General features: G+C 45.6%; 1 protein-coding gene across 1 annotated transcript; it reads left to right on the top strand.

Annotated features, from left to right (window-relative positions):
* The first annotated feature begins 61,493 nt into the window (after positions 1-61,493).
* On the top strand, positions 61,494-280,289 carry TNRC6C (trinucleotide repeat containing adaptor 6C). The gene is given in 24 exon segments (XM_055722083.1): positions 61,494-61,543; positions 188,811-188,910; positions 189,762-189,783; positions 219,246-219,572; positions 237,516-240,107; positions 247,610-247,816; positions 249,077-249,243; positions 250,449-250,529; positions 251,175-251,232; positions 251,442-251,587; positions 258,161-258,310; positions 259,572-259,718; positions 260,169-260,291; positions 261,686-261,769; positions 262,092-262,323; positions 264,061-264,228; positions 265,362-265,553; positions 265,701-265,844; positions 268,662-268,778; positions 271,112-271,306; positions 272,676-272,746; positions 273,474-273,613; positions 277,163-277,394; positions 277,396-280,289. Coding segments are annotated over 23 exon segments (5,787 nt in total). The 5' UTR covers positions 61,494-61,543; positions 188,811-188,847; the 3' UTR covers positions 277,525-280,289.
* Positions 280,290-288,358: the final 8,069 nt, after the last annotated feature.

The following is a 288,358-nucleotide window of genomic DNA, read 5'->3' as shown; positions in this document are numbered from 1 at the left end:
TTCTGAGCAGCTGCTTTGTGCATTAACTTTATCCCCTAGGAAGGTATATGTAACACGGGGCTGCAGGGTCTGGAGAGCAAGGGGCTGCTCCTCTCCCCCTTCTGCTTCACGCTCAGTATGAGCAATGATGGAGGCTGCAGTGCTGCCGCTGCTGCAGAGCTCCCAGCCCTGCCAGCCTCTCCCGTATCTTGCGGTGTGGAACCACACAGGTGTTTCAGAGCTGGAGATGAAAGTTGCCCAGCATCTAGGGCAAAAGAAATGAAGGAGAGAACTTAGGGTGGTTGGGAGGAATCTGTTTTCCCTCACTCCCCGGATTTCTGGAGTTTCTCCTGAAGCAAGATTGAAAGCATGTGTATTTCTTTTTTCCCCTTCTTCTGGTTTTAATTGTGTATTCTAACATGAAACTGCAATATAGGCACTTATTAAAGTAGCCTTCTACTGCCAGAGTTGCTGATAGAAACCCCAGAAAATCCCCTGAACCACAATGTGGGAATCCAATTCTTTTCAGTCAATGAGACTGTAAACACATTTCCTTGGATTTGCAAGAACCATAGCAAGAGTTTCAGTCATATGAATAAAGCAAAAGAATATTTGATGGGGAATATTCCTGCTTTGCATATTCAGAACTTGCAGCCTTATCCTTAGGCAGTGTCTTTTGAAAGGAATGGACCATAAAGAGGCAAAGCATTGCCCAGGGGATTTAGGCAGAGATTCTCCAAAATTAGCACAGTGGGGGGGTATTCTCTTCGTCAAATTTACATCATCTGAGTCAGACACCTAAATTCGGCACCCAGGTGCCTGCTGTGCCCAGTAGTGCCTCTGTAGACAGCTCTTGCTCCCAGTTCAGTGCCCAGTGACTGTAGGGGTCAGGTGTAGGGTAAAAATTTACCCTAAAGGAGCTTTGAGCCGGGGTGAATATCCTGCCACACGAGTGTCTGTGCAATGCTAGGCTGTTGTGGGTGACCGCCAAGGTAACCGTGCCATTTGTCTTGACTTGCGCTGGACCCCCAAAATCTAGTACTTCCCTTTTCACTGAAACTGGGTGCATTTCCTTCCCGTGCAAATTTGGTCTGGTCAGTAGGAAGAGTGAGCTATAAATATAGAGATAATCTGACCCGTGATGTTTGCTGTGTTAAATGAGAAGTCCCGTAATACCAGATGTCTGATACTATTTTTTTTTTCTGTTTGTACCTTAAAAACAACTGGCAGCAGCTGATTCTGAAAATGAATCCTGCTTTGGTGAAAAGGTTCTTACATTTCCAAGCTAATTTTCCTTCTCTTGCGTTTGAGTTTCTTTACCAGCTAGCCTACAGAGTCCCTGTGTGGCTGGCTGAAAAATGTGGCTTGTTATACTTCCCTTCTTCAGGCCCTTTGGGAATGCTTTTTAAAAACAAAACAAGTGTTTTCCAGATTTTGAACAATTTTCTTGGTCAAATTGTATTCCAAAAATGAAGCTATTGTCTCAACATTTAAAACTTTATGAAAACAATAGTAATTCAGCTTTTAATTTATCTGCTTATTGAAATCTATATGCAATTTTCCAAAAAGGCAAAGTATTTCCCTTTTCGGTACTGTTGGTAAGTTTTGATAAGTATTTTATTTATTCCATGAAGACAATGAGATTGAGGAGCAGAGAATGGCATGACAAAGTCTTGCTGGTGGTGTGATAACTCCTTTCCCGATGAAGTCGGTCTTCTATCTCAGCTTGGCACTAAAATGATGACTTTAAGGATTGTTGGTATCTCTTACCCAGCCCTTTGGTGTACAAACTCATTAATGTGCAAGAGATTGTACATATGCAAATATGCGGATGATAAGCAGCCGGCTGGCCCTGCGTTGATCCCCTGGCATTTTGGCTTCTTCCCACTTCCACCAGCTCTGCCCATGCCACTTTTCTGGAATCCGCTTGATCGGAGCATCTCACAAAGCCTTAAATGGAAGATAGTAGCATTTCTGATCTCATTTTCCAGTATTTCAGCTGTGCCATAATCTATTTACCACACAATTTGTGTCACTTTGATAAGCGGCTGCTTCAAGACTGCATTTATTAAAATCAAGAGCAGGGAGAGCTTTCAAGTCTCTCAAGTGTTGTAATAAATGTTTGAAATTAGTCATTACGGTGTTTGCCATAGTTCATATCATAGACTCTATCTAAATGACAAATGATCACAGCGTGGACATGCACTTTTTTTTTTGGTAGTGCGTTCACAGCAGGATGGAGGTGACGCTGGGCAAGCCCAACCTGAAACAGCAGAAGTCGGAACAGGGATGGGAAGGGAGGAGTGGAGAAGAGGGAAGGTTTCAGTGGGAAACCTTATCAGAGTCTCAGGGCAATGGCTTTGAGCAGAGAAGTGCTGGCTCAGCTCTTACTTTCCTGGCTAAAAATGAAATAAATCTGAAAAACAGCGAAAAGCCCAAAGAAGAAGCTGCATGCTTTTTTGCAACGTGGAGCAATTGGTTGTTTACCGTGTCTGGATTATGCAAAGTTTGGCTCTTCCTCCATCAAACAGCTTCAGTACAGGAAATTCACCTTGTTGCTCTGTTACAGATGGCTTCTTAATGTGCAATTGCCTGGCCATGGGTTTGTGCTGATGTGGTCATTTAAGAATTTAAACAAAAAACAAACAAACAAAAAGACTAAAAAACCCAAAAATCAAATTAAAATAGTCCTTTGCTAAATATAGTTATGTGTGTGTATGTATATATTCACGCATATATACACATAGACATATTAAACACATACAGCATAGAAAAGAGACAATTATTAAGACAAATATTCTGTCTCAATTCATTTTCTTCTTCATTTTCCCATCAGGAACGTAATAGCTAAATTTATAGTGTTGAGTCTGGGCTATAAATTCCATTATTTTCAGTGACTATATCAATTACATCCCTTGAAAGGGACCCCTAGGCAAGGGGAGAAAATTGGAGACAAAATCTTCAGAAGGGAGATGCAGGAGGTGGAGGGGAAAGCATCCTCTCCCCTTTTTTCTTCTTATTCTCACCTTGTCCCTGAATAAAAGTCTGCTCAGTTGCTTGGTGATCCAGCTGGCATCCAACCCAGCACACAGTGCAACAAAGATCACAAGTGTGTCACTGCCGAAATAATTGCGGTACTACGCACCAAGGTGCTGACTCAAACGTGGAGCAGGAAATGGTCTTGTTTGAATATAAATGGTATTTATTTTGAAAATAATCAGTTACTGGAAAAGAAAATAATGCATCTTTTTTAAAAAAGAAACCGAAGTGACTAAACTACTCATCTCCTGTCCTTGAGCTGAAATATATATATATTTTTAAAGGCTTTTTGCATTGGGACAAGCTTGGAGAAAGGAAAGCGTAGTGTCAAAGATCAGTGTGCTGAGATGAGAAGTTGTTTCTCTGGCAATTTATTTGACTTTTTAAAGGGTTTTACTATTTCTCCTTCCCTCTTAGTGCAAATGATTGAATAACTTTACCTGCAGGAGGCCAAGTACTCTTAGTTTGTATGGACATGGCTGCTGCGAATGCATTGCTTACCATGGACCATGCTGCAGAGCGGGTCTGTGACAGGCAGATCAGCTGTTAGGGGAACGCTAAAGCAGGAGCCTCTCCTCGCTCATGCAAGGGAAAAGGAGCCCGTACCAGGTGTCGAAGAGCTGGATGGTGCTGCACATACAAAATGGTTTAAAACTTTGTCCCGGGTGCATGCCAAGCTTTAACTTCTTAATGTCTCAGAAAAAAAACGTTGTTGTTATATTCCAAATGGCACAGGCTGCTGGGCTTCCCTGTAATTGCACAGGAGAGATATGCAGAGTCCATCTGTCTAATTATTTCAGGTCCCTTCTGCACTGGAGCTTTATCTTGCCCATACAATGACATGCAGCATCGTGCCTTAGCTTGAACAGCTCTTCTTCCTCACCCAATTAGCAGTTTCTTCTGTCCTCAGTCCTCAGTTTAACTGGCTGCATAGCTTCAAAATGTTTGGATGGCCCCTCTGCTCTGCCCAGGCACCTTTGTAGCCCATGCCCCTTCTACTTGAAGGTTGATACGACTTTCTTGGACACAAGAGAAGAGAGCTGCCAGATGTCCCTTCCTCCACTGGAAATGCTGTGCCCAGTGCCTCCAGGCATCGTGCTGGTCTTCCAAGTGGTCAAATTCCCAGACAGCAGCAGAAATTGTTGTTTATCTCCCGGTGCATCATCTCTGTGTCTGGTCTTGACTCTGGGAGAGGGGAGGACGAGTGGCAGGAGGAGAGGGAGGTTGTCGTGTCCCTTGGAGACAGGAGGCTCGGGTAAGGGCAGCATAGTTTTGAGCTGGAAAGAGTGTGAGGAGTGAGGGGAAGGGACCTTCACTAAGGTGTGAGATGCGACCAAGGAGAGCTTTGCTTGCAACCACAGTACATTAAATCCTGCCCGTCATCCTCTGGGCAGCAGGAATGGAGCTTGTCTCTCGTGCTGAGAAGCCTTAGAAGCGTAGAATCATTTAGGTTGGAAAGGACCTTTAGGATTGTCAAGGTCAATCATTAACCCAGCACTGCCAAGGCCACCACTAAACCACATCCCTCAGCACCACATCTACACGGCTTTTAAACGCCTCCAGGGATGGGGACCCCACCACCTCCCTGGGCAGCCTGTCCCAGTGCCTGGCCACCCTTCCAGTGAAGTTTTTCCTACTATCCAGTCTAAACCTGCCCTGGCACAACCTGAGGCCATTCCCTCTCGCCCTGTCGCTTGTTACCTGGGAGAAGAGGCCACCCCCCCCCCCTGCACCCCCCTGTCAGGCACCTGCAGAGAGCGATCAGGGCCCCCCTGAGCCCCCTCCTCTCCAGGCTGAGCCCGCCCCAGCCCCTTCCCCAGCCCCCTGCCCGTCCCTGGACACACTCCAGCCCCTCTGCGTCCCCCTGGCAGTGGGGGGCCAGAGCTGAGCCCAGGGCTCGGGGGGCGGCTGCACCGGTGCCCAGCGCAGGGGGATGGGCACTGCCCCGGCTCTGCTGGCCACGCTGTTTCAGACACAAGCCAGGGGGCTCTTGGCCACCTTGGCCACAGCTCTGACCCCAGCCCTGAGCTCTCCTTGCTTGACCTGTGCCACTTCCCGCTCTTTGCTGCCCTGGCACCTGCCCTGGTGCCCACCTGCACCTTTCCTTGGTGTATGTTTGTTTTTCTTATGCTGTGGTCAATACCCTGAAAAACATTTAAAAAGATGAGTTATTGGCTATCTCCTTCAAGAGTTTCTTTCTTCCCAGGGCTGTGCCCTTCAGCTTCTGTTGAGACTTTTACCCATGTCACAGCTTCTGCTAAATCCTGTCTCCTCAAGCTTAGCTAATGACAAATGCGGTATGGAAATCTGGATGAAACCTGCTGCATCTCATTTGCCTAGAGAATCTTTCAAGGAAAGACAGCAGGTTGTGCTCCTTGAAAGGAGATGGGGGGGTGCAGTATGTTGTCCTTGTGATAAATATTGAACTTAATGAAGATTGCTGATAGACAGTATTGTGTACTGGAGTCCTTTGTTTCCCTCAGTATAAGATGGATAGTGATCCCCGGTATTTCTTCCATGTTTCTGTCTTGCAGAATTGTCCACCCTGCCATTCAGCCCTCCTCTTCTGAGCAGAAGCTGCCAATTTGTGCCAATTGTAATTTCACACCTCCCCGATTCCTACTTTAAGAGAGTTGGTCTTGTGATTTTTTTTTTTAATATATTACTTTATAATTAAAGAATATTGTATTGAGAGCATTTAGATATGACCTGCCTTACCTCCATAAATACATATTTTTTTTTCCCCTACTTGCTGGGTAGGCTTTAAAAACATCCTCTTGGAAATTCATGCAGATGATATTTAGACATGCAGATATGCACTCCTGTTTTGCATGAATGTTTGACCTTGGGCAGAGCTGTTCAATGCAGGATGGATGTGTTGTGGCTGCATTTAATCATCTGAAGCAGAGATGAAGCCTTGAAAAACCACATAGACCCAATTCCCAATTCCCAGCCTCTGGATGGTAATGAACTTCTGAGAAATAGCTAATCAATAAATTGAACAAAAGACTCAGGCAGCTAAACCACTTTGTCAGGGCCTTAATTACAATTGCAGAAATAAATCGGGAGGGGGGGGGTGGTTGGAAGCCTTTGCCAGACAAAACTAACCCTTTACAAACTGAGCAGCCTGCATGAGTGCCGTGTCTTTGTTCACGGGGATCTCTGGGTGGGCAAATGACCCAAAATTGGCTGCTGCCTCATGCCACGGCATGACAGTTTGGGATGTCCCTGCCCTCTGAAGCTACTGGAAGAGCTGGAGTGAGATAGTACTTAGCAGGAGGTGGATTTGGGATCTTTCCACAGGGAAGACATGAGGATGATCCAAAGCAGCAGGCCATGCCAGGGCAAGCTGGGCTACTTCACTTGGGGAGAAAGCTGAAGATTTAGGATCAGATGTAGCCAGCAGGATAAGGAAGGACGTCAGAGGACAGAAAGGAGAGAGGGGAGCCAGGCCAGTAGTCCGTCTTATCCTCATACCCCTCAGGCAGGTTTCCCAGTAGTCCCAGCCCTTGCCAGCAGCAGGAGTGATGGAGCTGGGGAAGCTGGCGTGGAAGCCGTCAGCTAAACCCTCAGAGGCTTGCTTGTTCTTGGCGCAATTATAGCAGCAGGCATTTCACGTGCATGTCTCCTGGCAGCGCGTGCTGGAAAACAAAGGGATATATCCTTGGGGATTGTCTTGTAGATGTGGTTTTGCCTTAAGAAATATTACAGAATAACAACACGTCCAGGTTGATGTGAGCGTGCTGAGTCTGCATTGTGTGCCAGGGGGTGGATGTGTGTGGCAGAGGCGAGGAGGGCACCTGGTGACAAGGAAAAACAAAGATCTTGAGGAGCTTCGGGCTTTTGCAGAGGGGGGGAGTGTGGTCCAGGCACTGTGCTGCCGAATTGCTCACCCTTTGGAGATCCAGAGAAGTGTTAATGCCTTAAAGGAATGTGTCCTTGGGTGTGTAAAGTATTTAAAATTGGACAGGACAAACCATTTCATGGGACAGATTTAAACCCCGAGTGATGTGCAAGAGCTGGGTTGCATCACATGTGAGCCGCTCCTCACCCTTGCAGGGGCAGGCGGTTGATAACGGGCTCACTGCCCTCCTCCTCCTCGCTTTGCACAGCCCTTGCACTTAGCAGAAAAGACTTTTCTTTGTTTCCTTAATAGAAATCTCTGGTAAGACAAGAAGGTCTCTTTGGAATAGCCATTCGTTGCAGGCGGGTGGCTCTAGCTGCTGCGATCCTCGGGGTAGATGAACCTTGGCCACCTTCTCCCGGGGGGCAACCACCAGCAGCAAGAGCTCAGGGGGTGCACCAGGATGATGAACCCCATTCCCAGACTCCCAGAGCCCAGGCGCAGCGGCTGGGGGGTGGCTGGGGGGACACAGTACTGAGACAGTGACCGTGCTGTGCAGCAGCACCGTGACCCACACCTGTAGAAGCCTGGGAGCCACTGGCTGGCGTGATGGGTGGCAGCAGCGTGGGCTGTGAGCATTGCACATCCAGGACACAGTTACTCTCCTAAGCAGAGTAAGGACAGTTTTTTTTCCTGTTGGTAAGGGGTCAGCGTGGGCTTGCTTACAACAGTGAGAAATCTGGTTGGTTATGAATACTCTTGAATTTCTAAGAGATCTATATGGTGGGGGGTAATGTAAATTAACGATCATTTCAGAAGCTTCCCCCCAAACCTTAACCCTGGCGTCCGCAAAGGAACAAACCCCAGGTGCCATAAACTCTGCAGCAGCCACAGGACGTCTCATGTTGACAAACTCCAACACATTTTAGTGCTTTGCTGGCTCAGGGCCTCGCTGAAGGAGCAGTTAGCACCTCTGCTTCCCTGCCAGCCTGGCTCCTGTTCCCTGCCTTTTTCACAGAGCTGGGGAATCGCTCTGTAATGAGGCAGCAGTCGCTGCCGGTGACATGAAACTGCTGGGAATAAGACAGCTTTCTGTGAGCCACTCTGCCTTTGTGCCCAGGTTCTTCTTGAAGGAGCAGATAAATCTCCATCTCGGCGCAGCGGCAATGCTCACAGAACAGTCCCTGGGACATGAGTGAGTTGCTGCTGTCGGCACTGTGTTTACTGCACAGATAAAATATTTACAGCTCCATCTTTGGTGTGAGATGTGACTCTTCCAGTCCTCATGAAGGTCACTGGAAAGTCAGTAAAATTTATTGATGGTTTATAGCACTTTTGTGCTAGAAAGCAAGGTTACAGTATTATATACCTACACACGGCAGGCAGGGAGAACTAGAGAGACCGGAGAGGGAAAGGAGAGCAGCTCGGTGTGCATTGTTGCCTTGGTCCCCCAAACCTGTGTGTTATTTTTAATTAAATTATAAGCTCCAAACAGCAGAGCACGTGCAGGGCTCCTAACAGGCTGCAGCCCCACATCTCAGTAGCTGAGGGGATGAAACGTTTGCTGTGCTAATGCTTGTTCCTTCAGAGGGAGCTGGGGGTTTGTTTTGTATTTACGGCTGCGTGTGCACTGATGTTTGTGTAGCAAACTCATATGCTGCTCTGGAAAGTGCAGTTGTGCCGTGCCTGCCTCTTGTTTCTCATTAATTGTGATTTCTGTCAATAGCCTAGAATTAAAATTGCATTGTACCAGGCATGGCAGGAATATTTAGCGTGAAGGTGGCTTCTGCCCTGAAGAACAGGGAGCCCTCTGGACATGTCAGAACCTTTTCCAGAGGGGCTGAGAGCAGCTGGGAGAGTCTTGAGGTCTCCAGTGTTGGTGTTTCTGCAGCCTGCTGTGGGCAGGGTGGGCTTGCTCAGCCCTCTCTGAAACATCCTCTATTCAGGCATCTTGCTTCCTTCTGGGCTGGTCCTGCAGACCAGAAACTCTGCTGCTTTATTCTCCCCATGCTCTGAAGACAGGAGCATATGGATGGGCATTTGTGACTTCTACTGGGTGGACCTGCACATGTAAAGGGCAATGAGATACCAAAGCGGTTTTTGGAAACATGCTGTCAGGAGTTTTTTCCAGGAGGCCATGAAAATGTCTTGGCAGCACACACAAGATCTAACAGCAGTTTCAGGTGTCACACGCCAGCCCGCAGGACATGGGGTTGGTGTCTGGCTACCGCAACAGAAAGGTGGGATGAGCTCTGCACTCACTGCATTTCCATTTGGTGCCTCCTGCCCACCCCTAGACGGGTAGGGGAAAGTACTCTGTGTGCTTTCACTTTCAAATAAATGGAGATGGATCAGCAAAAAGCTACGTCTTGGGGCGGGGGTGGGGGGTGGGGGTGGTATTATCTACATGTAGAGAGGGCACATGGTTCCAAAACTCTCCTGAAACAGAGCAGCTCCACGTTTTGGTTTTTTTGCAAAATTATTTGTATTTCAGTGAATCATGATAAAACCACAATATTTGAGGTCCTTGGTACCTCTTCTCATCAGGCTGCTTGAGATGTCAGCAGCAAGCAGAGGAGAATTGGGTGAATTGCAGGAACAAACTGGGAGGTGCCTGGCATAGGGTGGCTGCTGGCCAGGAGAGCTTGTAGGTCAGGGCAGAGCAGCTAACGAGAGCACCCGGCATGGAAACTTGCCTTTTTCTAAGCAAAACGCGCTGGGTTGCATGGTGGTGGCTGTGTCCAGTCTTTCTCCTCTGAAGACTGTGAAGTGTTTATTTTTTTAACCACGGCTTTTCATTTAACGAGGAAGGATGGAAGTCAGATAAATGAGAAATACAGGAAGAAGCTGGGAATTAAGAGCTGCCTGTTTCTATCAGCCCCTGGTCCTGTTTAAAGCCTGATAATAGAAAGGCTTCTGTGATCTTATTACTAAGGAGGTTTGCGTCTGAGCATGTCATAAAACCCAACCAGCTTGGCAGTTAATAACACCCATATGTACAGTAATGTGCTGCAGGAAAGTTACTCAAGGCCAGCCATGAGTTCCCACTGGGATGCAAGCATCTTACTGCAAATTCCCTCTGTTTTTTCTGACCTCACCCTAAAGAATGATCTGTTTGAAACCGAAGGCGTCTGTCTGATCTGCTACCAGGGAAAGGAAATCTTGAGAACACTTGACAAAGAACGCAGAGTTGAAATTAAATATCGTAATGATATAAAACAGTAAGCAGATCTGCTTGACAGCCTTGACAGCTATTTGTTATAGAAAACAGCGTTTATGATGTCAGTCCTATAAGGGAATGTGTTTGAATTAAAATAATTACAGCAGATAGTACAACAAAGACTCCCTGTAGTCAATCATCCTTCACAAATACACAGTACAAAATCTTCCCAATGACTGAAGGAAACGTAGGGGCTAGAGCCTGGCAAATAAATACCAATAGGAAGCTGCACCACAAAGTCAGGTGGCTGCTTTCAGTCATGAAATTTCCTTCTCTTTTCAACCCTATGTGAGAAAAATGAGGATTGTAAAAAAAAAATATACATATATATATATGTATATATAGATTTTTTTTCCCTTTCAGCTTTCACCTACTTCCAGATAGGGAACTGAAAATCTTTCTGTAAAGGCTGAAGAGACTCTTTCAGATTTTGAGTTATTTCTCACATTGCTCCTCTCCATGTGTCCGCTGCCATTGCCTGAATTCATGTTTTCAAGGAGATGACATTGGCGAGCTTTCTGCTAAAAAAAAAATACCTGCAAAATACCCTGTCCTTAGTATCTGCACTCTGAGTGCACCGGTGTGCTCTGGGCAGGTCGGTAAGAACAAGCTGTCATTAAGGCTGTCTAACACCTTGCTGGTTCGAGTATAAAATCTTGGTCTGCAGTTGTACAGGCTCTTCTTCAGCTCTCACCAGATGTACGATTTGGTTTAGTCTTGGGCAAAATGGTTCAGCTACCTCTCAGGAGACTTGGAGGGGGTGGAAACCTTTGCTCTACCCACTTCAAAAAGCAGAACACTGTAGTGCCCAAGGTCTCTGTCTCTGAAAAACTCCTGTGTGTCCACATCACAGCAGAGCCCCGAACCTTGCCAAGGGAGGGGTGACCCTTCTGCCAGGGATGTGCTCCTATTCTCCCTTAAGAAGCCCACTTGTAGTTGAAGCCTTTTATAGCTTAAAAATAATGTATTTTTTCAAACCTAGCAGGGAAATACTAGCGCTGAACAGTTGAAATCAGTGGAGATTTTGTCCTTGTCAAGCATGTTGGAGCTTTGTGTCATGTTTTTAACACATTTTTGGGGTGCTTTGAGTATTCATGAGTAGGTACATGCTCCTGAAGGTAATGCATCAGTGGCTCTTTTAGTGGTAAGTTGAGTATAGTTTCATTCAAAACTCTGTATTTTTACCCTTCCAATTTTTGGTTTACGTGGCATGTGAATTGCTTAGAAAGTTGTATAAAATGAGGCAGGACAGGAACTTTTTCCCTGGGAATTTCAAGTGTTTCACGGGTCTGCAACACCGGCACATTTGTCAGCACTTTGGAGCTCTTGCATAAAAGCAATTACCAGCATTTCTTTCTCTCCTTTCCTTTGTTCGTTCTTGGTCAGCCCTTCCCACCAGCATATTCATTGCAAATATGTGCTCTTGGCTGCCCAGCTGGTGTTTTCACAGGTGTGTGACAGATCTGAAGAGGAAAAAAACAGCAGAGTCCCAATGAAAGGAGCAGAGATAACATTGCATTGTTTTCATTCTGCATTCCATGCTGTTCCCATTCTTCCCAAGAAATGCTGTCCCTACCTCTCTTGCCTCTGCCTGTCTCCTGACAAATAGTCTCTTTATAGCTTAATCCTGCTATGGAGGTTTGACAAATGAAAAGAGACACCACCATCACACACTCCCCCACAAAAAAAAAAAAAAAGGAAAAAAAATTGTTAGCCCTATTTTCTCTGACTGCTTTAAACTGAGAAGGCTTCAAATAGTGGCCTGGTGATCTTCTCTGGCTTCTGAATCCCATCAGAGTCCCAGTGAAAATATGTCAGAGACTTCCTTTTTCATCCCAGCAGCAGCTAATGTGTCAAGATCAAAAGTGAGCCCTCTCCGCTCCCCATGGCTGTGATTCCTGACCTGGCACCATGCACGACAGCAGACCCGCTGTCACACAGATTAGCTGTCTCCATGTGCTACACCCCCGAGGCACCGGACCAGCCGGTGGAGAGCTCTATTGTAGTTCTTCAATTTGCTGAGATCTGAACCAGCTTTGACTAGCTACTGCCAGGTTTCCCTGGTCCTGAGCAGTTTGGCATCACTTTATCTCAGTATTGCCCTGTGCTGCGCGGGAGCCTGAGACACAGGCGCAGCCCTCGCGTGTGCTTGGCGCAAAGCTGAGGGTGCCTTTGCCTGCTGCAGGGCTGCTTTTGCCTTGGTGCCATGGTGCATTCAACTCCTGAGCCTCAGCATCTCTGGACAGAGGCAATGAGTATTATTCCTGGCCTTGGGCTAAAAGCAAACCTGGAAAAGGTGATTCTGGGAATCATTGCAACCATCTGTACATGCCCTGTGTCTGGAGGTGCTGGTCCCGGCAAAGCGGAGTGCTCCTGTCCTTGTCTGCTCTGCCAGCAGCTTAAGAGATTCCTACAGCAGGGGTTGCATCAGCATCATCCAAGATGCTGGTAAATTCCTACGGTGTGAATTTGCCCATTTACATTATTCTTCTGGCCTCCGCAGCCTCCTGTGGCAGCATTTTCCTAAACTTATTATATGTTGAGGGCTGAGGTGTTTCGTTAATCAAAAGGAGGGAGCCTGTCCTTCTTTCAGCCCAGAATTTGCATGTGTGACACCTGCAATGAGGGAGTTTTATTCAATCTCCTGGAAGCTGTGAAGGCTGGAAATCTGCATGTCATCTCAGCCATGCAATAGCCAGCAAACGGCTCAGCAGCCGAGAGAGCTGTTCTGTCTGGCTTTATGTTTCTTGGCTCTGAAGAGTTTCAGTGAAACCCTTGATGCTATTTGAGCACTGGGTGGGTTGAGATTTTTTTCCTTCTTCTTGGTGCGTAGTTTAATTACAGTGAGGCTGTGCACTGACTCTCCATTAATAATACAGTGAATTTCAGCAGCAGATTAAATTTCTCTAAAGTAGTAAATTGCAGGGGAAAGTGGAGGAAAGTCATGGTCGAGGAAAATAAGTACATTATAGGTCCTTTATTAGATAGAAGCCCATGGCATCAGGCAGACGGGTTCTTACAAACACACACATATGAGAAAAACAGGGACTGCATCAATCAGCTTATCAAAATCACTTAAAAGAAATGGGCTTCTGCTGAATGTGTGGAGTGCAATAAAACATCAGTGTAACGCCGGACGTATAGTAACTGGCACAGAAAGATTATGACATGTCCATTACTGAGCTTCCTTTTCCTGCTGGCTGCAGAGGTCCAGATTCCTGCATAATGTGTTCCTCAACCTTCTTCCCCCCGCCCCCCCCCCCCCCCCAAATTTATTTTATTACCCTGGTTATAAACAGGCACACTATAAAACGACATTAGAGGCAGAACAGCCACATGAGAGATGCTGAGTCTGCCCTGAACATCAAATGTACTTCATAAAGGCTATGTAAATAGTCTGCTAATCTACTGCGATCTGAGAACACAAAAGAAATGAAAAGTGGGTGAAAGTCCTGTGCAAGCACTTCTTACCTCCTGCAGGTGCCCTTCCCCCCCACCCCCCCACCCCCCACCCCCGCCAGCATCACTGTGCCTTCTGCGGGCCTGTCCTGCCATGCTGCCAGCGCTGGGGTTGGGTTAGCCTGGGTTCGGCCAACGGCAAGTATTAACGGATGTGATGGCAACCTCTAGTGTGGGCACTGAAGGTTTTCGTCATGAGCCGTGGGGTCTCTGTGCATTAAAACTTAGGCTAACGTTAAAACAGTGCGGTACGATGTGTGTGGCAGCGCCAGGAGGTGATGGAGGAGCTGAGATGCCCAGGGATGGAAGAGCTGCTCAAGCTGTTAGCTCTGTCGCATCACCCCAGTTTTACCTGAAGGTACTAGTGCTTTGCGTATGAATAATACAGGCTTTAAAAGGCCACTTAGCAGCTTTAACCACTTATGCAGATTCAAATGGAGAAGCTTGCCCTACTGTAGCTGTGCCAGTAGGGATACAGGGACACCGCTCCAGAGGGCTTTGGACAGGCAGGCACACACTTGATGGGCAGATGAGACACCCAGGGGCAGGGGATGTGTATGTGTGTGCGTTTGTGTGTGTGTATATATATATACACACATTTATTTGTATGTATGGCACACAAAACCCATTTTTAAAGCCACTTTTTGGCCCCAGCAACTGCTCTTAAAATCAAATGAGAGATGAAGGAATTTTTCAACCCAAACCATAAGAGACCCTGGGGGGGGACACGGGATTATGGACACTTATAACTAATGCAAAATAAACAAGGCAAAATTATATGTAATTACTCCTAAAGTCATTTGCTTGTTTCAGTAATTGACCTGTGCATTCTTTAATCTTTAATGCTCCTTTAAAATTCAGCCTCAGGGACTCATAACATTTATTGACGTTTGTCATGGTTAAGGCTCTGGAGGAACCGGGCTTTATTAGAAGTCTTCAAAGAAATATCAATTTAGGGATAAGCAGCATTAATATTTTGTACACAACGTCATCTGCTTAGAAAGCTTTACTAGATTTCTTTACATCTTACAAAAAGCAAGTGATGGCAAAAAAGGACAGTGCTGGGAGTGGCTCAGTAAAGAACCTGCTGCTGCTCGTTTAGTGAATTCCATTAATAAAAGTATGAGGTTATGTTTAAAAAATAATAAAAAAAGGTTGATCGAGAGACACTGATGTGTCTGTTCACAGTAGCAAGAGAGGTTTGTCCTAGGCTGGTGGAGAGGGCATCAGCAGTGCAACTGCAGGAAGTGTTCTCTCTGCCACAGACTTGCTGCGTGACCTTGGCACGTGTCACCAGCCCCCGCCTGCATTTTCCTTCTGCAGAAACGCTGTCCTCCTTCCCTGACAGGGGAACTGTTAGGGAACTCAAACAGTGACTTGACAGTAGCACTGGAAACAGGGCTTGACAAAGGGTGTTTCTCTGGAATTTGTCCTGCTTTTCATTCAAGGGAAAGGAAACACCAAGTGTTTTTGCAAAATAAATGAGTCCTTCAGCAACTGGTATATCTGTGGAGCTGTTAGAGTAACAGGCTTGTGTTTAAATAGGGGCCAGATGGGGAGCCCTTGTGACCCAGTAGTCATTCTCAGAAACGTTCGAGTTGCTGCCAGCGAGGGTCCTCGTGGGTGTAAGGCTGGGGACATCAGCCACGTTCTTAAGGAGCTGAAATGTGGCTTTTCTAGAGCTACCCATGCCTCCCCACCTGGTGTGACAGCAGCTAAGCTACTATCAGCTGGTGGTTTTGAAGTGAGGTGTTCTTTTTGTCTTTAATGGAGGTAGCTCTCTCCTGCCTGTGGCTCGGTGATGCCAGTGCAAGGTTTCCAGCAGTGGCAGAGTTGAGCTGCCTCTTGCATTAAGCACCAGAGATTTCATTAAATGGCAGAGGAGGGAGCTTGTGTAGAGGGGAGGTTCACCCCAGAGACATTACAGATTGTCTCATGCTATTTAAGTGGGCTAAAATTAGAGGGAAAGAATCTGCGGCTAATTGGGCTTGTGCATTAATCATAGTCTGCTGCTGGAGTACTTCACCCATTAGAATGTGTTAATTTGGTAATTACAAGGTGAGGGGGAGGTCTCTCTTTGTAATCCAAAGCCCTTCTTCATGCTTATTGCACATATCAGAAACAGGTACAGTGAGAGGTTGGAGGCAGGATTACAGTGGGGGAGTGAGCTGCCTATTACCACCTCCTACCACACATGTGAACACACAGTCTCCCCGGCTCCAGACACCTATAATTAAACTAGGTTAGATATTGCGAGCAGAGGGTCTTTCATTTTCTGTTAACAGGTAATTAATTGTATCTCAGTTTCCATTGTAACTTCCCCCTTCCCTCTTATTATGAGAAATAATGCAAATGTTCAATGGCCCCCTGTGTTTGGGAAGGGAGAAGTTTCTCCTTACTCCTCTTTTTCTACAGTACCTCTGAAGTACATGTTGGGGAGCTTGTGGTGGACCCTGGAGAACTGCTCCTGTTCCCATTGCAGAAGATCTCAATTTGCAGGCATCGATCCTGCAGCTGAGATGAAATAAGTCATTTCCTTCCCTACGCTGTTCGCTGTTCGAGTTGCCTTGCTGTTAACGGCTGTCTTCCTTCTGCCAGCCCCCCTCCTGGCAGGTTTTGCTAGATTCAGAGGTGCTTCATAAAGCAGGGCAGATGGGAAAATAGAGAAGTGAATTAACAAGATGGGAAACAGGCAGAAAACTCAGGCTGGAAAATGTAAGAGACTAAATACTGAGACAGCCAGTGCAAAATATGGATTTTCAGAGGGGTGTAAAACACTAATGAGTAAAAACACCGAGATGTATGTGCTCTAATGAGCGGCAAATCAGACTGGAGCTTGCAAAGCAACATTGCTTCCAGTGCCTTTTATTTTAACAGGAGGCTCCGTTCCCAGCTCTCCCCTTAGAGATGTTCTTTGAGAAAAAGCCTCTTCTCATAAGATCTCGTTTTTTCCTTCTCCCTGTATATGTGCTGGTTTACCTGCAGGGGTAATAACCTTTCAGGGTGGACGATGTCTGCTCCACCTTGAAGCTGGGCGAGTTAATATTTGCTGGAAGGACCTTGCCGTGCCGACAGAGCCTGGCACAACCTTCACTGCCATTCCCAGCCTGTTTCCTTGCAATTGCAGCTGCTCCGTAATCTTTGCAAAGGTCGCAGGCGCTCGCTATGAGTGACTTCAGCTGTGATATATTTGTGGGCAGTGCCGGCAGTTGCAGGCAGCCCTCACAAACATTGACCTGAAATAGTGACCTCCACAAACCACATCATTTTCCACTTGGGCACCTCCAGATTGGTTCTCCAGATCTGCAGAACCAGAAGGCTAGTTTTGACTCCATCACAATAATTTGCTGGTTCATTAGCACTAACTCCTTAAAGGGGCACCTTTAATGTTAGTAAGCCTAAAAATGTGACCTATATCCCCCTCCTCTGTTACATCTCCTTGCAAATTCCTTGTCGTTAATCTGTGTATAGTCTCATCCCTCTGTACGCCCTGAAAGATCAATATTCTTGTGAACAAAATAAAAAAACCTGCCCTAAAGTGGGTCCAAATGCTGTGCCACAGCCAAATAAAAACCTTTCAGAATATAATTGATTTACTAATGAAGAAATGGGTGGTAGAGACACATGAAGGTGTGATCAGCTGCCTTCTGAGGTCTGCCTGCTCTTTGGTGTCACACTTTGGGACCATTGAAGAGCATCCTCTCTGGTCATGTGAACTACTTCACAATAAACCACCGGCACATACCAAGCACGGGAAGTGTGGCTGTGCAACTGATTTTAATTTTAAACTTGTAGAGAGTTGCACTAAACAATAAGAAAAACAAAGCTGGTTAAACCAGCCCACTCTTTCTATAAAGTGATATGCCTTTTCTGGAGCTTGTTAAACCAACGCTGGAAGTCAGAGCTGTGAGAAGGATCCTTTTAGTACTACAAAGCCCGTATGTGGGCTACAGACTGTACCCGTTGGAATAAAATGACTACACCCTCGTTAAGTGGATAAAGACCGTTCACAGACTTCTACTTTGGGGATGACTAATGTGAAACCTTGTTCAACAAAATAGATGATTAAGGGATAATTTTGTTGAAACAAATTTATAATGCACAGTGACTAGGTGTGAAAGACACTTCCTCTACGCAAGCCACTTTGCACATCCAGGCTGTGCTTCTGGACTTAATTAGCAATGCCACGTCCATCCTGGGCCTTGCCAGGCCTTGAATTCACTTGTTGGCAGGTGATAATCAAGTACCTTGAACTGTGTGATCATAGAATCATTTAGGCTGGAAAGGACCTTGAAGACCACCAAGCCCAACTGTTAACCCAGCACTGCCAAGTCCATCACCAAACCACATCCCTCAGCACCGCATCTACACGTCTTTTAAATGTCTCCAGGGATGGTGACTCCACCACCTCCCTGGGCAGCCTGTTCCAGTGCCTGACCACCCTTTTGGTGAAGACGTTTTTCCTGCTGTCCAATCTAAACCTCACCTGGCACAACCTGAGGCCGTTTCCTCTTGTCCCATCACTTGTTACTTGGGAGAAGAGGCCAACGCTCGCTTTGCTACACCCTTGTGCTTCCCAAGGACTTCTTTTAATAGGTGTGGGGGCTTGGCCACCATTGCTCCTGGCCCTGCCCGGGTCCCATCAGCTGTGGGCTCCTAGGAGGTCTTTCTGCTCCCCCTGAGGCTGCCCCGCTTTGGGACACCCCCTGCACTGCACCTAATGCTCTGCCACCAATGCTGCCGGCACTGGAGCCGCTTGCCTCAGCAACCAAGTGCTAACCTTGGCCTTTGCCAGGAGAAGTGACAGTCGGCTGTTTCCAAACTACTGTGATAAAAAGTTTGTCTTTCATCCTAAGAAAGTAAAACTTGGCCAACGTAGCTCACTTCGAAGACTTCACCTTACCCTTGCTGAAGCTATGACTTTCTAACTCACTAGAAATGGAACTATTTCCAAATCTAACTATTTTCACTAAAAACATTTTTTTTTCCCAAAAATTCTTCATAAGCCTTCAATTCTGAGAAATTTGTTATGAATTTGGAAATTAAATCTTGGAATTCTGAGTATTAATTTTGACTGCTTATATGCTTTTCTTATATATCTCCCATGTCTATTTTTTTTTCATGACATGTCAAACTTGCAGATGTCTGTTACAGAAGGCGTTATTCTTTGTGGAAGACAATAAGTTGTTTTGATCAGTACTTAGCAGGTGTCATTACTTTAAAAAAAGTAAATTAAAAAGTAGCATTTCACCTAATATTTTGGTATGTTAACCCTAGTCACAGTAGACAAATTAATGTACAATTATCATGAATAAGAGAATGAAATACATGTTTCGTTGACGTTTTAGACTGTTCTTGAACAGACGGCTTTACAAAATGCCACCTTTTCATGGGAAATTAATCAGTAGTATTTTTCATTGATTGCTTTCCTTATAAAAACTCCCTGTTTTTCCTTCTCCTGTAAGCCTGGAGGCAGCCTGGGATGCAAGTGAGCTTGTGGGGTACGGCAGAGCTGATCTCCAGCACCTGTGTCCCAGAGGTTGGTGGCTGCTGCAGAGCTGTTTGTTTGTGTTGTAGAGTTGGGTGGATGTACCAGAACTGTTTATTTTTAGCAAAAAGGATGTTGCAGTCCCACAGATGAGGTTACGCTGTGGGTCGCACTCTGAACCCAAGGGTGCTACAAACCCATCTGTGTGGACTTTAGCTCTGGCATTTCCCCAGACCAGTTCCTGCCCTCGGCTCAGCCGGTTGGGGCACAGGCAGCCGTGCCAGCCGTGCTCACTGCCCCTGCCTCCAGCAGAGAAATCCGTAACGCACCATGCACGGGCTCTGCATGTCTGACAACACCCCGTCTAGCCTTCTTATCAAATGGAGGTGATGTGGTTTTATGGGTTGTTTGCCGTGATTTTATGGACAGCCAGTGTTCCCTGAACCACAGGTTAGCTAACTTCTGTAATGTCTTGGACTTGGCTGTACAGTACCAGCTCCGTGTGACAGTGGCAGTCTTGCCTTTGGCAACAAGTGGACATCTCCGCTGGGTGGGTGTTGGAGAAGCTGCATCCTTGTACGAGATCTGTCAGCACTCTCATCCTCATCAGCATTTGCTCTTGCTCTTTGCCTTGTGGCCCAGTAGCCCAAGTCCTGCTGCCCAGGGATGGGGATAGTCCACAAGGATGAAATCGGATGGCAGCAGCAGGGCTGAGGGAATCGCTCTCGTTGCACAGACATCCACTGCTCATCTGCTCCTGAGACTGCACAATCCGTTCCTCTGTATTCCCCTTACTGCAAGACGTTGGGGCTGGGTTTGGGACTTTTCTCCTTCACCAGCACGCCCTGGCATGGGCAAGGGGAACGCAGCTCTGCCTGCCCCTGCAGAACAGCTCCAGGATTAAGCCTGCCCTGCCTAAGGAGAAGACCATGATACCAGGGAGGCTGGGGAAGGGAGTGAACAACCTAACAAAGCCATGTAACATATTTCTGAAAAACATTTGGTGTTTTCATTTGCTGAAAGGTCAAAGATTTGAACAAATGCAAACAAAAAGCCTTTTTTCACATTGGTATCAGCAAGTTCTCAGCACAGAGTCTTAATGTAAGTGTGTTGGGCTGAGCTTACAGCAATACCGGGATTTTGGCTGCATCAAAAAAAAAACACCTCACCATGATACTAAGGCATAGTAATAACTGTTCAAGAAGTGTTTTGTGTGTTTGGCTTTTATCTCTCCACCTAAACATTGTTTAGATTTCATATTAAAAATGCATTTCAGCCTGTTTTTAATACAGTCACACAGCTGAGCTGACACACATGTATGCGTGTGCACTTAGGTCTGTGTGGATGTGCTTTGGAGTGAGCTATAGCTGTCTTTAGAGAAATGGCATTGGAAACCTGTTGTGTTTTCAGCATTTTATGCAAACACATTGTCTTGTGCAGAATAGCATGTCATAGAGCATAAATCTTCAGGAAGCCAGTGTGCTTGTGGCTTCTTACTTCTAATGCATCCTGATGCCAGGCAATTAGTCTGGGCCATTTGCATCTCTGAAGGCTCTCTCTGGGAAGACATTGGTGTTTAGCTGGTGATACGGCATTTTTAGCTGCTCGGCACTGGTGAATATACTCAGTGGGAACAGAAGGAAGTGGAATTGGAGTTGAAGCCTATGGTGGAGGCTTTGGTCTGCATTTGCATGGCAGTTTCCTGCAAGCGGGTCAGGTGGTTCCCATACAGGCATCCTTAGGCCCTTAAGGATGCAGGTGGGTGTTGGACCAGATCTTCTGTAAGTGTGGAGCACAGGCTGTGCTGGTTTGCCCCTCTTGATCTGTTATCTCCATTTTTTTTGATAGCTGAAATGAAGCAGAAGGACATTATTTGCTGCGAATGCCGCGGAAGGGAGTGCTGGTGCTGGAAATGCACCACCGAGTCCTGATTCTTCCTTCTTTCCTTTAATTGTATCCTTCGAAAGCAGAGTCCTCTAGTGCTAAAAGAAGATGATGGCAAACTGCCTTGTTAACCTATTTTAAGTAAATCTGTATTGAGTTTCCTGCTGTGCCTAAGAGCTGGAAGTCCCAGTAGAGTTTTATATTTTATCCCTGCACTAGCTTTCTCTGGACTTTAATCCCCACTTCCCTTTTCTTCTACCCCAAAAGAGATGCAAATTTAATTTCACAGGAAATAAGGATATACTTGAATCAGATGAATTTCTACCCCCCCGCCCCCCCCCTCCCCATCTCAGTGTCTCCCACTGGTTAGTAACTAATTTTGAGGGATCTAACATTTTGCCTTTCTTAAAACAAATTCTTTGCATACAGCAGCCTCCCACAGGCTCCTTTAGCACAGAAAGGCAAAGCATTTTAGCAGGGAGAAGAATTCTCTATAGAAGAAAAGAGCAGCACCAGCCACCTGTATGATATTAGTAGGAGATGAGGGAAAAGATATTGCTGGCTTTTATTAATAATTAATTTAATTTTCTATAGACTTCTTATAAAAGTTCCTCAACAAATTTTCAGAGTGTATAGTGTATGTATCACTGAATTGTAGCTATTTCTGGAGTACTTCATCTGTTCCACTGTAGACGGGAAGGGGGGGGGTGTGTGTTTAATAGTTTAGGTCAGTCATTATGAAAGCCTCCACTGAAACAATATTCTTGAAATAATAATATTGGATATGAACTATATTGTTAAAAGTTTTTTGCTTTTCTTCTTCATCATAATTTCCTACCTTTGTTCTGTTGTGATATGACATATGGGTTGTAGCGATAGCCATTGGACCTCAGGAGAAACTGAGTGCATATCTAGCTTTCTCTAGAGGGGTTCTAGCATGAGAATATAAAGAATGAGATATAGCCATGGTCTGCTAAAGCACGTTCCAGTCCATGTGTCCTTACCAAATAAAAATATTCAGATAGATCGTTTGTTACTCATCACAGAATTTGGCCTAAACACATAAGCACTGGCAGTGTCCTTCAAATAAACATCGGGAAAAATGTTTGCACTGTTTGTTGGCCTCAGTTGTGTGTTTTATCTGAAATATCTGACTTGGAAGAATACAAGCCTCCTTATGACCACTCTGGCTTGCGTTTGAGCTTGCTGATGCCCAGCCTGGGAAGCCCCTGCCTGAGCCCAGGCTGCCTCTCAGGCCACCCCCCTTTGGCTGGCGCATAACAGCTTTGCTAATTCAGGACCTGCATCATCGCCACTGTCCTGTAGCGGGTGCTTGTTTATGTTTTTTTACCTTTTTCTCACCGGACCTCTGACCTGGCTCGTCTCAGGGGATCCGGCCAAACTCTCCACCAGTGGTGTGGCTGGCAGGAAGGTCCGGGTAGCCGGGCACGGTTGGGAAATAAAGTCTAATAGGCGAGAGCAGCAGCCCAGGGTGATGGGAGTGTGGCTAGGCAACAGCATGGGGAGTGGAGGAATGATCTCTCTTTGTCAGACAGCAAGGCTGTTAGAGGTTATGAGATTCTTTTATTGCACTAATTTGCAGTGCAATGTGCTGACATCCTCTCCCTGTTGCACAGAGAATATATAAATTATGCCTGCAGGACGATTAACTGTTTGTCCAGGCTAATTGTCAGTATTAAATCTTGCTCAGTCACAGTTTTAAAGCTTAATTTAAACTCTCTATCTTTAAGGAATCTGCACTCCCACTCCCCCTCCCACCACGAGGGAAAAAATAATAAAGATTTAATGGTTTAAGTCAGTTCCCTTTGTAAGAGCTAAAGTTATAATTGGGTGTGTGGATAGTGGAAGCATCTGCACATGATGAGCCTGTGGAGTTTTCCTTTTTCTTTGGCCGATAATGTTCATTTTAAATCCCATTGTCTTTGCTACCCTGTATTAATTTCTGAATTATGTATTATTGTTCTGAGACCCCGGAGCCACAGCTATTCCCCACATCTATTACTGCATAAATCTTTGCTGTGTGCTTAAAACAGAAATGATTCATCCTGAAAGATGGAGAGGAACACAAGTGCTAATGAAAAATGCCCCTCCCCATGAAATGGGCAAAACTCAGATGCGCAGCACTTGTAGGGCAGCTGGGAGCGGAGGGCAGGCACGCGCGGCTGCAGAGCTCTGCAGCAACAGGCAGGAAAGGAATGGAGCCCACACGGGTTTGCACACTGCATCTTCGTACGCCGCAGGTCCTGAGCTGCTGCTGTGGTGGAGATGGTCCTAGCTGTGCAGATGATGCTCTGGGCAGGCAAAGCTGCTGCTCTTGTGGCCAAGCCTGTGGCAAGGGACAGCACGCTGCATGGAGACCGCCCTCATGGTGTCACAGGAAATGGAGATCACTGGTCGCACTGGCATCACACTTTCAGTTTTCAATTACCTGTTTTCTGCTATTATTATTGTTAATCTATTCCCCTGTAAAGAGAGACAGATGTGTGAGATTGGCCCATCGCCACCTAAGATTTGTGTGAGCAGTGCTGTGAAGTGTCTGTTTCTCATGTCTGCCTGTCCTTAGACTTGGTTTTCTGAAGCTCTTTGCCAGGGATGTGGGTTTAGCTGATGGTTGCCCTGTCCCTGATGGGGCCAAAGTTAGCTGTCAGTACGCTGTCACTGCACTCCAGCGTGCCTCAGTACCCTACTAGCTGCTTGTGGTGTGGTTCCAGCAAACAAAGGGGTGGCATCGCACCTTGGCTTGAAAATGTACCTAACTGCATTTTCCCTTGCCTTGGTTCAGCTTGTCATCACCATCATCTGCCAAGGGCGTGGTAATGACCCCACAGCTTGGGGACACCATCTCCTACTGGGGAGAGGTGGCTCAGTGAGCTGTTGGGACACGTGTCACCCTGGTACCCTGTGTGCTCCCAGCTTGGTGAGCAGCACCGAGGATGCACTGGCTTGCTCTGCCTTGTGCTGGTATTGAAGAACAACGTGCCAGGAGCATGTCAGAGAGATTTTACTTCTTGTTGTGGCTTCTGCAGGGCACATGGTGCCATTGGAGAACTGGGGGGCTTCAGGCTTGAGCCCTTCTGGGCTTTACTTGACTTCTCGCAAGGCTTCAACAGGACTTCACTTTCTGGAGAAGAAGTAGGGGAGTGAAAGCATTGCCAGTGCTGTTCATCTGTGCTGAAGGATTTGTTAGTCTGCCACAGGCCAAAACCGAGCATGCTCTTGCTGGGTGAAAGGGGTCAAGCTCTTTTTGACCTGAGGCAGGTGGCAATTGAAAAGGTGGCAGCTGTGGGTAGAAATGAGCTCGGCAACATAACCAGCCTGGTCCCTCTCTTCCTGGAAAATTACAGCGGTAACAGCCAGGACGGAGAGGTTCTTGTACCAAACTGCCCATATGTCACAGCCTGCTTTTTATTTAGGCAGAATATTAGTAAGAGAAGATGAGGTTTGATCCAGCAGCTGGTTTGGAGGCTGATGCCTGGCACAGCTCATCACCCTGGTGTTGTGCTGCGTGATGGGGATGAGAGGTGGGAGCACCGAACGTGACGCCTGCGTGCCTCTCCGCCCCTCTCCTCCCAGTGCTGGGGTGACGGAGCAGGGTCAGGGTCCCTGCAGGTGTGTCGAGGGGCCCTCGGGGGCTGTCGCTGGAGAGCAGGGAAGGGCGAGCAGGTCGGTACCTGCAGGAGGAAGCAGCCACCTGGAAGCCGAGGAGAAAATGCTGCTCACTAATCCTGCTCCTTTTGACGTCTCACGGAAAAACAAAAGGGCTTGTGCTGTTCTCTTGCTCTGTTACAGCTCCCTTTAATGGTGACAGCTTTTCTCACTTTTCTGAAATCTGCAAAATTAGGGTGAGTGAAAGGTGGGGGGGAGAGGAGCGGGCAAGTTAGTCTGGAAGAGAAATGCCTGAGAAAAACAGAAGCCTACTGGTAGGAGAGGAGAATTAGCAGATGAGAAAGCACAAGGGATGATAATTAGCCAGCTCAGTTGCGTGATGGCAAAGCATTGCCGATGTGACAAGAGAACATGAAACCTTGGCCTAGTTTGCCGAGGAGGGAGCGGAGGAGGCTCTGCAGGCGCGGTGCAGCCAGGCTCCCCTCTGCCGCTGCTCCTCTGCTGCAGCCTTGGTGCGCGCAGACAGGACAGCTGGCTGGCCAGGGACCGGCAGGACACAGATGGGAGGCTTCGTGGGTTTGGGTGGCTGCAATGTTATTGTTATTAATAATAATAATTTGCATTACTAGGTCTGTAACATTAGAGCAGCTGTCTCAGGCCCCATTTGCTTCCGTAGTGTGCGCACGCTGCCAGATCTGACACCTCCAGGTATGAGTACTTAGATGCCCAACGGATTCTTTTGGCCAAACCACCTCTGTTCCTCCAAACAGGAGGTGAGAGCATGCTTTGCATGTGAATTTGAGCGGCGCCATTGTACATTTTCAGCATTTCTGTTAAACAGCAGAACGGAAAGCCCCACAGTGGGAGAAGCCCCGGGGTCTCTATGCAGCACAAATCCAAGCAGGACCAAGGCTCCCTCTAAGGAGCAGATCTTGGCACTAAGAGGTTTCTGCCCCACAACAGATTATTCTTATTTCTGGCTTTTAGCCCAGTGATCACCAAAGCGAATATTCCTGCTCTCCATCAGAAATATCTCATTCCCTTTTTTTGTGACTCAAATCTTATGTCAGCTGGGTTTGACTGTTCAGGTGTAAAAATACAAGATGTGGCAGCAGCAATGGCAGGGCTTCAGGTTCGTCTGAAATCCTCGATTGCCTCCGCGGGTTTGTGTAATGAGAGAGGCTAAATAGGGGGAGGGCATTCCCGTGCTCCCGCTGGCGTGTTATTTCAGGCACCTTTCCAGTAGTCTCCTATTTGTCTTCCCTCTGATGGGGGAGAGAAGTTAGGGTACAGCTCTAGCTGCAATACATTTCATTTGTAAGCAGGCAGTAGCATGAAGCCCTTAAAACCATGAAAACAACATGGGGGGAGGGAAAAATAAAGAAATACCTCTCCTAGGAGAAGAACAAAGGAGAGGGGCTGAAATACCTGGGATCGGCAGCCCATGCTGGGGGAGAGTGTGTGGGGGAGGGGGGGGGGGTGTGCTGCTCTGGTTAGGCAGGGAAGATGCTGTCTTCAGCATATGCTCTGCATATTTTACTGCCAGAGAAGATGTGGCAATGATTTAATATGCAAAGGTAGATATGGCATTGATATGCATCCACACTGCATAACATGTGCATACATATTTCAAAGGTGGTAGAAGAAAGTGCATTGCTGAAGGCAAGCATTTATCAGGCTTGCGGTCAGACGTTTGAGACCTTCACAGCCTTAGGAGATCCTGCAGGAGGAGAAACAATAGAATGTCTTGATTATTATTATTAGTGTTTTAAATACAAAATTGTCAAGATGCTGGGGAGCAGGGAGAACAGCAAGCACTTAAGACACATTGAGTGATGTGATGGAGGAGCAGCCGCACGGGTAAACAAAGGCTGCAGAAGGCGACATGGCAAGATCGAGTGAGGAACCCGAAAGAGGAAATTATTCACCTGCGGCCTGTGCTTTCCCCTCCTTAGCACATCTGAGCTCAAGCCACAGCAAACGAGACGAGCCTGTCTGAGAGCTCTGCAGTTGGGGTGGTGAGGTTTTCTTCTGGGAATAAAGCTCAGCTGCACAGGAAGGGGGAGGTTTGACACACACAGAGGTGACATGTGAAGGGGGACACAGCCCCGTGACCCACACCACTCACCTGGGGCTGCTTGCCTTGCTTCCTGAGTGAGTTGCTTCTATTTGCTCACTCTCTGGGGACAAGCAGGCACTGGGGACTGCACCCACTCAGGGCAGGGAGCACCAAAGGCTGCACCAAGCTCAAACTAGGCCAGCATCTTCCTGCTAAACAATCAAACTGAGAAACACCTGGTTGTCGGGACTGCATTCAGTGTCACCCTGCAGCGTGCCTTGGGTGCTGCTGTTGCCCCTCCCCCGCCTGGCACAGGTCCCAGGGCAGCAGCGGGCACAGGCAGGGAAGCCTCAGGGGCAGCGGGTTCGTTTGGTGGGGCCCGTTGCAGGATGCTGTGCAGATGAAAGCACAGACAGTTTGTGTTTGTTTTGCTTAGTGACAGCTCTAGATTTTAATGTTTGATCACAGCAGGCAGGGAGGTCCTGCAGGGATTTCAAAAGATACTCTGTGCCCATGCACCGACATGCATTTTCTTTACACTAAATGAGCACATCTTGCCTACCTCACTGGAAAAAACTAGTTTGGGCTTAATGCAAATCTGGCTCAGTGCAAGTATGAGACAGATATTGCTGCTGATAGGAATCCGTCTTGTTCTGCTGCATCTCTGAAGCCTCTGTCCACGTGCCGCTACAGAAGCGCTTGCACTCCCATGCTAGCCCGGCCGCGCAGGGCCCTGCGGTCCCCACCGTGGGATGCAGGTGACAGCCACCCTCTGCCAGGCCAGGGCCCCTGCAAGCTGCTCTGCCAGTGCAGTGTGGTCCTGCCTTACAGCCCTGCCTGCTATTCCTTTTTCGGGACCTTGCATGCCATTTCACCACGATACCCATCCTTCCTGCTCTGCCAGACTCCTGTAGCCAGCACAGGTTTGCATTTGTCATTCCTGATGCCCTTAGGTCCTTCTGGAGTAGAAGTGGTATGGGATGAAGATGTTGCTGTTTGCTGGGCACAGCTGATGTTTTGAAGCAATGATGAGGTGGCTTGGCATGCCTGCCACAGCCGGCTGCCCTTGGTCAGAGACACGTGTGCCCGGCTGTGCGGAGCAGCCCAGACCCCACGGGGATGGGCTCAACTACCGGAGCGAAAAGGGCTCGGTTGTTTCTGGGAGTGTGTTTTGCAGTTTGGTTTTTGCGAGTTCGGAGTCCTGCCTCCTCTCAGCAGCTTCCAATTGCAGGAGGGGTCTGGGCAGGATTCGGTGGCGGTGGCCGGGGACAGCGTGTGCCGTGGCTGCTGCACTGGCTGGGCCCCTGGGAGGAGAGCACAGCCGGCAGTGAGGTGTGAAAAATAGAGAGGGCTTCTCCAGCACTAATGACAGTGGGCAGCACTCCCACCGCAGTGGAAGCCACTGTAACTCTATCACTCTTTAATTATCTGGAATTATAGCGCTGCTCTCACCCTTTTTATGTTACGGTGGAAGAAATCAGGACATATATTAATTATCTAATCCGTATGTAAAGTGTCACATATAATTTTCCCAGAGCAAAAGGTTCTAGCTTTAAGACCTGCATCGTCTCTTAATAACCATGTGTGAGGGAAGAAAATAATACCCAGATATATGATTATTACAGCGGTCGTTGTCCACTGTTGCTCCTTTCCCTGTTTTTGGGGGCAGCATCTCTGATAGAGAGCCTTACATGGGGACACTTCCACGGCGACCTTTAAATATCCCCAGCCCACAGCCTGTGACCTGGCCGGGTTGCAGGGAGCTGAGAGTGCAAAGCCTGAGCTTGTTGTTCTTGTTCCAGAAGTAGAGCCTGAATCAGAAATACCTTTGAGTCTCTTCAGTGGTTTGTTGGTTGGTTTGTTTTTGGTTTTTTTCCTCGGCTACATTTGGAAAAGAGGGGAAGACCCCACAGCTTCTCTTTGACTAAGACACATGGCAGCTGAAGAAGTCGATTAAGAAAATCAGTATTGCATTTATTAGCCTCCATCTATGATGCATGGTGTTATGCTAATATGCATGAATTAATTACTGTTATTAATTCAATTGAATTAATTTGATATTACTGATGTGTGCAGCGAAGATTTGTTGAGCGAGAGAGCTGCTTTTAAAAGGTGGCGCAGACGTGGGCTGGATTGATGCGAGTGGGAAGGGGAGGACAGGCTTTGCAGCAGCCCCAGCACATCTGTTTGCACCACCTGATGCAGCGCAGGAGCTGAGAGACCTGTTTATCTCCCATCTCCTTCCCCTCCCTCTGTGGTCTGATCATGACTTCATCCTGTTCTGCAATTAGCGATTCAAAACAGGAAACAATTCCCTTTGCCTGCCTTTGGGCCCCTCTGGGGGTTTGCTGATAATTCTCCCCACAACTTTGTGCAGGAGGCAGCAAATGTCCTCAGCTCCTCCAGCAGGTCTGCGGGGAGCGAGGGATAAAGTCTGATTGCAAATATCAGCACAAGAAACCAGCTCCCAAGTGTCACACAGGGAAACATTGCGGGGCCCCTGCGTGTGCTCAGAACGGTGCAGCAAATAGTTTGTAAACCGGTGCCAGGCTGTGCAACATTTGCATAAATTATTAGGGGGAAAATTTAGCTCAGCTTGAGAAAACTGCAGCTTGCAGGCTGCTCAGAGCAGAAGTGAAACTCGTTGTGTGAATTATTTGTCAGGGATGTGCTCTCAGGTTGCGCACAGAAGCTGCCTGCATTGTTGATGAACAGGGCTCTCAACGTATGATCAGAAAATAGAGCCCCAGGTGCTGTGCGGGGTGCAAAGCCCAGGCGGTGCCGCAGCGGTGGAACCCGAGCGACGGGGGGGGGGGGGGGGGGGGGGGGGGGGGATGCCCCCAGAGGTGGGGGATGTGCAGGGGCAGGAGGACCTATGGCCAGCACAGGTGATGGGTTAGAGCTGTGCACAAAACCTCCCACGATGCCTGCTCTCTAAAGTGATGCTGTAAGCCAGAAGATTAATTATTGAAAAGTAATCTTTAAAAAACCTAACGCCAGTCTTGCACATCCCTCAGTGCCCAGCACAGACCCCTTGGGGAGAGGCAAGCGGGCAGAGCCCGTGCATCCTTGAGCTGGCGGGGCTGTGTCATGTTTCTAAAATGACTGTAATTGGTAGTCCACAAGACAAACTACAGGACCCACAAAGGCCATCACTCCACCGGATCATTCAATCATTTTGAAGACCAAACTTGCAATTGCTCTTAATGGAAATGCAGAGCCCGGGGAGTTTTTCTGTTAGGAAGGGAGAACCTGTAGTTTTCAGTGACCTCTTTTGGGTAGCAGAGTAGCAGCTAATTGCAGCTCATAGAGTTGACAGATGTCCCTGCTTCATGCAGCAAATCGGTCACATCTCTTGATAAATATGAGACCTTCTGCCATTATATATGAGGCCCATGCTTTAACCATTCTCCTAATTCATTTCATTTCAGTTTTCCAATAGGTTGGTGATATTTTACTGAAATTCCACCCCACCTGCCCCCACCCATGTGGAAGTGGTTTGCCTCCATTATTTCCTGTAACTTGTTCCCTATTTTAGTCACCCATCAGCCACTGACAGTCTTTATTAGGTCCTTTGCCTGTGGCTCAGGGAGGAGAGCAGACCGGTTTCACCCTGAGGATGACTCCCTAAAGCCGCTCTCTGTCCTGCCTGGGGCTGCAGGATCACCTCGGGCTAGGGCAGCCTTCTGCTCCGCTCCCAGCCCATGCCTGCTCCCGCTCCTGTCCAGGGAGCATCCTCCACTTGGGGTTCGGTGGCTGCTGGTGACACCATCCCCATTCGGGCACCTTCCCTGCCCCATGGGATTGGTCCAGCCTTGGGGGGATGTAATGCTGCATCCCTCTGGCACACCTCATTTCCCTCCTGGGAAGCCTGGGCCAGCCTGGGGAAGGGAATATCTCCAGTGCTGCTCTGTAACAGTAGATGCAAAATATTTTCTCAGTGCTGTGGTCTTTGGGCTCTCCCTAGGTCACTGTTTCTTTACCCATTATACCTGAGGTGGGTGCTCACCCTGTCCATCATACATGCCTTTCCCCCTGCCCAGTATAACCCTACTAGCCTGGCAGAGGGGCAGAGCTGTCCTGCAGCTGGCATTTGTCACTGCTACCCTTTGTTAAGGGCTGTGGTTGTTTTTTTTTTTCTTTTGATAAAAATTTTTAAATTATAAAATATTTGGACCACCGGCTGGAATGGGGCAGAGCTCTGCAGCTTGCATAAGTAGAACCCTTGTCCTCAGGGGTGCTTCGCAGCCCTCAGGAGGGACACTGCCGGGGTGCTCCTGTCTGACCTGCTCTTAGAAACCTTCAAAGCAGCGAGTCCCACAGCTCCCCCACGCAGCTGGTTCTGGGACTTAGCCAGAGCCACCAGGCAGAGAAGGGTTTCCTTTATATGTGCATGCATGTGCACGTGAAGATGCATTAATTATGCATTTATTAAATATATTTATTATTCATAGGGAGATATTAAAATATTTTATGTTTATTAATTATACAGTTAACGTATACAGGTGAAACAACACTAAGTATATATATGTTCACTATATAGGTGAAAATCTGTACTGTATATATATTTCCATTCCTTTAAGCCTTTCCTGCAAATTAAGCTGATGGCTTTGTGATGCCCCTAAGGACAGAGGAAACAATTGCCTACTAGCTTCATTAGAGCAGCCTGGGTTATCCCATCCCCTCTCAGACTTTTGCAGGCCAAACCCCGGCTCATTCAGCCACCTTTGCAGGTGGGCCATGTTTGCTACAGCTCTTGCTTGTCCACCTGAGGGAGGTCCCTTCCCTGTGGGGCACTGGGCATCCTCAGGCAGCCGGTCTCCATCGGTGGTTTCTCACCAAGTAGCTCCAGGAGGATGCTGTCTCCACGGGGGGACAGTGAGGACATCACCACCCTATGCCCTATGCCAAAACCAGCTGTGATGAGGACCCAAACCAGCCCCCTCCCCACCGCAAGCCCTGGGCACAGAGGATGCTCACAAGCAGCAAGCGGCTCTTGAACCTGCCTCAGTGGTTTCTGCAGGGTCAGAAGCTATGACCGACACCCAACACAGCCCATAAGAAAGGCAGGGCACATAAGAACAACAAACATATTTTTTTCCTTTTTAGAGGTTTTCTTTGGGGTGCTTTTTGGTTTTGTTTTGTGTTCATTGAGATTTTTTTAGACCAACAGATATAGCTGGAAAAAGCAAAAGGTTGAGGCACATAAGCTGCTCCTCCAGTTTGCAATATTTTACTCTAGGGGTCCATTTCTCTCTAATAGCTCTCTTTTGGGGGGCTTCAGGAACAACTGCTGCTCCTAAAGGCTGCCTTCATATCGACAGGTACCGGCAGCACTGCCATGCACCTGAGCTGGGCAGCTCAGCCTCGTGTGCTCCCATCCCTTGGTGGGTTCAGCCCGGTCCGTAGGGGAATTTTAGCTATGCCTCACCCAAAATAACTGCAGAGCAGCTCAGCTCCCAAAGGCACGTTGCAGGGAGCCATATTGTGCACCCACTCTTTCCTGCCCCTGCCCTCCTCACAGAGCTGCAGGCCAAGGTATAAACAAGGCCCATGATACCTTGTGGTAATTAATAGTGGATTTCACTATTTTTCCTCTTTTCCTGTCCCCTGCCCCTTTCTTGTCATTCCAGGGGATTTGGATGGGGCATTGCAGAGCTGGCCACTGCATTCCTGTTGGTATTAGCAACCATCCAAATCCAATAAATAGGTTCTTAAATCTCAGCTTGTTGCCATTTTCTGCTTAGAAAAATGGAGTTGCAATGACTTTTTGTAGCCTGGGTCCCTTCAGTTCACTTGATGCTCTGGGTACACCATGGTGAAGTGGAATTACAGGGCTGATTGGGCCCCAAGATGACAACAAAGATGAGGGTTCTGGTGTTAGGGCATGGACCTGGCAGCTGGAGAGGTTTTCCTCAGGGCATTATTTTGATGGCTCTTGCTGGAGCTACAGCAGCCCTGGGGTCGCTGAGGCTGGGCATGGGAAACGGGACGTTGCAGGAGTCCCCACTGGATGCAGAAGTGGAAGTTGGTGTGGATTTTACAGCTGCGATAGAAGCAGAAATGCCTCTTCTCTGATACCTTGGCCACGAAAGAGGCTTAAGCACATGGAAATGCAATCGAAATTTTTTGGTAAGGAAGCAGATTTCCAGCAGACAGCAAGCTATGACAAGAAAAATAGCTATATCTCTCTGACTGTATTGATGGCCTCCCAGAGAAACACTGTCAATCCAAAAATGAACCGTCCCCTTCAGTCAAATGTGTCTTTAATGAAAAATATATATCCACAGACTTTCTTTCAGCCTGTATTATTAATGTGACCTTTACTCAACTGATTCCCTCTCCTTTTGATTTCTGTGAATAAACGTAATTAGGAAGGTGTGCGTTTCACATGCTGCTGCCGCATTTCAGCAAGGGGCTCCCGTGCTGGGTAGGCGAAGGAGATGGTTCCCAATTAACTCCTTCAGTAGTGCAAAGGCAGTGGCAAGCGGAGGCTTAGCCTGGGTTTAAAAATGCCCTTGAGGAGGTGGAAAGGGCCTTGTGATGGGTGGTGCAAGGAGGTGTACGCGGCTCCGTGATGCAGCAGAGCTTCATGGCACTGGGATGCTTCAAAGTAGAAGAAAGCATGGCTAAGGTTAAAAGCTTGTGCCCAGAAATAGTTTGCTTTCAACACTGCGAAGAGAAGTTAGCTGGTTCATGTAAAGAGGAGGAAAGTGATTTTTGCATTAGAAACATGCAGTTCTGAATTGCTTGGTTCAAGGGCTCTCAGCCAAATCCGCTACTTAAAACAAAACCATGCCTTGTCTTAAAAGCTTCAGCAGCCTGAAAATGAATGTCCCAAAATCAGGATGGAGGGAGAGTTTGAAACAGCCTGAGCCTGAATCCTGTGAGTAGTGAGTCTGGCTTTAAATAAAAACAGTATTAAAAAAAAGAAAAAAAAAGGAAAAAGCAAAACAAAACAAACAAAAACCCAAACACACAACCAGCCTTCAAGGCAGCAACTTTTCCATGTTTTGCTCATCCCAGGAGAGTTTCCACAACCCAGAGGAGTGTGTGGGCAGCCAGGGCACAGCTCGCTCTGGCACAAGTTGAAAGCTGCCAGGATTGCACCTGGCAGGAAGCAGCACTGGCTCAGCCCGGCTCTTCCCACTGCTCTTCCCGTGCCCTTAAAGCCCTTTTTTTCCTGCCACAGTGCCAAGAACACGAGTTTCCTCGATGCACAGGGAAATGCTCACTTGCTCTTTCTAGCTCTGCCAAAGCCACTTCAAACCTGTTTTCAGAACCTCTCGGTTCATTCCTTGCTGCACAGTGCTCAGCTCCGTGGTGTCTTTGGTGGCAATAATTCAGTATTTCTGCAGCACTTCCATTTGAGGGCCTTGAAAGAGGTTCAAAAGAAGGACTCAGTGAAGATCCCACCTCACTGCAACCCCAGCACAGCAGGCTGGGAGTCCTGGGAGTGCTCATAGCACTGAGCTAAGGGGCAGAGGAGTGGTGTGTGTTGACAGCATACAGGTTTGCTAAAGAGCTTGCTAAAAGCAAAGCAGAAACTTATGGTACTTTGGCAAGTTCAGGCAACTTGCAAGAAGTGGGTGTCTGTGTGTCCTTTGGACAAGTGTCCATGGCCCTTTGTAGGTGGAAATTCTCCCTTGAGCTAAGGGCACCTCCTCTCCTCTTGTCCATAATCCTTCCCTCTTCACCATTTTCTTCCAGAAAACAAATCTTGTAGCTGAGTAAGAGGAATCAGGCCCTTCCTTTGCAAGCTGCTTTGCTGGAGCTCGGTCACATCCAGCAGTTTCTGAGATCCTTGTGCATAAACCTACCCAAACTATTTTGCAGCAGGTTCCTGGAATTTGGCAGTGGCTGGCTTTTGTGGATTTTGCTAGTCTAAATTTGAAGCCTTTGGAAAATCGCAGCTGACATGACTTGCTTGAAGTCCCTTGGCCAAACATTTCACTGATGGGCACTCAGTTATGCTTTGCCCTTTTTTTGGCTTGGGCTGTGCTTTGGGGAGGAAGCTGGCAGGACATGTCCCCTGAGTGTGTGCACTGTTGTCTAAAAACTATTACGTACCTGCAAAAAAACCACGTATCCTCATCCCAATTCCCTGATGCTTTTCTCTCTTAAGTCTTTGTTCTCTTTCTGTAAAAATAAAGGCTACAGTATTAATACCGCCAGTTGTGGCGGGTAATAAATTCATTCATATTTCTGAAGCACTAAGCGGTGTAGTTGTAATGCTGTGGGCAGGCCTGTGAAATATGAGTAATTCTGTCTTCAAAGCAGGGTTGATTTGTGTGAAGGCCTGAGTTTGCCTGTTAGCAATGAGGAGAAAACAAAATACAAAGAGCTGCTCATTAAGTGAGCATCCCCCCTCTGCACAGCAGCGGGGCCGAGGTCCCCTGTGCCCCTGGAGAGAGGGGCTGCGGGTGATACGTAGCGCATATCGTGAGGTAGCCAGCCTCAGAGTACCCAAAAATCTTATTTCTGAATGCTTGCCTTCACACACCTACATTTATCTGATTGCTTGCAGCACCCAAGGGTAAAAGTTGTGACTAAAGCAGGCGGCTGGTGCTGGTTTTGAACATTTGCATGCGTTGGCTTGGGCTGCGTGGAGCTCGTTCTCTGCAGGCTCCCGAGCAGCGGGAAATCACCGGCAGAGGTGAAATTTGCAGCTGGGCAGCTGTTGCCTTGCAGAGGCAGCAGCTCGGAGCAGCGGTGTTGCCTGCGCTGCTGCCGGAGCGTGGCTGGGAGCTGCCTGGAACGGCGGCGTGTCAGCCATCCCCGGAGCGGCAAGGCGGGAAGGAGAGTTGGGAAGAGACTCGGTTACAATACGGCACTACTGCAGATCGCTGACAAACACCGGGAACCTGGCAGCTGTGGACAGATAGTCTGCAACCAGAAAAAAAAAGGGAGCTGTGGGAGGAAATCTTTGCATAAATTTATCACCAGGAAGTATTTGCTCCACTTTAATATGCGTGTGTACGTGGGCGTGTGTGTGCGGGGGGGTTTAGATTGAAACCACCACACAGGCCACAACTGAGTCGTATTTTTGAGTCCTTTGGCATAACCCATTAGGGTATTTTTCTTGCCTTCTAGATCTAATCACAGCCAGCAATGGAGGTTGAAGCATTTCAAGTGGATTATTTTTTTTTTTTGGTCGTCTTATTCGGCTGCCCTTTTACCGTTGTTATTGAACGCCAGGGCTCGTGTTGATTTGCATGCCATTTTGCTTTTGATCTCCATGGCAACTGCTACCAAATGGCCTGAGAATAATAGAGGTGCTTTTTGGAGCTGTAAGCAGGCTCTGTGCAGAGCGCTGACGCCAGAGGTTTGCACCAAAATAAATAAATAAATAACATGAAAATGAAGATGGTTATTGTGGCAAGGAGCCTCACGAGTGGGGCAGCTTGGTCCCCTCTCCCTCTGCTCCTCTAGTTCCTACATATGACAGATGTTCTTGACAGCCACTTAAAAGAAATAAATACACAGGGAAAGGGATGTAGGAAGGGAGGAAGCGGCTTGGCGGTGGCTCCTGGCACCGGGCTGGCAGATGAGGCGGCTGTTTGTGTTTATAGTGATGCTGTGCAGCCCCAGGGAGGGGGATGCTTGCTCCTCACCTGGCCCCGTCTCGCCGGCTGCTGCATGGGTACCCCTTTCCTCTGCAGGCAGCAGGTGATGTTTGGGATGGCTTTAGTGCTCTCCTGTTCTTGGATACTTTCTCCTTCCTTAACTTGTTTTCACAAGTTACATCGTTTGTGAGTGATGTCAGGATCTCACTAGGCTGGGACATGGGGCACTGAGCGGTGCAGCCCAGAGCAAGCCCCTTGTTCTCTCCCCTCCAGTAAAGCCTGAGCTCGCCATGTGGGTAGGAAGGTTGGGGGTGGCTCGTTAGAGAGCAGCCCCTGGCTCTGCCACCATACTCACCCAGCGCTGCGGCACCCCAGCACCCCAGCCCACGGTGCCCAGACCTGCACAGTGTCAGCAGTAATAGAATCATCATCATCATTCTCCGCAGACCTGAGCTAGCACTTGGCAGCCAGGCACAACTGCTGGGTGCTGGTGTGTGAGGTCCTGTCGTGCTCTCCATTTCACCCACGTTTGAGGGATGCTAGCCAGAGCGCTCTCCCCTGTCATGCCTCCTCTCCAACCCAGTTAGAGGTCACATTGCATCTTGACACAGGAGGATTTGTACCATTTCTTCGGGCTCCTGGACACGAGCCAGCATCAACAAACCTCAGGGCAGAAACTCTGTGAGGAGCAGGAAATGAGGGAGCTGTCGGGCTTAGTGACTGCTTTAGATCACTCCAAAGCATGGCTTAAATTCAGGTTTGCAATTTCCTCCCTTCCATCTCCTCCACCATAAGCCCTGTTGCCTGCCTCGGCCTCTTCATCTGAACCAGAGCTGGGCTTGTTTTACAAGCGCTGGGCTGGCCACAGCATCCAGGGTGTTGGAGGAAAGAGCAAGGGGAGAGCTGATGGACATAGGGAGGGGGTAAGCATGGCTGCAAGGATCGACATGACAAGAATTGGAGATTTTTTTCTCATACCCTGTCCAGTTTCCTTTTCTTGCTGTTTTTGACCAGCAGGGCACTGGTTGCTGCTGATGGTGGGGCTGTGACAAGCCTGGCTGCAGGAAGGGGTGGAGGATGCTGGAGGGGAAACAGCTGCTGGAGCAGCTTCCAGCTCCTACAATCTGACTTCCAGCCTCTCCAGCATGCTGCTTATATTTGGCACGGCAGAAGATGGCAGAGGTCCCTTTCCTTCAGAGGCAGAGAACCCCACAGCTGGGTGCCAGCCAAGGTGCCAAATGTCCCTGTGGCAGGAGCATGGGTGCTGCGGGGTGGCCCGGGACTGCTGTGCCAGCAAGTGCCCCCAGCTCCTCCCTCCTCAATTAACACAGCAACCACAATTTTGTTATCCTGGGCATGAAACAAGGCCTAATGAATCATGTCGCACTTTGAAGCCACGTTAGATCTGGAGTTTGACATGAGCTTTTACATCTATGTCACCCCGCCCCCTCCGCTCCCCCCAAACCCAGGCAGGCCATCTCACTGTTTACCTGTCAGTCAGCAGAGGAATTTGCATGTTAGTTAAGCTGTTAGTATGAGTAATTACTGAGTGGGTCAGTGACTCCTCCCAGCAAGCCGGTCTGAAATGCTTTGCCGTGTAAGCCACATCTCTATTGCTGGAGGACTGGCAGCTTGCAGTGGGGAAATGAATGCAAACGATGACTCAGGGCTAATTGCACGCTTTCACTATCACTCGGGTGTACGCTGTGGGCTTAATTAGAAAACAGATTGGTCCCTCAAAGCGTGAATGAAAAGCTGCAAAATCAGTGTGTTTGGGACGGGGTGGAGGGAGAGGGCGAAGGGGAGCCCTCCCCCTCGGCAGCTGGGTGACCCGCAGCTGCAAGCAGGGCTTCTGCAGAGATGGAGGTGGCAAACCTGGAGAGGCAACAGCCTGTCTCTCAGGTTTTATTTTCCACCAGCAAGGAGCAGGAGAAAGCAATGGGCTCTTTGCCACCTTCTCCAGTAGGAAGGGCCATCCCTGCCTGACCAGGGATCAGATGTCACAGTGTATTGAGAGCCGTGGCTTCCTCCCTGAATCTTTCTTAGGATCTACCCTCCTCCAAACTATCTTGCCACCTTTAGCGTGTTCCTCTTCTCCATGTCTCTGTGAGGAAAGGGAGCGCTGTTCGCAGCGAGAGTGGGTGACTCACCACACCGAGGAGGGGGCGGGTGGGTGACCCTGTCAGCCCTGATGTAACCGCTGGAAGGCTGTTTCCAGGTGCCATTGCACTGGTGAAACCTCGAGTTTTGCAGAACAATCTGTGACCTGTTCTCAAGCATCCGGTTCCATGTCAAGGTGCATCTGACTGTCAACTGATTGAAATTGCAGATTTGCCAGGACAGCTCCTGAAGAACATCAGCCCCCGTGTCCCCAGAGTTCACATTAGCAGAGCAGGCAGGGAGGGTTGGCCGCTGCCACTGATGTGCAGGGGAGCATCTCAGCAGCAGAATAAATTCTCAGGTCATCCTGGGATCAAAAGGAATGATAAAAACTAATTGGGAGGGAAAGTGCCTTGGGGACTGTTGGTGCAAAAACAGGACTCCAGAAGTGGAAATTTAGTGTGGAAGCTTCCCATTGTGGGAGATTTTTCCTAAGTTCGTGCTATGGCTGGGCTGGACCATGGGTACCACAGCTGCTGTGTCCCTCAGCTGCCCACCGAGCCCGGCACAGGCTGGAGGAGCTTTGCACAAACACCAGCAATAAGTCACAGGGAAATTTTTGTTTATTTTCAAGTCTGAATTGGTTTGGCATAGCCAAAAATTAGCCTTAAAACATGGAGTTTGTTTGGAAATACCACTTTTGGTGTTCAGTGAAAATAGCGTGCAAAAATAGTATGAAACAAAACATTCTTTTTGAAAATTGTGACTTTTTGTGATCGTTAACTTCACACAGAGCCACTGAATATTTTTTTAATATGTATTTATACCAGGACAGTGCACTGAACAACCTCTGAGTTACCACAATATGGCCTAAAACTAAGTATGTTATTAATGTTATGGTTTGGTCATTTATGGGATACTGGTATCTAGCACAACTTGAAATACCCATCTCTCGGTCAGGTTTTCTCAGCTGCACTACAGCGAGCTTGGTGAGTGCTTTCATTCTCCTGAATTTTCATGTTGCTTTCTTTCACTTACAAGTTTTCATTACATCATAAATGGGAATCCCTATTATTTAGATAATATGTTTCAATTAGAGCTGAGTAACAGATAATCTGACTGGTTTAAAAATAAAAATACTACACGGTTTCAAGTTTTATGTGGTAATATGTCATTAAAACATACTGCTTGCTGCCACTACTTTAAAGCTAGGCGATAATGTAAAATTATAACAGAAGAATGGTAAAATAGATTTTAAAAAGTCTCACCTCAAAATTTGAATGTTTTGAAAATTTTGTTAAACTGAGGGGTTTTTCAGAGGAAATGTTTCATAGGATTTTTTCAAATATTAGAATGGGTTCCAATTCCACTTTTTTTTCCAAACATCAGCACTTGGTGTAAAACAAATCCAGTGTTTCGACTGGCTTTGGTGTTGACTGTACCTACTAGAAACCCATGCAGCAAAGTCCATTCTTTTTACAATTCACAAAGGCTACAGAATAAATCTTTTTTAAGGTAATGTTTGTTCTGAGAATAAATTGTGGTTGTTTGGAATGCTTAAACTTTCAAAAGGACCTGCTCTAAAAGCCCAATTTTTAAACAATTGGATCGTGAGTGTAATATGAATGTAGTTAAGATGATAAATGCAGATAATTTTCTCCCTCTATTAGCCCCTTTCACATGCTACTTACAAATGCCAGTCAAACTCGGCAATCCTTTCATTTTATTATGCAGTGACGAGGCGGTTGGATTAAAAATACATGATGGCATTTTCTAACTTGGATTTATAAGTACCACTACCAGATCTAATTTTGGGCTGACATTTGCTAGGTGCAGGGGGAAGTGTGGCTTGTTGGTGCACGCCGGGGAGAGGTGCCTTCTCCTGCTGGGTCTGCCGCGAAGTCTCCCTGTGTGACCCCAGCCAAGTTCCTTCATCTCCCCGGTCCCTGGTGCACTGGTGGGGAAGGGACGGGGCCTCTCTGATCACTGCCCATGGAGCAATTCAAGCTGCTTCCGTGGGAGATGCAGCACATTGTTGTCATGTGGCTCGTCCCACCGCTGCTTGGTGGGATGCTTGTGGGGAATCCCGCTCAGCCTCTGCTTTGCTCTGAAGCTCAGCTATCACCCTGATATTGTAGGAAGCTTAATTTCTCAGGCTTCCTCTCTAATAGTAAGTATTCTCAACCTTATCTTAGGACAGTAGCTCCCATCCCCTCATCTAATCCCCAAGGACATCCCTCTTGGCCACTCCTTCCAGCTGGAGATTCCCTTTTTGTTCTGAAGTGGTAGGGAGGCGTTGTGTGGATTTGTGTATCCAGCCTCACTGCTGGGCACGGCAGCTCTTGCCCTACCCAAAAGCGCCAGCCCTCACCCATCTCTTCTTCATCGACCTGAAGATGTATTTCTCCAAGGTCTGCCTTGGTGTCCAGATGCCGAATGCTAGCAAAGGCCCAGCTGTGAGGGATCTCTGGCGTATTGGGCTGCCTTTTTTAATGTCATGGGTTTTATGGTGGTGGTGTGTGTGTTGGTTTGCCTTTTTTTATGTTGTTGTTGTTGTTATTATGATAATGATGATTGTTGTTATTATTGTTATTGTTACTATTTCCATGCAAGTGAGGCACTTGCTATTCTGGGTTCATCCAATTATGGTTAGGTCTGTGACTTGGGTCCCAGAGGTGAAACGCCCTGTGTCCAAGCCATCAACTCTCCAGATCAGCTATTGTTTCTTTAAATGAAAGGGACACTAAAGTCCAATTATTGCAATAGAATGGGCTGCTTCTTTAAACTGAAGAGTTTGACTCAGCTCAAGGGATATTTGTGATTGCCTCTGGCTTCCCTGGAGCTAAAAAATTATATGCTTTCCCTCTTCACTAAATTAAAACATAGTTGGATTGGTAGTGGGACTGAAGGAAGTCCCTGCCTGAAACCCCAAGTGTCAGTCTGCTTTGCAAACTGTAAGCTAGTAATTGGTTTGGAAATACTGAGTGAATAGGTAAAAAGGCTTCTGAGCGATTTGTGTTGGATAATACAGACTGCCTGGAACTGCAGGGTTTGGCTTTCTTGCAAGATTTTGCAGTGTTGAGTTGTTAATTTCAGGTTTTGATATGTAAACACAATTAACATTTGTACTCTGTAAACACTAGATATAATTCCGTTTCAATTGCACCTTGTCTTCATTTAAGTCCTCATTAAGCAATTCCTTTGGTTCCCAAATTCCAAACTTTAGCAGACCCAGGGCTTCTGTCTTCTCTGCTCACCACCTCCAAAATGCCTCTTTTTGGCATCCAGGCTGGGGTGGGGCAAGACTTAAAGGGAGAGTAAATATCACAGCTGAGAGTAGCTGAAAGGCAGGGTGATGGCTCTCTGGCCCAGGGGGCCCATCCTGCATCTGCAGGGTGCTGGAGGTGGTGGGGTCCCAGCTGGCTTCTGTTAACAGCCAATGGTGAGCATCCATGCTCCCACAAATCTGCTGTACCATTTCCACATGCAGGATGATGAGGATACTGTTCTTTGAGCAACAACTACTCTTTAAAATAGAAAAAAAAACCCAAACACCTTTCTAAAAATGTTTGATTCCTGGCTTACTGGTAGAGCTTGAGCAGCAGGGGCATTAGGAAAAGGGACAAGTTGTCTGTGTGGCTCCCCCTGATTGGGTGTGTATGAAGCCAGGACCAAAATGAAAGCTGCTCCTCCTGCAAGTGGTGCTGATGGCACCTTGTCTTTCTGAGAGAGACTGTCTGAGGTGTGGCCACTGCAGTACGTACGGAAAAGTCATAAAACCTGTGGCTGAACCAAAGTCATGGGCCTATGTTTTGAGACTATGGTGAGGGATGGTAGGAAATGTCTTGTTAGAGGTGATGCTAAGCAGTGCTTTGGGAGTCATCTTCAAGTAAGATGCAGCTGAGCTGTTGCAGTTATCTGAGCAAAACCCTGCCTGTCCTCCGTAAAGCTCCAGGGCACCCTTCCCTCTGCTCAGGGCTGTTGCCTGGTTTAAGACACAGGCATGTTTCATCCATATCAGACCAAGGGACAGGGTCCAAGAGCTCTATGATGAAACTGAAGTCTCAGAAGCTGTTTTAGATGCCTTCAGAAACACACAGGAAAGCTCTAAATGCTGTTCTGCAAGACTTTGCAGAGGAATGTTTTCATGCGGAGTCTGAAACTTTTGCTCAGCCTGTTAAATGGCACCATTCACCTTACCTGAGAAACCTGCTTCTCTGGAAAGGTCCTTCCCTACTTCATCCCAGCTTTGCACGCCATCCCACCATGGTCTAGCTCAGGTGGTATTATCAGATGATTTGGGGAATTGGAGAGCCAGATTGACTCACCCCCAGTGCGGATGGTCTCTGCCCCATCTCCAACTGGGACCATCACCCACGGGGCAAAGGAAGATGCTCCAGGCAGGGACAGCACACAAGCAGCTGGTTTGCAAATCCACCGGAGAGCAGGCATGGAGAGCTGCGCCGGCCGCAGTGCCGTGTCCTGCAAGCACACATCTGCTCGAGTGTGCCCAGCTCTGCACCGAGCCTCTGGCTCATTGTGCCATTTACTGAGGTTATAACATAATAGCTATGCAAAATAGTGTCCCTCTTTTTTTTTTTTTCCCTTTAGTAAGTGAAAGTAAGTCTTCTAAGCCAAGGTTAACAATATATATTTATGAGTTCTAGCCAGCTGCTTCTATGTTTGCACATGTGTTTGTTAATGAAGAGTAACCTAAGGGTCAGGTTATTATGTAAATAACCATTGTCAAGGGTAAAGGTGAAGAACCCAGTAATGAGTTGTGTCTCTGTCTCTCTCACAAGCCACTAATGAATATTGGATATTGCCATTTGCAGGGCTTTTTACCCTCATTTTATCAGGGGGTGAGGGGCAGGGGTGGCAAGAGAGGAAAGCGAAAGAAGTAAATTTGTAATTAAGCTGAGACAAGTTCTTCTTTCCCTCTCCCCAAACCCACTAAAGCACGTTATTTATTCTGCAGGAATTATATATAACTAACTTGGCCTGTGTTTGGGCAAAACTCGACTGCTCCAGGCTGCATCATTCCTTTTGAGCTTCTGCAGCTCTCACTTTAGAAGATGCCCACAAATCAACAGTCTGCATCTTTGCAGATAATACTTAACTGAGGCAAAGCCAGCAAACCATTGAACAGACTTTCCATTAGGAAGGTTAACAGCAAACCTGCCTGAACGGGATTACTGACAGAGTGTGAACAGAAGGTGCAGTCTCATTGCATATGCTTTTAATATCATGCCACAGACAGGGAAGCCTTTAGCTCGCAGACACCTGACACCCCACGCTGTTGTTAGGGTAAGCGTGCAAATAGGAGCGGAGAGTCTTTCTCACGTCTGCGTGAAAGCGCAGATGCCAAGGTAGCATAACACTGATTTGATTATCCGCTGTGGCCAAACGGGCTCACTCTGGGAAGTTAATAAGAGCCTTGCCCAAAAGCAATGTATCCCTGCAAGCCTTCGTTTCCCGTTTTTTAAATGGTAGGTGGTAACAGGCCGTCTCTAACGCATTGAGTCAAAGGGTTTGATTTGTAGGGTGCAGGACAGGGACCACCTTTGCTCTGCGCTCTGTGCACAGCCTGAGAAGGGGCCCCCGTGCCCATGGCCACACGCAGTGTGACCATGGCTGCACCTGACCTGGCAGCGGGACCGAGCGCATCGCTGGCCTTGCAGAGGGACCAGGGTGCCAGACGCCAGAGTCATCCAGATTGGCACATTAGGTGCCCGGCTCCCACTGACTCCACTGGCATCTGGAGGCCAGATGCTTAGCTGGGAAATCCCAGCGGGTTCCTCACTTTCCTCCACACGTCCTTTCACTCCAGACTACTTGCGTAAATCTGGCCCTTAGAAACCCCTGGGCCAGGGGAGGGTGAGTGGCATGTCTGTTATTCAGGCAGGGATCCATCCTGCAGTGCCTTATAGTGCTGTTTGTGATGAATGTCATCGAGGAAGAACCCCAGGGGGCATCTGTCAAAAAATAAATAGTAAAAATAATAATAATAAGATGCAATGGTCAATAATTACCCAGTAGACAATGACAGCATTTGTTTTTAAATGAAGCTTTGCTCATCTTCCCTAAATGTCAAAATCAGGAGTTGGTGGTAGTGGGGGAGGCTGGGGTGATGGGGGAAACAGAGGAGCCCCAAGTTGCACGGTGAGATCCATAAACTGCTGAAGGTGCCAGAAGAGAAGGCTGCGTTGTCTGCACAAGCCTCATTTGGTCGTTTGAGTAATGTCATGTTGCCACTAGGGTGTCTCTGCAAACAAGATATTGCATCTCCAAAGAGTTCCTCGCACAAATAAAAAGCTAAATAGAAATGATGGGCTGACTAGCTGAGCCTGTGCTTTTTACTTTTATGATTGAGAAATAGTTGTTGAAATTGTCAATAAAAATAAATAAAATTAAGTTTCCCTAGTTAGGTGAGGAAAGGCAAGCCTACCTTTCTTTGCTGACAGGCCTTTTTGTTCTGTGTTGGCTTTTATATATGTGAAAAAAACACCATTGAGAGCTTCCAGGGAGCTGCACTGGGGCGGTTATAGCCGTTTTTACATCCTTTATATGGGCTTAAATCCATTTACAGATGTGCTGTAGACAGAGAGACATTTTTTACAAGTAATTGTCATGTATACAAGGGTCCTTATGTGTCACAAAAAGATCTCACTTAAGAGAAATAAATGTGCTTTTCATCTTTTGTTGGCAGGAGCAGTGGTGGTTGGGAAGAGGGTAATTGGTGATCTTTTCCAGTCTGATAACCAGGACAAATAGGGGGGAGCAGAGAGTGGCTATGGCATTGCTCGCCTCCCCGCTTCCCTCCTGGTGGAGCACAGTTCGGAGTCACTTTTCTGGCTTGACTTTCCGTCTAAGCAATAGATGTGATAAATAGCATCAGCTGAACCCCAGGGATAGGTTAGAGGGGAGCCACGCTGCCCCAGGGTAACCTTCGGTGATGCTCAATGGCTCTTCTCCAGCATAATCGCAGTTCTCGGCCACAGTGGGGACCGCTGACATCGCCCTTACCCCTTTGGCAGCTAATCAGGACATCTTCGCTTGTTCTGAGGCCGTGTTAGATGCAATTGGGATGCAGAGGTCTGCTGCTTTATTGCCTTTTTTTGTAGGTTAGAATTTCCCTTTTGTAATAAGTCCCATGTGGTTGGTTGGGTTTTTTTGTTGTTTTTTTTTTGAAGGTTATTGCTCTTCTCAGGGGCTGAGATTTAAAAGACTCCCCGGAGGCAGATGAAGCTTTGATAAGATTATGCATCACCTGTACCCCAATATCTTGGAGAGCCTGTGAGGCAGGAGAATCCTGTGGGGCAGGGCTGGTGCGGGGGCACTCATGTTGTGAAGGTGCTGGTGGCCCTGGGCAGAGGTGCGATGAGCATCCCTGATTTTGCACAAGGCATTTCACTATATCTGTGTGTTTCCCCTGGGGATGCTCTTTCACGATCCTGCTCCAAAGAAAGATGTCAATAACACAGTCGGGCTATGTGTGGGAAGCCTGGTGAGCACTCAGCGGTTGCCTCGGCTAAGGAAACAGCAGTTGTAGGCAGCCTTTACTGATGGAGGGTTAAGGCAGGCCACAACTCAGGCCAAATAGCAAAAGGCAGCTCTTTCATTGCATAGATTTACTTACAAATAGCTTTTCAGTCAATAGAAGGCAAAGTAGGAGTGGGACCAGGGGCCTGAGGTTGAGAAAAACAGAATATTTTAAATGATACCAAATCTATGTCTGTGACACAACACGCTTCAATTTTACAATTCATGATTTCTGTCTAGTAAATGTTTTATGCCAGTAGGTGCTTCGTGCCACAAGTGTGAGCTTGAAGGTGCGTGTAGGTTTGAGATGTCGGATGAAGTACGGCCTTGAAATCAGGGACAGGTGAGCAGTAAACCTGGCTTGATAAATAATGGATGAATTGCGCTTGGTTTTGCTGATGATGTAGTGACCTTTTGGGAGGCAAGAAACAAAGAAACAGCAAATGACCAGCAATACTGATGAACGGGCTAAGTGAACTGGACACATCATTAACACCAGCATACCAAAATAATTACATGCAACTGGGAGTCACGCGGTCAGCAAAAACAGAAACGAGGAAACAGTTCTGTGTAAATTTGAGCTTTCCATCTTCCAGCAGGGAGGAGGGCTTTAGGGGGATGTGGTTTTGGGGTGGTTGGTGCAGTTGGACTTTGATGTTACTTGTCATTGGGTGTTCGACATTTGCACCGGAGTGGAGATGTGGCACGTTGACTTGCAGAAGTCCCGTAGACCAAAATGATTTGACAAGATGAAGTAATGTAGAGAAGCCCCCGTGGAGCAGGAGTTATCCCGTACTGTAGGGAGGAATTGCTGATGCCCAGGAGAGATGAAAAAACCCGAAGCACTATGCAGGTGGTTAATGCACACTGTGAAAACAAGGGCACTCATTTTTTTTTATTGTCTCATCTTTGTAATGACAACAGGTCAGCCCCAGAGTAGCTACCGGTATTTCAAGCAGATATGTAGGTGGTTCTGGAAAGACGGTGAAACTGGAGTATGTAAATGGCGAGGTATTTGGATGAATCAAGAGTCTGCTTGCTTTTCTTTATTGGAGAACATTATTGTGAATGGGGATCTGTTGGCAAGCAAGTGGGCAGGGACAATGCTCTTCACATGCTCATTTGCTTTCTCATGAAAACAAGAGTATTCATTATTGGTTATTCATTATTCACCTATCTAATAAACTTTCTGCCATTCAGGCAGCAAGCAGAAACAGCAACGTGCTGCTTAGTGTAGCCCATCACACATCTCGAGTAACACATAATGAATAGGCGAATCAAACACATTTCCCAAAAACTCTGTCTGAAAATTATTCAACCCAGCAAATGTTCCCGAATAACAAATACATCTGCAGAAATTAAGCTTGGTTGCAGTGGACTTATAAACAGAAGAAAGACCTGAATTTTCAATGAATGAAGTAACATCGCTTGGCAGTTTCACTTAAGCAGAAATAATTATAATTTTCACTTTGTTTAGCACCTTCCACCTGAAGGTCTCCAAACACTTTACAAACTCAATTAATTAGTTGTGGTAAGACCCCTCCCCTGCTAATTTTGGCAGCACACACACCCATTTACTGCCGAAGCTTAGAGTGAATTTCATACATTTGCACACAGCAAAGCACTGCCGGAGCTGCAGGCACAACTTGGCTCTTCTCCTTCCCCAGCCTTCCTAGACCCTTCTCCTCTGTTGTTCAAACTGACCTAAAACTCCCTGGTAATAGTTACAGTGATATCCAATATGCATCTATCAGCGTCACATTAAGCCTACCAAAAGAGAATGCAAAATAATCTTTATTATATATGCTAAATGGGCTGAACTGCAGGGGAAAATGTGGCAACTTTTGAAACGCAATCTCTTTTGCATGAAAGCAGCAACAATTTCAGTTGTGGTGTTTTTTTTCTTCTTTTTGAGGCTTTCAAATTAAAAAGAAGTTAAGCAATTAATACCATCAGTTGAAAAAGAGCAGAAGTATTCTGTGGAAAATCCACTTAGAGTTCTTCTGACTTTTCTATGTATTCAACAGCTGTGCTTAAACCCAAAACACGGTGCCAGAATTTGCATATATTACTCATTTCCATGCTCTGGTCTGAGCAAAACCTCTGGTTTGGGTTGTGCCCGATCCCCACTGAACACACTCCGCTATGGAAGTGGGGAGCATTTGTCTGCTGCCTCCGGGGCTGGGGCTGCAGCGAGGCTGCCTCGGTGGAGTCGGGATGAGCGCGGTTGAACAACCAGTGCCGGCCACGTTGCAAGAAGAGTTAATCCACTGCCATCTGTCTTTATTATGCTTCCTTTGTTGGACACCACAGCCTGGAAATCTAGCAATGAAACCCAGTTGTTCGTTGCCATTCATCATAGTTATTGCTAGAGTTGTGTAATGAAGAGGGGAAGTGCTGTTTATTGCTCTCCCCTCTTTAGAAACTATCCTTAGGGGTAGTTATGGATGGTTATTGGATTCAAGCGCAGGACTCTGGGAGGTCCTCCCTTCGCTCTGTTTATGTGTTGAACCATGAGGTTTAATGGGGTTTTATGTCTGCTTTTGCTTTGAGGCTGGTCTGCTGCCTGCTTTTGTTCTCAGTGGAGTGAAGTCTGGCTACCTCAGTTCTGGCACGAAGGTGAATTGAAGCACACCAGGACTATTAATACGGCAAAATGGCAGTAGGTGTGCACCCTGCGGGCAGGCACGGCTCTGCCACGCGTAAAAGCAGCAAGTGTGGACTGCAGTCCGGGTTTGGGTACCAGCATGGTCAGGAATGGAGCTCTGTAAAGCTTTGAAAATAGCAAATCCGAAATATAAGTGCTTGAGGTTCCAGCTCTTCTCTCCAGTGAGTTTTGGAAGCTGAAGAGTCAGACCAGACACCAGCTGTGTAGGTGAGGGATGGAGGGGGGACTAGGGAGCAGTGCCAGGGGTGGAACACCCAGATGTGGTTCTTAGTGAGCAGTGCAACATGTTTCACTGTGGGTTACAAGGATAAAAATGTGGAGTCGTTCAAACAAACGTGTAACCAGGTCCTTCAGTAAGTTGGATAGTTAGCATGCTCGCAGTGCGACAGATGGATTTTGGAGGATTTGGGCTGAAATATGCTCCCCCTGTGTTTTATAAGGCAGTTCTTAGACTGGTCGATGGTTGATCCGGTTGAGATAACATATTAAAGGACCATGAACTTCCATCCCAAACTCAAAATTACCTTTATGCAAAGTTTAAAGAATGACTAGCTCGTCCTTTTTAACAGTTTAAGCTGGTTCTTCCAGTTGCTCTTGGACACACAGCAGAGGTGTGGGTGCACTGAACCTCAGAGAGACACTGCTTCTCCCAGCTGCTCTACTTCTTTTATGCACCTGCTCAGTGTCACTGGATGCCTGCAAGGGGTAACACCACCTACGCAGGTGGCTGCTTGCTCTAGCTAGCAAAAGTAGCGGACTTCGGAGAAGTCTGCAGAGCCCCAAAGCTCATGGACCAAAACTGAGTGAAAACAGTATTCTGTGCAAGATGTAACAGGCTTGGGAGATGCTGATATGCAGATAGATAGCATGACTGAATCATCAGCAATGTATTTGTGACAGCAACAAGGGAAGGGTATAAGGATCCTCTGGGACAATAAGCTATGGAGGAAAGAGCTGCCTATCCAGGTGTCAGAGCCCATACTCTGGCAGTGCTTCTGGGCATGATATATAATAGGTATGAGACAAGCTTCAAGGGCTAAAGACATGGAAGGAGTTAGAGATCTCAGTTGTGTTTCCAGATAACGTATAGCCTGTGCCTGTCAAAGCTACTGCTGATAAGGGGATTCTGCAGAAAGTAATTAAAACTCAAGCCCCTGGTATTTATTTAAAGGGGAAACTCTCGGGACTTGATGGGATTTTGTTGAAATGGACCAGGAAGCCAATTCTTAACGTGCTACGGAAAAGCTCAGAGAATTAAATCTAAAAAGAGAGACCAAGCAAGTTTCACACTGCCCTCACACAATCAGTAATGCTGCAGAAGCTGTTAAGGTCTCTGTTACATCCTGAAAATGCAGGATAAGGCAAGCAAAAATCCCCCTTGGTGACACAGGGTAAAACTGCTCCTAGAGAAAAGTGTAGATCTGCGTATGTTGACTTGGAAAGAAACCTGTGCCGTTATTTTGGGCTGCAGTTCTCTTTTTCCCTGAGGTAGCTTTACTGGAAAACAGATAGATCTAAACAGACAGCTTTGCATATTAAGTACATTTTTGCTAGACGTTGGTTGTCTGAGAAACTAATTTGTGACAATAGACTACAGTTTAGTAGACATTATCTTAAACAGTTTGCAGTGAAGTATGGGTTCAGCAATATAACCCTACTGCCTGTTAAGTTTCATCCAGGGGGTGGTAGAAAATTATGCCCAAGTAATAGAGTACTTATTGATGGGGTCTGTAGACTCCAAGCCTGATACATTGCTGGATCTTTCAATTATGGAATGGCACCAATGAAGCATGGATTGTTATCTGCTGACATCTTGTACAGCAGAAAAATGAAAAGCAGGAATTCCTCTGTCAGAGTCACTTGGGACACAGAGAGGTATATAGAAACAGATGAAGCAAAACAAAACAAAAAAAATCAGCATGGTTTAGATCCCAAGAGCTGCCATCACTTCATACTTTTCAGTAGAGTCCCATCGCTGGGAAACAACAGTTTTAAAGAGAAGTGGTGTCACATGAAGTTTCCCACAGTTGTGTGGGTTTTGTCCCCTCTGGCAGACTTAGGAAAAGTGTTAGGTGATGCTGTCACCACATCCTAGGTGGAAAGAGAAGTCATTGGTGTGAACTGCAAGAACAAGTGGCCTCTCGGCTGCTCCCTGACAGTCCTAACGCCTGTGTTAGGAGGGCGAGCCCAAAGCCAAGCAACAGCCCTGCACGTGTCAAAAGCTAATCAGCGAGTGTTACATCAGCGATTTCTTCTTGAGTGCTTCTGCCGTTGAATTTTGGAATGGAAGATGATGTTGGAATCTGTGCCTCTAAGGACTGAGCTTCCTAAGCAAAGGGTGGCCATGATGATGCTTAGGATATGCCAGCGTAATATCGTTTGGATACAGACAGAGCAGAAAAAAGCCCTTTGCAAGAGCTCTTTAGGCATTGAGAATGTGCTGAACTTCCTGGGGAAGGAACCTCTTTTGAAGGAGATACCTGTAGGAAGGTGAGACCTCACAGATCGACTCCAAGCTGGGCAATTTCCAGCAATTTCCCATTTTATTCCTAGTAAACCCTAATACTTCTTTCTAATGAAGTATACGCCCTAATACTTCATTCTAAACATCATCGTCCAGGAAAAAAGACCCAAGCAAATGGTCTAGCTAAGTGAGGCCCCGCTCAAGGAGGGATTTAGGTGCATGTTTGTCTGGAAGTCCATAATAAACTTTTTAAACCTATGAGACAAGTCATGCTTCAGGTTGTAGCAAGATTCAGGCTTTTCTTTTGAATCGTTCTTCCAGTTTACTTTGAAATTAAAGAAATTAAAAAATATCCTGAGAGATTGTTTTTAAGAGACACCCAGACAATCTGAGGATGCTTTGAATATAATCTCTACAATTACTGTGATTTCAGAAAGTTTATTTGAAAGAAGCCCCTGGACTTACAGCTTCCTTCCACCTTAACAGTACAATATATCGTTGCATATACACACACAACTATTCTTGATACTTGCAAGAAACACCCCTGTGTGGCACTGCTAGAGGTAGTAGCTCTACCGTGATGCCTTCTTGACAAAAGAAGCTGCTTTTTTCTTGTGAAGACAATGGTCCAAACTACATTTTCCAGGAGAAAATCATGGCATAATCAACTACAGATATGGGAAGGGAAAGGCAGTGATTTTTGTAGGACATCAGGGATTGGGTCTCTGTGCCCTGTGCCCTACTTTGCCACTGGCTGACTGTTCCTCCATCATTCTCCTGTTTGATCTCACCTCTCCTCAGCTTATTCATCTGTAAGATTCACTTAATTATATTAGTCAACTTCACGGAGGTGTCTTGAAGCTTAATTAAGGTCTGGAAAGCCCATCAAGAGCCTCTGGCAGAATGCTCTGAAGAAATGGTTGACACGAGATATGGACAGGAGGCAGGAAAATACGTCGCGACGGGTTTGGGCATGCAGGGTAGAATAGAATGGAGCCATTGACTCGCTTTGAGTGTCACAGGCTGTGTTTTCAGGGTGCTGCCACAAACTCGGGGGAAATCCCAGGCGCGCTGATGAGTTACCAGCACAAATGTTCATTTTCCCATTTTATGGTATGGAAGTGTGTGTTACCCTTATTTATGTTTCCGTATAGATAATGTTGAGAGGGGAACAACGTACGCACCAGTACTGTGCACAGAAATACAACAAACACAGCTTTGTTTCTTCCTGACTCTTAGCAAAATTGGCCGATAAGTGAAAGTTGGTCTGGGCACCTGTGGCCTGTCCGCTGTCAGCTCTGGTTTCACCCTCGGGAGGATTTTCGCCTGACGCGCCCCAAGGGGTGAATTGACATTCATCGCTCCTCCAGGGGAAGAAACATATGGAGGCTCCACCGGGACAAACTCCGTGATCTGAATTGCCAATCAGTGCGTGTCTGAGCCTCAGCTGGGAAAACCTTGCTGCTAACAAGCCTTCATGCTCCCCCAGTTCTCGTTGCAATCTGTCAGCTGCTAAGTACAGTTTCAGCAGCACTGGAGCCGGTGAGCAACCTACAGCACCGGCTTATTATGGAGCGGTGGTAGACTCTGCATATTTTAGGTGCCGGCAGTTCCTATTATAAAGACCTACTAGGTCTTCCCTATAACTTGGTAAAATCGAGTGGCCTTGAAAAGGAGATATTTATTTGGGAACTAGAAGAGAATGCTCTCTCCTTAGATTGAGGAAAATTTCTCAGATTGTTGCATTTGGGGTACTTAAATACACCACTCTCTTTCGAAGCTCTGGATTTTGTCTATTTGTTTATGCTCCTTTTGCTGGGAAGTGGCATGCTATTGTTTCCTGATAGTTTTCACAGAGCTTAAAATTGCTGGCTATGCAGGAGGAAATTAGTTGGTAATTAAAGCCAAGTTAATAACGATTCCCATGGAGTCTACTTGGTCCTATTGCTTGGAGCAAGACACTTTGCCTTTGTCGTTGCTGTGATGCGGTCAGGCACTGCTGCCCAGCTGGCAGGCGTGCGGGCAGGGATGGTTATCACGCTGCTGTAAGCGCTCCGCGCATGTGCAGGCAGGACGTAATGTCTTTCAAGCCCTTGCGCCCCACCAATTAGAGATGATGGCATTATATCAAAACAAGATGACAAGTAACGGAGCAACCCGCAGCCAGCAGATTAATTTTGAGAGGTTCAGAGAAGGTAACTGAGAAAAGAAAGCTTTGGGCTTAAACTTGCCACGTGCTAGTCTGTGCCTTTACCGGAGATACTTTTTTAGGCAACATTAAAATTGGAAAATGCTGGGAAATCTTTTCATTGCAATGTGCTGCCCTGTTGGTGTGGACAGAGGTTGTGTGCCCCGATGCCTGTCACCGTGGCAAGGACCGAGGGGCTGAGTTCCTCACAGTGCAGGTACTGCACGTGCTGGTAGGTGTGCAGTGCGCTGCCTCTTGCGTTGCTGTCTCTGAGGCTGTATGGCCCCATGGCCACCACAGTACCGGAGGAGCCCGTATGCGTGGCACACCATACCCTGCATCCTTATAGCAGTTCCTTTGTGTGTCCCACCGGATTAGAAATTGCTGAGCTGCCTTGACGGCAGCAGCAGGGTGTTAGCCAGCTCCTGCCTCTGAGAGGTTAGGCTTCATAGTCCAAAAAATCAAAAAACCTTTTGTCAAACTGCTCCCTGTGTGCAGCAGATGGATGGAAGAAGGCGATTGCCTGTGACTGTACGCTGGGTCACAAAATAAATTCAAGGCTCTCAGCTTCTCCCGTAGTGTCCAAGGCACGGGGCTGTCTGCATGCAATCAAACTCCTTGGCTGGTTGACTGCTGTTTGAAAGAACACAAGTAGGATGTGTTTGGGTTTTGTATAGTCCGAGGCCCTCTGAGCACTTGCTGAAGGCAGTCCCTTGAACTTCCAGTGCAGCGTGATCATATTTTTGAGGCAGATTTTAATGCCCCTTTTACACTTAGAGATTTTTGTGCTTTCAGGTGTCGAGGATGAAGTTGTGAGGGCAGCTGGAAAGCTTTCTGAATGTTTTGCCTGAGCACCTTGTTTCTCAAGGAAACAAGCCTTGTACAGTTCAGTTTTTCATGCACGTCTGCCTGTTTCTCTTGCGAACTTCAAAATCGGTTGGTTATTCTCCAGGCACTGAGGTGGTGGATGTCAAATATATGAATTCCCTGTGTAGAGGTGACCAGCAAACTGCTTTCCCAGTGTGCAGATACCATGGGCATGGTTTAAGTACCTGAGCTTAATGGGAGGGAGGAAGGAAGAGGCGCATACGTTTGGTCTGAGCTCTGGACTGCAATAAAAAAATGTAAAAAATCTCAACAGAAATTCCACTTTCACAAGTGACCTCAGCACTTGGCCAGAATCGTGCAGGGCTTGCTTCCAGCTCTGATGTAAGTGTTTAATCTCGCCCTGGAATTGGTTTATATTAGGCACACAAAGCAGCATTACACACGTGCCTGCTTTTGCATATCTGGGCCTGAAAGCCCACGGCTGAGCCGTGTTTAGTTTCCTGAGAGTCTCAGTCACTTTTTGAGAATGGGATGTGGGCTAGACTCAAGTGGGCTTAGAAACCTGCATGTAAATCATAGTACCGAAGGCTTCTGCCCGGCTCCTGCCGTATCCTAAAGGCAGCCAGCACCATAGGTGCCGGTTTTGGGTTTGGTTTTTTTTCTGCCTTAAACCTTCTCGGAGCTGCCTGCCCAGCAGTGCCGAAGGGCTGGGTGTTACCAGGAGCAAAGCGTGTCCCTGCTAGTGCCCTGAGCATGGGGATCTCCATACCAGGTGTGAAGATACTGCTCTGGAGAGCTTTTCCTTTTTCATAGAATCATGGAATGACTGGGGCTGGAAGGAACCTCTAGAGATCATCTTGTCATCTCTCGTCCTTTTGACCTGACATACCTTGTGCTCTTCATTTGGAGGAGCCTACTGGAGATGGGCCTGACTCACCCTTGAGTTGGATGTCTGCCTAGGTGAGCCCTTAGAGCATCAGAAGAGGTTCTGGGCTGGGTTTCAAAACAAAACCATGAGCCCTGCTCTTTTCTGTGGAAGGAAAGACACAAGGGCTCTTTCACCAACATCACCCCTTAACAGCCTGGTTGCCAAACCTGGAGGACTGTCTGCCAAAATTGGGAAAATGACCAAAAGTCACTGGATAGAAATGAAAACTTGGGAAACTCCCTGGGAAAAAGAAGAGGAAAAAAAAGGTTAAAAGGTGACTTGCCTTCTCGCCTTTTGAAAGGTTGCCATTAGGGTGGATAGGATCCATCTCACCTGACCTGTGAGCCAGCATCCAGGTCTCTGCTTCCACACCGAGCGTTCAGACCTCATTTACCAGCAATGGAGAGAAATGGGCACCTCCAGCAGGCAATTGCTCTCATCTTGAGGTAGTTTCCTAAAATAGGTCAGGCAAATCACTCCAATTTCTCTCCACTTATACATTTAAGAGACTAACTCAAGTATAGACACTTGCCTTGTGGACCTCACCAGGTGAGATGAATCCCTCCTGAAGTGACAACAAAACGCATCTCCTCAAAGCAAGGAAGGGAATGACTGGGGATGTCCCAAACCCTACACTGACAGCATGACGAGTCAATGCGAATGAAAAAGTGAATATTTCACCAGAACTTATCAACCTGAGCTGTGACCACTAAGTCAGATTTGGGAGTGTTTGGGAACATTTGAAGGGGTGGTTAGGATTAATCCATTTACCTGAGTAAACCACTTTGAGAGCAGTAGCTGTAAAACAATATTTGTTATCAGCATCCTCCTGTGATGATGTGCCACTCTGAGTTCTGAAAAAGAGATTTTCCTCTGAAACAGCCTCTTCACACTTTCCCTGAGTGAAGTATTTTGCTACTCAGATTTATGATTTAATAATCATAAATAATAGAGCCCTTAGTGCTATATTTTTTAATGACTGAATGGTGAGAATCTACTTTAAGAAACTGTATGAATGCCTATCACTTGTGTGCATATAAATGTATTCAATTAGCACTCATATCTTGAGTTATCTCCTGATGGAAGGCAAAACCTTTTGAATTCAGTCCCATGCAAGAAATACTGTGTCATTTAACTCACAAAAGGATGCCATGCACTTAACAGATAATGACTGAAGAGGATTTTGCTGTATTGCCTGCTCAGCTGCTTGTGAGGACAAAGAAAATAATTCCCCTTTTAGGATCCTATGGGGTAATGAGGAAACCCTCTCCGCGCTGATCTCACATAACACTGAGTAGGGGAAAGGAAATAGCCCGACAGGCTAAACGGGCTGCAATTTCATTGTCATGGTCTTCCATGTACTTTCCATGTTTTGTCTGTGATGCTAAGCCAGTGGCTAACCTGTCTCTGAACCTGCCACCAGCACACAGAGATTACTCACCCTGGATACTGCACTTCAGCAAATGCAGAATTAGCCCTGGCTAAGTAATCTTGTTAGCGTGATTCAGTGTTAAATGGATCTCGATTAAATGGGCCTTTATATTGTCCCAGCTGGAGATGATAAGCCTCCACAAGGAAATGGCAGGAGACCGAAGGAAATTGCTTTACTTTAGACTGGGACGTTTAACCCCATAAACCACTTTCTGCTTCCCTTCTACCTTTACTTCTGCTCCCTTGCATGGCACCATTTAATTTTTCCCTTGGTGTCTGTGGGGGGCAGGAGGGACCCAGGGCAAGGGCTGGAGCATCTCCTCATGACACCTCTTTGCCAGGAGAAAAGCAGGGTGGTGGAGATGCATGTGAAAGAGCAGGATGGCTCTGATGGATGGCGTGGTGACAGTGGTCATCCTCTGTGGTTCTTTTATGAGACTAGTAGTTTCTTCGTTGGCACAGTTTTTTTCAAACTGCCACTCAAGATGTTGGTGCTGGCATGCCTGAGCATTCAAGGGTTGGCACAACTAGTGCCACCAATAGTTTATTAAGCACTAAACAGCAACAGGGGAGAATCTTCAGTCTCATCTTAAAAGAAATAGATTGCTTAAATGTGCCACTGGGGCTTTCTGGGAATGGCTCAGGGTTTATCTGTGCAAGATAGAAATCAGCAGGGTGCGTTGGTGTATTGGAACCTGACACTTCATTTCTCCTCACTATTAGATTTGGCAGCATGTGCACAGTCTGGGTAAGAGAGAATGGCATTAAAATCCCCAAGGGACTTCAAATGCAGAGGTGAGCTATGGGGCGCTGGTGTGACAAGGATGGAGAGCTGCAGCTCTGCAGCACCAGAGTTTCCTCCCCTGCAGTGGGGACCAACTTCGCCCTCCGAGAGCATCTGTGGGTCTGAAGCAAGGACTGGGCAAGATGCTGCATTGCAGGTTAAAACAGGCAATATTAAAAGAAAAGGATAAAAATAGATAAACCACCTCATCTATGACCCCTGCTAATGGTCATTGTTAGTAAAAGGCTTCCTAGGACAGATAACAAAGTAGACCCCAAACTGCCTGTCTTACCCCCACATCAGCGTATGCTCTCCTCCTGTCTCTCTGCTCCCGTCCTGCTCTGTGCTGTCTAATAAATTTTTCTCTATCCATGTCTGACGTGACTTCAAAATATGGATTATCTCCACGGAGTCAGAGACGCTAACAGGACACATGGAAAAATCTCTGTTTTATAGCAAGTCAGATGATTTGATATCTTTTTTCCAGACATTTGACAGAATTATAGTAAATGTGCAATTACTTGAATTTTTCCATAAATTTTGCATCTGAGGTGGATTTACATGCTTGTGATATTTTCCAGACATGAATCCTAACCCTGCAAAAGCAGCCAGTTTGAGAACGGCTGCAGACGGGCAAGAAATGATATAATCTATTAGAGATTTCCTTCATTATCCCTCTAATCAAGGCTTCTATCAGTCTCCTTTGATGCGCTGCTGGAAAAAAAGATCTTCAAGTAAACTGATGCTGGAGATAATTAATTAACTTGCCATCCTCTTGCCTTACAGACAGAGACAGTATAAGAAAGAAGAAGTGTCCTTTGCAATTACTGATCTGCGGTTTTCCATCCTAGTGCTGACAGCTTGTAGGACATGAAGTGGAAAAGCATTTTACTGAACTTTCAGGCTTTGACCATCAATTCCTTCACTTGAGAATATTTCCTTCTGCTTGTATTTCTCATGCTGTTGGATAACAGTCTTGATGGTGAAAAATGGATTTAATACTTGAACAGTTATAGCAGTATGTAGTCTAGCCTGGTAATGTTATCTTCTTTATGCTTTCCTTACAGCAAATACCCTCACCTCTGCTGTCCTCAGATTATTGTACATGAAATCCACCTTTACTAGGATAGAACAGAAAATTGAGACTAAGAACTGGGTCAGTGGAGTAATACTGATAGTGCAGGTTGCTATAGGCTTTCCTCAGAATTTTTCTTAGGGCTTGGCAATAAGAGTGGAGAATGATTTCTGTGCTGGGAACCACGCTTTTTCATGTGAACTTGTCTTCCCAGGTATCTGTGCAATCTCAAGTCCTGTGCAGAATGGTTTCCCTCTCTAATGATTTAAAAGATAAGATTTAAATTTCCCTGCCATCTCAGACCAGACCTGGGATAGCAGGAGGAGGTTTGCAATCCAGTTTACCAACCTCAGACAACTTCTCCTTTTACTAATTATGTCCTTTTTGCTTAGGATTTCCTGTGTTTTCAGGTTTTTAAGTCCTTGAAATAACATTTCTGATTCTAAATGAGTTTAACTCTCCTCAAATTTCCCATTTTTGGTGCCACTTGAGCACCCAGATGGGGGAGAGCATGGCTGAGCAAGCAGTGCCGCTTGACACCGCTCAGAGCCAATCCAAAACTATCAGCAAAACACTGATAAAGGCCTCTTTCTGAAGGAAATTTCCCCAGAAATATCAAGTGATAAAACAGAGGGGAAAAGTACATAATATAGGCAAGACTGAGTTTAGAAGGTTTTCTAGCAAAATCAGGGATTTTGCTTGTCATCGTGTCCATGCAGGGTGGCTTTATGACAAAGTAAAACTTTAATTTGGTTCAGGTTTGGTCACCAGAGGCTTGTATGTAAATCAACTAATACTTGTAGGAGTTATTAAAGAGTGAAGAAGCCAGGGATAGTATTAGCAATACAGCAGAATCTTGTACTTTTCTTTCTGGAAAAACCACTGTCGTTGCAGTGCCACAGCCTGACAGCACTGGCCTTCTCGTGTGAACTCTTACCACGGAGGAAGCCCAGTACGGGCCAACCTGCCCCTGCGTTCCTTGCTCGGTCCCGTTTCCCAATGCATCTCCTGCCCTCCCCTGTGCTGACGGGCTCTGTAAGCTGCTGGGGAGGTAGCACGGTGCTGCAGGCAGTAAACGACCTTGAATGGTATCATAATGCTTCACCTCCAGCACGGAGGGCTCTTACCTCCTTCTCCAGGGTGGATGAAAAACTTGTGGATGTGTCCTCCCCGTGCTTTATCTGCATTTTTCAGAGTTATTCTAAACTAATGCTTTTGTGAATTGTTTGTAGCCTTGGTTGGTACCCGACGAGGTGAGGGTGAACACTCCAAAAGGCGAGCTGTGCTGGCAGGCTTTCAGGGACCTGCAGACACCTTGTGTGGGGTTATTTCTGCGTGGAAAAAGTGCAGTTCCTGAAAATCACACTGCCAGGGAAGGCAACTGCACGTCCCTGTTCAGAACCCCACTCTGACCAAAGCCTCACCAACATTTACTCTTTTGAAAGCAACTCTGCCAAGGTCAAGGAATGAAATCAGTATGGGAGCAAATGTTTGAAGGCTATTTTTGAGTGATTTGCTTAACTAGATGGGTTTCTTACCATTTACCTGTGTTTTTAGACCAGTTACGGTGGGTGCTTTTGCAGAACCATCTCGGTAGATGTCCATGGTCAGCAGCAGACAAGTCAGCTCTCAGTAGCTGAAGATGGTGGTGGTTTGCTCGTTGGAAGGTCCTCTTCCATGGCACACCATGTTCCAGCTCCTGTCACCTCCCTCCCTCCCCAGTGCTAGGGGTGACAGCTCTCTGGAAACAGGGACCAAAGGAGGCAGACAATTTTTGGTAAAAGCGGTCACCTTTAGAAAATGAGAAAACTTCTCCGTTCTTGACTGTCCTTCTGGGAAAAAAAAAGGGAATGTGTTCATTCTCAAGGCGTCTGCTTGCAACCTTGAACAGTTGGAAATTGCCAGTTATAAAAGGAATTCTCTTGCAAACTATAAATCCTTGTCTTGGCCTATAAGTATGAAAAAGCTCCTAATGAATGTCCTTTCTCACACACTTCTTGTACACAGAACTCTTAAAAAAAAAAAAAAAAGAAAAACAAAAAATCTGCTAATTAATTTTAAGCCTCTTTGTGGCAAAGCCTAAGAACCGGATTTACCAAGAGACCAGGGGGTCCATCTGGTGCAAAAAGCTCGCTCCTATGCCAAGGTATTTGTTTCGCGGAGGGGTTTAGGCCTCCATATTTCCCATTGGCAGCAGTGTCAGTTGTACTAACCACCGGCATGTTTCTCCGCATGTGGGGGGGATGGTCGGAAGGGTCCTCAGCCAGGAGCCAGAGGGGCTTCTCCTGGATTGCTCCCATGCGTGGGACATGTCCACCATGGCTTCTCTCACATGATCGCTCCCAAATAGTGGGGTCAAATCTGATGCACTCAGATTTAGAAATGGGGCAAAAAAAGCATAATGCAAGCGCAAGGAAGTTTTTGCAAGTTTTATTGTCTAGGTTCCCAAGAAACTCCTTTAAATATGAACAGTTAGATGCAGCATCGTTTTCTATCACCATCAACATTACAAAGCATGTCTGCATGGCACAGACATTTGCTAGAAGTCTCTGTAGCTGAGAGGACACACAAGCAGGCTCCTGACATCTCTGCCCTTCCCAACCAAACCACGTTTGGCCAGGAAATGTGCATGTTTGATAATGAAACTCATAGTTTTTACACTGCAACAAATTCAGACAGGAACTTTATGGTGACAGAGGAGATGGGTGCAGGTCACTGCTCCTAAAGCAAAGGCACTTATTTTTCAAACTAAAAGAAATACAAAGCAAAATAACATCTACAACATGCAAGGCAAGGCTTGTCTGTGGTAAAGCGCAGTGAACACACACACACACACTTTTTGTATCTCCCCTTTTGCAAAAGCAGTTGTCTGTCTTTCATCATCTTGATCACCCTTCCTCACACAGCCTCCAATTCTGATACATCTTTTTTGAGGGTTGCATTATATCCATATTAATGAAAATTTGCTTGAATTCCCCAAAAGATTTGGATTGGCTTTGGGTTGGAGAGATGCAGGGAAAGCAACAGCGCCAGTGAGAAGACCTACTCATTTTAACTTAATCTATTCCTCTGTCCTAATTAGGAATACACTTGCTTATGGAGAGGAAGAGCTTGATGAATGGAAAAATAAAATAAAACAGGTGCTGGGTGGAGAGAATTATGCAAGTCCTGAAGTGTGTATTGCGTGCAATGGAGAGTAATGAAAATAAATATGTAATGCATCTTTTCTCCCCATGTAGGAGCATCCCATCCCTTCTAAATGAACTGCTGTTTGACGAGAATTTGTTCTTTATCTTTTTCTCTTTCAGAAAAGGATAAATGATCAGATAAGCCCTTACCAGAAAACAGCCTTTGAAGGAGTCAAGAACAGGTAGGGATTTTGCATCGGACAATATTCATGGGAAATACTTGCTTGTGCATTTGATGATGATCTGTGCAACCGTGTGGGACCTGCCTGGGAGGAGATGGGCTGTCCTGGCATGGTCACTGCTCAGCCAAGACCAAGCTCAGAGCAGACCTCTCAGCCTGCCCCAAGGCTGGCACAAGGGCTCATGCACGGGGCTGGCTCAGGGCTGGCAGAGCAGCTTGCATGCACATATCCCAGTGACTCGGGTCACATCTGAGTGACCACCTGTGACCAGCTCAGCATCGTGCCACCCACCTGGCATATGAGATGGTGGTTAGACCAGGGCAGTGTGTGACCTCCAGTGCTGGTCACGAGACTGACAGGAGAGAGATGGAGATATAAATAGAGTTGAAGTTGAGCTATTAAGATCTTTTTCTTCCCCTTTTTGCATGCTTTTGATGAATGTACCAGGCAGGGAAACACGTTACATCCCACATCTGTGTGTACAGAAAATAATGCAGCTGTGAGCAATCTGCTTCCATGTGGTCACCTTGAAAGGTTAAACTTGAACACCTGGATTAGGAGAAATCATATGTTGTGCCATGTGTCCCTTAAATGATTTTTTAAAATGTTTGCAGTCTTGACAAGGCTTTCTCGCAAAGGTAATATGGAATAATTTTCATTACATGTCCAAAACAGTCTGTAGAAGCATTGAAATTGTTAAAAATCTAGATATGCTGTGAAAATTCAACTGATTATGCTGTATTTTTGTTTGAATTTTTAATTCCTCTCCTGCGCTCTTTCCTTGGTTAGTGGTCAAGTCTAACTTTACCTCCAAGCTCAGTCCTGTGAGACACAGCTTGCAGCTGAGCGCATCTGGTGGGGGAGAAAGGGGCTTTTACTGGAATCTTGCTTTTAATTTTTGTGCATAAATTAGGACAAATTAAGGCTGTGTGGGTCATGCAGCTGGTCATGGCTTGGCCATGACGTGATGCTGAGTGAGCACCACACCAAATAGTGCTGCATGGCAAGGGAGGGGCTGGTGGGGCTGCTGGCAAACCGTACCCACGCGAACTGAGGACAGCTCTTGAGCAAAGCTGTGGTACTTCACAGTGGATGTGGAAATGGGCTAAAAAGATGAAATTCATTGGCTGCCTGGATTTCAGAGATGGTTAAAACTTTACTGTCTGAGCTTTTCTTTCTGAAAAAAAGTTCTGAGAACAAAAATCAGTTGTACACTAGGCTTGCTTAATGCAGATGCTAACTTGCTCTACCTATATTCCAAGTCATCCAGAAATGATGCAAGCAGGATTTGGGAGATGCTGAGCTAATCAGCTGGTTGAAAGACGGTATTTTAGCTTCAGTTGGGTGCCAGGTTGTTCATGTCCTTGTTTCTTCAGGACGCAGGGAAAGCAAGCACGTGTCTGCCTGCAAAGTGCTGTGCCAGCAGTCCTGGGGTGACGGGTGAGGGATTGGTGGCTCTGCAGAGCAAACGAGACTGCCGGTCCAGCTTGGGGAGCGCAGCTGGAGAGCAGCAACTTGCCCCTTTCCTTCAGCGTCGTGAGCCATATTCCTCTGGGGTTTGAGTTGGAAATCTTGCCATGCTGAATTAGATTGTTCATTTTCGTGTCTGTGCATTACCAAAGATTCAACCTGTGATCCCATTAGCTGGAGGCTTGCTCAGTGATGCACCCTCAGCACGGGCTGACGCTGTGCTTTTGTCAGCGTGACGTGCGTACGGGTGCCAGTCCCTGGCCGAAGAGGAGACCGGTTGCCGATGCGTTTGCATTTACATGTGTGCACCATTGCTTGGCTGGTTTAGCAGTGGGTGCAGTTGTAGTGACTTGACAGAACTGAAAGGACACACCGGTTCCGGGAGCTCTGTGGTGCTGAGCCGGTACTGGGGCTGCCAGAGCTGAAGCCGGGGGAGCAGTGCGGAGCTTTCCAAAGGTCTGGGTGGCACAAGGGCACCTGCACGGACAGTGTCATTTCACAGTGTGGTTTACAGCATGCGTTTAAGTATCATTATCGGGGCAGACTTGGCCACAGGTCATTTGAGGGCAGCTGTCCGCGGGGACAGCCAGATTGCCTTGGCTGTCTTTAAAGGGTTTATCCCAAGAGGCAGCTGTCCAGTTTGAAATCCAGCCAACAGCCAGGTAGGATCCAGTCTTCCCCTGCCATACCCAGGCACTCACAAGCCCCGAGCCGCAGCCTGATGAAATATTTGCATCAGCTACTGGGGACATTGCTGGGTTTTGGACTGGTGCTCGGCTCTGCTCGGTGTCCCCCCGCTTCCTCCCCATCCAGGCAGGACCGGGAGCAGGGTGTGAATCTCCAGATTTCCTTCCTGGAGGGCAGTGCTGAGCTCTTGAGAGCTCTCCCTCCTGTAACAGATCAGACAGAATATGCTGAACTACGAAGACTTGTCTTAATTAATGCTTTATAAGGTTACAGCTGGAGCTGGGGAAATAATCAATAGTGAATCATCTACTCGGCAAATTCAGCTCTTTTCTGCAGGTGAGTTATCTGTAAACAGCTTGCAGTTTTCTCCATTCAGTCATTATTTACAATTATTTCCCAAATAATTCCTTCAAATTGCTTTTGGTCTGCAGCTTGTTTGCAAGCAGTGTGTTGAGATCATCTGATACTCGCTGGTCAAGCTGTGATCATTAGTTTTTGGTGGGATGAGCAGGTTATGTGGCCTCATGCTGGGTCCCTGAGTGGAGCAGCCCAACTCTTACCATCCTCTTTATTGAATTCAGAATAGCTTTGGGCAAATGTTTCCCACTCCTTGTGCAGCATCCCTGCTGGCTGCCAGCAGCCTTGTTAGTTAAGTCCTTCACTAGGAGACTTTTCAAGGTATAAGGGCTGCAGCAAGGACTCGGAGTCCATCTCTCCCGGGTTTTCCTGAACCATTCCCCATTTGCTCTGTTGGGAGTATCAGTAGCAGGAGCCTGCTTGGCCACCAGTGAGACAGCAGTGGAGACACCAGAGGCCATCTGGCACTGCGTTAACCCTTGCTGGTGTCCAGCTCCGCAATGGACTGGTCTCTGTAGCCAGAGACCAACCCTCACTTACACATGTCACCGTGTCCAAAGTGGCTGTGACCCTGGAAGAAAATCACCAGCAATTCCATGGCTCTTGTTGTGTCCCTGTCTTGCAGTATGTCTTCCCCTGTTATGATCATCGTATCATCACAGCCCCAACAAGGCTGTGGCAGTTTTGATGATTAAAAGGATTTCTGCTTGATAAGAACTGGAGTGAAACTCATTTCAGGTAGCAGCCAAACAGCTGCTGGATGGTACACAGTTTCATTTACTGCTGACATGAACTGGATTGTTTTAAGCAGAGGACGTAAATAGACTCTGACATAAATCAAAGAAAACACCAGCTGGGGGTCAGCCACACTCTGGGGATTCGCTTCTGTGTATCTGCTAAGAAACCAGACAGGAGGAGCCTGCTGCTCTCCCAGATCACTCAGGCAGGGTTTCTCTGGGCTGCAGTAGGAAGGATTGCCCCGTGCTGGGAGATTCTGACAGGTCCCCTCCCCTTCCAGCAGGCTGCAGCCCCCGTAAGGCAGATCTTAGGATGTGGCTGCGAAGGATGAGCGCTAGGCAATTGGACCGAGGTAACTCCTGGCCGTGCCGGGAAGCAGCCGGCGCTGGTGCGGGAGCTCAGCCCTCTTCCCCAGGACCGAATGAGCGCCTTGATCATCTGATAACTGAATTGGGGGAAATTGTCAGGGGTTGCCGCTAGGAAGGGTCCTTCACCCCTCCGTGGTGAAGCCACCATTCTCCCCTTCCCACTGCCAGAACCGATGGCTTGCTGAGGCTGGCCATCACCTCTGCTGCAGATAGCAATGTGGAGAATCTGAGGAGGTTACCAGGTACTGTACAGAGTGACACAGTCCAGAGGTAGACAGGGATCACTCCAGCTATCTTTTATGTGGAAGAAAGACAGAAGGAGGAGAAAGGAGTATTGCCTAAAAATTAACAAATCCTGACCTCAGTGGAAAGATGAGCCTGGTGCAAAAAGCCACCGAGCACCCGAACGGTGCTGCCTGCAATCTGGGCAGCTTCCCCACACCAGAGACAGCATCCCAGGGCTGCAAACCCAGCCTGATGAGTACAGCACACGTTTCCAGCTTGCTGCCTCAGTCCCCTCACCACCAAGATGCAGGGAAAGCAGCAGCAGCCCCCTTGGCCTGCCTCTTCCCTGCTCCAAGTCCCTGCAGCAGCTGTGCTTCACCACCCTGGTGCTGCATGAGCAGGGGGAGAGGGCTGGGTGGGGTTTTTTTCTCTCCTTAAGTCAAAATCAATGATGATGATAGAATTATAAGGTGAGCAATGGGAAAGAAGAAAGCACCCGGTGTCAAATTTGATGCAGGAGGCAGTTAGAGGAACCTATTACTAGTTCTGTTGCCTTAGGGTATGTTGGTGGGTACATAGGAGAGTGTAATGTCAGCGAAACGGGAGAGCAGTCTCTTTCCCCTTGAACCCTTATCATTAATGTGGAAGGCATACATTGTCAGCTATTAGTCTGGAGGGGAGAGAGAATAGCATGTGAGATGTCTTAGTTTGGAAATGGAGTCTGACTCATCGTCGTCTGGTGTGTGAAGGATGCAGGGTTATTGTAACTGTTGTTGTTGTTGCTGTGATTATTATGAGTATTATAGCATTTGGGAGAAGATGGGGCTCTGAGGGCTCTGCTGCCTGTCACTGCAGCTTTTGATGAGTAAAGACTGAAAAGCATGGTGTGGTGAACGCACTGGGTGATATGAGCCTGACTTCAAAGTGCGATGGTGGAGTCAATGACAGGGACGCTCTGTGCGACCAAGGAGGGAGCAGGTCCATTTCCCCACCCAGCAGTTGCATTGGCCACTGCCAAGGGGACACGGTTGTGGTGGGAGAGATTTTTGCAAGAGAAATTAAATAAAAATGTAATAAGCTGGTCTTAATTACCCTACTGCTGCTGTAATCATTGGTGGAGAATGAGGAGTTTCACCCTGTGATGCAGGGAAGATCTGCAGGCACAGGTTTGGGGTCTGACGTTTGCATGACTCCCTCCCTGGAAATGAGCCCGAGGACAGCATCAGTCCTTCTGCTTTGCACCTCAGCAGCAGCTTTTGTCCAGCAATAACAAATATTTTGTGCAACCCCAGATGAACCTGTTTTCAGGAAGGCAAATGACAGTGGTTCCTGCAGATGCAGGTAGTGAGTCATGCCCCCACACCATTGCTCCGCGTCTCTGACTTACCCACTTGATACAGTTTCCCTCATTTAGGAAATGTAAATAATTCCTTGGGCTCCATTAATCCCAAGATTACATGGGTAATTCCTGTTTGCATTAATGGGAGGATCTCTCTCAAATTCGCTGCATGTGAATGAGCATCACACAAGCTCACACATCGAGCCCAGACAAGTTGCTGCCGCAGACACCTCCCCTTCTCCAGCACCGGCTGCGTTCAGCAGAGGTTCTAAAAGGAGACACAAAATTAGATCTTTTGCCTCGGGATGTTCATTTTTTTGAAGGCTCATTGCAAATGATGACTATTATTAAACTGGCCATTAGTCCCTTCCTTCTCTACCTGGCTTTGGTGTTGCTGCTTTCAGAGTCGTCTCACAGGTGCTGCTGCAGCAGTGCAGGGAGATGGAGACCGTGGTCTTGCTCCACAAGGTGTGAGAGAAATAGGTTATGAGCAAGTAAAGCAAATCTATCCTCTCTGTGCCTTTTCCTGCCAGCATATGGCACCTACCCCGAAATCTCCGGGTTTGGGTTCATGGGATGCCCATCCAAGGATACGCCATTGCCCCAAGCCTTTCGTTCCCGCACTGTGTCTGCACGGGACAAGACAGGGGTGTCTGTGCCCCCCCCCAACCCCACCTGCAGCTCCCCCAGGCCCAAATCTGAAAGCTGGTTGATGCCCAAAGCTGCTCGCCACGCCGGGGTTGCCCAGCACCAGCGAGGGCCGCGCGCAGGGCTCGGCTCACTGCATCGCGCCTCCTTGCTGCTGCTCGTGACCGAATCTCCCGCTGCTGCTCACAGGGGAAAATAATTAATTAAGCCAATTAATGAAGATAAATTGGAGTAGCAGCTTTGGAAAAATACCATCGGTCAACAGCAAGCTGTCCCCCGGGGTGGGCTGCAGAGGCAGCGGTCTCCCGAGCGCTCTCCCTTGCCTCGCCGTGGGCTGGGGGAGTCACCCCCGTGCTGGCAGCCTGCAGCTCCGGTGGGGATGCTGCTGTGTCAGGGGCTGGGCATGTTTAAAGGAATAACGAAAAAAAGGGGGGGAAAATCCCCCAAATCCCTAAAATACCCCAAAACACTGTCACGCATCAGTCATTGGTCCCAGTACAGTCCCTTTAGCTCGGCACTGAGTCAGGCCAGCACGTGAGGGTGGTGGGGATGCTGCTGAGATGGTGGCAGACCTCCAGCCTCGGGGGCTGTCACTCAGCTCCTTCATTAGGAGGGAAAAAAGTGCTGGAAAGGCTTCACTTCCCACAGTGATTTTATTTCAAAGCTCTTGTAAATCAGAGTAAAGAGGGTATGAGGTTCATGTTTGCATGTGGGTTGCTGAATTAAAAAAAAAAAAAAAAAAAGCTCTTAATTTGGGGAGTTATTTTGTAGTTCTAGAGTGAGAATCCAGTTGGTCTTGGGGGAATTTAGGGATGTTCTTGGGGTTGGGGTGTGACAAAGGTAGAAGAGCCAGAAAAACCTTCATGATGCTGTGAAATCTGTGTGCCAGCAGTATACGCTGCAAAGAAAAAAAAAAAATAAAAAAAAGCAGTTAGCTGAGCAGCAAGATTGGTTTTCTTGTATTATTCCAAAAACATAGGGCTGATATTTATTTCATTAGAGTAAGCCTTTCTGTAGCTGGTAAATGAATTCCAAGAAGTGAGAGGAACCCCAGGATCAGGGACTTTACTTCATTTGGGATTGTGTGCAGCTAATATTCTGGTTAAATAAATACATTTTACTAATTGGATTACTCAGACAGTGTAATATACTGCTGGATTTCCAACACGATGCTAATAAATTGTGTGAAGAACTTAATCATGTTAGCTTCCAAAAAGCTTGTAAGAGATGAAATTAAAAAATAAGTAGAAGTTGACATCTATTGCGTTTCACAGTGTCTTCATTTTCCTCATCCTTCTTAGAGTTCTCCTTACCGTAATATGGTTGATGTGGATTTTTTTTTTTTTTTTAATCTGCCTGTGGTTAGGGAGGACACAGCATTAGAATAGGTCCTGTGGGATGGTGGCACCCAGCTTGTGTTTGTCTCTTCCTCTTATGCTGATTCATATCGAGGTAGAAGGAGTGAGACCTTAACATCATCTTCTGGAGGCAAAGGTGCTGTGGTTTATTATCTTGGGTGCACGCAGAGGTAAATGAGGCTGGAGAGAAGGCAGAGCACCCAATGCTCCACAAAGTCAGAAAGGCTGATGCTGAGGATGTACAGCGAGCCCGGGATGGGTCTGGCACTGGGGGAGCAGGATGCGTCCCTGGGCTGGGGGCTTCACACAGCTCATCCGGCAGGTCAGAACGGTTGGTACATGCAGCCGCTTGGCTCTGGGGGTGTTCAGTGGCAGCGCGGGGCAGGGTGTGCGGCGCATCCAAGTTCCTCCACATCAGCAAAATGATGGAGCATGCAGTGCTGCCACTGTAATTCATCATTACTGAAACACTGCTTCCTTCATGCCGCTACTCAGTTCACCTGCAGAAACCCACCAGAAAGAGAAAATGGAAGAAATACTTTTCTTTCCTTTTTTTTTTTTTTCCTTCTTTGATAGAAACATACAGTGAGAAAGTGAATGGCTCTTCCTCTCCAGGAATCAGTGACAAATGGTCTGCTAAAAAACAGATAACTTGTAGCCCCATCAATAGAATAACACCGTGGGTTATATAGAGAGCTCAAGATGTATTATTTAAGCTGCAGCCAGCTGTCAATAGGGTCTGCTCTTTACTGAGAAATAAATGCCAGGCAAAGGGAGTTTTGTGGCCTGAGCCAAGGGGCTGGGGAGCCTGACAATTGATGAATTCCACTCCCAGTATCTAGCAAGACAGCCGGCCTGCTTGCCTTTTACACAGGTCAAATGCAGTGCCTTAACGCCCACGGAGCTATCTTGGGGTAGGGATGCTTGCTCCTAACTGAAATTATACCCCAGGTCCTTCCCCGACAGGTTCCCTCTGCTGTGTATGGACCTGTCACAGCCTCCCTGTGTGGGACGAGGTTTGCTGTGGCACCAGTTCACATGGGCGCAAGACCAGTGCTCCATATGATGTGAATAACAATGTGAGCGTGCCCTTGCAAATAGCTCACCAAAATGATACTCCAGCACTAGGAGCTAAGGGGTTAAGGTAGCCCTCCCCTTGCTCGCCAGCTGCCTGTGTGGACTCCCCTAAATTTTTGGGATGTATTTGATGCATCAAATGGTGATAATTGTTGTATCAAAGGAGCACGTTGGGGGAATAATTTGCCTTTCTGAAGTGCGATGACATCTTCAGATAAAACGCTCGGCTGCTGTGATTGGCACTAAAAAGGAGGAGTTGCCAATTCTTGTTACAGAGTTGGTTCCCCAGGAAGGTTTAGATGTGTGGCTTAGTGCATATGTTTTGGTAACCAGGACTCCTGCCCCCCATCCCTCCAGTGAACCCCCTGGTTTTTAGTGTCATGCACAAGGTGTAAGTGAAGGCAGGCTCTGAACAGGCAAGTCCCACGGAGACAGCAACTCTCACACAAATGCAGGACCCAGCATAAGCCAGCTCCTGTTCCCAGCTGCATTTCAGAGAGTTTAACCCATCACACAGACCAAGCAAAGTGTCTGGGAGCAGCAGGGGCTCAGAAATCCAAAATGCCACGTCCAGCATGGCATCCACAGTCGGTGCTCACGGACTCTGAGCCCTTGGCTGATCAGCACTGTACATAGAGCAGCAAAATCTCTGCACTGCTGTTGTCTCCCCTCTCCCCCTCCCATTTGTATTTGCCTCTGATCAAAGTTTCCTTATTTTTTTAATTCCCTGTTTAAAAGAAGTATTGTCTGCATGAGGCCTCACCCTGCATTTATTTATATTTTCTCTCACAGCGGGATTTAAAACCAACAAACCAGCCCCTGAAATGGCAGCAGCTTCCCCATAACCTGAACCTCATTGAAATACTAATAACTAGGTTTTGATGCAGCTTTGTGGGTATTAATGCAAATGTTTTTCTGACTCTCCAGGTTTAATAGCAACAGCTTATACAACTCTAATTAGCATAACAAAATTCAGTGATGAGGAGTAAAATGCTTGTCTTGTTTGATGTTTCCTGGTAATTAGCAAGAATAATGATTTATGCAGCATTCTTGGTTCTCGGCTCACAAAAGATGGCAGAGAGCACTCTCAGCAGTTAATTCTGGCCTTGTCGGGAGGACATGGCTGATGGAAAATAGGTGTGCCTCCGTGTGCCCGGAGACCCAGCCACGCTCAAGCAGTGTGTGTTGCTGTACACCCAAGCACAGATGCGGTCCGGCGGCTCCGGGAGGTTTGCCCGCACGTACTCGTGCGTGTTGGTCCGTGTTGCGTGGCCATGCGTGCCCTCACCAAGTCCTGAATGGCTGCGCTGCCTTTTAGATAGGGATGGGCAGCAACCACAGCGAGCCAGGGCACGGCTTTTGGGTTACAGATTGGATGTGTGTGTGTTTGAGATGTTAAGTTTTCCCTTCTGCACGCAGCTGGGATGGTTTGCTTCTGTTATTGCAAATATCGGAGAGAGACAGGGACCCCCTGAAGCAGGTCTGTGGAGAAGGGAGGAAGCTTCTGCCTTGCTGTGCCCTCTCAGTGCCAGCACTCACATGATGAGAAGGCAAAGCTGCTGCTGCTGCTGTTGCACAACCCACATTTGCTCATCCTGCAGCTAGTGTGCAGCATTCGTCCCAAAAGAAACCTCTTCTCCATGCCTTTGGCTAGATGTTAGACCCAAGGCATTGTAAAACGCAGCAACGTGACTTGTGTGCTCTGGTTTCAGGCCAGGAGGAGTTACAGGTCAAAAGAAAAAAGGCTGTTGCTGTCGTGGCAGACACTGGCATTTCCCCGGCCGCAGCCCTGTCTGCCTAGCCCGTGTTTGCAGACACAGGGCTCTGTATCTCCTTTACTATTTCTTCCCCAGCTATGAACCTTTCTCCTTGGGTCCACGTGGAACAGAAGGCTTTGCCTGGACAAGAAATACCCTTCATCCCCTCTTTGCATAAGAGGGGAAGGATTAAAAGCCACTGCTGCCTTCACAGCCACGGTGCAGCCCAGGGTACCCACAGTGCTACATCACCCACCGCAGGAGGGCTGGTGGGGACGGTCTGTGCTGTGACCCTCTGGGGAATGCTCTCAGCGGTCCCTCTCCTCGCCTGTGCCATTAAATATGTTATGAGTTATGGTCTTCCTGTCGGGCTTGGCATGTGAAGCCCTTGCATTAGCCACAGATTGTTATCTTTGTCTCCTGCTCGCTCCTGCCCGATCCCTCAACACCACCCTCTCCTTACAAAAGCTTTCATTGTATTAACAGCCATAAAGTAAACCATCCAGGGCAGTAAATTTTGAACTAGTAATAAGAAACCCTCCTTTTATGTGGTATGTAGTTGGCTTTATGGAGGGCAGTGTTGAAGGCACTTATTGAGATAAACGTTCTGGCTGAGTTTTTAAAAGGACTAAATAATGTTGGCCATTTGTGGGTATGTAAGATGACAAAATCAGGAGAGAAGTTAAACTACCTGCTACTGAGCATCAGATGAATTTCTGTGGCAATCTGGAAGCAATCTCCGACTGTGCTCGCAGCTCCCCAGGCAGGGACTTGGCCAGCACAGCAGAGGAGAGCCACCGTGTTTCTTAAGTACCAGAGCTTGGATGCAGCAGCAGACATGTCAGTAGTCTGATCCAATACAGCAAATCCTTTGTTTCCTTGCTAAGAAAGCTAATTTTGCAAAGCAAGAGACTGAATGATGTATAATCTGTGAGTGCCTCTAGTCTGTGGTGCTCCTGGGAGAGAGAAATTGTCATCTGAGGAATAGGACAGATGCAACCAGGGCTGCTCAACTGCATTTCCTCCTTCCCTCCACCCTCCCAGTGTTTCTGAAATGGCTTCTACCATAAGACACCCTGAGACAAGACGCTTTTCATTCATATTAATAACATTTGAGTATCTGCATGGGTAAGGTGGCTCAGAGAGAGGCATTCATGATGAGAAGAATAATTTGGTCCAGCCCAGTCTTTGCAAACCACTCTGGGGAAAAGCTTTCCCACCCTGAGTGCAGCGGGAAGCTTTCGCTGTGCTGTTCGCATAAAAAAAGCACAAGCTGATCTGACAAGCTGCAAGTGCCAGTGTGGAAATGTCCCCTGCACCCCTTCCCAGCAGGCAGCTCCTCCCTGCCCAGCGCTGCCTCGCTGCTTCCCCGGGCTGCTCGCACTGGAGGTGGCATGAGGGGCTGACACCACCCCCCCCCCAGCTGCTGGGGACATGTGGGACTCTCGGGGACATCTGGGGTCACACTTTTCCAAGCGATGCAAAAATCACTGGGTGGCAATCGTTCCCATTGAGGTGGTTACCCCCTGAACCCGGGGCCATGCTGCCCAGCGCTAGGGTGCTCCAGCCCCCATCTCGCAGCCAGCTACGGGCAAGGGTCCCTGCTCCAAGGCACTGAGCTCCGTCTTCTCCCATAGCCTGTTCCAGTGTCTCCCACAGAGGAAATTCCTCCAGAGCGAGATCCTGCCCTCCTCTCCAAGGAAGGTCAGATCTGCTGGGGAGCTAGGAGCTAGCGATGGGGGAGAGATTTCGCCTGAAGCCTCTGAACCCCCCCCCTCACCCAACTCCTGCAAGGTGTAACACATCCCTGCACTTTTTATAGTGATACTTACTTGTTAGCAAAGATTCAGCACACAGAGGTGGTGAACTGCACTGCTGCTTACCCTTAGTGGTTGCTTTGGCCTTTTTTTTGTGTTTGTGCCCTGCTGAAGGGTAACAGCATCCTCTGGTGAGCTCAGCCCCTGTCCTTGTACCCAACCCCTGCTCAAGGTAAGGCATCGCAGAGATGCTCGAAGTAGAGTCTAACCTGATGCAAGGAGCCTTACATCGGACCTCACTATACAAATGTTTATTTCATGCAGGGGTTTTGTTTGCTGTAGAAATAATTAGATTTTGTTGCAATGGCTGTAAGATCTTGTGTTTGGCTTGTTAGTGCAGAGTGTAACCCTGAACTGCAACTAGAGCCGAGGTTAATCAGGAGAGATTAGTATCAGCAAGAAAAGGACCCTGAGAGGCAGATGGACAGAGCATGGTGTGGCCAAACAGCGAATACTTGTGCAAACATGGGTAGATGTGTGACTGCATATTGAAAAAATTCCCCTTGCCACTGTGTGTCAGCCAGCAGGCAATGGCATGTATGCAGTTTAGTCCCACTTTCTGTGGGGTTTCCAGAGGGTCACACAATCTGCTGCAAAATCTGTTGTGAACCTCGTTGCTCCTCCAAATTTCAGCCAAGACACCCAAGCTTCCAGAGCTGCAAGGCAGGGTTGCAATCTGGCTCATAGCATTGGTGTTTATGGGGTTGAGCAAGTCTGAAGGGTGCCTAAGTTGTGGATGCAACTAAATGATGGCAAGATGCGAGGGTTTCGAAAGGTGTGTGGGGTCTGAGCTGCTGGCAAAGGTCCAACTGGGGTTTGATCTGCAATGACTTACCTGGTGCCGGGAGGGTCTCTGCCATGGGCTGAGCCAACATTTTGGCAGGGATCTGTGTGGTTTAAATGCAGCCCTCAAAAAAGTCTGTGGACTCGTTTAAGCTTTTCTGCAGGCTGCATCCAAGGTGGTCATCCTGGAATGGGATGAGAGCTCCCCGCAGATGGCAGCCGGTCAGCCAGCTGCTGACTGTTAAACACTGCCAGGTACAGAGCCGTGCCCCACTGGTGGGACCTATAGCGTGTGTGTGTGTGTATAGTCTGGTGTGGCCAGAGGGTGCCCAGAGGGCTCCTCGAGGAGACTTTAGAGAGCGGATCTGCAGGTAACTGGGCTTCCAGCATGGCTGCAGCGAGAAGCCCAGCGCCAGCCCCAGCACAAGGTGACAGCTGGAGACAAGGTGGAGGGAGGAGAGCCCAGAGTGGGTGCTGCTGTAAAACATTTCTATCCCTTTCTGCTTCAAAAGGCATGCAGGCTTCCCAGAGCCTGCGTGTGCGTGGATGTGAATGATATAAATGTAAAATTGGCCTTCTCAGGTTCTGAAGAGCGCTGTTTGCAGCTGGAGATGGATCACCAATTTTCCAGGGAATTGTGCTCTACAAGGTTAAGCATGTTTGCAGAAGAAATATGGATAATGCTCTTATCATGTATGACCTTTACTATATGTGTAACATTGTCAGTGACAAAAATGCCATTTTTTAAATGGTTTTCACACTATGGTATCCAGCCATTAATCATGATGTATGTGAGTGACTCTATATTGTTTCTCTGAAATTGCAGCATCAGATTACTTTACATCCTGGCTGCTCCCATGAATTGTACCCCCTGTTACCATGAGCAAGGTTCCTATTTTCCATGCCTAATGTCATTCGGGCCCTACGTTTACCCAGAGGACTAGAGAGAAACTTCTAAGGCACAAAGACTGCAGCTCTCCTCTCCTTCCTCAGCAGACAATTTGTGCATATGTGCGTATAAATGGTGCACTTACTTTAAGATGTCTCTCTAATCCAGGAGTTGATAAATGACTCTTTCAGATGCCTCTGCTGATGTTGCATTTTTAATCTAGACAAACTGTAGCTTTGGGTCTAGTCTGTGTATCCCTGCTGCTGCCATCTCCGCTCTTCATGGGTTAATGTTTCATCTTGCCTGGTAAGATTTGGGAGTTTTTACTTCCAAAGTGTATTTTGATTTACAGAAGGTAAAAAGCAGTTGGCAGTTTGGTGTTTACTCTTTTGTGGGCTTATTTTTCTTCTTTTTTTAATGCAATGAGCTTTCAGGTATGAGTGCTGTTTCCCACTATACATAATTAATTTTTATCCTCCCTCTCTGAAGAAAGATGCCACCCAAAAGAGATGCCAAACAAAACCTCTTACATCCTGCTTGAGCTATGGTTTTGGGGTCACCGTGTGAGCTGAGGTCTAACTGCTCACTCTGGTGCGTGGTGGCACATAACACCTGCCAGTACAGGACTTGTGCAGAGATCAAAGGGAAAAAGAGCTCGCAGGTAGCAACTACATATGTAGCCATTATTTGCAGCCCTAACAAATAAGCCCTGTCTCTGCTATTCCCCCAAATACTGTTGGCATTAAAGCACCTACTCAAGAGCTGGACTGTTTTTTGCAAAGTCGTGGCTGTGGGCATCCCATTCGCAGCGTTGTGCCCAGCCTCAGCCTGTGTGTGCAATGGAGTTTTGTGTGTGTGTGCAATGGAGCTGTGTGCATGGCCAGTGCCTGCTCCGCACACATGCTGTGTGCGGGGCACTGCCAGCAGCCACAGACCTTTGGGCAGGAGTTCTGCTGACAGCTGGAAGATGACGCTACGGGTCACATAAATGTAGCTTTGGAGGTACCCCTTGTCTGTCAGTTAGGAAGGAGTTAGCATTATCTGTGGTGTCACAATGGGCTTGCTGGGAGCTGGTCTCCCCTTGCTGCTGGAGCAGGAGTGAATTAAATGAGTCAGAGGAGCAAAGACTTTCTGATGGAAATGACGTGGACGTGCTCCATCCATGCAGAGCTGTGGGTATCCATGGGGAAGAGGGATTCCCAGTGTTTCATGTCTCCAGATGTAACTCATGAAGATCTAATCTTGTTCATTCTGATCAGCATCAAACGTGAGTGAGACCACTGAGATCAATGAGCTCTGTGGCTGAAGTGGGTGAGCGGAGAATGAGTCTGTGGGGATGAAAATTATTTCAGACTAACAAGAAAAGTCTGTGTTTTTGTAGCCCATTGCTGATTTTGGGGAAGACCTCCCTCGGCCTTTGACATACTGGGTGTCCCTGGGTGAACCACAGGTACCTTTGCCTCTGGCATGGAGCATCTCTCCCTTCCTCCTACTTTCATGCAGAGCTCTCTGCTTCAGAAATTTTCCATCTCTTACTACATGTATATGTTATGTCTGGTACAGTGGGGACTGGTTTGTTTTACACCACTTCCATAGGGCTCCACAATCTCTTTATTCTGCTTTCTTTCACGACTCTTCAGTATTGCAGAGCAGGTTCCCAGCTGCAGGGTGCTGGACCTTCCCCAGTGACCAGCCTGTCCCCACCAGCTTGATCCCTCCTTCTGTCCCCACGGACCCTTGCAGGCTTTGCTGCTGTCCCCAGAAATCCCTATTGCTTATTGACAACTTTCTGGTACGGAACTGAGCGCTTGTGGCCGTAGTAGCCCTTGCTCAGCCGGATTTATGGGCTGGGAGCTCTCACCTCTGTGTCTCAGGATGTGCATGGCACGGTCCTGTGCCCAGCTGAGTGCTGCACCTCTAGGGGTGGGACAGGGAAAGGTGACAGCCGGACTGGGTCTGCATGACCCTGCCACTGTCCTCCCTGTGCCTGAGCCCTGCTCACCAGCCTCCCCCTGCAACTGCACAGGAGCATCTTGAGATGAATAAATTACGTGTGTGTGGGAGCAAATGCAAAACAAATTGCACGTGCACACAAGATCAGGCATGGCTCTTGTCTCTTTGTCTCTATTTCACTGTACGCTTTTGTTTCAAACTCCTGCTTTGCTAATGACTTTCTCCGTGACATGTGCACTGAACTTTGAGACTGATAATGCTGCAAGAGCTTCCCCTTTGTTGGTACTGTCTAAAGAAGTAACATGCCTTTCTGTCTGCCTGTCTTAAATCTGTCTTAGGCTAACCCCAGACCTTATTTTCTCAATTTACTCTGACTTGCTGTTTCTTCTCCCTCATTGTTTTGCTCTAATAATAAGCCCTGGAGAAAGGTTTGGGATCCTGATGCAGGTACCTGGTCTGGCTGCATAGGGGTGCAAAGGACATTTTGGGGAGATGGACCCCCTCCCTGCCTCCCCTCTGTGGAAGGGTTGAGTTGGAGGCATTACTCCATGTTCCACGCCACACAGTGAGTCAAACTCTGCTAAGTAACTAAATAAAGATGTAATTTTAATGATGATTAAATTGAAGCACCTCATTAATTTCATGTGAGAGGTGGGGAAGTACACGGCAGCTCTTTCCCTAAATTCATTGTTTGTCTGGCCGCGAGACGTCCCCTCTCAACGTCTGGTTGAGTCTAATTTAAGTATGTAAATTTAATGGTTCAGTAAGTAAAATTGCCTTTATTGTTTGGAATGGTTTGCACAGTAATTTACGAGCTAGCAAGGCTCATTTGATAGGGCTGTATGATGGAGTAGGTGACTACAGTGAAGGACATGTTTATCTTAAGGATACAGGGGAGGAACATAGATACGTAGCATCGGTAATCAGAGACCTTGGGATAACAGCGCTGCCGGGAGACGCAGGCGTGATCTGGGTCCCCAGGACAAAGGAGCCCTGAGATCGTGGTCCTCAGGCACACTGAGGCACAACATGGGATGGCATCCCTCGCCCTATGTGGCTGCTGTCACTGGAGATCACAGCAGAAGTGAGAGGTGCCAGTGCACCAGCTCAGCTGGGGCAGCCGCGCTGTGCAGGAGCACTGTCACCCTAGTGCCCCAGAGAGGTATTTTTGTCATCAAAACAGTGTCCAAGAGACCTCACAGACTGCAGGAGGGGCAAGGAAATGTTTTCAGCTGCATTCAAGTCTGTTTTCCCCCCACGGTGTTGCTTGGAAAGCCTTTTGCTGGGATGCACGGTGGGCTCCGGCAGTCCCTGTCAGGAAATGGAAGGATTGCTCTGTGCTTGGGGATGGTTTTCCCCAGCATCATGAGGAGCTCAGGTCTCACCTGAGAGGCTGGATTCGTGGTGAAGCCTGACTGAGATGTGGGTGGTCCCGGTGACCTCTCTCAGCCATCCTGCCACTACTGTGCGTCGCTGTCCCTCTTCAAGGCTCCTTCATGCTGTAACCAGCTTGTTATGACAGTGGGTTTTATTTAAAATGGCTTGTGCTGAAGAGCTTGAAGTGCTTTTCAACTTTAATTAAGCCTCCCTACACACTCGTGTTCTGGGAAGCAATTATCACTCTTACCTTGTCAGCTGATACGGGAGGTTGCAGGGCTCTGCCCAGGGTCACCCAGCTGGGCAGCGGTGGGGTTGGGAAGAGGTCCAGGACACCCGCCCCTCCAGCCCTCCTGACAGCATCCTTGCGATCAGACACCACTTCCCAAAGCTGCCGTTTGAACAAATTAAGGCAGCAAACTCTAGTTTGCTTGACTATAGCCTGGCTTCCAGAAAACGTATGCAAGGTATATTGCAGTCATAGAAAAATAAAAAAGAAAATGGAAGTCACAATGAGCAACTGCTCTTTGTAAGTCAGTGTGGTGATAGAGGGGTAGGTAGGAAAGCTTCATCCTTAGAAAGGACGGGGACTTTACATTTTATTGAGGAGGGCCCCTAGTCATCATTACAGACATAACCCAGAAAAACTCTCCACGATGTTTTGTTTCAGTTTTGCCCATCTGCCCAGGTTTTGCAGCCTCCCTCGGTCAAGCAGGACAGATGTGTGCACCCCAGATGCCACCGGGGGTTTCCTTCTGCAGTCTCGGAGCAGAGCAGGAGGGGGCACCGAAGCCCCAGGGCAGACACGGGGGGTTGCTCTGCACCCCATTGTGCCTGGCTGTGTCCCACTCAAGCTGCGGCGTACGGGGGGAGCTCACCGCTTTCCTCCCCAGCTTCACAGCCCGCAGCGGGGTCTTCTCCCCATCACAGGCAGCTGGGAAGATACAGCCACTGTGGCAGCATTTGCTGCAGCTTCTGGTTGCTGCAGCTGGTGGGACCACAGCCACGGTTTCAAGAGCTGTTTGATTTAGTGTTTGAATCAGTGATAAGGAAATTAAAATATATAAGGAGAATTTCTAGTCCTGCTTTTATTCCAAGGGTGAGAAGCAAGAGGGCAAACACCACCCTGATGTGCTTTGGCCCTTTGAGTACCTTGTGGGTGGCCCAGAGTACAGAAATGTCACTGCCCTGAAAGCTTTCCAGGTTGGAGACATCCTTGCTGCTCTCACTGTGCCCTATCTATCTTTGCTGGACACAGCTTCTGGAGCTGCCGAGAAATATTTAACCCTGTGGTTGCTGCACTGCAATGAGAGACCATTAGCAAGCTGAGCAGCCGTTACATCCCTCTGTGCTGAGAGAGTAGCCATTCATTTTGCTAAGTAGACAGTGTGTAGTGAAGAGTGTGATGAGAAAGGAGGGAGGGCTGGGTGATGTGGAAAAAGGGATAATTAAAAAATGAAAGGAAATCTACCCAATTGTACGGACTGTTCTCAGGGGCTGTATCCCTAAAGGCTGTGTCCGAGATCTCAGGGTCTACTCTGCAGCGTGTCCTGCTGCTGGCTTGGGTGGGGGAAGAAGGGGGCAGCTTCAGCCAAAGAGGCTGGAAACTCCTTTTCTCCCACTCTCTCTTCTCACGTTTGGCAGGTGAGCAGGACCCGCGACTGTAGTGGTGGCATAAAAGGAAACAACAGACCTTTTTTCATGGTCATCTACTGAGGTCAGGTGCTGCTTTCCTTTCAGAGACTGTTAAAACTGAATTTTGGGGGCTGGTGCTGCCCATTCTCCTTCACCTAATGACCACCCACCAAAACCCCTGCTGCCAGGCAGTTTGAGCTGTGTCCCTGCAAGGATTTTCCTCTGCTGAAAATGAGTATCAGGCTAAACCGCAGTACGTGGTTATTGTTGTGGTTTCCCCTCATTTTATTTGCTTCTGAGCATCAAGTATGAGAAAGCACACACCTGGCTTTTAAATGGTTGTTTGTTCTTTGCAGTTGTTTCTTAGGTTGCTTTCTGAGGTCTTGCAGACGGCAGCTGGGAGATGCTGCTCCAGGCGGGGACCCTGCCCGCTCGCGCCTTAGGGAAAGGGCCATTAATGTGGCAGAAATAGAGGACGGAATTGGCGTGGGGAAAGGAACACGTTTTGCAGTGTTAGGGACAGAAATGTACAATTAGCATGGAAATCGGCCAAGTTTACTCCTAACTGATTTTTGAAAAAAACATTCCTGCATTCAGTAATGAGCAAAGAGAGACCTTGTCTTCTGCTGACTGGGGCAGGCACTGGGGAAACCCCAGCTGGGGCCACCAGCACCACTGCTGGGATATCCCAGGGCTGGTGGAGGGATTTGATGCTTCTGCTAAAATGGAGCTGCTTTGCTTTTTTTTTTTTTTTTTTTTTTTTTTTCCCCCTCATCAGTGTTGCATTTCTGCTTACCACAAGGCTCCCTGCTAGGCAGCCATGCAGATTTGCAGCCTTTTGTCTCCAGCGCTGGCTGCAATGACGGGCAACTGCCTGTTCCGCTGCCTGCAACCGACCCAACGCAGGCGACGCGCGGCGGCTGCTGTCTGAGCAGGATCCTCAGAAGGACAAAGAAAAAGTGCAGGCACTGAGGACTGCATACAGAGCCGCTATAGAGGGCCTTGAGACCAATTAGACTATATTAATTACCTTTTGAGCTAGCCTGCAGCTTTTTGAAATTCTAGCATCATCCCCACCACCAACACTTTTTAGATCCTTCAAAGGGCTGGGGCTGCCGGGCATGCTGGGCAGGCTGAAATCTCTCGAGTTGCCCAGACTCAATTATGTCTTTCAACACAGCTCGTCACCTCTAATCTTAAGGCCCAAATATGAGGGCACTGACCTTTTCAAGTCTTGGAAAGGTTGCTCGAATGAGGATGACAACACAAAAGAAAAAAAAAAGGGGGAACAGGAAACTCCATGTGACATGGAAATAATTTCTCGTGTCCGTGTGAAGGGTTTTGCTCTGCCTTCACTTACATAATTTATCAATTTTGAGATTAGTAAAATTGTACAGTCTGCAAGGAGAGGCAAATTGGTGCATTACAAAGCTTTACAAAAGATCTGTCCTGACCGTGATAGAAGAGGGAATGAGCTGCCACCCCTGGACAAAGAGGTTTAGTGCTAAAAAATGATAATGTCAGGTTTTGCTTTGCCTAAAATTTATAATTTGCTCAATGAAATGAGGCGCAGTTCTGCTGAAGTCTTGAAATGGTGGTCAGTATTTTTAGGTTCTTCATTTTAAATTTGTGAGAAGGGAGAGTTATGGACATAGTGAGGGGTTAATCTCTTGTGGGAGGAGACTTTACTTATGATATTAGGGTGCTGAGAGGGCTGGTAGTTTAGTTGGTCTTGATGGAGAAGATATAAAAATTTAATGATAGAAAACAGATATGCAAAGCAACAGCAAATTATCTGCCTGACTTGCGCTGCTTTTTCATGGGCAAAACACAAAGAAAGCGCATAAATGATAATGAACTAAAATGTCAATAATTGAAGATCTGAGTAACAGGTAGGGAAACTTTTGTATTAATTATCCAAGCTTCAAACTCGCAGCGTCTCTTTTAGGAACAGAGCGGCTTTAGCTGTTTGAATAATTTCTTGATCGTGCAAACATCCATTGAAATAAATTCATTTTCCTTCCATGCTTTTCAGCATTTTTCCATAGCCCTGGGATGTGACTGTCTTTATATTAACAGGAACTGCTGCCTGACAGCCATTAAATGTGCATTTAAGCCTTTTGCATACCCTGAACATGCTATAGCTGTTCCATGTCATGACTGCTGACGAGCGGGGTCAGGCCCTTTCCTCAGTAGGTATTGCTGAGCCTATTAGGCTCTAACCGGGTTAGAACAATTGATATTTACAGCCCTGCCACAGCCAGCCAGGTTTTTGCAGCCAGCACAAGGGGTCCGATATTGGGCTGAGCTGCTGGCTGAGGGAGGTGTTTGATATCTCTGAAGGTGTTTCTCCTGAAAGGAGGTGAGATTAGGGGGAGAAGGTTGCTGGCTGAATGGGATGAGTGTTTCTGCTTTAAGATTTATTGACAACACCAATGTTTCAGACAGTCTTTTGGAAATGCTGCTGCGGGAAGTGGAGTGTGTGGTTTGTCAGGCTGGAAAAGCTGGGCTCTGCTCACTGTTCTCCCTGGGATGCCACCGGGCCCTTTGCCTGGTCTCTGTGCTCTGGTCCCATCCAAAATGCTCCTACTTGTGCATCGTGCCCTGGGATCTGTGGGTGTCAGGCCGGGTAAGGGCAGGGACCGACATGTGCTGAGCGCCACCCCTGCTCTGCCTGCCGGGGACTCTGATAGTGCCATGGTTATAACACAACCGGTGGGTCTTGGTTGATGAATGCTTTTGGGTAAGGCACAGAAAGAGGTCAGAAACTTGACATACACAGAAATGGCGCAACTAGAGAGCAGCTGAAGCCAGTGGCTTGGAGCTGTCATGCTGTGCTGCTCATGCCATGCGGGTTGTTCCCCAGGAGTGGAATCCCCAGGGCTCCCCAGAAGTTGGAGCTTTGCACCTCCAGATGCCACGGCAAAGACCTGGGGTGACACTTGGGACGGCAACTAGTTGGAAGTCTGTTACTTGAATTCATGGGGTTATGGGGTTTTGGGTTTGTTTTCCTTTGGCTTCAGTCAGAATTGGAAACCAGAGCAGAGCCAGACCCGGTTACATAAGAGAAAATGTAAAAATAACCAGTGAGCGTGAGAAGGGAAAGCGCAGGGGAAGTGGACCTGGGTGACAGCTCCTGGAGCTGTCCTGGCTCCAGCAAAAATGCTCCTGCTCCTCAGCTGCAACACTCCTATGGGATGATTATTTCAGCCTACAGAAGCCCGTTACTGCAGTTAAACTCTCAGAGCAGAAAACAGAAGGGAACAGGGTGGGTAAAGGTGAAACAGCCTTGCCATGCTAGGTGTTGAGAAATTATCTTCTCTGAAATGGTTTCAGGCCCAGAAGACAAGACAGAGAAGGGAGGTGGTGGACTTTACTTGGAGCTGGGACTTTGGAGGACCAGAGGGGACAGTTCTGCGAGACAGGGTCCAGGCAGGTTTGGGGTTTCAGTGTTAGGATGAGACTCGCCAGAGCACCGGCTTGGGGTGCTTCTGGTCCGTGCCTCATATCTGCTGCTTTTCCCATCTGTAGAGATGACTTAGGGGAAGGGATGAGGAAAATGAAGCAAGGCCTGGTATTTCCTTTCACCTAGGGATGTCACGGGGTTTGCAGAGATGGGCAAGTACTGCTTGATAAAGGGAGATCTTGCAAACGGAGCAGGTTAAATGACCAGCAAGGTGAGGCTTTTGTTTCCTTAGAAAAGAGAAAGCGGAGCTCCTGAGCCCCAGGCTTCCTGATCCGTGCAACTAAACAACAAAAAAATATAGAAGAAAACTGAATAAAACTCATTCTTTCAGCTAACTGCAGGTGACCACTTTCCCAAAGTAGTTGTTCTCCTCTTTATTCCACTTGCTTTAGCATTCACGGTGCACAAGCAGCCAGCTTGCTCCCTCCCGGCAGGATATAAATGTCAGTCAAGACAGGAAAAGTCCAAATCCCCCATGTCACAGCATGACAAGGAGGCCTGGATGGTGGTTAAGTGAAGAGAGTAAAGGCTGATTTAGCACTCTCTGTGTTAAAAAGACTTTGAACGGGCAAGTAGGTGTCAGCGCAAGGTGACTGAACAACAACCCCAGGCGTCCTTAGGGTGCACTTGCTGCTACAGCAAGAGCTGTTTGTGTGCAAATCAGCTGCTGGAAGTGCCAGGCATCTGACGGAGTGGCTGGTGCTGCTGCCTCTTTGGTTTTTTCCCTTTTGGTTTTAAAGCCAGATGAGTTTTGGAGTTGTCAGCAAGGTGGAGATGGGAGGTTGCATTAAGAAAAAGCACCCAAACGGTGCAAGAGGCTGCCTGAGGCAGGTGGCCGCGCCGTGGCTCGTGGTCCAAATGCCGCTGGTGATGCTGCAGGGATTGGGCTGGGCTGAGCTTGTGCCACCCCAGGGTCCCCTGCAGAGGGGAGCCCCGATTTCAGCCTCACCCTCCTTGCAGCCGCTGGTTGCTGTGCTGGCTGGTGCTGCATCCCTGTGCCTGGTGCCAGCGGCGGCTCTGGCTGGGCAAAGCCCCAGCAGCAGGGTGGCTGTATGGCCCAGGGCACCCACAGCCCACTTGCAGCCCCTTCCCCACCCAGGGCACCCAGGACCAGGCAGGGCTGCCTGCCCCAAGCTACTGGCACCGCCTGCTTTTGTCTCACTGGCAGCGTGCGCAGGGACGACTCACTTTGATTAATATTAGTGCTGTGTCGGCGGCTCCTTCCCCACCGTTTTAGCAGAGGACTTCTTCAGCATTGATCCGCTGCCCCGTGTCCACCAAGGGGGTAAGGATCAATAGTCAAAACGCAGGCACAGCTCACCTGCTGCCTTTTATTTATTCCTTCCTCTTATTTATTTATTAGTTAATCTGATTTATATTTTTCCAGCTGCTTTCATCTACTGCACGGCAGTCTGGTCTGTCTGGGGGGGGGGGGGGGGCAGGGGGCGGGGGGGGTTGTCACTCAGTAGGTTGGCCATGAGGACGGGCTCTGTCTGGTAAAATTGCCAGCAAAACAGAGCAATCCTCCATCCGACAGTCCACGTCTACGTCTGCTGCTGAATATTGTCATCCCGACGCTGTTTGCCAGGACGGTGCTGCCAGGCACACACACACCCCGCCATTGCACAGCCCTCTGCCACCGCGCCCCCCCACTGCTGCCACTCGCCTCCTCTGCTCGCAGCATCTCTCCCCTCCGCATCCTCTATAATTGACATTTTCCATCTGACAGGTTCTGTTTTCCCTTCCCGCAGTTGCTAAGGCAACCGGAGAGAGGGCCTGGGAGCCATTAGCTGCCGTCATCGCCTGCCCGTCCGCAGAAATGTCACTTCTGCTAACGAACACCGGAGGGGGGGGGGGGGGGGAAGTTTAAACCTGAACAAAACGCAGCACCAAGCTGCCATCATGTTAAAGACGGGGGTGGTGTAACAGCCCCCATCTCACCTCCCCAGCGAAGGTGATGCATCCCCACCCCGATGCAGCAGCAGGGCTCGGCATCCTTTGCCTGGTCCACCTTTGCCTGGCCAGTCCCTGCAAAGCGTGGGGGCCAGAGCTTGTCCCAGCCGGGCACTGGTGTCCACGGGATGTCCCCAGCTGTAGGAAGGGACCAAGAGGTGCCTGTGGGGATTTCTGGACCCCCAAATGCAGGTGTCAAAGTTACCCCGCAGGGCTGGGACTGCGGATATGCCAACAGACTCCCCTGGGCTGCTTGTTGCCTTGCTCATGCTGCCGTGTTGCGGCAAGTGTTTCTTGAAGCACTTTGTTATTAAAAAGTAGACGTTTGCCCTTCACTACTGGTTGCGGAAGCCCTTACAACTCCCTGCCAAATTCAGTTTATGAAAAGCAAACAGCTGTTGACCAAACCACTGTGGTTCTGCACCGTGCCATGTGCAGGTTGCTGCACCCTGTGGAAGTTCAGACTTTGCAGCCGCCTTCATAAATTCCTGTGGTGTTCCTTCTGTTTTTGTTTGGAAAGTTTTATTCCCCATTATGGTTTCTTCGTTCCCTTCCCCTCTTATTTAGAGAAATGCCAATATTCTGCTAATTGGAAAATCAGATACAACGTGATCCAGCGGCTTGTCGGAAATCCCACATGCAATCTGTGGTGGAGCTGGGGAGCAAGTTAAAATTTCCTGCCATCCCATCTTGGAGCATCCTCCGTGCTACACTAATTCTTTACTCCTTCACCAAGATATCAAACCAAAGGAGACCCAGGCCCCTTGGAGACACTGCCAGCCTCACACCCCACACACCCCCCCAGGTTGTCCTCTACAACCTGCTCCAAATGAAATCCTTCTCTGTTCTATCAAGTCTGCGCAACCAATGCAATTACTGTATATTCAATGAAAATTTATTTCTTTTGCTCATGGAAGTGCTCACATGCAGCAAAGCCTTCAGGGACTTTTGCTTTATTATTTGACATAACTCAGTGCACACTCACAAAGTAACGTTTTCAAATATTTGTTGCAATCGGTTCTGGTTTTAGCGAGACTGTGCTATGCTACGGCTGGGTCCAAGAACTGTATTTTTGCCAAATCTCAAGTTTTAACGAAAACTTGAACTACTGAGGAGCTTCAGATGACCTCTGAGAAGTTTGAGTTTCTGGTCTCTGGCGAGTTACTATTTGACTTTCCTGTGGGGTTTTGTCCTTTCCTGCTCCTGGCCCTTTGACAGGGGTGGGCAGAGAAGTGCAGCCTCTGTGAGAGGGAGGGACCAAACCTGTCCCTCTTCCCCTCTGAAGACCTGTCAGTAATTCCAAGCAGAGGGCTTCAGCCCTGCGTGTCCCTTCACAAGGGTAGGGCGACACAGAACGCCGAGGCAGAGCTTTGCGCAGGGTTTCTTGTGCCACAGCTTTGCCCACTGCCAGCAGCCAGCTGGGGGTGCGTTTGGCTGGCTGCTGGCTGCGGGCAGCAGCTCAGCGCTGAGGGTGGGTGCTGAGTGCCCTGCTCCTGGGTCCTGAGCCGGAGCCACAAGCATCGTGCAATTTCTTGCCTCTGTTACCCAAACTAGGTTTCCAGCCTCTCCCCCGTGTCTGGGTGCTACTTGCCGCAGATGCACAAGACACAAAGGGCTCGCTCAGCTTCTTTAGGATGGGCCCAGGAGACCAGCGAGGCTGTGTGGCATGGGAGGGATGGGAAGTGCGTCGCGGTTTCTCTATGTTTTGCCACCACGGGACACCCCCTTCCCCCAGCACCAGCTATGCTGGCAGGGGTGATGCACCCTCCCGTCCAGCCCCACGTTGGCCCTGGGACCATGGAGCCCCCATGGCTACTTGTTGTCAGTGCCTTGTCCACAGTTACCTCGGGGGAGTGTTCCTCTGACTTCAGAGCAAAAAAATGACCACGTAAATGAAATAAAACACTTTCCTGAGCCAGTTAAGCAGGTGCTGGGTGGCTGCAGGGCCGGCGGGGTGATGCGCAGGAGGAAGAGGAGGGACGGAGCGTGCCGAGCTTGGGCTACCTGGCTGATGAAAGGGGAGGGGGGCCCTGCAAACCCGTTGACTGGTGTTTTGGCTGTTTGGTCTTCTGATGTTATTTATTTTTCCTTTGCGGAGAAGTGAGGAAGCCCCAAGAGAGACCTGATGTATAGAGCTTTATTTCTGTCTCCTGCCTGCTTTATGGTATTCCTCCTTACCTCTGTGGGTAAATGTTGGCTCTTTAGTGGCAATGACTGCATCTATTATGCAAGGCTGAGGAAGTGGTGAAATAACAGCATGAGAAATGTGCTCGAATGAGTATTCAAATGCAAACATCACGAGTGCAGTCAGTGTAGCAGGGAGGACTCCAGAGCTTTGGTTCGACTTTTATTTCTTTAAAAAGAAAGCCTTAACCCTCCCACCCCCTGGGTATTATTTTCAAATTAATTACTCTCATTACATTAATTGTGTGAGTGCCTGTTCCATTTCCCCCTTTTCAGTGGGTTAGGCTAGAACAGGGCTGCTAAAAATATAAAACCTAGGAATCACACAGCAACAATTAATCCAGAAAAAGGAATGCTATTGCTGCACACACTGTCCTTGTTTAACAGATAATAAATAACAATTAATAAATGATCCTGTGTTGGAACACTCCATCCCCCCAGATGTAATGCTGATAAATTTCTCCCTCGCTTGGGGTTTAGGGAATGCCGGCTGTTTAAAGGCAAACTACAAATCTAAAATGAAAATTGAGTTCTGCCTTGTCATATGGCTCAAATGCCCTCCCATCTAGGCTAGGGTGGGCATTCATCGCAGTCATGATGTATGTTTTAATTTACCCAGTATATGTTATTAGATTATAAGCCCCTTAGGGCAGGGATCTCATGTTTTATACCTCTAAAGCACTGCACACACCTACTGAACTATATAAATACCTTTTACAAAATGAATTTGTCCTCCTGCTGTGAAATCCTGCCGTGCCTCCTGGTTTGCATAAATATCCTAGGACATACCAGTCTGTGGCAGTCCTGACACAGGGGCCCCTGTGGAAATTCTGGTGGTGCCAATGTCCCAAACAAGTGACAAATTTGACTGGACCAGAGAGGAGAGAAAGATCCCATACATTTTAAATTGGTTTGGGTTTTCTTTGGGGTTTGGTTTTGGTGGGTTTTTTTTTTTTAAAAAAACAACCCTGTAGTCTTTTCTAGTATGTTTTATGAGGGAGACTCTGGAAACCTGGTAAACTGAGATATTCAGCCAGTATTTTGTGCCTCGGCTCCCTTCCCACTTCAGCGCTGTGTTTCGCTTTCGGGGCTGCCCAGGGGCAGGCTGGGTTCTCCTGCTGGTGTTTTCCCCCAGTTTTACTCTCACTCTGAAATGTGTTACCAGCAATGGGTGGCCTAACCAACTGGATTTTTACTTCTCCTGTGTTTTCCTTCTTTTTTAACCTTATCCCACTGCTTAAATTTCTGCTTTAATGCTAAAGCATCCCTCTCACACCCTTGGTGCTGTGGTGCAGCGCCTTTTCATTGGGAAGCTTCAAAGCACCGAAGGGGGTGATGTGCCAGGGCTCAGTGAAACGTGGTGGAACATGAGCTCACCTTCACTTTTCTCTGCCTGGGTTCTGGGAGCAGCAGATGAGTGTGCAGGCTGCTGCCAGCCGTGGGGGCGGTTGTGTGGTCTGGACTCACCTACCCTGACTCTAGTCCCTAGCCCCCAGTGCGCCGTCAATAAACTCTACCAAACTCACGGCTTCTGCTGAAGTTACAAAATATCTTAATGAAAAATATCTAGACTGTGAAAATTTGAGAATCTACTGTATCTTATAAGATGATTTTAATTAAGCTTTTTGGTCTTTACATTAATATGCATCTCTGCTCTTGTCTAAGCTACTCGTTTCTATTTTTTTTATTCATTTTTATTGAATTATAAAGAGGAACAGGCAGATAGATTCATGTCTCTAAGCTTTCTTCTCCAGTCACTGTCAAATGCATGTTTTCTGTCCCTAGTTTAGAACTGCTAACTCAAAAAAGTTCATTAGTTTGTTCTCATTAAGTCAAAATATTTATTATTAAAGCAGAGGAGCCTGGAGTTAATCTGTGACTTGAGCAGAGGTGCTTGCTATTTACACTGTTTAAAATGTCATAAAACTTACCAAATGCTCATATCTCCATGCTCCCAGCAAAACAGCATTACAAGAAATGACTGATTGCCCAAACTATTCAAAGAATACGTAGAATTTCCTACTGTGTGAGAAAAGCAGAACAAAAGGTGAGCCAAGAGCTAAACGGGATTAGGTGGTAAAATATTTTTGCTTGCCCTACTTCTGCGAATACAGCTCATGTAGGTATGGTATTCTGGGAGGACTGACCTTCCCAGTACAAAATTCTAACCTGCTTTCCATGGGTGGATCTCAGAGGAAGATAACTTCAGGGTTCCCAGCAGCGTGGGGGTTGAACACAACCCTACGCATCTCCGGGCCTCAGCAGAAAGGTTCTCCAGGAGCATCCTCCAGTCATGGGGAGCCTCTGTGTTAGAGGGGGGACCCCCAGTCAGTGATGTCCTGCACTGCAATTGCATAATTAAAAAACCCTTTTTTTTTAATTAAAAAATTTAAAATTGGGATATATTGAGAGGATTTTCACAGTAGTGTTTATTATCTAAACTTTAGGCTGCTCTTACTGTCCCAGCTGCTGTCTGAAAGGGGGCAAGGGGGGCAGCAGCACCTTGCTCTTTGCATCAGCCCAGACTCTGATAAGCAGCCGAGCTGTCTGGAGCTCACAGCAGAGCAGCTGAGATGGAAATCTGGCAGGTGACACCACCATCGTGTAGGAAATCAGCCACAGGGCCCGTTCTCTACTTCCTTACCCTTCCTGCACTGGGAGGATGAGGACTGGGGTGCGTGCAAGGACAGTATATAATGTCATGAGAGTGCACCAGTGTGCCCTGCTTCCCCCAAGGCGCTGGGCAGGCAGGTATGGCCGACCCATGATATCACTGCGCTCCCCCATCGCCTGGTGTGAGATCAGCATCCCTGCTGCTAAAATTGAAGGAAAAGTGTTTCCTTTGGTACTTGTGAAGGATACAGCTGAGCAAAGCTCTGCATGATATCCCACAGCTGCTGCTTTCAGTTCGGTCCCACGTAAATCGCCCTGCTCCAGCTGGCCGTCGTGCCTCTGGACACCACAGCACGTGGGCCGTGGGATGTCACCAGAGCGATCCTGGTGGGGATGCTGGGTGGGGGACAGCAGGCTGGGCCAGCTCCATGCAGGGACCCCAGCCACACCAGTGCTTGGCCCTTCGTTGTTGTATGAACCAGGCAGAAAATGATTAATTAGTTTACACTTGGCTCACGCTCACCGCTCAATCTGTGTGCACCTTGGAAAGCTGTGGACAAACCTGGCCTGAAACCAGGGAGCCTGGAGACAAGTTGGGAAGATGGACAAACGCAAAATAAAACGCGTTCCTTTAAAACAAAGGAACAACATTTCCCAACTTCAGATTGTTAGAAAGGTTCTTTTGGGATTTGATTTGGCTAGGAGCAATGGTGAACCAGCTCTGCTTCAGCTTCAGGCCATGGACAGATGTCTTCTCCTGGGTCCAGCTTGTCCCCACTGGGGCTGTAGCACTGCAGCTGTTGGGGGTTCCCATGCGTGTGGCTCTGATGGTAAGAATGGCCTTTTCAGGGTGCATTTCTGGCCTGGTGTTTCCCCGAAAGTGCCATAGGGGTGCCACCCTCCCCAGCTTGCTCCTGCCTCAGGCTCGTTGTGGCAGGGCCAGCAACGCTGCCATGTGCGTGACCATTTCCCGATGATTTGCAGGTGGGGGCAGTTGCCTGGGGAGAGCTTTTTCTCCTGTTTTCTGTGCTTGTGTTTTGCTTCGTTCACATGCATCTCAGCTGCTTCCCCCAAGAGGGAAACATCAGGTGGGTTTTATGCCTCAAACAAGTTGGAGCTGGGGCAGAGCCCCCTTTGGCGTTGGGGTGGTCCCCCATGTCATCAACCACTATGTCAGGCAGATGCTTTGCACATCACCAATGTCCAGGCTTCACCAAGGGTCTGCTGAGACATCCACGGTGTCCAAGGCAAGGAAGGTGCAAGTCCTTGTGCCACTGGGCTGAGGTCAGAGGTAGCTCTGGTTGCTGATCACCCCAGCCCTTGTGCAGCCCTCTGGCTGCCTCCAAACCTGCCCCTGCTTCACTGTCCAGGTCTCTGGGGCCCTCCCTGACTCTCTCCAATGCTGCACCATCTCCTGGGTCTTTCTGGAAGAAGGGGACATGTCTATCCAGATCCCTCAGGAGAGCAGTTTCCCGTAAGCAGGTTGACCCTTTGCTATCAAATGGCTTTTTGGAGCGGCCCTTGGAGCTGGTAGCACCAGCACAGGACAGTGGCACTGAGAAAGTGCTCGCTCCCAGCACGCTCGTGCGCTGGCCAGCCACCTGCAGCATCCCTGGCCACCAACTTGGGCTCCAGGTGCCACACAAACTAGATCCCACACCTCTTCTGTGAGCATGTACATGGCAGCTGTCGGTTTCATCTAGACTATGTCTAAGCTGCTTCCCCCCTGTAACACAGGGTCCACTGCTGCAGGGATGGGCAACATAATCCTGAGCGCCCCGAGCTACGTTCATTCTCCATGGACTGGACAGAAAGTGTGGCTTTGCTCTGTCCTCTTGAAGGGCTCCTCTATTTGCCTCCCACCTCTTCTGCAGGCTCGTTGGATGTCAGACTTCATTTCATGGAGTGGGAAAGCACTGAAATTCAGCTATTTCACACAGTGAGGAAGCCACGGGAAGGAAAGGTTGTGTTCCTGTCCTCCCAGCACCATCCAGCCCCTCTGGGTCTGCAGAGAGGTGGTGCACAACAAAGGTTCCTGGGGGGATGGAGCCACCTTGCTCTCTACACAGCACAGATTTGGGGTCAAGCTGGCACCAGGGTCTGCAGGGACAGGCTGTTGGTAGAACAGCACCCACATGGCAATTGCAGCCCAGGGTGCTGGTTTTCTGCCTGCACCGCTGCTGTAGCGGGAGCCGTTCCCAGGGCTGCCCGAGCTGGCTGCGGTGCTTCGGGCATGCCAGTGCACTGCGACTCCTTGTCCTGGGCAGGGACACAGACCGGCTGGGTTCATGTCTGGCCGTTGGCCCTGGCAATGTCTCTGTGACTTGCTGTCTATTCTTTGCACCGCTTTGATGCCATGCTGAGGCTGGTCTAAAGGGAGATGTCTGCTAGCTCGCAGGGCCAGCTGGGATGGAGGCCACAGGGTTTGCGTGCTGCTTCTTGCTTGGCAGGAGAAGCTGGGGATGCGCAAAGCACTTAAGCCTCAGTGAAGCTCTCAGACCCTTTGTGCTTACCTGCAAAGATTTAGGGAGGATCTCCAAAGGCAGGAAGGTCTTGGTTTTTTTCCTGGGGAGCTGCTGTTTACTTTGGTGGCACGGGTGTCAGGCATGGGGTTTTAAAGTTTCTGAGCATGAGCGTCCACCTTGGCATTGTTCCCGCAGCCCTGGCTGTGCGCTCAAGCCTGCTGCAGGCTGTACTAAAAATAGGATGCAAACATCATCCCTCCACCACCATCCAATCAGTGGCACCGCACGGGGATGCGCACCCTGCTCGCCATCAGCTGCCTCTGCTCTCCAGCTCACAGGCTGTTGACAACTCCGGACAGACTGGAGAGGGGGATGGTTCTCCTTCTAGGAGAAAGCAAGAGCTTCTCCTTAGGAGTCAGAGGAGAGCTGAGCGCTCGAGCAAACAGGGCCGCACAGCACAGTGACTCACACCAAGCCTCATGCCCTTTGCTGCCCCAAAACTCTGTCCCGTTGTGATGTTGGAAAAGCAACAGGGAAACGCTGCAAGTGAAGGTGAGGAATGAGATCATTTCCAGTGGTGTAGCCAGAGGTCTTATCTGTAGTGTCAGCCTGCAGATTTAGTTATGAACAAGCAGGGTGAGGTTCGCTGCTCTCATCTGCAGGAGAGCCGCGTTTTCCAACACATGGCTGTCACCCCGAGTCTCTGACACCCTGTCACCTTTCCCAGGAGCATAATTGGGAGGCAAGGTTTTGGAAAAACTATCCAGGAGGATTTGAGTTGACACTGTTCTTCTAATATGTGCTGTTAAGCAGCACCAAGTTGCAGATCATTTGCAGTAGCAAAGGGAAAAATCCATTTTTCTCCCAAGAAGAGTTGATTCAAAACTGTTATTCCTTTTCCTCTACCATAATTGTTCTATCGATAGCACTTTACCGAATATTTACAAGATATAGTAAATGCCATAAAGTACCTATAATTTTAGACAAATACAATATACAAGCCATTGCTTCAGATTCAAGAACCTTTGGTGGAAATGTAAATCAAACCTTTGCTGAGCCTCAGAATATGTAAGATAATATTTTGGTTTTATTAGGTTTCATTTCTATACCTTCTGTACTTTACAAGGTTGGGTTAGGACTAGACGTGCCAAAATCCTAAGGGGGAACCTGTAATTACAAGATTCACACCCTGTTTATACAAGCTGGTGAAACCTGCATAGGTCTGACAGCTACTGCCTTCACTGCTAAACTTACGGCTGCATCTCCCACCCTTGGAGCACAGGGAGTTTTGTCAGACCAGGGTGCTGTTGTAGTGGTTTGCTTTGCAAGACGGACCCTGTAGGCTTTTTCTCCTGTTGGTGAAGTTAGGGAAAGGCTGCCCACCTTTGCTGTCCGACCGCCGGGGTGGTACCGCTTCTCTCGTTTGTGTGTGTTGGCTGGAAAGCCGTGCACGACTGGGAGGGTGTGCTGGCAGGCGCAGTGGATGCAGAGCTCTGGTCTCTCCCTGATCATGTTTCCATAACCCCTGACGGAAGTCTGGGAATCAGCACCCCAGAAGCACCTGTCAAAACCAGCCAAAGCCAAGACAGGTCAAAGGATCCCAGAAAACTCAACGGATGTACCCAGGAAAGTGTCTTTCCATGGGCCTCTTGGTTTTGTTTCAGGTGTTTCTAAGCCTTAAATCCATGCTAATATTTTACTGTCTCAGGAGACAAAGTGGGAAGGATACACCCGTGGGAACTCTCCCTGAACCCCCTCCAGGCAGGGATTACAGTACATTTTAAAAACTACTAGAAGCAAAGCTGCTCATTTCTGCTAACCCCATCCTCTATGTCCCCTATCACGCTGCAGCTGCAAGGGCTCTCTGCCTGGATTTTTACTAAATTTGGTACTTGAAGTCTTCCAGATGACAAGATGCAGCTAAGAGTTGGAGCCCTATTCCTGCAACCTCTAGCACAAGGACCATGCTCCTGCCCCAGCTGCAAAGCAGCCGCAGTATCCCAGCCCAGACAGATCTGTTTGGGGATAAAGGAGCAGAACACATCAGGAAAAGCTCCTGGGCTGATGCTGCCAAATTTGGATATTTTGCAGCTCCCACGAGGGCAGAGCGGAGACATTTATGTTCATGGTTTGTGCTTTGAGCGGCAATGCACCTCCTCCACCCTTCTTCCCAGGAAATTGCTTCCTGTGAAGCCACATCCACATTCAGCTGGGCTCTGATCCATGCAGATGCCACCTTGCTTCATCACTGGCTTTCCCGGCGGTTTTCCTGGAGCAAGAAGGATCCTGCCCCACTCCATATTGGGTGCTTTTGAAAAATCACTGCAGGAAACCCGGTCACCCCAGCTCCACCCCAAACCCTACTAGCCAACAACAAATCCCTTTTACTAAACCTTATTCACCATGAGGAGCCTCTCCTCTCTCACACACAGGAAAGGATTATTATTTTTTTTTTCCCATTCCCTGGACTTTTTCCTGCCACGCTGTAATCTTCCCAGCAGCCTGCATTGCTACCACCAGTGCCTTCCCACCTACAGCCAGCGAACCCAGCTCCAGCTCCTCCTCCTCACCCTGCTCCTGTATCAGTGTCCTGCGGTGGCTCCCTGTGAGCAACAGGCTCTGCTGAGCCCCATCCACATGTTTAATTTCCCTCCAAGTTCTAAGTAAAATAGCATTATCTCATTGCATTACATCTCACCATGCCAGGGGCTCTGCAGCTTTTTGTAATGTCGGAGCAAGAGCCAGGGAAGGGCTCAGTGCTGAGAGGGGAACAATAGGCGTTTAAAAAAATCACCATTTCTTTTGTATTAGCTGCATACTTTAAAAGGATCGTTCTTACCCTTTTAAAACACTATCTAAGTTTCTTGCTGAGCAATTAACATTCCCCAAATGACAGTAGCTGCCAGTCGTATCTGTGGAAATGGATGCTGGTAGAAAGACATATTATTCTAAAAGGTTGGTTTGGTGGTTGTTTTTTAAAGGGAGGATGTTTTCTATTAATTATCTTTTATATACTCAAACACTGTCTTCCATTACTCTTCCAAGTCAGGGACAGTGAGAGATGTGTCAGGGCTAGGGAACAACACACAAGCAGTAAGATTAATTGACACTTAGAAATCAGATTGTGATGAATAGATCTCAGCCTCCCAAGGAGATCCATCTTCTTTAGGGTGCGTTTAGGGCTCAGGCTGCCTTTAATATATGCAATGAAGCATCTTTACCTTCCATATGATACTGCTGCTAACCCCATGGCATGGCATCCTCGCCACGTATGGCTGGCCAGTGATAGGGTATTTTACAGTCCACTGGTTAGTGGTTTCTTGCTTTTTTAGGCACTTTTTAAAGTGCTACAGCGCAGCGTACGAGAATCCAGTGGCCAACAGCCTACGGGCTTCTGAACCTCCAGAGGGGTCAAAGTTTTTTCTTTCCTACTCTTCAGAACAGATACATTTCATTTCAAGTGTAAGAGACATTGTCACCCTCAGGCAAACTGCCCCCTCCCCAAACTCCTTTTTAATCAGGCTATTTTCTGATGATCTGCCTCTCAGTTCAGCGTTCAAAGCACCGCAGACGCTACTGTGGAAGTGATTACAATTTCATTAGCTGCACAAATCGGGCATGAGAAAAAGCAGTACAGGAGGGGGTTCATTGAGCATCGGGAGGAAGGACGTAGGGTATGCCTATCAAGGAGAAGGTGGAAAAACAGAAGCCCTAAACGTGTAAAGCATTTCAAAGAGCAATGCCAACAGGTGAGCCTGCAGGAGTAAAGCCACGGTGGGCGCCCGGCAGCTGGTGTGGGTGCACGCAACGCGACCTGCCCAGCACTGGCAGCGCTTGCCACCACAGGGGCTGTGGGTACATCCCTGGGCTTGGGTTATCCCCAACCCTTCCCGACTGGGAAGCTGGGAAGAAAAGGGGAGGAAAAGCTGGCTGGTGACATCTGCCTTTCCCCACAGGGTCACTGCAGCCCCTGCTGCCACACAGCAGCTTCTCCCACCCGCTACCAGCTCTGCTCCACCTACCAATTATTTATTCGCTGTGTACTTTCCTGTAACTACCCCTTTGAAAAACAAATAAGCGGTTGAAAACAAACACATTTAGCTAGCCGTTTACATGGCACTTGACAAACACAGATTACAGCCTGTTCCAGCCCCCAAAGACTTTACAGTCTCAGGAAGGCAACACAAACATAAAACAACAGAACTGGGAGGAAGAGCTGAGGCAGTTGCTGATGATGTGCCTGAAGGAGGAAGGATGGGAAGGGAGAGGGAAGGCTCCTCCTGGCATTTGGGAAGTGTTGGGAGGGAGACTATGCATAGCTCTGCCAGCCCAGCTATTGCAGGGCGAGCCATCCTGGCTCCCTCAGCACCATCACCCTACCCTGGCTGTGGGGAGGCACCCTGTGCCTCAGGAGCTTTAAAGCACTTCGGGTCTGAGGCATTTTTAGTTGTATGTTTACACATTTTTCAAGCGCGTGAAGATCACTTCACTCTTCTTGGTCCTCGCTGTGGCATCGTCCCTGCGCTCCGAGGGACACGCTCGCATCCCTTCCTGCTGAGGGGATGGGGGGGGGGGGAACGAACAGCAGCAACCTGATGGCTTTGAGAAATTGCAGGCAGGGAATGTCGAGGAGTAACGGTGGAGGAGGCTGGCAACAGCAACCCCTCGGCACCTGCTGTGTAAAGCCGAGGGGGTCTTCTCCACGTGCAGGGCTTGCTGCTGAAGGGGGGTGCTGCTTTCCCAGCATATATTTTCTTTTTTAATAATGCTGTGCTTTAAAATCCAGCAGTGACAAGAAGGGAGGAGAAGGGGATAGAGCATTTCAGCATTAACACTGCTCTTCTGTTCATAATAACATGCTGGTACTTTTAGGAGTGTCTCGGAGCTTAAGGGGTGAAAGGTGAAGTTATCTTTCAAGAACAGCACTAACGCTACAGAGCTACTTAATGTGAGCTGGGAATAATACAGGGCCGGGAGTTTAACCGGACAATGTTGTACTGGGTTGGTTTCATCCTGCCTGCGTTGGATTGTAGTGTTTTCCCATTGAGTCAGGGGTTTAGGGTTTTTTTTCCCCCCCTTTTCCTTTCTTCTCTTCTCTCCCTTCCCCTATTCGCCCAGATCCAATTAGCGTATCTGCTGCTTTGCTGATGCAGTGATGGTTCCTTCTGCTGCCAGGGTAAGTGCTGGGCTGCTCCTGCAGCGGTGGCCTGTGTTGCAGCGTCCTTCTGTCAACCCCTGGGGTGCCAGTCTGGATGCACAAAGCGCGGTGCTTGCTCGGTGTATGTGCACGAGTGCATTCACGTGCATGCCCAAACGCTAAATCTTTTCCTCTCCCAGCAAGCTGTGCTATGCACAGGAGAGCAGAGGCGATTGCTTCTGCAGGGGCTTTTGTACAGGAGGGAAACTGCAAATCTTTCTGTATTTATCATTTTTTCCCTTTTTTATTATGGCATGAGGCAAAGAACCCCTCTAGCCCTGTGCTGAGTGGGCCTCCTCCCCTCTACCCTGCCCCAGGCAAGGCTGGTGGCTGTGAGCAGGCTCCTCCAAAGGTTTGCACCATCCGTTGCTGCCTTGGCAGACTGAGTAGATGCTTTTGATACCAGCCTCATGTTTCTCAGGGCTGGGGCAAGGTAAAATTTTGGGATACTTCCACCTCCCTGCCTAGGATGTGAGAACAACTGAAGAAGCTCAGCGATGCTGCCTCCCTCTTGCAGTTCTCCTTTTCTCATTTTATTTTGCACCTGGGCAGTGCAGGGCAGGTTGTAGGAAGTACCATGGTGTGACACAGCCTGAGTGGAGTGGTACTTGTTAAGATGGATGAGGCGGTCTGTGAAAAAGAAGGGCCTTGTTTTCAAACTTAGGGCCATGTTTAAATCTGTTTGCCACAGGCATTGACATTTCCTTGGCCAGAGCCAGAGCCTGGCAAGGCAGATTGGTCATGTCTGGGAGAGGCGAGAGCTGATGGAGAATGTCAGCGTGTCATGAGAGCATGAGCAAGGATTCATTTCAGACCTTTACACTTGCTTTACCCTAAAAAATATTAAAGATCCTATTTATAACCTTTTCTGTGTTATTTTTAGACTGGCTCCTAAAGAAGTGTGGCTTAAGTGATCGCACTCCTTGTACTCAGCCTAGACTTGTTGTCAAGCCTAACCTATTAACTCCTTCGCTCAGTGCTTTGCTTCACTGGCATGTGATTGAAGGAGTAAAATCTCAGTGATTTTAACTACACATTTCATAAAAGTTGGTGGGCAGGTAAAGGAAAGAGACTTTAACAGTAAAAGACCCGACTGAGAAGGGCTGCAGCATGGGTTCTGGCAGTGTGAAACATCAGAGGATCCACCTGGGAAAAGAGATCTTAAACACAGGCAGAAAATACAGTCACATTATGAAATATTAGGGACCAGAGAATCTATCCCTGACTAAGGTTTCTCTAAGTGCAGGGACTCCTGTCCGTAACAGGATGGTCTCAGAAGCTTTTCCCGTGGTCGGGACATTCACAGCTGTCTCCCTTCTGGATTCTTAAGTGTCTGCTAAGGGTTTGAACCCACAGTCTGCCTTGGATAAAATGCCAGGCAATGAGACATGCTGCAAATCAAATCAGGCTTCTTTAGCCTTCCTGTTGGCAGAATTGCTTTCCTATGCCAACGTCCAGCAGTTGACCACCACCCTGGTGCCTCTCTTGGCCAGTCTTCTTCAAGTGTAGACCTCTGCCATGTGATCCAGATGTGACCCGAGACACGTGCTGAGACAATCCTGGGACTGCTGGAGGGGCTGTAAAGCCAACAGTGCTGACAGCAAAAGAAGCTGGCACGACTGCTAGTGTCCTGGAGCAGCAAGGAAGGTGTTGGCTGGTTTACTGTTCAACAGTTTGGCTTTGTATGCTTTGAAACCATCTCCTTCCCCCCTGTTCTGTTGGTTTCTTCAAAAGAAAACTAGACCAAACACTGGGAAGCTACCAAGCTGCCACAATCCCAGTGTCAGCAGCATTAGTGGGTTGAGTTTTACTGGAAAGTTGGATTTTTTTTCTTCTTCAGACTTTCTGTGCTAGAAAGCAGGGGAGCCAGACAAATATTTGTTCACTGACTCCCTTCCTCCTCTTCGCTGTGCAGCAGGGATTGTGTGGTTTTGATTTTAGTGTATTTTGGGAACGTGCCTTTCCTCTGGCACCCTGCAGCAGCATCCCGAAGCCGAGAGGTCATGAACAGCCAAGCTGCTCTCTTGCATGGAGCTAAACGTGAAGTGCCGGAGAAGGAATGGCTGCAGTCAGCTGGAAAGATCCCCCCAGAGCAGCCAGGCTGCCACAGTAGGATATTGCTCCCAAGTAATGAAGTAGTAATGAAGGAAAAAATTGTGGAGTTTTAAAGATTTGAGCCTCCAAATTGCCCATTCGCTGCAAGGGGAGCATTCCTGTCGCTCGCAGTCTGGATCTGGTCCTGGAGCACAGGGTAAGTTAAAGCATCTCTGCTGTAACCCAGCCTTTCCACCTGTGCACGCGGCAGGCACACAGCAGAATTGCCCAACATCGTCATCATCATCTCTTGCCCAGCTTATATCTGTTGCCTTCCTGCCCAACGCCAGGAGCAAATTTCTGCGGTGATAGCTAAGGGACTGGGTATGTGACATCTGCTGGAATCTGGTTGGGATGAAACTGCCCCGCAGGAAGCGGGGCACACAGCAAAACCCACACAGCGTCAGTGTCCATCGGGCAAGGATGTTCAGCGAGGTCTCCTGCAGCACCTCTGGTTCCCTGCAAGGCCTCCTTGTCCCCTGGGATCAGCATGGAAATATCACCCCCGTTCCTCACCAAAATGTCTTTGCCAGCATCAGGGTAATTAGTCCTGGTCGGACTCATTTTCTCCTCTGGCTGTGCTGTGGGATTTTCAAAACCCCCAGGGCTAAACCTTCCTTTGGGCTGTGGTATCTTCTTGGTGCAATACATACCATCAAAAGAGAAGAGAAACGTGTTTGGGAAAAGGCTCTGGCTGCTCCTGCTCTTGGGCGATGTGCACACGCAGCAGGCTGCGTCGCATCCTCCCGGCGCTCTGAGGGATGGGTGGGTTTTGCAGGGAGGAGGAATAGGCTTTGGCTCTTGTGCCTGATGATTTTGAGAGATACTAGATCTCCTCACACAGCTGCAATTTGTATAATCCCTCTGATGCTTCATCCTACCTGCAGCTTCTTCCCACTGGCTTTTAATGAGCGAGGGCAACAGTAAACTTACATAATGAAGGGCAAAGTCTAATTGAAGCTTGATCTTTACTTTGCAGGACTCTGTTTTGTGGCTGTGAATCCCATGCCAGACTCCGCCTTGCTCTGCCTCATCTGCTTGTCCTTGCCGATGAGATGAGATGCTGCCTCAGGAGGGCCTGTCGCTGCTCTGAGCAGTTTAAAGCAGATTAGGATCTTAATTCTTCAGAGAATGATCTTCTGATCTCCCTCCCTCTCTGCCAGTCAGCAGCGGCTCCACAGCCCCACATCTCAGCTTTCCGCCTCTGAGTGGAGATGACAGCTGAGAGATGTGCTGCCAGGGGAGCAGAGGAATCCATAGTTTGAGATGCACGGGAGGAATGAGAAGCCAGCTTCCCCAAAATCTAAAGGTCCTGGGGTGCCATGTGCTGTTGCTGACCCACAGCCCTGAGGCAGAGGATGGTGCAGCATTGCCACCCCAGCAGGACCCCAGCCTGGCTGAATTACCCCTCTCCACCAGCCTGGTGATTAACCCACTCTGCTCTTCCTTTTTCTGGAGGTGCCTTACATATGAAGGACCAGCAGAAAGACCAGGTCTTTAGCCAAGAAATGTCTGGCTGGGATTGCAGATAGGGCTGGGAGTTCCTCCTGTGTGCACCAGCTCTGCCTGGTGGCATCTGAACTCTGCAGAGCTCAAAGGAGCAAAAATGCTGCATGTGGAATAGGACAATGGCAGGCACTACGGAGACAAGGGAGTGAATCAGTGAAAAGGATTCTGATGGAACACGGTATCTAGAAGAAGTCATAAGGGGTAAATGCAGCATGAAGCTCTCTGTAGGAAGACCGTAGTGCATGGCTGGGATGCTGCCGTGCAGCTCGCTGGGTGGGTGCTGGCTGGCTTCGGTCAGTGCCTCTCCCCAGCCCTCTCTGCGTCTTTTCACCTCTTGCCTTGATGTCAAGCCCTGACTGTAAAGGGCCTCATTTTAACATCTTGTATCTGTGCAGGAACAAAGGTACCACAAAATGGTACAGGCAGTCATACTAAACAGGTAACATATTGCAAATGATACTTTCATGCTGAGGTCATCATAAGTGTGGACTAACCTGGCATGCAAACCCTGCTCTCCCCAGCCCATGAACAGTGATTTGGATGTGGGCAGCGGGACCCCATCTCCAGATTTTGCGATTGTGTTTGTGAGCTGCAGACCGGCATACCGGTACCTACATAATCCCGCTGTGAGGCCAGAGGGCTCTGGGGTTGAGAGGGCAGCGGGCTGTGATGGTATTTAAAGGTGCCCCACCTGCTTGGAGGATGAGGCCATCATTCTTGCATCCTGGCAATTTGCTGGGTTCTTGCCATGAACCCAAAGCAAAATAAATAGGCTGCTTACACCATCCTTTTCCTGCTTGGATCACAACTTTTGATTTTGTCATAAAGCTGCTTGACTTGATTGAGAGCGCCATAATAATGATACTTACTGAGAAGGTTACATCCAGCAATCTGAAATTGAGGTCCAACGATCCCCATTAATGAGCCTTTTATTGCGCCCATCTGGCTGCCGCGTGAGCGCTGCCGTCGTTGCCGGCTGAGGCTCGTGCCTTACCTCGGTGGCACGTCGCTGCACCTCATTTACCCCAGCACAGCCCTGCAGGGCCTCAGACACCAAAAACCTCTGAAGCTTGGGGTCTGAGTGACCTGGGCACGTGTCTCTGTCTCCCTTTGCGGAGCTCCTGGTGGGAGGCAGAGCTACAAGGTGAAAATTACTCCCAGGACTTAACCAGGGCAGGACTGTGGGTGTTAGTGCCGTTTGCGCTAGCTGGGTTAATACCTGCATTTGAAAAAGAAAAGAAAAAAAAAATCCTGTCGCTCCTGGTAACTTGCAGCCATCCTCGCTCTCCTTACAAGCTGGCAGAGCCTTGGCAGCAGCAAGGCTGAGGTTTAATTTGGAGGCTACAGGGCTGGATTTTTGAGACCCCGATGAAGATGAATCTCCTCTCTTTTGTAAACTGTCCAGGGCTTTTATGTATTCCTGCTGCTAGTCCTCTCAGCTCGCCAGGGGCTGCACGCATGGAAAGTGTGTCCTGTTCAGCAAATTTCTATCTATTCCTTTAATCCTCCTCCACCGCGGTGGGGTGGCAACTCAGTGTGCGGCACCTCACTGAGAAGACAGGTGCCACCGTGGCACAGTCCCATGTGCTGTCGGGGACTGAGTACCCAAAATACAAACAGAAGGAGCAGCGAGGCAGAGGGTGAGCAAAGATGGTGCTGCTGAGGGCTGGCGGGGGGGTCGGGGACGGCTGTTGGCAGCCGAGCTAATAGACTTGTGAGTGCTGCTGAGATAAAAGAGCAAACAAAGACAGAGGAAAAAAGCAAAGGCAGGCAGGAAAGGTTTTTCTTTGCTGCACATGGTATTTGACTGGAGGCTGAGGGAGGTGGAGGAGATGGTTTGTGTTCCTCCACAGCACCTCGGGTGAGGTGGCATGGGGGCTGTGGGTCCCCCTGTTCAGCCACAGCAGCTCTGGCAAACATGGGGCTGAATTTTGCGTTTCCCCCAGCATCTCCTGGCCTGGGCTGATGCTGTGGTGTGGCATGTTCGTCCATCTGGGCTGTTTTCTGAGCTCATCCCTATGGCACTGGAGAGTTCCCATGCTATCTGGGCAATGGAACAGCTTTTACACTTTCACTCTCTTTGGAATTTTGTTGATTACGAGTCATTTGTGAAAAAGCCCAAAACATGCTCCTGCTGAATGGCTTCCTGAGAGCAACCAGCCCCTCGGGCACTGCTACCCTCCCAGCTCTTTTCTCTATTTCTCTTAAGGTTGTGGGCCTAAACCAAAGGCGGGTGAAGTGCACGGAGAGGCTTCTTGGCCATGGGGTTTGAATCAGCCCCTTTGCAAAGAACAGTCAGGACCCCATCATGAGGCATGATGGTTGCCTGACTGGCAATCACTGGGGACTCACACAGGGTCACAGGTCCAGAGCAAATGCTTTGGTAAATGCCGGTTTTCACTCTTCTGACTGCATCTGTGTTCCTTTCCCTGCCCTGTCCCTGAGGGATTGCAGGGTGAACCCAAATTCACACCCTTTAGGGTCAGCATGCTCCCATAGCTCAGGATGCAGCTGGCAGGGAGGACACCATGGAGCAGAGGGTAACACAGAGGCTGCCTGGATACTTCAGCTGCTGGTGCACACAAAAGCTTCCCAGTTCTCCATCGAGCACTGGGCACACTGGCTATAACGTGCAGCACCTCCCAGGTGACCACGCTTCTGGCTGGCATCTCTGCTCAGACATGCGATGTACCTGCCACTGTGACAGCCTGATGGCCATGTGGCATTATAATAGGATTTGCTCCATGTCTGTAAACTGTTATCCTAAATATCATTCCAAATCCTTTGATGCCCAGTGACAACCTGTCTCTTTAAATCTTCCCCCTGCCCCGAATAAAGCAGTATGCTCTCATATCATCGGGAATTCCATGTATCCACCATATAATTGGATTATATTTAATACGTCTCCTAAAATAATGATATAGTTACATCTTATTCTAACAACGAAGTGACTCAGAGCGGAGCAGACACTCACCGTGGCTGTGTTCTAAATAATGCTGCCAGGCTGGTTGGATTATCAGCAAAAGAACTTGTTAGCCTCTTGGAGAGCAGATGCTTAATTAGAGCTGGGTGACACAGATGGGTGCCTAATAAGGGGAAAACACCCATTTTGGTCTTCAAAAAGAGCTGGGACCAGTTAGTATGGCTTTTACAACCTTATACTTAACTATTCGCCCAACTACTTCTCCCCTGCCCTGCAGTAAGGAGCCCTAGGTCCAATTCCATCATCATCTTTGATGACGGATGTTAAATGTTAGGTAAGATGGATGTCAGGCTGAGGCCACGTCCATTTTTTCTTTCCAGAGGCTTGCTAATGTTTTGCGAATCACTTTCTCAAAGGCCACATGCAAGGGGTTACAACTAGGGCATGACAGCGTTGAAGAAAAGGGATCCCTGTGGGAATGGGAAGGGAACACATTTGCAGACTAAATGAGAAGGGCGCTTTCTTTGATCTTATTTGAGACTTGCTATAGAGGATGGCTACAAGAAGCAAAGTTATAAACTTGCCAAAATTTGAGGTGCTTAGTGACATAACTGGGGTGTTTACCTGTCAGTGGGAGGCAGGACTTATGACATTTCAATACATAATCCTGATTTCTGCCTCTTCACGTTCAGTTTGGGTCTCCAGTTCCAGGATACCTGCAAAAGTTGGAAGAAGTTTCTGTTGTAATTCCAGTAACCCCAGGGCTGCTAATGGTTGCATGTCCCCTGGCAAGGCACCCTCATGCTGCTGTGCCCCCTGTGAGAGTGAGTGTGCTGGCGCTTCTTGCTGGGCAGGATCAGCACCCAGCACATGGGTCCTCCCCCTGGGACATCTGGTGCCAGCTCTGCAGGAGCCTATGATACTCCTATCAGTGGGGTGGTAGTTGCTTTGCATCTCGAAAAAACCAAATTCCTTTTATTCTGGGATGACTCCAAATGGAGGTTGAAAAAATTCAAGGTTTGGCTATGGAAATGGTGGCTCAATAGCACCTTCCAGGCATGTGCTTGGGATCCTGATGTTTCAGCCATCCAGCACGTCACGTCACCGCTTTTCCCCTAGCCCTGCTTTTCTGGAAGCTCGCGGTGGCTTTGCGTGGCTGTTAGCACTGGGCAAGCCCCCTAAATTAGATGTCTTAAATAAATGGCATGAACAAATAACCACAGAGAGCGCTTCTCTTCCATGACATCTATCCTGGTTTATGTCAGGAAGCAGCAGGTGGGTGAAGCAGACAAATGAAGACTGGTAGGATGAGAGGTGCGAAGTGACAACAGGATGACAAAGTGTTTTGCAGGAGCAGCTGGCCCCTGGCCCAGCCGTGCTGCAGGAGGGCAGGGGTAGCTCTGCCCAGCCCAAACAGCTCCCTTCCACACTGTTTCACTTGGGACCTTCTTAGACTAACAAATTGCTCCTTTATTCCACTCAGCTTTGCTTAGAAATAGGATAAAACTTCCCTTTTTTGCAGAGGCACGCTGTGCTACCTGCAGCAGATGGGAGCAAATATGTGCTTAAATCCTTAGTAATGGTCTGCATAATCTAGAGCATATAGTGTCAGCATTTTGGGAAATATTAGCCTAGGTCCTCCTGCCTTTCATGGAATAACTTGAGAAGTCTGATTATCTATGCAAGTGTCTAAATTTTACTCAGACCTTGACTGAGAGGCAAGGAGTGACTTCTGGCTCTCTAGTGAGCAATCTGGAAATAAAGAAATAAAAATGTCAAAGCACTTTTACCTGTATGTGTTTCAAAACCAGGGCTTTAGGAATAAAATTAAAAAAAAAAAAAAACCACCAAAAAATCAAAACGTGTTTTCAGGAGTCTGTAGTACAAATTACCCTATTAAAAAGTACCCTGCTTATAAAAGTAAAAACAAAACAACTGGTTTGAGGGAAGAAGTGAGGAAAGTATTCAGCAGTGAGTGATCTTCACTGAATACATTTTCTCTGGGACATTGTAACTGCTGGAACTTATCAAAAGGAATGGTTATTTTGATCATAAATGTAGTGGGTGGCATGATTTTCTTGGCACTTATTTGCCTTTAAGATGAACAAATTTTTCCTGAGGAAAAAACAAAACAAAGCAACCAACAAAACAAAACAGAAAGGTAGATAATTAGTGTGTAGTAGTTAATGGGTAATTTCAAAGTAAACAAGCAAAGCTCATAACTTCATTCTGAATGGTATTTGTATTAGCTGAATATATTTTCTCTTTTTGAAAATGAATTGCCCTGCCTAATTCTCACTTTGGTGACTCATTCTTCCCAGTGAATCCTGCAGGTGATACCTGACTGGTCATTTTATTTTTCTGGGTGCTCCTGTGTTGGCTTGCTTTGGAGAGCACCACCCCGACTAAGAGGGGATGCTCCTTTTGCCCAGATGCCGATGCTTTACCGGCCTCACATGCTTTTTGCTGAGCTAAATCCACTGAATAAGGTGCCTTTCCTTAATAAAAGAATAATACAAAATTGTTGCTTAGTAAAGCAGGGGCATTTTGCAGAGCTAGATTTGGCAGGGGAGTTTTGTTTCCTGTGGCTACTGTGCCATGGAGAAAATTCAGTTTGCATCTCCCTGACAAGCCCCATTCTCTCAGAGACTTTAAGGCTGGTAGGACCGGATTCTTTGATGGCCTTCGGATGAGGCTTCTTTGCATCTGTGTTCAGACCCATCTCTTTTTTGGCAAGCATCAGAAGATAGAGATTTTCTATTCATTGTCCAACAGAAGACCTGTGCTCTGGAGCTGATAGCCTGGGTCCTTCTCAAGTACAACCCCCCAGCCAAGGAGTGACTCCGCGCATTGTCATGGACTTGCTTGGCATTGGGAACACAATGGCCCAAATGGGCCTCTTTACCCTGCAAGCTACACATTGAACGGCCCTTTGGGCTTTTGAAAAGCCTCTTTATCTTCCAACAGCCTGATTTCCTCTGCCCCATTGTCCCTCCGCCATGGCACCTACAAGGACAAGCAGATGGAAAATGGATCATCAACTCCAGCGCGGCCCAAGGGCTGGTAGCCTTTATGCTGTTGACTTTTCAGGGTATAAATAGCAGAACAATTGAGTCGGAGTTATTTTTATCTATCACCCTTGACATTACAAAAGAGTCTGGGATAACAATAGGATCTGGTCTCATTGGAGAATTGGGAATTTCAGTAGTTCTCTCCAGGCTGACCCTGCTCAGATGGGCTCCTTGGCAATTTGCATCAGGGTTGTGATGGGAAAAGGGGGACTTGGGGCCAGTGCTGCGTAATGAAAGCTGTAATTGGCATTAAAATGCCTCCCAAGGTGGTAGCGCTGAGCATTAGAAACGCTATTGTCTTTTGCATGGGAATGATTAAATCTTTACTATTTGTGGTTTTATTTCTGGATATCTTGGGTGGAGGAGAGTGAAACCTCTGTAACAAATGCTGAATGCTCCGACAAATAAGCCCTACCTATTTCCTATATTTGCTGGCAGTCATGAGTGCTTAAAATCGTAGATTTTCTTATCAGCCAAAACTCAAATCGTGTAAATATCATCACCAAGACACAGGAGACCTGCTTGGGCTGCATGCACCAAATTAATCTGGACTGCCCGATTCAGGGAGTCACCCATGTAGCAGGACACCCCAGGCACACTGAAATCTGATTTGAGCCACCTCTGGCTCTGCTGTAGGAAAACGCCTGCACCAGCTCCAGACCCTCCAGCCAGAAGCCTCTCCTGGGATGCAGGATAGATAAACTCCCTTTGAAAGGATACAGCCAGGGCCATCCGCCCTCTCTGTAATCATTTTGTGGGCAGCTGTCTTGAGGTCTGGTTTCCAGCTTCCCTGAGAGGCTGATGCCCACCTCGTGGAAATGCCCTACATTCTGCTGAGTGGCCATGCTGGTGGAAAACACACAGGTGACCCTGAGAGCAGAGAGCAGCAACCCCGGGGTTGTCACTCCTCCTGTGTGCCCAGCAGGTCTGCAGGTCCCCTCCTGCTCCATCCATCAGTGCAGTATCTGGCTGCAGTGGTCAGATGTGGCTGCAGGAGGGGATCTGTACCTCACTCACAGGGTGAAGATGCAGTTGAACTGAGTGTTCACTTCGGGGTTGAATGTTCAGTGTTAGGCACATCCTTACTCATCCTTCTCTCTGTTACAAGCCAAATACTGCAAAGCTTAATCCTTGACGGGCTCTTGCTTTTTGAGATCCTCCTTGCTGATCCTGGTGGGGCTCACTTGCCTCTTCTCCCACTTCTCTTCCGTGGGACTGCAGTCCCAGCCCAGTATGGGAAGGAGCCGAGTTGCAGCCATGGGGCTGCGTGGAGGAGGAGGACACAATGCAACAGGTGCGATGTCCTGCAGGGCTGCCGGAGACCAGGCTCTGTCTCCTGATCTCACTCCCCAAGCATGGGCCAAGTTCCTCTGCCCATAATGCAACCAGGAGGCTGACCTTCCCTTCGGCTGAGGGCGTAGAGAGAGGGTAATCCTGAACACGAAAATGAAGTCTGAGGGCAGGAAGCCACGGGAAAAACAAGAACAAACCCAAACAAACCAAAACCCAAACCCAAGGTTGTCAAGGTGGGTCTGGGGAAAATGTTTCTACAGCCCCGGGAGGACTGCCACGGCGGCGGCCCAGGCACGAGTGGAGCCCCATGTGCTGTAAGCAGAGGATCTGCTGCCCCCTGCCCCAGCGAGTTGCCCCATGGGCCCGGGAGCACCAGCCGAGCTCCGCGAGCGGGCGGTCCTGCAGAGCTCTCAGCTGATGGAGCAGCTGCCAGAGGAAAAGGTTCTTTTGATTCACCTGAAGTTTTCATAGAATTGCACCCAGCTCAGCGAAATCTTCTTTCAAAGCATTTGGCAAGTCTTTTCTCTGAAGGAGGAACAACATTTGTTCTGACATTCTTAGCCAGCTCCAGATTCTTTTCTTTACAGTTGAATTTTAAATATATTATAGTTATGTTTAAAAAGCTTACAAATAAAAGGGCTTTCACTAGCAATTCTAATTGCTCTTTGCTCTCCCCACCAGTTTTGTAATTTGTTTAACACACAAAATCATAACTTTGGCTTTTGTCTCAATTTGAGCCCTTTTGGTGCCACAGAAAACCACCCTCCTGACCAGCGGCACAGGCTGATTCGGGCTGACAGCTGGCTCTCCTCTTCCTCACACCAAGCCACACTCAAGGAGCTCAGCTGATGCTACTGGGTTACTCCTGCTTTGCTTGGAATAAATAAGAGAAAAATAAGGACTTCGGTATCCAAAACCAAATGTAAACCCACAGAACCTTCCAAGGCTACTAAAATTGTCAAGTATTTCCTCACTGTCAGAGAATACTGAGGCTACTGAAATGGGAACCTTTCAGCAGCTAAACCTCACGGGCAGGAACCCTGCAGCCAGGGCTGACATCACATCCACACCGTGCAGTGGGGCTGTTGCCAACCGCTTGACCCCTCCACTTCTACTTCATGCCGAGTCCTCCACAGGCTCAGGCACCAGCCCCACCGATTTCACAGCTTGCAGGGAGCTGCAGAGCAGCACCTGGTTCGCCACAAGAGGAAAGGCGGGTACTTTGGTGGTGTCTCTATCTCAGCCTCCCAGGAGGCTCCTGCATGAGCAGCAGTCCAAGAGTAACAAGCATGATTTCGTATCAGGAGGCTGTAAAACATGAGCTGGGCTTTCTCATGCTGTGAATCTGCACTTTCCCAGAAGATCCTCCTCTTTACAGTTGTCTCAGTGTTGCAATAGCATCTGTTCCAACCAGATTTCTGATTATGCTTTCAAGGACATTTTAATTTTCATCATCTCTGGGATCCACTGCCAGAACTTTTGCTAATGTTCTTGATTGCCAGATGAGCATCGCCCTGTGCTCTCATTGCTCTCCGAAAATAACTTCTTAAACCACATTATGCTGAAGCTGCTCTTCAGCAGCTTCTCAAATGCCACTGAGCCAGTCTTCTCTGAAGCAATTTAGTGATGACATACAGCCTGGTGCCTCTGGTGTGTATGCTGTTGTGCCCAAAGGGCTGTCCTGGCAGGGTGGATCCCAGCTGCCGGGCTGCTGACAGGGGCGAGATCCACCCCTATAGAGGAGTCTTCCCTGATGTGAAGTGTTTGGCCCCGTGAAGTGCTCAGCTCTGTACCTGTGAGGGCACAAGGCCTGGGCATAAACAGCTGTGGGCTTCTGCACTGGGACAGGGGTGTTGCCCAGTTCTGTAGCTACATGACCATGGGCATTTCTAGGTATTGTCCCACATGGACTGCTTTGATGGGGGATGAACTTGGCTCTTGCTGGCCCCCACAGTTGGTACTCTTACCTAGCTGCTGGTTTCAAACATCCCCGATGGAGTAAGGGAGGCGATATGGCTTTCCAGGCTGGCATTATCATGTCGGGTTTTGCAGTCACAGTGCCTGGATCCCCACGGACCAGTGTAAATGCTGGGGGAGCAGCACTTTTCTGCTGGTGCAGGTGGGATGCCCAGAGCAGGGAGATCCCTGGCACTGCGGTTGCCCCAGGACACCAGCCCCAGCACATGGGGCTGAGTGCCCAGGAGGACAGTCCACACATCCCTGCTCCCTCCTGCTCCAGTCTGCAACTTCCCTTTTAATAGACACCCTCATTCAGAAACATTATTCCAAGCATTTGCATCGAACTTAGGTTAACTTGCAAGGAGTGTCCTGGCAGAGCAGAGATCTGGAGAGATGCAAAGTTCACTTATAATCAAACCTTGACAAGATCAAGTGAACTGCTTGCACTTTGCCTTGCATCCTTGTCTGCAGTAGTTCTGAGATTTAATTACCAGCTTTAAAGCACTTCAAGATTTTCAGGTGGAAACTACTACATAGAGGAAGAGGAGAGTACAAAAGCAGCCTACATAATTAAGTGCTGCTTGTTTAATTTAATTTTCTCCTTCATTTGATCCTCTCCTAGAATCTTGAAAGTAATCTTGAAAGTCTCTAATACCAGCTGGGTCCTTTTACATTCGTGTTACATTCACCTGATGATCATAACAACAACAGAAAACAATAGTTCAGGGAGATCTGTCTGATGCTGCCGGTGAGAGCTGGGGTCTGTACCAGGGTGCTGGTGGCCATATGCTGTGGTGGTGTAAAGGCGAAGATGCCCACTCCGGTTTTGAAGGGACATTCACCTTTCGAAGTAAGGCTCATAAGGGATGCAGCCTCTTAGCTGCAAAAGTGGGCTTTTGGAAGGTACCAGGAATTTCACATACTAGTGCACTGAAAGGGTTTGCCAATAAAATACGATAAATAATTTGCATTTGGTAATCCAGATGAGAGCTGTAAAGAGAAAATACAAATGGGTTAAGCTGTAAATTACTACTGTTCCTCACTTCCCCTCTCCCTATTCCCTTGGAAATTAGCCAGTTGCTCTCTGGAATCACTAATTCCTAGGAGCTGCCTGTGCCAGTCTAGCATCAGAAAAATAAGGAGGTTTATTGAATATTCGTTTCCCTGTTTAACTGTCCTTTCTTTCCAAATATTTTTAAATGAAACATTTTAATGAAAATTTCAAGAGACAGCAGTATTCCTTGCATGGCACTTCTTTTACAACCCCAAACCCACCTGCAACAAAAAATGAGAGTGTTACAGATTGGGCTATTGTGATTATTTGTTTAGCAGCCACCATGGCATAAGACCAGGGAGCTGGGCTGATGCTTGGCTTCTTACAAACCTGTCCCTGATAGTGTTTCTGAAACAGTGCATTAGGGTACCAAGTCATCTGCCTAGTTCCTGGGTCCTCTCCAGAGAGGCACCATGGGCTCTGGCAGCCACAGGGAGTTTCATTTTGGTTCAAGGGAGATTTATGTTGCTTGGGTTTTGTGTTTTTGTAATCGTATGAAGAGAAATAATTATGAAATACATGTGCACGCCGCTGCATTGAGTAGACATGCCTGCAAGCTGGGGTTTGCAATACCAATCTAAAATCAGCAAGGTGGCCCGGGACAGGGTGGTGCATGAGAGACAGTGGAAGGCTGGAAATATCCTGAATATTTGTCGGTCTCGTTTTTGTACCTCTCTGGGTATGGTGATTTTTGATGGGAAGAGAACTGGAAGTAACCAAGCACCAGGAAAACATCTCTTCCCATTTTCCACTGGAATTAAAAATACCAGATCTCAGACGAGAGAGGTGGTTCTGGAGGGATCTCCCTGGGTGTGAATCCTGCGAGGCTTCCTATCTCATCCCTCTTAGGGGTAGAGAGATTTGAATACATGAAAGCTATCATATATTGGTTTCTCAGGGGTATGAGACCATTAGAGTTGAATGCAGAGAATTAGTATTAATTAAGAGTAATAAGACAGAAGAATGGGCTGAAGAAAGGCAGGGAACAGGTTGGATTTTCTGCTGACTCCATATGCAACAACACAATTTCTGCAGCTCCAATGTAAGTCTTGCGCCTGAACCCTGTCTCCTGTGTGGCTCATCTGACAAACATAACGGTCATTGCATCTGCCCTGGGCCAGACCTATGGAGGGTGAAGCCAACCAGATTATCTGTTTTGTGCATTCCAGTTAAATATTGCTTCCCAGCTGTGATAATGGATGCATCAGTGTTAAGTAAGACTAGGCAACACTTCCTTTCATACAGCATGGCTATTGGTTCAGATTCAAGGATATTAGAAGTCACTGGGATGCTTTGGCTTCAGGTTTTGGGTTGCTTAAGAGAAGACCATGCACATGGGGATGGGCTTTAAAGTGCCCTTTGTCCTCACCCGTCTCATTTGTCTCCAAGGCAGGTTTCAGGCTGGTGCTCCTCACCACAAATGTGGCAGGGACAGGGAGACACAGGCTCAGGGTTTCCCCAAAACAGCTCTGGGGGCTGGAGAAATGCTGCCTGACAGAGATAGGAGGTTGTTCTTCCTGGCTGTGCACCGTGAAGCTTCATGTCACGTTTTGCCGATCACAAAAAGCCTCAGAGGAGAGACTTGTGTGGCTGCAAACATTCCCCATCGGATGGCTCAGCACTGCATAGGGCCAAAGTTATTAGCACAGCTACAGAGCTGCGCCTTGTGTCCCTGTGATCCTGTGATCATTTCTGAGATGTAAAGTGACTCTGACGGTGGGGTTTTCCTCCTTTCCTCCTCTTTCCGTTTTTTTTTTCTTTCCTATTCCCTTCCTTTTTGCAGCGAAATGCAGAGATCTGGGGGTCACAGGGGAGGGGGAGCGGGTCCTGCTGGAAGCCCAGGCCTGTGTGGGCACAGGCAAAGCCCCCCTCTGCCATGCCCATCCTCCTGGGAGCTACAGAGGAGCACACCTTCCCTTCCTCACACACACACACACACACCCCGTTTCCCTGTATTTATTTGTGCGGGTTTTTAAAGCCGAGATCCACAGGATGAGAAAATGGCTCTTCTCTCTTTTTTCCTCCTTCTCCTTTTCTCGACTCACTGAGCCAGCTGGGGCAATGCCACAATTCAAGGCGTCTCGAGACAGAATCCAGCTCGCTGCCTTGTGATCTGCATGTCAAGGTGAAACTGCAATAAGATAATAATGTCAGTATCCCCAGAAGGCAGGCGGTAAAAGATACTAATTGCATTTCACTGAAGGCTTCAGAAACACTCAGCAGCTGGAAAGCTGAGGAGAATTTTGATGCTATTCTTATAAGGGAAGATTTTCCCCCCCTCCCCTTATACTGTTTGTAAATCTATTACAGAACATGGGGAGTAGAAGCGGGGGAAGGGAATGTATAAAACCAGTTAAAGGCTTAATGTTTCCCATTATATTTTGTGAGCTGTAGGTGGTCCAGAGCTTATAAAAATGTAGCACATTCCCTTGTAATCAACCATAATAATTTATTATTATTATTTATTATGATTTGCTGTTATTTTGTACATATAAAGGCCCCTGCCAAGGCACTGAGAGCTCTGCACAAATGGTTAACATTTATTATAGCAGTAGTAATGTTTAAAAATACTAACTAACTAAAATAAAAATACCAGCTCTAAAGAGCTGAGGACAGCTTTGTTACTGGAAAATAAATGCAGGAAGGCAAATTTCTTGCAGAATGGCTGATACTGATTTGAATGGAAACATGCCTGGTGAAGGAGGAAACACATTTTCGATTCTTGGAAAGATGCAGAGGGCTTGGCTGGGAGACGTGTCTCTGGCAGCCAGTTCTGCACCCAGTGCTTTGCCCAGCAGGAGCAGGGACACCCATGCCGGCCAGGATAATGCCTGGTAGTGTGGGCACGCATCTGCTGCCCATGTTGGGCTCAGAGGTGCATTAGCTGGTTGTGTTGAAGGACTCTCCTTGGTGAGGGGATTTATTTAGCCCCAGATGGCTGTGATCCTTTCTCAGGCTTTATTTCTGTGGTGGTCTTCTCCAGGGAAGCTGGAGCCCAAGTCCAGGGTACCTGGTTAGTGTTTCCCAACCTCTTTCCCATCCCTTGTCTTTGTTCTATCTCAAGTCCTATCCCAGGGAGGAAGGAAACATCTTCAGCCTCCACTTTGTGGACTGTAAGGTGGATGGTCCCTTACCAGGGCACTGCGAGTCAGTCAATAGTGGGGAAATGTTGCTGCCCTTTCTGCAACGCAGGCTGCAGGGCTGCTTACAGGACGGCTGGGCGAAGGGCAGGCTGCTGCTGTGGGTGAGTTACCAGCTGAGAGCCAACAGGAGGAATAACTGTGCTGAAGTTTTAACAGCAGGATGCAAAAGGGATGTGTACAGGACCCGGTACTATGTAATATATTTGTTCATGAGCTGGGGAAAAAAAAGAGGTGAACAGATTAATATCAAAAGTTACAAGTGCCTGAGGTATCTTTGGGTTAGTCAAGAAAAGAGGTGCAAGACCTCGCAAGAGTTTTCCCCTGATAAAGCCGTAGGGCTGGGCAGTGTGCTGGCAAGCAGACGGACTAAAATGCAAAGCGTGCTGCACTCAAGGAGCACTGGGAGCATGATGAGGTCTAAATGAGCTGTAACCATTTGGAAAGAGGAGAGCAGCGTCAACAGACACATCCGTGTGCAAATCTCTACTCTCCATGTACAGCTGCCGCCAGATAAGCAAAGAAAATTTGAGGAAGAATGGGATTAAAAATATTGCTGAGAGTATTATAATGCCAGCACATAAATCAGTGCTGTGGTCTTGCCTGGAATAGTGTGTTCGTTTCTAGTCAATCCATCTCAAAAAGATACAGCAGGAATAGAAGGGGTCAAGAGATAAGCAACAAAAATTATTGGAGACACTGAAAGACTTCCAGATGAGGAGAGACTGAAGGATGAGGGGGAACATTTATTTTGAAGATGAGATAAATATGAGGGGATATGATCCGTGCACATAAAAAAGGAGGTAGTAAAAGGCACAGAGAAGGTAAATCAGGCACTGGTAGTCACCCTCTCTTCTCCTGTGAGACAGAAAACAGGGAGCACCTGATGGGACTGAATAGCAGCAAGTTGAACACTGTCCACAGGACATATATTTCCCATGCTATTAACTGTCAGGACTAGCATGGGGTTAGCTGGACTCAGGGAGGCCTGAAAGGGACCTGGGTACCCAGAGCATTGCAGCTCCACAAGAGAGGAGACAAGTCTGTGGAGGATCAGCCCATTTCCCCAGCAAGGTTTTGCAGCTTTTTCCTCATTATTCTGGCACCCCAGAGGTGTGGCTACATCAAGGGGGGCCACAAAGCCATCCCCCCTCCCCAGGGCACCACTGGCTGTCTGGGGCGAAGGGCACCTGCCTGTGCTGGTGTTATTTTGGGTGCAGTGATGCTGCAGAAGAGCTTGGTGGGGCTGGAGGAGGTGCTCTCTGTTAGCGGTGGTGGGGACACAGCAGGACAAGGGTACACGTACCCTGCAGCACTATGTCTCCAACACGTGTGAAGCTACTCAGTGCTGGGGTGCCTGCCGCGCCTGCTGGGGCATGGTGGGGCTGTGAAACCCTCCACGCCATGCTCTGCTTGAGGGTGAGGAGGGATGGAGGCTCAGTGCTGGGGCAGCAGCCGGCAGGAGGGTTGATGGGGCTGGTGGAGCGGGTTGCTGTGCTTATCTGATCTCCTCCTGGTCCGGACAGCTCTCCCCAGCTGCTTTCGGGGCTGCCCTGGGGATGTGCTGGTGTGACTCAGCTGTACACCCACACTCCCACCCCACCCTGCTGCTGCGGGAGGTTCAAAGGCCAGGGCGTAAACTGCTCTGAATCAAAACTCTTGGCTATGACCTTCTTTTCTGTGCTGGGGATTATGACGTTCAGTCTAATTCTGCACTGTCAGATAAGGGTCAGCTCCTGCCCAGGCGTGCAGGTGGAGCCCAGCGGAATCAACAGGATGCTGAGCGAGCGTAACGCTCTCCCGGGTACCCTGTCCCTCTGCGGCACTAGATCCAACGTCTGGCTGAACGAGGGTGCCATGATGTGCTATGAACAGGCTGCACTATGGATGTAGGTGTAGGCATGTGTGTAGATACGCACAGGTAGGCGCACAGGACGAAATCCTGACGTGTTGGCTCCACGCGGGAGCTGCGGGATCGCTCCTCATGGAGCCCCTTCCTGCAGCACCCTGTGCAACATGACCAGCAGCTCACACGTGGGGCTTTTGTCCTTTCATCATCTCCCCAGGGGCAGAAGTGTGTGCAGTGGAGTGTCTTGTTTTGGTAAAGATTATTTTTAAAAAAAAAAACACCCATGTTTTAAATATGCTGGTTGCTATGTGTTTCTGTCAGAGGCAGCCAGGTCAGGTGTGTGTGCTGAGCATCTGAAGCAGAAGTGGTAAGTTTTGCAGTGAGTCTCAGTTTCTGGTTTGCTCTTGGTTTGGCTTCCCCAAGTTGTTTCCCATGCAGATGAGCTCTGTTTGCAGTGTGAGTTCTGTTCCAGAGAAAAAAATTGTCACACCCTGGGTAGTCTTTGAGTTTTCTTCCTAGGAGGCCTCTGTCAATAAGGGCCATAACTGGGTTCATCTCATAGCAGTGCGTGGTGGCAGCGCAGGAGGCAGCGGTGCAGGGGGACCGATGGAGGTATGTGGAAATGGGGGGCGGTGCCCCCATAACCTCTAAAGCGTGTGTGCACACCTATATCACGGTGCTGTAGAGCAGAGTCTTGTGTAACCACAACAGTGTCAGGGTCTGAACCAAGGGGGAGAACGCCCAAACCTGGATCCGACAGGAGAGGCTGCCAAAGGGCAATGCTCCTGGAAAACAGGTCTCAGCAAAGACCCCAGATCAGTGCGGTGTCCTGAACAGGGTGGGAATGCCCATGGAAATGCCCTGATGCCCAGAGCTGAAAATACTTCCCTCTGTTTTGCTGGAGGTCAGTTCACCAGTCCTTCAGCCCCAGCTCATGCAAGCACAGAGGCGTTTGGGCAGCAGCAGCGCGATCCCACGGGCAGACTGCCTGTCCCTGCATTCTGTGCATGACCTGACACCCTCCAATGATCTTCCCCAGCGCGGAGAGAAGTCGTGGAGGGAGCAAGGCAGGGATCTGGCCGACTGGCAAGGTGTCTGACCAGAGAGGTTGTGCTCCCACAGCTGCATATTCAGGCAGCTGATAAATAGCATTTTATAAAACAGCATGTAAAGATAGTGACAACCTGCCAGACCTCCAGGGCTCAGGTTTGTGAGGTAGAATAGCTTAGCAGAGCTCTTTTGGTCCACCCAAAGAACAAAAAATATAGGCTTCTTAGAGGATTCTCATACAAGCTTCTTGTCCAGAAAGTGTCTGCGCTAAAAACACTCTTTGTAGACTCATTCCAGTCTGGGGCTAATACCCCTTTTTGACTCCTTAGTCTGCATCCATCCATCTTGACTTGACAGCCTGGCTATTAAGGGTGAGCTAGTTATTGTAGCCTGGCTGTAGTCATTGGGAGGAGCTGGGCGATTCATCCCAATCTGAGATAAACCAAAATGATTACTCTGGAGGTTTTCCTATTTCTTTTGATTTTAAAGGCAGCTTTCAAGTCCAGGTTGAAGTTAAGCATCTAACTTTTAAAGCTCGTGACATGAATCTCACTCTGAAAGTAAACACCATTTAGGTGTTTATCCAGCCTGTAGTTAACTGCAAAATCCCTGCAGGAAAATGGCCACCAGGCATTGCATTCATTTCAGTAGGGGAAAATTACAGAGATCATAAGCTGCTAGCAAGGCTGAAAATGGATATTTCCTGCTGAAACGTTCAGGGTCTCGTTGGCTGTGTATTATTTGACCAAGTGTGACCAGAGAGTGCTTGGCACCCATGCTGTCCTTGACCAGGGTCTGAAGAGCCAGCCCTGGAGATGTGGCCAGCAAACCCCCACACCTGCAATCTCAGTGACAGCTGATGACATGCATGCTCAGGTTTTCAAAGGTATTTATTTGCCTAATCTCACAAAAGGCCATTCATTGTATAAGCTTTGGAGGAATTTGCAGAAGTACCTCAGCTGTCTGATTTTGGAGCCTAACTTACTTAGAGATGTTGTAATCTTGTGTAGGAACCCGCTTACAGCTTTAGGTGTCTTTGGAAATTTTCAGCTGAACATCAAATCATTGTCCTAGTAAAAACATTAGAATTTGGTTTAACAGTAGAGGGTCTTCTGTGGTCTGAATTACAGCAAAATTACTTACAGTTTTCATTATTGGAAAGTTCAGGAGAAGGAATTATCCCACCAGGGAGTGCTGTTTAATTTCTGAGGAACCATTTTCTTGTCCTGATATAAATTTGACTGTGATGACAGGTAATTGTGGCAATAGTATAACAATGATAAACCGGTGTGGAAATAGCAGTATTTTCAGCGCAACCTTGTGAAAATCCTTCAGAATGTAAACTAAATTAAATCAGAAAACCAACTAGTTTGGGCATAGTTTTTTATGCCGTGTTTAGTTCACTTTTTACTCAATAAAGACCAGGATAACAGAGGAGAAGTGATTCTGTATTGCAGCCTCAGCATTTGGCCTCATCCTTCTGTTTCATTAAGGTCATTGTAATCCACTTTGTGATTGCATAGAGATCTTAAAATGTCAGATATTGTTTTTTTTCTATGTGTGGCAGATCCAGAAATGGGCAAGGAAGGGTCGATGAGGGCTAGGTCTGTTGAGACCTCACAGACATGTACCTTGTGGTATGTTCTCTACAAAAGTGGTAGCACTGTCATGTTAGGTCCCAAAAAACACACATGTTCAAAATCTAGAGCCCTTGGAGCTTTGAAACCCAGGGGTTTATCCTTCTTTTCCTCTAGAAGGGTCCAGGTTTGTTCTGTCTGATTTGGATCTCATGCATCCCAAGACTTGGGCCACAGATATCAGCACCCTTTATTTCGACCGCGTATTTCACCTATCCCCTTCTTTTAGCTAGAGCTTTGCAGCATCATTTCCACCAACTGATCCCCTTGCTGTGCTCTGAGAACATTGCTATTGTCTTTATTTAAATTTCACACTGGTCTAAATGTCGAAGGCTAAGTTCTGGCATGCAGAATCGAACGGATATTCACATTTTTAAATTAGCAGACAGTGGAAATGAATGACTCTTCCCTAGGGTAATACTCTGGATCTGCTCAGTACAACGGCCCTGAAAACCAGGCTGCTGCTGGTAATAACGCAACCTTAGCTGGGGCCTCTGCAGCACATGAAGGCTGGAGGTTGCATCAGCAGCTCAGCGGTGTTTACCAGGGCAGGAGGAATAAGCTCAGCATCTAATTCCCCTGGGAGCACGGCACGCTGATGTTTGCAGTCAGTCCAAATCTCGTCTCCAAAGGAAAGAATGCAAAAACCAAACTCCTCTCCAACTCTCACCACTCGATTTCTCTTTTGCAGTGGGCTATTCCCATTTTTTTAGGTTGGAAAATAGCGCATTTAAAGAGTGTGTTGAGCAGCATGGTCCCAGCTCCCCTCCTCAGACCTGCTCCTGTGCTGGCGTGGGTGCCGGCACACGCGTATGAAACAGCACCCGAATGACTACTTGCATAGGGATTATTTTTTTTTCCCTGCTCTGCTTAACATGGCTGTTTCAGTGGCAGCTTGCCAAACTGGAAAAGCAGATCCGCAAAAAAGGTCACATAAATTTACACATGGACTTTGTCAGCCTGTGCAGATAGTTGGCCGGGTCCCTTCTGTGAACATTGTGCTCCATCATGGTATGTCATTCTTCTTGTGTCACGGCTTTTGGCAGGATGCTGTGCATCAGGGATGCAGCCCCATTGCCCATCTAGTGTACGTTGTCCTCTGCTGCGCATCCTCCAGGGAAGCCTGGGAAAACAATAAGGTCAAGGAGAGACATTGCAGATCACACAAGTGGGAAATCCCTATTAGAGATTTTTGGGGTGATTCGGGAGATTTTTCTTAGAAAGGAAAACCAGGAGAACATGAAATTTTGGAGAGGGGAGACAGGTCATGAGAAACTGTCAGGGAAATATCTGATCAACCTGTTTGATGGGATTAAATAAAAACTGAAAAATAAATGCTTTTCTCTATGTTTCTTTGTCACTATTGCTAAAATATTGAAGTTTAAACAAGGAGGCTTTTAATGGAGGGTTGTCTCACAGGGTGTATTGTATTCACTGGAGTTTGCTCTCTCCTTGGCTAATTATATATATTTATCCATCTTATTGAAAGCTTCTCCAGGGCAAAGAGAAGTTGGTTTATTTCTTTATTTAATAAAGGAAATGCATAACCGAGAGAGATCTGTTAAATATTAAGGCGGTTCAGTCTCTGATACTCCAGCTTCTGGCAGGGGGTTGAAAGGGGACATTGCAGAGGGGTTGACAGGAGCCAGGAACTCCCACCTCCGCGCAGCGTGGCTGCAGGCAGGAGGTGGCAAAAGCTGGGGCAGGAGATCTTGTCAGCAGTTTGGGCTGAGACAGTCTTGAGGATCTTGAGGGGATCCTCCGTTTCCGTAGGATCCTCCGAGGAGCCAAGTCCAGCCCGTTCCCACTCCATCGCCTGCGCTAGGTGATCTCACTGCAGCTGTTACATCCCCTCTCCTTGATCTGCGCAACTCTTCTTCATCCGTTCAGGTTTTATTAAACATCCTGTCTCCCCCTGCTCTGGTGTGAAGACTCGGCATCTGCAGCATCTTCAGGCAGAGCCCCACAGCGCAACTCCCTGGTGTATCCAGAGCCAGCTCCTCCGGCTGCTTCTGCACATGCCATTTGCAGGTTTTGTTTGAAACCCTTTAGCAGAGGAAGAGACCCCGAACTGTCCCTCTCCAGGGAAAGTCCGTCCTTAGTTGCAGACTCTCCACCCTCCCCAGCTGGTGTCTGTCCAGGCTTGCAGGGGTTATCCCTGTACTCCAGTGACGTGGCTGTCCATACCCCACCGGGGACAGAAGGATGGACCTGTGGCTTGGTGAGCAGATCCCATCATCCAGCAAACCTCGGTCTGGAGAGCACACAGCCGCCTTGTGTGCTGGGATGCTTTTGGTTAGAGGAGCTGAGGCACAGGATCTTCTGTCTGTGAGCAGGTGTGCCTCCCCCACAGTGCTGGAGGAGGTACGCTGGGGCTGTGCAAGGTGGCACCCACAAGCTCATGGCCCTCGGGGTGCCCGAAGCACCCACCAATCTCACCCAGCAGCAGCCTCAGCTCCCTTCTGTTTGATAAAGGCATTTCAGACAATAACCTGCAGTACTAAGTGTGCCCTTTTCTAATTAATGCCTTATTTTGATCACAGAAATGTTTTTTCTCCTGGACACTGGGAAAAAAATCCTGCCACTGTACAGACAGGGACTGGCCTGGGCACGAAAGTGTCCATGTGACATGGTCACAGAAAAGGTGTCATTATGGCCTGCCAGGGAACAGTGCTCATTTTCCTGCCAGGAAGGGTTGTTTCTCTGCTTGCAACTGTCAAACTCCTGAATCCCTGGAAATGACACAAATATGGGGGGTTATTTTCTTTCTCATCAATTTTGTTTTGGAGCTTGGTGAAAAATGTGAGATCTTCATTTGAAGCTGCTGCTAGACAGCTGTGTGCTGGCTCCTTTGACTTATTTATATCCTAATGATGCTGCTCTATTTATTTCTTTTTTTGCTTAGCTACCCAGTCGAGTGCCGTATGTTTTCTGCAGGAAGATGAGCTCTCAGGAGTATCTTCTGCTTTATGGCTTTGTGCACATTCTGTGACTTTGGCTTGTTGCTTACTGTCACTTATGTATTTGCTTTTTGAATCAGAGGCGATGTGGCCTTCATACCTGGAGCATTTATTTGGGAATAACCACCTTAGATCGGCTGAAGGGTTGCTTTGCTCTTGGGATTCACATCCTGGACTTGCAACATCTACCTGCACATCACCATCTATTCCCACTCTTGCCTTGCTCTTTTTCATCTTGGCCAGCCACCCTTAAGGGGTGCTTTGTCTTTATGTATCACCTGCATCTCATGTAAGAAGCTGGCGAGTGAGGTGTTGCAAGGTGGGAAAGCTGGATTTCAGTGGAAGACCATGAATGAAGTCAATAAAATTTTGGCAGTTGCTTCTGTGTAGAAGCTGACACAGACTCTTGGGTTACGCGCCCGGAGCTGGGCTCCTCTATCCAAATTTAGACAGCTTCAGCCGAGCTGTTCACCCAGATTCCCTGCACAGCTGATAGGCAGTGCTAGTGCGCAATTCATCTCATCCTAAGGTGCATGTCAGAAAATAGGTCAGATGGATTGTGCTTTAAGAGTGCTCATTTTCCTAAAGGCGGTTGTGCTGACAAGCACAGATGTAGATGCTTCTGTATGTCTGGAGTAGGGGGAGGCAGAACCCACCCTTGGAAACCAGCAGCATTGTCACATGGAAAAGGATGCTGATATAATTCCTGCTGGTTTCCCAAGGTAGCATCAGTCTCCCACACCTGCAGCCTTGTTGGGGCTTAGTGTCAGCAACAAGCCCCATCCAGGGGCCAGTCGTCTCTGCACGTGGGGTAAAGAAAATCAAGCAACAGGGCATCATCAGCACACTGAGCTGACAGGGTGTAGTACCTGCCATGCTGACCTGTGTCCCTGGCATTCCTGGAGTTTGGAGCACACTGGCAGACTGCAGAAAAAATGTTAATAGCGAATTCCTGGGAAGGTAAGTGGTGGGAGCAGCCTGGTCCTGGTGCCTGAGCACTGAGCCTGAGCAAAATGAGCAGGTTATGGCTCCTGCTGCCCCTCTTGCCTCCTGGATGAGCAAATTGTCTTTTCAATGTCTTTCAAAAGAGCTGAAAACATCAGCTTGTGCCCTGCTCCTCCCCTGCCAACAAGTGGGATCGTGGCATGGGTGGTGCTGGGGAGCTCCCTGAAGAGAGAAAAGGTGGGGGAATCTCCCTTAGGGGATATTTCAGCATTAAAACACAACTCTGCGTGGTCCCTTCCCAGCAGCTGGAGACGTAGGTTGAAAGGGCAATGTGAGCAGTGCACTCTGCTTAGGGAATATACTTATTTTTAATGATAACATTTAGATATCAGATTGCTATTTGATTAGGGCAGATCCCAGCTCTCTCTGCGCAGCAGTTGTCATATCGTTGGCCATCAGGGGTAATAAATAACACTGGGAAACGATGATGATGCGGGAGATTGAGTGCAGGATGTAAGAGCAGCTACACAGTGCTTTCAGCAGGAGTCCTTTCTGCCCACGACCGTGTTGAGGCGGTGTTTGCGTGCAATGGGCAAATGTCCAGAAGCTGCTGTATGATGTACCGGAGCCAAATGTTAGTCATCAGTGGGTGCAGTAAGACCCGGTGGCAGGCACCATGTCCCTGAGTTACCACTGCTCCACAGGGGGAAGTTCACACACAGGAAATATTATAAAAGTTACAAAAAATAATGTTCCACTATGCTGTCCAAAAACCGGGAGTCAAGCTGCCGGTGGTTTGTGGCTGTGTGGGTAAATGAGGCTGCTGCCCCAGGTCAGAAGCAGAAGTCCTCTCTCCTAGGCACAGGGGAGCAGGAGAAGCACTTACCCACCGGCTGAGCAGATCCTAAAACCATCTGCGGCTGTTTTCCAACTGCAGCCAAATTTTGGATGTGCTGCCTTCCTTCTGCCCCCCAAGACAGGGCCAAATAAGCTTGCAAATAAATGCATACATCTGAAGTGGTATGTGCATACCGTAACACCCTGCTGCACGTGTGCCGCCGCCTGTGCATGCACACACACACACCCCCAACACGCAGTGCACAGCCGGGGGCTCGAGCTGCTGGAGGTTTTTGCAGCCAAGCTGTACAGAGCTAAAAAGACAGGAATCCGGGGAGACAGGGAGAAGAGAGAGGGCACTGAAGCCTGGTGGAAACCCCGACAGCACCTTCACCCCATCAGCATGGGCTGGCATCACCCTAACGGTCCACTTCGTTGATGGGAAGTGGCAAGCAAAGGCGATGCTTGCCGGATTATTGCAGAGGCAGGCAGCTGAAGGCGACGGGCTATTGTCTGAAAGATGAAATTTATTACAGGGCACCATACAAAGCCTAAATTAGGCTATCCACGAAAAGAAAAAAACCCACAACACACCCTTGGTGTGTGTTATATGTATGCAGAGCTTGTCATATCGAGTAATGTAGTGCAATAAGGCTGAACCAGGCAGTAATGGGGTGCGTGGCTGCTTTTTTGCTTCTCTCCGTGTGGTTTTTGTTGTTGTTGCTGTTGCAGTGGGACCTTAATGGGGTTCTTTAAACAGATGCTTGAGGAGTCATACTGCAGCGACCAGCAATTTAAAAAAAAAAAAAAAAAACAAAGAAAGAAAGAAGAGAGGGGAAACAATGTTAAAAGCACAAGATTGGCAGAAACCATTTTTCAAAAGAAAAGAGCTTGGGGGTGGGGACGAGCTAGGAGAAGACTGTCAGGCTGTGGAAAAGTTTAATAAATTCCATGTCACTCTAAAGACCGTCGTGTGCAGAGTTGCCCAAGGCCAATAAAACCCGATAAACCTCTGATAGGCTGGCTCCGCTGCACTGGCACACGTATTGCTTTGATACCCTACACAAAAATAGGGTGCTTTTTTGTTGTTTTTGATATGGTAAGAGGCCTTGCAGTGTGCTCTTCTTTATAAAAGACATATATATATATATATATATATAAAATCCATGATAAAAACACCGAAGGATTTAAGTGTGTAGCTGTCATCAGTTACTATTTAACTGAGCGAAACATGTTAAAAGCAGCAACAATACAATATAGCAGTGAACGCATGAAAGCTCAGGCAATCTTCCTCCCACATTTAAGAGAAAGTGCTTTTTAAAACTGTAATCTTGGTAGGATTTGTGGGGAGGGGGAGAGGGGAAGATGAAGAAAGCAGGGAGAAACATCTTTTATTTTTGTTTAACTTCAGCAAGTAATTTGCCTGCTGTGGCAAACCTCGAGTGTTTGTTTAATTTGTCTCCCAGGAGCGGGGCTGAGCGGGTGTGTTAGAGGCTGTGACCCGTCTGGATCTCACTGCAGGATGAGTCTCACCTGCCAGTGGTGGGTAGCACATGTACCAGCTCAGGCAGCAGCAGCAACCTCTTGTGCTCGTACCCTTGGGTGATTCAGCTGAGCAATCCCGAGCCTTTGTTTCCCTCTGTGGTCCTTGTGAAAGCACAGCCAGGATTTTCAGGGCAGGTTGAGCAGCACACCCTTCCCAGTGCAAGGATGTGGTTCATTTATTTAAAATGACCTTGGCTACTGAAGCAATGGGAGATCTGGTGGTTTCTCCTTGCTGGGAATCATGCCAGTGTTTTCACCAGCTCTGGTGCAGCTTTAGGTCCTTCCCAATGATCCCTGAGCACCAGCTTTGAAATGACCTGGGAATTGCCGCTACAACTGGGGCAAAGCTGCTGCTGCTTTGGCCGGGGGTGTGGGCACCCAGCTGCTGCCCGAGGCTGGCCAGGAGCTGCGCCCCATCCGCCCGGCGTGCCTCTGACCCTGGCAAAACTCAGGGGTGAGGGTGGGCAGGGAAAATAACCTGGACGGGCAGTGTGCGGCCTTGGCAGTGGGGAAGACCTGGCCTCAGAGAGGTCTTTCTGCCAGTTTTCCAAGACCTTTTCCTTGCCCTGGAGAAGGGGCGGGTGGCAGGAGCAGGGCAGCAGCCAGCTTTCCGTGGTCCCACACCGCAGGCAGCCCCGAGCTGTGCGGGGCCTTCATTCCTCTGTTTATTACCCAGTTCCTCCATTTGCTGCTGTTTCTTATGCTGGTACCTGGAAGGCAAGCAGGTCACGATTCAAGCATGCTCAGTGCCAAACAGATTTATCGTGTTGTTTTTAATAGTTGTCTCTCTAACAAGCTGAAGGTCAAAATCATCAGCTGGAAAAAGTGCAGGAGAGCGCAGAGAGATGGAGCTGGCCGGGCAGGGGACCAGGTTCCCTCTAGCCCTGTGCTTGAATTTCCACGTAACTTTTCCACACTCATCCCTTGGGCAAGCTGGAGTTTTCCAGGTTTGGATGTCTGTACAAAGCTGAATAGTTGGAATATTTGGGCAAGATCAGTTTGGCTGGCTGCAGCAGCCTGGCCTTACCGAAGGCTGTATAAGAAACCCCCTTTTTTTATTTTATTGTTATGTCAGAAGTACTTGCAGGGTGTTATTTCCAAAAGATGAAATTTGACCTGGGAAGAGCTGTTGTTGAGAATTGCTTCTCGTTGTTCTGAAAGAAATTGGGTTTGATTGAGCTGACTTACGAACCTTTGATAATAACATGTTTAGCATAGTGAATGCATTTTTCTTCTAAACTGCCAGCTGTTTTCTATAGTTTTCTCTCTCGTCCAGACACACATTTCACAGGGAAAAACACAAGTCTGGAAAAATCCTCTGCTTCCCCCTCAGTGCCGTAATTGTCAGGAAGATGCTTACTTCCAGGGTTTGTAAAACATTTAAACCAACAGGCTCACTGAATGAGGGGGGGTTGCCTATTTGTCCCCTCTGAAAAGCGTTGATTTTCTTTCTGAAGTGTCTTTGGAGCAAAAGTTGCCCAGCTTGAAATTTAATTCCAAGTACTCAGAAGATTCAAGTTGAATCCCTTTTCTGCTGGGTAACTTTGGGTGAGTTGCTCAACCTCTGGGTTTCACCCTGGCCAAATAGAGCCAGGACTTTTCTTCCACCACTCCTTGCTTTTGCCTATTAAAATAAAACCCCTGTGGGTCTGGAAGATGTAGTCTTGGATGGTTCCTCTCTCTTATGTGCATTTGTAGTGCCTGTCTGTGGAAGGACAAGCCATGATCACCCTGGCAGCATATCACAAAGGGGAAAAAAAATTGTAGCCTTATCCAGCGTGTTGCTCCTGCTCAGATAAATAGTGATTTCCTAGCAAAATTCCTGCTTGCATAAAGCTTTGCCTCATCTCTCCTCTGGCTTCCTTCAGGAAGCTCAGCTCAGTGCAAGGAAGATATACTTACAGAGATACTGGCAGAAGGCAAAGGGAAAGAAGAGAAGCTGCAAATGTTTCATGTTGTCCACACATCAGCAGTGTTCACTCTGTTCATCATAATCCCATTTTTTGCCTCAGATGTGTCATTACTGCCCACTGGATTTGGGGAAAGAGCAGCAGGAAATGAGCTGGAAAAACATCAGACAGTTTGGGTCTTTCTTTAAAAGTCATTAACACCTTTAAGATATTTAATGAACTGCAGGCAGCTCTCAGAATGGAGAAGGATAAATTCACTGCAGGCATGACAGGGAAGCGAGGCGCTGTGGAAAGGCAAAAGGAAAGTGTTGGGTTTCATTTGGATGGACTGGAGCACAAGGAGAGCTGAGGGCGAACCCTGGCCAGATGCCAAAGAGAAGGGAAATAAAAAAGGTAGAAGTGTGGGGTGCCCTCTCCCCAGCCCTCCATGGGCAAACAGATGGGCAGGGCTGCTCCCCTACCCTAGCACACAGCAACTCTGGCAAAGATGTTGTCTTGATGGAGGCCCACCAGCACCTGCCATGGCTCACACTTGATGGAGGCCCACCAGCACCTGCCATGGCTCACTCTCAATGGAGGCCCATCAGCACCTGCCATGGCTCACACTCAATGGAGGCCCATCAGCACCTGCCCATGGCTCACACTCAATGGAGGCCCACCAGCACCTGCCCATGGCTCACACTCGATGGAGGCCCATCAGCACCTGCCCATGGCTCACACTCAATGGAGGCCCACCAGCACCTGCCATGGCTCACTCTCAATGGAGGCCCACCAGCACCTGCCATGGCTCACTCTCGATGGAGGCCCATCAGCACCTGCCATGGCTCACTCTCAATGGAGGCCCACCAGCACCTGCCATGGCTCACTCTCAATGGAGGCCCACCAGCACCTGCCCATGGCTCACACTCAATGGAGGCCCACCAGCACCTGCCCATGGCTCACTCTCGATGGAGGCCCACCAGCACCTGCCATGGCTCACACTCAATGGAGGCCCATCAGCACCTGCCCATGGCTCACACTCGATGGAGGCCCACCAGCACCTGCCCATGGCTCACACTCGATGGAGACCCACCAGCACCTGCCCATGGCTCACACTCGATGGAGGCCCATCAGCACCTGCCATGGCTCACACTCAATGGAGGCCCATCAGCACCTGCCCATGGCTCACACTCAATGGAGGCCCACCAGCACCTGCCCATGGCTCACACTCGATGGAGGCCCATCAGCACCTGCCCGCCATGCAGGCTCGGCTGAGCCCATTGTATTTGCTATTAGCAGTCCTCTGAAGCAGACTGGAAAAGGGAGGTGAGGTCAACGTGTCATTCCAGGTTGAGCCAAATCCTAACTGCCCACACTGCTCCAAAGTGGCAAGTATAAAACCCAACACATTTCAGCCATTGTTAGGCTGGAGCAACACGTTCCAGAATAGCCCCTGCTGCAGGTTCATGCCAGCCAAAGCTCAGGCACTTCTGTTTGCACGTGCACAGCAGCCACCGGCCAGATCCTGCACACCAGCCCACACCCCTGGGAGCCACACGCAGGCTTCTGCCATTGCCCTCTCCTGTGCTGGCTGCAACCTTATCTGATTTTGATAAAGCATTTGAGGTATTGTTCTTTTTATGTACTTGCTGTACTCCCTGCACACCTACGAGCGTATCTAATTCGCAGCACATCTCTCAGGTGAGAAGAGGTATTTATCCTCCTGACAGGCAGAGGGGCCAAGCAACTTGTGCAAAGCATGGAGCGAGTCTGCAAATTAACAGGGACTCAACCCAGACCTGAACTGGTGCCCCAGCTCCTGGCACGCACACCCTGCCTGCTGGCAGCTGCTGGAAACACGAGGTGGAAAGGAGAGCGATTTGTTTTGCAGGTTGCTTATTTGTAAGGGCAGGCTCCTTTTGGTTGGGGTGGGTTTTTTGGCAGTGCTTTATAATTTACAGTTACGTGGGCTGTCATGTCTCATGTTCCTAGGGTTCCCATGGGTGGCAGAGGTGAGAAGCTGGGATGAAGAGGCAGTGCCCAGGGTGGCAGAGGCTCACAAGGAGTGGGGCTGGGGGATTGTCCGGGGGCTTTGCTGCACAGCTTTGCTGGCAACTGAGTGCTGGCTCCTGTCAGAAACCCTGGGCTTCCCTCCAGGCTGAGGAGGGCTTATAGGATTTAGTAGGCATAAGCTACGGTGTCGCTTCCCTGCTCTCTTGACTCTTTCCATCTCAACTTCATCAACCCGGTATGAACTTGTCACCTCCCCAGCTTGTCCCATTCACTACATCTCCTGCCCTGTCCCATTCACTGCATCTCCTGTCCCATCACTGTTGATGCCCATTGTTCCTCAGCCTTGTTCCTCCTTTCCCTGACCTACCTCCTTTTCCTCCATCCACCCTGCCAGTCTCAGTGCCCTCTCCCTGGCTCTTTCCCTATTCCTAACTCTCATCAAGGCAGTCGCTAGAGCCCGGGGGAGGCAGCCCTGCTTCCTGCCTTGGCTTTGTGCAGCTTCTCATCGGGACAGTGAAAAGCACATGTCTAACATAAGGCCTGGCCACCACTCTTTGAATTTCAAGATCCTCCTCCAAAGCATGAAAAATTGTCCAAAAATTTCCTACCAACATATTTCTCCCCATTCTCCTTCCAAAACCAGCTGGACTGCAGAGGCTGAGGATGATGGTGGGACAGTCGGGGAGGTGCACACTTGCTGCAGAAAGTTTCCACCCAAACAATTAAATCCCCAAAGGAATTTCCGAAAGCGCCTAAGCAGGTTACGTGCCTAATTGTCAGAGCCCAATGGGACTTGGACATCTAATCTTCTTAGCTGCTTTTGAAAATCTTTGCCAGGTGCCTGTTTGCATGTTTAGGTGCTCTAAAACCTTCGCAAGTCTGAGCTGTAGAGGGTGGTCAGTTTGGGTCAGAGCAGAATTGCACCAAATCCCATCTGGAGACAGTTATTTGGGCTTAAATCTGAGCTGGGCAACTGGTGCAGTCCCCAGCCCTGCTAAGGGATGCCATATGTCATTTGTCATTAGACCATTTTGCTTTAGTCTACTTTTTGCAGACTTCTTACAGGGAAGGCAGAAAGGCAGGGTGTTCCCTGCCCAGAAGAGCATCAGGTCTGCGTGACACAGCTATCAACAGCACTCACTTTTTTGGCAAATCTGGCCTATCGTGACCATTGCTTTATGGGACCAGAGCTCCAAGTCAGGAAGAGCAAAGGCAAAGCCTCCAAGCAAGAGCACTGTATTGCTGAAACACAAACAGAGCAGCTCTCTGTGTAATGGCAACCCTTCTGTCCTTGCAGTGCCATTGAAAAGCAAAAACTGCCCATGTAGTCATCATGCAAAGTGCTGAGCTCCTGGCCAATGCCACTGATGGGCAGAGAAACATGGACTTTATGGTGCTTTAGGAAATCAGGCCAGGGGTTTTGAGATTGAGATACAGACCTATGTGAAAGGCTTGGCTGTACGTCACTAAGGACAGTCCCAAACAGCCACTGCCACGAGCGCAGGCAGATGCTCCAGGTGAGAGCGTGAAAAGCAGCACACTGAAGCACCGTGTCCTGGCTCCTAAGTCACTTGAAGCCTGTCCGTCTCCAGGAGAGCAGTGGCAGTGCATCCCAGCCCCAGGGAAACCCATGCAGCCGCACCTACCAACCCCCAAGCCCTGAGGACCTCCCTCGGCTGGGACTCTGCCCCCCCCCCCCTTATCTAACCCTACCCCACCCCCAGAAAGTGACCGCATTTTCTGAGAAATTACTTCCAGTGCAATAATTGCAGGCTGGAAATTAGACCCCAGTCTTCAAAGAGCGGGCTCTGAAGTGCACATTAGCTATCTGCCGGGATGAGCCATCTTACCAGTCCCTGCTCATCTCCTGCCTGAAATTATGTTTGACTACAGGGCATGAAATGTTATTCATCCTTCCCCATCTCACTCCCATCCATTTCTATTCAGATTCAGCACCGAGTGGTAGCAGCAGCAGGTATATGAAAAAGATTTTCAGGTGTTCATGTGTCTTTTCTTTCTTTTTTTCCCCTGGTTCCCCTTTTATACATGAGAAAGCAGCATGAAAGGCAAAGCAAATGAGAATGGGAAAGAAAGTGTTGGATTTAAAGCAATCTGTTAACACGGGGGAGTTTATTATCCGCTAACACGGGGCCGTGGAGTGTCAGGCGGTGTGGGGCGAATGGCAGCCGCCTCTCCCGGTGGCGATGGTCAAGGCTGGTGTGGAAAGGGTGGTGCCGAGGCAGCTGATGGGCACGAGGTTAATTCTCATTTCACTCCCTGGCAGTAGCAATTTCACGGATCTTGTCATCTGTGGACAGTTGCAGAAAGGGGAGATCAGAAATGACAAATATCTACATTACCTTCAGAGATTAAAATGCCACCAAATGTTCTTTTAATATGAAACCGCTGGTGGCTCTGGGATTTGGTTTGTGTAAGAGACTGTCCTCAGTTTTGGGGTTGGGTTTTTTTGGTTGTTTTTTTTTTTTAAAAAAAAAAAAAAGAATAAACCACACAGAGAAAAACATGAAAAAATGCAGAGGTAGCTGGAGTGTGAAAACTACCATAAAAAGCAGACCAGATATCTAGGCTGGACATCTCCCATTTGCATGGATAATTGATAATCATGTATTTTTCCCAACAGTCAAAAATAGAGCAAGTTTTAAATAGATAGGACCAGCTCTTGCCATTTTCTTGTCAGTGTTATCTCATTAGGATCAATACTTCTCTTCGCTTTTCTATAAGCCTGGGAAAATCAGGGGGATGGATTTCCTCTAACAGGATAAAACCCTTGCAAAGGACTTTGGAGAGGTGAGATAAGAAATTAACATTAAGAAATGCGATCGCTATCGTATGCAGAGGTTTTGCTTCTAAAACCCATCTGAAACTTGTTTTCTAGCACATTTACGTTTTGAACAAGCTATGGCTCTTGTTGATTTGAAGCCACAGGGTGTAAAAACACCCTGGGGTTTTGCTTTGCTGAGAATTGCCCAGCCCTGCACATGGGGAATCTGGTGTGACACGGACCTCGCAGATCAAACGGGACCAGCTGGAACTGTGGGAAGAGAGGCAGGAAGGCACGGAGGATGTGCAGATGTTGCATGCTTGTGCTCCTGCTCAGGTCAAATTAAAACTGAGCCGTACGAGGCTTTTATTTCTTTTTCCCTGCTGGGGAGCACAGCAGCATCCGTGCATATCGGTGGAGTTCACAGGCGAAGAGCTGTTCCCTCTCCTGTGTGACCCGAGGGCAGGCTGGCTTATTTTTCCTTGTGTCACTTATTTGCTCCTCGCATCCCTGCTCATCCGTACCTGCCACCCAGGTCTATTCTTGTGCCATGGGAAGAGAGGAAAGGGCAGTAAGGGAACCAGCATGAGGTCTGGACTGGGCCCTGGGGTGCAGAGCACCAGCAGAGGAGGAAGGTGCAGAATATGCGCCAGGCACAGCGAGCATCCCCTCGCTGCCCTTCCCAGCCCGGGCTGTCCGGGCTCTCTTGCAGCTCCCAGCACGCGCCGGCATTCGCTGCTGGAGGCTGGGCACTCTATAAATCAAAAGCTTCGCGTGCCCTTTGATTAATGCCTGGGGAGGCGTAAGGTGGCATTGCTGGTGTCCTCAGCCTGGGAGGAGGTGGCAGAGAGGAATCCAGAGCAGCTGCACAATGGCCATTTGCGGAGCAGCACAGGTACGGGCCAGCGTAGCGCTCAGCCAGACGCAGTAGAAAGGGGGCGGGGGGGTCCTGCCCTCCCCAGCCCGGGGGCAGCATGGTGGTTCTCTGCCTGTGCCGGAGCAGCAGCATGCAGCTTGGGAGGGCATGGGAAGCAACTGGGACGACGCCAGCACATTGGAGGTGTCCTGACCAAGGCAAATTCAAGACATTTAAAGAGGAGCATTGGGGTAACTCTCCAAGTGTTTAAGGGGAATCGTCCTGGTTTGGCTGGAGAGAACCCAGGAGATTGAAAATTTAACGGGAGGGTGATGGAAACTGGCTGATGAGGGGTGGGAGCTGACAGCTCAGTAGCAAATGAGACATGACAGAAAGGGGGGAGATAATTTCACAGGCTTGGCCTGATATTGTCCTTCATAGTCATGTCTTGATTTTCTCCTGCTTTAGATTTGTCAGATCTGATTTTACATAGAAGGTGAGGGTGGGGGGGAATGGTCTATACCGCATGTGTTGTGCAGAGATGCCTGTGCAGCCGTCTGTTGCTCTTCCAAGCCACAAGCTTGCAAGAAGTATTTAATTTTAAATGGCTGGAAGTATTTTACTTCTTAAAATGACCTCTCCTTCATCAGTTGCCTTCTTGAGAGCTGTTGCATTATTTTTGCTCCAAATTTCAAAACAAGTCCCTCCCCTCTAAGGCAGAAACCAAGAGCAGGAACCATCAGGAACTGTCAGCTTCACTGAACTAGCCAAAAACTGAGATTTAGAACAACAGCCTTTGACTTCTGGTGCTCACCTCTAAGCAACAGGCTGCAACCCCCTGCAGGGCTTGGCAGCTCCTCCCCCCCCCCCCCCCCCCCCCGCTGCAGATGTTTGCAGAGCAAGGGAGAGATCTGGGGGCTTTCATGTTTTGCTCAAGTTTCACACATGCTCATGAGCAGCTGCATCTCCATGGCTTGGTCCTGCACCCCATCCCGGCTCGTGTATCAGGTGTCACAGGAGTCTTGAGGTCAAGGTGTAAATCTGTGCCCTGAGAGCTGCTGGGTACCAACTTTTCCAGCGGGAGGGGATGTCATGAGCTCCCCTTCATGACAGCAAAGCTCCCATCATCCCTCGTGGCTCCTGGGTTCACCCTCGCTTGTGTTTTCCCTTCTGTGGCAGTTTGAGGGGACAGGACAGACAGATGACTTTGATGGCAAGCGTTGCACCCCAGCATGCTGACAGCAGCCTGCCTTTCCCTGGGGCAGCCGCAGCCCCCACGGCAGCTGGGCGCTGTGTCAGGCCCCCAAGGGCTGTGAGCACTGGCTCAGCACCCAGTGCCCACACGGATCCTGCACCCGGCCCATTGCAGGTGGGTCCTTAGCTACAGCGGTGCTTGTCCACCCCCTGGACCATGCTGGATGAAAGGTGGTCCCTAAAGGCAAGTGCAGCCCCCAGGCTCACCACAGGCTGGGTGCCCCTCTTCCAGCTCCACTATAAAAATAAAATAAATAAGTGAAAGCTGAGCTGCTTTCATTTTTTAACCAAAGTGGCTGCATAAAATAATTTCCTAAGTCCTTTGCCTATGGCAAATGGCTTCAAAGGACATAACAGGAGAGCTCTAACTTTCCTCTCTAACCGCCCTGGCCTTTTTGGTGGCTGCTGCCGGGCACAGCTTAAGCCACAGGTTCCTGCAGCTTTTGAGGCTGCAGTTTCCCCGCAAGGTGGGCAGAGGATACAGCCTCCGTAAAGCCAAAAGGCAGGGTGCCGCAGGCAGCCAGGGCCTCTCAGGAAAGGGCTGCTGCTGCTGGGAGAGGTTATAATTGCAATTTCCCTGCAGATATTTGTTTTAGTCTCTTCAGGCCAGGCTCCCCTGAGCCCCAGCTGGGAAGTGAAGCTGCTGCCCAGGGCGCGGGGTGGGCTGGGCTGGCGCTGCAGGCTGGGCACAGACCTGCAGGAGCTCTGATGTGGTACATGCTGCTCCGCAGCAATTTAAAAACCATTCCTCAAATCCCAGCCTCCTGAACAGAGCCAGATGGGGATTAGAAGGGGTTTGCCACAAAAAAAAAAAAAAAAACAAACCCCAACAACAACAGCAAAATAACAACAAACCTAAGGCATGTTCTGGTGGTGAATGAAGCAGTCACAGAAGTCACTAATTACAGGGAGGAGGTGCAGCTCCCTGGCCTCCATGGGCACCTCCAGTGCCGGGTGGGCAGGAGCACCCCGCTTGCAGAGGGCAGTGTCCTGGGCGCTGTGGGAGGTGTTGCTGGTTTGCTCCGCGGTGAGCGGGCGCGGTTGCAAACCCTTGCTGCCCGGCCGCATGCCGCTAGCCCACCGCTGTGCCAGAGCACGGGTCCCACCGCTCACTGCTGTCTCCTCCGAGAACACCCTCCACAAGGGCTCGGTCCTGGCTGCCAATACAGCAATGTGCTCCCAAGCTGGGAAAGCCCCAGCTTTCCTTCCTCACTCCTCTTCAGCTATTTTCGCAACCCTCCTCAGAGCTGAACCACACTCCAGCTGTCCCCATCTGCCCCACTTCCCTGCAGAGCCACTGGGCACAGGCCGGGATGGGCAGCAGTCGGTGCCGGTGGGCAGAGGGGAGCAGGCTGAGCCCCCTGTGCTGTGCTGAGAGCTGCAGCAGCCCCACGGAGCCCAGCCCTGCCTTCTGCAGCACACCTTGTGGGAAGCTGCTCGCTCTGCATTTGCTGTTTGTAACCACTGATAACTGGAAGGCTGTGCTGGGGCTGCACCAGCTCATCAGCTTGGCCCCTCGGCCAAAAGCCACCAGCGCTGCCAGTCTGAGTGAAGCAGCAGGTGGTGAAAGCAATAGCTGGGAGAAGGAGGAGCTGATGGGTGCCAGCAGTGAGTTGCATCCTTGGCCAAAGCTGCATGAGGAGGTTCTTCAGGTAAAGCTTCAAGCAAATGATGCTCAGACATGTGGGGACAGGGTTAACTAGACCCAGAGTGCTCAAGGCATTACCCACAAATTTTTTATCCCAGTGAGTGATGAACAAACTTTGCAAAGGAAGGAAGAGCAGCACTAGATTCACTTAGTGATAAGGAAAAGCCAGTGAGATGGTGTAGATGGAGGTTGCTTTGGTGGAGATTTAGTTGGAGGTCAGAGGATAGGATGAGCGCCAGCTCCTCCTTATCCTAAAATCTCCGGAGTTTGGTGCGGGGGTCCCTGATGTGCAATGTCCCCTCCACCCTCCCCTGCTGTGGGTGGCATCCCACTCTTCAAATGCAGAGGGATACTGGGTGTGATGCCGCACCACTGATGAGCCATCCTGGGAGCTCGCACTGGGGTACCCACTCAGTGGCTGTATCCGGGTCCATCTCTGCTGAGGTCTGGCTGCGATATTGGTCTGGGGGGTGCTGGTTCTCTGAGCCTCCCTGGCAGCTCCGGCAGAAGGTATGGAAAACTGACTGTCCTTCCTGGAGTAAATCCCATCATGTCTTTCCCAAGCTACGGATGAGGCTGAGCCTCCAGCCCCAGATTTGAGACACCCCCAGTCTCTACAGCAGGAGCTGCTCTGCTGCGGGGGGCATGGTGTGGTCTGGGCAGGGTCGCCGAAGAACCTCTTCCCAAAGACGCGATGTCAATGCTACACACTAAATGTTCTATCAGGGAAAAATTCTGGGCCACTTTAACTTGATCTTGACTTAACTCCCCCGTGGCAGATGCTCAGTGTGTTTAATGCTGCAGAGACATAACCACTATAGGTCTGGTGAAAACACACGCACCAGTTAATGGTTCTGCTCCCGTGGGGCAGGCAGGGTGGCCAAAGCCATACCCAGTCAGAGACAAAACCCATGGTCAAAAACCTCCATCCGCTGGCCCTGGATTTGCGTTAAGCCTCGTGCATTTAACGTGGGGAGGGGGAGGAGATGCTGAGGCGCAGGCTTTTTTCCCCAGGCACTGCTGGCTGAGTTAGTCCCCCGGGAGAAGGGAACAGTGCGGTGGGGATGGACATCACCAGCCAGCCCTGGTGATGCTGCCTCCCCGCTGTACCAGCTCCAGTGCTGCTTGGTTTATTAACAGCCTCGTCCAAGTTAAATTTTAATTGTACATTTCCCTCTGATGCCCACTTAAATAGGCTGGGTAGGCTGCCCGAGGATCTAGCATATGAGAAAGGTGAGATCTTTGCTTAAAAGGACATTGCCCAGTGATTTTTCACAACCCTTTGAACAGTTTTGCTGATTCTTTTATTTTTAATTGGTTCCCCTTGGAAAACTTGTGCTGAAATCTGTGTCCTTTCATCATTTTGTGCCGCCGTTGATGCCAGCAGTGTGCTTGGAACTGTACAGGGCATACAAGGAGCTGGGGTCGCCTCAAATATCCTACCCATAAACTAGGTCAGCCTTTGACAAAGAGATTTTAACTGGTGGTGGGTCTGGTGCTGACATCCTAATGCAGTGCCCATGGGGGTGGTTACAGGGAGGTTAGATTTGTGCCCTTGAAAAGAACCATAGAAATGTTTTCCTTAGCCCGAGCAACATCCTTGGCCTCCGAGGAGGTGGTGTGGGGTCATGGGGGGGAGGGGGCTGCAGCCATTTCCCTGGACTAAAGCCTGATCTGAAATGCCCGTGCAGGTCTGCTGTGTGGTGGGGAAAAGTAAAGTAAAACCTGCCAGCCTCTGGGTGCTGGGGTTAGGTGAGGATGGAGCTGCTCTGCTGGGGGTACTGGAGCTGAGGCAGCAGCACTGGGCATGGGACCTGCAGCACCTTCCCACCCCCTACACCTGCAGGTAGTAGGTGGAAAGCCCAGGAGCAGCATTTTGGGGGTTGCATCACTGGGTCTCTTGTTACACAGCTAAATCCCTGCAAGGGGAGAGTCTGTGCTCCATGCTGGATCCAACCCTTGTTTCATCAGAGCTGGAAAGTCCCCTGCACACACTGTTCCCTTGGACGTGGGGTGAGACCTGACCAGTGCCCATGGGGCTGCCTGCCATCCTGCTACTGGCTCCCATCACAATGCCACTAGTCTGGGACCTGCTGCTGTCCCCACCGACTTTATCTGTGGCCACAGGGCCACAGTTTACAGATGGAGAAGGGCTTATTTTGGCAACAGCCCTTTCAAAGGTGATGACTGCCATCCCTGGTGCCTTCTGCACATACGCTTCTCTGCCACGCCCTGCACTTCACACAGACCGTGCATTATGCTGGGTTTGATTGCTTTTTAAGCCGTAGACTCTTGGCAAGGAAAAAATGTTCTCCTAAAGGACAAAATTAGGCCCTCCTTCCCACCAGGGTCCACAGCAAGCACAAGCGGCTCCTTCCTAGCATTTGCATGACCTCAGGTGAGAGAAAAGCAGAGCTAATCGCAGTGATGCCTCCAAGGGAAGCCTCAGACCTGCTCAGATGGGCTTGGTGAAACAGCTTACCTTCGGCTCCTCATCGCTGTGGTCCCCATCTTCTGATTTCTAGGCAAATGGTGGACTGTCCTTCAGACATTGCAAGGAAAGGGGGGTCTGCTGCCTGTCCCCTGCCACGCAGGCAGGTCACCCGTGAGAGCAGCAGGAGTCTGCCATAAAAGAAGGAATGGAGAATAAATACGGGGGGATAGAAATCTGGTTTATTCTTTTTTTATTGTTATTGTTTTTATTTTTAGAAAACAATGATGCACAATATGCCCTACTCCTTTCACTTGTGATTGGGTGAGTGCAACGTGGATGTGTGTGCACTAGCAGCGATATTTTCATCACATGAGTAGGTGCAACAAGGCAACACCCACACGCTGGCAGTGCTGCTTTTGCCTTTTCATGAAACATACCCATAAAAGCTGTGAAGCCCCTCTCGGCTTTGCTTTAGGTATCCTCTTCCCCTTGTTGCTTCCCCTTTGCTTGGCACGTGCTCCTAAGGTTCCTCCTCTTGTTTAACCTCCAACCCTTTGCACTTGCAGCCCTTCCTATTTCTTGGGCCAGACGGGTTCTGTGGGGTCACTGCACTCTTTCATCAGGTAGCACAGCTGTAAGGGCTTAGAAGTGAAGGGCGCAGCAATGGTTTCAGAAGAAACTTCATAAAACAATAGTGGGGGTCAGGAGCAGTCCCATGGAGGGTAATGGGCAGCGCTGCCTGTGCACAGTGCAGGCAGAGGCAGAGCAAAGCTGTCGTCCCGTGTCTTGCTTGGCATGAGAGCCACCTTTGGAAACTGTTTTATACTCCTCATTTCTCAAAATAATTTATTTTGTGGCTTTTTGGAGTTGAGTCAGCGTTCAGGGAAGTTGCAAATGTTTTTCATCACAGGGAATGTTTTGATGGGTCACAGCAGGGTACGGGCTCTATCGCGGCATCCAGGTTGAGCCATGCAACGCTGCTCGGCAGCTCAGGAATTAAGCTGGGGTCAAGCCCAGGGGCTCAGCACCTGCTGCTGCAACCAGGGCCAGTTCTGGAGAGGCAGCAACGGGGAGCAAGAGCTCCTCCAGCACCCCACAGCAGCTCTGGGTATCAGGTCCCCACCGAGGGAAGGTGCTGTCCCTGTGGGCATCGCCCCAGCCACGCAGCGAGCAGGTGCCTGTGCCACGCAGGATCGCAGCTGGCAGCTTCGAGCCAGGGGAAGAGCAGCCAAAGCAAGGCAGCAAACAAGCAGAAATCCTTTGCAGAGTTAACTGCCTCTGCTTCCTCTCTCGCTCTCCTGGTCATGCTGCTCCGCTTCCTTCCCCAGCCCACTTCAGTTAAACACAAAGGGGACGATGAGACCTGTTGCTTTTTCAGCTGCTGTGCTTATAAAGCCTCCCTTGGCTCCGGGCAGGGGGAGGTGATGGGTGTCCCAGCAGTCGCTCTGTAGCTGGCTGGGGATGGAACCCGGAGCCAGAAACATCCCCAGCCCCCCCGCCACCCCCAGGTAGGCTGCCTGCCTGCCTCCATTTTGCCTGCTGCCATAGACATGCTTTTAACTAGTCTTTAAAGATAATAAAAGGACTTACAAAGCTTAATATGAGTCAAAGTGTTTTCAAGAAATGTCAGCTGCCACATGCCTCTATTTATATAGGAAAGAGGAATTTTCCTATATAAATTTCCACAGCACAAAACCACACTGCTGTGTTAATTCATGAAGATGCCATGGAAAGTGGCAGTGAGAAGTAAAAAGGGAAAAATGACCAGGTCAGCTCCACTGCCAAGGATGAGTGAAGCACTGAAAGGCTGAACAGAAAACGTGGTTTGAAGGGGTTTGGTGCCTGATTTAATGCCTTCCTTTGCTCTGTAGTTCCTGTGCTATTGTATCGCACAAGGTGCCCGGTTGAACAGAGGCACGACCTCTGCGTTCCAGCCGTGCGAGTTTGTACGTTGCATGGGAAAAGAAATATGCAAAAAAATTTTTTGGGGATGGGGTGGGTGAGTGAGCAACATTTTGCTTTGATAGCCTTTATATCCTGTCCCTGTGCCACAAACCTGCTTGGGTCCAGTTCTGACCTGCCCTCAGGACCCTACAAGGTTTCCCACTGGAGAGCTCACACCACAGTGCTCCCTCCAGCATGAGCCATGGGTTTTTCTTTGCGTGTAGAAAAGGCTCTTGCATCTCCAGCCAGGGAGACTGGATGTTCCTCCAAGCAAGAAACCCCCCTGTGTGCGGCAGGAGAGGACCCCCGGGTCCCCACCGGCCAAGCGCTCCTGCATTGCTGCACACACGCCGTGCCGGGAGCCCGCAGCCCCGGCGGCTGTTTGCACAGTGTGAACCTATTAGCTGAGTTACTGCTGTAATTTCCTAATGGGATGGGGAACGCTCAGGAAATGATAGAATTGTATAATTAAACCAAGTCTATCTCAGGATCTTCCATTACGGCATGGTAATTTCTGGATCTTGACATTCTTCTTTCCCTTTTTTAGAAGTCAGAGAGAAGAGTGATGTGAGCGTGGTACTTTTCTCTTGAAGCCTTAGGTAGTGTACCTTTATGGTCATAAGTCCCTGCATATTTATGATCCAGGGCAGTTAACCTTCCAAATCAGATTACACAGATGATTATATCCCTTGCCTTTACCTGGCCGGCAGGAAGGAGAGCTACTAGGGAAGCTGTGTGTATTCCAGCAGTGGAATACGTTGTGTATAGGAATTTAGCAACATCTTTCTGAATAAATGGAGAGCTCTCCTTTGGGATTCCCTGGTTTTTATTGCAAAAGCTATTAAAACTATGAGAGCAGCAGGGTTCAGGGCAGCAGGTTTTGTCTGTTTGCAGAGGGTAGTTAACCTGGTTATTTAGAGTCCAGCTGTACATGTCCCTCTGTATTCTTGAACTGCAAAGAGTAGAAGCCACAGCAGTTTGCAAATTCTCCTTCCATGCTCCACTTCCAGGATTTGCTGTTCTCTGGCCATTGCACAGGGACCTGTTCATGAAACCTGCTGTAGGTCTGCCAATACCTGATGTGATCAAATGCTGTGAGACCCAGCAAAATGTAGAAGCAGATATGCAATATTTCCACTTAAGCAGGCAGAAGCCAACGCTTTAAAGACAAAGCCAAGCAGCCCAGGATTTGCTCAGGAAAAGACCATACTGGAAGATGCCGGGAGACTGACAGTAGCTGACATGCACAAAACAGAGATGTCTCCTTTAGGTTTACTCTGGGCACATGCCCTTTGGTGATTGATGCCTGACACCTTCAGTGCAGAATTCCTCTTCACTGGCTCTTGTTTTCTACAATGCAGCCTTTGACTCCCAGCAAGGCACACTCGCTCGGGGTGTGCGCTGACTTTGCCCTTCCAGGCAACTTAGAATAAATCAGTGGTCACAAAGCACCAGAGAAAATGCATCTGCATTGAAAAAAAGTCACCTTTGCCTGCTCTTTAGAATTAGCCTGATCTTCAGACTCCTGCATTCAAACAGGCTCATCCTTGCTGGGAATATCAGCTTTTGTTAGATTCTTTTCTGACATACAATGTTATTGCTGGGACAAAGTAAACAGTAACTTAATGCAAACAAATATTTTATGACAAGGAAGGATCTGAGCTGCAAAATTTGGATTCATAAGGAAGGAAAACATCTCCAGAGTTGCACTGAATTTGGTTCAAGGCTCCCAGGGTTATAATGGGACAAGAAGAATGGTAGATTTGCATGCCCCTTCTTTTCTTTCAAATCAAGTCTTTCGTCATTTTGATGCAAATAAGTGACCCATGACAGTGCGGCTGCTGGAGTGGGGCTTGCTGAGATCTGTGCAAGTGCTCTGCACATCTCGCTGTCATCTGGCAGAGTCTTTTATTATCCCGTAATTCTTCTGCTGACATCCCAGATCCTTTTCTTCTGTTTCTTTGAAAACTTCGGCTCTCCTTACTCATTAAATGGCAGTGCTTTGGCATCAGCATCACTTGGTGGTACCAGACTCACAGAACCTGTGTGAAAGGTGAAAGCTGCAGCATCCTTTTTGAGGAGATATTAGGCACCCTGGCAATCTGGGGTGAATTTCCCCCTCTCCACCCTGTGCTAAGACATGATGTCAGATAGGCTGAAACACAAGTGGCAATGCAGTACCTGGGCTCTACTGCAGGAGAGAGAGCTATAGAGAAACTACCCAGTGGCTAAAGACATGCAGAACTGACTTTGTGGTCTTTACTACTGCCTGATAACACTGGCCAAGGGTGGCAGTCTTTACTAGTCTGTTATGGAAAATAGTAGGTATTGATGCCTGGGATTTCCTGGGCAGAGGCTGCAACCCGCCAGATTTTGCAATGGAGACAATCCAACCCCCAAGGATCAGTTTAAGTCCAGCAAACAAGTTCCTCTAGTGACTTAGGAGCCATCGGGATGTGGATCTCCAGAGATAAGGTAAGGAGAGATCTTAAAACAAACACTCCTGGTGCCCAGCCAGCTCAGGATTTCACTGCAGCTTGTGCAAAGGGCTGGAGGTTCCTTGGTGTCAGGACACTTGCAAAGGGGCGCCGGCCCCACCACCCAGGTGCCTGTGGCTTGGGCTGCACAGATTCACCCGCTGCTGCCTTCTTAGAGATGTGCTGTGGGCCCTGTAAGAAAAAAATCTGGATTTCTGTGCCTGTCCTTGGCTACTATGAAATGACATTGCAGGTGCTTACAGTCTTCAAGGAAAAGCCTCTCCTCCCCATAGATCTTAAAATTTTGCTCGTGCCAAGGAAGTAACGAGTGAGATCGGTGATGCAGCTTGCCCCCTCCACCAGGAGTATCTGTTGTGTGGACTTCGTTATGGTCCTGACAGGCACGAGGTTAGGAAGACTGGTCAAGAGGTGATGCGCTACTTTATTTATAGGTGCCCATAGAGGGGTGTCCTGGAACACGTAGATCCAATCTGCAATTGCTCAAAGGACGTAGGAGAGGTAGAAATGAACAAATCAGCTATGAAAATTATACCCTTGCCTTTCCACTTAGGAAAACATTATCTGTTCACCCCGGTAGAGATCTGGATAATGATAAATGAGTACTAATGGAAAAGAATAAGTAGATCTGCCAGTCATCGTTACGTATTACCCATTTCTTACCCAGCCTGAGTCATGAACTTTGGGTTATGGGTTGAATCTTCATGCTCTTCGTCACTTGTAGAAAAAAAAACGAGGGAGACATATCTGGGCATGCCTGAGTCCCCCTGAAGCACCATCTGAGCCAAAGGCCACTCCTCCTCCCCAGGGAGCTCCTGACACCGTGGTGCGAGGCTGCGTTTCGGATGCAGCTCACCTAACTGCAATTAAACTTTTTAATAAGTAAAAGCTTATAACCAGCAGTGCAGAAACAGTGTCTCTGGCATTTGCTCTATCCGTGGCATATGTGTCTTTGCTTTGCAACCCAACTTTGTTTGATTTTTTCTTCTCTGTCTTAGCAGGACTACAGCAATAAGGTTTACCCCAGTATGAAAGTGCACAGGGCTTTTTTTCCTTTTTATTTTTGCCTTTTTGCAAATTATTTTAATGAATGTTGGTTGATTGGTTTTGGGTTTTTTTTCCTGGAGAAATTCTCAACATCAAACAAGCCTAGTGTGTGGGTAAGGGAGTGATGAAGCATTGAGTTCTCTCAGCTGATCCTCACTGTGAGCAGAAGTAGGGCTGGAGCAGAAAATGCCTGAATTTTGGTACAGTTTTGATCCAAATCTGCATCTCATTCTGGATGGGATTAGTCAAACCAGTCCCTCCAACCTTCAGGGCAGGTTGTAACTCACTGAAAAGAACAGAGCAGTTTCCTTTTTCCTTTCTCCTTCACTAAACTTGCAAAACCCATTCTTTCAACAATTAGTCTTGAACATATTCATTCCCTTCCTATCTATTATTGCTTACCTTAGTAATCTCATTCTATTGTATGGCGCTGCTTATATCAGGCATTAATATATTTCTCAAAGGTAATCTTTAAATACCCAGACTGGTTTTGGAAAGGGGAAGATATTGTTGGTCTTTTCTAAATCATTTGTTTTGAGGAAGTCTAGGAGGAAGGGTTATATATATTTATTATGAAAATGCAATAGCATTTTAATGAGAAAATACTGCGTTAAATATGTATCGCATGTATTTATTTCTGAGAAAATTCATATTGTTCAATCTTTGGGTGAAAGCCAAGCACTCGTAATAGTTACCTGACATGATGTGGCCCCGTGACAGAAAGTCTAATGAAGACTTTCTTGATAGGAATGTAATTGTAAAGAAAAAAAATGATTAAAAAATTGGTTCCAGTGCTCTGCGATCCAAGAGTTCATTTGTTTCCTCATTCATGCACTAAACAAGTCCCTAATTAATCTTGAACCTTGGAGAAAGGAGACTAGATTGGCATCTTCTGAATACGAACGTACTTCTCATTTTGGAAAGTTTGAAGAGGCTCTTAAGCATTCTCTTTTAATGGTATTTTTGCAAGGGTTTAAAGTGGCTTCATTAGCCTGCCAAAGCTGCTAATTGCATTACCATATTTTTAAACTTCGGAGGTTCAGGGTTTGGTTTTTTTGTGGGGTTTTTTTTGTGGTTGTGGTTTTGTTTTTTTTTTTTTAAATTAGATTAATTTGCTGGTTGAAACCGACTGAAGTGTTCAGTGACTGTCAGTCCTCGGCTGGACCTGGCGCGGCACCGAGCAGCGCCTGCGCTCCCGGGGCTGTGCCCAGCGGTTCCCCCAGCCCGCCTGCATCCCAGTCCGGCGGCATCCCAGCAGCGCGGCATCCCAGTCCGGCGGCATCCCAGCAGCGCGGCATCCCCGCCCGGCCACGGCAGCGGGGCTGCACCTGCCTGAAGCTCCTGCCCACCAGCCTCGGCGCCTGAGCCGGCCAGAGGCGAACGCTGGCACAGGGGCAAACCCGGCCCTGCGCGGGGGCTGCTTTGGCTCCGGGGTTGGGAGAGCGGAGCCAGGGGGTCTTCAGCCCCAGCACCAGCTGGGAAATGACGCGCCGGTGCGTTCGGAGCGGCTCTTCTCCATCGATGGGGGATCTTTAGCTGAAGCATCCCGGGTGCTGGGGGGTGCAGGCCATGGCCGGGGATCGGCCGGGTGCTCACCCTGCAGCCCCGCTTGCAAAACCACCCCATGGCCAGCGGGCAAAGCCCCTTTTGTAATCCCAGGCCTTTTGGAGGAAAAGTCACGGTGCTGATTAACTCCAGCTCCTCCGTTCCTCTGTGCTGTGAAGTGTGAAAGGGATCAAGTCAAAGCCTCAGATGGAAAGTGCCAGCCAAGTTCAAAGTGTGGCTGTGTTAGTCCAGCTGTTCTTATTACAGTAAATAGGTGTCTGAACTTTAATGAGGTCACTTCCTTGAATCTTGCTTGTGTGCGGCCCCAGGTGGCTTATCTAAGGTAATATGAATAATACGAACAAGATAAGATAAGGCTGTTAGCCCCAAACAATATTATCAGCCTGTGATTTTAGCTGCCTACCTACTCCATCCTGACAGCGAGGGATAAAAGAAAACCAAAAACTCCAGCCTTGGAGACTTACAAAAGCCCTGTTAAAACCCGTACAAGGGCTCCAAGAAGAAATATTATCCTGGCTGGAGGAAGGGGATGGAGGAGAATCAAGGGCGCCAAGAAGAAAATACAGCTCACGGTTGAGGGAGTTGGTTTTTTTTTCTTCTTTCTCTTCCTTTGCAAATGTGTTCTTGCTCATTTCATTGTGAGCACCGCGATATATTATCAGCTTTCACGGAAGTGAAGAGTTGTCGGGGTTTCATTAGTTATGTTTATGCCAATAGAAATAAATCTTCACAGTCATCAGAACAGGTTTGTTCATACTCCCGGCCCCGTCTAGGGAATTTCACTGGCCACATCCCTGTTGTACTGCTAGAGCAGATACAGTTTGAGATATACTTTGGCCTTATTGATTTGAAGGCTTCTTCATTACTTCTCCAGCACTGCAGATCAATAGCTGTGCCTAGAGCAGCATAATAGATTTTTTTAAAAAATCAATTAACCAGAATATTTTTAATGGAGCCTAGTGCAAAATTCTGTTGCATTTTTGATATGTGTGGTTTAAGCTTTGCTGCATCTACCTGCTGACCTGTATGCTTTATGAAGGGATAGGAGTCTTTGTTCGGCGTTTGTGTACTGTGGTATTCATGCTTAACCTCCAAAGGAGGAGGAATGACTTCAAGATTAGAAACAAGAACCACCCAGCTTTTCTCCTTTGAAACCCATATTCATCACTGCAGCCTCGCTAGAAAGTGAAATAATGTTTGTGGTCTTAGCTCAATCCCCAGTGGACAATAATTCAGCTAAAATATACCAAAAATCTGTCATGTTTTTCCTTGCTCTGTGTCTCTGAACACAAGGAGATGAGCTCCTTTTAAATTAGCTTTCATGCTTGAAGGGTTTCCTTGTGCGTGCAGGGTCCAATCCTGTCCCCACCGAGGCTGGTGACAAATTCCCTATTGGTTTTGGTGGCCCGGGACAGGGGTCAGGCAGCAGCGTGGCTGGAGGGCAGCCCCAAGGGCTCATTGCCATCCTGCAGCTGGGAAAAGCCTCCCACAGCCACTCCTGGCCCGAGGTGTCCTGGCCCTGGAGCTGGCAGTGCAGCTCTGGCAGCTGGGAATCTTCCTGTCAGATTTTTGCAGCAGTGCAAGCAGTTATGGTGGTATAACAGAGGTAGGGGAATCCTTATGGCAAGGAAAACACCTATTGTTCAGCAGCTTTTCCCCAGTGGAAGGATGTAATGAAGGACCCTGGCGATGTTCTGAACGGTGACGCTCAGTGAGGCCTTTCTCCAGTCAGCAGGTCCCCCAAGATGGGGCCACTTCAGACCACCTAAAAGCAGCTTTCCCCATCTTTACTCTTCCTTCTCCCTCCTTCCCACCCTCTCCAGCTCACTATCAGCTGCTCTGGGCTGCCTCCCAGCCAGCAGCCACTCCCCCATTTCTTCCTAAACCATGGCTTTCATTATTTCTTTGAAATATTTGCATGCCAAATGACACAGGTGGGTATTTTCAGAACCTGCGTTTTCAGGTTCCAGCTCAGCAGCTGCAGCCACATTGGGTTTCTTTGGTCGAGGCATTTTTGCTCTGCAAAGTGCAAATATTTGCAGCCACGATTACCGATGTACTTAGACCTGGTTCTGGAGGCTGCCAAGTCGTGAGGGTTTCTTATTGACCCGACCTAGGTCTGCACATTGCAGTCACGGCAAAGCCGCTGGCAGAGGTGCAGATCCACCTTCCCATGTCGAGCAGCCTTAGTGCATCACCGAGCCAGGCTGCTTCAGCCCCATTCCCAGAGAGATGCTCTCCCAGAGGGAGATGTGGAGGAGACTCTGTTGTTGTTACAGGAGCAGCTAGCTGGCAAGGAGGGAAGCTGAGAGAGGCTAACCTGACATAGCCGACTCCTTCTGCAGCTGGAAGGTCTGGAAACCTCCCAGTTTTCTTCTTTCTGTCATCTATGGGAGCTGGAGACATGAGAACCACTTCCAGAAAGCTGTGATTTCCCTTTGCTCCCCTGTTTTTATGCTTTAACATCCCAGGCAACCCAAAGAGTTGTCCCTTTCTTTAAAAAAACTGTTTTGAACCTGGAATGGGAAGAGAGGCAGGGCAGAGCCCAGCACTGCTGAGCACATGGGTTGGAGCCCACCCAGCCCATCATACCCCCAGCAGCTCAAGTTTAAAGCCAAATGGGGTGTTTTCTGTGTGGATGCAAGCTGGGTCAGAGGCTAAAATTCTCGGTGAGCCGACAGGTCTGCCTGCAGCAGCAGCGGTGAGCTGGGTGCCGCAGGGGGGGTTGGCTTTGGGCTGCCAGCCACGGGTGGGCTGCGTCAGCGGAGCAGGTTGGGGCGGCAGAGCTCACACACGCGTTCTATTCATTCATTTTTCATGCCTCATTTTCAGGCCTGCCTGATTTATGAACCTCATTCTTCCTTCCCCTTGGTTTAAATTTATCTTCTGAAAACAAAGCCAGGGTTTAGAGTAGACCCTCCCTTCCCTTGAGACAGAGGAGCCTGAGTTGGTTTAAGGCCACCAGCTTTAGCCAGGGCAGAAGCGCTGTCCCGGGGAGCCGGGAGCCTCTCGGGTGAGCAGCTGCCACCGAAAGTGACAGTCTCCCTGCCCCAGGTCCTGCTGTGCCCTGACATGCAAGAGCGAAGCCAGCAGAAAGCCGCCCTGTTTGCCATCAGCCAGGTTTCCCTGGGAAGCACCGGAGCTGAAGTCTGGGGCGGGCTGGGAAACAAGGGGAGCACCTGGATATTTTGGGGAGGGGAGGTCTCTTGCCCCAGCTCCGATGCTGGTCCCACCATCCCACGAGCAACAGCCTCCAGCTGGCCCCACCGTGCTGGCTAAGCCAGTGGGGACCATTGCAGGTCGGCACCAGGGACAGGCACCCGTTACCCACCTTCAGCTCTTGTGTATTCCTCATAGACAACTGGTGAGCAGTCATGAGCTGAAGTGCTCTGATTCAGAGGGAATAAACGGCTCATGGACCTGGGAGGGGGCTTGTAGTCCACCATGGTGGCATCACTGAAGCTGAGGTGTCCCCCCACAGTTGGGCGCATGTGCCCAGGGGGCTTTGGATGGCCCAAGGCTAGCTGGGTTTCACCTTTTTCATGCCACAGGACTAGAGGAGAGTCTCTGGCCTTTCCAAGGGTCATGATCCTGTAGAGACCTTCTCCACGGCAAGCCGTGAAGGTGTAAATGTGGGGGGACAGCATTTCCCATGGGTGGCTGTGCCCTGGCACTGGTCCCAGCATGCCCATGCATCTTCTGCCGGGCAGCACTGACCTTCTGATGGTGTCAGCAGTGCCAGCGCTATGAATAATTACGCAGAGTGCTAAGAAGAGACTTTGTTATCAGGAAGCTTTTTTTCCCAGTTATTTTTCAACTAATTTCCGCGCCCCCCCCCCCCCCCCCCCCCCCCCTGCCCCGTTCTTAATTTGCACCTCGCTCCTCAGAGTCGTTTCAGATCTGTCAAGCGCTCTCCGTGAAATGCTTGTTTTTGTTTGACTAACACGTTCTGGGGGAGGGGGACGCACAGCGCTTTGGAAGAGCCGGGCTGTTTGCTTTGGTGATAGCAGTGATATTTGGGAGAGACAGATGGAAGGCACTTTTTATTTTCTGCAGACACTTTATGATCCAAGCTGCTCATATTGTATAAGAGAGGCCAGATGCCTTGTTAATTCATAGACATGTTTACAGCATGGAGCTTCTAATAGGTGAATATGAATACTAAATAGTGATTAGTGCTTGTCTGACAGACGTCTCCCTCCTGACTGAAATTGGATCTAAGTTTGACCTTTGGTGAGGGAGGAAGGTATTCTGGTATATAATAAGCTTTTTTATAAAAATATCTCTCTCTCTCTTCTCTGCACGTAGAAAGACAAATCCTTTTCCTTCCCATTGCAGGATGTATTTGCCCTAAGGACATGCCAGCCTGCCAAGCTGGGCTGTGCCTCCCTGTCCCCATGCCACTGCAGGGACAGAGCGGGAAATACCCGGCTGGGTATTGAGAAACTGCGTGTTAAGGGCAGAGCATGAGCCTGACGTGATTTAATGCCCATAGGGGGATGGCATTTGGGCTTTCCGGAGAAGTAGCAGGGAGCACCGTGGCTTTCTCCCTGCACCAATGGGCTTTTCTGGGATGCTCCTAGCTGGACGAGAGCTGGTAGGGCCAATGGATGTCTGTGCATCCTGGGCAGGGGGCAAGGGCTGGTGCCTTGGGGTCCTGACACCAAACCAAACACACAGGATGGAAGCCTTATAGATGAGAGAAAAGAAGGGCAATAGGGAGGGAAAAAAATTAGCAGAGAGACTTAATTTAAGAATAAAGCCCATCACTGCTGGTCAAAGAGTCTACCAGCTCTTTACGTGGATGAACCACAGTGCCTGGACCCTGCTTGTCCCACCCACGGGGCTTTGCATCAGCTCCCTGCAGGACCCAGAGTCAGTGTGTACATGAAAAATCCATCTAGGAGCAGCATCCAATATATGTTTAATTGTCCTTGATGTGATATAACACCTGAGAACAGGAGGGTAGCCAGCATCCTGGGAGGGGAGCGCGACTCAGGCTCATGGCCAGGCTGCTCTGGAGCCAGCTGAGATGGGAGGGTGGTTTGTGGAAGTAAAAGGGAGGAAAGCAGAAGCAGATCTCAAAAGCAGACTTTTTTTTAAAAAAACCTTCTCTTTGAAGGTAAGCAAGCACAGACTTCTTGTCTTTTCTTAAGGAATCATTCCCCTTTGGGGAACTGCAGACTGCCTTTGGGAGGTTTGCAGAGCTGAGGAGGGCTGTGAGGGACAGCTGGCTGTCAGCAAGGTCCCCCTGCCCATGCCCTGGGGCTGTGCCACTTCTCCCTGGGGACAGCTTCAGTGGCACTGAACCCATGGGGACCTGGCAAGCAGAGCAGGGCACCCGTGCAGCCCCAGGGAGCAACGCAGGGGTCCTGCCTGGCTGCAGGAGTCTGAGCACCCCGGGAGCATCGCCTCGATCACACCGCCTTTCTTGTGGGTGCTAGGCACCTCCCAAGCTGCTTTGGCTGGGAGAGCTCCGTGATGCTCGGAGACCCAGCGAGGCTTCGGGAAGAAGTGAGGGTGCTGAGGGAAAGCTGGGTGTGCAATAGCCCCACTTCCAGCCTTTTCGGCCGTGCTAAGGGGCCACGATGAGGGGCACTCCTGCATCAGCGGCTGTGCACATCCAGACAGAGAGGTGGCCCTAAGCCAGCAGGCAAGTGGAGGCAGCCAAGCAGGCAGCCAGAGCATGGAGGGAGGGAAGAGGGGTCAGGCCCTGCGTCCCCAGCCAAGCTCTCCACCCCCAGCCTGAATCCCCACTTTTGCAAGGCAGTGGCACTTACAATGTCACTGCATTACCGGAGCATCCTTTCATACATGCAAAATCATCTGATGCTCACCTGAGGCACTTCTAAGGCTACTTGGCGCCAAGGGACAGCGTAAGCAGTTATCACCCAGGAATCACTTCATTAAGCCTAGCGGAGCTGCACCCAAGATAAGGGAAATGGAGCTCAGCCCAGTGCCCAGCACCCAACATCCTCCCACCCTTCCCAGCACATGGCAGTTCCCAGTCGAGGCTGCTCATCGCTTTCCAAGCACCTGGCTTCAGAGGTTCCTCCTGGTGGCAGGCACCCAGTTCCCACGAGCCGTGCAGGAGAGCGAAGGACCTGACTCCTGCCACAACCATGCTGACTGGGAGCCCGACAGAGCTACTGGTTCCTCCAGAGATGCAAACCCAGCCTGCTTGTAATCATGGCAGGGAGCAGCTCCTGGCTTGACTTGCTTTTATCCCTTTCCTTTTCACTTCATCCTTAAAATTAGTCATTAAGTTTATTCCCCAATTAGACTGGGATAGGATAAAATGTTTGGTTTGGGGATTTTATTTTTTCATTTAAAGGCTTGCTCTTGCTGTGAATTTATTGGATATTGCTGACTGCAGAGGAAATCTTGCAGTTTTTTCTTTCCCTGCTTGTTGTTCAGACGTGAAGGTGCAGAGGACGTCTCAGCCCTTCAGTGATCTCAGCTCTCACATGAGGCAAAGAGAGCACAACCGGTTGAGCAAAATCAGCCCATGACTCTTGTTTCTGATCTCAACCTCTCCTTTGCTTGGACTGGAAGCTGAAGCAGGAATGCGGTTTTGGCAAACAACCTCAAAAAGTAAATTGCTTGCTCTGTGGACCGAAAAACACTCTTTCTCCTCTAACCGCTGCCTCTCTGCAGAGAAGCAAGTCGATAAATGAACAAGAAAAGAGACCCGGCCTCAAGAGCTTAGCAAAGCAAAAAGACGGCGGCTCGTGGGGGGTGTTCCTGCAGGTTCACAGAGCTGGTGCTGCAGCCATGCTCACACCCTGGGACCAGCTGCTGCTGCTGTAGAGGAGGAGAAAAGGGATTTGCAGCATAAAACACCATTAAGGACTTCGCTTTAGGTACCAGCTGAGTGCACTTTGGTGGCCATAAATGAAATGATGTGTATATATATTATGTGTGCATGTTTGTATGTATATCTATAGCATATATAAGGTAGTCGCAGGTTCTTTAGAGGCAGACTCTGCCTCCTTCCAGCTGGAAGGATAGAAACCCGCAGCATCTTGCACTGACATTAGTGTCTTCACCAGGACTGGACTTCCTGGGGTGTTTGCCTGTGCTGGTGCTGGGCTGGTGCGGGCGGCACAGGCAGGTGCCCAGGGTAATGTCTGCGTACTCCCACCACCAGAGCCTGCTCCTGGTCCAGCTGGCATCCCTTTCCAAAGTGATGGTCTGACAGGCACCAGGTCCCTCCTGTGTGCTGGGCTGGATGGGACGAGGGGCTGTGGCGCCCGTGGCTTGCAGGTCTCTCAGCGATGCCCTGGTTGAGCAGCAGGGCAGAGCTGCTCTCGGGCAGAGGCTGGCTCTTGCTAATGCTCTTTCTAACCTCCAGCAGAGTTTTCGTGCCAGCTCTTTGCTGATCGCACAGTGACGCTGCTGTGGCTTCTGCTCTCTGCTTGCATGTATTTAAAGCCCTCTGGGTCAGCAGGCAGGCAGGCGAAATGTCCTCTTTTTTACCAAAGCACAAAATGACTCCTCCGATCTGCATCTGTAACATTTACATGGGGGCCCTGGCTGCCATGCTGGGCTCTGGCTCCAAACTTTGCCAAAAAAAATGATGGTGTTTGGAGCTGGGATTTTGGCTCGGACCCATCTTGAGTAATTTTGTTTCTCTTGTTTTTGAAACCATCATGCATTGCACTTGGTGGTGATGTCAGGTACTTGTGGATCATAATTACTGTGTAACCCAGCAGCCTGGAGAGGGGTGTCTCAGGAGGGGCAGCCTGAGGGGAAGGAAAGTTGGTTCTTTATGAAATGCAGATGTTTTTCTATAGCTGTAATCGACTGGACTGGATGCAGAGCACTGCAGATATAAAAGCTAGATAGGCTTTTGTTTTTAAATGTTTGCTGTGTACTTCAAGGGGTCACTCAGCTCTGCGATGCGTGATTTCAGTCCCGGCCATGCTGCCCCCAGAATCACCCTCTTGCTTCGGGTTCTGATCTGGTCGTGGCGCTTTTTTCTTCCCCACCTAAAAGCTGAGGACCACCTAAATGCCCCATGCAGGGCTGTGTCCCTCAGCTCCATCCCTCGGCGTGGCACAGGCTGGAAACCAGCTTTGAGAGAATGCGGAAAATGAGGCAAGATGGGCAGCACAGAAAAGGAAAACAACACACACCCCCCCGAGCTCGTAGCTGAATAGGAGCGAGCTCTCCATCCCCAAGTTATGAATTTTGTCAATGAAATTAGCCAACAATGTTTGGGAAAGAATAAAAATAAAGCAAAGAGGGCTCAAAGAAAAACTAGCAGAGTCCCGGAGTGAATGGGGGCTTTGTTCAGGCTCGGGTCCCTTCAATAGGCAGCCTGAAACACTGTGAGTCACCGCGCGCTGCCGGCCAGGCGTGGGGCCTCCCTTAATGGGCCAGTGGAAAAATCTGCCTTGCTCTCATTTGACAAGCTATCCAGCAAAAGAATAAAGTTAATTTACTGTTAAAGTTAATTTGTTGGGTAAGAGAAGGAAACGAGAAGCATGTTATAATAAATGCAGCGGCAGAGGCTGGCCTGCAGGAAGGGGTGTCCGGGGTGAGGGCTGTCCCTCGCCCCGCTAGTAACGGGGTTCGTTATCCCTGCGGGTCTCACGGTGCATCTGGGCAGCATCAGACACAGCCCAGGGACCCCTGGGGTACCCTCTGCAGGGAGAAACCGCCTTACAGAGGAGATTCCTGGTACAGCAGCAGTGCGATGCCGGCGCTGGGGATGTGGGGATGCATGTGAACCCAGCCACATCTGCGGCTGCCCCTTCCCAGCACCAGCACCGAGCCCAGCACTGGGGTACGGGTATATGTTAAGAGGAGCTGGCTCTGCAGCCTGGCTCATGTTTCGGTACTGAAATGCAGGCAGGCAGCCCACCTTCGGTTACAGCAGGTACGTTTGGCATGTGGAGGTGGGCTCTGCGGGGCTGTGCAAAGCAGCACATTGCCGGGCTGCAGTTTCATCCCTGGCCACATGCTCACACCTGGTGAGAACCTGGAGGTGCTCCCCATCCCTGCCAGCCTGCCTTGTGCATGCCCGTTAGGTCACTGCTGGCCGCGAACAGGCACCGTTTTGTGCAAAATGGCTGTTGTACGTACCACAGGCTTTTGCACGCGCAGATGCTCCGTGTGTATTTTTGTGGGAGTAGCTGCTGTTCCCAAACAAAGGGCTCCTTTCTTCCCAGCAATCAGAGGTAGCTGGTGTGAGCTGAATACAACCTGCCTCCAGCCTTTGTTCTGCCGTATCTAACACACCCCATTACTTGGTGCTTGGCATCGTACAAATATAGAGTGGACAAAAGATGATCCATCCCCTGGAGGGCTTGGTAGAGCTGCCTCTTGACCCACCGTTGTCCGTGGCCCTTCCTGCAGCTGGGGAAGCCCCACCTGAGGGTGATGGTTCTGCAGGGTGAAAGATTCCCCGCCTGGCACTGACCCGGCATGCCGGGAGCCATGCGAGTGCCTGCCCCCCCGTCCCAGCCCCTGGGCACGCTGCCACGCTGCCGTGGTTTCAGACAGGCATGGCTTGTCTTCGGAGGCTGCCGGAGAAATTAGGGCATTTCTGAGTCTTTCCGGCTTGCTGCAAGGTGCTGGATGGGGGAGCGTGGTGGCGGAGCCGCTCAGCCCCTCGGAGGTGGTCCTGAGCCGGTCCCGTCAGCCAGTGCAGGAGTCCAGCTGCCGCAGGGGCTCGTCTGGGATCCAGCCAGCAGGCACTGGGTCATGTCACCTTCCCTGCCCCGTAAGCCAGTATCTAATGAAGCAGAGAGGCGCCAAGGTAATTTCGGGATCATATGTCGTTTGGGAGGAAATTCTAATAATTTGTTACAATATTTTAAAATCTGGGTTAAGCCCAGAAACGGCACAGCAGTGGTAACCGTTGGCAGCCAAAACGGTAACATCTCCCCTTCCTAGCTTCGAGAGGCCATGTTGTGACCAAAGTAATCCTCCTTTCTGCTCACATCACCTTTCCAGATTTATCATTTTAATGTTCTCTGGGCCACCAAGCCCCACAGCTGTAAATTAATTTTTAAAGTAATACAGGTTTTAAAACTTCCATCTGCTTTAATGAGCTTGGGGGAATCCTGTTGTATTAAAAAACATGCATGCAATTATTTTTCCATCTTGGGTTTCGCCAGTTCCCAGCACCACTCTGCGATGACATCTTCTTCCCCTCTCAAAAGTGTTTTCTTGTGATAATGTGGCATTGTATCCTGATGGTGTGTGTTTTGCCGCACGTGGGCAAGGCTAGAGAGGACTTCTCTAAGGACGAAGCAGTATCATTAGCAGGTCCCTCAGTGGCTTCCCAGTCACCTTTCCATTAATCCAGTTCTGCATCACAGAATTACGAAGCAGCTAATGAACAGCTCCAGCGCCAGGAGCCTGGAGGTACCATATTAACTGGACGTCTCTTTGAACTGCATGATTTCTGGTGGGAAAACTTCATGGAAAAATGAGATTGTGTTTGTTTTCACAGCCTTCTGCATCTGTTTTTAAATATTTGCTCACAGTAGTTCTGGGGGTTTTTTCTTTCTTTTTTTTTTTTTTTATATTAGCAATTAGCCTAATAAGCCACCTTTTCATTGCTCCGCATGTAGATTAACCACTTCAGAGAGTACAAAATAAACATTTTGCAATGCATGCATGTATCTTCTAGAAGAGATGAGTAACTTGCTTCCACTGAGACAAAGTCCTCCTAACATCAGGGTTTTGCTCTAATCACTAGTGCCCGAGATTTTTTTCCCTTTTATTTCCCTTAAGACAACCTCTTACAGCATTCGTTAACCTGAATTTTTAACACAATTAATTCTTATTTAGCCAATGCATTCAAAATTATGTTCTTTATAAGTAGCAAACAAATAGCCTGGGAATGCCCAACTTCCTTCTGCTACCTGAGCATTTAGAAGATTCATCTCTGCTGAGGTCAGAGCTAAGCAGCTTAGACAGATTTCAGCTATTGCATTATAAATTAGTCTATGAGACACAGTCCCTCCTTGCAGCCCGTGGATGAGCTGGGTCTTTTGGAGGGGTGGGAGATGTAGCACCCAAAAAGAGCACACATACCCAAGAATCAATATGCAGTGTTGCCTGCCCTTACTGCTTGATGGAAATCAAGCCACATTTAATAGCAAAATCAGGTGACTAAAATATTGCTGATCCTGATGATGCTCCAAGCCGTAAAGGCAGAGCACCAGGCAGTGTTGCCACCTCTTTGGTACCTCGGTGCTCATTGCTGCCATCCAGGACGCAAGCAGCAACGCTGGAAAGCTGTAATAAGCAGGCACCAGGACTGAGAGGCCCTCGCAAGAAGTGACTTCCCATTTGGGGATGAAACCCACGGCAGGGCTGCATGGGGCAGGCTCATGGGTGATGCTGCCTGTGCCAGCTCCTTGCTGGGGAATGGGAGGACACCACCCACATGGGCTGATTTTTCTGAGCTTTCAGGTAACTTCAGAGTAAGTTGTTCCAGAATCAGTTGGATAAACTAAGACTTTCCTCCAAATCTGAGATAAGCCCCTATCTCCTGCCTGCTGCAAGAGCTCCAGCATCCGTCTGTCCTCTGGCCATCCTTTGGGCGAGTGGTGGCACGGACAGGACGGGGCTGTGCAAAGCAGCTGGGTGCCAGCCTGGTCCAACCGGGAGCACAGCCAACGAGTCACTCAGCATCTCAGTGGACGCCCTCCTCTAGTCTCTTTCTCCCTACACTCAAAATGTGTAGGGTCTTAATTAATATCTTCCTGACTTCTCTGTCAAGCACGGTAAATGTCATTTTCCAGTAGGAGCAGGGGACAATGGGAAGAAACCGGCAGCATGACTGCACGAGCTTGATTTCTTTGGCAAATCGGGTTAAAACCAACCAGGTTGTTTATGCTTATTTCTTGCCACCGCAGTATTGCCGCTCCTGGTGGAGCCCCTCTTGGCCAGGGACGCAGCACTTGACGTTTGCACGTTGGTTGTTCCTGTTGGAGTTGAGCTACCCAGCACTCCATCCACAGGCACCCAGCACAAACAAAGCTCTGAAACTGCTGCCAAAAATCAGACCCTGGATGAGTGACGCCAAGTGTCCGAAATGACCCAGGGCGGTGGGGAACGTGGGCTGCCTCCCCCTCCACACCCTGCGCCGAGCCCCCCACGACGTGCTGGGTCGCCCCTCCCCAGCTGGTCTGGCCATGGCCCGAGCTCTAATAAGATCAGTCCTGCGGGTGTTTCCTGAGCAGCAGGAACAATGAGCCTCTGTCCCACAGGCCGCCGCAGTGAGAACAAGAACCAGACCAAAAAACAAGAGAGGAAAAAAGAAAAAGAGGCGGGGGGAGGAGAAAGATCTTCATCTTTCAGCAAAGCTGCACTCGTATTCACCTCCTGCCGTAGCGAAGCTGCAACGCTCGCTGCCTACGCCCACAGACAGACAATAAGTTATCGGTGCTGGTGAAGGACAACGTGTTTTTTTCCCAGTGCAAAGCCTTACCCGCCCCCCTCCAGGGACCCTTTTGCTCGCCTCATGCCCACACGGCCCCTTCCCAGAGCCGGTGACAAATTCCACATCACCGCAAAGGAATTTCCTTTCCCCTCCCCAGATAAGGGCCCTGGGGTGCAGGACCTGGGGTGCAGCAGGGCTGCCCCCTCCCCTGCCCCCCTTCCCACGGGCTCTGCTGCTCGAGGGGTTTGTGGGCTGCCCCAGGGCAGGTACCAGCCTCCTGCCACTGGCTGAACGGGAGAGCACCCGACCGGAGATGGAGAGCAATGAACTTGGGCACCACTGTCTTAAACCCCCACTTTGCTGTCATGTCAGGCTTCCGCCGAAATGACAGCTGCAGGTTCTTGGGGAATTTGATCTTTCCCCACCCTGGCAGCCAGGGCAAGCCAGAGGTTCCCCCAGGGCTCCCTGGCCCCTGCCTCCAGGCTGGCTCCCCAGAAGGGCTCCTCACCCTCCAGGAGCCTGCCCGAGCCAGGGGCTTCACACGGCGGTGACCTTGGGCCAGCCAGGCTGTGCTGGCCCCGCAGCTCGTGGATTGTCTTTGGAGAGGTTTTTAGGAGAGAAGCTCTTAGAAGAAAGTCCTTCAAGCATGGCAGGAATCATGCTCTTCCCCTCCTGCTTTTTTGCCTAAAGCTTTCCCCTGGGCCAAGCGATTAGTTTGTGTGACTCAGTAGCTCCGATGGAGCAATGCTGATTTACACCAGTTGATGAGCTGCCCTGATTTTCTTATAGAAAATCACTGTTAGGCTGTTACACTTAACCTGTACTAAACTGTGCATGAATGATTTATTGTGTACTTCTCATGCAAATGACATTAATAGACTCTGTCATACATAGGAGAAGATGCTAGAAGATTACTAAAAGCTGCTGCACTTAAAAATGTTTCAGGAGAAATAATGTCTTATATCATATTACCTGAGAAATACATCTGAGTCTCCCCTTGAAGACAGGTACATGAGAGAACAGTGTGAAGGTTGCGTTGCGTTGCATTGTTGTGAAGCACCTTGAGGCTTTAACAGAAAAGCTACAAGAAGTATTTTAAATTAATATATATCGATAACCAGAGTTGTGCTGTGAGGAAGAGCTGTCTTCCTCACACATCTTGTTCAACCCCACTTGTGATCCAGGAGTGTCTTGATGACTTCAGGATCAGACTGCAGAGAAGAAACAAACCAAAAGCAGTCCTGTCTAATTAACTGAACATATTTACATGTGTAAAACTCTCCTGTAGCCCTCGTAATGACTAATGCATAATTATGCACAGACAAATCCCCACAGTAAACACAAATATTTTTGTTTGTGATTATTTATCTCAGGAGAGCCTAGCAATTTGTCAGGGCTTGCTGAGCTTCTGTGCTGAGCTGAGCGGGGTGGTGGCAGTGGGTGACGGCCCCTGTCACCCCAGGAGCCCTTTTAGCCATGCAGCAATAGAGGAGGGCAGCTTTTTGCTCACCGAACATTTTTTGCATTGAGAAATGTGGATTCGGATCAAAACTAAGTATTTTGCAGGTTTATTCCAAATTCATGTAGATACTGTGGTTTCCCCCAAGTTTAGAAGACATTCACAACCTTTTCACACTACAACCCTCTTTCTCATGCCGTGCTCCCCCCAGCCTGCCAGGATGGAGGCAGGCTCCACGTGTACTCATCGTGTCTAGATGTGACGTTACCAGGTGATGTTCATCCACCAAGAAAAGCTGTTTCCTGGTGGTTCCTTCCTCTGCCCATGCTGAACTGCCAGCTCAGCTGCAGGAGGTAAATCGGACAGGCATCCTCAGGGATGCAGCATCCTCCAGCACATGTCTGTAGAGGAAAAGGACATCCTCCAGTGGCCGGATCACTTGATCCCTTCACCTTGAGAGGACTAGCATGGACACAGCAGGTTTCTGTAAGGAAACACTGTATTCTCACAGCACCTACAGGAGAAATGATGAAAAAACCCACGGAAAAAAATTAATCCTTGTAGCCAATTTGGAATGAAGAGTTCAGCTGGGGTGGAGAGAGTCTATGGGCACGCTGATCCATGCATGGTGTGTGCCGGGGAGCCGAGGGAGTGCTGAACAGAGCAGCAAGCGCGAGCACTTGCAGGGTATAAAAATGTAGTTTTAAAGTCTTCCCACTGGCGTCAGTGGACGCACGTTTCTTGTACTTTGACTTCAGCTTTTGTTGTCCGCTGGTTCGCCCCAGGGCGTTTCACAGCTCAGCTGCAGGGATGGACAATATCCCCCCCACACCAAACGATGTGTGTTTGACATCAGCTCTGATGTCCCCTGGTTTCAGTGGGGCGTCTGTATCAGCAATCCTGTAGTGCTTTCCTCTTACACAGCGTGTTGTGGTGGTCTGGAGGGATGCGGGGGAAGGGCAGCAGGAGGTAGTATTCCCAAGCCAGCACCGAGGCTCTTGGTGGGCAGGTACAGGCAGCCATGGGCAAGTCTGCCTGGCCACTCCAAGCTCGCTGGACATGTGGGAGCCCTGAGCCACCCCACTGATGCCAAGTGTGTCCCCCCGACTGTGCTGTCACCCTGGCTGGGCACCACGCGGGCATCTCACCCCACACTGATGCCTGCGCAGTGCGAAGAGCCTTCCCGAACCTCTCTAGCGTCACCAGGCTCTTGGTCTGCTCCGAGTCCTCTGTGTCATGTCATCGTAATCCATGGAGCCATGCAACCCCTAGTGATAAATTCATCACTTAGTCAATGGCTTTCCTCCTAAAATCCTCTTCAGGGAACAATTCTCCTATGTCTGGTACAGTGACTAATGGATAACTTTCTTTAAGGGGACTGCACGATAACTTTCTTTAAAGCAGTATATTATGATCAGTGGGTTTTCCAAGGAGCATGCTGCTCTCTTAATTCTCACCTTCATTATTTTAATACCTCTGTAAAATGGATTTCTAATGGATCTATATTGCCATAAAACTTTAGGGATGGTGGGTGGGTGTCAATAAATTCTTTGCAATCAGAGCTACTCTGCCAGCCGGGTAGGGAGCAGAGTGACAGGCTCTGAGGAGAAGCCAGGTCTTGACTCAGGACTGCCGCTTCCAGTGGCGTGACCTTCCCTGATTTGACCCCATCCTGCTGTCTCCGAACACCTTGCAAAACTTCATTAAGCAACATGACTAGTATCTGTCACAAGCAATTCTTTCTCTCCCACCTCCTCACCCCAGGGATAAATAGTATCAGCTCTGGCAGGAATACAGAAGCTGCCCTAAGTACAACCCAGCCTGAAGTGCTGATACCTGGTAAGTTTGTGCAGAATAATTGTCATCACATCAGAGCGTTTTCACCCAAAGATCCCAAGGCTGGCAATAAATGCACATTATATTGGCATCAACCCCCTTCAAAGCGTTCTCTGCCACCAACGGGATGGAAGGCAGCAGCCACTATCCCCAGCTTAATCAAAGAAAGAAAGAAAGTGGATGTTATGACCCTCTGAAAATGTGGAGAGATTTCAGAGGTGTCGAATTATTCCTATGATGATTAGCCAGAGCATTGGGAAAAACTCTTTTACTGTTAGATCCATCACCTAGTCTCATGAAAACTGCTCAAGAATCTTATTTTTGTCTCATTTGGGTTCTTGGGCTATAACAACTTGTTTTCACCTCGGACATTGAAGTAGATGGCCCAGCAATTGCTTGGAAACGAGCTGCAGCTGTCCAAATTTGCCATTCCCCCATCCTTTGTGCCAAGGAGCTCCCAGGAGCAGAAGGTGCTGCAGCAAGGGTGATGCCTACGCTTCCCAGCACCTGTGGTATAAAGAAATCCTCTACCAGAAGCGTAGGAGACTGAAGTCAGGTATGTTGGCGTGTTTCATTGCCAGCGTTTGAGGTCAGGTGTATGTTACAGAGTCCTGCTGCAGGACCCCAACGGAGGCTGTTGTTTGTCCTAAGGAAATGGCATTCAGCTGCTGCTGGCATCGTGGAGCCAGCATGGGAGCAGTGCCTGGCCTGGCAACTTGGGTTTCATTTTTTTTCTTCAGTGTTTGCAAGTCCTTTAATTGCTATTTTGATAGCTGGTGGGGTGCTAGAAGATATTCTCTTCACTACCACTTGTTTCAGAAGAATTTTCATCCCTTGGGTTTTTCGTTCTGGTGCAGCTGTGTGAGCTATCCATGTCAAAAAAGGTCAGACTGGTATATACAGCAAATTAACCTTTTTGTGGACTGCCTCCAGCTCTGATTTAATTCCTTTGGGGTAAGAGTCTTGCAAATAGGTAGGAAAACCAAAAGCATCCTTAGTTTTGAGCACATCACAAAAACAGCTCCAGTGCTTTCCATACATAGAATCACAGGATGGTTCAGGTTGGAAAAGACCTTTGAGACCATGCATGAGGCTCTGTGTGGGATGAAGATAAAAATCAACAAGCTGAAGGAGATTCTGAAAACCCTTTTTCTGAAAGGCCTTTTCAGCAAAGAAGCATGGGCACCTTCCTCCCAGTTCGCTGAAAGGCTGGCTAATTGTTTTTCTTTCCTTTTCTCCTGCAGGATTTTTTTTACAGACGTTTGGCTTGGCAACCCCTCCATCAGCCTGCCAGTGCCAGATGTAACACAACTGTGTTTCACTGGGGCTTTGCACACTCAGGTGATGGGTTTTCTGTAACATCTGCAGCCTGGGTGATGGGCACTCTCTGAGCCACTCAAAGAGTCTGTGTTCTGCTTGTTTGAGCCCCCTTATACCAATAAATAATGACCACAAAGGTAAATACCAAAGCAAAAGAAACTACCTGTTCTTGGAAATACTTTTATTCTCAGAAGAACGATGGGAAGCTTGCATCTCTGCACATTTTTCCAACCTACAGACTTAACTCGGCGTGCTGTGTTCACGTGTTACAACCTCTAAAACATTGCTTCCTCTCCCCCAAAGTAAGCTATAGGTTAAGCTATAGGGTCAAGTCCCAAGCTCTGCCCCCTCTGTTCGGGGCAGATTATGTATTTATTTTTAAACAGCTATTGGTAATAAGCAGAACGTGTTATCACAGCTGCTGTGCGCTGTGACAAGCAGGGTAAGAGAGTCATGTGCTTCTTGCTTGCTTTTTGGCCTCAGGACACTTGTGTTCTTGTTTATACAATAGCTCTGCTTGGAGAGCCAGAATAAAAAATACCTTGTTTTCCCCCCTCACCAGATTGCTGTTTAGCATCATGCTACATCTCTCTCGTGGGAAATGCAGGTTAGAGACTCTCAGGTTGGGGAGGGAATTGAATCCAGATGTGTTTTCTAGACAAGTGTTTGAAGTACTTGGTTATTATACAAAAAAAGAGGAAACAGCTCATCCAACCTAGGGGTAGTAGATGGGCTTTCGAACATCTGTGATGATGCTCGCTGCAGCGGGTTTGCTGGCGTTAAATGCCTGGGCCAGAGATGGGGAGGAACCCGGGGTACCGGGTTTTCAGGAATCCATCCTGCTCTGGGGCAGTGCAGCGGGGAGGGCATTTCGCAGCTGGATACAGCCACCCCAGTGTGATCGCCTCACCTCAGGGCATGGTCCCACTGGCTAGGCAAAGGACAGTTATTCTTTTCACATGAAAATGTGGGGAGAGAAACGTAAGTTCTTAAATGCAGTTTTTTCCATTAAAAGAACATTCTGTAAGTTCATTGAAAGTGTTCAGACTAAAGATGCAGTTGTCAGTAGGGTGGCCGGGAGGGATGTGTTTGCATTCCTCAGGGGGAATGGACTCTGTGCAAGTGTCTTGCAGATCCATAACCCTTTTGGAAACCTGAGGAAGAGCCCGTTGTGTCCTGGATCCTGCCCTCCCAGTGCAGCCACGTATAAAACCCAGCCTCTGAGCATCAGCTCAGACAATGGAGGGCTTCTGAGGTGTAGCTTCACCTTGTGTGGCCTCTAGGAAATATTGTTCAGCATCAAACACCAGGCTTTTCTTAAGGCATGAGGTTGCATTTGTCATAGAAGCATGACTAGTGCTGGTGTCAGGCTTTGAGATTAATTTCGTGTGCACTCACTACTTCTTGGTAAGAAGTGCTTGGTGATTCTTTTGACCCACTTTTGTACTTGGTTGGATCATAGAAAAATAAGCAAGAGGTGTAAAGTCCACACTGGAGGAATATTTTGCTTTGGTGTGGTTAAGCCACCCCAACGCAGCCCTGAATGTGTGAAGACCTCTGCTTAGCTTAGCTTTGTCACCCACAGCACAAAAAACTGCTGTATCTGTGTAAATCCTTGGTTCTTCACACTCATCCATTCAACACATCCAGCACCCTGTGAGCGTTTTGGTCACAGCCCTTTCCCCTAGACACAGGCATATTGGGAAATGTGAGGTTTACAAGGCAACAGTGCAAGCACAGGAATTCCTCCTGCTCTGCGAGCAATGAACCGCTGGCATCATATGTCCCTTTTCCTTCCCTTCACACTAGCTCACATCTGTTCCTACTTATGTATGACCAAAAAAGCCTACCTGAGTGCTGGGGGGAAGGAGAGAGTTCAAAGGCAGCAGCGAATGGCCAAAGTAGTGGCTCCCATGCCGGAGCAGCTCTGTGAAACAAAGCTCAAGGAGAAGCCTGTGCCCCACCGGGGTCCTGCAACGGTGGGGCGGCTCAGGCTGAGGGGGCTGTTGGGGACAGATGGTCAGTACATGGTGCCAGTGGTCACCAGCTGCTGCCAAACCCCAGCCCACTGCACTGGGGGGTGCAAATGTGCCCAGGACCTCTGTGAGCTCCCGGGAAGAAGGGAGGGGAAAACCCAGGCAAAACCCCAGCAGGACTCCAAAGCAGAGGAAAAAAAAACAGAAATTTGCATTGGATAAAGCCGTGCATTTAATGGTAAAAGAGCTTAGGTAAGAAAGGAATGGTTTACTAGAATGCATTTTTGCCTGTTACAGACAGTATTTTAGAACACGGGTATCAAAGACAACGTGCTCTCTGTGTCTGTGTGGCTGAGGTTACAACACGCTTTTCATGGTAATTTTGCAAGGGCCAAGAAGGCATATGAGCGTACACAAATCACTTTTGGTTTTATTCCATTTTGACATTTCAGGGTCTCCAGCAGCTTGGCATCACCCAGTGCAGGGAGCCGGACATTCTTGGAAATATTTTTCTGTTAAAAGAGCGTTTTGAATTACAAATATTTACACGTTCACAACACATTAATTTGGAGCTGCATTGCATTTGAGCAGGAATGTTCCTCTGCCTGATTGCCAAGCAGAATTTTTGGTCTAGGGCAGCCTTCCGTAGGCATATGCCAAGTAGGAGCTTGCCTGTCCCATCCGCAGGCGGGAAGGGCACGTGGCCTTATTTGCTGCCTCTTTGGGGTTGTTGGCTTATCAGAAGAGCAAAATCTCTTTCGAAAGCAGCAGTGTGGCAACCTCCTGCTGCTCTGGGGCGGTCTGTGTGGGAAGGAGTCTATAGGTGCTGACCTACATTGAAGGAAGAAGCAGCGGGAGCTGCACCGGCTCCTCCCGCAGTGGCACCGTGCGGTTCGGGACTGCAGGAGCCAGGGAGCACAAGGGCACTGTCACCCTGCGCCAGGTCTGCCACCGTCGTGGCACATGAATTCACTCCCGGTGAAAGGTGCCAGACTGACATTCGAAATGTAGGAAAAAACCCCGCCATGTTCTTCATAATTTTTTCCCTTTCTTTGTGCTGATGAAGCACAACGGGACATTTAAACCTGATTTTTATAACATTGTGCATACATACAGATCATGGTCTGACCTGGAGAAGACACTTTGTTCTGACTACAATGATCTGATATTTCATATTTTATTATTTTTTCTCTTCCACGTCGTATTTCTGTTGCATTCTGGCACAATATGGGCTCCCTCCAGTGGTCAAGGGACTCGGGGCTCTGGCTGCCGCTCACCCAGGCGCTGGCGCTGCCAGGGTGGCTCTGGCACAGGGTGGCACAGATGGGAGCAGAAATGCCATTGGGACCGCACTTTTATTACCCCCCCATCTCCTGCTCTGTGCCTCATCCCACTTGCAATAGTAAACGCCCTGCTCTGTAACCCACATGTGATTGATATTTAAGTGGCACGGCCTGCGCAAATAAGGATTCAGCCTTCAGGCTTCCGTGCAGCTCCCAAAGCGTTAGCTGCACAAGGGGGAGAGGAGAGAGACCCAGAGAGGATCTGCTGAAAGACCCAGACACAACAATTTTTACTAAAAAAGACTCATTTTTGCATTCCACTCACCCCGCGCTACTTCCAGAGCAGACCCTAACGTTCTCCTCAAAGAGTTGTCGCGGTGGTTGCGGGGGGAGCAGGTTCCATCTCCCTGTGCCCGGGCGCAGGCTCCCGGGGTTGGTTAGCCACAAGTTAATTTGAAATAGCACAATGACACAAGTATTTTGATTTCCATAGGCACCGCGGTAGGGCTGCCCCCCCCCCGGTCCCCCGTCGTCGTCCCCCCCCGGCATTTCCCTGCCCTGGGCATCCCCTTGTCGGGCATCTCCCCCCCCCAGCCTAATGCAGCCTGGTCCAAGGCGCTTACGTAGGGCTGGCCCGTGCCTATATGTGCACGTATGGCCGGCACTGTGCGTGGATGTGCATACCCGCGTGGGTGTGTATCAGAGACGCGCGGGGCTGCGCACGCCTGTCACTACGCGTGCTGGGGGCAGGGAAAGCCGGCCGGGGGGGTCTAAAGGCGAGGGACCCCGCTAGCCGGGGGGACCGGCAGCACGTCGGAGTGCAGCAGGACCGTGGGGGTGTCCCGGCCCCGGGCCCCCCCCCACCCCGCCCCGCCGGGGTCGTGCAGCCGGTGCTTGTCTGCGAGGGGGGGGGGGACCCGCACCGGGGGCCGTTTGGGGGTCTGTGAATGCACCGACGGTCACTTGCGGAGGGCTACAGTACCTCCACTCCCCTTTGCAGGGTGCGGGGCGGCGAAGAGCCTCCGCACCGGTTTTTTTTGGGGGTGTGTGTGAAGCCCCCCCGCGGGGGGAGTGTGAAGCCCCTCTGCACCCCGCTTTTCCAGGGGTGTGAACTCCGCACCCCTTGAGAGGTGGGGCTGCAGCACCTCTGCACCCCGCCTTTTGGAGCGGGGGGGGCGAATCCCCCCCACACCCCGGGGGGCGGCGAATCCCCCCCACGCCCCGGGGGGCACCGCACCCCCCCCACGCCCCGTGGGGCACCGCTCCCTGCCCGCCTCCCTCCCGCGGGGCGCGGGCTGAGCCGAGCTGGGGGGGGAGGGCGCGCGCCGCCGCCGGGGGCGGGGCTGGAAGCGCGCGGCCTCGCCGCTCTTTGGCTGCGGCCGCCGCGCTCATTTGCATGTGGCGGGGGCTCCCCTGTCACGTGGCCGCGCGGGCCGGGGGGCGGGGGCGGGGGGGCAGACTTCCTGTTTGAGGTCAGCGCGGGGCGGGGAGGGGGAGCGCGGCGAAGCCTCCCCGCGGTCTCGCGCTGCCTGGCGGGGCCCTTGTCAGTTAGCAACAAAATGGCCGCGGTGGCAGCAGCTCTGCTCCTGAGGACGGCGGCGGCGGCGGCGGCGTCCGTGGCGGCAGCGGCGGCGGCGGCGGCGGCGGCAGCGGCGGCGCGGAGGAGCGGGGGACCAGCCCGGCAGCACTGAGCCTGGCCACCGCCTGCCTGCGAGCGGACGAGGCGAGAGCGAGCGGGAGAGACGGCGAGAGGCGCTGCGGGCCCCCCCAATACCCCCCCACCCCAGCCTCTGCCAGCGAGCCCGGCTGACTGACCGACTCTGCCCGAGGCGCTGGTGCAGCCCCCTGGGGACACGCTGCCGCCTCGGCCCCCGGCCTCCCCCGCTCCCCGCCGCCCCCCGGGGGCACGGGTGCCCGGGTGCCGGCCCCCCGGCGAGGGGCTCCGCTGCTGCAGCCTCCCGCCGCCCGCTCCCCCGGCCCGGAGACCCTGCTGGATCCGTCCGGAGGAGACGGAGAGGGCCCGCGGGATCTCTGTTCTCCTGCCCCCGGATCCCCTGTGCGAGCGAGGCAGGCAGACTGTTGGGTTTCCCCACTCCCCCCGTCGCGTCCCGGCCCCCCCATCCCGTCCCCCGTCCCCCCCCCCCCCCCCGTGAAAGACTTCGCTGGATCCTCCTACTCGGATCCCCTCCCCGCGCTCGCTCCTTCCTGCGAGAGAGGCTGCTGGATCCTCCTCCCGCCGGAGAGACTGGTGGATCGCTCCGCTGGGGTCCCTGCGAGAGCCACGGATCCTCCTCCCGTGAGAGACTGCTGCGGATCCTCCGCCCCTCCTCGCATCTCCCTGGAGCGAGAGACTCCGGATCCCCCCGCGGCTCGCTGGTGGTTTTTTGTTTCTCTGTTGGCTTTTGTTTTTTTTTTAATTCTTTTTGTGAAGGTGGGGGGGGGATCCATCTTAAAACTATTTTCTGGGTCCCACTTGCTCTTTTTAATTTGCACTTTTAAAAAAAACCCTCAGATGCTCCTCCATGTGGACTGAGAACCCATCAAGACACACACACGAGAACTCGCCCCGATCAACTCCAAATCCTGGCTTTCGTGGGTTTTGCTGCAACACATAAAAGCAAACTTGTATTTAAGACACAGTCGTGCAAAAATTTAGCTGGAGACTTTAACGTGTTTTTTGTCTTGGTTTCTTGGCCTTGGTTTTGGTTTGGTGTTTGGTTTTTTTTTCTTTTTTTTTTTTGCTTCACTGGAAATCAAAAGCTTGTTTTGGAATTGGACCTGCTTTTGCTGCACTTCTCTGGGCTGGATAACACTGAGGCTCTTTGCTTTTCTACTTGGGTAGTCTTTTCCTGTTTTTTTTCTTCTGTGTGGCAGAATATTTTTTTTGAGGGGGTAAACAAACAACAACGAAAACCCCCAATATTTTTGGCCGTGTGAGATTTTTTTCATATTCGTGAAATTACGGGTACACTTACAGAAAAAAAAAAGAAAAAGGAAACATTAAAATAAGAAAGGAACACGTCAGAAAGACCCCTACACGGTAGACAAAATACTTGTTTCCTTACAGCAAGACTGAATCGAAAGCTGCCAAAGAGCCCCATAAAGAAAAGACTAAAAGGTAAGAAAGGGGTAACAGCCTCTCTTAATCTGGGCATGGTAGAAGTTAGCAGTGGAAGAGACCTGCTAAACCAGCGCATACCTCCTTTTCTCACAAGTCTAAACCAGGTATTTTTTTTGCTGCTTATTAGTGAAGCAAGAAACACCCAAAACGCTTCAAAATCCACTTATTTTTGCCAGATATCTTTTTTTCTTTGCTTTGATCAACTCGCAGATTTTTTTTTATACACTAGAGTTAATTCATAATGTTTGTATGTACCTTTCCCAGTTCAGAATATCTGTCGTGTGCAAAATAGCGAACAGAAGTGCCATTTGTGAGTGTGTCGTGCAACTTAAAGACATTCTGCCCGGTTCTGCTGCAGACATGACCTTGTGCAGTTGCTTTATAACTTACACGTGTGAAAATTATTGCAGAGAGTGCTGGAAGTGATGCCGAGCTGGGGAAGGAGCGGGGCGGGTATGGTCACCAGTGCTGCCCCGGTGGGCGAGCAGACGAGGCTCCAGCTTTGTCCTTCCTGGCTGCTTTCTGTTGAAAGTTAGATCTCTAGATCCCCCCCCTTCCCCCCGCTTGCGCCCCCCCCCCCCCCCCCCCCGTAATGAGATTATGGGGGTCCACTGTAATTTTCTCCTGACTGTTCAGAGAAAGATCTTCGTCTAAACCCGAAATACCGTCCAGTGGGGGAGAGAGAGTTACACAGGCTTGATGCTTTTCACTGCGACGTTGAAGGGGAAGGAAATGGGGAGGGCTCTGTTGTTCACCTGAGAAATCTTGAAACATTGGAAGTTTTATTAATTGTTGGAATCTTCTTTGTATCACAAGTTTGTGTCAAAGGTTAATCTTCTTAATATGTAGTAGTTGAAGGTCCAATTACGGGACTTCTTGAACTCGATTGTCGTCCGTCCGTCCCCCTTTCCCCATTAAATATAATACTGCTAGTCTTACTTTGTGGCTGCTTTTTCTGCTGCAACTCGAGTGTATCTGTGGGAAGGTATTTGTTCGATTAATGTAATTGTTCGATTAATATAACAGCCAGTTTAAATATAGAAATAATCTTAAGTACGTCATGCCCATGTTTGTTGCATATTTTTCCTCTCGTATGCATATGCATGTATCTGAAGAATTTATGCTAATTTATATACTGAAATTTGCTCTGGACATTAGGCCAGTTAAGGTAATTAAAAATCCAATAAATCCCGCTGTTAGTGGGCTGCTTGATGATGCAGAGCTTTAAATCAGGTGAGTGTTGGTAGCGCTGTGTGGACCTGAGGACAATGCCAGTGCAGAGGAGCAGGGAACATCTGCACTGCTGTTAGGCTTGACCGGCAGAAAGTAATGGCTTTAGAATCCTGCCCTAATTACGTAGGGTGGGTGGGTTTTTTGGACTCATCTACGACTGAGAAAGTGCAGTTTCCTATCGGGTATTACTTTTTTGTCATTTCAAGAAAGTAGTGGAAGTGTACACACTGATCCTCACTGCTTCCCCCCTGTGTTTTCCGAGGAAGTAGTAGGTGACTTACAGTGGGTGCAACCTGTGCTTGACAGATCACGTAGTTTTCCATAATTGCGGTTCCTCAAATTCAGGAAGCCCTCAGATATCTGCCTGGCTACTTCACTGTGTTATTTGTGAACTCAAAGTGGTGTGCTGAGGAATCTGCCTCTGGAAGCACTGTTGTTTCTGCTCCAGTTTCTGGAATTATTTCCAGAACGTTAAAGCATCAATGTCAGATTTGTATACAACTAGTGAGGAAAGCTGCTGTAGCCCGTGGGAGGCTTGTTCTTTCATTTGTAGGATTAACGTTGTTTTTTCGGGGTGAGATTGCAGAGGCAATGCTGTGCATGAGTAACCTTGCTGCTTCTGAGTCGGCGACTACCGAGTCTATGAAGAAAGCTATAGTAAATCAGATTCATTTGAACTTTTTGTAGCGGATGTGACTTTAAGCGGGCTAGGAATAGTGCAGTAATGCCTGGCTTCGCTTTGTCCTTACCTTGCAAAGGAGGTGGTGTCATTTCAGCCTTGAAGCTACCCGTCCGGGCCGCAGCTGGGGCAGTGGGAAGGGGTCTGCTCCAGCCCCTGGTGACAGGAGCTGCCGTCGGGAAACTGCTGGAGCCTGGGAGCAGGGCTTGTGCCAGGGCAAGAGTGATGCCTGTTAATAGGGGCTGTCTTTTAGGCAATATTCTGTACTTTTGACTAAACATCTGATTTCTAGTAATGAAAAAAAACCAGGGCAGACTAACCTCTTTTTATTAAGGGCTCTTCTGGATTGCAGTGTAAGATACTTAGGATTTGTTTAGGTTTCTGGGCTTTCGATATGATATGTGGATTCTCATATTGGCAAATTTAAGTGTCGGTATGCATCAGGCTAAAAGCTGACTTGAACCGAGTAGTGCATTGTATTATGTATTATGTATGATGTTATATCTGTTACAGTACATGGATTATTTTGTAGTGAGGCTGTCAGTGATGCAGGGCGTTAGTCCCACTTGCTAGGAAGGTACTTGTGGGGGGCCCTGGGCTGTGCCATTTCTGTGCTAGTACAGAGCATAGTGGAATTTACTCTGGGGTGCTGCCCTTGGGTCTGGACTCGGTTTTAAGAAGCATTTGTTAACTTAAAGGTTCAGCCCCTTGACCTGGCATCTTTGCATCTTTCAGAATCCGCCTCTGATTGCCTGTCGATGGGATGAGGTTTACCTCACCTGCTGTTGCAAAGCCTGCTGGGATGAAGGAAAAAATCCACCTCTCTGGCTTAATATTTTTTTTCCTGTGGTTTGTCTTTCCTGTTAAAATAACAAGCTATGCTTTTGATGACATTTGTGATCTTTCCCTGATGTTTAAGGCAAGGAAGGTAATTCTATCCTTGCTTTGTTTGAAGGAGCTTTTTAAGACTTGGAAAAATAATAGGATGAAGTTTCCTTTAATATGAGAAATAACATAATTGGGCATAAGAGCGCTTTTAACCTGAAGATTCTTTGTGGAGTTCTCAAAGCTCTGCCAAGCTGGATTAACAATAAAACAGGGTAAATTTAAAGGTTTTGTCAAGCAGGGGCTGTAGTCTCTTTGTGCCTTGAAGCAAACTGTTGCTGAATGGCAACCTTAAGAGAAAGTATAGCTTTAAATTAGGCTAGAAGTAAACCCTCTTATTTTGATGTTTTCCATTCGCTTCATTCAGAAAGGCCAGGAGATTTTATTCGTGTAAGGGATTTACTGCCTGCTGTTAACTCCGAGTGACCTGCCCCTTTACAACCCCTTCAGATGCGACAGGCGATGTAGGCGCCTTTTCTCCTTCGTGTTAACGTTCGTTATTAAAAGCCCGATAGCAGCGTTTACTTTCAGTTTTAGCTGTTAAGACTTAACCAAGACTGGTGTATGTGGGAACGGGTAATATGTTAACTTAGCAGCTGGCCTTGCCGAGATAAACACGCGCTTTTCCGAATGCTGTCATCTGGCCCCTTTCCAAAACGGCTGAAGGAGGAGGTCGGGGTGGCGCCATCCGCGGCTTCGGGAAAAAGAGGCTTTCATTTGAAACGAATCGCTAGATAGTATTGACTACGAGGACTGCAGATTTAAAAATAAAATGGCCCAACCTTTCCTAAGTAAACAAAATAGTCTCTCTTGATTACTTGTATCTCGGTGCCTGTTGCTGTGCTGCTTCTCTCAGAAGGTACAGCTACTTAAATGTAGAATGTGTATTGCTGCTTTAAAAAAAAACCAAAACAAACAGAGCTTTATATAAGTCTGTGAACATGAGAACTGATGAAAAATTTATCCTCTTTGGTTACAGTAGAGATGTACAACACAAAAGTGCTATTGTTTTAATTGCTTAAAATTCAGATTACAAGATAATGGTAATACCATTAGAAGGTTTCCCTTTGGCCTAGAAGCTGCAGGTAGGAGCCTGTCGATCCCTTAGTATTAAAGATGAATGATAAGAAAACCTCTTAAATGCCTGTGACGCTGCAGTCTAGCCAATTTAGGATCAGCTGGTGCCTTCTGGTGATAATGGCTTGAGGTTTTCAGCTGTATTATGACGATATCAGCCCGGGCAAATAGTATTTAGAAGAGAAGTATACTTTATTGAATGGGGAGATGATCTAGAAGTGACAGTAAATTGCATTACTAAATGATCTATGTGCTCTGCACAGTCTCTTCGCTGGTAAATGCTAGTGGTAAAATGAAAGATGGTTATTCTTAATGTATGAAAGCAGAGGAATCAAAGTATTATGCAATCTTCCTTTAGGAATCTGAGCTATTTATGAAAATTGCCTACCAAAAGCACACCTTAGTTTTGCATCTTAATTACCAGGTGTAGATGTACTTCTGCTCATTTTGTCATTACTTAATCATGATTAACTTCACTGTGGTGCCCCATGCACAGTTAAAACTGTGTTTTCTGAAACTTTTTGCAGCTTCCTAACTTGTCACTAATATGTTTTAAAATCTCATGCAAGATAAAAATGTCTGAATTTGGTCATAATAACAAACTGCCTGTTCTTGCATAGAATAGTCATAGTGCTCTTTAGGATTGTATCAAAGATTGTATCACTGACAGAAAGTGTAGCAGTACTTTAAAATATGCATCTGATTCTTTTGGCTTTTTAAAAAAATGTAACATATCTCTCTTCATCCCAATAAAAAGGCTCCTTTCCCTGAAGACGTCTGTGAAATAAGTAGTTGTTCTTAAGTCTCATGGTTCAGGGTACCAAGCATCAAAATCTGAGTTAGTTTTGGTCTTAGCCCTGGATGTGAATCAGCGCTGTAATTTTTCGATGTTGAGGTCTTGAATGTAGTTGTAATTCAAGCCCATAAAATATTAGAAGCTTTGACGGTAGTGCAGTCTGCTTTCTGGAGCTCTTCCCTGTGGGTTTACAGCCAAGGATGGCTTGAGAGTGAGAACAGTTATCTGTGCTGCACCAGTGATGTTTTATGGCTGGATGCCCAGATTGTCTAGCTTTGCACACAGCCTTATAGTTTGCCTTTGAGGGCTACGGAGGTGGAAGTCATTTGTAATAAACAGCTATCTGCAGCTTGCTTTTTCTGTGTGTTGAAGTGTACATCCATTTAAAAAATTGCGAACTAAATGCACATTTACTTAGATTTCAATCTGGAAATTCTATGTTTTAGAAGCTCGCTTATGAGAAATGTTGACAATTGCTTTGTATTAAAAATAGGTAATATTTATCCCTTGGCTGTTTGGGCTTTTTTAGCAGTAAGCTCTGATATTGCTAGAGAATGAGATTTTGTTAATTTTTTTTTTTTTTATTTGAGAGAAAAATTGACTTGTCAAATCGATTGGCATCCTTTGTGGTAATTAAGCCCCAGAGAAAAATATGTTTATAGCTCTCAAAATAGTTATCATGCAACTACCAGCAATAGGCTCATTTAGGAAAAGATAATACCCACCCCCCTTCCACCGCAAGGAAAACAACCACCCTGGGCTATGAAGTGTTTAGTGTCTGCCCACGAGCGTTATCCTGAGGCAGATCCATTCTTTTTATTTCCTCCCCCCAGCTTCTTGTTAATGGGGTCTATGCATGTTTTCCCATGCTGACTTTCTGAAGGGATAGTGGGTAGTGCCTTTGTTATGATCTTGGTCAAGAACAATCTCCTAGAATAGCATCTCCGTTTTTTCTTAGATGTGCTGTTTTCCTTCCTATCCTTTTTTTCCCTTCCTGTGTTCTGTCTGTATGCTGTCTGCTTGAAGTTTATAGTTTTCTCTCTCGTACTGCATTTGCAAGACTTCCCGATGAGAAGAGCTTTTTGTTTTGTTTGAGGGATACAGAGTACTCACAGTGGCTTGGATACCATTCTGGGTGGTCAGTATGTACACATATCGATTGTTAGTTCAAACGGACTTCTGCCAAGTCTATTTTAAGCTCAGACAGATATCTGTGTTGTGTCAGTCTGCTTTTCAGTTGTACTTTCAAGTCTCGGACTCACAGGTCTTTTAGTTCTTCAGAATTCCAAAATGTTTTCATGGCTGATGCTCATGTCACCGTCCTGACAATGGAGATGCTTGTTTTTAAACAGTAGCTGGTTACTGGTAAACAAAAGAGCATCAGCCCAGTGCTTTAACACAAACCATTCTAGAAAAAAGCAGTTCAGTGAGAACGAAAGAAAAAAAAAAGCAAGCTGTACAGATACATAATGTGCTTACTGCCATTTTATTACAAGGTCGTTAATAGAAAACCATAGAAGGTAGTCTTTGGCATTGCTTGTAATGTTTTTGCTCAAACTCAATGTATGTTCATAATAGCCTTCAAGATGATAATTTCTTATGAAATGTGAAGCTAAAAACTTTACTAGTACTGGGAGCATAGCCTAATAGGGTGTGTGTGTAAATCAAGTAAGACTCTTACACATTGTGTTACCAAAGCCAGTCAGGAGTAGGATTCCTCATTATCCCTCTGCTAACATTCTATCTGTAGATCTCAACTTTCCTCTGCTCTCAATGTTTTTAGTCAATTACACAAGCTTACTTAACATAGGAGAATTGCTTCCAATGTTAGTATTGTTTGATTTTTACCCCCCTGCATTTTCAGGTTTGAAGTGGATGCTTCATTTGACAGTTTGTCTCTTACTCCCTGGCTATGTAACGGAAGATGTTACATGTCTGCAAATCTAATAGTTCTTGTCTCTTTATGGTGTCATGGCTGAAATGCTGTAAGCAGACAGTATTGGTACCTCATTCTTGTTTTGTGATGCAAACAATTGCTATTAGTTAAAAATAACCTATTGGCATAAGAGTGCTGATCACATCTGTTTGTAACATACCTCTTCGTTTTCCTGCTTATGAAACTATTTGGTTTCTTTTCGCATAACATCAGCAATGTAAATGATAGAGGTATATGTTTGTCTCTTTTTAAGCCTTTTAAAAATAAATTTATGTGGAAAACGCAGCATCTTCTGATAAGGAAGAGCCTGGTGGTAGCAACCTAAATGCTATTTAATATTTTATACTATATCATCATAAAATGTAACTGATCCAGGTGTGGAACTAAATTTGTTCTGTCACAGTAGGAGAACTGCTGCTATTGAGGAGAGTCTCTGTATAAATAGCACTGTTTCAGGGGAAAGATGTTATTATACGGGACTTACTAGACCCTGGTGAATGTGTAATTTTTACTATTTCTGTTCTTATAATCAAACTTTTGGAAGTCCCTCACTTTTGAAAAGAATGATCCAGGTTAAGTAAGTCTCATTGGGCACCAACAGTACATTACCTAGTGATGTCAGTCTTTATACTGTGCTACCACACTTATGTGTGCTTTGATTAAAGCAATGGTTGTGTTGTTGGGTGGATGCTGGCATAATGATTTGCTTAAAGACATTCAACTTCAATTTTTTTCCTTGCATTTGTGAAGATGAAATGTTCTTCGCAAATTTTGAGGTGAAATACTGCAGTGACAACAAAACCCCATGCTTTAGAAGCAGATAACCCAGGCTGATAGATATCTATTTTATCCGGATGATATTACAACACTCTGATAGTCCAATTGCATTGAAATTATGATTTCTTTTCCCCCACCACCCCTGTCCATCCCTCTGACAGCATCCAGACAAGCCAGAGCTGATCTTTCTGGAATTCTGTCTGCATCTGCTGATCAGCTAACATACTTGGAGACATTTTGGATATATTTCTGAGAATATTTGCTCCCCTGGGTGTCTCATGGACTAACTGAAGACATAAAATAGTTATTACTAAGATCATAATTGACCATAAATTGATTTCCAAAGTGGTATTTACTGCAACTGATTTTCCTGTCCCGGAAGATCATTTATGGTTATTTTCTTCCCCCACCTCTCCCCCTGCCCTGTCTCTCCTCCCCCCGCTGAGACTGTATTCATTTACAAAGCTGAAAAATGGGTGATGGCTCATTCTGATGCTGGCTCTGGCATTCTGATTTGTTATTGGCAGGCATTGGTGCCCAAATGCTTTTACTATGGGAAGTGATGTGGAGGAACAGATAACTTTGAAACTTGATGAATTTAATGGAAATAAGGATTGCCTTTCAGCAGTGCAGGGTTAATATTTTAAACTCTGGTAGATTTGTGGAGGGAAAGGTGCTTGGGCATTTCTATTTCCTTAGTTTTGGACGATAGAATGAGTCTTTTTCTGAATTATGTGGATTCAGTTTCCAACCTAGATAGGTACAGAGTAATGTGAGGGCTCCTTATGTCACTTGTGTTATGTTGCTACATTAATTTTCAAAACAGCATTGCGGCTGAAGATGCAGTGGAACAAAAATGAAATTGTTTCCAAGATGTGTTATCTTTTAAGTCGAATGAGATGATCATGGTGGGCAGTGTTTTGAGTTTTGTAGTTAAACACTAAGAAAGTACAAGAACTGCACAAAACGTTTAAGTAGATTTTCTTCATTTGTGTTTAAACGTTCACATATTTGCAGTGCACAACTTTTAGTACAGTTTATTAGTCTATGGTATGTTTTGTCTTCCTTGACTCGGATAAAACTTGGTGTTAACCTCCTGCAGAGAATTCCAGGACCCCTGACATTTTATTGTGACTCTTGATTAGCTCACCAGGGTTCCTGCTAAGAATTCTTCTTTCATTCAATTGATAAATTGAATTCCCTATTCACAGTGCCTTTAAATAGAATGGTATTTGGAAAACTGGAAGACAGCTTGAATGCTCAATGAGCTCACCCAGCAAATTTGAAAATGCAGAAGGAAATTAACAGGTTTGCGCGTTCAGAAATCTTTTACAAGAATAAAAACATTCAACAAAAAACCCGTTTCCATCTTCATATTCCCTTTAAATTTATTTCCTTCTGGTTTCTACAGCATGGAGTTCTGTTGACATCTGTTTCCTGTTTTTCATCTTATCTTGCCTTATGTCAGGGGCTGTGCGTTCACTTAACTCACGTCTGTATCTGGGAGCAAGTATAGTAAGGTGGTATATGCCCATGTAGTGGAACCTTCAGCTTTCCAAGGCGGCCTGTGTGCAGTGTGGAGAGCATCTTGTTCTTCACACCCACTATACCCTAGCCTAGCCTTCTTATGTGCTTCTCTTAGATACCTTATGCCATTCACCTGCTTTTTCTGTGTATCCCCTTACTGTTGCTGGCCATGCTGGCAGGGTGGGTACTGTGGAGTACCGTTCTGAGCTCTACAGCATGAAGAATAGTGTAATTTTTTTTCCCCTCATTCTAGATGTTGAGACATATCTTCTCTGTGAGGCCAGTGTCTTTTTACTCCCCCATCCAGCTGTCTCTCCATGAGCCTCTCTGAGCTGGGGCTGCAGCAGTGTCCTGCACCACCTCCCTGCCCTGCTGCTTGTGCTACTGAGGTGACACCTGGAGGTCTTGTTAGTGAGATGGCAGAGGCCCGTCCTCTGTGTAGGATGCCATCTTCTGCGAGGCCCGTTTCCGCAGGCTTCTGCCACATGTCTTGTGAAACAATTTTAGTATTGTCGGAGAAGTCAGGCTGGAAGGGGCCTGAGGAGGTCATCTCAGATAGGCAGGTCTGTATTTAAGTCGAGTGACACATGCATGTCTGGTAACATTTTGCTGCTGCTCAGTATGTTGCTGGTATGTTGTTGGTGTTATTCTTAGACTTGTCTGGTACAGTTTCCCTGCCTGTGGGTAGGAGCGAGGGAAGTGCAGATGCGTTTTTCTCCTGTGCCGGGAATTCTACTGGAAGGAGAGGTATTTCTTCCAGACCTCACCTTCCCAGGCCTTTTTCATCACACTGGACCACTCATGAACATGGCCGTGGATGTGCATGGCTATGGCTCCTGTAAACTGGGTATCTTTTGTCAAAGACTTGTTAGCACCACCTTTTCCCCAGAAAAAGCACAAGAGCAGCAGCAGCATATTTGCCTTCAGCATAAATTCTGTTGCCTACTTTTTGATCCTATAAGTTGTCATCTAACTTGGACCTGTGTGGGAGTACCAGTGTGGTCTTCACCTCTTGTAATGAGTGAGTTGAGTATGCTTTCACCTGCTGATAACAAAGTGATTGGGCTCAGAAATAGTTGAGTACTGGCATGTGGCTGTAGGGGGGAAGGGAGGACTAGGGGTGTTAGAAATCCCTACAGGCAAAATGGTACATAATTTTAGTTATGCAAACCTCCATTTTCTTTTTTTTTTTAACCAAAGAAGCGTAAAGGTTTAGCTGTACTTGCTTGAAGGGTGTAAAGGTGTGCCGCACAGAAGCAGTGTTCCAGCTGTGTGTCATGCAGCATGCCTTGTCCTGACCCTGTTAGTCGCAGCGGTGCTGTGCTCTCCGGCTCCTCCAGCTGCAGTCCCTGGGGGTGGTCAGCTCTTGCCGGGAGCCTGCGGGTTGCAGTGCATGGCAAAACATCCTGTGGAGCTGCTGCTTCTGTTCCTATTTCCTGGCCTCCTACTTTGCCGTGTCCCTGTGCAGCTGTCCAAGGAAGCCTTACTCCTGACATGTTGAAGTTCAGCTAAATTGAGCCATAAACTTGTCTGTAGGTTGCTTCTACTTCTAGGTCAGTTAATAGGTGATATTTAGTTGAACATTTTGTAAGCGTGGGGCTTTGCTTCTTGGCACAGGGCTCTCATCTTCTAAAGTATCTGCAGAAACCAGAATATCAAACATAGTACCTGGAGAGAGACAAACATGCTGTGCCCTAGCTGAGCTACTGGACTGCAAAGCTGTTTCCCTTTGTGTATTATGTCCCAGGAAGACTGGGGAAGACTCTGGAATAGGTGCTAGATCAACTGCTGGTAAATACATCAGGCCTGGGAGGGAGGCAGCACTGTGAAAGTACATCTAGTTATCTGCACTGGTCATGGTGTGTAGCTTAATTTTTCAAGAGAGGAGTTAGTTCATGTTTGTTGTGGGAGATGTTCTTAGCATGGTTTTTTTTTTTTCCTGTTTGTAGCCTGCTTTGAGTGGTGAATGTAATGCCAGCTTTTTTTTTCAGTGTTTTTTTTTCCCCCTTGGTCCTTATATAGCTTGAGTGGTGCACAGGGAGCAAATTCTGACATGGTTCATGCCTGAAATGTATACAGGAGTAAGGTTTTGCGTACAGTGTTCTAGCGCATGTCCAGATCTCCCTACTAACTACTTAAGTTACCCCAGAGTGGAGCTTGCATATACCTGCACTGTGGAGAGCAACACCTTCACAGAACAGGTGGCATATGTGTGGCAGAAGCATCACACCCTATAGGATCATCTATACTACCACGTTAATTTGGATCAGAGGTTTAATGTTTAAGCAAACCTTCTGATTGTTTCCCACAACAAAATTGTGTTTTGATTGACATCATGGAGTGGCCTTGGAGTGCAACAGTAGAATTGCTTTTAAATAAAACCTCACTGGATGATGTGCTCCAAGGGTGCAGTAAATGCTTACCTGCTGCAAGTGAGTGTTCAGTATGTGGGAGCAGACTGGAGCTAGTCTCAAGTAATAAAGTCACCTGAAATGGGGATAGTGTGGCTGTCGAGCCCTCTGCACCAGCTTTTTTTTTTTTATTTTTATTTTTTTTTTTTTTTTTTGCTTTGCAAGCCCACTTCTATTGGCCTGCGCTACTTAGTAATGAAGATGTAACATATATCTTCTGAAATGTTCCCATTTGTACTCCAGGACTCTCTTGTTAGTATGCCGCCTCTGGTGACAGTCCAGGAGAAACTGAACAAAAGGAAGTATGTAGATGAAAAACAAAACCCCCAAACCTTACAGACGTTCACTGGGGCTTGGGCAGTCCTCAGATACTGACTCATTTAACTTCTGGTACCTGTCATCACTTCCAATTAATCTGCATCCTTAGTTTATAAAGGCTTTTTCACCTCTGGGATTTTTTTCCCCATTTCTAGTGACTGTTAATCAACTAGTAGAAGCTAAAACAAGGCCAGGACAGTGTGCTTTTGAAAAATATCTTGAACTGAGCAATAGTAACTACCTTGTCTGCTTTATTTTTGTTCTAATCTAATTTACATAAGTGATTGTTTACCTTATGTATACATGAAGTGGGGTCACAACAAGTTAACACCGGTGAATTGAGAACTCCCATTGAAAGCCTAGGTCCTGCACTAAACGGCATCTAGTGTGCTTCTCAAGGTCCTGCCAGTATTTTATTGCTTTTCAACCAGTAATCCAGAATAGTATGTTACAAACGCCATGTACTACTGCTGGAGATGCAGCCTTGAGACTAGGTGTGTAACGCAGGTGCTCTTTTTCCTTCTGATCATGGAATTTCTATTCTACAGATTGTAAAAGCATTAATTTAGCCTCTTGGGCAACCTAGAATCTCCTTGTAGTTTCAGTAAGATATTTTGATGGAATATGTTGCTTTTCACACCCTGTTCTCAACTAATGCGGTAGTGTTCTTGGATGTCTTTAAAAGGCAGCTGTATTCCGCTCCCACACAAATTTCAGTTGTGACTGAAGTTGTCTGTGCACGTCTTGGGCCTTAGTCAAGTCTGCTGTGGTTTAAAGAGAGCCTGGAAGAGAGTACATAGGGATCAAGTCTAATCCCTCACAATTATGGGCAGCAGTGGAAAAGGGTTCATAGAACTGAATATACCTACCGGTACTCTGTAACAAATCAAACAAACAAACCCACACAAAGATGACTTGGAGCCTGTGCTATACAGTAAAAGAAAACATCAAGGGCAGTATTAGTGTTCTGTTCCTGTGCAGGAACTTTGGTGGAATTTGTAAGTGACTTCAGAAAGCAGACTGCTATCCCTGTTAGGAGATCAGGTTTGTGTTACATGCTTCAAGATAAGTTGACCAGATGCTGGGAGCATCAAAGTACCAGGCGCAAGGTTGTTAGCAGCAGATGATATTTTGATGTTTCAGAGGAAGGGAGGAATCCTCTTTCAAGGCAAATAATGTATGAAGGAGTGACAAGTGCAGGATAGGGACGTAATTTGAAAGCAAGAAACCCCAAAGCATGGGATTAATATATGATAAATTGAGGTCAAAGCCACTCATCAAGCTTCATTTATGACTCCCTTTGTAGGAGCAAATTTTGCACCCAGACTTTCAAATTACAGGGTCTAGTTTCAAGCTGCATGATCACGCCTATACATGTAACTTGTCCATAAACTTATCTTTTCCACAGTGGTCTGACTGACGGCTCTTTGCCCGTTAATTCCCTTGAAAGGCTATTGTAAGGTTTTATGAGTAGGTGGAGGCCTCCTGTGTCCAGGAGTCGTGTGGCCTTGTACCAGTGGTACTTAGTAATAAAAATAAGTCTTCCTTTCTTTAGGAATTTCCCCCTCTTCTCTGCCCCAAATGTATATTTATAACAATTTGGTATGTCTTTTAATATTGGGTTTTTTAAAAAAAAAGATGCTACAGTGTGGAAGATTTTTCTTTATGCCTAATGCAAATCTCCTTTGTTGCAGTTTAAATTCAGTGCTACTTACCACCAGCTAAAGTAGTAAGATTTTACTCCGTTCTTCTCTACTGCTGTCTTGAACACGTATTTGAATAAAGGGGAGTTGCCATCCCTTCGGATTAAGTAAATCTAAATCTGAAATCTTTTCTGAGGGCCCATGCTTTTTTGATCTCTGATCCTTTTGTTGCTGTTTTCTGGGATCTCTTGAGTTGATCTGTATCTCTGTGGCAGTAGATAGTCCCAAACTGGAGACAGTACAGTAGCTGAAAAATCTCTGTCCATCCTTAATTGTTTTGCAGCCCCATGACTTGACATATTCTGGAAACTTAACTGCACACATTTTTCCAGCAGCAAAGTTGTTAATAAAAATGTTGCTGCTGGACATAAATCCATTGGTTCTCTGCCTTGTTGGAAGGGGAAGTGCTGAGGTTACTTGTTTTGTGGGTATCTTACTATAATTTCATTTAGCTTATGTTCCCTACCTTGTTCTTAGGAAAAAAATAATATGAAAGCAACCCTGTTCTTATTAACAAAACTTGTATGTTGTTTGGAAATTCAGTAAATTACTTCTGTTTCCTGACATTTGTCCTTTTCAAAAATAACCTGCAAATATAGCATAGGAAAAATATGAGAACCAGGCTCCTCCCCCACCCCTGACAAATTTGTGTTGGCTCTTACTGACGTTTTTTATCCCTTCCCCATTTAAAATTATATATGCAGTCTTTGCCATTTGCTAGTCTTCTGGAGTGCCGTCCATCTTCTGCCGATAAAGGTAATCGCTAGTGGCTTAGACAGTTGTACTGGTACATTACATCAGGCCTAGCCACTGGAAAACCTAGTTTCTCTCAGAACTTTTTAAGCTGTTCATTCTTTTGGTGGCCTGACTTTTTCTGGTTGGGGTGGTAGCAAAATGTTTGTTCCATCTCCTTTTTCTCCTTGCCAGTTCAGGTTTTCCTGAGAAGTTGGATCATTCCTTCTTCCTAAATTTGGGGAAAAGGGCCTTAACAAACACACCTTGATTCTTGCTTGGAGCTGTTTTCAACAGCCTTTTTGGGTGAAGAAGCCAGAATGAAACATGGCAGTGGTGGTGGCAGAGGTGCTGGGGTAGAAGCAGCTGGGTTGGTGGCTCTGTGCTGCATCTGCCATCACCTCCGTACCTAGGGAAGAGCAACATGAAGCTGTTGTCCTCTGCAGGCTCAGCACCCGTTCAGATAGTTGCTGGCCATCTGTTCCCAGCTGACCTCTTCAGTGAAGGCTGAAGCAATATAGTCCTCCTTTCCCACTGAGTACTAAAAGTAATGTTTCCGCTTGCTTATTAATGAGGCACTTAAAGGTTGTACAGTTCTAATATATTGTATTTTTTTATATGCACAATGCTAATACATTGCTGGCCTTTCTCATTTTTGTCCCCATGTGTTTGTGCTGGGTTTTTTTTTATATTCCTTCTTATTTATTTGACCTAGTTCTATGTGTTTCTTTCTTTTTTGAGGTGATAGGAGAGCATGTAATTAGGGACCAGTTTGACTCTTCTTGATTAATGACCGAGCCTAGATATCAAGGGAAAAAAGCTGGCACTTTTAAAGTCACACCAGCTTCTTGCCTTCACTGATATTTACTCTAGAAAGGTTACAGAAAGCTGGGCTGGATAACTAGTGAAGCAGGAAACAAAATTAGCGATAGGCAAATGCGGAGTTTTAGTTTATCTGCTGTAGCAGTCATGAAAACAGAGGGACCTCTTGTTTTTGCATAACATTTCTCCTATACATTAGGGTGTTTGCATTGTCATTTAGATTTTTGGTGATTTCCAAGGAACAATGCATGCCTTTTCCTATGTGACAGTATTTTTCAGTAGTTCTGAATTAGTTGAAGCCTGTCTTTCCCGTACTGACTGCTCTTTGTTGTTAATTTTTTCATTCCATGTCATTGCCACCCTTAAATCTGCTTTCTGCCTTCATGATCGCAGCCACTTCTTTCTTACCATTTAGAGTAGGATCTTGAAGAATTTTTTCAATAGTAATTTTATTAGTTTCTATTGAAACTGTGTGATACTAGATTTGGAGAACTAGGTAGATGGTTACTTCGTGTTTCATGCCTGTGCTTTCCACACCCCCTGTTATCACCTGTAATGATGCGTGGCTCTGTTAGTTCCTTCCAAAAAGCCTGCTTGGCATGCTTTGGTAGCCTGCCTTTGGGTGATTATTTATCAGTTCCTTACAATTTGAGTTGAAAGAATTCTTCCCTCCCCTCCACCATCATCACTGTTAGGAAAAACCTGTGTGCAGAAATGCATGATGCCCTGTTGTATGCTGGGCAAAGTCAAAATCAGAGCAATACTTAAGCAACTCTATGTGATTTGTAGGATTTCTGTCAGTTCCAGCATAAAGTAGGATGTGGATTTAAGGTACAAGAGGTATTTCAGAATGAAGGTGTGGGAGCTATTCTGTCATTGGGCTAAACGAGGCAAAAATATATGTAGACCAAGATTAAGAATGCAATTCTGAAGAGGTATTGCAGGCAGTTTTCCTATGTAAATAAATCTTCAGTATCTTAAATATGCAAATAAAATTCATTAGGCTGTTAGGTTTGGAGCTGTGTCACATGGAGGGATGAGACAGGTCTTAGTTTAGTCCTCAGCTATTGCAGGAACTTCTGAATTACAAACCACTATATGGGTAATAACCTTGCATGTTAATAACACAAGTGGACTCTTCTTGAAACTTGTTTTAGAACACAATATTCCCAAAAGGTGTATTGCAGAATCCTGTTAGAATCAGTGCTAATTCAAAATACCAGCTGTGGTTTCAGATGTGAAAGCAATCCAATATCTGATACCAACTAGAAAACTGAAGTTCTCACTGAGCTTAGTAAAGCCAATCAGCCTAGATGTGTTAATTTTTAAAAGGGATTAATAAGCCTTTCTGCAACAGGCTTTGACAGAACATAGCCATAGTTCTCGAGCTGTTCTGACCATGACCTGCATTTTGTCTTGCTTTCCTATTCAGAAAGAGCTCTTAAGCATGTGTACTTTAAAGATAATCTTGGTTTAGATGTGGATTTGATAAGCTAATTGCAATCTGGAAAAACAACACTTGACACTGTAATAAAACTCTTTGGTCTCTGCTCATAAAAGTCTCCCGTGGTTCTGATACATCAGATCCATGTATATGAAAAAGGTAAACTCCTACTAATATACTCTAAGACACTTCTGGTTTAAATCATATCATCTTTGTATTCATAATTTTTGTAGTGTATATACTGTAACAGATTAAATTGTCGCTCAGGAAGTAAAACTGAAGCACATGACTTTGACAATGTAATCAAACTTTATATAGCAATGTGTTTTTATTGTTTTCCTTTTGTTTTGCTCTTAGATGACTAATTTCTGCCTAGAAGTGACAGGAAGAGTTGTTGTCTGAGAGGCCACTTGGAGCTTTATTACTATTTTAAGCATATTTAAAGCACATGTATTCAGAAGTGTCATTACGTAAATCGGTTTTGAAAACTGAACTCCATTAAAAATTACAGTATCATTTTCTGAGTTAATCTGAGGTTATTTTAATCTCAACTAAAAAAACCCAAGCCACAACCAAATAGCTTTCTGCTAGGAGTGGCACTTCTACCTCTTATGTTGTAATTGATATGATAGTATGGTAATAAAATACACTGTATTTTTAAAAGAGCAGAATGTTTGCTCTTTGGTTTTGAAAAGCCTCTGACGTGGTATGTTGCCTGCATAAGGGAGGGAATAACAGTGCTTGGGAAACGTCAAAACAACCATCTTTAGGGAACGGAAAGGCTGGGAATAGAGAAGTTCTAAGTGGAGCCCAGTCTCAGTGAAGAGACTTTGGCAGTGATGAAAGTTGGTCCCCAACGTGGGACACTTGTAAGGTTCGGCCGGGCAGGGTGCTGGAGCATCTTGTCTAGGCTGTGCTTTTGCGAAGGAAGATTGGACCAGACAATGCTCGAGGTCCCTCCCAGCCTGGTAGTCTATGATTCTATGAAAGGAACTCGATGTAAAAAAGCCCTAACAAGAAAATCAGGAAATATATACTTTCATAGCTTAAAGAAACCTTGGCAAATTAAGCAAAGTGGTAGTGTTTTTTTTGGGGTGTGTGTGTGTTTTTTTATAGTTTGTTTGCTTTGTTTTGTTTAAATACTGCACTGACTGTTGAAAGGGATTTAAATGTCATTGTGGTGTCCTGGAATTGATGTAATGTTGTGGGTTTTCTTAAGTACGAGCAAGAGGAAACCAAAAATATTCTCATTTTGCACTGACTTGTTTCATTCACCTGCTTTTTTTTTTTTTTTTAAAAAAAAAAAGGCTAGAACTTCCTTTGGCGATAGTCTGACAGCTTGGGAGAGTTCACTTGAAGACATGGGCTTTGTAGAGTCTGATGTGACTTGGGTAGGGAGCACTAAAACTGAAGGGACTGAATGTTGTTACTTTGTAGTTACAGAAATCCTGGGGACTTCTGTTCTTTCCCAGAGCTAACAGGAATAAAGTCAAATCTGTTATGGTTTCAACTCCATTTCTTTGGGCAATGTAATTCATCCCTTTTTGCAAAGTCCTAGAAAACCCATTCAGAAGTACAATTTTAAATACTCTTAAGTGCAGTATGACATATGTGATACAAATACCCAACTGTAACTCTCAAGAGCAAAATGTTTATCAGACATGGATTTACAGTACAGTATTTGAAAATTGGCCCTTTGAAATTGGCATGAAATTGAGCAAGCATGGAGGTGATGAATTTTTTGTCATGACAGAAGGTGCTTCAGTATTTAAAATACAGATATCTAATGCCACTTCAGATGTCCAGTGCTCCCATTGTGCACCAAGCACTTCCAGATGTGCCTGACCTCCAGCTGCTGTTCCAGAGTCTGGGTCTTGCCATATCTGTCAATATCTGCTTCTGTCAATAGTTTGAGTGCTGCAAAGTGTCTAAAAAGGGCACCAACACCTATGTTTAGACCTCTGTATTCCTTACTGTAATGTTTATTATTTTGTGTAACACACGGAAAAGGGAAGCTGCTTTTGGTTTAGTCTGGAGCGCTGTGCAGGATCTTTGTAAGCATTAAAGCATCTATGTCTAAAGCCAAAATCAGTATTTTCAGGCAAGTGAAAAAAACAGGGCACCCTTCAACAGTCAAAATTCCCCCCAAATTACTACAATAATCCTTTTTATTAATAAAAAGGGAAACTATGTAAGCATGTGCAAACTTAATAAAAGGAAAATAAAAGAAGCGGTTAAAAGGCAAAAAGTTTCATGGGGAATGTTTGAAGACGCAATGAGCAAAATCTGGAGTATCTTTTACCTGTAGGTAAAGGGAAGCCCTGCCCTGCCCTGCCCTGTTGTGATAAAACCATTGAGCAAAGAGTTTTGTAGCTAAAAAGACCTTTTTTAACAAACAACAAAAGGCAAGGGTTGTAGACTTTGGTAAGTTAAATGTAAAGCAATAATAAGTTAAGCTAGAAGTGATCTCATTGAATAATTGGAAGACCTCAAACACAATAATAATAGTAATGGTTTCAGCCCAACAGAAACTGAGTATTCTCAGAAGATCTGTCAGGCTAATAAATGATCAAAACCTACAGAGCTGTCAAGGAAGATAAAATAGTTATAGAGAAGTAAATTAATTAATTTGCATTGGTATTTATTTGGAAGGATGTTGGGGAGAGTCATTGTTATAGCCATTTATTATGGTGCTGGACAAAGAAAACATAGCTGGTGGCGTTTCAAATAGATGTTCTTCTTGATTTGGGACAATTTTAGGTTAAATTTTAACCAAGATGCTGCTGGAACAGTCTTGCTTCGTATTCATGCAAATTCTTCAGCTAGAATTTATAGGATGGACAAAAGCTACAATGATTTGAATTAATCTGGGCATTAGTTTACAAGTCCTTGAGAACAAATTTGATGCATATGAGAAATTAATACAGTATGTGTTTGATCAGAAAAAGAAAAATAGCTGGAAAATAATGTGCTTGCTCATGATCTTTAAGGTGTGTTGTGAATCATAGCTGTTGAAAGCCAGCAGAACTTGCATTAATTACTTGGGGTTTGTTCAGTGTCATCTCCCTCTTTTCCGCCGTGCCCCCCCAAACTTCCTTTCCCTAGAATGTGCTAATATTAAGTAATACTTTTGAGTGAATGTGAAAAGACGCTCCAAACAAACTGTATTCTTTCTGAAATTTTATCGACTACTATTTTATTTGACATTGGTTTTAATTTTGGAAGAGCTTTTAAATAATTATTTTATTACAGCATTGGAAGTGGCCTTTTTTTGGACTTGAGATGTAGAAAGTTAGCAATATAAGAATGGAATGCTTACCTTCCTAGATAAACTTCATCTTATTGAAAAGCTCTTCTCAACCTTTATTCTTAATAGGGAGAAAGAACAAGAAACACAAGAAGAGGAACATTTGATGGAAGAAAAGAAAAAGAAAAAGCAGGAAGAAAAGAAAAAGAAGGAAGGTGCTCAGAAAAAGGTTTGTTCATGTTATTGTTTTAAATGATATATTCAGTTTTACATGTGATGTACAGATACTGGTTTTAACTCTGTGAATAATTCTGACACAAGTGAGCAAGTCCTGTTGACTTTGAGTGAGGTTGCGGTCAGAAAATCTCTGTAAAAGCAGTTGTGACAGTTCATTAGCATTCCCAAGCTGCTTACCATCCCCTGATGTTAAGTTACTGCTCCCACAGCTGTGTCACGTGAATATTCCTCATCAGCGTCAATGCACAGTTAACTGGATTAGTCTCAACTGATACTGAAGTGACTGTGGATTCTGAGGCCATTGCGCATTTTCTGTGGTGTGCATTTTCCTGTCTCATTTTCTGGATTACATAGTTTCAATCTTAAATGGTCCTTAGGATGTGGATAGGAATTGATCACTGTTTTTTCCAGGTTAAAAACTAGGCATTATTAAAAAAAAAGTGGATAGATTCCAAATGGATTAGAAAGGGTAGGTCTTCACAAAATGTGCAGTTAATCCACGTAAGATAATGGTGTGTATGAATTCAAAAGGATACAGGACAATGCATGGAAGTCAATTCTGCTGAGTGTTAAAAAGGTCATAAATGTACCATTTGGTTCAGGATTTATACTGTCTCTTTGGCCTCTGCTTTTGGCTTCCATCAGCCAAGTGTAGCTGTTCCATTAGACGAGGTATATGCTCCTAATATCTGGAATTAAACTAACATTCTCCAATCCTTAGTTCAAACTAATGCTGATTTATGTAAGCAGTTCCTGCAAAAAGTTAGACCTGCAGCCCTATAATCATTAGGTATCATTTTGAATATTAAGTAGTTGATTTGTTTTGTTCTTTTCTTCTTTCAGGCTGCTGAACAAAAAACCAAAGGTAAATTCGTGTTTATTCTTGGTGAACCGTTTGGTATTTTTGTAAGTTCATTTAAAAAATGTGCTTGTACTTTTTATTCCTTGTGTCTTTTTAATGGGGAGAGTATATCTTACCAGGATAATTCTGTTCATAGACTTTTGTTGAAGGAGCTGACTATGTTTGTATTATCAGCATAAGCTTTTTCGTTGCTTATCTTGCTAGGTATTATGTGACACATTTTTGACAAGAATATATGGATTAAATTTCTGTGAAATATAAGAACGTATGTCATCTTTTTTGTCTAATGTCAAGACAGATGTAGTTTTCTATTTAGTTGCTAGTAGTTATTTATCTATTTCAGAGACAACTAATTGCCACCAAAAAGGGTGAATCTCTCCCCCTGCATGCATGATTCAACTCATTGAACTTAGAAGAAAGCTGTTTCCCTCACTGCCTTTTTTCCTCTCCGTGTGGGTTTTCTACATGAGTGAATTGAACTGGTTTGCAGCACAGATGAGCAAGGCATTCTCCTTTTCGGGGCAGTGAACTCCTAGGTGCTCTAGGAGAAATGTTAATGAAGCTATGGCCTCAAAAAGGGTGAGGAAGAGAGTCAAGGTAATGCCTCTCTTCTGCAGCTGTTGGCGAACAGTTGTTTTATCTGGTCTGTCCTTTGATTTACATGGCACCACACAGAACTCAGGGCTGTGGAACAGTTCTGAACGAGTTAATATGCACTGTTACTTATTGCTGGGTAATTAGGTGACAGACAAGTACAGCTTCCCAGATTCCCAAAGACTGGGAATTTAGAGAAGAGCCAAGCCTAACATATGGGGTTGACAAAACAACTTATGTTTCAAACACTTTTTATGTGTTTATACAGCAGAATTTAAGTATTGCTTCAGTAATACTGCATTCAGAAAAATAGTCTTAACTCCATAACAAAGAAACTCTAACAAGTAATTTATTCAAATTATGTCCTTTTCTTTCCAAATTGTTCTTTCATAGAAAGTATGAAATTAGAAAATTTTCATCTGAATTGTGTTGCATCTGCCCTGTAAGAACTCATGTAGTTCATAACAGTGGATTTTGTTGTCAGGAGAAGAAGGTAGCAGAAATAGCTAAGCCCCTCAAAATCTTCATTGAATGAAAAAAGTCAGAATTAAAGATACATCAGAGCAATTTCTATCTAAATGGAATATTTCTGTTTCCACGCTACTACGTGTTTTGTTCTCTGTATCCACTCATTTCTGTGTGAAAAGGTTTCACTGTTCTATAATGTATTATAATGACTTTTTAATGTCATAATTCAATGGTGGATGTTTTTGCTGTCAAAGTAACTAAGTTAATTTTCAAGTGTTAATACAGTGGCTCTTCATTTCTGTTAATATTGAAACACAGTGCCTCTGCTTTCCTCTGTGGGATATTGTTATTTCTGTCTTTGTTGTGACAGCTTTGTTTTTAATTGCTTGAAAATGTCAAGTTTAAGTTTTCAAAAGTAGCATGATAGTAACTCCAGTTTTTCAGGTACACTTGTGAGCTAATTTCTTTCAAATTTAGGGAATGCGTTCCTCCATCTGTTTGGGGTATTTTTTTTGTCCATTATCTTTGTATTTAGGCATCCCGCGCTACTGCTATAAAATATGAATTGGGCAGAAGATAGCAGTAAGTAAAGGTAGTTATGTTAAAGATTAAGCAGTCCTGGCTTTTATTGTTTCATCTATCAGAAGCAGCAATGCACCTTTTTGTAGGCTTTGCTGGAAAGAGTTGACCTGGCCTGTAGAGGAACCAAACGGCTCGTGGGCAGCACAAGGGGCAGTGGTTACAGTGGCTAATTACAGCCATGTGGCTGACCCTTCTAATTGCCTTTGGCAGGCAACTGCTAGATGCTTTTAGGTTGCTCTGTGGGAATGTCTTATTTCCACTTCATGATGCGGTTTTCTTACATTTATCCTTAAGAGGGTTGTACACAAGCTTATGGTAGGTAGCAGGAATTTCTTAAAATATAGAAAATATTAATTCTAAGTTTGAATGAATATTTTTCATACAGTATTCAAAGTTGACTATAAACTTTTAATTCAGTACTGCACCAAGTTACGTTGTTTTAATACATTTTTAAGTATGTTATTTTGATACATTTTTAAAGTTGAATGACAAACGCTACTAGAATTAAAAGGCAGTACGGGGATCATAATTGAATTTGATTTATTTATTTCGTATCTGGGACACAGCAATTAAATTCTTTGTAAAGACAGGATGACACAGTAAAACTGGGTGAATTGACTGCAGCAGGTACTGCATGCCAATGTACAGGGTGTATTAAGTCAAAGGCTAAAACTAGGCTGGAACTGAACCTTTTGCAAAACATTCCTATTCTAGATTTCAGAAGGACAAGATCTTTATGAATGTGACTTAATGTAGCTGCTTGTGGTAACTTAGGAAAAAAACCCCACGCTTCATTTCATGTAGGTGTCATTCAGTTGTGCAACTCGGTTGCTATAGCAGTGATTGATGCTTAACACTGTTTGGGTCATATTGGAGAAAACTGTTACACATATGGGATATGGAAGGGTTTTTTCTGGTTTTGTTTTTCGGCTGATTGGAGACAGTATGTTTGTTCTGTTTCTTGTTTGCTCTCAGCAGTATTTTTGAAGCAGAAGGTGCTTTCTTGTAGTAGCTAGGATGGGACAAACAGTGGGACTTGTTAAGCAGTAGGAAAGTTAGCCTGTGGCTTATTCTGTACTAAAAACATATGCTGTGATCAAGGTGCTTTTTAATTAATGTTAAGATTCTGAATTACTTCTCTAGCACAATGGAAAATGTGGAGATACTGTCCTATCTAATAATTAACTCAAAGGCTTTGTATGCGTAGTAATAATTAGCTCTAAGATGCTACTGGCTGTTGCACGTTCAGTTGCTGGTGAGGCCTCTGGAAAGAGAAACTAGTAAAGAGGAAGGAGGTTTCCTGTGGGGGGGTGTACGGTGTGTTGTCAGTTAAATACTGCTCTGAGGCCTCAGACTGAGCTGAATGTTTCCATTTGTGATGTGGAGCACAAACCCCTTCCAAAATAAACACGTGTTCCACCAATAGAGGAAAGGTATGTGGCTGCTTCTGGAGTTACTGGTCCAGGGGTAGGAAGTGCTCCCTTACACAGCTCTTGTGTCTGTTTAAACAAATTACTTTTTTCTGTTTAAACAAGGATCCAACTCTTTAAAGTCTTCTCTACATAACAACTGCTTCAGTTTCTACTTCTCTTCTGCAACATTGTCTGCCAGAGTATTTTTGTTAGGCTGACTCTTATAAATACCCTGTTGGCAACAATTCTAGGGAATGTGTGAAAGGAAAAAAAAGATTGAAGAGCTGATAAGTAGCTGAAATGTTTCTCAATTACTTGAAAACAAATGAAAGTAGTCTTCCTGTTCAGCTGGAGAGGAGCACTGCAGAATTAGATGAGGTGGGAAATCAACATGTTTTTATTGCGCACTGTGCATTTGTACTTCCACAGTACTGTTCTTTTATGGTAATTTTTTTGAGAACAGGACTATTGAGCACAGCCTATTAGTGTTTATTTTAAGTATGTAAACTCTTGCCAGTTTATATGCACTTCATAAAGAAACTTCGTGTATAAAGGCTTTTGTAATGAAAACACTCAGCTGTAACTACCAGTAAAAGTTTTGCACTGTTTGGTAAATAGTCACTAGTATGGTAAATGGCTGTTACTCACTAACTACAGGGGACTTACTTCTAAGAGACTGATGCTTGTGGTAAATACTATGAGGTCAACGTATTTTGCTGCCTAACTCTTCTAGCCATCTTGTTCAGGTTTAGTCAGCACATAGGTGATCTGTTCCTTTACTGCTTTACTCCCATCCCAGCTGAATTCTGTGTCTAAAAGTTGAAGTGTTGGCATAAAATAGCTTAAGTGGGTTGTTACTCAGACATCTGCCACAGTAATTGAAAAGCAAAATACCTATCCATTTCTCCAGCATTATCTACAATGAAGGTAAGTGTTAAATCTGCAAGCACAGAAGTAAAAAAAAAATAATTTTTTAGTCTAACATAGGAGATACTTCAGTAAACATTTGATTAGAAACATTAATCTGGAAGATACTTTTTTTTTTTCCCCTTTAGTCTAAAGCAGATGGCCAGTCTCTGCCTCTTTGAACTTCATGGTACTTGTAGGTCTGTCTTTAGCATGTTCGTGGCATGGAGCATGGAAGAGAGATGTGGACTTTCTAAGGGGAAAATGGGAACTTCAGCTCACTGCTTGTGGGATGAAGCAGGATTGCACGAGATGGAATAGCTGCAATAATCCTGGGATTCAGCAGCCTGTCCAGTGCTGCCCATCCTCTGTTAAGGTGGTGCAGTGTATCCTGAGCTTGAGCATCATTCCCCACTTGTGCTGTGTTTCTGGAGCTTTCCCCTCGTCTTGGGACTCCTCATTGTATGAGGATTTTGATATGCAGCTTGCAGAGTCAGGAAGGTTGTTAGCAGACTGAGACGTTATTCTGCCAAGGTAGACGCTTTAATATGTTTTATTTCGGGGGGCTTAAAAATAACAGAAAGCATTTAACAGTATGTGGTTGCTTGATAAGCCATTTGTGGTGTCGCAAGTGTTGGCATACTTTCTTCAGATTATTTTTAAAATTTGCCTAGCATTTTTTTATACTACAAGCAGTACTGTCTATTTTATCTGGAGGAGCATGGTCAACTGTATTGTAAATGGGAGTTAAAAGGAAAAAAAGAATGAAGGAAAAGATCTGAGATCCTGTCGCCTGCGCTGGCATTTCTGTTTGGATGGCAGAAGCAGTGGAATCCCTTTCTTGAAAGCCAGGTATTTTCATTTCCAAATCAACCATGTAGATGGTTGCATTGTTTTAAATTGATTCTTTACTTACCCTGCCCAAATAGGCTGTTAGTGTTCTCTGTGTGAACTTGTTTGGATGTGAATTACCTTCCTGTAACCTAACGCTTAGTTCTGCTCATACAGAAATGCAGTTTTATGTACATTGATGTGCTTTTTCTGGCTGAGGTAGATACTACAGTTGTTTAATGGTAATACTGTAGGAAGTAAGGAAAACTAAACTTTATAGAGAATTTAATCAGTATTTTAAGTATAGTCATGAGTATATAGTCATAAGGAACACAATCGGTCTTTTCTTTAGGAAAACTCAAAACTTTTTTTTTTTTTAGATTGTGTCATATTATTGTAGGAACCAGTAGAGGTTCATACATAAGATTAGAAAATGTGTTTCAACCTACAAATGAGGTATGATTTACAACAGACTTACAACCTCTGACTCATTTGAGTATTTATAGCTTATGCTTGAATATCTGCCTCTGCCATCTTGTTAGTTAAGTGCTGTGTTTGTACTGAACTGCTGAACATTGTAGTGACAAAATGTGCCATAAATCATCATTGCAGGAGGAGGGGGAGCACTGTAATAAGTTCTTCAATTAGATCTTAATATGCAGTCATTTGATAACGCAATGATAACCTATTGCCATATGTTAAGGCTTTATAAAAAAAAAATGTTTTCTTTTTGATAAACATTATCATCATGGTGTTTTGCTATTATAAGTATCTTTAAACAAACATGAATTTGTTCTTATAAGCAAGATACCACTTCTCTGATAGGGAAGTGATTATGATTTTACAATCTGCAAAGAACAGAGTATCAAGATAGTTTGTAGAGTCCCTGCCATAATCCTGGGTGAAAAGGAATAGAAAATACAAAGATTGGAGTGGGCAGGAAGAGAAATTCGCATATTCAAGGAGACAAAGCAAGAAGAATGAGCTGGGAGGCTTGGAGTTAACTAGTACAGAAAAAAACTTTGGTTTCCTGCTTATTGTTTCGGGTGGGATGGCTGTGACATGCTGTCTTGAGTTGTGGTGGCAGTAGTTCAGTGCTATTTAATACACTCTTTGCTCTCACAAGTTGTAAGCAACATTATGAATATCTTGCTTCAAATGAACATTGCCATTATGAAGCAAAGGAGAAAAATTGAAGGTAACAAGTAAGTGTATGGATAATCTTTACTAAACTGCAAGCTGTATTTGCGAGCACTTTCTGTGTTAGTCCTTGCTGGTTTGCTAGTCCCATCTAGTGATAAGTTGTAGCATTGAGAATTGGTGTCTTTTTGCAGGAGAGGGTTTGTCAAGGCTGGACACCTTGACCCTGCAACCAAGGACTGACTGTTCTGAAGGTTTAGGTCTTCTGTAGCTCTTGTGAAGCTGTGTAGATCCCTTAGCTTTTAAATGAACGCTCTTCAGGCACCAAAGCGATTATTACAGGTTTTTGGCAAAAGCATTTATGTCTTAAAGAAAAACAAACACATGCAAAACTCCAGGGGTTCTTGAAAATAAAATGGAAACCATGAGATATATTCTTCCTAATGTGCTCCTACTCTGAGCTGCATTTACAGGACAGCTGCCCTACAAAGAGGTGCAGAGTGCTTTGGTATCTTTGCCTAGAGTTGCTGCTGCTTCTTACTGCTCGAGTAAGCACCTCCGGTCCCATTCAGTGGTTGCTTTGTAAGCTTTGCAGATTCCTTGGCTGGATATAGAAAAGTAGGTAAGAGCTCAAGTCAGAGATCCTTGACAATTCTTATTATTCCTCAGAGGTAGTTTTTACTCCTAGAGATACTCTGTTGTAGTTTGCCATCATGCAAATTTAGGCATGTGCTTATAATACAAATACAGACAGAATATTGCTCTAGTCTTCCCTGTGGTTTGCCTTTTCTCAGTTTCCGCCATTAGAAAGTGATCTGGGCTTATCAGATTGAGGACGGCAACAGCCTGACCTGTATATATGTAGTTTTAAAACTGGGAGCTTTTCAACACGAGACACAGTTGACAAAGTATTTTTCAAATGCTCTGAATGTTGTAAGGACTGATATCCTGCTTAAAGGCAGTAGGACTACATGCTTTCATCTGTCCATTGTCAAATAAATTTCAAGCCTGGGATATTATCTCTACAAGAGTACTCTGTGCAAAGAGAATAAGGATAAATTAAGTAACACCAGTTTGGCTTTTCTCATCTAGACCTAATTGTCAGGGTGCCCCTTGGTGGGCAATGCCTGTCAGATAAATCCCTGGCTTGCTTTCTGAAAAACAAAACAACTGCCAGTACAGTTGTTGACAACTGAATATTCTAGAATATAAATTTTATCACAGCTACACAATGATAATAGTGGTAGTTATGATCAAACTGCATGCTGTTTTATGGTTATTTATCTGCCCACAGTGTGTGCTTTCATACTCGGCGATAGACTGCTTTTTCAGTAATGGGCATTGCCTAATGCAGTGTTTAAGCATGTAGGCTGTGAAACGGTCAAACTGCTGCACTTTCTGGCATCACAACAGTTCAGACAATAGCATGTATTATGTTCTTTTATCGGTCTGCTTGTCAAATAACTGTTTTCTAATTATAAACAGAATGCTGTCTGATATTTGTTGTCCATCAGAGCGTATATGCCCCAGTACTAGAGACCAGGTGCATTTTTCCATTTTAACATACCAGCACTATGTTCTGTATCTAGTGATAATAACGGGGAACACCTCCCTGCATTGCTTAGCTTTCTTGCCCACCCAGCAGACTCTTGAGGTTGTTTTTCTCTTGGAAGTGGCTTTACGGCACAGCTCACCTATGTTATCAGTGTGGCCCTCCCTTTTCTTTCAAAATTAAAGCCTGTCACTTGCTTTTACCCTTCTTTTAAAGAAACTTGTACATGAAGGCAGTTTCTTGTCTTCCCTGAGGACTGTCTCACTTAGGTCATTGTTTCATGGGAAACTGTTGGTTGCTGTGATGCCTTTCCATGAAAACCTATCAGCTTTGAATTACTTGCAGTGTGCGGCCCACTTTCCATTATTAGATTATCATCTTAGTACCCTGAGGAGGCTTGTATTGCATATAAATATAATATCTGTAAGATCTGCGAACTGTAAGCTTGAAGAGAGGTTCCTCAGGAAATGCATTAGCTCAGTTTGGTAATGACTGTTCTGAGAGAGATGCAGGTTTTCTAATGTTTCTTGCTCCCTTCCTTGGGAAGGATGGAAACGGCTTCGAACTGTAACTCTAGTACATGCTCTTGGGGTAGTTACTCTACAAATGCTGAAGAGGGTTGTCTTGGGAAAATGAAGGAAACGAAGACGTGTTCTGATTCTTTGACGCTGTGTGTGAAGCCTTTGGCCTGAGGGACCTGGTGTTCTCCTGTTGACTATCTGGTGTTAACATTCCTCTGCTCTGAGAACCTGGGCTGCCTCTTGACTTCCCTGTGTTTTGCTAGATGATTTTAATGCTTTTCCTGAGTCGTTAAAGGTGGTAGCCCATACTTTGCAAATCCTACAGGACTACTTAAAATGTCTGTTTAACCAGCTCACACTCTGGTGAATGCTCTGAAGCATTCTGGCCAGGTTTGCCTGGTGCATCTGATCATTCAGATTACTCCTGAACTGGTTTAGGTGGTGTAGTGTGCGTTAGTATCCTAAGAGGTGGTTACTCATGAGGTTGATTGCAGGTCCAAGATCACCATGAAAGGAGGTGATTTTCTTTTTAAGCATCCAGCCCTGGCTTTGTGTCGTGGCAGCAGTGGCTCATACTAAGCAGTTCTTGTGGGACCTGCGTTTAATAGTACCACGAAATGCTTTGGACACTCCTCAGCTGCCCTAAGCTTGTCAGCAACCATTATTACTCTTCGCCCAAGGGGAATGGCTGAACTTGAGGCATGATTTAAGCTCATGATTGCCTCTTCCCTTGGTAACAGAAGAAGTTCTCTGTCTTATCATAGAGTTTCCTGAAGATCCATCCTCCTGTTTTCAGGATGCTTTTAATGTTTCTGACATAATTTCGGATTTGGCTGCTTCAGATTTCTTTTTTTTTAATTCATCTCTATGGAGCTGAACCTTTCATCTTTCCAAGGCCAGGCAGGCTCTCATGAACTTCTGTTTGGAAGCACTTGAGTTCCTAAGCTCCAGAACTGGTGAGTCCTCAACTCCATTAAAAATTAAAATGCCACACTGAAGTCTTAGAATTGTAGGACTAGATATATCCCTTTAGGTGAGCAGGAAGGGATTGTCTTATCCATCTCCCCACTGCCAGACAGGCCCATCAGATGTTCTTGAAAGATGTCTTGATTATTTCTGGAAAGTCATCTTCGTACTCAGCCTGAACAGTTTTTCCTGTAACTTAAGCCCATTTTTTCTTGGCTGATTTGCCCAGTATGTGGACAGCAGATCTTTCCCCTCCTCTGCAGGGGCCTTTCTGTCTATCCTCTTTTATACATAACAGCCCACTTAGTTGTGCCTCGTGCTAGTGTTTTCAAGCTGTTTTCCAAACCATAATAATTTATGTTTCTCTGCTTTGGAACTCCTTCCAGTTAGGTTAGTCCAGGATTATTTTTTAAATGCAGTTTCTGTATGTCGTGGTTTAACCCCAGCTGGCAACTCAGCCCCATGCAGCCGCTTGCTCACTGGCCTCACAGGGGCAAGGGGGAGAGGATCGGTGAATAAGTGGGAAAACTCGTGAGCTGTCATAAAGACAGTTTAATAGGTAAAGCAGAAGCTGCCCATACAAGCAAAGCAAAACAAGGAATTCATTCACCACTTCCCATGGGCGGGCAGGGGTTCAGCCATCGCCAGGAGAGCAGGGCTCCAGCATATATGATGGTGAGTGACCTGGAAGACAAACACCGTAACTCCAAACATCCCTTCCTCTTTCTTCCCTCAGCTTTGTCTGCTAAGCATGATGCCATATGGTATGGGACATCCCTTGGGCCAGTGGGGTCAGCTGTCCTGGCTGTGTCCCCTCCCAGCTCCCTGTGTCCCCCAGCCTGCTCGCTGTGGGGTGGGTGAGGAGCAGAAGAGTCCTTGGCTCTGTGTGAGCGCTGCTCAGCAGTAACAGAAACATCCCTCCTTTATCCGTGCTGTTTTCAGCACAAATCCAAAACACAGCTCCATACTAGCTACTGTGAAGAAAATTAACTCTATCGCAGCCAAAACCAGCACACTGTAATTTAAGGATTATTAAGTGACCTTTGAGTTAACCTGTGTAACTGCAACCTACTGCCGTTTACAAGTAAAATCTGAGGCTTATTTTTTGTGCCTCTCGGGCTCACTCCATTACACCTCTGTAATCCAAGCTGTTTCATAGCAGTGCTGCTGCTGATTTTTCTCATTATCTGTCCCTCAACTCGTCTTCCTATAAGATGCTCCCAGATTTCAGATGCCCTCTTCCCTTAATTCTGTGAGGATCTTGAATTGGTACTGTGGAGTTTCTTCTTCATCTCTTCTTCTTTCTCCTCTTAGATCACTAACCATTTTCCCTCTGCAGGTAGTCCTCTGAAGTATACATTTAAATTCATTATTTACTTTAATTTCCCAACAGTTTCTGCAGAAGTTGTTTAGGCCTGATAAACAAATGATAAGAAAACTTCCTGACTGCTGGAGGTGGTAGGCTGTCCCTGCTGCATTTTCAGTTCTTTTCTGATGTACGTATGAGGGAGGCCCTTCCCTTCCGTTTGCTCTGGCATCTGAGCAGTGACTTCCCCCTCAAGAAGAGAAAGTCTTCAGGGTGAAATAGGAAGAAAATAAGGTATTCGATGCTATGTTTCTGACATAGGCTCCATCATAATTCTTACCTTGGTATCTGCCATCTTCCAAGAGTAATAATTTATTTTTATTTGTTATATAGTTATTTCTAATCTTGTCCAATATTCATAATGGGAAAGCAAATGAAAAGTCTTCTTCAGCCTCCTCAGTCATTGAGCTCTTTCTTCCCAGAAAAGGATCCATGGGTGTTCTTCACCTTTTTTCTCCCTCACTAACCAGGAGACTCCAGAACCCACATCTCTGCCTCGCCTTCCCTTTAGTGTACTTCTCAGAAGTCTGTTTTGCCTTGTTACAATGTACTGCTTACTGTAGAGAGCCTGCCTGTAGCTCTGCCAGTATTTTGCTGTGAAACACAGCTGATCTCTCAGCCAGGTCAGATTTCTGCTCTTTTACTGTAGGTGAATGAGGCTTGCATCAGAAAACGTCTTTGACTCATTGTGGCCATTTGGGATCACTTTCTGGCTTAATTTAGAATAGATTTTTCAAAAAGCTTTAGGTGCATTTTCTGGGAAAAGATTTTTCCTAAACTCCATTGCGGAGTTTGTGGTCGTTATCCTTTTTCTGTTTGAGTAGCTGCAAGGACTGTGCTGAGGACTGCTTAGATCTCACTGGGAAGCTCTAAGTCACTCCCTCTTCAAGAAAGAGACTTCTGCCATGAAAATCACTTCAGCTTGAAGAAGAGCTTCTGTCATGGTTGGCTATGGTGGGGGCACGAACATCAAACAAAAAAGAGAAATAATGTCAGAATGTCACCTGTAGATGTACAACTTGCTTACATTCTTCTGAAAAGAAAAGCAATAAAGAGAAGGTGGGTTGAGAGTGAAGATGGTTTTGTTTATTGACACAGAACTAAAACTCTTGAAAGTTTGGAAGGTATAGTAGCAATACCTTTATCAAGTTTAAAGTTAAATTTGAAAGTGTTTTAAAGCTTCCAAAATACTAATTTAATTTCTTATAAATTAAATAAGGTATTCTCACTATCTCTTGATGTCTTATAGTGTCTTGTCCATTCAGGTATGCTTTTGTGCAGTGCTAGGATAACCAAGTCAATTCCATGAGCATGTACGGCATTTCTCCAGTTTGTTCCCTCAATGCTAAAATATATTTTTGAATATGAAGACTTTGTGATTTGGTGCCTTATTATGGCTACTAAGACTTTTTTAAAAAATTCTAGTTCTGACTTAGAAATTCTGGATAATAATTTAGATACAGAGTAACAATGAACACTTAAATCCATAATCCCATTTTACTGATGCCTCCCTGCAGGCGGGATGTTGCAAAGCTTACCTTGTTCTGCTGCTCCATTGGATTGTCGCTGCATTCATGCACCCTTGCTTTTCTCATTTGCTTTTATGCCTGTTTTTTTAACTGAGATTCAGAAAAAAAATTAATACTTGTTTACCATGTTCTTTTAATGGAAGCCTTGACTTTCCTGTGGGTGTTTAACAGAACTTGAACTGGTGTCATTGTCACCAGGGTGGCCAGTGGCAGATATGAAAATACCGTGTGCTCCCCCTGCTGTTAGTGGCTGCCTTCTCACACCGTGATGGAGTTTCTTTTTGAAAAGTAAATAATGTGGTTTGTAATCCTAGAAGAGGATTAATGTCAGATAGGGCCCATTTTTGCCTGAAATATCTTGGTGAGCCTTCAATATGAGTTGGACAGGGCCATTGAGACAACATTAATACCATCAGCTGACAATTATAACTTGCCCTTTATTTACGCTGGGGGCATCTTAGATTTGCCTTTGCAGCTGACTGTTCTCCTCTAATGTGCAAAAAACTACTACAAAGTTAATATATTGTTAGGTAGATCTGTAAAACCATTAAAGAGCTGTTATTGTAGCCTGCCTAGACAAGCATGGTATTTTCCTTTACTTGCACTTGGTCTTATTGCAAAAAGTTTTCTTTTTTTTCTGCGAAAAAGCAGAAATAAAACCCTTTGGAAACTGGACACAACCATTAAAGGTGTGGGATTTTACTAAAAGCTTACATGTGTGCAGAGAAGAAAAATCTTCGGGTGTCACGTATTAAACCTCACTGTATTTCACAGCATCTAAAATGCTGGTGCTATTTCTTTTGGATTAAGTCTAAGCACATCTGCATGAAATAAACTTGTGTAATATATGTGGAGTAATTGGGTATTCCTTCCTAGTAAGGGGAAGACGTGTGTCTAAAATAAACTGAGCAGAATTTTTGAATTAAAATGAAGTAATAATATTAAGTTATTATTAGTAATCTTTATTAAAACATCTTTAATTTCTTTTAACATTCATGTAATAGAATCTGATTTACTGGGAGTGGCATTTAATTAATTTAATTCAATTTAGAGAGTTAACTCTATTACATATTAGTACAGAAAATTACCTCTGAACAGTCATTTCTCACTGGTGACATGCAATAAGTTAATTTAGCTCAGAGTTCGTTTGGGTGCATTGTGAGTTCTTAGTGAAAGTTGCTATGGTGACAGGCTGATCAACCAGAGCTGTCATCTAAAACAACAAATACACCAGCCCTGCTTTGCATAGTGACACTGCTGCTGCTGGGCTATAAACACTGACAGATGGATCCTCTCTGCCCCGTGCCTTTTTCTGGTCCTGGTTCTTTTAGTGAATTTGAGTGCTTAAATCGTCAGGGAGGCCAAGGCTGCATTGCACGGGTAGTGAAAAGCCTCCTGAGGAATGCCCGGTCATTCACAGACCTGCAGCACCTCTGCCCTTCTCACAAAAGGGGTTTTCTGCCAGACTGTTCAACAAATTGAACACTGAGGTTTAGGTTTGGAGTTTTGGGGATTTTTTTTTTTTTTGGCTTCATCTTAGCTGCAGTGGAATTGTTGCAGAATCCCGGTTTGCTTTTATTTAGGAAATTATCCTGAAGAATCTGAAAAGGAGGAGGTCTGAAAACTGCTGGAGTGTCTTTCTTCATGTTTCTGAATAATTTAAATCCTGTTTTTCATATGTGGCATTCATGCGCAGTGACACTGGAGACATAAAAAAATCTGTTCAGCTTAAACTGAGTTAATGAAGAATGTGCTTCAGAGTCTGTGTTGAATCTGAAATGAAGAGTTTTCTTCAGATTCTCCAAGCTTAGCTATCAGGTAGATGAACTCTTCGTTCAGAACAAAAAACTTACAGTGAAGGGACTGTCTTTGGGAAATTCATGCAGAAAACCACTATCTGCATATTAAATGTTTAGATTCAAAAGGAAGTATCAAAAGAACTGAAATATAAATTTTAAGTTCAGTGGTTTTTCTTCTCCACCACCCCATCCCCTCCCCCCCTTCCAGTGTGCAGACTTAAGCAGTACTTTGGTTTTTCTCTAGAGCATGACTTTAATTAGGTCTTATTTCTGGGCTTCAAATTTTTCTCAGTTGCTCATTTTTCTGAAGGCAAAGGAGTGAGGTTTCAATAGGACTGCTTGCCTTTCCAGTACTGGGGACTGCATCCAAAAAAGGATGTAGAACCCCAAACCTTTGTCTAGATGTAAAATCTGTGAAATTTTGTAGGTGCAGTCTCCTAAAATGGTAACGATGTCCCTGTGGGTTTTGTATGTTTTTAAGAACCTACTTGCTGAAAGCATTAATTTTTAAAATAATTTTGTTAAACATAAATGAACACTTCTTCAGTTAACTCACTAAGGATCCAGACTTTGAAATCTAAGGCTAAAATATTTCAGGTTTAGCTTTTGTTGAGTTGGCTATATAAACAGTTTCTCCGGGTGATGCTGCCTGAGACTTCAAATATATCTACACTGCTGGGGAGGAGGGGAAGCTGGTCCATGCTGAACTCCCTGTTGGCACTGCTTTGGTTACTCACGCTGACTGATTTAAAATGATAGCTCAGCTATCTCTACGCTATCTTTAGGAGTGTAGTATAAACATATTCTTAAGCCACCTTTTGAGATAGTGTGAACTGGAAGGGTTATGCCAAAATTAGAGGCCTTTTACTGGTTGCCCACAAAATTGTTACTATTTTAGTATTGTACATAAAGTATTCATTTGGTACCATAAATGTACATGACAGTAGAGCCAAGACTCTGTTTACCCAGGACTTTAGTCAATTTGACATGTATACGTAGTCTCATGATTTCAGCAGCACAGCCAGTGTCAGTAAAAATTATAGTTAATATCTCACCAGCAGACTTGTAATCTGCAAGCAGTTGATACCATGCTTTCAAGGAAATGTCTAAAGGGGGTTAAATAACGGTGCAGCATGCCCCCCCTGTATCCACCCCCCAAACCAAGTAAAATAATGTGAGAGACTGTATTTCTGATTTCCAGAACAAAAGCGTGCGTGTGTGTGTGTGTAGTGAATCTGATGTGCCCAGGGTATGTTAGACCCGGTGTGGATTTGATACAAATTGTTGTATTCTCATGCTTTATAGGCCTGAGGCATTGGTAGGGTGTTGATCTCGGGCAGATGTGCAGGCTGCTTGTGTATACCTGGTAGGTCTGATGTGTCCTGGACACATTGATCTCGCTGTCCGCATGTTGATGCAGATCCATAAACACACAGTGGCAATCTCTAGGCATTACAGAAAAATAGCCGGAGTCCTTACCTACCTTCCAGCTCAGATTTCAGAGTGGAAAAAGAGGTTGTACGTGGCATGGCATGGATGCTTAGTATTTCCAGTTGTCCTGGGTGGGACACTGGTACTGGCTGTACTCTGGGACACTGAACTCCAGGGTTATCTTCCTTCCCTGCGGAGACCACGGGTCAGCACACGCGTTCTGAGTGCGGTATCATCTGTGCGCTGGGCGCTGCAGCTGAATGCATTTCTGTAGAAGCAGTCCAGGATAGAAATGATGCATATATGAGGCATCTCTTTACGGACCCAACCACTTTTGTATTTGAAACTGGAAGCATTTACGCTATGATTCACTCTCGCCTTGTCTTCAGCGTCTCCTCACCTCAGAAACTGTATGGGGTGAGCAGGTTCAGAGTCTCTGAAACGGATTCTGTTGCAAAAGGGCTGATTCTGACAGCAGTTGTTCGGCACAGTGTAGGCATTAATCACTTCCGAAGGCACAGGTTTGTTTATAATAGGGTTTTTTGCCACTGCTTACTTAAATATAAAAACCACACGTTAATCTGTAAGATTAAGATTAAGAACCCAGCAGATTGCCCTGCTTTCTGTATTGTTTTAAACAGGTCTCAAGGCTTGTTCATGTGAACTGTAGCCTGTAGATGCATCACTGCTCAAGGTGCCAATGAAATTTTAGGTTCCTGTATACAGTAAAGCAGCCAAAGCTGAGATTATTCAATTTGTAAATTACTTATGAGCATACTGGTTACTGTGAATTTTCATATTTATCTGTTTGTGTATCATGATTTAACAATGATGGGGTTTCTACTGTAAAGATTATTTACTGTTCAGTCTGTGCCTGGAAGTGGCCTATTGCATGAAGAAAAAGAATGTTGCTGAGGTGTTGACTTAGCACCATTTGTAAATTGGTTTTAAAAGAAATTCTTTTGAATATGAAAACTGTGTAAAGCATTGTCTTAATGGGAGTAAATGCACGCAGTCATCTTAAAGGATTCAGTTCCTGGTTCTGCCCAGATTTCTTACACAACTCTGTATGAATTTATTTAATCTGTTACTATACGCTTGGATTTTCCCACTGTTACTTGCGGTGATGATAGTGTTGGCATTGTGTAATTTAACCCTAGGCTGTTTCCTGCCCTCTCTGACTCTTTCATTGTCTAGTTACTGATGGGGTTGCATTGCCTGGAGCAACACTTAGGAAGGCTTTGGAGGGTGAAAGCAGAGGTGAAGGAGGGAGCACATGCTTGTCACTCCTTCCTGGCTGGTAAAACGGTGTAATCCTTTACTGTGTTACCCAGTTGTTGATGCTGTGTGTTTTTGAGACTCTCGTGTCCTGTCGGTGGGCTATAATGTGCTTCCCTAGTTGGGTCTTTTTTAAATTAATTGGTGGAGTTTAGATGTTTCTAAATACTCTGGGAAGGAATAAATGATGTGAATCCTCTAGCTGTGAGGAGGGCTGAACTCACTTTATAGGAAAGTCTTATAGCAGAAACCTGAAAAATCTCTGCAGATGTTTCTAAACACTAGCTGTGAGCCACCCCTGTCTTCATTCAGAGCTGTCCTCTCAGTTCATTGTGGAGTGGTAGTTTCTTTCACAAGCAAATTCATCTCGGCATTCATCAATTCATCATCTTACCTCCCTTCTGTCCTATTGGGGCTGTTCTTAATGCTCTCGTTTCTTAATGTTATTAACACGAGTGATTAAAAACTTCTAATAGCTTCTTTTTTTTAATTGACAAGTTGGCTTTCTAATGTCAGTGCATTGTCCTGCTCTGGTGGTGGAAACTGAGTTTACAGGGGTCTGAATTCAAAGTTAAATGTATGACACGTTAAATGCAATATGTCTGTGCTGAAATGTTGGAGGCTTCAGGGAAAATGTGGACTAGAGACCGGATTTTAGCAAGTTGTATTTATTTGTTTGTCATTGCTTTGCAATGGGTGCCTATTTGGACAAGTCTGTGTGCGGAGAGATGCACGTGATTAATACTGGTATTTGAGTTACATGAATTCATAAATGCAGCTTCACATCGCCTGCAAATTGGAGAACTATGGCTTGAAAGAAAACAGACAAATTGTTCAGTCTTGAAAGTTACCATCTGTTATCAGTTCACTTTCTGAAGAAATGTAACTGTGATAATTTAACTGTTCCATTACCCAGAATCTTGATTCATAGCTTGGACTTTTAAGTTAGAGGCCTGATGTGTATGGTCCAATTTCTGTTCATCAGTTAGGTCAGGGTAAACCCGTGTGTGCGCACGTAGAGCCTTCAGTAAACATGAGTTTGACTTGCAGTGAAAGAGCATCATATTTGCTTTGGATTATCAATCTATTGTTGATGTCAATCTATCAACTTAATTAACTGTACCATTTTTAATGGCACAGCTAATTATTCGTGAATTTGAAATTAAAATTATAATCAATGCCAACATGGAGGAAAGCAGGGAGGAAAATATTAAAGCTGTTAAGTCTTAAGTATTCTTTGCAAGACTGCTGCACGTGAAACCAACCTGAATAATGTGGAATGGGATTGAAGAAAACTTTTAAAAATACATGTTGAATCACACAAAACAGGTTTTGTATCTGTCCCTCAAAAGAAGTATTTGGCACCTTCTCTGCTGACAGATCTGAAAGAAAAAAAATGTAGATGCTGTTCCAGAAAGGGAAACAAAATCTAGTATCTGAGCTCTGAAGTATGCAAGGATCTATGTTTTTACTAGGAGCTTCTCCAGTTTTTAAGAGAAAAGTTAAATTTGTGAATATAGGGTTGTATCAAGAGTCAGGCTGGGATGGTTCGCGGTGCAGAGGTTCTGCAGCATGGTGGGCTGTGATGGGCTCACAAAGATAATGCAAACCCAGTTATGGTGGAGGGATAAAATGCTATTTGGTGTCGATACAATTTCAAGTTAACATTAATCAAGAACAAAATGGAGAGGGTCTGGACAAGTGGGGCTGATGAAGAAAGACCACATCTTCAACTTACTTAAAAAACAGCAGAAGCTGGAGAGAGCACTGTGGCTATCAACCTGAGAGAAAAATGATTTCTTTGTCCTGGCTGAGGGAAGTGGGAGAACCGAATGAGATGGATTTGGAGCTCCATTTTACATCTAGGATTGTAGAAAATAGTGCTAGAAAGGTTCTGGAGAGCTCACCTATTCCATCCTTTTGCCCTGAGACAAGATCACTGTACCTGTATCATGTCTGCAGATAATCCTTAATCGTCCTTTTTGTTAGAAATATAAATCCTAGTCTCCCTGCTGCAGTTTAGGCCCAGCAAGTCTTGTCTTACTCACTGTGGGATGGAACAAATTATTTCCTCCTCTTTCTTTGTATTTTTCTTTCTCTTTCACCCACCCCCACTTTGTGTACCCGGTGTCTTCTAGACTGAACTACTTCTTTGCTTCTGTCTGCTGTGCTAGTTCATATTTTCAGGTTCCTGTTTCCTTCGTACTCTTTCCAGGTGGTCCAGCTCTTTCTTGAAGAGCGGTGGTGCCGGTGGGTGCAGGTAGTGCTGCAGTGAAGGCTTTGAGATGCCAGACTGAAGCAGAATGGTTACTTTGAGCCTCAGGGCTGGTTACTGAATTCTATTACACCACTTGTCTTCTTACAATAGCCTGATTTTTTTTTTTTATTTCCTTTTGGTTTGTGATCTGCTGAAACATTGCATCTTTTTCTGCAGAACTGCTATGGGACAAGTTGTTTTCTCTTCTGTGTGTAATTCTTCCTGCCTAGCAACATAACTTTCATTGTTGAATTTCGGTCACTTGTTTCACACCACTTCTCCAGTTCATCATTGCTGAGTTCTGATTCTGTCACAGAGCGCTCTGATCACCCCCATCTTCTGTCTCCGTAGCCTGGTGTCATTTGCAGATTTAATAAGGATATTCCCTAGTCCATCATCCAGTTGCTAACGAAAATATCGAACGGCATAGGCTCGGATCAAGTCCCAGTGGAATCTCTTCTGAAACATAATCCTGTTTTGACAGCAAACCATTGATTCTCCTAGAGAATATTCCAACCAATTTTACATTTAGCTCACATTTCCCCAGTTTGCTTATGACAAAATCAAGTAAGAATTTCATGTCAGAAACCATTATGAAGTTAAGATGTGTAGAGATTGCTTTGGATGATGGGACACGGATGGGAAATGTGAGAAAACGGGTAGAATTTGTTTGAACGGAAGCAGATGACTGGGTCTGAGTGGAGGGAGGAACAAATGAGGGTCAGGGTAGGAGTTAAGGCTCGGCTGAATTTATGGATATATTGCTCTAGAGGTAGGTGGTGGGTGAAGTATGAATGTTTCTGTTTCAGACCTTTGCATAAAACCAACAGTTAAGAAGGTGATACTAGTAATTAAATTGGAAGAGAAACAGAAGAAGATGAGAAAAAGATTGTAAGAGCTAACAAGGGACAGATTCAGGGAAGGCACGGCTAACATTTCAGATGAAGCGGGTGCATTAAGACACCAAGTTCTAGCCAAGGAAGTACCATTAGAAACCTCAGAAGTTCTTGCAGCTCGGTTCACAGAGAGAGAGGTTGTAGGCTGGGAGGGCAGAGTTACAAAGACAAGGGGGCAACAGTGGATTTATTAAGACAAGCCTGAGACATGCATACGCTGTCAGGAGGAATCTAGAATGCAGAGATAAGAAAGGTAAGAGGGGTAAACAGTGTGAGTGTGGGTAGGGTGGTATGTGGAAGGAATGTGGAATTACCTGAGAAGGCACAAAGACTAGCAGAAAGCAGCTCACAAACTCTTGTGCCAGTGATATGAAGAGGTCCTCTTTGCATGGCTTCATAATGCATGCAGAAAGATCTGATGCCCTTACATTGCAGGGATATTGAATGTTTTTCCTTCAGTAACTGAGGCAGTATCTGTTTAAAATGTATTAATTCAAGTATTTAAATTCCTCCATTATTCCATGATTTATGAAGCTATCATTTGTTGGATTTTCCCTGTTAATTCCTGTTAATTTTCCCCAAAAGACTTCTGCTCTCTTCATTAATACAGAATTTATCAATATTAATTTCCACAAAAATAGTGCAGAACCATATTTCGTATAAACTCTGGAAAAACACTTTAGTAAATAAATTTGCTGGGTATGTTTTTGGCCTAGTTTCCGAAGGAAATGAGGCTTATGAGATTAGGTTGTGTTCCTGTCTTAGTCTCCCCGTTTAGCTGATCCTGACCAGATTTGCTAGGAGGTCCACAGAGGTTCCTTGAGATGCGCAGTTGGGTGTGGAACAACATTTTAGTTAGTGCCATTACTTGCCTTTCCCACCTGTCTGCTGAGGTCTTCAGGAAAGTCTTGAATGTGCTTTTAATGGTTATCTATTCTGGTTAGTCTGCCAGCTGGCTGGTCAGCAGCAGGGAGCCTTGAACAAGCCGCAGTACTGTTAGCATCTATGCCTGTTTAAGAAAAGAATGTTTAGCACTTCAAAAATTGTGAAATGCAACCAAATAGAATACATTTTCCAGGTTACTTTAATATTTATGTGGCTCTAGCAGATCCGGGAATGAAAATTAAAATAAAACCTTTAATTTCTAAGAGGTAATATGGAAGTTCGGTCTTAGGAAAGCGATTTGTGACTGGCTTGTCACTGTGGGCCCTGTAAGTTCTTAGGATTTCCTTATAAAATATTGGTTTCCCACAGATTGTTGTAAAACCTTTCTGGATAACATATTTTCAAAGGAGGTTCAAAATTAAAATTAATCAAAATTAGGAATTATTTTTTGACTGAACTGCAATCCACTAAATAGGTAACAAATAAATTTCAGCATTTATCAGATTATGGTGGGTAGTTACATGCTAACTTCATGCCATGATCATATATCTGAATATTGTTTTAGAATAAATTGTGCTTATATCTCGCTGAAGTCTGTGAAATGTGTTCAGATGCGCAGGTCAGACTGGGAGCTGCAGAGTGGGGTTTGAATTCGTCCTGGCGTAGATACCTTCTCAAGCAAAACCAGAACATTTTTGTGTTCATGGTTGGAGAGCTCCATCAGCCAGTTAATGTATTGGTAAATGTGACCTTGTAACTACTCCAAAACAAGCATGGAAATCCTCACCTGTTGGTATTTCCTGAATAAAATGTTTGTCTTTTCTCAGAATCACGTTTTTAAAAACTGTTTTTTCTCTCCTGTTGTTGTAAAAAGACTTTTCAAAATGTGATTTGTGTATAGGCAGGTGCAGTTCTAGGTGGGCAGGTGCCCATTCGGAGCTTTGATTTCTGTTATGGAGTTGTAAGCACTGGCTGTTCTAACTAGTTATGCAGTGTGTAACAGTGCATTACAGTGGTTTTAATCAGTTGCAGTTTAGGTAATATGTAAGCAGTAGCAATTATTAAGAACTGAAGCTAGTTTCTGGAGGCGTGAGGCTGAGACTGGCTGTATGACCACACCATATAGCATTGCTCCTTCTAAAGCAGAGAGGAGACTGGAGCCAGGGATGAAGGATTAGATAACACATCTTTTTGAGGAACTTCCCTTGGTTACCTCCTACCACCAAATTACACAAAATTGAGTTGTTGAGGGTTTCCCCTGAACTTTGCAGCTTCCTCTTAGTTCCTCATCTGACTTCAAATTGCCTGGCAAAAAACTCAAGTTCTGTATTAGGAGGTCTGCATTGCTAGAAGTGAGAGAAGTCTGTAGAGACTGTCGGGAAAGGTGGGTTATGGTAAGAGGTTTTAGAAGTGAGATGTTGAAAGACTAAGGAAGGAGGCAGGAAACGTTGCAAAAGTCAAGAGAAGGAAGTGGAGAGGAAACTTCTTCTGGCGGAGGAAGTGGGAGAAGATGCGCTGTGGTCAGTTAGGAGGCCAGATGGAGGGGGGAAATACAGTTAAAGCAGGAAAAGAAAATTTGTTTAGAGTATTAGAGAAATGATATGTTCAGGAATTGGTACAAAATCGAAGCATTTATTATATAACTGGTGTTGAAATTGTAAGGCCATAAGAATGCACATATTTTTGCTTTCAACCCTGAATGTGGGTTTTGCCGTCAAACTGCAGATTCTGGTTACGGCTTTAAAGCCATTATGAGTACTAATGAAAACAAAGTTGGGGATTCTCTTGGCTTTAAACTGTAACTTTTCTACAGCTCTTTTCAGGAGATGCTTGTGTGCTTGGGGGAAGGGAAGATCCAGACAGAAAATTACTCACTTTTGTATAGAAACGTTAGGAAGTAGGGTTTTGTGCAGTAGCTCACTGAAATACTGTTACTTGTGTGCCAGTAGATGTCACTGTGGATAAAAAATTCCAGCGCTTAGTAGACAAAGGAGGTAATTTGCTAAATGAAAATTCATCCTTTGAAAGTAGATTGGGGGGGCCACAATTTTTTCCTGAAGGAAGGCTTTTTTCAGCATACAAAAATGGATTTCTTGCTAATCAGGGCATATATTTTTGCCCACTACAGTCCTGTATTTTGTGGCTATCTTCGCCCGACTTGGGTAAGTTCATGGCTTTCTGTCTGACTTCAAAGGGGGTGCTTGTGTACGAGCGTGCTCCTGTTCAGCTTTATTTTGAGAGCGTTTAGTGTTTGGAGGCTGCATCGGTCTTCGCTACAGTGTGTATGTGTGGGGAATTGGACATGGAGGAAGTGGCTTCATTAAGGTTGATTTGGAGGGGGGAGCGAGATGAGAAAAAAAAATTGCCCATATGATTGGCTGGGAGAATAGCTCTGAATTATGGGATCCATCTGTTTCCTGTAATGAATTCATAAACCCATCAAACAATGACCTGAACGAATTGCTGAAGGAAAAAAATAATACACTGGCATGATATGTTTAACGCAGTGAGGCACTGGCATTGTATAATCAAAAATTCTTCTCACATCCAGCACTTTGTAATGGAGCTGCTGTGTTTAATAGAAGCTGTAAATAAATCCTGTCACAGTAGCAGCCAAGAACACATTTCTGGGTTTAACTGTTTCTCTTCTGGAATGTCTGGTCCTTGAAGGCTTTAGAAATGCAAGTTTTATAGAGCTGGAGCGGGGGATTCTGAAATATAGAGAAATGTTAATGAGGTGAATGAAAGGAAAAAGCTGCCGTAAATCAGTATTATGTGGCTTAACCAGTTTCTTTCATTTATGCATGTTCTTTCCTTATGTCATAGAAATGTACTTAAAAGCTATTGTTGTAATTGAAATCTGTTAGACTGATCCTATTCATTATATTAATAAAATCCACCTACAATTGCTCGTAACACTTTTTTATGCAGTTGGGATTCCCGAGATTGTAATCATCAAAAAGCATATGGAGTAATTATTGGATTTGTTTGGGTAAAATTGGATTAAGAAGTTTAGATACCATTAAGTACTGATAATTATTACAAGCAAGCTCATTGTTTAGTATATGTACAGCTCTCAGAATGTAGAATAAGCAGATACCCATCACAAACATCTCTAAGAGCAAGCAGTCTCAAGGCTTTTATTTTATGCCTTTAATTGTATTTTTGCAAGAGGCTTTCTACTTAAATGTTTTTGCTTTAGCTCTTTAATCAAGTGCTAGTTATGAAAATCACTTTGCATTACATCCTTTCTCCTGTACATTGTAAATAATATTTTTAGTGGTTTTAGCCATAAAGGCTACATTGTAATTCCTGTATCTCAAACAGCTGCCCACATAACATTAGCCGTGACAGTGTATTACTTTCAGGTGAAAGGGTCGACAGGCTGCTCCTTCAGGGACTGGCAAGGTCTCTCTATAGATTGGCAGGTTGGCCCTTGGGGCTGATTAAATGTATAGCGCACAGAGCATCAGTGTTGTAGGCAGCCCCTGCTGACCACAGGCACTGCCATGCTGTATGCAAAAGGTTGCTGTCTGGTTTGCTTTTTTTAGCCTGCAGTTTGCTAAAATATTACATCTTTGTACATTGTATATTCTGCAAGGGATAGCTATCATCTCGAAGTACATCCCTTGTAGGAAGGAGAATGTCTAAATGGTTTATAAAGATGCTTTTAGGGAGAATATCGTATGACAATTAATAATTAGGAAATCTCATGTAGACACGTTGAATGGTAGGTGTTTATCGGAGTGCATATCAAAGGAAAATTGCTGCTTAAACATTGCTGAAGATTGCTTTAATAAATAGGTGTTGAATTTTTTCAAAGAATACAGTCATATTGTCTGTAACATATATTCTCCAAATATTATTGCTGTATTTGAAGGCTAAATTCTAGCCTGATATGAAGCTGGAATTTGGGAATCTGAGTCCATTCCTGTCATGATGTGCACTCTTTTTTGCTTTTATTTCCTGTCAATGGTGTAATTAAACTGTTATTTTGGAGCTACTATGATTTGTATACGCAGTATTCCTGCAAGAGCCTCCATTTAACTAGACTTAAAAAGATTTTCATGTACAAAATAAAAAGCACTTGCTGTGTTGATTAAAGACAGTAATATTAATATGCTGAAATATTTTTATTCTAAAGCACAATGTGTTCGATATTTTGATTTCCTTTGTTCTTTTCTCTCATCTACGATTCAGATATGTAGAGGAAAACATTGTTTCTAACACTGGAACTGGATTTCTCTGGCCACACCTTTGTGATGAAACAGCTTTGTTAATTTACATTAAAGCAAAAAGTGTTGTGTGTTCTATGACTTGCATTAGTAATGGCATATACATGTATGTATGTGTGCACCTATTTGGAAGTGTCAGATGTGGTTTATATATATGCAGTACTGAGAATATAATGCTTTTCTAAAAATCAGCCTGCCTTGCTCTCAGAAATGTGTTTCGAATCAATTAATATTCCTTAAGAAAATTTTGGGGCCAGGCAAATATCAGCTCCGCTGGCATTGTGCCAGCTAGAGTGGTTGGAAATCTCTTTCACACTTTCTTAATACCATGGGAAAATAATCTTTTGGTTTAAAAAAATAAGCAAATCAAAGAAGGCTCTAATTCTCACTTTGCCATGCATTTGTCCCTGCCAGCCTTTTTTTCCCAGCCGCCCAGGACCTGGGGGGGTCCTTAAAGCATTTGATGGCCAGAGCTGATCTGGCTTAGCGAGGGGCCTTCGGTGTCAATGGGGGGGAGTGGTCCTCATCCCCACCCGGCTGCTGCCTCCTGCCCAGCCCCTTGCCCTCCTCTTCCCTGGTGTCCCTTCTGACCTGCTGGGGTCTGGTACCTGAGTTAGAGAAACCTCCTGGCTGAAATGGTTTATTATGTTTGGTAGATCAGACTGCGTCTGGAGTGCTCTTTCTGAATCGTGTGGCTGCAGGCAAAACACGTACTGCTTCATCCTTTGCAGAAGTACTGAGTACTTCAAATTTCAATGTTTGTAAATGCTTACGTCTTGGTAATAATAGTAGTAGTAGGCGAATGCTTACATCTATGTAATAATGGTAGTAGTAGGTAAATGCTTACATATTTATAATAATATTAGTAGCAGCAGCAGTAGGTAAATGCTTACACGTCTGTAATAATAATAGTAGCGGCAGTAGTAGTGGTAATAATACCCCAAGATCTTTAATTTTCCCACTTCTGTTCTCCATCTCCTAAAGGAAATGTAAATACACACTTTGCTGAAAAACACAAAGGGTAATACTATTTAGATTATCTTTTGAGTTTGTCAAAGCCAGTAAAACCAAGCAGGAATTGGCTTTTGTTACAATTTCAGGTTTGGATAAGAGGCACTTAGATCTGTGCACACCTCAGCTGGAAGTGGTGCCGCCTGCCCCAACCGGGGGGACGGGTGGTGGGAGCCCCAGCCTGTGTTTTCCACGCAGTAGGTTTGGTACCCACAGGAGCTGTGTGTGCCTCCCCCCCACTCCCCCCACCCCCCCCACCCCTGTGACAGGCACCCCAGAGGCAGCTGGAGGGAGACTGCTGTTAAAGGAGAGGATCAGCTTAATTCATTGGTTATACTACAATTATTTTAAAGGCCTGGTGGAATGGTAAAGTCAACAGGACTTAGACTGATTAAAATGAAGTAATATTTGGTATCCTGTGGGTGACAGATTTATTTATATTATGGAAGCAAATAATTTTCATATACATGTTGAATATGCAGATTTGATGCTTGAAATGAAATTCTGCATTTTGTGACATTTTCCATCTACTTTTTTAATTGCCAGAGGTAGGATAAACTGTTCATTTTCAAAGCTGGTGATATATTTTGCAAAGTCAAAGAAAACTTTATTCTCTGCTTTTCAGATGTTAGTGGTACTTTAAAATATTTTTTAATATTCAAAGTTCCTTTTTAGTTTTAGAAATAAGCATAGGTGAATTTGTTTAGACTTCCAAAATAAAAGATTTGGTGAAGCAAAGTGCTGATGGTTGCTGTCAAACTTGGTGTATTTTTGATTGTTCCAGATCTCTGCTTGCTTTGAAAGCACCCTCAGCACTGCCTTGGTGCCCGTCCCCTGCTGCTGCGGTGGGAGTCGGGCAGCCTCTCAGGTGTGCCAGGGCCGGGAGAGGGGCTGAGCTCTGGGTTTGTGGCATGTGTGTAACAGGCTGAGAGGCAGTTTTGCACTTGCTGGACATACTTGCGATGAGCTGGTGGAATACGCAGTTCTGGGTCTTGGAAGCCCAAAGGGTTTCTTCTGGGTGGCTCAGCAGCTCTGGTAGATGCCAAGTGAGCTAACAAACCGGTACGGTTCCCCGCCAGGCAGTGCTGCCCCCCATACCCCGACTCCCCGCAGGCTGTTCCCCGAGAGCCCCCGCACCACTGACCTCTCCCTGCCAAACTGCACCAGCAAACGCTGTTGCTGACCGGGGTGGGTCTCCCTCCTTGTTTCAGGCAAGGGTGGTATGGGGGGCTCAGCATCTCTGCGCCTGCAGTGCAAATGTAGAAACCTGGGGTGTCCTGAAATGCTTGATCAAAGGTTCAGGTAAAGACCATGAGGAAACAAAAGCTTTGTGTGAGTGCTGAATAAGCTGGTGGATGAGGGCTTTTAACTTGTTTTTTGGGAGCTCATTAGAAGCCTGAAAATTTATGCTTGCATTCCTGTAGGCAGTGTGATTTGATGTTAATATTAGCACTCTCACATCCAAAATTGAAAAACTGCTGAACTAAAAAGGCAGTGGGTGCTCTAGTTGGGTGCGGTAGCTTACCATGCAGTTTAAATGAGCTTTCTGTTCAATACTAAATAATCACATCTCCTTTGTCATCCCCACCCCCACCCCCCATTTTAAACCATACAGATTTGTTTACTGTAAACGAAATAAAAGGTTCAAATACTGTAAAAAGCAATGTGTTTTGCCTAAGCAGAGAACAACCAGAATTCATTCTTATTTTTAAAACTTAATGCTGTTTTACTTCCAGTAGTGCTTATAGAACATTGTATTTTGTCCCAGTAGTGAAGAAGAAGCTAAAACTATGGAAAAGGAACAGTTGAGATGCTATTTAGTATGTTGAAAGGTTTTAGATTTGAAAGATTCAAGACAAGCTTGTGTTACTCTTGTGCGGAAATACTGATGTACAAAAAACTGTAAACATTTATTTCTCTGAAATGTAAGCTTTAGTTACAAATGTATGTCTTCAGCCTATCCTACAGGCTAGTCCTACATCTCTGAAGTCAGAGAGAAGATATGTTGAGGTGTTCATTCTGCCCCAGTGAGAGCTGGTTGGCCAGCGTGGTACCTGTAGCAGATGTGCTCTGCTTAAGCTGGAGAACTGGTACCTTTCTGCGAGAGGCAAAACCTTTTTTATCATTAACAGTAGTGCTAATGTTGATTAAAATAATGTTTACACTTTACACATCAGAGAATCCATTTTGCAGCTGAAGTTAAATGCTGCTCACTAGGTGAGAAAGTTTGCCTTTAGTCACTTGTGATAGCTGGAAAAAGAAGGGGGTGGGCTGGGTTGTCTTGTGCCCAGGCACTTGTGTTCCTGAAAATGTGTAGCTTAGTGTAAACTGGCCCGTTGTTCAATTTCTCCAGTTACCACCTTTCCCTGTCAGTTTGAAATGAGAAGTGCTCTGCAGAGGGGTGTTGCTTTGTACCTTTGCAAAGTGCAGCAGAGGCTCTTGTGCTCTTCGGCGGGATATAAAAACTTGGTGGTTTTGTAAGACACTGGATGAAAAAAATAGCCCCCAAAATAGACTTGTTATGGCAAAACAGTTGTGTAAGTTATCCACTCTTTGCACTGAAAGGAACTGATTCTGATCAGTTTTAACTATAATTTCGAAAACATAAGCCCCATATTTTTGAAGTATTTAAATTTTTTATTGAATAAATTGCCTGCAAGTGTGTGTGTATATATTCTCCCTCCCCCCCCCCCCCCCCCATCCCAATACAGAGAACAACAAAAACATTTGTGCATTACTGTAAGTACAAAGTGTTTGCACATGTGTCTACAGACTGGGTAAAGCAGGAGTAACATAAATTAATCTGTACTTGAAAAACTTTCCTACATGTTTTCATTATCTGGAAACTTTCCCCTCTAATATACGCTCTTTTTCAATTAAATTAATGTTCTGAAATTCAAATTTCACAGCATGCTATTTCCTGTGTACTAGTAATGCCTCCAGTTTAAAACAAAAGAGAAAGAGTTACTGTGTGCTACTATTTCTTATTTAATAATTATTTTTATCAAAGTACATTATTTGAGCATAACAAAAAATATTTTTAGCCATCCTTCCGGGCTTTTATTTACTGTTATAGGGTAAAGTGTTCTTAGACATCCTGTTTTGACAACAGGCCAAGATGTCTTAGAAATGCTGGAAGTGAAAACGTCTTAAGAAGTTTTTTCACTTGCTCTGTTGTAGCGTTGTTAGGAAATCTTAAGTGTTGTACTTTCCTGAATCGTATTTAGTATAAACACACACAGACGCATGCACAGACATATACATTTGTGTACATGGGAGGCATAGGAGTGTTGGTGGGGGCTTGGCTGTATGTGAATTGTGCAATCAGCAGCCTGCGCGCGCTCTGCTCTGCTCCTGCAGTGGGTAGCAGGTATTTATAGTAACCAGCTTCTCTGCTGTGTGCTGCTGGCTTCTGGTGCAGCCTGGGAAGCGGGTGAGATCAGGCCAGGGGGGTTGCGTGGCTAAAAACAGCCGTGTGGGCTCTCTCAAAGAGCTGGGTGTGAAACCTTTGTCAGCTGTATTCCGGTACCTAAATTTACAGCCATACAAAATCAGGTTATTTAGATTTCAAAATTATTGTGTACGGTGTTTCAGGAGACTGCTATGTACATAGTAAACTAGCCCTCAGTTCTGGTTGTAACACTTTTTATTTAGAATCTATTTTACGTATTTTATAGTCCATGTTGTTTGAAGACTGAAAACCACGATCCATTTTCTCAATTACAGAAAAAACCCCTCCACACCTTTTCTGGTATTAAAGCAATTTTTGATTTTGTGTGTGTTTGTTTGTTTGTTTTTTAATGTAGTGCCAGAACCTATTAAGACCAGTTTAAGCCAGCCCCAACCTGCCGGTACCGGTACCAGTACTTCCACCAGCACTATTACCAACAGCAGCAATGGCAAGCGTGCGTCTGCTAATGGGCAGCAGCCAGCTGCTTCCCGTTACCTGCCTCGAGAGGTGCCTCCACGCTTCCGCCAGCAAGAACAGAAGCAGCTCCTAAAGCGGGGTCAGCCACTGCCTACTGGGACCCTGAGCGGCACCAGCCCAGCGCAGGGTACTGGACAAGCAGGGGCGAGTCCTCCTCCACAGCAAGGAGCAGGTGGACAGCATCATCCCAGTAAGACCCAAACAGGTAAGAATCGAAACCCAGTGGGGTATCGGGTTGTTCTTCACATAGTTATGCCCTCCACTGTTAGCACAGGTGTTGCAAAAACTTAAGGAATGTGAAGAATATTCTTAAAACAACAGGATTTAAGGCAAACGGTATGCTGTTGCTGTTTTCCTTAAAAAATATATAATATCATTCTAGGATCCAGTTCTAATAGGTTTTCTTATTTAATTAGCTGCTCAGGCCTGTGGGGTCCCTTTCCAGGTTTTTTCAGTTTTCTTGACAGATGTAATGAATATGATTTCGAGGAAATGTGAAGGTTTCTTTAGTGATCGTTCTCTCACAGGAGCATTGTTAATTTTGGTATTTCCAAGTTTTGGACTGTCATTTAGGCAATTTTAATGTTCATTAAAGAGAGTTATGTATAACTATGTAAATAAAAAATAGGAACTTGGCTTCTGTTGTTTTGTGACACTTTTATGCCTTTACTTGCTTATGCTTTCAATTGTTGTTTTCACATTAGGAAAGCAATACTTTGGGAAAAGTAGTTTAGTATCTTAAGGCTGTTCTAGTACTTCCTTCCATCCTTTGCAGATAGCCACACTGACCTTCCTTGTCTGTTGGAAATAGCATATTGTGGAGTAAGTCTCTTAGCTGCCTTTTTTCCTGAAGCTGCTAATGAGAAAAAAAGCAGCAGTTCTCTTCTTATTTGCCCTTCTGTGCTAGAGATTGTGTATTGTTTGCAGCGGAGATGAGCTTGGTTGGTAATTGGAATCCATCACCTTTTTCATCGCTGCTGTATGTGTATGTCATGTTAGGCAAAGCAGGGAGTGTTCTAAGATACAGTTATCTGTGGCTTAGGAAAAGTTATCTGGACTAAGTCACAAGGGGGTTTTGATATCTTGAATATAAGTAATTTCTGTATGGTCTCAAGTGTTGCTCATTATCACTCATTAACGCTGTCAAACATCACAAAATTTGGATCTGAACTGTCTGCAGTTTTTCCCTTTGGGCATTAGTGAATCTTTCACTATTTTTGCTGTACTTGCTGCTGAACTCCAGCAGAGAAAATTATTTGGTATTGTCCTTAGAAGTTTTAGTTCGATAAGAAGACCATCTCTCCCAGAAATTAAATGGTTATTGAGATGCATTTGGGAATAATATTCAACTACTCTCCAGAAACACAAATCTGAAAAGGCAAAATAAAATAATTGTTTATTTACTGAAAACATTGGGGTTTTTTAGGGAGAGTGGAGGTTCTACTTCTGTATTCTCAAGTATTTGGCTTTAGTGAGATGGAATATAATCAAGTTTGTACCCGTTAGAGCAGCATTCTCATCTTTGCAAATCACAGTTCAGCAGGGATGGTGGCTGACATTCATGGCTCCTTTTTCATTTGGAGATGTTTAACTGTCAGACTGATGTTCTGCGTTAGATATATTTGTATTAAAATATTTAGAGGTTTATTATTTTTATTTTCAGAAATGTAGTGATTATTTGAGTGGTATAGACAACTCGACCAACTGAAGTGGCTCAGGCTGTCTGAGGGGTCAGTATTAAACTTCTAGGCATCATTATAGACATATCTGAAACATTTTTGTTTGATGTTTAAGAAACACACTGTAAATCATGAAACAAAGTCCACTGTAAATCATGACATAATCCGTAAAAGAACTTGGCTTGTAAGAGCATGGTACTAGCTGTCTGACTTTGATCTTGCCAGATGCATTTGTACCTTGAGGTTCTAGACTTATTTTCCTGATTCCTATTTTAACTTGCTGCATAAAGTAAGCACTCAACTCTGTAGTTTGTCAGCCTGGCAACTATCAGCAGATGTTTTATGCTGTTGTATTAATTTACTTTTTTATATTTTTGCTACTTTTCTGTTACTATTGGAAAAATACAGAATGCAGTAAAAGCTAGTACAAATGAGAGGAAGAGGAGTGCAGCAGCTTTTCGGATGGATATTGTACTCCGTATTGCACAAAACAAGTTAGTCCATATCAAACTCTTAGCAAAAGTGTTACTTGAAAGCAATTAGTGCGCAGTGTCAGAATTGTCAGGTGTTTACTATGTGAAGTCAAAAGAAAAGCTTTGAAAGGCACCAGACAATCTGTGCACAGTTCTTGGAGCAGGGAAGAGAATTTTAGAGAAGCTAAATCCTTGGATAATTTTTTTTGTCTGCTGACAGCAAGAGGCTGTGTTTTGAGACTTAAATGGTGGCATGTTTCTCGTAGCGAGAACTTGCTGGATACTAGTGCTCCTGGATACTAGTGCTCCTGGATACTAGTGCTCCTGGATACTAGTGCCTCCTGGATACTAGTGCTCCTGGATACTAGTGCTCCTGGATACTAGTGCTCCTGGATACTAGTGCTCCTGGATACTAGTGCTCCTGGATACTAGTGCTCCTGGATACTAGTGCTCCTGGATACTAGTGCTCCTGGATACTAGTGCTCCTGGATACTAGTGCTCCTGGATACTAGTGCTCCTGGATACTAGTGCTCCTGGATACTAGTGCTCCTGGATACTAGTGCTCCTGGATACTAGTGCTCCTGGATACTAGTGCTCCTGGATACTAGTGCTCCTGGATACTAGTGCTCCTGGATACTAGTGCTCCTGGATACTAGTGCTCCTGGATACTAGTGCTCCTGGATACTAGTGCTCCTGGATACTAGTGCTCCTGGATACTAGTGCTCCTGGATACTAGTGCTCCTGGATACTAGTGCTCCTGGATACTAGTGCTCCTGGATACTAGTGCTCCTGGATACTAGTGCTCCTGGATACTAGTGCTCCTGGAGTACTAGTGCTCCTGGATACTAGTGCTCCTGGATACTAGTGCTCCTGGATACTAGTGCTCCTGGATACTAGTGCTCCTGGATACTAGTGCTCCTGGATACTAGTGCTCCTGGATACTAGTGCTCCTGGATACTAGTGCTCCTGGATACTAGTGCTCCTGGATACTAGTGCTCCTGGATACTAGTGCTCGCTTAGTTCTCTCTCCAGCAGGTGGAGCATCAGTTCATTTACGAACTACAGTTATGGGAGGGGGAAAAAAAAATTAATCTGTCTAGCTCAGTTTATAAGGACAACAGCTGTGTGCCTGGCTGCTTTGCGAGGCCAAGAGAGGAGTATAGCATAACTCACTCCTGAGAGACCTCTGTAACCATGAAGCATGTACATTGCCAGTGTTACTTGGGGTCTCATACCAGCTTCACCTTCACCTTGACACACATAAAGAGCAAAGAAGAAATGGGAATATCCGGAGAAGGCCAAAACTTCTCGTCACAGCTGTTAGGATTTGAGTAACTATTAGCCTTAGAAAAAATGTTGGGATTCTATATCCTGAAAACCTCCAGCACTTAAATTGTGGATTTCCCATGAAATTTAATTCAAACTGGGTCATACTTTTGTGGATAGGAAAGTAAAGATCTTTAAACGTGAAGGTTCTCACTGAGCAATACTTTGTCAGAAGGAAACTTTCCACCTTCCTCCTCTTACCATCAGTAGGAACTGTATTCCTTTAAATGTCCATGTCTGATTCCCTGGGTATTTAATTTACTAAAGAATCTTGGCAAGTAAAAGTTCTCTGGGGGAAGGGAAGGAACAAAAAAATCTGGAGTAGTCTGGAAGAATCAGTGTAGGTACCTGATCCACGTGTAAACAGGAATTTTGTCTGTCTCAACAGCACCTGCATTGTAGAAGAGTGATCATTTCATGGACTTCATTAGGCATCTTCAAAGCCTAAAAGCAGTCAATAATACATCAGTGCTTCGGGCTTTCTCCCTCTGTGCTAACCCGACTGCCTAACCAGAGCTTGTTAGACCTGTGCTGATTCTGCCCAAGCAAGTCTCCAAGTGTGGCTTCTTTATGCTTATGATGAACAGTAGTAACTTTCTTCTTATGGATGACTTGGAGTTGATCACAGAGCCAGGGTCCTTGTACGCTGGCATCTTGGATCCAGAAGATGCCTAATGTGCATTCATGTCAGTGGCTTTTCTTTTTATGGGGTCATATTCCGTTATAGTTAATGTGAAATTATGCAACCACGTTCCTTCAGGTGCTATTTATAACTACCTGGATACAAGGAAGGCTGTTAGAGAGACATTGCCAGCCTCTTCACTGTAAAAATCACACTATTTTATCTCTTTATTCTCTTATCAGCAGTCCCTGTTATCTACTGCCTTGGCCTATCCAAAACACTTATCAGAACTCTAACTGCAGTGTCATGAATTAAAAAGAATGTTCTGCCAATGTAAGGCAAGTGGGAATTAATGACCAGGAATATATTCTTTGTCAGTTTATCATCTGGAAGTATCAGTGAAGTGGGTGAGAGTTGTGATTTTTTGTTTGTCTTTTAAGGTAATCTCGATGATGTTAACTAGACTAACTATTAAGAGCCAAAATTAAAGCATTTCAAGTTGCATAGAATATCTTAGAAATCTTACCATTTGAAACGATCTTTTATTCATTGTTAACTAGTATGAAACTGATTGTAGTACTCCAGAGCATTTTCTGTAGAAGAGTTATTTGTCTGGAACTTTTACTTTGAGCTACAAAGCTGGTTCTTGACATGCCCTCTCTGTAACCCTTTCCAGGATTACACTGAAGGAAAGCTGTATCTGTAATGTATGAGCAGTAGTCTAAATTCCAGTCTAGTTTGTTATTTCTACTTAAAGCTGCAGCTTTTTATCTCTTGCTTCCCCACATTGTCAGCTAACTCCAATAAAAGTGGTGAATAGTTAACTTCCCTTATTAACGTGTGAGACATTAATGGAATGACCCTTTTGCCATGTGATCTGAAAGAATTAAGGTAATTTCTGGAAGCTACCATGGGAGATTAAAAATAACAAATAATATACCCTTCTTTGTTTCTTTACAAATTATGACGTTTGTATAGGAGTCTCCAGGCAACCACTGTGTGTTTGATGATTATGAGAACAAAGATCAAAAGAAGTAATCAGTTTTTCTTGAAGATGCCTTTCACTTTTCTGCAATTCAGCAATATGAAACCAACATCCATCAACTCTAAAGAAATGTACCATGTCCTGCAGGAGTCATGATGACACTTCTGCACTCCTTTTGTACTGGCGAGCTGAGTAGTTTGTTGAACAAATCTGTAACATATGTTTCCAAAGTCTAACAAGAAATAAAAGCCAGTAATTCATGCGGTAGTCAAAACGAGAAAAACATGCAAGCATTGTGGAAACTGAAGAGTTACGCTTTTAATTTGTTTTGTCTGTTGTTTTCTGGGAAGTGAGAATTTGACAGCAGTTAGAGATTTATTTTCCTACTGTGGGCTGATGCCAGGTTGTGTGCTGAACTTTATTCTTCTGTGAAGCTGGAAGTTTTATTTCATGTTTCAAGATTTCTTAAGTTGCATGGTATGTGCATGTTGAAGTAAGTGTTGTGGGCAGTTGGGAGTTGCTGAGTGCTGCTGTGTAGCAGGTTAACTCTTAGAAATCTGTTTGTATTAACTTTGGGTTTGATAATTCTTCTTGGAAGCAAGACTGAAAAAAAAATACTTACTTTTAAAATAACGTCTGATGATACTCGCTTGAAATATCCAATCCTGTACCTGTGGGTTGCTTTGCAGTTCCTTATAATAGGGCAATTTTATATGGTTGTGAAGTCAAATTTGGAGAAAATTTTTAGGAAGAGATAATCTCTCTTCTAAAACCAGTCCATAAAGTTGGAAAACACAGATAAGCTTTGACATACAGTTGTTTGGTCAGATCTAGCAAGGTAGTAGTGACCTCCACGCTAAACACGTTTGAACTATTGCCCAGTTTAGCTTATTGTATTTTGTGATGACCGTAGGTAAGGCATATGTATATGCAAAGGTAGTTCCGAAGCGTATGAATAAAGTCTTATTTCAAAAGTCTGAAACCAGATTTAGTTTGATTTTCTGGGGGCATGGCAAACAGGCTGATTTTTGACAAACAAAGCACATGTGAAAACTGTGTTTATGGAAATGATTTACTGAACTGTAATTACATTAGCAGAATATCTACGTTGGCAAAGCATTACTGTGTTTTTGCTTTTAGTTGGAAAGTTACAGAATTAAAACCAGAAACTTCAGAAATCAATTTATTTTGGGTCTTCCATAAGCAGAGTTTTTAGTATGTAATAGTTACAACACTAAATGCTGTAAAGTAAAAATTGGATATTAGTATATTTATCTTGTTTGCATGCTTTCTATGTATATGATTTCACACTTTATATAGCAAATGCGCGTTTCTCTTTGTACTGCATAATACCTGCCAGATGGGCTTTGTTTTACCATGGGTGTTGATCTTGAATGAAGGAACTAGCATGGTGGTGTTTCTTTGTAAACACAAGAATTGGCTGCTTATACCGCTTGTGCGGAAGGTAACTGTATCTAGCAAATACATAATGCTTATCTGCAATAAAATTTCTAATAGCTTTTAATTCTTACATCACTTGAATAGGTGCTGGCCATAATTTGCAGAGCTGTTCACTGTACAGCTAATCACTGTATACGCAATGTGGCTATCTGAAAGTTATCCAACTAGTGGGATCAAATCTGTTATTATGCCATTTGTTTAAAAAAATAGAGAAATTGCCAGTATTTGTTTTGATTACATCTTTTGCTAATAGTCTTGTCGAATTAGCATTGTAAAGGGATGTTCAGGTACTACCAGAGGTTGTGTAAGTGCTGATTCTTTCTTTCTTTCTTTCTTTCTTTTTCTTTCTTTCTTTTTTTCTTTCTTTTTCTTTCTTTCTTTTTTTCTTTCTTTTTCTTTCTTTCTTTTTTTCTTTCTTTTTCTCTTTCTTTTTCTTTCTTTCTTTTTTTCTTTCTTTTTCTTTCTTTCTTGTTTTGCTCCTCAGGGCTTTGCTTACCATTTGGTAGTGCTTGCTATCTGGCACATGTGCCTGGAAATCAGGTAGTGTTACCAAAGGTCACTGGTAACAGGTAATATGATTACACAAAAGGAAGTTAAAGAAACATCACAGAAGGACAAAAATGTAGCAGTTAACATGGAGATGGGATCTAGCCAGTAGTTACAATCTGGATATACTCCTGAGTGATGAAAGTTTTCTGAAATGCAGTAATGGGAAAGTCTGTGGGAAGTGAGCCTCAGCTAGTAAAGGGTTTTGTCTCCTATGTAAATTCAAAAAAAATCTATATAATGCTTTGAATATAGATAGAGAAGTAGCAGGTTCTGTGTAGCACAAATACAGGCATTATGAATGAAAAATGATGGTAAAAACTCATCAGTAAACTAATCTTTGGAATGAATTTTTCTGTATTGTGTATGTTACCTGACATCAGGCAGTGGAGTGTGAAAAATAAATCTGCTGCTTCAAATCTATTTGACAGTGATTAGAATTTTTCACTGGGAGAAGGAAAAATAGAAATCTGTAAAAGGATAAATAACCTAGATGCCTTTACAGTTTTGCTGTCCTCACTTTCAAAGAGTGGGGCTGTGCAAAAGCGTGATGGCTTAAAGATCACTGCTTTTGCTTTAGAATCAGTAGACCTGCATCCTGCCTGCAGCTTCCCTGTAGGACGGCTGTGCTGTAGTGATAGCCCAATGCATGAGCTGCCTAGATGTCTGTGGGGAAAAAAGGTCAGGAGACAAAGAGTCTGACAAGTTGTTAAAATGTGCAGTTTTATGCCAAGTCATGTGAAGAGACTGAGGAGCAGGACCTGTCTGTGATGGTGGAGAAGTAAAAGGTAGAAAGCAACTAACTGAGATCAAACTGACTGGGAAATAAGAGTTTGGTCCTGGGGAAGAGCAGAAAAGGGAGTAACATCATGTGAAAATTATCAGAAAACTGAGTTTGTACAGCTCAGGAAACAGGTGTGATACTACAAGAAATAAATGAAAACCAAAGAAGTTTGTAGCTGTTAGGGGAAAAAAACCACCACACACAAAGAAAAAAAAAGCTAACACTTCCATAAGCATCAGAACAGGCTGCCCAGGGAGGTGGTGGCATCACCATCCCTGGAAGGATTTTAAAAATGTGTAGATGTTGTGCTTAGGGGCGTGGTTTAGTGGTGGGCTTGGCAGTGCTGGGTTAACGGTTGGACTTGATGATCTAAAGTCCTTTCCAACCTAAGTGATTCTATGATTCTAAGCCTATTAGCAGTAAAAGGAAGGCCTTTGGAACTGGTCTGATTATCAGTGGGGAGAACCACTGATAGAGGGTATCAGGAATACTTTAAATGCCCTTTCCCTTCGTTTGTAAACTAACGATAGACTTAGAACTAAGGCTACAGTGAGTTAGAGTACATAAAGAAATGAAGTGTTTCCAGTTGCTTGGAAGTGATGAAATTTATGGCAGACTCCACTGAGGACGGGTTGGAGTGATATGGCCCACTGGCATTCTTTTGAGTGTGAAAACTAGAAAACAGAAAATAAAACAACTGATATTAAAAGGTGAGAAAGGAAAAACTGAGGAATTACAGATCAGAGTAATCTGCTAGAATGATGCTAGGCAAAATAACCAAAGCAGCTACTTCTGTGCATTTAGAACTTTGCAGGAGAGAAGTGCAGAGCCAACATGGGCTTGTGGCAAGCAGGTCGTGCCAAAGGAGGGTAGTTCCCTGTCTGCAAAATGGGAGGGAAAATCATGTCCTAGAAGTCAACCTTGTCCAGCCTCTGCTAGTGCCTCACAAGGCTTTCTCATGGTGGATGTGTTGTGGTGTAAATAAGTGGGAAGTACAAGATGAAAAGTGTCATAGCTGCTCAGGAAGATGTGGACAAGGAGTAGCTGTCAGTCCTTACTGGCAGAATGATGAGAATGTTTTGAGTGAGAGTACAAATTTGTGTTCTTTGGTATTTGTATCAGTCTTTTGGCTAAAACCAACAGCCTTCGTTGAATCTTTTAGTGATACCAACTGGAGGAGAGTGCAAGGCAACTGGAAGACAAAATTACAATATGGAATAGCGGTGACAAAATTCTGTAATTGAATACAAAATAAAGAAAAGGGAAAGGTTCTTTATTTTGGCAAGTACAGCTCTGTACACAAATATGGTTATGTGAGTGTCACGCTGCAAAAATGAATCTGGAATTGGTCACAGGGTAAACTAGATTAATGGTGTCACACTGTTGAAAAGCAGACAGATATACTGAGGCATATAAACAGTACTGCTTTCCATGAGGCATTTCTGATAGTTTTTGAATATTGAGTCCACATTGGGGTTCTGTGCCTTCGGAAGGAAGGTGAACCAGCTGTCAGAGGAGTGCAACAGGAATTGGTAGAGATCTTGAAAACAAGCCTTGAAAGGACTGAAGGCATTGGAGCTCCTAAGTCAAAGGGAGACTGGAATTATAAATGCAGAAATACCTAAATGACTGCTGCAGGGTAGAAAGTGATATGTTCTGTGTGCCTGTGATGGATCAGATAAGAAATAATGGGCTTAAATTTCAACAAGGAAGATTAAGGTTAGACATTAGGAAAAACGTGCCAGTATGAAAGCTGTCTCAAGAACTGAGCGTGTTTGGGAACGTGCAGTCTGTTGCTGGAGGGGCTTCCTTGGTGGGTTGGATGAACATCACCTAGTGTGTACCAGGAGTAGTTCCTTAGATCAGGTGAGTGGTCTGTGTGACCTCTCAAATGTCCTTTTTTAGACTTCAGGTATCCTATAAGGATTTCAAATTTATGACAGGCATGCCCTGGCAAGGTTGCTGCAAGACAGGGCACATGGAAAAGAACAGACACTCTCTGCCAGCATGGGCTGGAGTGGAAGCTGTGCCCCCAGACCTTGGTGCAGACTCTGACTTTTCTTGGCGTTCTGCGTTGCCTTCATGTGTGCTCCTGTCTGGCTAAAACGGTTCTTTTGAATTGCTGCCCTCTGTAAGTACCTGCCTCTGTAAATTGAAGTTCATTACAGGAAATTTGTATTATTAATAAGAAAAATGAAAGGAATGTGGGAATGTATCATATGTTCTCTTCCAGTTTTGACATACTGTTTTAACTAATGAAAATTTCAATCATGTATAGCTGTTATTGTGTTATAAACCACAACAATATTTGTTACTGCAAAATTGACCCTTAAGTTTGGGTTCCGATTGCATTTGAACTAGTTTTCTGAATGGAAAGAAAACCAAACAGATTTGATTTTCATTTGTCTGTTGTTTTTAAAATGAGGTTGAGCCTGACCAGTATTCAGAGACTATTGCAAAGAAGCAGAGAATAAATGTCTTCAGAAGGAAACCGACTATTTTCAGGAGTACTTCAGTGGAACAGCTCTTGAGCCAAGAATAGCAGCAGCGATTGTGCTTTGGTAGTGAAGTGGCAGCAATTCTGAGAATGCAGCCAAACCTTTAAAGAGACATGGGTTGTGTGCGATCCAGTGCAGTGGGTGAAGCTGCTCAAATGAACACCTGACAAGAATTGAAACAGCAAATTTAAAACATGCTCCATTTACTGTGTAATTAATATGTATTTGGGGCAGATAGGAGGATGAAGAAGAGGAGCAAGGAAGTGAGAAGGGGAAATAATTGTAAAGGGGGAGTGTATTAGACATACAGGAGATTCGTATGCAGGCATTGATAAAAGTTCTCTGCATGTGTTCTCACAATTTGTGATGATATTTAGGCCCTCAAAACATTAAGCTGTCGTCATCCTCCGCCCCTGCTTCTGTTGACATTCTTCTGTGTTCATGTGTCTGAAAGCACAGCAGTGCTGTGCAGCCTGCGGTGCCAAGATGGTCGGTCCCTGCTCTGCAGGAGGCAGAAAGCAGCGCCCTGCTCCGCGCCGCCTGGTTTAGGGCAGTTCTTCCCTGCGTTTATAAACAGCGCCTTCCATTAATACACTCTCGTGTTTGCCACTTGGATCTCTTTTAGATAGAGGCAGGGAAGTCATTAAGGGCTTGGCAGTGTGCCAATATACATCTGGGACTTGGTCTGCTGCTCACCCGACAAGACAGGCGGTGGGAGCTGTCGTTGGGGCAGGGAGGAGGATGCTGGGCAGGAGCTGTTGGGGCAGGGAGGATGAGGAGCAGGAGCTGCTGGTGATGGGGCAGGGAGGAGGATGAGCCAGAGCTGCTGTTGGTGGTGGGGCAGGGAGGAGGATGAGGAGCAGGAGCTGTTGGTGATGGGGCAGGGAGGAGGATGAGGAGCAGGAGCTGTTGGTGATGGGGCAGGGAGGAGGATGAGGAGCAGGAGCTGTTGGTGATGGGGCAGGGAGGAGGATGAGGAGCAGGAGCTGTTGGTGATGGGGCAGGGAGGAGGATGAGGAGCAGGAGCTGTTGGTGATGGGGCAGGGAGGAGGATGAGGAGCAGGAGCTGTTGGTGATGGGGCAGGTGGGAGGATGAGGAGCAGGAGCTGTTGGTGATGGGGCAGGTGGGAGGATGAGGAGCAGGAGCTGCTGCTGTCGGTGGGGCAGGTGGGAGGATGAGGAGCAGGAGCTGCTGCTGGTGATGGGGCAGGGAGGAGGATGAGGAGCAGGAGCTGCTGCTGTCGGTGGGGCAGGTGGGAGGATGAGGAGCAGGAGCTGCTGCTGTCGATGGGGCAGGGAGGAGGATGAGGAGCAGGAGCTGCTGCTGTCGGTGGGGCAGGGAGGAGGATGAGGAGCAGGAGCTGCTGCTGTCGGTGGGGCAGGGAGGAGGATGAGGAGCAGGAGCTGCTGCTGTCGGTGGGGCAGGGAGGAGGATGAGGAGCAGGAGCTGCTGCTGTCGGTGGGGCAGGGAGGAGGATGAGGAGCAGGAGCTGCTGCTGTCGGTGGGGCAGGGAGGAGGATGAGGAGCAGGAGCTGCTGCTGTCGGTGGGGCAGGGAGGAGGATGAGGAGCAGGAGCTGCTGCTGTCGGTGGGGCAGGGCGGTGGGCAGGGGCAGGCGCTCTGTCGTTGGGGCAGGCAGTCGGCAGCGCCCGCGTCTTGTCTTGGCTGACTTTCAAAAGCACGAGAAAAGCAGCTAGGGTGCTAATTGTAGCTGGGTCCTGAAGTGAAAATGTTTTGTGACAGTTGAAAGAATTTAAAGAGGAAGGAAGATCGGTTTAGTGTCAGCTGCAATTAGATAATCAAAGCTTAAAAATCCTACTCTGTTGATACCTTCACCTAGAGTTAAGGAGCGGCGAGGGGAAGGGGGAGGAGGGCTGTGCGTGGAAAGGGCATTTCCATAGCCAGTGCAGCCGAGGCCCGACCGAGCTCGCAGGTTGTCTGGGCGCACGCTTGCACAGAGAGATTTTCTTGGCAGCTCTACAGGATGAGGCTTACACTGTACACAGCCGACATATTGAAGCCGAGAGCCCTGGAGAACGTAGATGCAGGAGTAGAAACAGCTCTGCACACAATGTAGCGTCTCCTAGGATGGTTGGGCGGCTCCTTTCTTCAGGTATTTTATTACCCATCAGCCCTTTTTAGAGCCAAAAAAAAAGAGAAAGTAACCCTAACCCTGAGAAAATAGCATCTGCTTCTGTTAAATCAATTTATTACATAACATTTCAGAGAGAGAGCAGCAGCACAGCGTCCTAAGCTTTTGGCTGCATTTCAGGTTTGATAAAATGGCGTCTTCGCAGTGAGCTGCTTGCTAAAGATATGTTGCACTGAGCAGAAAAATGCAATTATTTCGTGTTTTGTACTGCTGCTTTTGTTTTGGAGAGGTAGCATTTAGTGGAATCTCTACTAATAATGAAAAATGTCATTTATTTTTGCTTGTTTTCTTAATGGATTTAAAAAGCTTTCAGCATCAGAGGGAAGGAGCTACATTTTAATGTCGTAGTGCAGAAAATTAAAACGGGTAACAGGTTTTCCCACTTGTGTACTTAACTGTGGTTTAGTTTTAAAATCAAGCTGTTTTATTCAGTGCTTCCACCTCTTTTCTGTCTTTCCACATTATGTACGCTATTCAAGATTTCAGCTTCCTCACATGTATGAGACTTGTTGTAAGTTAGCTTTCTAAGTGGCTTCAAATAGATGACAGTTTCCAAATTTGTCCTGTAGCTTATGCATAGAGCTGGATGTAGCAGGTAACCTGGAATATTAGCTCTACAATTCCCAGATTTTCTACTTCATTATATTTTGTTTTTCAGAATAGATGCCTGTGTCATCTTTCTTTTTTAAAAAATGAAATTATGCTACATTTGATCTAGGACTTAAAATATTTCTGGCAATTTGTATTTAATTTAGATTTAGAAAAATCCTTATATAGTCTTTTAAAGATCTGCTTATATTGAACTGAAAACTGTTTCTTTTGGGGGGAGAATTTGCCCTGTTTTCTCAACTTCCTACTCAGAATCACTAACCTTTGTTTGACAAGTAAAATCCCCCGTAGGACTGTCACTGGCCTTTGGGATTTTTCTCTATTCTGCATGTCAAAGCAAAGAACAACATCGCCTGTAATCTCCTTTGGGCAGGACAGGACGAGCCAATGAATCTGGTTGTTGTTTTGCTGGCTAACATGAACTGAAAAATAAAACTAGTAACAGGAGAAGGAGTCAGTATCAGAGCTGATTTAAAATTGGATCAGCAAACCACACTAATAATGTGGTTCTCATTAAAAGTTTATCTCAAGCTTTGCCATTTCGCCCCCTCTCCATACTTCAGTTCCTAGATCAGCTGAATGTTACATTGCAGGGTGAGGATGCATAATTTTACTGCGCAGCATTCAAACTAATTTCTGCAGTGGAAGTTATGAAGATACAGTTACTTTTAACTCAACTGAATAAAAAGGAAAAGAAATATTTTTGTAAATGACACTTTCAGAGTAGGATCGGAGTTTTGGGTAAATGCTTGTGCAGGCAAAGTATTTTGCTTTTCTAAGGAATGCATGCAACAGCTTCTCCCATTTCACTCTACTCATACTCTACATTTGTAATTATGTAAACATTAAACTTATTTTGCAACTCATTATTCATATTCATTATCAAACGCAGCAAAAAGTGTTTTCTATTTTTAGTAAGCACTAAATTGAAGTTGGTCAAGTATGTTGAGTCCAGTATATAGCAACACCAGCAGTCTCCTCCCACCCCATGAAGAATTATATTTAAATTAAGAATATTATTTAAAACCAGAACAAAATAAACCCCTCGTGCCTATTGGTAATACTGATCAAAGCTGTGCATTTTTCAAATGGCATGTATGATTGCAATTTGCCAGAAGTTGTATGCTTGTTTAAAACAAATTTGAGCTGTTATCCTTAGCTTAATTTTTCCTTTCTGATTGCTGAAGAAATGTTATTAATCAAGGAAACCATATTTTATGAAAGATGCATAATTAAGATTTTTCAAACACAAAGTGTTAATTTAAAAATCAATTTCACTTTGCACTGTACCAGCACTAGGATTTGCTAACACAAAATACCTGTGGTTCCTGTTCCTCATGCTTTGTTTAAAATCTTTGCTTAGTTCACAGAGGAAGTATCGAACTGCTTCTGGTAGACTGCAGTGCTTTTATTTCTGATCTTTGCATAAATAAAGAGGAACTAGTTCTTAAGAATTTTTTTGATGTGTTTCCCATTTCACTCTTAAAAGATTTGAAAATATAAGAAAATACTGGCAATTTCTATGAAGAGTTGGTTTCCTAGAAAGTTGGAGGAAATCTGTGTGTTCAGAAAAAAACCCAAACAAACCAAATGAATTCTCTAGATTTAATCATATGAAATATTTTGCTTTCATTATTTTTCCCAAATGTTTAAAGTTCTTATGGATAAAGTAGGACTGTGCTACTAGTTATTTAATATATAGGAGTGAACTCCTTTTAGTCTAGAGAAAATGGAAATTTGCTTCTAGAGACAAGAATATAAAAATTTACTGTCTTCAGGATCAGTTCTCTACTGAAACTGTTACGTTTGTCCAGCAGCAAAATTACAATTTTCGCAGTTTTCTGTTCACTTTGTGAATATTTTTTTTTCATTCTTTGTCTGTCCTGTTTCTTACAAGCTTGAGTAAACCAATTGCTCAGTAAATATTTGGACACTATGAAGTTATTGCATGTTTCAGGTTTTGCTGGTTTTTGTTTGTTGTTTTGTTTGGGGGTGGGGGTTGGGGGTTTTAGGGGGTCGGGGGATTGGGGGAAGGGTTTGAATCTGTATGACTTGGGGAAGGTCCCAGCGTGGTCTGACTGACTCCAGAGCAGGACAGGCGCAGCACACGTTTGCTGCTGCTCAGGAGACAACTGGGTTATTTTATGTCACCTACGTGGAATTACTGTAATCCCTATCAAAGTAACCACTGAACCTCGGTTAAGAGGAACTAGGCTGACGGTACACAAAAAGAAGTAACTATGGAGCTGCAAAGTCTTGACAAGCAGAGGTTTGAGCTGCATGTGCGCTCCTTCCAAGCCAAACATACTTGGTGTGATACTGTCTGGAGTAGATGTGCTTATCCAAGCTGAGGCACTTGGCTATTTTCTGCTGTCAATGGATGTCAGTGGACATCTCTTGGGTTTTATAGTAACTCCCCTTCGTAATTTTTTTCCCCCTTCTTGTTTCTCTGACTGCTCTTCAAAATCCTGGTATGTTATTTAATGAACCATTTTGCTTCTTACTCTCAGGAATCTTTCTAAACCGTTTTGTCATCTTCCTCTTCCATTCCCACCCCTTCCCTCTACTTGCTGTCTCTGAAGTGTTCTCAGACCCGAGCATTGCTCTAACCGCCATCTTTGGGGGAGAGGAGAAAGGAAAGGAAGTGATTAAACAAGCAGCTCCCTTTCATCTCGTCTGGTTGCTCTTGGTGCCATTTTTGTGTGTGTTGAGACCGTCTTGCACTGTGCTCTTGATCCTTATTCGCAAACCTGCCCTGCACAGACATTCTTGTTTGCCTTGGGCAGGGCAGTGCCATCGTTCCCCCAGGCACTCGCTTAGGTTTCGGCTTTGACAAGACCTTTTATTGGAACAATGTATTTCAAGCCACTTTTAAACCTTTCTGTCATGTCTGAAATGCAGTGCCGAATTTCACCACCCACAGTGTTGAAAAAAAATCTCATATAACTCCTCTTATCTGACTCCTTGGTTGCCTCAACTTCTTATCTTCTGGCCTGGACTGCCACTGCTTTTTTTAACTTTGTTCATTCCTACTCTGCTAAGAATGCTGCTTGGCTCATTTTTCTGACCCTGTTGACCCTTTTTAAGTCATTTCACAGCCTTTCTTTGCCTTCCATGTCTTATCAGGAATTCTGGTCTCAATTTAACACCTGCGTAGCAAACCTAGATTATCAGGTAAATTTTCAACCTTCTTCCTTAGCTCTGCAATGTAACCAGTTGGATTTATCCAGAAATAACATGATGCTTGCTTCCTCTCCAGCTGTTGCATATAGGGGAGAGCATCCAAGTCGGTCCGAGTGGCTCCTTTCACATTCTTTTTTGGATTTGGCATGCACGTCAATTATTTAGCTCTTTCTGTGAAATGCTGGGCTTTTCCTGGCATCATGAGAAGACAGGTGATGAGCTTGTTTTCCCTTCCTTTCTCTAACATTCATACTTTTGCTTCAATTGATTTAAATTAAAAAAAAAAAAAAAAAAGGCAATCTGCCCTGGTTTAATGTGCTCTTTCTTCATCTTGATAAATCTCCTAGAGGCAACTGAGTAATCGCCCCGTTTCTTGAAAAGCCACAGGTGAATTGTGTGAATAAGAAGACTTTGTCAAAGAGAGAGAGCTTTTTTTTTCATTCTTGGAACAATTTTTTTTGCAGTATTGGAACACCTCTAATTGGAGGCAGTTAGAGGAGCCAATCACACCAAAATATTTGTGATTTAAATTAATGCATATTAGGCATCCAGTGTTGACAGTTTATTTGGGAGATGTGTTGCATCCATCTTCCCTAAAAAATACTCTTCTTATTCAAATCGTAAAAAGCAATTATGTTACAGGAGATTTACAGGAAGTAAAAATTATTGACATCCAAATTTTGTAACTGAGGTGGGTGCAGTTTTCTCCCTTATTTAGACAACCAGTTAGGAGGAGCTGTGCTGCAGATCATCTCTAGTATGTATCCCTAGGATCAGACTGAGTTACATGCTATAAAATTCCCATCAAAATAAAGTAAAAGAAATCTTGTAGAGAGCAATTGGGATGGAAAGTACATGCAAAAACTTAGATGAAGTTTGAGTTCTTGGCATGAGAAGTGGTGTGTCTTCCAGTTTAACTTCGTACCCTAGCAAACAATTAGATGCTCAAGAGCTTTTGTTTAGTTTTTTGGGGTTAGTGTCTATGTTTGAGTGCTCTGAAAAGGCTGTCTTCTGAGAATCTGTACAATGTAGCATTGATTTTCATTGGTTTGGGGGGGAAATTGGTCTGTGTGTACAAGTGCAAAAGAATTTTTAAGCTGCACGTAAATCCTTTAAGAAAGAAGTTTCCTGACAAAACTGTCTGTTATTTAGAAATGCCTAAGTTCTCTGCTAAGATGTGAGTTACATCAGTGGTGTTTAAATGTATAATTGACACTGAATAATAAAGGTGACTGTCAGTATTTTTTTCTTTATTTACAGGAAGGGTTGAAAACATAAATGTGGTGTGAATTTAGTGTACTGAGTGTGATACACATGTGTGTAATATCTGATGGCAGGCAGACCTTTTGCATTTTTTATTGGGTGCTCTTTGTGTTTCTCAGGAGAATGAGAATTGAGTCAAAAAAAATGGCAAGAGTCTGCTAGAGATTTTCTGCATTTTTTCCATATTTGCTGTTTAGATTTTTACATAGATTAGTGTTATTTGCTATCCTTATTTATTGCCTGCTTATTATTTTTACTGGTATACTAAGAGATGCAAAACACTTTTGTCGCTCTGTTCTAAAACTGAATTGTTCCATTATTTTAATTGAGAGTTTTTCCAGATTAAAGGAAAAAAAAAAAACCCACAAAAAAACCCAACTAAACGAAACTAAATATGAGCATCGTGCTTTATTGTAGCAAGGAAAATTGCGGTATTATGTTAGAGAATGTACTCTAAATTTTAGCATAATGCGGTGTAGTAACTAGCGAGGTAAAATAGTACTTAATGGAGGGCTTTTGCTGTGCTTGAACAGTGGACTCATTTTTAACCTTGTTGGATCCTTTCAGATCTCAGCCACAGTGGATTGGGAGACCATTATGAGAATTCCCACTGGGGACAGCAGCCCGCTTTCCGGAGTGAAGGCAACTGCAGCTGGGATAAAGTGATAATAGACAGGACTGACAAGGAAGCGTGGCCTTCCATTACCGGAGCTGAGACTGAGTCTGCCTCAGAATGTACTACAGACACTGACTCTGCCTCCAACTGTGGCTCAGAGAACAGTAGCATGGCTACAGGGAGTGCCCAAGGCAACTTCACTGGACATACAAAGAAAACTAATGGCAATAATGGCGCCAACGGAGCACTCGTCCAAAGCACTTCTAACCAGAGTGCCCTTGGAGCTGGCGGAGCAAACGGTAACGGCAACTCGGCCAGGGTGTGGGGTGTGGCGGCGGGCTCCAGCTCTGGCCTAGCTCACTGCTCTGCCAGTGGTGGGGATGGAAAGATGGACAACATGATGGGAGATGGTAGAAGTCAGAACTGCTGGGGTGCTTCCAACTCGAATGCTGGCATTAATCTTAACCTTAACCCTAATGCCAATCCAGCTGCCTGGCCTGTACTTGGACATGAAGGAACTGTGGGAGCAGGCAACCCTTCCAGTATTTGCAGTCCAGTCAGTGCCATAGGTCAGAACATGGGCAACCAGAATGGGAACCCAACAGGCACCTTAGGTGCTTGGGGAAACTTGCTGCCGCAAGAGAGCACAGAACCACAAACGTCCACTTCTCAGAATGTGTCTTTCAGCGTACAACCTCAGAACCTTAACACTGATGGACCAAATAACACTAACCCCATGAACTCTTCACCAAACCCTATCAATGCAATGCAGACAAATGGACTGCCAAACTGGGGGATGGCTGTTGGTATGGGGGCCATCATCCCGCCCCACCTGCAAGGCCTTCCTGGTGCTAACGGAACATCAGTTTCTCAAGTCAGCGGGGGCAGTGGTGAAGGAATGGGCAGTTCAGTGTGGGGGATGTCCCCAGGTAATCCTGCCACAGGAAACAGCAATTCTGGGTTCAGTCAGGGGAATGGAGACACTGTGAACTCAGCATTAAGTGCTAAACAAAATGGATCCAGCAGTGCTGTGCAAAAGGAAGGAAACGGAGGAAGCGCGTGGGATTCGGGGCCTCCGTCTGGTCCTGGGGTACTGGCGTGGGGCAGGGGCGGTGGCAACAGCGGTGTCGGTAGTATGCATTCTGGAGCTTGGGGCCACCCCAACCGTAACACCAGTAACGGTGTGAACGGGGAATGGGGTAAGCCCCCAAACCAGCATTCCAATAGTGACATCAATGGGAAAGGATCAACAGGGTGGGAGAGCTCTAGCGTTACCAGTCCAAATCCTGCCATGCAGCAGGGCAACGAACAAATAAACTCTTGGGCCAAAGCTGCAGCATCTGGCACCACGGCTAGCGAAGGAAGTAACGACAGCGGTGGGAGTCAAAATGAAGGCAGTACTGGGAGGGAGGGGGCTGGAGAGGGCAGGAGGAGAGACAAAGTGATGATAGACCAAGGGCAAGTTCAGTTGCCAAGAAATGACCTTGACCCCAGGGTCCTGTCCAATACGGGGTGGGGACAGACTCCTGTAAAGCAAAACACTGCCTGGGAATTTGAAGAGTCCCCAAGGTCTGAACGAAAGAATGACAATGGAACAGAGGCCTGGGGCTGTGCAGCTACTCAATCTTCAAACTCAGGGGGGAAGAACGATGGGTCCATCATGAACAGTACAAATACCTCTTCAGTATCTGGGTGGGTCAACTCTCCACCGGCAGCTGTTCCAACAAATACAGGTTGGGGAGACAGTAACAACAAAGCACCAAATGGCCCAGGGGGATGGGGAGAGTCAGCAAGCTCTACTACTGTTAATAATGCTGCTGCTGCCAAAAGCGGCCACGCTTGGAGTGGGACCGCAAATCAGGAGGACAAATCACCTACCTGGGGTGAACCTCAGAAACCCAAATCTCAAAACTGGGGAGATGGACAGAAATCAAATCCAAGCTGGACTTCAGGAGGTGGAGATTGGACAGATTCATCATCTGTTCCTGGACACTTGGGTGATGGGAAGAAGAATGGATCTGGATGGGATTCTGACAATAGATCGGGGACTGGTTGGAATGATTCCACAAGGTCTGGGACCAGTGGGTGGGGAAATGGCACAAACAGCAAGGCTAATACAGGTACAAGTTGGGGGGAATCTTTAAAGCCAGGCCCCCAACAAAATTGGGCTAATAAACCCCAGGACAACAATGTGAGTAACTGGGGAGGAGCTGCTTCTGTAAAACAGACGGGGTCAGGGTGGGTTGGTGGGCCAGTGCCAGCCAAACAAAAAGAGAACTGTGAGGCAACTGGCTGGGAAGAGCCATCTCCACCGTCCATTCGCCGCAAGATGGAAATCGATGATGGTACCTCAGCTTGGGGCGACCCAAATTACAACAACAACAAGACTGTAAACATGTGGGATAGAAATAATCCTATCATTCAGAGCAGTACCACAACCAACACCACCACCACTAGCACCATTATCAACACAAATATGGTTGAACCTCAGCCATCGCACCAGTCAAGTGCCCAGCCGAACCGGTCCCCGCTGCTTGGTCCAGGTATGAAAATAGTTTTACAAGCTACTTTATACCACCAGTACCAATTACCAAATGCTGTCTGGCCTGATCGGTGTGTAGTTACGTGTTGAAGGTAGAAATTCTGTGTTTATGTCATAGAACAAGTTTTACTCTGAAGCAGTGTTAACTTTTCGTCTTGAGGATGGAATCTGTGGAACCCGACACACAGATTTCCATAGTTAGGCGAATGTAAGAAAGGCTTGCAACAGTATCAGGTCAATATTGACCCGCGTTTATTTTGTCAGCTCTTCCACAGCTACTTAGCACCTTCTCTTAATTCAACCATTTGAGAGTTTGGGGTCTTTTTGCTAGCCTTTTTTCTCTGGTCTTCTGTTACCGTCGCTCAGTCTTTGTTCTTGGTTGGACAGTTTGCATCTGTTTCTTTTCTGCAAACCATATCTCTTGGCCACAGATGTTTTTAACAGTTGCGTGAATCCGGGCTGTTGCTGTTTCCATGTCTTCTGTTTGTTGTCTTTTATGTTTTTCTTCCATACTTCAGGTCTCAAGCACAGGTAGTATCCTGGACTTTTATGTGATTCTCGTAAAGTGAGATTGGTTGAAGATGTTAATATTCAGGGTGGCTGGGAAAAGTTAGAATAACTTAAGCTGTGTTCCAAAGACAAGTTTTTGGGCATCTAGGAATTTTTCTAATCAAAGACAAGGTACTGTTGTAGACATCCAGCAAAGAATAAAAGTGAGGAAAAAATAAGAAAAATGCTTAGTGAGGAGGTATTTAAACAAAAGATACTAGCAGCCCTGCCCTATGTCATGACCACAGACTTCTCAAAATCTAATCTTGCAGTGCTCTTTGAAATTCTTCATCTGATTCTTGTCTCCAAGTTTTTGTTTCGTCTTGGTCGTGGCTAAGTATTGACTTTTTAACCATGTTTTTCTCCAAGTGGGATTTGTTCTGCTTCTCTTATTTCCATCTTTTTTTTCTTTGATGTTTTGAAATAATTCAAACTTACTGTAATGTCTGTGTAAAAATAGTCTCATGTTCCTACTCTGGCCAAATATTTTAACAGTTGAAAGCATCTATTTTAATAAAATAACATGTGCTCCAGAAGGAGAAATCTTTAAATAGGTTTGTACTTGGTCTCTCCGATATAAGTGATCTATAATTCATTTACCTTAAGCTTACTCATCCGTATTTTAAAACTTTATCCATGAAACTGACAATTCAGATTTTTGTTTTGTAGAGGAGGTATCATGACAGTGGGGGTCTGGTTCCTTTTGGGTGGGTGTTTGTTTTTTTTTTTCTTTTTTCCATTAAGTGGTTTTTTTAATGGTTACATTGGTGCTTGTAAAACTGTTCATATACAGTAGTGTACTGTTAATGCTATTCCAATAGTCTAACACCTTGCAGAGGAAGACTTCCTGTTCTGAATCCTTCAGATTTTGAAAAAGGAATTTAAAAATTGGTGTTAATCTACAGTGATTCCTCTGGAGAATAGATGTTAGCAAAGGAAGAGTTTCTTTGAAGTAATTTGTATATGCAGTCAGAGAACTGCTTATTAACTTGTAACTATCCACTGGAGTCACCACATGACTAGGTTAAAATGACAGTATCGTGCATTTTGCAAAAACATTAATAAGATTCCAAGATACTAAAGCAAAACCAACCCTCAGAATATACTTAATACAGCATGCAAGAAAGAGGATAGACCAAATATAATAGTGAAGACAATTTAAAATACAGTTCTGATACTAAATTTAGATCGAGTTATTGAGGGCATAAGTTAGGCCTTTTGTGTATATTTGCTTACGTAAGCTTAAACTGTGTGCATAGGTACAGTAAAAGGCCGCACGTGGAAACACTTTGAAGGTTTATTGTCTAGTCTGCAAATGGAAACAAGGAGCAGTCCCCCATGTCTTCATGTGTTATGCCCATCTTTACTTTTGATTGTGCCTGAGAGGGGCTGCTCTTGTGCTTATCTTACAGCGAGAGAGAGAGAGCGAGCAAAAAATGTAATTTAAAATGACCCTATTAGCTTCCCCATTCAGAGTGCAGACCTGTTTTTAAAATTGCATATAGCACATTGCAGCTGTAGAGCAATATCTGTTGGGTTTTGTGGGAATTTACACAGACTTAAAGCATCTACAGATCATGCCCCATCTGGGGATAGCTAAAAGACGAGAAGCAAGAAGAACTGGCTTTCCTATGACACAGACATGAGCTTGCAGTTTGTTGTCGTGCTGTTTAACCTTATTTTTCCTTCTCTATTCCCTGTCCCATTGGCTGTCCGTTTCCAGCCTCTGCAGTAAGGGAGGCAAGAATCCTGTAGCCGGGAGACTTCTGTAATCCACAACCGAATTTCACCCAACAATGGTCCTTTTCCACATACAATATTTCCATGCAACACATGATTGTGTAATTAAAGGCTGTGCCACAGGGCACAGGTTAAGTGCTTGTCTAAAACCTTACAACACTCAGACTAAGTAGTTACCACTGGTATTTCATCTTATGCGTGGGTCACGATGTGCTTTGCCAATCATTTTTATGATTCCCTGTTACTCAGGAAATACCATGAATAAGGAATTGTGGATTCTGTTCCTGTGTAAGCAGGAAAGCGTGGGGTATCTGTAAGATGGTAGAGTCACGCATCCTGAAAGTAAACAAGTGGGAACTTAATTTCGCTGTACAGCACTAGCTAGCTGTTTGCAAAGGAGCAGCAGTCCCTTTTGGGTTTTAAGTTTATACTACATTAGTTTAGAAATGGAGGCCAAGTTGCAGTCTTGTTATTCAAGTTGTCACCCATTCCCAGAAGTTCTCAAAATTCTTTGAATACAGAACTTAAAAGCTATTGATGGGAAGCAGATGTTGGTACGTGCTTGATGAAAATGCGTAATGCTCTAAGGAGTTTCTATTGCAATAAAAAAAAGGGGGGGGGGCGGGGGGGCACAGATAGATAATGTGATAAAAGTTGTCCATTCTGGTTATAGGAGCTTCCTCCCAAATTGCTGGTGAGTTATTTAAAAAGACAAGCAGAAAACTAGTGGTTTTAATTTAGATAAATTATTGTGTATAATTCTTACTAGCACTTGGGGAGGAAGAAGTGAGAAAAGCTTTTGCAAACAGGGATGGTTAAAAGAGAGATTCTTTTAGATCCCTTGGATCCCAGACAGCAGCAGATCCTTCCTCCACTCCAAATGCTGGGCAGTGGGCTTGATGCTTTCCTGCTCCCATTAGGTAGGTAGAGCCTGGCAGGGTTCCAACCGCCCGCTCTCCAACTAAGAAGAGACAACAAAAGATGTCAGCTTCCCCAGGGAGATTTTAGGTTGAAAATTAAGATCTTTGTGGTTCCTAGAGAGCAAGGAGCTCAAGTTTTAAAAAACTGCACTAGGTCTAAATTCTGAAAGCTCTTAACATCTCTCTGTTCCTTCTATAATCTGTGCCATTATCCCAGTGACAACTTGTGTGTCATTCATAGCATGTAATTTATGTGAAACAGAGAACACAAGTGATGCGTTTATCCTTACTCGGAACTTTCATCCTAATGGATTTGTAACCAGATCAGCTTTGAGCTCCCTTAGGATGCTCATGGGCAAACCTAAAACTTCATAGTGGATGCTCAGCCCTCCAACAGCCCAGGTTCTGGGGGACAAGCCCGGTGGTCCCGAGAAACCTGCCCTCTGTTCACAGAAGGTTGATCTCATTGCTGAAAGCCAAATGAGAGCTTCCCTAATGCTGAGCAATGCAAGGAAGGTAGGAGCTCCGCCGCGTGAGCTGGAATACCCTCCAGAAAATGAAGACTTGAAAGGTTAAGGGTTACAGGTGATTTAAATATATATTTAACCCTCCCTTTTACACACACACACACTCTCTACCCCTCAGCTTATTTCTTTTCTATTATTAGCACACTAACTAGTGACTAGTAAACAATCTCTTTTCTACCTAGTTTATTCCTTTTTCATCTACATAAGGTTCTAATATTTTGGGCCTTTACTGTAGTTATACTCTCTGGTATTTATCACGGACCAAACAACTTCAAGGAAAACAATTTCTGCCATCCAAATGCCTATAGGGTTATTTTGAGGGAAAACAACTGCATCCTGCCACAGCTTAGTTAACATTTCACTTTCCCTTGAGGATTTCCTGTTGGCTGTGGCCCAATGTTAATTATGTTTTTATTTCTATAAAACAAAGCTCTGCCAATGTGTCCATGTTTATTACTCACTGTGATCTTTTTGTTTCTTGCCATTCTAACAGTGTTTAAAAACTTCACTATTAAAAACTGACTTTCTCGCCAAGGAACCCTTTAATGGAGCTCATTCTGTTGCAAAACAACATTCATGCAGATCTGGGTGGTTCTTAAGGCATGAAGCTTTTTCTCAGGAAAGCTTAAATGCGTATTGTTTTCATAAAGAAAATAGTAAGTTTTCTCTGAGCGCAATTTTTCAAAATGTTGGACAGGTTCGGATTTTGAGACCACTCTGAAGGTGTTTTTCGTTCAAACAGCTGTGTGAAGGAACTTAAAAATAGCTTCTCGAGTTTATCCAATTCATTGTAACGCTGTTTGAGAGCTGCCTTTATGGCGAGGTGCAGGATAGTGCTGGGAAGCATCACGCCGGTGGAGGTAAGCTGTGGGGACTACAGGCTCTTGGAACTAACAATCCACCTGTCTGCTTCAAATATGTAGCATACTGGGTTGTTTTACAAATTGAGGAAAAACCTTATTTTAAAAAGGGAGTCCTTTGGAGAATACAAAATAAATGTCGTCTTTCACCTGTAGAATTTTACCTCATTCAGAAGTGTAACTTCTCCACCTTTATGTGTCTAAACCAGAGTCACATGGAGACACAAAAACAAAGCACAGAGACAGTGACCTTAAGACAGCAGGGACTTAACACAGAGGGGAAAGAAGTTTGTAATTGAGTAATACTCTGGAATTTACATACAGGTTACTTCTCCAGCAGCCTTCAGGTTTTATTTACTAATACCCTGCACTTAATTTCATAGTTTTGTAAACTTTTAGTTGATGCATTTTGTTTGCTTTTATGTACTTGCAAGTTTTCTTTACTAATAAAGACTGGCTCCCTCATTATTTGTAATCCCGTATTATTTACTGCTCAGCTCATTTAAAGCACTTAACTCAAAATAACTTGAACATTACACATCTGTGGTTTTTAATCAATGTTGTTGAATTTATAGTAAAGAGCAACAGAAAGACCAGTTCTTTTGAGGTTTTATTCTACAGTGTAGCACGCTTTGCCTTTTCAATATATGAATTGTATTTTAAGGTTGATTTCATATAAATTAAATTACTGGAGTCTCCCATCTAGGTTGCGTGAACTCAGGGAAATACTAATGTTCAGCACACTCTCTATTTGTATTCTAGTTAGTGCTTTAGAGATGTTTTGGTTTCCGTTTCATTTGCCTGCAGTTAATCGTTTTCAGATGCCAGTATGATTAAATGCACGCAGCTGTCTGACAAGGTTGCCTCCTGAGTATTGAGGCAGAAATTCAAATAAAGTATTCCTTAAATAAAATTCCTTAAAGATGCAAGCAATAAGCTTGAATAAGTATTTTAGGTGCAATGCCAAGGAAGTTGTCACGTTGAGTAGAAGTTCATTTATATACGTACATGTGCGTGTCTGTGCATTTGTCCTCTGTATACACTTTAAAATAACCAGAAATTTAAGGTATGTTGGTAGAGCTTAGAACACAGTATTTTTGTTTCAAATGGAGATCACTTTATTGAAACAGTGAAATCGTGGGCTGTTTCAGGAGTTTGTTTTAAAACACAATGAATCTTGCTGGTAGTAAGGGAGCTTTATTAAGCTACGTGTTCCTGAACATGTAGGCTTAGTTTGGATGTGGTTTATGTCCGGTGCACATTTGTCAGTGTCAGGGAGAACAGCAGTTGCTTTAAGAAATAGAGCCTAAAATAAATATGTAATACGGTAACACTGGAGCAGTGAACAGATAGGAGCCCATCTATTTGAAAGGATTTTATTTTTTCCTGCTAGCTAACATTTGAGTTATTACTGACAATGTATTTTGGCTGCCGTTTCTGGTAACATAAATTCTGTTGAAATCAGTAAGTTATGCAAAGACTTGTTGCTCAGTGAAACTCTGTTGCTTAGTTAATGTATTTCAAGGTACTCTTAAATAATGTTCTTTTGTGGCAACTTGCATGCCCTTGTCTGCCTACTCTAGGTGTCAGACTGCGTAGAAAATGTTACGTTTCTGCTCTTTGAAACTTTTCCAGAGTATTTTTACAGGTATCATTGGGGAACAGAAAAAGGAATAATGCTGCAGCAAAATGGGCATCTGGTCCTTAAAATTATAAAATACCTAGACATGATAATACTCATCTCCAATGAAAAGAGAGCAACTTCCTGAATTAGTAGCCTAATTAACAGTGGAAGTTTTAAGCAGACTGAATTCTGCAGTGCTGGTTGAGATCTCTGTTGTCATGTAATGGAATGCTTTTTGTGATAATTGTAGAAAAATAGGTTAATGTCAGTTATATGTAAAAACCTTGTTTTCTTGCCTGTTGCGTGTCTGTCTCTTTTGTATATTTTTTAAAGTTCCTCTAACTCCACCTATGATCCAAATCTGTCTCTTCAGAAAAAAGCTTTTTAAAGAGTTAATGGTTGTTTTAAATTCAATTTACACTTGCTGTGTTGGTCAGTGTTGCTTTTTAGGACTCAGAAGCTCTGTGGCTGTTCCTGGCACGTTCGACTTCAGTGCTAAAATCAGTGTCATACGGATTTAAGCGCATTACGTTCAAGCCAAGCTAAGACCGTTTCTGTGTAGTAGCTTACGTCTTTCAGTGAGTTAAAATAATACTCTGTAGGAAAACAATGTCTTATACCTGCTGTTCCTCATGATTTGACTATAGATTCTAATTGCAGTCTTGTCTAGTTCTCCTTAAAAATCAGGTATTGTAACAGAGGCTCAGTGATGAAGAGGTACATAGGGAACATGTCAAACATGAGCTGTAATGAAAGCTTTCAGGAATGCATACAACATATATAATCTAACAAATATCACCTTACTTGTGGGGCATGAGAAAGGAGATTTTGTGATTTTTTTAAATGGTTAAAAGGAATTAAAATAGCATGAAATCTTTCGGTGAAGCAAGGCCCAGCTCAGGTGTGGGTCCCAGTCTCGGGCATGCCAGTGCTGCTGCGTGTGCCCCCCAGCCCTGCTTGCTCTGCTCTGAGAAGTCACTGTGTCAGCAGCCGCTCCCCTGGGACCAGGGCTGGGGACTCCCCTGGCAGCCTGGCTGCTCCCGGCTATGTTAACAAATACTCTTTCTGTCTTGACAACTTGGCATTAGTATTCAATGAAGAAAAAGACTTTTGAAACCAAATCAAAGGGATTTCTTTTATATGCCTAATTAGAATGACTGTGTTTACTTACTGGTTCATGCTCTTTCCAGACAAACACTTTAATAAAATGTCCATCTTTGAAATTATTGACCAAAGAAACCTTTCTTCTCGTCACTGTTCTTTTTTTCCCTTTGCTTCAGCAGGCTGGGGAGAAATGCCTACTGTCCACACAAAGAATGAAGCTTCTTGGGGAGAGCCGTCATCCCCTTCTGCTGCAGTTGATAATGGCACTTCAGCATGGGGGAAACCCCCCAGCAGTGGTACAGGGTGGGGAGATAATCCTGCCGAGTCTGCAGGGACATATGGAAGAACAAATGCTCCAGCTGCTGCCCCAGCACTGTGCAAACCAGGTACGTGCATGCATGTCACTGTCACAAGAGGTAGGGGAGAAAAGCCAAATGTGTTTGTTCTGACCCTGGTTTTAAACAGCACTTCTGGGTTTCTGTGCGTTTTAAGGTGGAGGTTGTCTTAGTATTCTCCAAACTGCATCAGCTGTCTCAGAACATTGATAGTCCAGATACCAAATCATACAAAATTAGGAACATACTGCATCGATCCAGTAAATTTAAAGGTATTCTTTAGAGTAGTTTTGTGTACCTTGAAAGTGGTATAGTAGAGATGCAGGAAACTGAAACTGCAGAAGAACGTGAATAGTAGTTATCCCTAGGTGTCTGAAAGGAACCTGTTTGTGTATGAGAAGCAACTGAGCTCAGTCAAGACAGGATTCATTCTCATAGGAAAAGCAACACATGAGAACGACTAGTCCTAACCTCACTAGTCCTAACCTCACTATCTGGTTAAACTGCGGGAGTGGATATTGTCTTCAGCTATTAAAACTGTTCACAGGTTCAGGAACATCCCGAACTACTTATTACTGCTTCACAATTCCTAACTAATTGATAAAAATCCTTCATCTCTAAATGCCTTGAAGGCTACAGTACTTGTTTTAGACTTCTGTTTTCACCGTGGAAGTCTTTTAAGTTTCACTCTTGCAAAATACTGTACTGGGGAATCGTTAGAATACCCAGAGAGCCTGAAAAGGGGTGAGTTCTTAAGGTGAGCAATCCCAGCTTTAAACAGTAAAAAGAATAAAACGGAGCGATGTGACACAACCTTGTCACTGAATGTAAAGTATTCCCTGCAGCCCACATGCTCCTTTCAGATTCCATAGTTCTGAGATGAGAGTGAGTTTCTGACCATTAATAACCTCAAAATTTGGTTTTGTTCATCGGAAGAATGTGGCAGCTAAAATGGTGCGATTCATTGAAAACAAAATAGCACTTAAGTGTGTGGTCAGTACTGTTGGTTCCTTGTTCCTAGGAGACTGGAATGACCATGACCACAGAACTTACTTGTTCAGAAAAAAGCAAGACTTGCTGCTGCTGAGCTTTTTCTTCTGTAAAGTATTTAAAGAACTTTTTCTTTTTTGCTCACTTCAAGGAAGGCATCCTCATAATTTAATGCCGATTGAGCTACTTGATGAACCTCTGTATCTCTTGAAAATAATCCAATGTTCGCATACTGGATATGGTATAAAAGGATATTTCTGTGAAATTTGCAGGAAATTGAATAAAGGGGTTTTTTCTTCCTCTTTGCTTTCCCTCCTCCAGCTTCAAAATCTATGCAAGAAGGCTGGGGCGGTGGTGGGGATGAAGTGAATCTCAGTACTAGTCAGTGGGAAGATGAAGAAGGAGATATGTGGAATAATACTGCTTCACAAGAGAGCAGCTCCTCCTGTAATTCCTGGGGGAACGCCCCGAAGAAAGGACTTCAAAAGGTAAGACAAAGATACTCTCTAGAAAAGAGTGGAATTAGTATAACATTTCTAGAATTAAGCTGTCGCAAATTTTCTGTTGCTTTACATCTGACCTCTTAAAACAGACCCCTGACACCTGAACGCTAACACAGCTTGCCACTACAGTGGTTCAAGTACAGCCTACCTGGTTTCCAGCGGTAAATGGGAGATCTTTGAATTCAAGCATGTCAGGTGCTTTGGGAATTTTGTTGTTGTTGCTTTTGTTTTCTCTAAGTTCTATAAACTTCCATGTATTCTGAAGAAATGATAATGTGTTAACAGAAGAGGTGTTAAGGGGGCGTTCAGACACTTTCCGTGGTGGTGGAAAAGCAAATAGTAGTTTGTGGTGAAATGGTTCGACATAAAATGCCTATTTCCTATTATCGAGGAACAGACAGATAATTGTAAGGTGTGTACTGGTATGAGAACAAAGCAAACTTGTTTTAATGCCACACTCAACCGAGAACATAGAGAATGATGTTAGGAAGCTTTCTGTTGCACAGTCTCTATTTCAGGACAAGGCCAGTCTGTAATTTAAAGGAATTGGGAATGCATTTAGCCAGTTTGTTTGTTATTCCATTAGCCAACAGTTAGGCCAGTGATTTGATCAAGTATGGTTGTTTCTTGTACTGTCCGCAGCCCAAAACAAATCCACGCTTGTCCCTTGGTACTTTCTGGAGAACTGAAAGGAAGAGACTTCTTAAGGATTTTGTGATAGAAAAGCTGCACAGAGATCTTTTAAAGGTGTTTATCTAGACGCTCTTGTTTGTTTTTAAGAAAATACACTGAGTAACATTCTTAACTTCAAGGTTGCAAACTTGGTTTTGGGAATGTTTTTCAGGAAGTGTTGTACTATTTCAGAAACCTTTATATTTGATTATGTTTTTCTGCCAAGGTTTAAAATGAAATACGTAATTTCAAAGGTGGTTTTAATTCAGTGGTCAGCAAATCAAATACTAAATAGTACACTGAACACCTATTCAGCTGAGATAAAATTTGTACACTTTGTGGGGGAAGAGAATTGTAGTTACATTGATCGGAGGGTTCTTCAATACTTTCTAAATTAACGTACTAATCCATCTTTCAGTAGCATGTATTATTAACACGAAAAACTCACCATGTATTTTACTCACTAGTGTGAGTATGGGAACCAGCCCATTAATGGAATCTCCCATTTATTTACTAAGGGCATGAAGACATCTAGCAAGCAAGATGAGGCCTGGATCATGAACCGTCTGATAAAACAGCTCACAGACATGGGCTTCCCTGTGAGTAGTGTTCATAGCTGGCACCTGTGGCTTAGCTTTTGTAGCCTGTAGTTCTGTTCTGACTTTTGGTGTTTTAGACTGTAGCTACAAAAAGTGTCTTCAGTTTCCTCCTCAGGCCAGGAAGGAGTTCTGTTACCGGCATTTAGACATTACTCTTAATTTCAGAAATCGGCCATAAGCTAGTAAGGTGCTCTCTGGGATTGCTCAATGATACGGTTAGCATGATGACCTTTATAGATCTTTTGAAGTTCAGAGTTTCATAACAACAGGCGTTACTGTGAACTTCAGTAATAATTCCACTCTTATTCCCCTTTTCTTACTAAACAGATGAAATTGGAGTATAGCTGGGGCTTCTTTAGAGAAAAGCATGTCTTAGTCATACTTAAGTTGTCCACAGAAAACAGGAAGACATTTAAATGGAACAATCTGATTTGGTCTTGTAGAACTGGCACTTAGTTGACAAACTGAAACTAACTGAATCGTGGGAATTGCTAAAAGCAGAAAAAGATGTGCCCAGACACTGTTTGTGCTGTTGAGTAAATATTAAATTCAGTACTTAAGAGAAATGCATGTTTTCTCAGTTTGTTTTGAAATCATGTAAGCGCGATTACTTTTTCTCTTAACACGATTTGTCTTTTTTGACAGAGAGAGCCAGCGGAAGAGGCCTTGAAGAGCAACAATATGAATCTCGATCAGGCCATGAGTAAGTATCTGTGTAACTAATTATTTGTTTCTTTAAAGCCACACAGGAACCATTCATGATTCTGAGAGTTTGATCTTATCCAGATCAATCGGACAATATTTATTTTCTTCCTTTTGCTTTTGCAAGCAAGATCTACTTCTCTGAACTACTGTTGGCAAATTCACTGTCTTTGCGTCACTTTTTTCAATATATTTCCCCGTTCTGTGAAGGTGCTCTGCTGGAAAAGAAGGTGGAAATGGACAAGCGTGGAATGGGAGTGACCGACTATAATGGAATGGTCACCAAACCCCTTGGCTGCCGCCCACCACCGATCTCCAAAGAGTCTTCCATGGACCGCCCCACCTTCCTTGACAAGGTAAGTTCAGAAATATGTATGGGGTTTACAGGTCAAAACTGTGCACAGTATAGAAATATTGTAGTTTCCACTGTCTGTTTAGAAAGCTGTAGAGAGAAATGTGATAGATAATTATGTACCGTGTTTTATTCCTTTTCTTCTCTTTTTTTAATCTTGTGGGGAATTTCATCCTTGTGGAAAGGACCAGTGATGTAATTTCCACCTAGAAATAAGCAACAATTATCTCCAGTGTTACACTTGAAAACTAAAGAATCAGTAATGCAATGGAACTAGAAACGGGAAAAACAAAGAAACGGAGCACAGAAAACCTTTCACTCTGTAAGAGTCCTTGCCCACATTAGCGATCAGGCAGGACCAAGGCCAAAATCTTCAAGAATTAGGCTCCTAATTCCTGTTTCAGTTTTGAGCTCCTTCTATCTAGATTTCGGTGAAAGTTCACTACTTAAATAGGACTGAGGAGCTGAGGTATTTTTAAGTCAAAGAGCAGACATGCACAATCATAAAAAGCTTCTCCGATGAGCTTCCTTTTCTGCGATCACGTATGATAAATTTACCAGCACCGTTTAATGACTGAAGAGAAAGCTCCAGAAGTACATGGTGTTCAAGATTCAAAGTGGCTAAAAAAAAAGTATAGGGAAAAGCGCAGCCAGATCCTCGGTAGGAAACAAGATTTGCAACCTGACAGAAAGTCTTACAAAGAGACCTGCCAAATCACTTTGAAATCCCCCCGAAATTTTTTTAATAAGGAAAGAACAATCTTTGGTACCATTCGTTATTCTACGGTTTATTTAAAATGTTCATAAGGATGGGGGGTAGATGGTGGTTTCTGAATGCAGAAATTGGTAGTTTTCAGAAACTGCTGAATCCAATTCCTTTTACATAAGCTGTTTACAGGCTCTGTTTTTAAAAAGTTTCTCAACTCTGAATAATGGTTATCTTTCCAGTCCCTCCACCCTGTGTTCTCTTACATTCTTAACTATAGCATTATCCTTAAAGTTATGGCTTGTGTTGTGATGGGTTCCCAGGTGTTGCGCTAGGAAATGAGCATGGCGCTGTGCTAGGACATCTGATAAATACTCACCTTTTAATGCAACTATTACTATTTCTGCTTTCATACAGTCTAAAAAGCATGCTGAAATTTAGTGCTGGTACGATGCAAACTGTAAAGTTAATTTGACTCATGACAAATGCGTCGTACATAAGTATGGAGTATTTATATTAATAAGGAAAAATTGGCATCTAGATAAAATTTTCTTTATTTATGTTCTTACATATCAAAATTTTTTGTGATAGTTCAACTTCTGCCACAGTGCATTGTAGTCTAATGTCGTGCCAGTTTCCCACAAAGATTATATACTGGAAAACTGCTTTTCTGCTTTTGGCGGGATAATAACATTTGTTCTTTCTGGGCTGTCTATTTATATCGAAGTGATGTGGTATCCATTATGTTTGTTGCTCCCTAAACCAAACCAAACTGATGATGTATTTTCTGCAATGTAAGGCTCAGCCTGGCTCTCCTTCCTTCTTTTTCTCTTCCTGTCTTGTAAAGTTCATTCTTAACTATGGCAAATTGGTATGCTTATGGCAAACTTTAATGAATATGTTAATTGAAAGATCTCTTTCCTGATGAAGATCACAAAATCCATACATGTGTGCCAGTTCACCTTGTCTTTTCTAGGGTAACTGTATCTTGAGCAGTAAAATTACTGCCAGAGAGGTGCATTATGTGCAGCATGATGCATAACTATGGAAACATGTTAACCACAACTATTGAGAAGGCAGTACTAAAGTCATTAATATTCATACAGCAAGTAAAAGCTGTCAGCCTGGGAATAATCTATCACAGTGACTTTGTTATTAACAAAGGGAGTAATCCTAATCTAGATATTTGTTAGTTTATCAGAATGTTGAGCAACTTGTGAAGTGAATTAAATATAGTTTCTAGTCTAATAATAGATAGCTTTTTCCGAAGAAATTCTTTCCAGATTTATGGCTCATGCTACTAGAGCAACTCCTCTTATCCAAAACTTTTTTTGCCCTTTGAGGTACTATTTCAGAGCACGAGCCTGGAGCTGTCTTCTTCCTGCTCAGGTCACCCTTGGTTGGTTAACAGGCTCTCAGCACAGCTGCCCAAAGCGCTCCAGCCGATGTTCCCTATTTTACTTATTGTCTTATAACAAGTCGTTATCATTTTGCTTGGCTTTGAGTCATCAGTAAGTTATGTGAGCTTCCTCTTCCTGAAATTGTAGGATGGGTTAGTGTGCTCACTGCTGCCACTCTTCCGCAGCTGATTCTCTCAGCTCACCTGAGCTGAGATTCCCATGAGTTTTCTCCTGCATTTTCTCTGACAGGTAAAGCCAGCACTTACTTATTTTTTTTAACCTTATGTATTTGAGGAGAGAGAATTTCCAGCCCTGACATTTGCTTCTGAACCTACTGAATTCCCTGTTCTCTCTGGATTAGTAGCGCTCTGCGCAACTAAGCTTCACCTTTGAATGTTTGCTTTCACTTGCTCCTCAACACTTGCTCCGATACTCTTCATTCTGTGTTACACTGAGTCAATCTTTGGCACTCAGTGCTTTGTGAATTTATTATTTTTCAGGATGTTATCTTGCCCTGTAGCACCATAAAAGGAGAAGGGCGAAAATCCAATGGCTTCGAGGAAATAAAGATCCAGCCTAGCAGTACCCTGATACGTGATCTCAACCACATTATCTTATACTTGGTGGCGAGCATGCTGTACTTAGGTATCAGGTTTGCTTGAAGATGTTACCTGATGTCTTCTGGAGCCACCAAATTTGTAAGAAAAGCATGTAAGATTTTTTCCTTGAAGTGTCCTTAAAAATACCAGAAATAAGCCAGGAATGCTTCAAAGGAACTTTTCTTGAAAAGTGTAGGGATTTGGTTGGGTACCACACCTGAGTACTGGGGATCAAGTCTGGTGCGTATTCTCACTGCGCCTGTCGAGTGATCTTCTAAGCTCTGAAGAAAAACATGGTGGTTTGCCGATCTGCACTGACCACCTTGGAACTTGGAAAATCTTGAACCACACAGAGGCATCACTTAGTTTTTTAGCATAGTCAGATGCAAGTGTTTTAACTCCTGACCATTGTATTAGACGTATGTGATCAAAAGTCAGGTCAGGTCTCTGAAGAGAAGTAACATCAGCCTGCTTTGGCACTGGCTCAGCTTTTCCTTCTCTGAAGGTTCTGTCAGTTCCACAGCAGACTCGTTTTCCCTCCTGCTCTTCTCCATCTTTGGGTTTTTTATGCCTTCTCCCATACTGCCAGCAGAGTCCCATCTTCCTTTGCCCTCATGCTGCTTCCAAACTTTCCCCCAAATTATTAAGCATGTAGGAGACTGTGAAATGCTCACCTTGCAAGTTAAGTCTCCTTCTCACTACTCTTATTCACTGATCAGCTCTTCCTTTCTACTGTTGAGAAATTCAGGTCTACAAGCCTTGATGCCTGTTGGCTGCAGTCACATTCTTCCAAAAAACATTCTGACTAGGCATTTTCCTGGTTTCTAATTGGAATGTACTGTATGTTGGGCTTTTTCAAACTTATCCTTCACATTCTGATCCCAGTTGTCTCTGGTGAGTGTAATTGTTTTTTCTTTGCCATAACGAATGGGGTTTTTTTTATCACTATGCTTTCATAGGCCTTGCAATTAGGTGATGACCATCACTAGAATTTTAAGGTTCACTTTAAAATTCTTCTTTCCTCCATCTCTGCTTCCTATGAGCCAAATCAAAATCAAAATTTTGAAACCTCTTTCATATTCCCATGTTTTCAAAATAAAAATATTGTCTATGGTTTTAAGTATTGCATTTCCTGCGAGTTTCTTTTGCCTGTACTAACTCCTGTCAGATTTGAAGAGAACTTACTTTGAGGTGAGATTTTAATACTTCCTCTTTCAGAAGAGTGTTTTTCCTGTTTTAAGAAGTTATTAGTAAGTATTTTCTACTAACTGCTTCTGTAGCAGACTTTATAGAAAGGCCTCTGGCAAATCCATCACTCTCACATCTGTCTGTTGGGACATTTTGATTCATGATGTGGCAGTTGTTGGCAGGTGACTGCCAAAGTGCCCAGAAATCCTCTGCTAAATTGTCCATATCTCACAAGGCTAAAAAATCTTTGAGTAAGGCTGCTTCCATTCTGTCATGTTTGGTACATGAGACTATTGTGAAAGACTTCCAAATGTCTAGAAGTAATGCACTGTTGCGCACCAGTCTGGTGCTTTGCATTGGGTAACTGTAGAAGGAAATACTACTACTGGTAGGATTTTACAGTTGTGTCAAGTTGCTTCAAAAAAGTTAAAAGCAGTGCTGGATCGAGCATGTTTTTGATGATTCAGATGTGTAGGGGGCTTGTTTAATTGATTAACCTGAGGGAGAAATGTAACATAAATTTGTAAGAAAATCACTGAAGAGGAAAGGTTAGGTAGAAAAGACTGTTCTTCAGGAAATAATTATTACAGAAAGGAGCCTGAAAAATAATGGGTCACAAACCATTGTAAGCAGTAAAGGTACCACCTGGTCGAGGTTGAGAATGACTGATGAGTACTTTCTGTTGACAGACTAAAATACTTTGTTGAATGAATTGCTTTTAGTTCCACTTCTAGAGCACAGATCTATGCAGCACAGTGGGCACCTTAGGAGAAGTTCAAATTAAAAAAAAAAAAAAAAATAGATCAAAGTGAAGGTGAACAATGTGATATCAACTTGCTACAAAAGACATTTGCTGCAGTTCAGCCAAGGAACACACTTGTGAAGGTGGCCTGGCAGCATTAGCCCGCCTCTTCTGGAAATTAGTTGTCTGAGTCTTCAGTGTGGCTTGTCCTCCACTGTCCCTTGCACTGCCTATTTCCAAAATGAGGAGAAAAAAAAAAAAGTCAGTGAGACAAGACTGGAATAAATTTTGGGGCAGGGAGGGATTGCGTTGGTCTTTCATGGTCAATAAGTCTGTTCACATAGGAAATAATGGCATCTGAAGGAGAGAGCACGCACGAAGCTTGAAATTATTTTCACTTTAAAGGGGGAAGGGTAGAATTGTAAACATATGTCTGTGATCTGAGGAGAAATCCTTGAACCTGTTACTGTCATGCAAGCTGCAGTTGTTTGTGGAGTGTGACTGATGTCCAGCAGAATGTAAAATATCTTGAGCTGCAAGGCCTTGGGGATATCATTAGAAAATTTCAGTGTCCCCCTCAGGATAGTCAGATAGCATGTCAAGTGTCACTTTGCCTGATAGCAAAGAAACTTTTTCTTTGCATCAAAGGAGAGCTGTTGAAAATGCATTTTTCAGGATTAACTTAGAACATAAAATTTACCAAGCGTGCTTGCTGCGTTAGGTCATTTGTTTGGGTATCTGGTTAGCAGACCGTGCTGCTTTTTTAACAGAGATGGTTTATCAGTATCTCACAATCTTCTCGAGGATTGACTTTATTGGCTGAAATAACCTAGCTCCTCACCTATTTAAAACCCTTTCTTTGCAATGAATATATTGCCTGAAAAACACCAGTCCAGCACATTGCAAATTAAAGATTTTTCACTCTGCCTGGTTTTGGAGCTCTACTTTGTACACAGTGTTATTTGATCATGCTAGCCGCAGGCTTCCCAGACATCAAAGCAGTTTGAGATAGAACTTGGTACCCCACTGTAATACTAGCTAGATATCTACCTGTTTGATTGGGGATTATATGATTTATTTTATTTTCTGACTTACTGTTTGCCTCCCATGGGGGCTGCCTTCTGTGCATCGTATCTATGTTAAGCCATGGTTCCTTACAGCCCAGTTATTGGAGGGGGATCCTTATGTCTTCCTAAAATCTGCCTCCTCCTGGGGGATGTTCAGGCAGCACCTTAATCGCTTTCCTAGGAAGGCTATATAGACAGCACTGTCATTATTGGTTGTAAGTGTTTTTGTGTTCATCGGGTACGTTAAGAGCGTAATGTTTCATAGTGGGTAATAATAACTCAGCACTATGTGAATATTAAAGGAGGCTCATATGTCTCAGTTAGGAAAGGGGATTAATGCAAAAATGTGTTTTTAAGAGCAGAGCTATAATGTGGAACCAAATACAGACTGGCGTCAAATAAGCTGACCTGGCCTTTCCCAGGTGCTGGGTTAGCAAAAGCAGCATGTTGTCTGTCTGTGCTCTGCTCTGGAGACTTTGCCAGACTAACGGACTTCCCTGAAATGTGCTGGGCCTCTTCCCTTTCCACCTTTCACTCTGGTGGAGAAGAGAGGAGAAAATCTAAGGGGGAAGGCGGCGATGGCCACATGATAGCTCTGCAATCAGTTGCTAGAATCCCTCCTTTCCTTTTGGAGAGGTGGGTGAGGGTGATTGTGCGTTTGTGGATTAAGTGCAACGAAGTAAAGAAAAACAGTACCTTAATCCTATTTCTCTCTTTCTTCTCCCTTCCCTCCATACTTTTCATTCCTTGTTATCCATACCTTTTTTTTTTAAATTTTTTTGCTCATCCATGCTCTTTTATATTTCCATGGGACACTCTGTGCGCTGCCTGCCTCTGGGCGCCGCACACAGCTCACCCTTTCTTTCTCCAATCAGGATGGCGGCCTAGTGGAAGAGCCCACTACTTCACCATTTTTGCCTTCACCAAGCCTGAAGCTCCCCCTTTCAAACAGTGCACTCCCTAATCAGACCCTGGGCGGGATTGCCTCAGGGCTGGGCATGCAAAACTTGAATTCTTCTAGACAGGTAAGGCGGCTGGGGGAGATCCCAAGTTGAATTTCATCTCTTGGACTCGCTGCTAGTGCCCATCGCTTCCCTGGGGAAAACAGTGCTTTAAACTGAAAGTGTGTGCAGCATCTTTGTTCATGTGAAACACCAGCGGAGAAACTACCTTCTGTGTAAGCGTTTCACATTGTAGGACATAAACCAACTGCTTAGTTGTAATTAGCCTGCTAATTACATGCATCCATTGAAAAGAGACTGTAGCGTTACGGATTTATACCACTGAACCCTGATATAGCTGTGCCTTGATTGATGTGAGGTTTTTTTCTTTGAGGCATTGCTAATTGTCACAGACTCTTAAGGCAGAGACATGGCTCTAATTCGTCTTTCCTGGCTGGCATAATTATTCAGTGATGAGATGGGTGAGGAGTGATGGGGGCTTTTTTATTCCTGCTGTCAGTATCAAGACAGCTCATTGCTTTGACAGGTGGTGAAAGGAAACCCTGCTTCTAGTACCTCTGGTCACGTAGAGCAGTACGGCCAGAGGGGTGTTTTGGCCCCTGCATAGAACATGGTGAAAGGGAAAGACAAGGAAAAGTGGTGGAGGGGAAGATGGATAAACACCAGAGGACTGAGAGGCCGTAAACTACTGTTGATTATGAAAAAGTTACTTTTGCCATATAAATTGGAAGTTCCGGCAAAGATAAGAAATAGCAACACAGAAAAACTGTCTCTCATTCTATGGTGGCTTTTGTTGCATATGCTCTTTGAAAGTTAGGTTCCTGAAGGCAATACTTGTCCAGCACTTAGATCCCATTAAGCATATCTTTCAAAAGTGGAGACTGCACTAATACCATGTCTATTATCAGTAGCTTTGTAAAATGACTAAATATAAAATTTCCTAATTTAAGGATTGCGATGGTTTGAGCTTAATGACTGCATTCTCCTCTCCCTTGCTACAGAAATACAAACATTTTTGGCAAGTACTTTTCATTGTTCATCTTGTGACCATCTAGGGTCATGCATCTATATAAAAGCCACCTTCAGCTTCAGCTACCTTTTGCTCAGGCATCTGTACAAAGATTCAGAGGTTTGGGATGTTTGGTACATGGCAATCTTGCCATGCCTGATTCTAAACCTGACTGTCAGTGTAGTCTGTATGTGCTGGTTTCTTTGTCCATGCCCGTCATAGTCACTGAGGATAAAGTCTGCACAGATAAGTAACTTCCAGGTTGTATGTTGAGTGACGTCTTTAAATGCCAATGTCTCTCTCGTCCTGCTGTAGATACCGAGTGGCAATCTGGGTATGTTTGGCAATAGCGGAGCAGCACAAGCCAGGACCATGCAACAGCCGCAGCAACCGCCAGTGCAACCTCTTAATTCATCCCAGCCTAGTCTTCGTGCTCAAGTGCCTCAGTTTCTATCCCCTCAGGTTAGATGACACTTCCACTCGTGAGTTTTCCCTTTCCCTGGAACTCTTCCATACACACTCTCCTCCATATGCGTTCTGTCATGCTCCTGAGGCTTTGCAGCTACTGTTGCCCAGCTGTGTCTGTGTTGATTTATTTACTAGCCTGTAAACATGTTACACAGGTAAGATTGTCTCATATGTCTATTTTGTACATCATCTGTGTGTGCACATTCATGTGTTCCTTTTTGCAAAAGTAGTGTTTGTAGAGAGCTGCGGAGTTTGTTCTCAGCTCTTTTTCTACAAATGAATGGTTGAATATGATTACTAGGATTTGCATTAGAGCCTCTTGTTAAGTTTTTGATAGTTCTAGTAGTATTTTCCAGCTGATGCCTTGTGACACTTACTAATGGCTTATGCAGTTGCCAGCATTAAAAGTAAATGTACAATGTTTAATACACTGCTCTTTCTTAGGTTCAAGCACAGCTTTTGCAGTTTGCAGCAAAAAACATTGGTCTCAGCCCTGCACAGTTAACCTCGCCAATTAATAATCCTCAGCATATGACGATGTTGAACCAGCTCTATCAGCTGCAGCTGGTAAGTTAAAAGACATGGCAAATATGCCTTCAGTTCTGATTTAGAGCTTGAAGATAAAATAAGAGAATGGCTAACTAAAATTTTAAATGGGTGTGACAGATCTCTAGAACAGATGCTGATTTCTTTGGTAGTGTTTCTTCATAAGGAAACAAAATCATGTGTTTTGCCTCAGGCTTTATAAATAGTTATTTGTGAAATAATTATCATTTACAGCTGATCAGTGGAACTAAGAAATCGGTTGTCTTTCTACTGGTATGAGTAACATAGTATATTTTCAAACAGCACTGATCTGTGTATTACATGCCAGTGTATGCAACTGATTGACTAGCTGGGAGATTTGTGTTGCAACATAATGAGAGAGAAATCTTGGCAGGGCTGGTCACCTGAGTTACCCAGAGAACTCGCTTTGGTTGCCTCGCTAAATAATGAAGTGTAGGGTGAATTTCCTATAATTAATGGAATGTATATTAAACAATCATGTGATGAGAACTACTTGTTTTTTAGAAGTTGTGTACTTTTGCTGTATTTGCAAATTCTATGCATGTGTGTGTGTATGAAAATATTTAATTAGATCTTAAGAATATTTTAAAAAGAGGTACTGCTAACAGTAAATCAGTATTTGCTAGGGTTAAACATAATATTGAGGATGACAATGTAGTTTCGTTGCTGATCTTAATGTGCTAGTCAAACTCTCATTAGCAGCAGTGATACTATTGTTTCTTTCTGCTTATGTTTCCTAGTTTTGAGGAGTACAGCACTGACCTCATGCCATGGTACTAATTGAACAGTACCCAGCTACTTGAACAGAAATCCTTTGGGTTTTAAATTCACATGTTTCAGAGAAACACCTTGAAAAAAATAAATTACTGTCTGGTTAACCACATTAGATTTGTGGCTTTTTTCTGCAATAAAGCAGCACAACTGATTAAATACAAAGTGTTGTCAGAACTCAAAATGGCCAAGCCAAAAATAACTGTATGTATCCTGTTTTTATAATGTTATAAACTTCTATTTACATTTTTGCTTTTTTAAATATATATAACATATATATTAAATAATATATAACAGTTTTTTAATATATATGTATATAAATGTACAGAAAATATTTTCAGAAAAAAAAAACCGGTTCCTTCCTTTAACAACCACTTAATGCTCACAAACTTACTCATCAGATTTTTTATTGATGTCTTTAGTTTAAGATAAAACAAAAAAAAACCCCAAACACTGGACTTAGAAGATACATTTGTAACAAGATTGTTACTTTTGCTTCCTTGACTGTTTTCAGAAAACTCCAATGTTTGTTTTTTTCATTTAATAGTGTACCAGAGTTCAAGCAAGTTTGTTTGGCTTACTGTATATGTTAGGACCTCTGACCTCGCATTTCTGTCCCCTAGGCGTACCAACGTTTACAAATCCAGCAGCAGATGTTACAGGCTCAGCGTAATGTTTCCGGACCCATGAGACAACAGGAGCAGCAAGTAGGTTTGCCTGCCAGTTCAATCTCACCATTAGTGTTCGGTTTCAATAGCTTAAAGAGATTGTGCTACATTATACCAAAGCAGCCAAAGCATCCTTAGACACAATAATCAGTGCATGGCTTGAGTACTGAAAAGGAAAGACTGCTAGAGCAATAAAGCTATTTCACAACATTCATTTGTTGGAGGAAAGCTCTTCAACCCTTAATACAGTCAATTTTTATTTGTAAAGAAATCTATTGTGTTATTTCACCGTAGAGAAAGGCACAAGAAGTCTAATGTCTTTTTGTTCAATTGAGCATTTATTGATTCTTTTTCTTGCCAGGTTGCACGTACAATCAATAACATGCAGCAGCAGATCCAGCAGCACCAGCGCCAGCTGGCACAGGCCCTGCTTATGAAGCAGCAGCCGCCCCCTCCACATCTATCTTTGCACCCCTCTGCAGGCAAATCAGCCATGGATAGCTTTTCACCCCATCCCCAGGCTCCCGGCCTACCTGACCTGCAGACCAAAGAGCAACAGTCTTCACCGAACACCTTTGCTCCTTACCCTCTTGGTAAGTGTCCTTCATTAAAGCAGTTCCGTATGGAAAAGAAAGAGGGAGTATATTTTGTTAATTCAGCATCTAAATCTTTTGCTCCACAGTATGGCAAATACAGAAATAACGATACATTTAGTAAATAAAGCTGAAGTGCCAAAACAAAATTGTGGTACCGCATGCCTGCCTGGTGGTTGTTCAGGCAAGCTGTATCTGCTGACCTGTGCTCTGCCCACAAATACCAGAACAGAAGATCTGCTTAATTAACTATCTACATATGTTGTTATTTGTGAACTAAATATAAATTAACAGTGTCACGTTGTAAAATACACCAATGTCATATTGCTAAATGGGAATGTCATCTGGAAGGTATGCAAAGTCATCTTTCCGCTCTCATCAGTGTTGGTAAGGTGTCAGGTTTGGTCACGGTATTTCAAGAAAGATGCAGATCAGTTTGAAGGAATGCAGCAAGAGTGCTGTGCAGATGATTAGATGTTTCAAAAACATGGCTGCTACGGGGAAAAAATGGAATCCTCTGCTCACTTTAGTCTAAAGACTTAAGAGACATGGTAATCTTCAAAAATGTAAAAGAGTGCTACAAAGACGTTTTCTAGCATGTGGCGAATGCTGAGGGGTAATGAACTTCTGTTGCATAAAAGGAGATCCAGTTAAACATTAAGGATCACCACTTCGCTGTAAGCAGAGTAGAGTACTGGAATAAATCATCTGGGAAGTTTCTGAAATCTTCACTGGTCATTCTGTGGTAGGTTAGCCATAGATATGTCAAATATGACTGATGTCAAAATAATTGATTTGGCCTTGAGACAGGGTGAACAGAACAATCTTTCAGACCTGTTTTCTGTGTGATTGTTTGATGTATGCTACAGACTTCATTTATGACATAAAGGAATTAATTCAATCTCTTTGTGACTCTGTCTGTGCTATGTACAATGGAATTGCCAAGCTTTATCTACCGTGCAGCAGTTAAGAACGTAATTCTGACTGCTGTGGTGAGCTGTTATAGTGGGGAGCATCCAAAGGCAAAAGAATTATGAATTAAAGGCCTAAGTCTAAGAGGTTCTTATATCATATCTCAGCTTCCTGTCATCTGCTAACATTCAGGATAATATATCAAAAAGGACCCAGGTTCATGTCACAAAGCATGTCAAAATTATTCCTTAAATACAGTCTGAGTGCTTTTGTTCTGTGTATACAAAATATATGCTCAAATAGTACAGTACCTGCTCTGATGAATAACTGCTGTTTGTATGGCTTTTTAATTAGTTGCTTTGTTTCAGATTTTTAAAATGTTACTAGCAAAATAAAATGGCAGACATGGTAGTGTGCTGGTGAGATGTTAGGAGTACCTTGGTTTAGCAATGGAATGCTGCAAATTCTTCACTGGTTTAAACATAGCGTTCCAGTGCATTCTTTCAGAATACCTTTTCTGAGACAAGTGAAAAGTAAAGTACTACTACAAGTAGAAATACTGACAGCTTTAAAATATTACTCCTGCTTTTTTTCCTCCTCCCTTTTAGCAAAGTTTTAACATTTTCTGAATTAATGGGAGTTATATTGGTGTTCGTATAATAGCAGAAGTTCTTGATAGTGGGTTGAAAATGTGCATAGTAAATGACTACACATACATACACATGTATGAGAATCAGTATTTAATAATCCCCCTAGCTGGATTTTTAAACACATCTTTTAATCCTCCAGTATATTACCGATATCTAATGACCTATCTCCCCTTAGCTGGACTGAACTCGAACATGAATGTAAATAACATGGACATTACTGGTGGTTTGTCAGTGAAGGACACTTCTCAGTCCCAGTCTCGCCTTCCTCAGTGGACACACCCCAACTCAATGGATAATCTGTCCAGTGCTGCTTCTTCGCTTGACCAGAACTCCAGCAAGCACGGTATGTTGCGTTTAATCTCTGTGTCAGTCTGGCTTTTTGAGACTTGAGTCATATTTCAGTTGTAATTTTTTTTTTCTTGTTACTATTTTCGGTAAGTGCTCATAAATGGTTGGTACAGAGTGCCCTTTGAGACTGTGATATTTTTAAAATGATTTCTGCAGTCATATTCAGCAATGCATCGAAGTGCTAGCAGCTATCATTTCCTACATGCAATGTAGGAATGTTTTTTTTCATTTGCTGATTTTTGTTGCTCAGAACATGGAGTTCAAGTAAAATAAGCCATTAGTTTTGGCAAAACAAGTCCCACAGTCTTCCCCTTACTCCAGATCTGCATACCTTCAATCCAAAAAAACTTTACATTGGCTTTCTCCCACAGTTTTTCCAAGGTCATCAACTTTTCACAGCCAGTCCTGTAAAAAGGCGCAATGGATTACTTAATTACCCACCCTGGGAGTTAGGAGCACAGACTTCATATTTTTCCAAAAGTGGTTGCTAATCTGTTTGAACACCTTTATCCCTAATGCCTCCAGTATCCTGAGTCGTTTATTCCTTTATTTCCTGTACCAAGTTTATTCTGTTAGAACATGGTGCTCTGTTAACTTTATTGTATCCTGGATTTTGTTATGAGTGGCATGAATTATTTCTTTTACAATAGTATTTTTTTCTGCAAGTAGCTGAACTGTTTATGCCAAATTGTTGTTTGGTAGTTTGTAGGAACATGAGAATGGCCATTTCAAATCATCCATCCCATCAGCAGTGAATACCTAGAGAAAGATGGGAAGAGGGTTTGCCTACAGTTTGCCTATATTCCTTAGTATGTCTCAGAAAATTCTTATTTACCGTCAGTGTAATGATTTGAATTACTTAGTCTCTTTTTGGCAGTAATGTAATGTGAATTTCTTTAACTTCAGTGTCTAGATCACACCAGCGGTGTATCTCACAGCTGAAATGCCTAGTAAGGCTTCCAAGGCTTTTAAGCCTTGCTTACTGTGTTTATATTTTAATTTTCTTTTTTATGTTTGTAATACAGAAAGAAAAAAAGAAAGTAATGACATAATGCGGGGACTGATGAAATTCCATACCCAAAATTGGTCCCACTCCTAAACAAAGCCTTTCCATTTCATTCATTACAGGTGCTATACCTGGAGGTTTAAGTATTGGTCCTCCGGGAAAGTCCTCCATTGATGACTCTTATGGCCGGTATGATCTGATTCAAAACAGTGAATCGCCCGCCAGTCCACCTGTAGCTGTTCCTCACAGCTGGTCACGTGCCAAAACCGATAGTGATAAAATTTCCAATGGCTCCAGCATAAACTGGCCACCAGGTAACAAAATACAAAGCATTCGTGTTTAACTGATGTCCTTCAAACATATTGTTGGGTTTATTTATTGAATCCTCATGCCTTCTGATACACAGGCACTTTGGAGAATTATGACTTTATATACTTGTCTTTTTATTATATTTGAAACAGAATTTCATCCAGGAGTGCCATGGAAAGGACTGCAGAATATTGATCCTGAAAATGACCCCGATGTTACTCCTGGAAGTGTTCCAACTGGGCCTACCATAAACACCACGATACAGGATGTTAATCGCTATCTTCTCAAGAGTGGAGGTAAACACACAAATTACTTTCACATCTGTGTGTATTTTCTTTTTCTTTCCAAAAAAGTTGACTTGATATATCATGGATTTATTAATTCTTGCATGTAATCCCAATCTAATAATGCTTCTGCTCTGAACTTTCACTGAATATCCAGAAATACTTGATTTAACTATGGGACTAAGAAGTTTCTGGTTTTCCATGGGAATGTAAATATTTTTATTTTGGAAAAGGCTGTGAGATGTAATACAAACTTCTGTGGTCACTGGAAGTTTTTGTAACCTATAACACTTTGTGTTGAACAAGATTTCACTCTCCATACTCACCACCCTCTTTACATACACTTTGTGAAATACTCAAAAAACACAATACAGAATTCCCACAGTTGTTGCTGAAGCAGCAGGCTTCTGTCATACTAATTAATGGCAGCTTTGTTAGAAGATACATCAGCAAACTAAATTAGAGCAGTTTTGGCCCCAAAACCATCAAAGAAAAGAAAAAATAGGGGACCCTATTTCCCAGTGCCATTTTCATTCCTTTTGTCTTGTTGGCTCCTTCTGGCGGTCTTACTTCAGGATGAAAAGGGTAGTCTCTAAAACAATAACCCTTTGGGATTTTGCTACTTGTTAACTAGATGTACTGAAAGTGAATCAGGAGAAAGGTGGCTTGGTTTAATTGTGATCGGCATGCCGAAATAGGTTGTCCGTGCTCTGTTAGAGCGCACTGATGTGCACAGGAATAGTATAACCAGGCTGTCAAGAAAGGACCCGTCAGGATTAAAAACATGAGTTTGGTTCTAGTAGTTACATCGGTGGTATCTGCGTAGACTGTAAATCAGAACTGTCTGTGAAACGGGTTTCCAGCTCTGAGCTTGTTAACTCAAGTGAAGGGATGTGAAACAAGGGAAGAGAGGCAGGGGCTTCCAGTGCCCTGAATGATTTTAGTTCTCTCACCCAAAAGCAATCTTGATTTAAGCTGAAACATGCAGTATTTGTGTGCATGGGTAACGTCGAATTAACTTTTAATGACCCAAATGTACTACCAGGGCCAGGCAACCCAGATGGTTTGGAGTTAGAAAAGTATAAAGACTGAAGAGTATAAAGTCACAGTTCAGATATAGTGCACCCAAGAAATACTCCTTCTAGGCTGAAAGGCCACCCCTACAGAGCTATCATCTATACTTGTAAGCTAGACAATACCTTCTAAGGTCTTCTTTCTTTATAGAAGGAAAGTATACGCTAGCTCTGTTGGTGTATAATCTGTCTGTGGAGTGAAGAAATAATTACACTACTTAGGGTCAGTACAGGTAAACTTTGCAGAAGTAAACAGTCCCTCAAGAGCTAAAACCTTCTGAGAAGCGGTGACTGTTGGGGTGTGTGCTTCCTTTCCTCATTAGCTTTTTAGCTTGTTAATAATTAATTTTAATTTAAAAATGTCATTGCTGGATCTGTTTCTTTATGCTTGTATAACTGAGGTGTTTGCTCCTAGGTAAAATGATCTGTTATTGTCAGTGCCTTTCCATATGAGGTTGGGGCTGTCACGACATGCTGCCAGGAAAAGACTTGTAACACTGCAGCGTGAAGTACACACGTATTAGCAGAGCTCATCTCCGTTTAGAGGGCTACGCCGCGGTGTGCACCGTCCTCGCACTGTACACACAAAACCTAAGCTTTTGGGTTGATTTTTGTTTTACCCTGTCTGCAAATGAAGCTTTGCAGGGTCAGCTGCTGTGAGCTGAAAGTCTTAAGTCACGTGGAATTGGGAACAGTTCAGCTCTGTGGCCTTTCAATCTGATACAATTCCTCATCCCTGCCTGGGGAATAGATTATTTCCAGAGAAGGCCCTGATAGAGAGTTGTTTTGTTTGAGACTGATGTCTGTGGTGGTGTCCTTTGGAGCACAGTGAGTCTGGATAAAGTAAAGTTTGGTTGGTTGCTGTTCCAGTTGGAAATACAACCTGTGGGGTTTTTTGAGCTCTGAGGGATTGAGATTGTCCCTTTACTTCCTCCCTTCTACCTCAGCACAGGGCCCCTTCCTAAAGAACTTGTGTATTTTTATTAGTTGGTTAAAGATGCTTCAGTATCACCTATGTACGTCAGGAATGATAAGTCACCTAGGATACATACTTAATTTTGTTGGTGGCTAGAGAGAATACTTCCAGCTTTTCTGGTCTTTATAACGAAGATATTTTATTTTATGTTCAGTTTCTTTCATTTGCTGCCAGTAAGGAAATTGTATGTATGCTTAGATAGCTCCTCAGATTGTAAATGATTTACCAAGATGGTTTCAAGCTATTTCATTTAATGTTATCAGTTTAAGAAGAGATTGCTAAAATATATCCTTGCTTTACTGAAAGTCTGCAAAAATCTAAAGATGTGTGTGGGCATCAGGATGTAGGAGAAATGCTTGCCTCGAGTAATTTAGGACAAATCACCCATGGTAAGAGGTTAGTTTATCATACACATCTATGCTCATCTACAGTTGCCATTGCTTAAGTCAGCTGGCAGAGCACCTTAATAAATGAAGCCTGTTCCTTGAGTCTAAACAGTTTAACACTGATTTTTTGAGAGTCATGTATCTTAAAGGGAATGCAGAATTTATCTTCTGCACAGGCACTAGTACATTTGCCAATGTGCCAGCTTTCCTCTACTAAAGACTTCTGCTTCACTTCATCATGCTTTCTATAACATTTCATTCCTAGAGTTCAGAGACCAGGCTGATTAAGGAAAATGCCTTGCATGGTTTGTATTTGCACATAATAGATTTGCTTATGTCACACCAAACATCATTATGCCCATCTTTCTTAGTTGCTTCTCTGCTGGTTCTGCAGGGTCATCCCCAACATCATCTCAGAATGCCACGCTGCCTTCATCGAGTGCCTGGCCGCTTAGTGCCTCCGGCTACAGTAGCTCTTTCAGCAGCATTGCATCTGCACCTAGCATTGCAGGTACGAAAAATGGCCTTTCTACTTTTGCATCCTTCTGCATTCTGAGAAAAGGCCCTAGAAAGCGCTCTCCCAGTTATTACAGTAATGCTACTATAGACAGAAGCGTATTTTCTTAGTACTGTGCTAGGTAGGCAGCTCTCCTGGTAGCTCTTCAGTGGTGAGCATTGGATGGTATGCCTGGAACTGTGCTAAGGAAAAATGTATTTATTCCACTTGGTGCCACATGTCACTCTGAATTGGCATCAAGATTTCTTAATGACTATTTCCGTTGCAACTTTGATGAGGAATATTGTCTAGGAATTCAGTAAAAACACCCCTACTAGACCCTTCCAGTAAGAGCTGATACGAAATCGTTAATAAACTCACTGTTAAAAGTGAACCATCTTCAGCTGAGGAAAAAGTTTAGTAGTACCTCAAGGAAGTACTCTGCATGGCTCTGGAGGGGTTTGGGGCTCTTTAATGTCTTTTAATAGTCAGTCCGAAGTCTGATGCTCCCTTATAAGGGTGAGCTTGTAGACATTCTAAATAATTAACCCATTCTTTTCATGAGCTATAAATTCCAGAGCACGTCTCTGCAAATCGTGGAAACTGCTTGTGAACTACCTACCTAAATATCCAGTATGTCCCATTATAAAAATGCATTGGGGCTTTTGTGTGGATTGTATTAGCATTTTCATATGTAATCAATGAAAACCCTCCACTCCTTTGGATAAAGGAAGGTGCAACCTCCAGGTCATGCTGCAGAATGCAAAACAAACAGGGCTTGTTTGAAATGTTTTATGCCAGTGAAAGGGAAAGAAAGGAATGGCTTGCTTTTCTGTTATCTGCCATGCATTTCTGCTTTATTTGCTTTTTATTTTTTTGCAGTGTCATCTAATCTTTGTGTTAACCCCATGAGAAGTAGTGACATAGCAGCATCTTCTCTGTGGTAATGTGCATGTATCATGTGCTACATCACAGGCTGAGCTGCTCTGAGTTGTAAAACTCAGACTTTTTCCCTGTTTACCCCCACCATTTTACCCGTATCAATGTTTTCATCATCATTGTCAAATTATTTTTTTTTTGCTACAGTTTGCAAGAAGATGGGAGAATGGTTGCCCTTTCACTTAAATTATTATGGTTCAATATAAAACCATTGAATGATAGAGGCAATTTGGGGAGTGTGTGTGTACATATATATAACAGGCTGTGATTTGGTGACTGCTAAATTTGGCTTTAGGACTATTAAAAAAACGTCGATGCCTGCCTGATACAAAGCACTGATTCAGTCTAAGCTTAATCTGCTACTTCAAATCTGGTTTAAAAAACGGTTCACAAGATTTTTGCATCTTGGACTTTGTCAGACCAAGTGTTTTCTGTCTGCAATCAACATCAAAACATTTGTAATCGCAGTCTCATTTGCTCTGGCAGAAGATGCAGTGATGTGACCATTTCAGTCCATTCCAGTCCAACACGTGCAGCTAACGCTAGTGATGATGGCACTGTGCTATGACAAGGAAATTGGGCTCCAATTTTACAACCTATGTTGGTACAAGAAGAAAGGCAGGGATGTGTAGGTCTAAAGATGAATAAAGGGTTTTGTTTTGGTGTCTGTAATTTTGAATCAATTTTGTCTGCCACTCTGGATGCCAATCCATACATCTTATTCCTGGGTTTTGTATTATTTTACAAAACTCTGATTTGGCAGGAACAGCAGTATGGTAGTTTAAAAACTGATCAAGGAAATAACAAGAGTAAAAAGTTACAAAGAGTGACAGGTTATGATATGGTCTAATCAACCTCATTTTTCTCAAAAACAAATGGAAAAAACCCCAGTATCTGTTACTTCGAATATTCAGAAATACAGTTTTTGTTGATCTTTGATCTTTGGAATTTTAATTTATCAGAACAATGTATGGATATAGTGGTTAATTTGTATTAGATTAAATGACTTATGTAAGAAAAAGTGGTTAAGTTCTATTAAGCTTTTGAGAGACAATTTTGAAGTGTTTCATTATAATTTTGATGAAATTAGATTTCAAATACTTAAGTCCATTTTCTGGTCTTTTTCAGATGTATCGGTTTTTATGAGAGCAAAATAGTAGGAGATTTCAAAAAGGGAATGGTATACGTAGCAGGTGTTGGGAGATTCATTAAATAGAAAATTCTTTGAAAATGTAAATACTAGCGTAAGTAGGTTCAAAGGATACAGGATTTATATCACTGGATGGTACAGAATGCTGTTCTTTTCTCTCCTGAAAAGCTGGAAGAATACTTTAAATACAGAAGCTTGATGATTACCCATTAATTGCTAACTAAAAATACACAAATGTATTTTTTTTTTTCTGCTACAGGTAAATTGTCAGACATCAAGTCTACGTGGTCCTCTGGCCCAATCTCTCACACACAAGCCTCTCTATCCCATGAACTATGGAAGGTACCCAGAAACACTACTGCTCCTACGAGACCACCTCCAGGCTTAACAAACACCAAGCCATCATCGACGTGGGGTGCCAGTCCCCTGGGTTGGACCAGCTCTTACTCCTCTGGTACTCTTGACTTCTGCGTTTTGTAACACCTGAGTGCTGTCTCTTTGTAATTGTTTACTTTTATGCTGTGTTAGCAATAGTGAGGCACCCCATAGCTGTGGATTAGGCTCCAGAAACTTGAGGTTTAATACAAGTAAGAGTGTGTCTGTTTTGGGGATGAAGCTGTTTATTTTAGTTAGGATAAGGTGTAAATACTGTCATCTTTCAGGTGGTCATATTAGTAATTTTATGTAGGAATTGCCAAATTATTGAACTCCAACTGGGACTTATTTCCATTTCCTTAATTTCTAAAAATATCTTTTAAACATGTGTGTTGTTTTGTGGTATGATCTATGACTGCCTACAAGGCTTCAAGATGAGCAAAGCAACCCATGGAATTTCATATGGAACACATTTTTGGAGTGTGAAACACTTAGGACCCAATGGCATCGCAAAGCTCAGGGAAAGTCTTCATTCCTTCATGCAGGCTCTTTTTTTGGATGTTGTTTTGCTTAAATACAAATACAAGAAACCATGGATTTGGCTATATAAATAATGGATATATTAATGTTTGTTTGTGAAGTATTGTCAGCCTCAAAAGTATTACACCTGTTTTATAAAGCTGACTGTTAATCTGCTTTCACGAAGTTGGGAATTAAATGTTCTTCCCTCTTCTTGCTGTTTGTTTTGTGTCTATTTTCTTCACCAAAACCCCACCTGGTGGGAAGATATTGCTGATGCCAGGATTGTCTCTTTAGCCTGAGTATGGTCATGTGTGTGACCACAGAAGTACTGCAGTTTCTCAAATGCCACTCATAAATGTCAAGCTTATACAGTTTCTCATTATAAAACACCAGGCTTGAAGTTTGAAAAGCAGGTTTTGTTGGTTATGTCCTTGTATCTTCAATCAGAACACTGTCAGTGCAGAAATACCTATTTTGAATAAGTCATATACATTAACCTATCATGGGCAAGACAGCAGAATGCTGCAGTGCTATAAAAATAGCAATAGCAAGCAGCAGTCTGAGCTTGGACACTTGAATTGCTTTTAAAATGTGTCTTCCAGCTTAATTCTAATGGAACCTGAAGATACAGTTTGTTGCAGTGTCACACCTGTATCCACTAGTTTTCTAACAGTTATTGTGGGAATGTGAAAAATGGTGCATACCTTTTAAACATTAAAAAAATTAAAAAAAAAAAAAAAAAAAAAAAGCAGGTTTTCAGTCAGCAACCTCTCATTCCAGACAATAAATCAAGATGTGAGTAAACCGCTGTAAGTTCTCAGTAGCAGTAACGCTTGCTGGTGTGCTGTGTTTCCAGATAAGTTTTCTACTTGTAATATGCTCTCCACAACCTGGTAAAATGTTTTGGTGTGGAATTTGTGTTGTAGGTTCTGCATGGAGTACGGACAGCTCAGGGAGAACAAGCAGCTGGCTGGTTCTTCGCAACCTCACGCCCCAGGTAAGTAGAATTGTACATAACTAGTTTTGATAACAGACTTGCCACGTTTAAGAGATAAGAACAATGGTTATCAGCCTTGGCCGTTTGATCCATTTGAATGGAAAATAATTATTCTGCTGCATTTATTATAAGTGTCTGTCTTCTACAGGGAATTTGTTACATTTTCAAGGTGCTGTCAAATCAAGTATGAACTTTTAAGACTGTGATTAGTCATTCAGCGTGCACCATTTATGTATGTGTAAGTTTGGAGGTGAATGATGTTTCAAAGCAGAGAGATGTAAAATCTGCTTTTCCTATGGGGTCAAATAGGACACTTCTAAGTGTCAAATCTAGTCCTTCCGGAACACAGCATCATTCACAAGGAAGACTATAAGCCACAAAACCTTGAATGTGGACATCCAAATTAATCTTGGGGAGAATTTAGGTGGTTTATGGACAATGTGCTTTTCTTTTGATTTATCTCTGGATTTCTGTGGACTTTTAATGATAAATATAACTTGCATAATGTAAATTGGGAAATTTTGTGCACTGGACTGCAGGGAAGCCTTAAAAAGACAGGTTGTCTTATTCAATGAAGACAGTGATAATTCTATATATAAATTCTTCTTGTCAAAGAAAACCACTTTTTTCCCACCTGTACTTACTATTTAGCTTTTAAAACCTGTTTAGTTAACAAGCATTTAAAGTAAAATCACAAAAACCTTTCCCCCTGTTTGTTTCTTACCAGATTGATGGCTCCACACTGCGGACACTGTGTTTGCAACATGGCCCTCTAATAACATTCCACTTGAACCTGACGCAAGGGAATGCTGTGGTCCGATACAGCTCCAAGGAGGAAGCAGCCAAGGCGCAAAAGTCTCTGCATATGTATGTTTCTGCTTTCTCTTTCCTTTGTTGTGAAGCTGGTTTTATCTCAGAAACTATTTTCTTAGGCATTTATTTGTTAGGACTCGACACCGATCACTAGTTAGTTTAATGTGAGTTTTGAAATTGCCTAATGAGACAGAGAAAAAATAATTGGGAATAGATACTCGTACACTACTGAATAAGAGGTCATTACAAAACTTGATAATAGATATTCGTTAATAATGTGCTCAGTAAGGATTTGTCACCTCTAAGGCTGCAAAGAATTTATAAGATGTGATAAGAATTCCAAAGGAAGCTCAGAGAGAGCATGAGACATGGTTTTAGCTTTAGAGAGCAACAGAAAGCACGGAACAATGACAAAGAATGTGTTTGTGGTGGTCACCTTTTTTAAAGGATTTATGAACGAAATGTATGACAACAAAGTGCGCTTTCTAGGTGTTTCAAAATCCATAGGATTAATTGGCATAGTACACAAGGACTGGAGAATTTGAGTGATAAAATCAGTGACATTAGGGAGGGTTAAGAATGTAGAGACTGATGTTTCAAAGAAATACTTAGGTGCTCAGCGCTGGAAAGCAATTTTCTTTATCAACAGGTTAGACCATGAGTATATTGAAAAACACTGATCATAGCAGAAACATCATTTGGAACTAGTTGTACTACTGGCATGATTACCTTCCCTATACTTACAAATTTAGGAGCAACGGTTGCTCCCTATGTGAAATTGCAACTACTCTCCCATTATGAACCTGGTGAACAGAAATTGTAGTAACAATATTTACATTAATGAGCATGGTGCTTTTTAAACTGTTGATCATTAATTATTACAAAGCAGCATTCAGAACAATTGGAGATGAAAAATTGACCCATTTTAGTTATATCAGTTTAGATGTGGGCATCAGGTAAAAAAGAATAATGCCAAAGGCAAAATGAGTATGAGAGTTTAAAGATAAGTGCTTATTTTAAATACGTACATGGCAATGTCATTACATTATCAGTGATCTGGAAGGCCTCAGTTTAAATTGTTTTTTTAATAGGTTGTGGCATAACTATGGTTACACTGCTAGCAATGACAGGACAGACCTTTCTGAATGAAAAGGATTGAGCTACGTATGTGTTGGATATGCTGGCAGGGTCACAGTGTTAAAATACAGTGGGATTTGTTGAAGCCAGCAGGACGGTGTTAGGCTTCCAAGAGATACCAAGATAAATGTTTACATGGAGTTGATCATTGGACAATACGTCGCGGAGCCAGCAATCTCAGACCCATATTGTATCCGAAACAGCGTGGCCAGCAGAGCCGGGGCAGTGCCCATCCCCCTGCGCTGGGCACCGGTGCAGCCGCCCCTCGGGCCCTGGGCTCAGCTCTGGCCCCCCACTGCCAGGGGGACGCAGAGGGGCTGGAGCGTGTCCAGGGACGGGCAGGGGGCTGGGGAAGGAGCTGGGGCACCAGGCTGAGGGGGGGCTCAGGGGGGAGCTGGGGGGGCTCAGCCTGGAGAGGAGAGGGCTCAGGGGGGCCCTGATCACTCTCTGCAGGTGCCTGACAGGGGGGTGCGGGGGGGGGGTTGGCCTCTTCTCCCAGGTAACAAGCGACAGGACGAGAGGGAAAGGCCTCAGGTTGTGCCAGGGCAGGTTTAGACTGGATAGTAGGAAAAACTTCACTGGAAGGGTGGCCAGGCACTGGGACAGGCTGCCCAGGGAGGCGGTGGGGTCACCATCCCTGGAGGCGTTTAAAAGCCGTGTAGATGTGGTGCTGAGGGATGCGGTTTAGTGGTGGCCTTGGCAGTGCTGGGTTGATGATTGAACTTGACAATCTTAAAGGTCTTTTCCCACCTAAATGATTCTGTGATTTGATATGAGAATAGCTTGCTCACACTTTCCATCTCTGGTTGTGTGGGGTTTTTTTGCTATATAAATGAGGAGCAGCAGTGATTAATATTTTCGAAAATGAATTTAAATTTTTTTGTGGAATGCACAGGTTTCAAAGACTGCATTTGGATCTCTTCACTTGCATATTTAGGAAAGGTAGAAATTCTTAAGATGTGATTTTCAGCAAGGAGCATTTGCACAAACCCAGCTTGGTGATGGCTTCCAGGCTGCAGTCAGGCGGTGGGGGGCAGTAGCCATTGCAAGGACGTTTGTATTCCAACAAAAGGGTAACTGTTAATGTAGCTGTTCAGAGTTCCGCGCCATGCAGTGGGGAGACAATTAATACAGAGAACCTGGAGGTTTAGGCAGACACTGCCAGGTCATTTATCTTTCATTCTTCTTTGAAAGATCTTAGGTTGCAAAATAAATTTGAGAAGAAAATCAAAGCTAGGTTCTTGGAGGTGTTCTGCATCCATTGCATTAGTCATGCAGTTACTCTTGTCAAATATATACAAAGGGAATTAATTTTAAACATACTATAAAAGAAAAGTGAGGTTTCAGGAAATGGGGATGTGGGTGCGGAGGGGGGAAGACAAAACCTTCAACTTTGCAGGATGAGTGGGGAGTTGCATTGAAGTACAAATCAGTTTTCAGAGTACAGCCCCAGTGGGTTTCAAGTGCAGCTTTAAATAAAGCAGGAATAAGCGTTGGGCACAGAAAAGTTGAACTGTACATTGAAGAGTTAATATTAAGCATTTCAATGGGTTAAGACCTTTAAGGGTATGAAAGCATTGTTGATGGGGGGGGGGGGGGGGGCGGGGAAGAGATTCTCTAATCTTTCTGAGTTTGTTTTCTGAAAATATTTTGAAGTATTTTAAAACGCAAAGGAATTGCATACCTCATGGTCTGGAGCTTGCTTTGCTACATTATATGATGCATGGTTGGAGCTATGTTTTATATCTTTATAGTAAAGCAAAGTGCTGGAATTGCTACAGGTCACATTGCCCAGTGCTCAGAAATAATAAAAGCTACAACATTTATGCAAAAGCAAAAGTGGGGAAAGGAGATGTTGTCAGGTGCTTGAGCACAAACTTGGAAACAGCATTTCAGGCTTTGCTGTAACTAAAAAGTTAACCATTGAGTGTGATGGCTGTAGGCACCCTGAGGTGCAAGGTGTCTGAATTTTATTCTGCTCTTGTATCTTGCAGCTTAAAAAAACCCAGCTTTTCCTGGTTAGTTGATTTTAAAATACCCAGCAAATGATTGAATCTGCAGGATTTAAATACTAGAATATATTCTGTGATGACAAATTAATGCGAAGAGAATAGTTTTTGAAAATGTATTCTAATAAATTTGTCATTATTGGTGTAATTTATTACTGATAATGCTGGTATGCTTGTACCTTTATGCCTAAATCGATGCGTGTTAATAAAGCGAGGCGGTCTCCACGCATGGCTTTGTGTGTTTGCCTGCGGATGCAGAAAGGTAGAGGGAAAACAGGACAGAGGAGCCTTTGTTTAAGAGACCGGGATGACTAAAAGCGAGCAGATGTGGCGTAACATCTCACCTCGAATTCAGCTTGGGGGCTCACCGATGGGTCTCTGTCCACCCGGCGTATTTCCCCAAGTGCCCTTTGCACCCCTTGTTTCATGTCGCTGTGCCTTTTGTTTTTGTCCTCAGGTGTGTCCTGGGAAACACTACCATCCTGGCCGAGTTTGCTGGTGAAGAAGAAGTCAACCGCTTCCTAGCCCAAGGCCAGCCGCTGCCGCCCACCTCCAGCTGGCAGTCCAACACTGGAAGCAACCAGACCCGCCTGGGCTCCTCCAGCAGCTCCCACGGCTTGGTGCGCAGCGACGCCGGCCACTGGAACACCCCCTGCCTGGGGGGCAAGGGGAGCAGCGACCTGCTGTGGGGGGGGGGTGCCTCAGTACTCCAGCAGCCTTTGGGGACCCCCGAGCACCGACGACGGCAGAGTTATCGGAAGCCCGACACCTTTGAATACTCTTCTTCCGGGTGATCTTCTCAGTGGGGAGTCCATCTAGGAAACAAGAGAAACAAAATGGAAATAACAATCATCAGCACTAAAGGAAAAATAAAAAATTGTAACCCTTTCCAGTCCCGGGCTTGATGAAGAATCCAGCTTTAACAGATCAGACTGGCAGCCCTTTTTAGTACCTCTGTCCAATATCGAATATGAAACTGCAGAAGCCCTTGTGAACTGTTCCTGAAACAGTATGGGCTTCTTTTGGTCAGTGTCACATGCTAATGACAGGTTTTTATTTTTTTCGTGGCTTTTTGTTTTATGTTGTCTTTTTATGTTTGTATGGTGATTTTCAAAACAAAGTATAAAAGCTGCTTAGAATAGGTCTATCATGAAGGGCACTTTTCAGAATTTGGGCTGGAAAGGGTTATTTTATCAAACTGGGCGGGGGGGGGGGGGGGGGGGCGGGGAGGAGGGGAATGAAAGCCTATTTAAAATGAGCCTGTGACTATTATGCACATTACCAGAGGCGGACCCACTAATCAGAAAGGGTGAAGTGTGATATTTACCATTGGTACAGAAAAGTAATGAATCTGAATGGTAACTATTGACTGTACAGGTTGGGGGGGGTGGGGGGAGGGCAGGGTTGGGGTGTCTCTGTGTCCACTACTCCCATGGATCTGCCTATGCACATTACCCTTGTTTCATTACTTTTTCATGTCATTTTTTAAATCCCAAAAATATAAAAAGTAAAAAAACAAACAAAAAAAAACCACAAACAAAAAAAAAACCTACAAAAAAAAAAAACACACAAAAAAAACCCCAACAAACAAACAGAAAAACATATCAACATGCAAATACTTGAATCCAGCAGGCCAATAACAAAATGTGAACACTTTCTAAGTCTAATTATTACACTTCCAGGTCAGCATCAGTACACAAAAAACAGGCTCTAAGAATTTTTTTTAGTGTTCAGACTATACGTTTTCGTTGGAACAGATGTATGTATGTGAGTGTGCTTGTGTGTATGCGCGCGCATGTATGTGTGTGCCCATGTGTGGTTTAACTAAAAGTGTGAATTTTTTCCTTTTATTCAGTATATGCTTTTTATTTGCTCATTGGTCAAATGTTTAATTGTTATTAGCTTCTAACTTTGCACTGAGTGTCCGCAGCCCTTCTTGTAGCTAATCCTATAATGTTAGAAAAAAAAAAAAAAAAAAAAGAAAAAAGAAAAAAAAAAAAGAACTGATAGAAGGGGCCGGCGACAATTCACGTGTAAATGTTTACTCAAGGACTCTTATCGCATTTTAAAAATTACAGTGTGTATCTCTGGAGAATAATATGTATATCTACCTTTAGCGGCTTTTTATTGTGGACTAATGCAAGAAAATTATTACCGGAGTATTGCACCATTTTTCCATTCGGAATATAAAGTTTAAAAAAAAAAATACTCTCGTTGAACTGTGGCCATAGATAATTGTAAAGAGTTGATAGTTCCCTTGCAAGCAGGAACAGAAACAAGCACTTGGACATAGGTTTTGACTGCTTTTGGAGGAGCCAGGAGTTTTGGCTCCCACCTGTTTACAGACCTTTTTTTCTCCTTCAAACTTTAAAATAAAAAAGGAATTAAAAAAAAAAAAAAAAAAAAAGAAAAAAAAAACTTCCATCGTAAAGAAAACTATTTTCAGAATGAAGATATGCTACTTCAGAGCTCTGGGATTGAACAGTGTTGTTGTATTCTTTTCTTTGGCCATTGCTGTGTACTATTTTTGTTGTTGTTTTCCTCCTCTTCGTCAAAGTGGCGAAAACTTTGTGATCACTATCTTGCACATGGTGGAAGATGTCTCAGGAAAGCCGGGTTTCCCGAGGAGCAACTCCACACCATTTCATGTATTTTTAAAACCCAACTCCTAGCACTGAAGATATTATTAAAAAACAAAATAAAATTAAAAAAAAGACAGTAAGAAAGAAGAAAATACCTAATCTAATGTGTAGCAGTTACATATTTACCAAATAATGGACTCAAAAGAAATAGATGTTTGAAGAGTGCTTTATATATTAAAAAATCGCTTTATGTTTAAAAAAAGATCAATGTTTTTGTTTTGAAAGGAAGAAAGACAATGGAATAACATACACTTCAAGTATGTTTTAAAAATTATATGAACATTGTGCTCCCTGCCTGCTTGGATCAGGAAACTTGTGCATTACATTATTTTTTTTTTTTTTTGGAAGATTAGCTTTTTAATGGTTTTATCAGATTTAAAGGGTCCTGCAAGATTGCAAATTAACAAAAGCTGGTTTTATAGAGGATCATGAACTATGCACAAACTGGGTTCAAGACTTGTTTTTTTTTCTCAAGTTTTAGTAGTGTATTTAGCTGAATAACCTTTCCTCAGAGTAATTGCATCTCATTGCCATTACACGCCTCCTACATATATATTTTATATATATATACACACACACTTATATAAAATATGTATGTGTGTATGTGCGTGTTTACATATGATGTTCCATGCTGAAGTTTAGCATTGAGTTGTAGAAAAACTCCTGATATTTTAAAATTGGGAATGAAAAATTCTGTTTAAGGGTTGGGGGGTGGGGTTTTGTTTTGGGGCTTTTCTTTTTTTTTTTTTTTTTTTGCCTTTCCTTTTGGATTAAAGATGTCTGTAACTCTGAGATTAAAAAAAACCAACAATTGTGGCTTTTAATGTTTATTCTCCTCATAGAATGTGATTGTTAAAGAACATGCACCGAAAGTTGCTTTCAAGAGTACGAAGATTCTTTGAAACTTAATAAATTGCAGTTTTTTCTTGGCTGTTGAAATAATGTGTATTTTTCTTTTATGCAGGGGATACTAAATATATATATATATATTGTTAAATCTGTTAAGGCATTTCTTGGAAGAAGTTTTAACTCTTTCGATATGATTAAGTGTACAGCCAGGCAAATCGCTCCTGTAAGTGTAGTCGCACACTTTGAATCTGTGCTTGTTGGTGATGGCATTCTCATAGCTTGTACCATGAATGCTTTGCATATCACATCCCAAAAGAGCGCTGCATAAAAAGCAGTAATCATTTTTGTTGTTGTTGTTGTTAGAATTCTGTTTTTCTCATTTATTCATGTCTTTGGTGATATAGAAGATGAGTCATTAACACTTGGAATATTGCGAGGCTGAAGGCTCCTCTAGCTTTCCCGTTGAGTCACCCCGTAGCCTTCCATTTGCCAGGCCTGGACATCTCTAAATTGCCAGTTCCACTAAACTTTACGAGGTGGGTAGATAGCCTGTAAATAAAATGGAGGAGAAAAACCAAAATATTTTCGTGTTTGGCCTTTCAGGTTTGAAATTAAGGAAGATATTCACAGTGGCTAATGTGAGGCAGAGGAGACAAACGGCAGAAGGTTCGTGGAGGAACCCGAACCTGCTCCATCTCCCTTGTCCCCAGTTGAGCTCGTGGTGTCCTCCCACCACCACCAAGCCGGCTCTTTGCCTCCGGGTGGCGTTGAGGTGGTTTGAACTGGGAGCGCAATTCATGGCAGGGCTCTGAATTGAACCCCCGCATTGAACTGGGACTCCAGTGCTGGTGGGTTTGTACGGTAAAACTCTTTCCACTGATCTGTTTGGGAAGGAAAAAAACCCTAAGGTGAAGAACTGGGTTAAGAAGGCAGTTGACAGCCCTGACCACCACCGGCACTGCGGCTCTCCCCCGTCCTCGCTGGCGCTGGGATTACTGGCTACTCCGCCAGAAACTAAACGTTTAATAAGAAAGACGCAGGGGGGACCCAAGCAACTCTTGAGAGTTTGCAGTTTGCTGGCAGATGTGATGCAGTTTAAAACTCAAATCTAGATTTGGGGTAACTTCTGTTACCTAAATAGCCAAAATACCCAGTCTGAAGCCTGTTCCGCTCATTTTTTCATTGATGCTGCCCCAAAGCTGCACAGCTGTTGCCATGGTTGTGTTTCACCGTGAACTTCTTCCCCTCTGTCGCCTTTTTTCTGTTTTCTCTACCAGCTGTTTGTAATGAAATTGTTAGAAGAGAGTTGCCTTCTCTTTCTTTTTCCTTCCCTGTTTTTGTCTTCCATAAGGTTGGCAGAGATGGCTTTTTTTAATCAGACGCACTCTTAAAATTTAGCATCCACCCTGGTGTATTAAAGGAAACGCAGCTTTTGGCTAAAACCAGTCTTTTAGTGTTTGCGTAACATTCTCCATTTTCAGTGTCATACTCCTCCCCACCCCCCCGCCCCGCGTTAATGCTATCTGATATTCCTGAAGTTGTAAAGATAGCTCCTGATGATAAGGATTCTCCTTATGGTTCCAGAATCTTTACGAGACAACGTAATTTTTAACAATTTGTGGGGGTTTGTATATTGCATTTACTGTATTCTCCATAGCACTTTCACTGCATGGCTCCCCTGTCTTTAGGCCAAGAGAATTTCTCTTTCCTAAGTGGTCTGAAACTGTCAAACTTCTTCTTAGTTACTTGTCTAGTTTGTGGGTGGCACTGGCAGAGCAGATCGTTTTGCTATTCTGCTCCAGAAATATATTATTGTTCTTGATAATTCAATATATGATTGTGTATGTGAAGGAGCATTTTAATTAAAGAAATGTATATGGATATCTGTATATGTTAAGAATTACTGGAGTTGGAAGAGTCTGGAAATGGAATGGAAAAACCCTTTAGGGTGTGGGTTATGGGCAGCTATAGCGTGGAGCATACCTGTGATAGCAGATCAAAGATTGCTACGGTGACCTGTAAGGATCATCGCCCAGCGTGTTGTACGAACTGCTGCTAAATGTCTGTTAGAGTTCGCGCGTTGTACAAGCGACAGGCGTGCTAATTGTATCACTGTACTGATGCTGAATGTACAATCTCTGCTCAAGTCCCGCGTAGCCAGTTTCAGGGAAGGGGAGTTCTGAAAAATCGGATACCGAGCTCAAAACGAACTCTGCGTAAACTGTACGGATGCCTGGTATACCCTGCATTCCCTGCAACACCCCAAGGTAAACGACAGCTCTGGAAATGTCTGTGATTCACGATGTTATCTTTAGCGGGAATTGGAAGGGGACCACAGGCCCGTCCACGGACCGCACAGGATGATGTTCGCTCCCTGCAGGTCTCTTGGACTGTTTCACCCAGGTCCTTGCGTTGCTTCGAAGGCGGTAACGTACCCGTGAAACCTTAACATCTACGGGAGCGGGCCAACTTCTGTCCTCTCACATTCCCCCTCCTTCCCAAGGGGTCTCTTCCAGTAATACACACGTGCTCTTGGAATTTGGGAGAGGCACCTCCAACACTCATCCACATTGTAGCTTTCCTGAGGGAGGACGGACTACTAACGTGCCCATGTTCTAGTGGGGTCTAGGTGTCTTCCTCCAGCGGATACACCCAATCTCTCAGGTTAACGATTGCTTGCTGCAAGTTGCCAGACTCCATCCTCTAACGGCCAATCCAGCCTGTGCAAAGACAGTTGAGTTGACCATTTCAAACCCCTCGCGCTCCCACCGTTTTCTTCTCTCTAATGAAAGTGTTTCATTAGAAATGAATATGACACTTTGTTCCTGTGTGTGCCCCCGGTGTTTGTTTTTTACTGTCAGATGCATTGGAAACTAGTTGCTTGTAAATTTTCTCTGATGAAAACGTGGTCCCAGTGCAGTCATGATTTCAGGGTTATTAAAATGTTATAAAACACAACAAGCTGGAAGATTGCTTTGCTTTCCATAAATGCTCTTATTAGTAAAGGTGGCTTGCCTTGATCTAGCTGTGAGGCTGCTGACTTGGTGAGAAAACCCAGCCCCCGCCTGCCTGTATCTGTCCTCAGTTAATCGAGTAGTTTCTTGTTTTACACGTTCATTTTGTTCATTTGAATATTTTATAATATTCAAAACAGTGGCAGATTCTCCTGATTTCTCTGTAGTTTTATCTCCTGGATCCTTTGCCCACTTATCTGGGTTTTTTTCTGAATTTATACTGAAAAAACGGGGTCAAGCAGACTAAGACTGGCGTTACCGATGGTGTTGGCAAGGAGCAGATTCTCTTCCCATTTTTGCAGTAGGTCTCCTTATTCTGGCTACAGTATTCACGGTTTACCAATACGTTTTACCGTCTGTACCCCAGAGGAGCAAGGTGGGGGGAAAAATAATTGGATTTTTCATTATTTTATCCAGTTTCAAGTGGGACCCACTTTTTCTGCCTTTCCTTGGCACTTGTCTGTCTCCTTCCCGTGTCTCCCTCCAGATGATGGGAAACTTCTGATAAAGGCAGAGGAGATGATTATTCTGCAGGTAAAGAATTGCAGCTTCCACCGGTGCAAAGTATGTAGGTTGCCTACTTGGAAACAGCGATCCCTGTGCTTGGTGGGAGATTCAGCACAAGCATAAAATCCCTGAAATCCCCAAGGGGGGACAGCCGGCCCCGCAGCTGAGCATCCCTCGCCCCTCTCTTCTGGGGTGGTCACGCGTGGGAATGGCTGGCAGGCAGCTCCGAGACCCCACGCCGCTCTCATTGCTGAAGGCTTCCAAAAACCTCCCCGTGGGGGCTGTGCGTCCCCAGCGGGTCGCTGCGCAGCACCAAAGGTGGCTGCCGCTGGTGGGGAGGGCAGAGAGCCTGGGGACAGGGCTAGGAGGAAGCGTACAAGTAGCTAATTGATTTATAGGTGAGTTTCATTTCCAAAATAGCTAGAAATTGCTTGAGTGAAAAAAAAACCAAACCCAACCAACAAACCAACAAGTTGCTTTTCCCCGATAGCTCTGGCTCAGGGATGGTTTTGTTCGTAGCATCAATATGCAAACATGAGCACGCACTAAGGTGCTATGTCCAACCTACTGCATTAGTCCAATACCCTTTATTTCTTGCTTGTCAGCATGGTTACTACATGCTTTGGTGCTGTCTCCCTGAATTGCTTTTTAAGCTTTTGCTGCCTCTTAGTTTGTGAATTACAGGTTGCACAATAATCTGGATGGGCACATAGCTGGAAGCAGTTTCAAAGTAATTTCCCCAGGGTCCTCAGCATCTTTGAAAAATACCTGTTCCTGGGGCTTTTCTGAAACTGAGAGGTGAAGTTGAGCACTCGGGACCAGCAAAGCAAACTGGTGACCAGCCCAGCATGGGCCTGGGACACCCCTTGGTGTTGTTTTCAAGCACAAGACCATGAGACTAAAGCTGGGGCAGATGCAGAATGAAGTGTAATGCTTTGTCTGCAGCAGAGCACTAGCTGTTCATCACTTAGTGGAGACTAAGCATGAACCACTAAACCCATATAATACAGGATTTAAGACACGGTGTAAGTAAGTAAATTTTGCTCTTGGCCCGGGAGGGTGGGGGCAGGAGGAAGAGGGAAGAGGAGGTATCCGAAAATAATGGGACCCAGTACATTGGTGAGAGATTGTGTCATCTGGTACAGCCGCCTCCCAAGTAAAGGTAGTGATCTTTTATCAACTTGTAGTTCAAACACTGGGGTTTTTTTTAATTTGTTTTAAAGAATCCAGGTATCCTAAGGCGCTGGAGATTTACCACTGTGGGCACCATCTCTATCTGAAAAGAACGGGAAAGTCATCTGAAGCAAGCCTAGAGGAAAAGGTTGAAGAAGTCTCCTTTTCCACTTGGACCTTCACAAGGCTGGGAGGCCAAGTAGCACACTTTCCAAGCGGGGTTATTCTCAGTGTTTTGTCAGTACAGGGGTTTGAATTGCGGTATTCCACTTGGCGTAACGAGTGAGCAGGGCGCTCTTAACAATGCTTTGCTGTTTGTGTAGCGGCAGGGCCACAGGGGCCTCGGCTGTGTGTCCGGCTGGTGTCCTAGATGGGACCTGGGACACAAACACTGAGTTAGAGGCTTTATCCAGGCTGCTGCCGTGCATCATGGCAGAGGCCAGGGGCTCGTGCTCTGCAAAACAAGGAACTTGCTCATCACCATCTCAGCGTCTCACCGCTGGTTGTGAGCTTGTAATCCAAGGGATATCGGGGCTTCCAGCAGCACAGGCCACGCTGGATTTCGCTGCCTGATGATTAAGGGCCACAGCCTTAACGGGGATGAGCAGAGCTGTAATGAAAAGCTGGGAAGATGCTGCAGAGTGTGGAGATTCCTGCTTTTTCGGAGATGCTGCTGGCTCTCCCTTAGCCAGGGCAGCCAGTCTCTGCCCGGCTCCTCGGCACCGGGAGGCTGCCGGCCTTGGTGAGGCCCCGGGGCAGCGGCACTGCCGTCCCCTGCTTGTGGCACGGCCTTGTGTCGGGGAACAACCCCCACTGCCCCCCTTCGCCTGCCTGGACAAGCAGCCCTCTTTTCTTAAGGTATGGCCCGTCAGGAGCTCACGCTGCCTTGCCTGGGGGCTGCACTGGAGAAGCAGGGTGCAAACTCAGGTGTTTATGGACTAGTTTAGGCTCCTAAATGGAGGCTTTTGGTTTTGAAAAGCCCTTGTATCACACCAAGCTCTGTACGCTTGTCCCTGGTCAGTTGAGCTGTCAATTAAAAGGCAAAGTACTGTAAATCCTCTTTGCAAATGCTTCAAGTCCTGCAGCATGTGGATCGCTGAGCTCTTGCGATCTGTTCTATGTGGGAAAGAACGCTGCATCGGCCCTGCACGTTGCGCAGGTGGGTTAGTGGTTATTGGGGCGCAAGCGAGTGCGGGCTACCCAGAGAGCTCGTAGGGAGAGTAATGTTCATGTCAGCCGTGCCGTTTCCTGGTGTTGCAGGCTAACATTTTTCTCTCACATACACAGTTCCAGATACTGATATTTCTTCAGGGAAAAAGCTGGACCCTCTGCCTAAGAGCCAGGCAAGCCCTCTGCTCAGGACCATTGGTATGAGCAACTCGCGGCCACTTGCACAGCAGCCGAGGCTGGTGTGGGCTGGTCCTACCCCCGGCCCGGGCTGTGCAGCGGGTCGGGATGAAGTGCATTACCGGGGCCGGCAGGAGAAGCAGAAGCAATACTCATCCTGCCTGTCCCCCCATCTCATAAGAAATCGGGGGGGCTGCTTTCAGTCGCTTTCAAAACATTACAGCCTGCCTTGCACTAGTAGGGGGGGGTTGGCCTTGGCTGCCCATCAGGCTGCTCCATCACTCCACTCCTCAGCGGGATGGGGGAGAGGGGTGGTGGGGGATAAGATGAAAGAAAACTTGTGGGTCAAGATAAAGGCAGTTTAATGAAGCAATAGCAAAAGTTGTGCATACAGAAGCAAAAGAAAACAAAAGATATTGCTCTCCACTTCCCATCAACAGGTGATGCCCGGCCACTTCCCGGCAAGCAGGGATGCAGTACGTGCAGCGGTTGCTCCAGGAGACAAACGCCATTAATAACAAATGTCCCCCCCTCCTCCTCCTTTCTCTTAGCTTTTGTATCTGAGCAGGTGTCCCATGGTGTGGAATATCCCTTTGGCCAGGCTGGGTCAGCTGTCCTGGCTGTGTCCCCTCCCAAGAAGTTGCCCACCCCCAGCCTGCTGGTGAGGGGGAGGCTGGAGGGACAGCCCTGGTGCTGTGAGCGCTGCTCAGCAGGAGCCAAAGCACCGCTGTGGTATCAGCACCTTTCTAGCTGCCTGCACAGAGCCCACGGCTGCCGGACCCGCTGGGGGTGATGCCGGACCCGCTGGGGGCGATGGGGGGCGATGCCAGACGCGCTGGGGGCGATGCCGGACCTACCACAGGCAGGAGACAGGGCAAAGCCAGCGGACAGAATGTCCCCGGCTGCAAGTCCCCTTTTCCCCGCGAGATGGCAGCAGGGGCCCGCTCCCGGCTCCAGGCGCCCGCAGAGCCGCCCCCCCGGGGCCGTGCAGCCCCCCGGGCCGGGCTCCTGCCCCTGACCGCGGTGGCTCGGTGTGTGCCACAGCCCCGCCGCCCCGGGGCCCGGGGTAGGGTCTCCGCCCCCCCGCGCCTCGGGCTGAGCCGGGGCTGTGAAATTGTTCCTTGCTCGGGAGCGAGCTCAGCCGGAGTTCGCGTTCTGCGCGGGTTGGGGGGCTCAGCGCTGCGGGGGCTCCCCCCGCAGGGAGCCCGAGAGCGACTCCGCGGGGGTCTGCGCTGCTCGGCGCCGGCTCCAGGCGGGCGGGCACCAGGCACCGTGCCCGAAGGACGTGTTTGTTAGACCGAAACCCGTGGGGGGTGCTGCCCTGGGGGGTGCTGCCCGGGGGGTGCTGCCCTGGGGGGTGCTGCCCTCGGGGGTGCTGCCCGGGGGGTGCTGCCCGGGGGGTGCTGCCCTGGGGGGTGCTGCCCGGGGGGTGCTGCCCTGGGGGGTGCTGCCCTGGGGGGTGCTGCCCCGGGGGGTGCTGCCCGGGGGGTGCTGCCCTCGGGGGTGCTGCTGCAGCCTCCACCGGTGTCCCGCGGGGCAGGGCCGGCCAGGACACCCCGCTGCGCCCGGCCGGGGGGCTCACATGACGTGGGGCAGTGGGCTTACTCTTTCCAAAGCACTTAACACGTCGCCTTGTTTTCCCCAGCGCTGAGCCTTGCTTAGCGCAAGGCCCTAAAGACAAATACGGCTAATTATACCCTCAATGGGTAAGTGCCGCTTTTCGTTTTAAAATGTTTTGCTGTCTCGTTCGGTGTCCTTGGTTTAAGTGCTTGTGCCACAGCTTTACATCAATCAAAACCCGAGCAAACTGCAGCAGCCAACACCAATTAGGCACATCGTGGCCTCGCAACTGATGCCCCCCCCCGCAGGTGGCGCGGCTGTCACTGGTGTGCGGGTCTCACAGGCGGCATCTTGATTCTTCCTGATTGTTTGTGTACACAAATTAAGCTGGAGCATCTCCCGGCGGTTTGATGGGATGTGCTACATGATGTGGAACAGAACAGGAGGGATCACACGGAGCTCTTCTCCCAGGGTGACGTGGGCGAGCACAGGGACAGGGCTGGCGGCTGCTCTGCAGGCGAGTCTGGAGTGAAATGGTTCAACTGGGAGAAGGGGGAGGCA

This window comes from Falco cherrug, chromosome 1 (assembly GCF_023634085.1).
Source record: "Falco cherrug isolate bFalChe1 chromosome 1, bFalChe1.pri, whole genome shotgun sequence".
Classification (NCBI taxonomy): domain Eukaryota; kingdom Metazoa; phylum Chordata; class Aves; order Falconiformes; family Falconidae; genus Falco; species Falco cherrug.
This window is presented reverse-complemented; position numbering and strand designations above follow the sequence as displayed.